The sequence below is a fragment of the Haliotis asinina genome, chromosome 11 (assembly GCF_037392515.1).
Source record: "Haliotis asinina isolate JCU_RB_2024 chromosome 11, JCU_Hal_asi_v2, whole genome shotgun sequence".
NCBI lineage: Eukaryota > Metazoa > Mollusca > Gastropoda > Lepetellida > Haliotidae > Haliotis > Haliotis asinina.
Window position 1 is genome coordinate 19,368,890 of NC_090290.1, and position 288,358 is coordinate 19,657,247.

The 288,358-nt window shown below is 41.1% G+C and overlaps 2 protein-coding genes across 2 annotated transcripts; one reads left to right on the forward strand and one right to left on the reverse strand.

The window, feature by feature from the left end:
- Positions 1-82,903: 82,903 nt before the first annotated feature.
- LOC137256103 (uncharacterized) lies at positions 82,904-212,738 on the forward strand. Its single transcript, XM_067793801.1, has 9 exons — positions 82,904-83,443; positions 147,581-147,649; positions 159,999-160,268; positions 180,432-180,701; positions 191,782-192,165; positions 196,388-196,564; positions 200,687-200,737; positions 207,775-207,850; positions 210,546-212,738. Exons 1-9 carry the CDS (start codon positions 83,365-83,367, stop codon positions 211,225-211,227), a joined length of 2,058 nt encoding a protein of 685 aa, XP_067649902.1. The 5' UTR covers positions 82,904-83,364; the 3' UTR covers positions 211,228-212,738.
- A 72,029-nt stretch (positions 212,739-284,767) lies between these two features.
- On the reverse strand, positions 284,768-287,722 carry LOC137255332 (ankyrin repeat domain-containing protein 50-like). Its single transcript, XM_067792782.1, has 2 exons — positions 287,680-287,722; positions 284,768-285,408 (listed from the first exon to the last, which is right to left on the reverse strand). Exons 1-2 carry the CDS (start codon positions 287,720-287,722, stop codon positions 284,768-284,770), a joined length of 684 nt encoding a protein of 227 aa, XP_067648883.1.
- Between the last annotated feature and the right edge of the window lie 636 nt (positions 287,723-288,358).

Here is a 288,358-nt window from a genome sequence, read left to right on the forward strand (position 1 = left end):
TTCAAAGAAAAAATATTAAAGGTACAAACCCCACCCCCCACCCAAAAAACCCCCAAACCCAATTACCTCTTCGTTGACCTTCTTTAAGTGAGTACTTCAGCTTCTTCGGTTTCAGGCACTTCAGCTGTATTTGTTTGATCAGATGCCTTCCGTGACTCTGTGAATGGATATGATCGTAGCTAATGATATGCCAAAGTGCATGCAAGACCCTTTGCCTTTATCACTTTGGTTGAACCCTACCTTTGGATAGGGGTGGCTTCTTTTATTTGCCGTGCTTGCAATTGAATTCATTACTTTATGACTACTATTCACATGCATTTGTAAGGCCATCAAGCAAAACGAACATGTGTTTGTTAGGTAATGTTGCAGCTTTTCGTTATTAACAGTTTGAAGCTTGATGTTCACTAAATCGAAGCCCCCCTTCAGGCTTCTTCATGTCATCAAGTGCACGTTTTGCATTAGTTCCTGGATGCCACATCACCTTTTTATTCTTTATCAAGGATGTAGGAAAGCCCATTATGTCACCTTCTTCTTTTCTTTCTAAACAACTCACTGTTTATTCATGGTTAGAAGCATGTGGTCAAAAACGCATTATGTTCATCATGTTTACAAGTACTGTTAGCTTTAACATCAGGTCGTCAGTATGTACTGGTGCGAATGGTTCTCATTTTAATTCATTTTGGCTATTAAACTAAGTGGCAGGCAATGCGAAAGACCCTGCGAATGAAAAGACGAAATTTCAGTCTTAATTATTAATTTTGATGTTTTTATAAGTTTGTCAATGTGGTAGCAAAGATGGGCATTCTGTTCCCTCGTGACTACCTCAATGCAACATGCAGGTGCTTCAAACAATAAACAGGCAAGTATATAGATATTTATTAATTCTGCACAATATGCAAACAGCAGCTCATTATCCACGTTCTTAAAATGCAGTCCCAACAGGATAAATAACCTGTATTGTATGGAATTAACCATTTCATTATCTTTGTCTCTCAACTCCATGTAAAATTAGTATCAAAAGATATTGATCGTCATATGGAACGCATGCTGTTTTTCTATTAAAATCTTTTCTTCTTTCAGCTCCCGCCTGGTATATCTTGATAAATGTTTGACTACTGCAATATTAATTTATTTTGATTCGCAATTAATGAAGGAAAGGGTTTTTAGGTGCAACTGATTTTACCAAATCAGAGCCATACTTCCTGCCTGACCGTCTATCTTCCACAAATGCAAAGCTACGCTTTTTCAGCAGAAAGCAACTGTCTTCTTTCCCAGTAGAAATATGGCAATGTGAGCACTGGAGTGTACGAATCGTTTCTGATGTCTTAATTTCAACAGCCCATTTGGCAATCTGTGACAAAGGATGTTGTGTCTTTCTTGAACATTTCTCTATTTGTGGAGATGATTTTCGTACTGAAATTCACAAACATCATTTAAACATGATCCAAATGTTGTATATCATCTGTCAAATACACCAATGAATGTATATTATGATATAAAGTAAACGATTCACCCTAATTCTCTTTTGTATTTTTTACAAAGTGTGTCAAGTTCGTGCATAGTTCAAACAGGCATTTCTAGTTTGGTCATTTGAATCAAGAAGAATACGTGGTGTTTGCAGGAGATGACGTACATCTGTGAGAACGCGATGGCCTTGTCTTCTAAAAAGCATCCAGGACATTATTCATAGCTGCTCGCAGAAATTCTTCACTTAGAGCGTTTCTTTATCACATTCACTGTGCAAGCGGATGTGTCACTGCTTTCAGAAACATCATGTGCAACATATAGAGCTCGCAATCACGAGAAAAGACTTCAAACTTGCAAAATCTGTGGAATGACTTAAATCATTGGTAGTTCCTCTACATGGTCCAGTAAGTTCATCATTTTCATTGCTTTCAGAATCACTGCTGGTTTGTTGTGCTAAGGTCTCTGCTACTGATTTGTAATGTCACTATATCCTCAGATACGACATATTTGAACTCTGTAAAAAATTATGAGATATGTGCAGATGCTACTATAAAACATACGCAAACCGTGCAAAAACAGTGTCCAGTTTGAACTCAAACTCTATTTATCCATTCAAATAGAGCTTGACTGCGTTTTCGAGCATATTAACTATTATGAGATCTAGTCACTGTCTTTTTTATGAAATCCATATAGTCCATTTCTGTATTAAATGTTCTCATCACGATATGGCTGAAATATTGGCGATGTGACGTTAAATATGAACTCATTCACTCACTAACCAATCCAAGGTCAGGAAGACCTAGAGTCGCCACACCTGCCCAAGATCGGTATTTCGGGTAACCCACCTACGTGACCGCCACCGTACCGCCTTGGACTCAACACAAGAACAGTTCGGAGCCCGAAGAGTGTCCGATCAGACAATTAAGAACCGTCTCCGAGAAGTAGGAATACGTTCCAAAGGTCCAAAAGTTGCTCCCTTCTTAACACGACTACACCGATGTCGATGAGATGGTGTGAGTGAGATGGTGTAACACGGTGCTGCCATGGAACCTGGCAAGCTGGAGGTGCATATGGTTTAGCGATGAATCCCGTTACCTCCTCAGACGACGTAATAGTAGAGACCGTGTCTACAGACGACGTTGTGGACGTTTTGCTCCTAACTGCATCAGACAGGTGGACAGATTCAATGAAGGGGGTGTTATGGGGTGGGGAAAGATCTCATACACCCGCAGATAGGAACTTGTACCTGTCCAAGGCAATCTGACGGCCAATCGATACGTCGACCAGATTCTCCGTCCGTACGTCCTTCACCTTGTTGACCGTCAACAGCAGCTCTTAAAACCGGACAACGCCAGGTCTCACACAGCCCGTGCCGCCGTGGACTACCTGGCCAATAACAACATCAATGCCCTCTCCTGGCCCTCCAGATCCCCGGATCCTGTCATTCGATCGATAGACGGGTATGTCGACGTCATAATCCACAACAGAATCTTCCACATTTGTTCCACATGCTGCAGGAGGAATAGAGAAGGATTCCACAACAAAATATCAAACGACTGATTCGATCTGTACCCCGGAGGTGTCGGGCAGGGTAGCAGCTGGAAGTGGTAAGACGAGGTACTGACTTCAACACCACAGCAGTAGTGATTGTGATGACAGTCATTCTCATGAAATATGGACAAGATAGCAATGCATTGCTCCACAAAAAATTCATCCATGTAGCTTTGATTTCCACTGATCTACACGCCCTTGAATAACAACAAATTTCCACTGATATTAGGGTTTTGCGTTTCTTATTTTGAAGAGTGTATAAAGAACAGTGTTCATTCTAGCCTTACTAAAACCCGGGCCAGTGGCCCACCTGTCCTCAGGTAGGTGGGCCATTTAGAAAATAGTGTGGGTCATGTCAACCTGCTGTGGCTTGTTTACATACATTACCTAATAGTTACTAATTTGAGTTCACTTACGTATTCAATATTTGACGTCTAATGCAGGTAAGGGCAATTATTTGAACAAAGGAAACGAAAAAAAAAACCCCAAGATTTGTTCAACATTTAATGAACAGTTAGGATTAATTCAAAATGAGTTTGTAAAAAATATTACTCTCCCACACTGAAACAACAGTTTTCTCAACAGTATTTAAACATCACAAGTCGATGCTTAGCAATGAAAAATGACAATCATTTTGTTACAATCAGGTAATGTCAGTGTATAAATGTTTTAGTCACGATATTACTGAAATGCTGTCGATGAGCGCCACCCACCACGAGGAGATGGGTCTTCAGAATTTGAGAGATACGGGATAGTGATGAAAAGGATTAAGTGGGTCTACCGACGGACATGACGTCACATACAACATCATTTTGCCTTGGTCATGATCGTTGAGCGACAAGGTATTAAAGTGATCACCGTCGATAACCCCAACACCCAACACTGACCATAACCACTACCTCTATCAACACCAATAACCACTTACTCCCACACCACATCACCAATATAATCTCCATATCAGATAACAGAGTCACTAGCTCCTACAGCCACCAGCAGCAATGTTCAGCTCCACACAGTTAATGTTTCTCGCCATTCAACTGGGTGATAAGCACTATGTATACCATTAATATGCTGTATCTGGTGATATGAAGGGGAATACATTTAATGAGGCACCATTGGTCTCAGAAACTAGTTACAATCATTGTTATCCCTAAACCCCGACTAACAGCAACTATCGTATTACAAATCATAATTAAATTTAGCCCCCAAATGATATTTTCTAGGCAGTTTCATACAGTCCCGCTAAAAATAATAAGTACCTGAAAACAGCCCCCTTCAGCAATCAGAGCTGTTCCCTGTAAAATCATAGAACCATCCTCCATGTTTCTGAAACCAGTTCGCTCTTCAGCAAGAATTTCATAATAAATCATAATTCAACCCGTACATGTAGAACAAGTCACTATACCAGTAAGTCTCTTCAAACAATTTTGATCTCCACATCGTTCACCTCGCAACACTATCACCGAACTGCTGGAATAGCAACCATTTTTTTCATTCATCGAAATTTGACTCGAAAATGTCATTTTCGAGGCCATAATTCCATCAGCTACACAGAATGACCTTTACAAATGTGGCGTGATTTTCATCTCTATACATACATGATAACATTTGAAGAAAATTAACACGACACATGAGAATTTACTAGGCTCATTTATGATGTTAATAAGTCGTAATTTTCGAGCAGACCTGAATGGGTAATCAGAGGTTTTCATTTAATTTCAAATTTAACTGGTAACAACAATTATTATTAGACAGAATAATACGCACAGCTATATAAAAGAATCAATGTCCATGTAATATGACTTTCAATCCGTTGTGATATTTATCTTCAAAAATGTATTATGCACATGTTTTTCATCAGTAATAAAAGTAAATGACAGTTTGCATATATCAGTGGCCTGAAGGCTGAAAAGACGCACTGAAGGGGGACGCAATAGGAATTTTCTCAACATGATTCTGACATACTTTTGAAATGCGTTTTGTTTATGGCGTTCTTACCATAAACCATCTAACAAGAAACCAAAATAGAATTCTGGTATTTACAGAATATCAACATATCGCAGAAAATTTAAAAAGGTTGGAAGATGGGTAGCCTAGTTGTTAAAGCATGTTTCATCTCACTGAAAACCAGAGTTCGATGTTCAGTGTGTGTGTAATTTATACCTTTATTTGGTACAGCTCTTTGTTATACCAGTTTTTATTTAGAAAACCCATGCCAGTAAATGGCAAACAAACAATATCAAAATCTTTGACAGCTAATCGTAAGGTATAAGAACACGAATATTAGGAACCTTTTTTACGGTCTCTTCATCAAGGAAATACTGAATGAGTGAGTTTGTCTGAAATTGATAGTTTTCACAACGCCGATACGAAAACACGACGACAGACGTTAACCTGCATTTCCTATATTATTAGGCTATATTTCATTTATGTGTACAAGCGTCACAACACTTTCTGACAGATTTGATGAGCCAGTATGACACAGTATTCAGAATAGATAGTCTTCAGTGACAGCTATTTCATTAGAGTTTCCTGAGTGATTTATCCGTCGGATTGTATGGAGTTCATCACGTGCGATGGGAAGACAAGACACAAGGTGAATATAGGCAGGACTAGACACGGAAGCTAGTGAATGACAATTTTCATTCGGTCGACAGGTTGCAACTTCCTTCTCATTTAAAGGTCACATGCAACGTAAAACAGATTTGCAGATTCTGGTACCTTTCGGTATGCACTTACCGAAACAAATCATAAAACATGCCAATTCAATCTATAAAGTTAAAAAAAACGCCATGAAAAAAAGCCCGCGAAATCGGAGTTCAAACGTTTCGCTAAATCCCCCCCAGCGCTGGGGGAAAAACTGGTTTCAACAGCTGTGCTGCGCTGCGTCCAGAACGCATGCGCAGTGAATAGGCTCGCGGAGCTTGAAACAGTATGCATGCCCAGCGTCTGAGGTCGTGAACAGTAGTCTAATCTTGGTTGTGTACACAAACAAGTGAATAATCTACTCGTTACATAAAACAACTTGTTGATTGTGATCAGAAGTCTCTGTCACAGAGAAAGCTCAGTGTCTGGTTTATTCACACCTATATGTCTGCCTATCTGCTATAGACAATATGCAATACACAGCTTCAATCATTGACCACATGCAATTTGAACTTAACACCTTTCAGACTATACGACATAAAGAAAATAAGTTGATTTATGACTCGTGCACCCGAGTCCCGTGTCTGCCACATTATGTAATTAGGCACGTGTGATACACATGACATGTTTTTATGTGAGTGAGTGAGTGAGTTAATATTTATCGTCACATCGGCAATATCTCAGCAATATCGTGACGAGAACATTTAATACTGAAATGAAATATATATATCTATTATAAAACCTGTCAACAAGAGACAGTAAAACAACTAGAATATCACAGATGAGAATATAAAACTAGTAACTATACCTAAAACAATTGATCTATAGAGGACAATACAAGATAAAAATGGGCTATAGATTGCTAACAACTGAAGGTAGATCACCATACTAGGGACCATGGGGACTTACAGTACCTTTGCTACCTGCATGGACCCTAGCTGGATTTACATCATCCCCTCAGCTGTCAGCAATTTGTGAAACCTAGCCATGCAAATAAAAATACACTTATGCTACGATTAAAAACATGAAAGTTTGAATTTACTTTGAATGTTTGTGGACTTACGTACCCTCTCAGGGGGACAATAGTTTTACAGTACTTCAACCCCCTTTGAGGATACAGCCACTAACAAGCACAGTTCTGAATTTAAACTTCCAATAATAAAATATTTATCTATTTACAATTCAGACAATAAATCTAATTCTTTTAAAAATGCAATGATTAAATGAGAGCTTGTGTTATTAAAAAGATCCTTCAGAGTTCGTGAATTAAAATACTGATCCCTTGTGATGGAATACTCGACACAGTCAAGCAGGATATGCTTGACTGTGATTCTTCCATCACAAGGGATACAAAACGGAGGATCCTCACCTTTAAGCAAATATTTATGTGTATATCTTGTGTGGCCAATACGACATCGTCGCATGATGACCTCCTCAAATCTGGACTGACAACCCAAGTAGGTGTAACCAATATACGGTTTTATTTCATGTAATTTATTGATACCTACTTGAGTGTCCCACTTCTTCTGCATCAGATCACGGATATACGTTCTAATGCAAGCTTTTTAATCTGAATATGGAAGAAAAAGTGGTGTCACAGATTTGTTGAGTGCCGCCTTGGCAGCAAGATCGGCCATCACATTTCCATAAATACCTACGTGACTGGGTAACCAACAAAAGACGATGTCGTATTGGCCAGTAGCAAGAGTATTATACAATTCAATAATTTCAATTAAAAGCGGATGTTTACAAGAAATGTTTTTAATAGCCTGAAGACAAGAAAGAGAGTCGGAATAGATTATATACTGTTTACGTTTCGGGTGTCTTTGAATATATTTAAGAGCTGTTAATATGGCGTTAGCTTCTGCTGTAAACATAGAACTATTATCTGGTAATCTAGAAGATATTGTTCTGGATCCAATGACAGTGGCACAAGCAACTGCACCACCGTCCTTGGACCCATCTGTAAATAAGGATTTGTAATTGTTATATGTATGTTTCAATTGATTACATTCTTCAACCTGTGGCCTAACCAACTGCCATGGGGGAGAGGAAAGAAGACGGGAAGGAGCTATATTGTTCAGCTCAATACCAGCAGCAGCAATAAACGGCTTTATTCTGAGCCCAAGAGGTGGAACAAGAGAAGACCTTTTGCTATACAAATCCTCATAAAGGGGATTGAAGACACAGTTATATGCAGGGTTAGATTCGTTAGAGTATAGTTTTATGATATATTGTAAAGATAATTTGATACGGCGTTGTGCAAGAGATGGTTCATCGGCCTCAACGTAAAGACTGTCAATAGGTGAAGTTCTGAAGGAGCCAAGACAAAGTCTTAGACCTTGGTGATGGACAGGATCAAGAAGTTTAAGATTGCTTTTGCAGGCTCCACCATAGACGATGGAGCCATAATCAAGTTTAGAGCGAACGAGTGATCGATATAAATGGAGAAGGGTAGCTTGATCCCCTCCCCATTTTGAATTTGAAACCACTTTCAACAAGTCAAGAGCTTTCAGGCGTTTACTTTTAAGTGATTTAATATGTGGTAAAAGTGAGCACACACAACAGACAATGTGCAAGTATTCACACCGTGTCCATATTTCTGGCATTTAAAACACCTGAGCGGGTTGGGGATGTACGTATCAACTGGAATGATACAGTAGCCTGCCTTCACTGATTTGGGTGCATTTGGAGATGAAAAAGTAAACAGGTACGTATTCGTTTTGATGGTTTCGTTGTTTCTCCGCGTTGAAAAGCGCTTGACATAGAGCACACCTTGATCCTTCATTTCAGATCCTATATCAAGTTCCGACATATCATCCAACAATCGATCACGATCTCATGTTTTTATGTCTGTGGGTTGCAAACAAACTACATTCATTATTTTTTTTCGGATGACTGGATCTGACGGAAACTGGTGCAAACTCTTGTCAGTTTCAAGTCCTGCTTTGTCCTTGGACGAATGACAGATTCCAGCCACGCAGTAGTTTACCATCTCTACTGACAAGATTTTTTATTGGATCGAGCGCTAATTCAGAGAACATGTATTTTCCAAACCCAACATCTTTATACACATTCTTCATGGATAACGACTTCTTTTCGTGCATATGATTTTGTTTGACAACATTATATGAATCCATACTGAAACGACGCACCAAGTACACAAAAAGAAGTTGTTATCCATAAAGAATCTTACTTTCTTGTGACTGGCTATACTTCTAAAATGCCCATCAAACAGATCATCTTTCTGTACACACAATGAACCCTCAGCATATCATCAAATGAAACAGCCAATCGGAAGCCGTCGTTACACTTGAGTGCATATCCACCCGCTATGACTGGGTTCGGTCTCCCGAGGGCTTCGTTTCGGGGGAAGTAAGTCCAAGTACAAAATATTGCACTTTTGAATCGCGATTGTACGCTTATATTTGTGTTTATTTGTTTTTTAAAATCAGCAATGTATATTATATGTTATGAATAAGTGATAAATGTGTTTTAATTATGTTTGATGTTTTGGTTGCATGTGACCTTTAATGTTTTACCTTGACATGTAGCCTGCGACCTCTTTGTATCGCGGTACTTAGCATTTCACTTATCGGAAATGAAATTCTGAACTTATGAGGCCCATGACATCACTTCCGCTTTATTTTTGTCAACAAGGATATGCAGATGAAGTAATTCAGATGAAGTGGGAAAGGTCACGTATGAAACGTAAATATTATAGCATTTCATGAATGGGGGTCAGACAGATTCCGCAGTTAATAGAGATTAATACACGATTAATTTCTTTATTTTCCGTTTGTATCTAACTTTTTATTTCTAAACAACTCCACGTAAAACGAAATCAGCTGTTTTCGCTTGACGTATATGTCAAGGTCGGGTAAGAATACATCAATACGTCACTATGGACGTAAACACCCTGTGTAACGCTACTAAGAAATGAATTGAAATTTAATCTTTATCAGTTTAAGTAACTGTAAGAATTGTATAACTGGAGACATTGTTAATGGGAAAGTTCGTCGTCAGAAGAGTCAGTGAGAGGAGAGCGAGCAACACGGCGACTGTTTGTAACGGCTCGGTCTCACTCGCTGCCATAAAAGACTTGTCAATTTTGATGTGGAATGTCCCCCGTATATTGGACCTCCGAAGATAGTGTGAACAACATCACTAGACAAGGCTTTGCTTGTGTTTGTGTACGACATGCATTGGGATGTTAGATTTATTTCGGACAAACTGCCGATGACGGAACGATTGAAGACGCGCGACGCGAGCGTCATGGCAGGCTGATTTCAGGTCGAAGACAACAGATTTCCCACTTCCCTGTGTTGTGCATCAGAAAGGCGTGAATAATTGCTCACGCTCTCTACACGTTTACGTCCAGACACTTGCATGATTTGCGTTGAAGCTACGTTATTGTCTTGCAACTTCTGAATCATATGTTTTCGGGCATTGTGATTAGTTAGCCGTTTGTCGTCAGTGACGTGTGCTCCACTTGTCTTTATCGAGCCGAATTTATTTTTACCTTTCCTTGAAATCTCATATATATATATGAACCCGGTGTGTGAAGAATTGCTTTTTTGTAACGTTTTGTATTTGATAGCATCTCATTGGTTTGTTCTCGTAGTAGCGAGACTGAACATTCGTAGTAAAGTTGTAGTAAAAAGTTACATATGATGATAAATGTTAATAATTCTGCTGGAAACAACATACGGGGATTCGATACATCCTGTCGGTTTTATAAAGTAAACAAACCACTCACGTTAGGCTGTCGACTTACATATAAAATCACCTGTAAGAAGCGTGTCTAGCACGTAAAACCGGAAATAGCAATTTGCCCCAATACCATGAATGCCGCGATACAACGAGGTCCGAGTATATATGATGTATATATTTACAAGCATCAACGATGAGGATCTTACACTCCTACATCGCCTGATTATGCTATGGCTTGTGCCATGGTATGTTGACTGATACATGTAAACAAGATAAACTAGAGATTGACAGCCGCTTGCATGACTGTTTATATAACGAGCATGTGAACAGTATATCGAAAGAGCATGTCGGTAGAGTGTATTACAAAGAGTGTGTTCCGGGGTTCTGTTGTAAGGGAGGTGACACAAGAGAGGGGCTAGGCTGATGAAAGGGGGTTCTGTTGTAAGGGAGGTGACACAAGAGAGGGGTTAGGCTGATGAAAGGGGGTTCTGTTGTAAGGGAGGTGACAAGAGAGGGGTTAGGCTGATGAAAGGGGGTTCTGTTGTAAGGGAGGTGACACAAGAGAGGGGTTAGGCTGATGAAAGGGGGTTCTGTTGTAAGGGAGGTGACACAAGAGAGGGGCTAGGCTGATGAAAGGGGGTTCTGTTGTAAGGGAGGTGACACAAGAGAGGGGCTAGGCTGATGGAAGGGGGTTCTGTTGTAAGGGAGGTGACACAAGAGAGGGGTTAGGCTGATGAAAGGGGGTTCTGTTGTAAGGGAGGTGACACAAGAGAGGGGCTAGGCTGATGAAAGGGGGTTCTGTTGTAAGGGAGGTGACACAAGAGAGGGGCTAGGCTGATGAAAGGGGGTTTAGTTGTAAGGGAGGTGACACAAGAGAGGGGTTAGGCTGATGAAAGGGGGTTCTGTTGTAAGGGAGGTGACACAAGAGAGGGGCTAGGCTGATGAAGGGGGGTTCTGTTGTAAGGGAGGTGACACAAGAGAGGGGCTAGGCTGATGAAGGGGGGTTCTGTTGTAAGGGAGGTGACACAAGAGAGGGGTTAGGCTGATGAAAGGGGGTTCTGTTGTAAGGGAGGTGACACAAGAGAGGGGCTAGGCTGATGAAAGGGGGTTCTGTTGTAAGGGAGGTGACACAAGAGAGGGGTTAGGCTGATGAAAGGGGGTTGAGTTGTAAGGGAGGTGACACAAAACAGGGTTGAGGCTCGAGAGACGGTTCTGCAATGCGAGGTACACCAGGAGGGTCCCGTGGCTGTTATGATATGGATAATGTCAACGAGCAGAAACGAACATAATGTACTGAAAAAGTTCATGGTGAAAGAAACTAAAATCAAATGAAAAGGTGCCTTAGACTATCTTCATTTTCAGAATCCGTGGAAATCTAGACTTGCCTCATTTTCTAGACTTGCGTCGGCTTTGTGTGGTTATACTTGCTTCAGGGTCTGCACAAGAGACTAGCCAACATTAATATGCCAAGCACTGTCACCTTCCAGGTTTGCTTTATTGTTACGGTTAATAATTGCCGAGAGAAAAGGTATAAGAAATCCCGTGTGAACCAGCAAAGACATAACACTGTCTTAAAATACTCAGCCTTATGTATTGAGAAGACAAATAGCAAGATACGATTCACAGTAGAGGTATCTAGTACGATGCAGCTGAGTCAGATCTAAAGTAATGGGTCACGAATATAATATCAAATCACCAAAGTCATGGTTTTCAGTGAGAAACGGCCCACTGAAGCTTTCACAGCCAGCTTTCTTGCATTGGAGTCAAGTATAGGTAGTATATGATGACACAATTCTAGCATTACTCCGCGTGAAAAACACAACAGTCAGCCTTTATATATACAGTCACTGATTCTTGAGCATTCCAGCGATCGGCCTGGTGTTTACCAACAGTCAATACATACACCACAGGGAGGCAACCTACCTTAAAGATGCTCCGCTAAAATACTATTACCGTGATACGAATGTGACCCATAATAACTATCACTCAAAACTCTAAATATTGTGACCCAGTAATACCTATCACTTAATCAATAACCATACAAATTTTACAAAAAATACACTCTCGTAACAGTTTCAACGCGCCACAAGGGACTCATCCCTGTCTGACAGTTACATTGACTATCGCGCAAGACCTCCCACTTGTCTCGTCTTCATGTCTCACTGATGTTTCTTAACTAGATGCAGCTGCAGTCAGTTTTACTTTAAAGGGCGCATGACGTTTAAAGGATGTTCAAGAAGTTTTGGTTTCAGATTCTGTATTTGATGTCGTCAAAGCGCAGTTGCTAAAGTAAAGATTGGAAAAAGTTTTTATGCGTATTTCATGAAAATGACAATCCACGTGTACCCCAAGGTGTCATCCCTAAAATTCACTGTTTGATAGTAGCGATATGCAACAATATTAACAAGGAACAGAGGGGGCAAGCTTTGGGAAGACTGAATGCCGGCCAGACTCCAAGACATGATGCAACTAATTTTGAACGATATACCGCCAGTAGAATGCCATTGGAAGCACAGCCGACCGTCCTCGCAGTGGACGACCGCCTGCAAGGTAAAATCGGCCGATTGTCCGCCATCACCTGCAAGATCGTTTCTCTAGGACTACGAAATCTGCTCGGACAACCATTGGCAATCACCAGAGACCAAAGAGCGCCGACACAGTGCGGAGGGGTTTGAGGCAGAGAAACGTCAGATACCACAGGCCTTACCGGGGTCGATCCTCACTGTTCGAAATCGTTATGCTCGTCTCCAGTTTGCCACACTTCATTAGAACTGGCGTCACCGGGAGTGGCGATGTGTAGTCTTCATCGACGGAAGCTAGTATTGTGTCTCTGCGGTAGATGGCAGAGTGAGAGTGTGGCGACGACGCGGGGAGCGATTTGCAGATGATTGTGTCCTGGAAGGAGACTCGTGGGGAGGTACGAGCATAATAGCGTTTGATGCTACTGCTTTCAGTCACTATGATATTACAGAATATTGGTCCTGGTTTTGTTTTGTAACATCTGGCCGCTATATTGACAGAGCGCTGACGCCCTTCGTCATGCCACATTTTGGTCATCATGGAAACCACTTCATCCAGCAGGACAACGCCCGGGCCCATACTGCCAGAACAACTAGAGACATTCTCCGTCGACACGACATACAAACACTTCAATGGCCTGCCCTCAGTCAAGGCTTACACCCGATAGAACACTTGTGTGACGAGATTCAGAGGACGCTCAATGATGTGTGGCCAAGGCTTACAACTGCAGCTGAATTGTCTCAGGCGTATCACCGAGTCCGGGCGCAAGTTCGTATGGCCTTAATCAATCGTCTCATCCACTCCATGTACAAACGATGAAACGCTCAAGGTGGTTATTGATTTTCAGATCGCACTGTCGCGCCACCTGTCGTCATTTTGACTTGTAATTGTCTGAAATTCGCTTTAAGTATTGATGATCAAACATATCACTTTTGGAATCTTTCAGAAAGTATTATTTTATTTACATGTGTTTGTACTAAACTCATTACCAATTTCAAATAGGGAGTGACTGTTTTGCTGTTCAGTGTAGTTACATGACGTCACAGCTAAATGGTATTTTCTTCTCCCAACACCTAATCGCAAGCACACAAAGTCATCCATCTAACCCACACAACCACTGCGATTATGTTTTAATGACGTGAGTTTTCGAAATACACTGAGTGAACATGGTTTGAGGCCACTTTTGGCAATATTCCAGTAATGTTAGGGCGGGGGGACACCCGAAATGTTACCCAAGTGGGGTATCAAATCCGGGTGTACAGCTAACTAGGCTATCCTACCACCCCCTAAAGACCATGAACATCACATGTGACCGACCGACATACCGTTACGAAATAGGTTACGTAAAGTCTTATGTCTGCCCCAGCAGCTCAGACAAAACCATTATATTAGCTAATATAACACATCCTCACAGAGAAAGGTTATCAGGTTATCAAAGAGTCCTTCTGTTAAACATGTCATGTGTCACAGCAGGACCGATTTATAGATTACCTGGATGCAATTACCGTGTTGTAGATACCACGGTCACGTTACTGGCATTTTTTAAGCTCTTGTCAAACAGTTTTTATTCCATCTTACGCTGAAATTGGATTTGACTGATCTTGAAACTACTTAATTGTGGTCTGTACTTCATGGGCACGTATCTGTATTGCTAAAGGTCAGGCTTTAAAGTTGAGCTACTTGCACCACATAAATATTTACCATATCTGGGATAGCCTTGTGAAAAAAAGCGCCTGCTGGTCACCTTGAAGACCTGGGTTCGATTCACCACATAGGTACTATGCCCGATGTCCATTTTTTGGGGCCGTGAGTGAATTTAGTTTTACGACGTACTTAGCAGTGTTTCAGCCATATGACGGCTGTCTGTAAATAATCCAGTGACCAACAGCATGAACATTGATCTGCGCAGCTTGGAATCGATGACATATGTCAACCAAGTAAGCGAGCCTGACCACCCGATCCCGTTAGTCGCCTCTTACGACAAGTATCTTAGGTCATGACGTTGCTAAAATGCATCTGATACAATCACAGGCTCACTGACGGACTGAGTCACTCACTTACTTACTCAACACTCGATGACAAACAAGCAGCATAAATGTCACGGACACTCACTAAAGAACAAAATAACCCACGTGTATAGCGTGGGGACTGTATTGATTCCTCTACTGCCAGGAACTCAAAGATCTGAAGGTTAATTATATACAAAAAATCTCATCTCTGTTTATCCTGAAGGCCACGGTATGTTGCTGGGAAAGTTACAAAGAACTCGCGACAGAAGCTGAAAAAACAACTTTTTCATTCACTCAGTTTGGGCTGAATGCCGAAAAGAATGAATTATCATCATATGAACATAAATTGAAATATTAAAGCAAAAATAAACAAAATACAAATAAGATGATATAAATAAATAAATACTAGGAGTACTGTAATAAGGCATTATATATGATTTTTTTCTGTATCCACAGATTTTAGTTGGTCATACCCAAAACTGAGTGAATGAATAGCCTTTGTTTAAATAAATTTTGAAGAAGGCTCAGTAGTAATTTGAGTGCAGGAATCCGACGTAATACAACAAGCGCTACAACAAGTATTCGTCTTATGTGTTTCTGGAACAGCCGAACTTCATTTCGTTTTATCCACCAGTTCGTTACATACATAGTTTACTGCGTATGTGCACATCGACACATCAGTCATTATATTTGGTTATGATGGAGAGGAGCTGGAAAAGAAGGAAATAGAAGACCTACAATGACATGTTTCAGTGGCTGTTCCAGAAACACATAAGACGAATACTTTGTTTTTACTCCAGCCGACTTAATCAAGCTCTGAGGGTCTAATTCCGAACTAAAGTCAATATCATAAATATAACTATTATTGTAAACGACATAATACATGTGTATTGCACGCATGGCTCATATCTGTCAATCACGCTGTAAATGACAAGTCTTTTCCGCCTTCATTTATTTTCAATATCATTTTTGATTGATTGGAGGCTGTTGAAAAAGACATGATCGCATGTCGCCCCACAGCGTAACAGGACGAAGGAATGTACAAGGTTTGACAAGAAACCATTTTCTAACCAAAATTAATTTAATGCCATCAAATATGATTAACTGATGCTTGGTTACTACATCAGAAATACGCTAATGAAGGCTGTCGTGATATAGGAACCTGCAGTTGGCCATAAAACATTTGACTGAGCTTAAATCAACAGCAGCTTAAAATGATTGACCGCATCGACCTTTTTGTTATACAATATTCCGCTTTTACGGTTAATGTTGACCTGATGTTGACTTTGCCGCTGAGATAATTTGCTTCATATTACCTTTGTGCTTCAAATTTCAAAGGCGAAATCCGACCGAGTGCTCAAGCTGTTTAGCAAATTTCAGATTAGAAGTCTTTAAGTAAATTGGAAGTATTATTTTCTTAACGAATTTCTGATATGTTTCTTACATCGAAATGAGTGATTGGAAATTACTATGCTTGGAGAGGATTTCAGTATGATCAGAACGTCTCAGGTGAACGAGGGAGAAAGTGCAAACGTGGAAGAGGTATTAGTATTCATATCTGAAAAATCCTTATTTTGGCGAAACTGAGATTAGAATTCTGTGTCAGCTGGCCCTGTCACAACCTAAGGACATTACTTTGAACAGAGAGTTAAACTGCCCAGAGGCAGGGCGACGATGTGGGATTAGGGTGTAAGGCGAGTGATGAGTGAGTGATGAGTGAGTGCTTGAGTAAGAGGTGAGTGATGAGTGAGTTCTTCAGTGAGTTCACACTTAAACTTTGTACCTTAAAGACATGAAATTAAATATCTAAAGCGAGTCTGGAGGCATGTAAATATGTAGGTCAGAATATATACTAATTATCATCACAGAAAGGTACCACAAATCAACACTTAATCCGTAGTATGGGGTTAAACTCTGACAATCCACTTCTTTTGCTAAATATACATTTGGACACGATATATGCCATGCATGTAGTATTGTAATTCAAGGAAGGTTTAGCTGCATGGACCACAGCGTCATACTCTTAACGTTTCCGCGAGTCAATTTTGAAGTGAATACAGAGTTATGCAAATTCTGTCCTGTCCGATTGTAATGATAAAATGACCTTTTAAGCTTCATGTGTGCCCCTATATACGAATTGGTTTATAGTTTATGCTTGCAACGTGCTGTTTAACAATATACTGGCATCCATTCTGAGAGCTTTCCGTCATTCGTTTGCCATAACGACATTTACACTCACAAAACCAAACACGAAAGAAAAGAAAAAAATACAATCATAAGAAATAAAACAAACCCCTAAACTAATAACTAGAAAGCCAAACTAATTATTCCCCTAAACATTGTCATCTCATTTAAACGTAAAATCCTTTTTGCGGGTCCTACTGCATCATAAGCGTATAGAAATCACTTTTAATTAGTGTCCAGATCTTAGCCAAAACGTGAGCGTATCTTGCTCTAAGTGTCATAAACACATGCAAGGTTACATTTCTGCTCATGAAAACTAACAAACAAGCAAAAATAAAACTAAACCTTATAGTTTAAATTAATGCAAGCATTTGCATCACTAAGGCGTCTAATTTAAAAATGTCCTGTATTTGTCATTTTGAAAGTTTTACGAAGGGCACTTTGATAAAACACCTTACAAAACATGGCACAATAAAGCTCTTGGAAATCATTAAGGAAACAGCATGTTCAATTGCACTCAAAAATAGTCGAATACAGATAGCAAATGTCAACATGAAAATAAAGATGACTGTTTCAAGACATGCAATGACAACCTATAGATAGATATGCACCAGGTATTCAAGTGATTCATATTATGAGTAATGATCAACAACGAAGAGAGGCGATGACATATAAGCGACCACACTGAGCCTGGCATCCCGACATATTTGATTGTTCCCCCAGCGTTCTGTCGACCATTTAACTACTTTCCGTCATAATCACTCTTACTTGTCCAACTGGAGCGTTCTAAGACTTTGAGAAATGAGTTCCGAAGAGGAAGACGTTTCTGCAATTATCGAAATGTATCACGCCAGCCAAAATAGGACAGAAAAAGCACTTTGTAATTATTAGCTGATTAGTATGTGATGTAGGAAAAGACGCTGATCCTTGCCTTTTATGTCCACGGGTCTGGACACGACGCGCTCAGACCAGATCACATGGAACTAGCTCCAGACGTTTCAGGTCCAGTAGGCTTATTCCACTAGCTGCATCATATGTCGTATTGCAATTGTACAGTCCGCATATGTGTGTCCTACAGCACGGAGGCCAATTTTGGACTGGAATCCATAGCTCCATAGAAAAATATAACCGATACAAAAATATATTGATGTCCGAAGCAAATGTATCTCCCAATCCCTACCCAACCTAAATCCTACCAAACCCTTAAAGGTTAACCATAATTTAATACAACTGTAACCGGGGGTGTTTAATAAGGACACACGGGTCAGGTTGGAGTTTCGAGGGTTTATGTAAATTAAATTCAATAGAGAGTTAGTCAGAACGAAACACCCTAGACCCGTGAAGGTCCCGGGGTAGAATAAGCCTTCAGCAACCCATGCTTGCCATAAATGGCGACTATGCTCGTCGTAAGATGCGACTAACGGGATCTGGTGGTCAGGCTCGCTGACTTGGTTGACACATGTCATCGGTTCCCAATTGTGCAGATCGATGCTCATGTTGTTGGTCACTGGATTGTCTGGTCAAGACTCGACTATTTACAGACCGCCGCCATATACCTGGAATATTCCTGAGTGAGGCGTACATTGTACATAACAATAAATATAGACACAAATATATATACACACACATGTACGCACGTTTACACCACAATCATAATAATGATAATCACAATTCATATCCATATATATGTACACATTTAATCAAACGGATTATGGGGTATAAGGTAGTAAACTATTGCACTTATCCAATTCTTGCGATAAGCACGTGACGAGTTTTTTATGAATACACAAGAACAGTTACAAGCATACCCTGTGGATGGTAATGGGACACGAACTGACTGCACTAGTTATCAACTGGATGCCACATAGCACCCACAACATACATAATATTATGAATACTTCAAAAAGAATATTCATACATAGTTATAGGCAAACACATAAATGATAAATAGCGCAAGCTCGCTCATTCATTCTCCGGGACAGAAACAGGAGAGTGAAAGGTTGATGCTTAGGTAAATTTTGAGTTATAACTGTATATAGATATAAACACAAAAAACTATAGAAATAATGTTAAAACATGACTTAATCGCTATATACAAGTACATAATTATAAAATTCAAAAATACATAACTTACCTGTAACAATGTCTGGTCCGTGTTAGCGGACTGTGTGATGTGCAGGTAATGTACTCAACCTCAGTACTTCACACAAGGCCAACCAGGCGTATCAGGCGTAAGCTATGGTAAACAATGGAGGGACCCAAGTTAAGCAGTTTTACCTCACAGCTACACAAAGGCATTTAAATAATATTTGAGTTGAATTAAAAACAAGTCAGCCAGGAGCTAAATAGAAAGCAAGTTTAATTTATTGTGTACTTCACAGTAACAGTTAATGCATTATTTCATTACAACATTCAATATATACAAATATGTAAAATATATACACAACACTGCCACACAATTATAGAAGAACATTTTCGCTATATTCTCAGAATGAATAAATACAATTTATTTCAATGCCTCGAAGGATTTGCCTCAAAGTTCAGAAATGTCAGAAAAGAACTTACAAACCTATACAGTCTATCTGTATGCAATAGCTGAGGGAAAACGTCATCCCCTTGTCGATGGTTAAAATGTCCTTAAACACGGGGAAAAATTTGTCCAAAAATGACAGTAAATGTCATCTGAAATTTACTGAAAATAACGATACCTTAACTGTTATTCATCTATTTGAAATATGTCTTTCATTTATGCAAGAAAAGTGCAGTCTACTTGTAGGAGAATTATAAACAAGGTAGTTTGGTCTAGATATGTAATAGAATCTTCAGGCAAAAGTGATCTCGGAAATATCTCAGCGACAACCTGTATAAACCTGTATATCTTGTTACCCATTGTTATCTGTCTACTGTTATGTGAATATATACTACATCCCTTTAGTTTCACCATCACTTTACCTGAAGAAGAGACTAGACTAGGAACTGTCGTCTCGAAACGTTGTGACCTTGTATAATAAAGAAGTTTAACCATAAAGCATTTTAAGTTTGATGAACATAATAGCATCGCTAGATGGTCACACATCAGTACATTGATATGTAGTGTGGTCACAACTCTCATGGGCGCACTGTGTATTTCGCAATATTTTTGTGCAAAATCTACACATACGCCTGCTCTGTGTTGGTTGCTTTTCAAAGGACTGTGTCTCCTTGGATACTGTCACATCTTCCAGTGTGATATAAAATTGAACAGATACATAACTGGTGAACCGTATTGGCCACAAATGACAATGTTGTATGCATAACCTACTCCGTCGATACTACAGACACACAAACAGTTGAGCATGAGGTTCATTGTAACTAACGAGCAACAAACGACTTTACTATATGCATGGCAGATCAAGCTCTACCACCATGACGAAATTAGCCAAAGAGAAAAATCATAAAAGAAGTCTAATCTTCACAACCAGACATGCGCCAATGGTCGTTTACGTGAGCTGTGCTGTTCCTAGACAAGGCATTAGTAGTGCAGGACACGGACTACTCCAGAAGGTAGACATAACATGTCAACTAAACCAGACCCGATGGTAATACTTAAAAGACAAGGAAGTCCAAAGACATTACCAGATGCCAAGGCTCATTGTTAACCAGACTCGAAGGCCAGTTTATTCAGCTAATACAATGAGTTATATTACCATGAAACAGCAGTCGTGGAAAATTTGCCAGTTGCATTCTCAGACACTTCCTGGTCATCTGAAAGAGCCTGAAGCCTCTTTGCTCATTTGGTGTTTCTCGTGAGTACACATGTTTGATGTGTCTGAGGGTAATGACCATCACTTTTAGTTCTAGTCGTCTCCCGCAGTCGTGTCACAAGTGGTAGGATGATTGTGTTCGAGTGGTATGCTGCTGTTTGGCAAACAGGTTACAGTAAATTAGTTAGCTGCACTTTGACTTGGCTTCTTCTGAAGATACCATATGGTATATATTCTGGGCATGTTTAGTAGGAATTTACAGTAAGAACGGGCAAGGTCCAGGATTGGTTGTTGCTGTTTGTAAAAAGAATAATGCATTTTATATCCTACAACATACTGGTTGGACATTGGTCGTATCATACACTTGATCCGTGGTAGGTTGGTATCGTCGGTAGGTAGGCCAATATAATGCCAAAATGGAAAGAGAAACCACGTTAATATGAAAGATTCAGCACATATGCGATAAATATACATTCACTCGTAGTTTCAAAACAATTATAACCCAGACATGTACTGAACATTGGCTAGCTTTGTATGAGTGAGTAAGTGACTGCGTGAATTTAACGTCGGTTTGTACTATCAGCAAATCACTCATACTATTGCGTGTTAGAACCAGGAAAGCTGATTGTCAGATCATAAGTTATAATGGTGAAACATTCGCAGATATTGCTGACAGAGAAAGCCCTACGTGCTTTAATAACATCCGTTATATGTTTTCTACCACCGGTTGTTGATGAAACAGTGACCATGCGTACCTTCTGTTGTGCGCGAGTCGTGACAAACTGCGGATACTGCATGAAACAGAGGCACACAAGAAGATTACGTCTTATGCCTTGAAGGGTACATCGTTTCAAGAGATGCACCACAATTGGTATATTTGACTTGTCAGTAGTGTTAGCTTTGCCTCTTTTGGTCTACACCCGACATACAACATGCCGTCAATTTCTTACAAAATACCCATACTGATACTTCTGCCATTCTACAAAACTTCAAAATCGCAATTCGTTAGAAACGTTTAATTATAATGACACATTATTCATAGATTGCAAATAAGAGATTTATTAATCAGCTTGAGCACGCGAGATGCCCCTTTCCGTGAGGACAAAGTCATCAATATCTAATTATGATTTCTGCAAAAGCCAAAGTTGGGTTAAAAAAGTGCTGTCGTCTATTTTAAACTGATGTTGATCCAATGTTGTATGTCCAACCACAGGTTCCTATTCATGACAGCATTCAATTCATGGTATTTCTGCTGTAAAAACCAGCTGCCATTTGATGATAATATACGACATTACATAAAACATGTTTAGAAATACAAAATTCCTTGCTTCTAGTTATACCTATTTTGCATTGTTCACAATGTGGACAAAGGATAGTTCTCGGAGGTTCAAACGGAGCCTATCACGTAACTGATTTGCATTAAGAAAATGCTTAAATTGAAAACTACGGGATTTGAAAATCTGAACGTCCCTGCCATGACTGAGAACATGAAATAGATGGGCGCTGCCCAATACATACTAACAGTCATCAACAACGCTGAGCAGACCTGAAGAAAACGTTAATTTCCATAATGTACACCTGCAGCAACAATTGCAGTGATCTTTCAAAGGATTAATACTGAAATATGTTTCCCTGGTGCACCAGAAAAGCGTCATTCAGAGAATACTGGGTTATCCGACTGTGTGGAGAAGACGCTTTCGATGTCTTTTTGGTGCAGTTTGCTGGTTCCAAGTTCACAAATACAGGTAATTATGTGAGCTTCATTGCCATGGTATTTCTGAGCCTAATATGGCTGCTTTCTTTGTGTCCTATGTTTCAATAACATGATATACACGTGCACGTTGTGTACTTACCACTGTTTTTAATCGTAGAATATGTGTCTTTTCATGTATGGCTAGATGTGTGCAAACTAATAAGAGCTGAAGGCTCACAGACAAAACTGCAAAAAGTTGTAGATACATGAAAGATATGTCTGTGTGTAATTGCAAATGCAGGGTTAACCTAATTCTTCAGTTCAGTTTTGACCCTTGCAGGTCCGGGGTAGAATAGTACTCCAGCAACCCATGTTTCCTAAGAGACGGCTAACGGGATCTGGTGGTCAGGCTCGCTGACTTGGGTGACATGTCATTGGTTCCCAATTGCCGAGATCGGCAGATCGATGCATGCTAATGCTGTTGGTCATTGGAATGTCTGGTCAAGACTCGACTATTTAGAGACCGCCGTCATATAGCTGGAATACTGAGTGCGCGTAAACCTAAACGTACTCCCTCAGTTCAATTTTAGTAAAGGTTGTACGACTGCACCCAGGAAAAGATAGCAAGTTTTACTGGGTATACATACCATATCTGGGGAAGCGTTCCTGAGGCATGTCACCTTTGTCAGTAGCAACTCGTGCTCAAGGATATCACTGAAGTGATACAGTTCTCCGTAATTCGGTACTTCTTGTTCTTCTCTAACATCGACTGCAATACAATGAATGAAATAACGTTTAACGGCGTTACACTCACTCACACATCACCCCTGCAACCTAACTACAGTGAAGTTATTGGTTACGTCAAGGATTAAGTTAAAACTTCCCACATTCTAACACACATGTAGGGGGCACTCCGTGGTATCCTCCCAGTGGTAAAACGATTTACCCACCAACATTTTCCTCTGGATTATTTTCCCGAATTTATAACCTTTACGTCAATTCATGATGTCCCTCTCCTGAAAACACAGAAACGAAATCGTGAAATCTCACATCCGCTTTGATTGGACAACCAGCAAAGAGAGGTAATTGCCTTAAGCAGTGAGTGAGTAAATATTGGTTAAGACGTATCAACAATCTGACTGCTTTTCGCAGAGACTTTGTGTAAAGAAGTCATTCAGTCTAGATCGGTCTGTCTTCATTGATCCCAAGAGTATATTTACCCGACGCCTCTGGCATCATTGGTATAAGCCTAATAGCAGCCACATTACACTAATGCCTAATCGGATCAACTGATTCTTCCAACATTCACAATATTTGTATGTCTGCTTTGATAGTGTCCAGCGAAGTGTCCAGTGATGTGTCCCCTATCGTGTTCTTAGGAGTGTTCAACGTGGTCCTCTCTAACGTAGAGTTGAATTATCCTCAGATATGTTTACGTTCAATGATGTGTCCACCAACGGATGACTAGACAAGTTCTACGACCTCACCTCCCACGGGTTCCTCGACGTTCCCGCAGACCTGTACCGTCACGTGTCCTTAAGCGTCTACTACAACATGCCCTTCAACATGCCCGTCTGACAATCTGTCTTACATGGTGTGCACCAACATTTCTTCCGTCAAATCTGTAAACGTGTCAGTCCATCTTTCAATATATCCTTCGAGATCTCTTCCGATCTGTCCCTCGACGTATTCTCTGTCCAAAAACTAGTCGTTTCGTTGTATCTCAGGTTCCAAAATAGGCCGTCAACCCAGATCAAACTGATAATATGTACGAAGAACTGAACCAATGTTTGTTTCAGCCCTTATCACTACATTTAACCGATCACAATATCCCAGTGCCTACGGCAAAATGGTAATGGATATAGCTGACATTGCAGTTTCATGGGCATCATCCACCTGTCTTTAACCTTTAGGCCCTGACTGTTAATCTTCTATACTCGTCAAATCCACCACCAAAAGGAGACAGAATTGCTGTCAAGAGCGACAGTGAAAGTGAAAAGTGTTTATCAAACATATCGAGGGCGCCACGGATCAAATTATCAAGGTTATACAACCAGATAATTTGCCAAGCGGCCCTGCTATAGCCCACAGACACAGAGCATCGATCGTTGGGCATGTTTTACATGCTCAAGGACACGGCCCTTGTCTGCTGCAGGGAAATTCGTCAATAGACCCGTTAACTATCTGTCAAAGAAGCCTTCGATTGTCATTGCTCGAGTTTGAAAGCATGTCTTTCAGCCTTTTAGTCTAAACTCATTATTTTTGTATGAGTCGTTTAAGTAACCCAGCAGTTTGGGATCGCCGATAAGACTTTCACCTTCCACGTCTAAACATCAGACCATTCCACACCATGGTCCAATGTACGAGGTGTTGCAGTGGCGCAGACAGGGATCGATCCTGATGAAATACGAGTTTCTGCCCTGATCAGAGCATTGTTAGGTAAGACCGGACTCTGTTGGAAACTTTTCATTCTTGAATTGAATCAGAATTTGTCTATCGAATTAGTTCCTGAAAAATCCTTATTTCAAGAAAAAGTCCCTGAGCGTTGTGCTTTCAAACTTCATTGAGCCTCAGGGTTGTATTGATTTAAAGTTAATTCAGTTTGAGGTGCAATTCAATTTCGAAAATTCAAAGACACATTTGCATCAATCTGAAATTTAATCAATATGCTAACTGATTTTGATTTTCTGGGAACCTGAAATAAAAGATTTGTCATAACGATCATAAGGTGAATACTAAGAAGCTAAAGCAAATCAACCAACGTAATGATTGTCGACACCCAGTAACTTCGTACTGAATTCGTATACGTCTTTCTGACCAAATCGCGATTTGTAAGACGTTTCTCGTGATATTGGACCACCAGTTTCATCTTAAAACCATCTTAAAATGCTCATCATATATACTGTTTCGTTGGCGTCGTTCTACCTCTTTGATCTTTTCACACACTATCACATAGCAATACTGACTAATGCATCTGGTGGTCGAACAATATTTGCGTAAAGGATGAAATGAGGTTTTGAAGCTAGGTTTGTTTTTTTCCTTTCCTTTTTTCTTTCAAAAGAGGTTACTGAGAAGAAGTGTGTTCACATAGCTACAGTCAGTCTGCCATACAAACACCTATTGGAATGGTTTAGTTAAAGACACAATGTTACACTGTTTTGACAATATTGTGGTCTAATATATATCTTGGGGCATACACACTCACTTTATCTTCCTACTGATACAATAAAAGACTTATTATCCCATACGACTTGCCTGAAATCCATAACTGAAACTTCCTGACGAAAAGTTTCCAATCAGATAACACTTGCCATCTACGGATGATAAACATTGCATCGAACACTGTCGGTGATTACCGGACTGGCTTCAATCACAAGCTGATGTATGGGATATTTGTAAGGAGCGTTCCAAGGGATATAACCCTGAGGTTATATATGGGCTTCACGGGAAATACAGTTCGGTCGGTACAGGACGCGAGAGTCGATTTAATATAACGCCGCATTTGTTCATTAAAACTCTTCAGTTTAAAATTGTAAGCGACCTGTGAAGGTCCCGGGGTAGAATAGGCCTTCAGTAACCCATGCTTGCTACAAAAGGGGACTATGCTTGTTGTAAGAGGCGACTAAGGGGATCGGGTGATCAGGCTCGCTGACTTGGTTGACACATGTCATCGATTCCCAGTTGCGCAGATCGATGCTCATGATGTTGATCACTGGATTGTCTGGTTCAGACTCGATTATTTACAGACCGCCACCATATACCTGGAATATTGCTGAGTGCGGCTTAAACTAAACTCACTAAATTGTAATCATACAACGTAATGTTGTATATACGTAATTGTAATGCGCTATTTGTTGGGGGCTGATAGCTGATATTAATGAGAGGAAATATTGATTTTTAGAGAACTGTGGCTTAATAAGGTGCCTCTAATATAACTAGTACGTATTCTCATTAGATACAGTCTCATACGTCACATAAAGTTATATCTTTATGTGTTTAGTAACAGGAATAGTGTGCTCAAACAACATTGTAACTTCATGCCAACTTCAAAATAACCGATGAACGGAGATAACTTCGTGTTTGATGATACAAATGGGAGATTCCCTGCCAGAGTAGACTTGCGATGTGCTGCCTGTATGCATGATAAGACGTCTCCAAACGGGTCTGGTGCTCAGCGTCTTTGACGTTGTGGATTAGCTACCTTGTTATCACATTCGACTGATTACCTAGAGACAATCCTGTTATACTAGTGAGTGAGTTTAATGTCACATCGGCAATATTTCAGTCATATCGTGACGAACTTAAGGACTAGGCAGCATTGCAATACGACCTGGCCAACTTTTCCGTGTTTAAGATACCTTCTCCTGTCCGACCTCCTGGCATTGGAGACCTATTTGAACCTTTCAAGATCTTTCAGATGCGGAAAGCAACCTGTAGATGACTGGAGAATCACGGTCTGGCTTTTGTGCAATATGGCTTGTGCTATTTTTCTAACTAATAATTTGAAGCTCATCTGAAATCTGGAATATATTATTCTGATAATGGTTTTATTACATTATGCAGATATGATAAATTTAGAAAAGGAGATCACATATGACTTTTAATGTGTTAATTTTTGGATCCAACAGATGTGGAAAATAATCTGTTGTAGTTTGTTTCAGTTTGGTGAGGATAGCCAGCATCGTGTTTTCTGTACCAGTTGTTTTACACTTTCCGATAACCATGTAATTGTAGGTTCTGCACATAACAAGGCGACAATGCATCACCTACCTATTATATTACATGATTACATGCCATAAATATACTTTAGTTACAGTAATGTAATTTCCATTATAGCTGAAAACTTTAATTTCAAGTCACTATTATAACTTGTTTTTGGGTTATAACAACAGCTCTAATAACACGGTGTCATGCTGGAGGTTTCTGAAAAGCACAACGTTGTGATAACGTAAATGGATAACAGGAAACTGGACAAAATTCTGCATAATGACCTATGGCACTTTCACGGCCTGGGTCACTTGTGTTCCCAACTGGTAATGGAAGACGCTAATCAACAATATCAGATTTCTAATTGTACTAGTGAGTCCCACACAGTGTTCAGCGCTCTTTTTAAACGACGTCATAAAAAGTACAAGTGTGCGTGTAGCATGACGATACCATTCTGCTTCTCTGACGGGTGTTTTGCTCCAGGGTATTTAACTTCAGGAAATCTCATTCCTTGAAAAGGATTTCCTAAGACGACATGCCACTGAACGGAACCGCTGACGAGGTCTGCTATAAAACAACATCGAGTTATCTGCCCTTGTTTGAAATTGGCAAACAGACGTATTTTACTATGGCACCAAATCTTTAATGACAAATATAAAATATACTTGAAACTAATAAACTGCCTATCAGTGATCGCCAAGGGAGACTGTATGCTTTATTATGACCGGTAAGAGCACTTGACTTCTATAACCAACAAAGCAAATCGACTTCAGTTCTCGTTACACTGAAAATCGGCCATTACTCGTGAGTGTAGCCAGATTGGGCTTAATTCCCAATACCTTTAGAGAACCCGTGATAAGCGCTCGGCTCCTTCAATCCGATTATACCAAAGGTGTTCCTTAGAAAGTCTAGACACTTATTAACTTATCAAATAGGAGAGATTCGGATAGACAATTATATTTACTCATTTCCAGGACTTCGTATCGCTCAGTTCGGAAATTATCGGGACTTCCAAGGAACTGAGACAACTCTTCCTATGAGAAATGAGCACAAACTGGCAGATAAATATTTTCCTAAAAGGACTAAAACGTATCGAGACTGATTTGTATTCAGTGAATAGAGTTGGGAACGTTCAGTTGGAAAAGTCCACTTTCCATATTAAATGACCATGATTTAAAGTGGCATTTAATGTGTCTGGGGTATATGAAATAGGCCTTAGCGTTTTAGTATGGTGTTTAACGTCGCTTTTGTCAGTTTACTAAATATATGTCTTGTTACTCTCACACGTATGTCAAACTGACGACGTGGTTAATAGATAGTGTGAAATGGACTGTAAACTCGCTTTCAAAATTGTATATGTATGCTATATTCATCACTGTACGTCTTCGTCCAGAAATACTCCATACATTGTGCCTTACCCAGTTGAGATACCATGCTTCAATTTAACATAGATACAATCCCACGGACACACTCTCGTGAGTCCTGAAACCCTGAATCCCGAAATCGGGACTGTAACATACTACAGATAGGATATGCAGTCGAGCAGTAAATGAAAGACCTCGGGGTTCTGCAAATGATAATGCCCTGAAGTAGAGAGTTAGCGTTACATCATATATATCTTGTTTTCGATGCGACGTTTCAGGGCATATCTTTATACCGTTCTCACGAGATAGTGAAGAAGGACCGCACATTGCAGACTGATATACATCTAGGAAAACCAAGTACTGTATATGGTCAACTTCTTTATTGCTATGAATGTGACTTTTCGGTGTGGGTACTAACACCATTATCAAGCCAATCATTTTTCGGCTTTCCTTCATCTCTGCCACTTTTAAAATGGCTCTCAAAGAACATGTGCATCTCATTGAGATAAACAAAATATAGATAAGGTTACGCAAGAGATGAATTAAGAGCGGATTAAAGGTATGTATTGGAGGGACTGACGTGCATTAGGGGCACTTTGTCTTGCAATTACTGAATGCGATCATAAAACATCACATTATTGAAAGGTTTCAATATATTGTGACGATGCCTTCTTTGCCTCTTGTCGAACATGCAACACTTCGCTTTCTAGCTATACGTTTAGTGCGATCAGCGCACGTACTGGGCATGCGTGGTGCATGAAGAGCATGTGCATTGCATGATACCAGGTCTTTGCGAAAAGATGATCATATGCAAGTAAACCTTGGCTTCGGGAAATCGGGTCGGGACTATCCGCCCTCTTCATTTTCCGTCTGCCGCGGGATTACTTTTTCACACAAACTGTCGGAGTTGATTTTCGCCCTTCACATAGAGCATCTTCTCCAGCAGTGTATCAGTTCAAAATGCCATTAACAGTGATAAGTTGTGTTTTACCTTGAGATTGATGTTTCCCAATACCACCACACCTCAACCCGATGATTTTGAAAGAAGCAAGCGTTGCTAAAACGTGATCCTGGCTGCCCTTGGAATTTTGAACGACCGTCAGACCTGTCCAGGTGAGACTAGGGCACGTCCGAAAATGGTATACCAATCTACTCTTCTGGACGTGCCTGGACGTTAACCTGAAAGCAAAATTGACCGTATTAACAGGACAGTTTGCTTCCTGAAACTGTTGCGTACAGCTCCAAATTGTCCCATCCCAGGAATTTCGTAATGTTGCTGGTTGGATTCGACAATGTAACAGTCGGAAACGGTTCCTTGTCGCAGTAGTGTCACCAATGGCATATGGCACACCATGCCCTGATGTGAATAATATCTCCAAAGATATGATATTGTGTTCACATGAAATAATCTGTTCACATGGTAGCTGAGCAATTGCCTGTAGACGATGAGTTTCAGAAAGCAGTTAATTTGCTCAGACATAATTATTCAGATTAACGAATCGTTTCCTGAAACATAGGAACTCTGGAGTTTTCATTCCGAAATCAAATATCCAAGCATCTACAGTTTACACACGTGCAAATTGACACAACAGTCGAAAGGATTTCTTCGTGTATCTCTTTTGAAAGATACATTCATTTTCAAAATAATTTTATTGTTATGTTTTGGTGGTGGAAACGTATGAGAACTGGAATGGCTGCATACTAAATGAGTGAGTGAGTTAATATTTAATGTCACATCGGCAATGTTTCAGCCATATAGTGACGAGAACATTCAACAATGAAGAAAACCATATGTACGTCATAAAACCTGTCAACGAAGGACAGTAAAACAGCTAGAATATCACAACTGCAATTAAAACTAGCTTGGAAACTAATATCACTATTTAGACAATACAATATAAAAAAAGGCTATAGATCGCCTACAACTGAAGGTAGATCACCATACTAGGGACCATGGGGACTAACAGTACCTGCATGGACCCAGTTGGATTTACACCATCCCTTCAGCTGCTGGCGATTGTAGCAAAAGTTAATTAAAATAACGGTCATTCTACGTTTAAAAAGCCTGGTAAGTTCACATAGACCCGAAAGTTTTTGTACTTACGTACCCTGTCAGGAGGACAATAATTTTACAATACTTCAACCCCCTTTGAGGGTACAGCCACCAACAATTGAAGTTACTAATCCAAACTACCAATCCTTAAAATACATCTATTAAAAGGAACATATTACTCAAAATTCAAGCAAAAAATCAATTTCTTTTTAAAAAGCCAATAATTAAACGAGAACTAACGCTGGTAAAACATCCTTAACTGTTTTATCTGTAAAATACTTATCCCTTGTGATGAAGAATTCAACACAGTCAAGTAGGATATGCTTCACCGTGACTCTCTCATCACAAGGGATACAAAACGGAGGATCCCCACCTTTTAACAGGTATACATGAGTATATCTTGTATGACATATACGATATCGTCCTAAAATAACCTCTTCAAATCTGGGGCACCCGTGGCGAGCCACCTCTTCGTGGTGGGTGCTGGGTAACGCTAAGAGCTCGCCGACACCCCCGTTGTGGACCCGGGGGGATATTTGGTCCACCAACCGTGGGTTGCGGCCCTGTGTCGGTGGAGGAGGGGATCCTGGTGGTTGAGGGCAGTGGGTTCTTGGAACCGTGTTCCTACTGCTCAACACACCACTTTGGCCCTGACTTCACCTAGACGGGTGGTAGAATGGGCCCGATTCTATCAATCGACTGGTCATGACCAGCCCTGTGTTGGACATACCATGTTTTGAGTCTAATATCCTATTCCTTTGTGTTTGGGCTTCACATTTGTAAAAAATATCTACAGTTTTTGCCTAGAGTCCTACGGCAGAAGGCGGTGGCTCATGGGCCAATCTGGTTAATGTCAACCTCCGAATTCTGTATGTCTCCAAATTTCTGTCATGTGCAGAACCAACACATGTCTCTCAACCAACACATGACTTTGGATTACGAGGCCGCCTGCCTCAATTTATATCCAACTTTTTAAATGACAGGCAATTTCAAGTCCCAGTGGGTTCAACCCTGTCTGACCATTATACTCAGGATCAGGGTGTACCACAAGGCAGTATTTTGTCTGTCACTCTGTTTAGTATTAAGATCAACAGTCTATCAAAGGTTTTAACTGATTCCACTTTTTGTGGATGATTTTAATATTTCTTATCGTGGTAAAAATATGCGCACCATTGAACGGCAATTACAGTTGTGTTTAAATAAAGTAAATAAATGGTGCCTTGAAAACGGCTTTAAATTTTCTTAAACAAAAACTAATTGTATACACTTTTGTAGAAAGTATAAACCGCATAAGGACCCAGAACTATCTTTAAATGGCACTCCAATCAAAGTTGTAAAGGAGGCTAAATCTCTTAAAGTTAAATGCCTGAAGGCACTAGATTTGCTGAAGGTTGTTTCCAATTCTGAGTGGGGAGGGGATCAAACTACCCTCCTTCATTTATACAGATCATTGGTACGATCCAAACTTGATTATGGTTCCATTGTATATGGAACGCCGTATAAAATTGTCTTTACAATATATTACTAAATTATACTCCAATGAATCTAACCCTGCATATAACTGTGTGTTCAATCCACTTTATGAGGATTTATACAATAAAACAATCTTCTCTTGTCCCGCCTCTAGGACATAGAATAAAACCATTTCTTTCTTCGGCCGGCATCCAGCTGAAAAACATAGCTCCCTCCCGTCTTCTTTCTTCTCCTCCTTGGCAGTTGGTTAGGCCCCAAGTTGACCTAACATTAATCACATTTAAAAAATCAGAAACTAATGAATTACAATATAAACAAGAATATAATCAACTAAAACATAAATATAGCAATTATAAATCCTTATTTACAGATGGGTCCAAGGATGGTGGCGCAGTTGCTTGTGCCACTGTCATTGGATCCAGAACAATATCTTCTAGATAACCAGATACCTTCAGGCTATCAAAAATATTTTTTGTAAACATCCACTTTTAATAGAAATTATTGAATTGTACAATAATCTTGCCACTGGCCAGTGCGACATCGTCCTTTGTTGGTTACCTAGTCATGTTGGCATTTCTGGTAACACAGTGACGGATCTTGCTGCTAAGGCAGCACTCAACAAATCTGTGACACCACTTCTTATTCCATACTCAGATTATACAGCTACACTAAGATCTTATATCCGTCATCTGATGCAGAAGACGTGGGACACCCAGGTTTACATGAAATAAAACCTAACATCGGTTACACCTACTTGGGTTGTCAGTCTAGTTTTGAGGAGGTCATTATCCGACAATGTCGCTTTGGCCATACGAGGTATACTCACGATTATGTATTAAAAGGTGAAGATCCTCCGTTTTGTATCCCTTGTGATGAAAGAATCACAGTCAAGCATGTCCTGCTTGACTGTGTTGAATATTCCATCACAAGGGATAAATATTTTAATTCACGATCTTTGAAGGATCTTTTAAATTATGTTAGCTCTCATTTAATTATTGCATTTTAAAAAGAATTATATTTGCTAAATGACTTGTAAATAGATAAATATTTTATGCTAGGAAGTTTGAATTAGTAACTTAGAGTGTTAGTGGCTGTATCCTCGACGGGGGTTAAAGCACTGTAAAATTATTGTCCTCCTGAGAGGGTACGTAAGTCCTAAAACACTTGAAGTCAAATTTGATTTTCCATTTTTTCTTAGCCGTAGTATTTCTGTCATTTTAATTTGTGGCTAATCTTGCATACAATCACCAGCAGCTAAGGGGATGATGTAAATCCAGCTAGGGACCATGCAGGTAGCAGAAGCACTGTAAGTCCCCATGGCCCCTAGTATGGTGATCTACCTTCAGTTGTTGGTGATCTATATAGCCTGTTTTTATATTGCATCGTCTGAATAGGGATAACAATTTTAACTTTTCACGCTAGTTTTATTTCTTTTGTGATATTCTAGTTGTTTTACCGTCCGTCGTCGTCAGGTTTTTACGATATACATAGATTCCTTTTTTAAGAATGCTCTCGTCACGATATGGCTGCAACACTGCCGACGTGACGTTAAATATTAACTCACTCACTCACTCACTCTTCAAATCTGGACTGACAACCCAAGTAGGTGTAATCAATATACGGGGCTTTTTTCATGTAATTTATTTATACCTACTTGAGTGTCCCAGTTCTTCTGCATAAGATCACGGATGCAATTTCTAATGCCCGCATTGTAATCAGAGTATGGAATAAGAAGTGGTGTCGCAGATTTGTTGAGTGCTGCCTTGGCAGCATGATCGGCCATTGTGTTATCAGAAATGCCTACATTGCTGGGTAAACAACAGAAGACGATGTCGTATTGGCCAGTAGCAAGATTATTATACAATTCAATTTAAAGTGGATGTTTGCAAGAAATATTTTTAATAGCCTGAAGGCAAGAAAGGGAGTCTGAATAGATTATATACTGTTTATGTTTAGGGTGTCTTTTAATATATTTAAGAGCCGTTAATATGGTAGTAGCTTCAGCTGTAAAGATGGAACTGCTATCCGGTAATCCGGAAGATATTGTTCTGGATCCAGTGACGTTGCCATAAGCTACTGCGCCACCGTCCTTGGACCTATCTAAGGATATATAATTGCCATATATATGTTTTAATCGATTATATTCTGTTTTATATTGTAATTCATTAGCTTCTGATTTTTAAATGTCGTTAATGTTAAGTCAACTTGTGACCTAACTAACTGCCAAGGAGGAGAAGAAAGAAGACGGAAAGGAGCTATGTTATCCAGCTCAATGGCGGCAGCAAAAATAAATGGTTTTATTCTTAAACCAAAGGCGGGACAGGAGAAGATTTCTTGATGTATAAATCCTCATAGATAGGATTGAAAACACAGTTATATGCAGGGTTTCACATATTCGAATGTAGTTTTGTTATATACTTGTTATATACTGTTATAGAGATTGTTCATCAGCCTCGTCATACAGGCTGTCAACAAGTGAAGTTCGAAAGGCACCAAGACAAAGTCTTAGACCTTGATGATGGACAGAATCTAATAGTTTTAAGTTGCTTTTGCAGGCTCCACCATATACAGTTGAGCCATAATCAAGCTTCGAACGAATAAGTGATCTATATAGGTGTATGAGGGTGGCTTGATCACCTCCTCATTTTGAAGTAGAAACGACTTTTAAATCGAGTGCCTTCAGGCATTTAGGTTTTAGGGATTTGATATGCGGAAGAAAGGTTAAATGGTTGTCGAAAATCAGATCTAAGAACATGGCCTCCTTAACAACTTTGATAGGAGCGCCATTTAAAAACAGTTCTGAGTCTTTATGTGGTTTATATTTTCTGCAGAAATTGATACAATTAGTTTTCGAGTAAGAAAATTTATAGCCGTTTTCAGGACACCACTTATTTATTTTGTAGTTGCCGTTCAATGGTATGCATATTTCTATCGCGACAAGAAATGTTAGAATCATCCACGAAAAGTGATCCAACAATTGAATCATTTAAAACCTTTGCTAAACTATTGATTTTGATGCTGAATAAAGTAACAGACAAAATACTGCCTTGTGGGACGAATGACGAATGATCCCAGTCGCACTAAATGGTCAATGGTACTACGAGTTTTACGGAAACCACATTGAATATTGGTGAGCAAATTATTGGATTCCAAGTACCAAGTTAATCTATTATTGACCATGTTTTCCATGGGTTTGCAAACACAGCTAGTCATAGAAATAGGTCTATAATTTGATGGATCGGTATGATCACGTCCCGGCTTAGGTATGGGTACAATTACAGCATCACGCCAGGATGAAGGGAAGTTACCAGAGGTCCAAATGTCATCAAAAATACTTAATATTGTTTCTAAGCACGTTTCTGGTAAATGTTTCAGGAGTTGATAATGGATGTTGTCACTTCCCGAAGCAGTATCATGAGCTTGTTCAAATGCAGTGTGGAGCTCAGAAATAGAGAAGATTTCATGCTAATCTACCCCGTTATCTCAATGAAAATTAATAGTTTTCTTTTACTGCTGTTTTTGATATTTTTGAAATTGGGGTGTGTAGTTTGATGAGGAAGAATGTTTTGCAAGTGTTTCACCTAGTTTATTAGCAATATCCGATTGATCAGTTAACAACCGATCTCCATTTTTAGATGGTGTATGCTTGATTTAGTACCCTTCCCTTTAATTTTCTGTATCATGTTCCATACTTTAGACATTTGTGTTCGTGAATTTATCTTTGAGACATAATTTTGGCAAGACCGGCGTTTATTTTGTTTAAATGTACGCAGAGGGTTAGCATTTACAATTCTGAATTTGTTCAAATTATGGACCATTGGATGGTGGCGAAAGTATTGTCCTGCCTTTTTACGCGCCTTCCTAGCTTGCTTGCAAACGTTGAACAAGGTTTACGGATGTGAGGATGTGTAGAGGACTTCGGGATACATTCATCAGCTATTTTGTTCTTCAGAGAAAAATTTTATGGCATCGGGAACATCTAAAAAATGAACAGGTTGCAGTTTGTCAATGCAAAGAGTTTCAAACAACGCCCAGTTGGCTTTAGTAAAAGTTTACAGTAACATCGGAGGAACGTCAGATGGTGCCACAGATTTTAGAATGGTAGGAAAATGATCACTTCCACAGAGATCATCGTGGCCTGACCATTCGAATTCTGTAAGCAAATTAGAATCAACTAGTGATAAATCAAGGCATGAATATATGACAGTGGCAGGATGTAAATACGTGTGAGAACCATCATTAAAAATGCACAAATCACTATTCAAGAAAAACTTTTCAAGTACTTTGCCCTTGGTATTTGTGTCATTTGAAAATTGGGTTCTCTCCCATGATAGCACAGGGTTTAGGGAGCTGGTCATACAGAGCCTGGAGTACAGACCGTTGAAGTGAATAGGACGGTGGTATATACAAAAACTAAAGAGTAAAAAATATATTTAATGTAACTCGGACTGCAACAGCTTGAAGGGGCGTAGCTAGAGGAACATGACTGTGAACACACCCTGTCGCAACAGTGCTGACGATCCACCAGTAGATACTTTCACTTACAGATATTTGTTTATCATAAATCCATAAAATTTCAGTCTGGCACGATGTAGCCATTGTAGTTACTTTTTTCATAGGGGCAGGAGAAGGTGCTAAAGCAGAAAAGGATAATGTCCTGGGAACTGAAAACGGATCTGGCACCAACTCTTTTGCTTCAAAATAAGAAGGATTGTTTGTACATTTCACTTTCATAATTTTTGACTACTAAACGAAGATGGGACAGGACCTGGACGAGGCCAAATGCTCACCATCACGGTTTGCACGCTTTATTGCACTGTTGCAATCAGAGCTGCCATGAGCACCACCGCAGCGAGAACATATCTGAGTGCGTGTACAAGTTCTGGCACCATGATGAAACTTTTGGCAGTGGTAACACCGGAGAGGATTTGGAACATGAACATCAACTCCAGTGTTGAAATATTCGGCTTTTATAGATTTTTGGAATAGTGAAAACGTGAAAAGATAAGTGTTTGCTTTTATCACAGTGTCATTTTGTTACCTTGTAAATCGCTTAACAGGAATTACTCCTTGGTTTTTGAATCCCACCAGAAGCTCCTCCTCGCTCATGTGAGAAAGACAACGAGCACGATATCGAATTATTCAACGGCAGGAGTTAGGTGTATTGTCTCCTGAGACAACAACCGGGACATTTACAAACTGCTTTAATAGCAGCAGTTTGACGGACTGTTGTCTTCATATACGTTCCACAAGAAGTGAGACAGAGCGAAGTCGAGTAATGTTTTTAACTTCTCCACAGGCACCTTTGATGCCCAAGGATATGGCAAACGGATTCAACTTAGCGGATTACCATCGGAGGATGAAATGACAATAAATCTCGGCCAGTAATCATGAACTTCAGGTGTAATTTCATCATCAGATGACACAGAATCACCATTACGGCGAACGAACCAAAGTGTTGTCTGAGAAACATGGTGAGAGAATAATATTTGGCAAACTTGCTCCCCACCCGTCATCGAGTGTCAACAAAGGACGATGTTGCAGAAGAATCCAGTCTGTATCATCAGGGCTACAAGCAAAATTCCAGCAAATGTAACACGAATAGCTATATTTGTCTACTGAAGTGACTGTCCAGCTGGTTCTGCACATGACAGAAATTTGGAGACATACAGAATTCGGAGGCTGACATTAACCAGATTGGCTCATGGGCTACCGCTTCTGCCGTAGAACTCTAGGCAAAAACTGTTGATATTTTTCACAAATGCGAAGCCCAAACACAAAGGAATTCGGTATTTGACTCCAAACATGATATGTCAAACACAGGGCTGGACATGACCAGACGATTGATAGAATAGTTTGAAAAAAAACCCAAAACATGTCTTTATGTAGATGGCATTCAAAATGATGTGACACAATATTTATTTCATATGAACAGAGACTATGACATTGACGACAAGATGAAAGAATCCAAAATGATATAGACCCCTGGCATGTCCTGTTAAATATCACTCGACGTGTCCACTGACATGCTCTTCGACGTCCTCCCCAACGTCTCATGACGTATCCTTTGATAACCTTTATTGTGTGTCACAGTATCATTCAGTGAAGTCACACAGTCATTTCGCTATGCTTCGAGTTCCTAATAAGGCCATCGAAAATGAACTGTTCAGTTTGCATTGGGAACATAACCAATATTTGTTTCAATCCTTACCAGTGCATTTTACTAACTGTTCTCGTTCTGTTCTCAAAATCCCAGTGGATAACGTTGACATTGCAGATTCATGGGTAACAACAGGTAAGATCACATGTCTTTAACCTTGAGGCACTGACCGGTAATGTTTCATATTCGTGCGCCGACACCAAGAGGGGACGAATTGTTGTTAAGAGTGACAGTGAAAGGGCAAATTGTATGTTAAACATGTCCGGCATTCCACATCAAATTATCAACGTTGTACAACCAAATAATTATAGCTTTCAGACACTGAGCCTCGATCGTTGAGCATGTTTTACAAGCTCAAGGACACGGCCCTTGTCTGCTGCTGGAACATTCGTCAATAGACCCGTTAACTATCTGTCAAAGAAACCTTCGATTGTCATTGCTCGAGTTTGAAAACATGTCTTTCAACCTTGCAGGCTGTTCTCATCATTTTTGTACGAGTGGCTTAAGTAACCAACACGTTGGGATCGAATATCAGACCTTTCACCAGTTACGTCTAAACATCAGACCATTCCACACCATGTCCCAATGTACGAGGCAGTGGTGCAGGCACGGATCAGCCCTGAAGAAATACGAGTTTTCGCCCTTCTCAGTACATTGTTTCTCTAAGGTCGGTTTAATTTTAAAACTTTTCATTCTTGAATCGAATCAACATTCGTGTATTGCATTAATTCCAAAAAATGTGTTTCAAGAATGTTGTGCTTTCAAAATTATTTGAGCCTGAGGGCAGCATTGATTTAAGGTTAATTCAGATTAAAGTGAAATTCAATTTCGAAACTTCAAAGATAGACATAGCAAAAACTGTGAATTTTGTACCATAATCATTGCTTTAACTGATTTTGAGTTTGTCAGTGAACCTGAAATCAAAGATTTGTCGTAATAATCATACGATGATTGCATGATCGAAATTCGGCTCAAAATCAGTTTGTAGACATGTCTCTTGATGTAGGATCGCTGCTTTCAATCTTTAAGCTCATCAGATATAGCTCTTTGGCTGGATTCCTTCACTTAACAATCTTTGATCTTATCACTTAGTAATAGTGGATAATGGGTCAGGTGGTCAAACAATGTTGTATTAAAGGATCAAAGTACTTAATGCCCGATTTGTTTATCTTTTACCTTTCGAACGAAGCTTTTGAAACAATCGATATTTTAACGCGGCAACTGTTAGTCTGCTATACGAATAACCGAAGAAACTGTTCCTAGGTAATGGAATCAGTCAATGGAATCAGATGTCTGCGTTACATGGACTCACATACTTCCCAAACTAAAATGTTACACAATTTGATACCTTTATGGCTGGCTTATTTGTTGATGTGTTTATAAATAGGAATATTATGATAAAACTATGTTGCAACTTCACAGTAGCTTCAGGACAGGACAGTTGATGCAGGGAGCGTGAAGTAATAACTAACCATGTGGAATTTTCCAAAATTATAGCTATGGTATTAATTCATATTACCTGCTCCTTTCCATGTTTGATAGGAATTATGTTAGCCATGGCCAAATAGTCACATAATCTCGTCCTGTCTGGTACCACTTCTCTGTTGGAAGAACCGCAGTGTATGAATACCAGTTAGAATCATTCAGAACAATCCCAAGGAAGACACAGCGCATGTAACATTTGGGGTATGACGTAATCCCTCGAACCACATGAATCAAATCTTACAGGCACTGTCACTCGCTGCTTTTCGTTCACGATTACCTGCCTCATGACACCTGACTAGTTTCTGAACCTATTGTAGCGTTCAAGGTTTGAATTATACACTTGTTTATCTAACTCCACTATTAGCTTTAATCACTGACCATATCCCATCTATAAATACTTTGTCTAAACCGGGACTCCTTGTCAGTTCATGCCTTATTAGCATTGTACTGTAGGCCCCCATAGACCCTAGTATGGTGATCTACCTTCAATTGTTGGTGATCTGTAGATCTTTATATTATGTCTTGTCCAAATTGTGCTGTCAGTTTTAACTTCATATGCTAGTTTCAGATACGATTTGTGATACTCTCGTTGTTTTACCCTACTTTGACGACGGATTTAATAATATATACATATTCTTTAGAATCATGTTTGTTCTCGTGAAATATTGTCGATGTGACGTTAAATTATGACTCACTCACTCATGTTTGTTCTTTGTTTGTTGAAAGTTTGTTCGGTATGACTGAAATATTACCAGTGTGACGTTAAATTATAACTCACTTACTCACTTTTTGACGCCTTCACCGGATGTTGATATGCAAGATTGAGGGTCGGTGGGGTAGTCCCATGGCAAAAGCATTCGATCGTCATGTCAAAGACAAGGGTTCGATTCCCAACATAGTTACAAGCGTTCGAGGAGTCGATCCTGTGTGTAAAGACCATGCCTGGACGTTCACCGCCGACACCGTGCTGGAACGTTTCTAAAGGCCAAGAAACACAATATACAGTCACTTATATGAAATGGACATACCGTAGTTGTTGCTTATGTACTTTTTCACCCATACTCTAAATTTCAGGCACTAAATCTCTGGCACACAAGGGACGTAACTCCGCATAATGACCTATCACACTTTCAACAATATATTATTTATATTTGCATTATTGAGAACAGCTCAGTGTTCTTATCAGTTGATGTTCAAACAAGTGTGCATGTAGCATAGGGTTACCCACACAATTCCGTTTCTCTGACGGATGTTCAGTTTCCGGGAATCCCATTCCTTTATGAGGATTCCCTGAGACACTATGAACGGGGCCTGTGACGAGATATGCTATAAAATAACTCCGAGTTATCCGCCCTTGTTTGAAATTGGCTAATAGACCAATCTCCTGATCGCACCAAATTTTTAATGACAAATGTAACATATACTTGAAACTTATAACCTGCCTATCAGATAGCCAAGAGAGCATTTTTTGTCCTGTTATGACCGATAAGAGCACTTGACTTCTATAGCCCACAAAGCAAACCGACTTCAGTTCTCGTTGCACTCAAAATCGGCCATTACTCGTGAATGTGGCTAGTTTGGGCTAAATTCCCAATATCTTGTGAGAACCCGTGATAAGCACTGGGCTCCTTCAATCCGATTACCACAAAGGTACTCCTTAGAAAGTCTAGACACTTATTAACTTATCAAATAGGAGAGATTCGGATAGACAATTATATTTACTCATTTCCAGGACTTCGTATCGCTCAGTTCGGAAATAATCGGGACTTCCAAGGAACTGAGACAACTCTTCCTATGAGAAATGAGCACAAACAGGCACAAAAATATTTTCCTAAAAGGACTAAAACGTATCGAGACTGATTTGTATTCAGTGAATAGAGTTGAGAACGTTCAGTTGGAAAAGTCCACTTTCCAAATTAAATGACCATGATTTAAAGTGACATTTAATGTGTCTCGGGTATATGAAATAGGCCTTAGCGTTTCAGTATGGTGTTTAACGTCGCTTTTGTCAGTTTACTAAATATATGTCTTGTTACTCTCACACTTATGTCAAACTGACGACGTGGTTAATAGATAGTGTGAAATGGACTATAAACTCGCTTTCAAAATTGTATATGTATGCTATATTCATCACTGTACGTCTTCGTCCAGAAATACTCCATACATTGTGCCTTACCCAGTTGAGATACCATGCTTCAATTTGACAAAAATACTATCCCACGTAGACACTCTCGTGAGTCCTGAAACCCTGAATCCCGAAATCGGGACTGTAACATACTACAGATAGGATATGCAGTCGAGCAGTAAATGAAAGACCTCGGGGTTCTGCAAATGATAATGCCCTGAAGTAGGGCGTTAGCGTTATATCATATATATCTTGTTTTCGATGAGACATATTTCAGGGCATATCTTTATACCGTTCTTACGAGATAGTGAAGAAGGACCGCACATTGCAGACTGATATACATCTAGGAAATCCAAGTACTGTATATGGTCAACTTCTTTATTGCTATGAATGTGACTTTTCGGTGTGGGTACTAACACCATTATCAAGCCAATCATTTTTCGGCTTTCCTTCATCTCTGCCACTTCTAAAATGGCCCTCAAAGAACATGTGCATCTCATTGAGATAAACAAAATATAGATAAGGTTACGCAAGAGATGAATTAAGAGCGGATTAAAGGTATGTATTGGAGGGACTGACGTGCATTAGGGGCACTTTGTCTTGCAATTACTGAATGCGATCATAAAACATCACATTATTGAAAAGTTTCAATATATTGTGCCGATGCCTTCTTTGCCTCTTGTCGAACATGCAACACTTCGCTTTCTAGCTTGGAGTTCTTATCATCATGGATACGATCGTTCTTGAGAATAAGATTGTGAGCTCACATAGAGCATCTTCTCGAACATGTACTTCCAGCAGTGTATCAGTTCAAAATGCCATTAACAGTGATAAGTTGTGTTTTACCTTGAGATTGATGTTTCCCAATACCACCACACCTCAACCTGATGATTTGAAAGAAGCAAGCGTTGCTAAAACGTGATCCTGGCTGCCCTTGGAATTTTGAACGACCGTCAGACCTGTCCAGGTGAGACTAGGGCACGTCCTAAAATGGTATACCAATCTACTCTTCTGGACGTGCCTGGACGTTAACCTGAAAGCAAAATTGACCGTATTAACAGGACAATTTGCTTCCTGAAACTGTTGCGTACAGCTCTGACACCGAATTGTCCCATCCCAGGAATTTCGTATTGTTGCTGGTTGGATTCCGACAATGTAACAGTCGGAAACGGTTCCTTGTCGCAGTAGTGTCACCAATGGCATATGGCACACCATGCCCTGATGTGAATAATATCTCCAAAGATATGATTTTGTGTTCACATGAAATAATCTGTTCACATGGTAGCTGAGCAGTTGCCTGTAGACGATGAGTTTCAGAAAGCAGTTAATTTGCTCAGACATAATTATACAGATTAACGAATCGTTTCCTGAAATATACAAACTCTGGAGTTTTCATTCAGAAATCAAATATCCAAGCATCTACAGTTTACACACGTGCAAATTGACACAACAGTCGGGAGGATTTCTTCGTGGATCTCTTTTGAAAGATGCATTCATGTTCAAAATAATTGTATTGTTATGTTTTTGGTCGTGGAAACTTATGAGAAATGGAATGGCTGCATACTAAATGAGTGAGTGAGTTAATATTTAATGTCACATCGGCAATATTTCAGCCATATCGTGACGAGAAGATTCAAAATGAAGAAAACCATATGTACGTCATAAAACCTGTCAACGAAGGACAGTGAAACAACTAGAATATCACAACTGGAATTAAAACTAGCTTGGAAAGTTAAAACTAATATCACCATTTAGACATTACAATATAACAACAGGCTATAGATCGCCAACAACTGAAGGTAGATCACCATACTAGGGACCATGGGGACTAACAGTACCTTTGCTACCTACATGGACCCCAGTTGGATTTACACCATCCCTTCAGCTGCTGGCGATTGTAGCAAAAGTTAGCCGAAATTAAAACAACAGGCAGGAAATTGATACAATTAGTTTTCGACTAAGACAATTTAAAGCCGTTTTCAGTACACCACTTATTTATTTTGCTGTTGCCGTTCAGTGGTATGCATATTTCTATCGCGACAAGAAATGTTAGAATCATCCACGAAAAGTGATCCAGCAATTGAATCATTTAAAACCTTTGCTAAACTATTGATCTTGATGCTAAATAAAGTAACAGACAAAATACTGCCTTGTGGGACGATTAACGAATGATCCCAATCGTACTAAATGGTCAGTGGTACTACGAGTTTTATGGAAATCACATTGAATATTGGTGAGCAAATTATTGGATTCCAAGTACCAAGTTAATCTATTATTGACCATGTTTTCCATGGTTTTGCAAACACAGCTAGTCAGAGAAATAGGTATTTAATTTGAAGGATCACGTCCCGGCTTAGGTATGGGTACAATTACAGCATCACGCCAGGATGAAGGGAAGTTACCAGAGGTCCAAACATCATCAAAATACTTAATAATGTTTCTAAGCACGGTTCTGGTAAATGTTTCAGGAGTTGATAATGGATGTTGTCACTTCCTGAAGCAGTATCATGAGCTTGTTCAAATGCAGTGTGGAGCTCAGAAATAGAGAAGATTTCATGCTAATCTACCCCGTTATGTCAATGAAAATTAATAGTTTTCTTTTCCTGCTGTTTTTGATATTTTTGAAATTGGGGTGTATAGTTTGATGAGGAAGAATGTTTTGCAAGTGTTTCACCTAGTTTATTAGCAATATCCGATTGATCAGATAACAACTGATCTCCATTTTTAGATGGTGTATGCTTGATTTAGTACCCTTCCCTTTAATTTTCTGTATCATGTTCCATAGTTTAGACATTGGTGTTCGTGAATTTATCTTTGAGACATAATTTTGGCAAGACCGGCGTTTATTTGGTTTAAATGTACGCCGAGCTTTAGCATTTACAATTCTGAATTTATTCAAATTATGGACCATTGGATGGTGGCGAAAGTATTGTTCTGCCTATTTACGCGCCTTCCTAGCTTGCTTGCAAACATTGTTGAACACGGTTTACGGATGTGAGGATGTGTAAGAGGACTTCGAGGTACATTCATCAGCTGTTTTGTGAAGTTCTTCAGAGAAAAATTTTATGGCATCGGGAACATCTAAAATGAACAGGTTGCAGTTTGTTAATGCAAAGAGTTTCAAACAACGCCCAGTTGGCTTTAGTAAAATTTTACAGTGACATCGGAGGAACGTCAGATAGTGTCACAGATTTTAGAATGGTAGGAAAATGATCACTTCCGCAGAGATCATCGTGGACTGACCATTCGAATTCTGTAAGCAAATTAGAATCAACCAGTGATAAACCAAGGCATGGATACGTGCCAGTGGCAGGATGTAAATACGTGTGAGAACCATCATTAAAAATGCACAAATCATTATTCACGAAAAACTTTTCAAGTACTTTGCCCTTGGTATTTGTGTCATTAGAAGCCCAAATTGGGTTCTCTCACATGATAACACGGGGTTTAGGGAGCTGGTCATATAGAGCCTGGAGTACAGACTGTTAGTGAATAGGACGGTGGTATATACAAAGAACAAAGAGTAAAAAATATATTTAATGTAACTCGGACTGCAACAGCTTGAAGGGGCGTAGCTAGAGGAACATGAGTGTGAATCACACCCGGTCGCAACAGTGCTGACGATCCACCAGTAGATACTTTCACTTACAGATATTTGTTTATCATGAATCCATGAAATTTCAGTCTGGCACGATGTAGCCATTGTAGTAACCTGTTTCATAGGGGCAGGAGAAGATGCTACAGCTGAAAAGGATAATGTCCTGGGAACTGAAAACGGACTGGCACCAACTCTTTTGCTTCAAAATAAGAAGGATTGTTTGTACATTTCACTTTCATACGTTTTGACTACTAAACGAAGATTGGACAGGACCTGGACGAGGCCAAAGGCTCACCATCACGGTTTGCACGTTTTATTGCACTGTTGCAATCAGAGCTGGCATGAGCACCACCGCAGCGAGAACATATCTGAGTGCGTGTACAAGCTCTGGCACCATGATCAAACTTTTGGCAATGGTAACACCGGAGAGGATTTGGAACATGAACATCAACTCCATTGTTGAAATATTCGGCTTTTATTGATTTTGGGATAGTGAAAACGTGAAAAGATAAGTGTTTGTTTTTATCACAGTGTCATTTTGTTACCTTGTACATCGCTTAACAGCAATTACTCCACGGTGTTTTAATTCGACCAGAAACTCCTCCTCGCTCACGTCAGAGAGAGAACGAGGTCGATCTCGAATTATTCAACGGCAGGAGTTAAGTGTATTGTGTCCTGAGACAACAACCGGGACATTTACAAACTGCTTTAATACAAGCGGTGTGACGGACTGTTGTCTTCGTAATAATTCCACAAGAAGTGAGCCAGAGCGAAGTCGAGTAACGTTTTTAATTTCTCCACAGGCACCTTTGATGCCCAAGGATATGGCAAACGGATTCAGGTTAGCGGATTACCATCGGAGGATGAAATGACAATAAATCTCGGCCAGTAATCATGAACTTCAGGTGTAATTTCATCATCAGATGACACAGAATCAACATGACGGCGTTTGTTCTTCGACGAACCAGATTGTTGGTTGAAAGACATGGTGAGAGAATAATATTCGGCAAACTTGCTCCCCACCCGCCATCGAGTGTCAACAAAGGACGATGCTGCAGAGGAATCCAGTCTGCATCATCAGGGCTACAACTCTGATATATTCCAGCAAATTTACCACGAATAGCTATTTGTGTCTACCGAAGTGACTGTCCAGCTGGTTCTGCACATGACAGAAATTTGGAGACATACAGAATTCGGAGGTTGACATTAACCAGATTGGTCCATGAGCCAGCACCTGGCATGTCCTGTTAAGTATCACTCGACGTGTCCATTGACATGTTCTTCGACGTCCTCCCCAACGTCTCATGACGTATCCTTTGATAACCTCTACAGTGTGTCACCTTATCATTCAGTGAAGTCACACAGTCATTTCGTTGTGCTTCGGGTTCCTAATAAGGCCATCGAAAATGAACTGTTCAGTTTGCATTGGGAACCTAACCAATATTAGTTACAGTCCTTACCAGTGCATTTTACTAACCGCACTGTTCACGTGCTGACGGCAAAATCCCAATGGATAACGTTGACTTTGCAGTTTCATGGGTAACAACAAGTAAGGGCACATGTCTTTAACCTTGAGGCACTGACCGGTAATGTTTCATATTTGTGCGCCGACACCAAGAGGGGACGAATTGTTGTTAAGAGTGACAGTGAAAGGGCAAATTGTATGTTAAACATGTCCAGCATTCCACATCAAATTATCAACGTTGTACAACCAAATAATTATAGCTTTCAGACACTGAGCCTCGATCGTTGGGCATGTTTTACAAGCTCAAGGACACGGCTCTTGTCTGCTGCTGGAACATTCGTCAATAGACCCGTTAACTATCTGTCAAAGAAGCCTTCGATTGTCATTGCTCGAGTTTGAAAACATGTCTTTCAACCTTGCAGGCTGTTCTCATCTTTTTTGTATGAGTGGTTTAAGTAACCAACACGTTGGGATCGAATATCAGACCTTTCACCAGTTACGTCTAAACATCAGACCATTCCACACCATGTCCCAATGTACGAGGCAGTGGTGCAGGCACGGATCAGCCCTGAAGAAATACGAGTTTTCGCCCTTCTCAGTACATTGTTTCACTAAGGTCGGTTTAATTTTGAAACTTTTCATTCTTGAATCGAATCAACATTCGTCTATTGCATTAATTCCAAAAAATGTTATTTCAAGAGTGTTGTGCTTTCAAAATTATTTGAGCCTGAGGGCAGCATTGATTTACGGTTAATTCAGATTGAAGTGAAATTCAATTTCGAAACTTCAAAGATACACATAACAAAAAATGTGAATTTTGTACCATAATCATTGCTTTAACTGATTTTGAGTTTGTCAGTGAACCTGAAATCAAAGATTTGTCGTAATAATTATACGATGATTGCATGATCGAAATTCAGCTCAAAATCAGTTTGTAGACATTTCTCTTGATGTAGGATCGCTACTTTCAATCTTTAAGCTCATCAGATATAGCTCTTTGGCTGGATTCCTTCACTTAACAATCTTTGATCTTATCACTTAGTAATAGTGGATAATGGGTCAGGTGGTCAAACAATGTTGTATTAAAGGATCAAAGTACTTAATGCCCGATTTGTTTATCTTTTACCTTTCGAACGAAGCTTTTGAAACAATCGATATTTTAACGCGGCAACTGTTAGTCTGCTATACGAATAACCGAAGAAACTGTTCCTAGGTAATGGAATCAATCAATGGAATCCGATGTCTGCGTTACATGGACTCACATACTTCCCAAACTAAAATGTTACACAATTTGATACCTTTATGGATGGCTGGTTGGTTTGTTGATGTGTTTATAAATAGGAATATTATGATAAAACTATGTTGCAACTTCACAGTAGCTTCAGGACAGGACAGTTGATGCAGGGAGCGTGAAGTAATAACTAACCATGTGGAATTTTCCAAAATTATAGCTATGGTATTCATTCATATTACCTGCTCCTTTCCATGTTTGATAGGAATTATGTTAGCCATGGCCAAATAGTCACATAATCTCGTCCTGTCTGGTACCACTTCTCTGTTGGAAGAACCGCAGTGTATGAATACCAGTTAGAATCATTCAGAACAATCCCAAGGAAGACACAGCGCATGTACTATTTGGGGTATGACGTAATCCCTCGAACCACATGAATCAAATCTTACAGTCACTGTCACTCGCTGCTTTTCGTTCACGATTACCTGCCTCATGACACCTGACTAGTTTCTGAACCTATTGTAGCGTTCAAGGTTTGAATTATACACTTGTTTATCCAACTCCACAATTAGCTTTAATCACTGACCATATCCCATCCATAAATACTTTGTCTAAACCGGGACTCCTTGTCAGTTCATGCCTTATTAGCATTGTGCTGTAGGCCCCCATAGACCCTAGTATGGTGATCTACCTTCAGTTGTTGGTGATCTGTAGATCTTTATATTATGTCTTGTCCAAATTGTGCTGTCAGTTTTAACTTCATATGCTAGTTTCAGATACGATTTGTGATACTCTCGTTGTTTTACCCTACTTTGACGACGGATTTCATAATATATACATATTCTTTAGAATCATGTTTGTTCTCGTGAAATATTGTCGATGTGACGTTAAATTATGACTCACCCACTCATGTTTGTTCTTTGTTTGTTGAAAGTTTGTTCGATATGACTGAAATATTACCAGTGTGACGTTAAATTGTAACTCACTCACTTTTTGACGCCTTCACCGGATGTTGATATGCAAGATTGAGGCTCGGTGGGGTAGTCCCATGCCAAAAACATTCGATCGTCATGTCAAAGACAAGGGTTCGATTCCCAACATAGTTACAAGCGTGCGAGGAGTCGATCCTGTGTGTAAAGACCATGCCTGGACGTTCACCGCCGACACCGTGCTGGAACATTTCTAAAGGCCAAGAAACACAATATACAGTCACTTATATGAAATGGACATACCGTAGTTGTTGCTTATGTACTTTTTCACCCATACTCTAAATTTCAGGCACTAAATCTCTGGCACACAAGGGACGTAACTCCGCATAATGACCTGTCACACTTTCAACAATATATTATTTATATTTGCATTATTGAGAACAGCTCAGTGTTCTTATCAGTTGATGTTCAAACAAGTGTGCATGTAGCATAGGGTTACCCACACAATTCCGTTTCTCTGACGGATGTTCAGTTTCCGGGAATCCCATTCCTTTATGAGGATTCCCTGAGACACCATGAACGGGGCCTGTGACGAAATATGCTATAAAATAACTCCGAGTTATCCGCCCTTGTTTGAAATTGGCTAATAGACCAATCTCCTGATCGAACCAAATTTTTAATGACAAATGTAACATATACTTGAAACTAATAACCTGCCTATCAGATAGCCAAGAGAGCATTTTTTGTCCTGTTATGACCGATAAGAGCACTTGACTTCTATTGCCCACAAAGCAAACCGACTTCAGTTCTCGTTACACTGAAAATCGGCCATTACTCGTGAATGTGGCTAGGTTGGGCTAAATTCCCAATATCTTGTGAGAACCCGTGATAAGCACTGGGCTCCTTCAATCCGATTACCACAAAGGTACTCCTTAGAAAGTCTAGACACTTATTAACTTATCAAATAGGAGTGATTCCGACAGACAATTATATTTAGTCATTTCCAGGACTCAGTTCGGCAGTTTTCCAGCAAGGCATTAAAACGGGCAGAACATTATTTTCGCAGAAAGACCAAAAGGTATCACGAAGGATTTGTATCCCGTGAATAGCGAACTCTTTTATTTGTAAACGTTCATTTTCCATATTAAATGACAATCTATAGCCTGTTTTCATATTGTGTTGTCCGAATAGTGATATTAGTTTTAACTTTCCTCGCAAGTTTTAATTTTAATTGTGATATTCTAATTGTTTGAAGGTTCCGTTTACACATCAACTGATGTATTGTAATACAGATACGTTTTGAAAAGGTTATTGTCCAATAGGTTATTGTTCAATAGGAGATTAAAAATCAGTGAACATTGGCGAATTCTTAACAAAACTTTACACAAAAACGCAGCTGTTCTTTTGATTCTAAACATTTGATTGAAAGTATAAATGGGTTGAGATGGTAATATATACTCGCTTTCGAGATTATATATGTGTAAGGAACGTCGTGTGTGTTCCAGACATGTGTTAGGTGATAGCATATTAATCCTTTGCAGAGGTTTATACCTTTTCGGGCGAAAGAACGAAGAAAGACGCTAGGAAAACTAAGTTCTGTATATATTAAACTTTTTTTTATTGCAATGAGTGCGTCATCATTATCAAGCACAACATATTTTGGTTTTCCACCCTCTAAAATGCCTCTCATAGAACATCTCATTGCTGCAATAGTCGAAATAGTTTCATGTTGCAGTAACGTCACGAGGGTCATTTGGCAAGCCATGCCCTGCTGTATATTATATTTCGAAAGAGATAATACTATGTTTACACAAAATAATGTGTCCAGTTTGCTGCATACCCATTTCATATAGACGATGAGCTTCAGCAAGCAGTTGCTTTGCTTAAACATCATAATTATACAGTTTAACGATTCCCTTTCTGAAAAACACATGCGGTCAAATCAAAATACAACAAAATCAGAATGCATACATTTAGATTGTGCACAATTTATCACATGTACGAAATGCAAATCATGACCAGGAAGTCAGTCTAGAGGATGTCTTTGTTTCTGTTTCGAAAGAAGTATTATTTCACTTTGAAATCAACTGTATTATTAATATTTAACTTTTTTTGTGATGTACAGCTAATCTTTTCCCCTTCAGTATGCATTCCCTACATAATCGCATTTGCGATAGTAATGAGACCTGGAGTGGCTGAGCGCTAAATGGATGTTTTTATGTATTTCATAAGCTGACGTTCAAAGAAATTTTACCCAAAAAGTAAAGACAGTGGAGGCTAAGCGGTTTACATAAAAGCATATCTTATGTAGATGAAAAGGTCATATGCATGTCCTTTGAAGTATCACGTGACGTTTCCACCGACGTGAACCTGGAGTATCCCTAGATATGTTGTAAGATGTGTCCCTCGACTTTTCCCAGTATCACTCTGTGAAGTGACATAGTCGTTTTGTTGACTTTCAGGCTAGTTAGATTATCAAGAATTTACATTCATAACCTAAGCAATACATGTGTTAGTCCTTATCGGTACGTTTAACCAATCACCCTTTCCAAGAGCTGACGGCAAAATCCGATCGGGTGAGGCTGATATTGCAACTTCATGGGTAACATCCATAGTAAGGGCACATGTCTGTAACCTATAGGCCCTCACTGTTAATTTTTCAAGTACGATCAAATCAGTCAGTTTCGAACTCGCAGCATCGACACCAAGAAAAGGAAGTGAAAAGGTTTCATCAAACGTATCAAGGGTGCCACGGGTGAAATTACCAGTTATTCAACCATATAATTCGCAAAACGGCCCTGTTATAGCCCACAGACACAGAGCATTGATCTTTAGGCATGTTTTACACGCTGAAGGCCATTGTCTGCTGCAGGGAAATTCGTCAATAGACCCGTTAACTATCTGTCAGAGAAGCCTTCGATTGTCGTGGCTCGAGTTTGAAAGCATGTCTTTCGGCCTTTTAGGCTAAACTCGCTATTTTTATATGAGTCGTTTAAGTAACTCACAAAGTTGGAATCGTCCATAGGACCTTTCACTGTGTCTATACATTGGACCCTTCCACACCATGTCCCAATATACGAGGTGTTGCAGAGGCGCATGGAAGCGATCGATCCTGTAAAAGTATGACGGTTTTGCCCCGCTCAGAACATTGTTACGGTGAGATCGGCCTCATACTGAAACATTTAATTTTTTAATCGAACCAGTATTCGTCTATTGAATTAATGCCAGAAAATATGTTATTTCAAGAAAATGTCCGTCAGTGTTGTGTTTTCAAACTTCATTGAGCCTGAGGGTCGTATTGATTGAAAGTTAATTCACTCTGAAGTGAAATTCAATTTCCAAAATTCAAAGATACACTTTGCAACGCGGAGAAATTTGTACCATTAATCAATGCAGTAACTGTGTTTGAGTTACCCCGGAACCTCAAATCAAAGACTATAAGATGAATGCTATAAAACTAAAGCACATCAACACACGTAATGTGTTTGTAGGCACGCTCTGACGTCCTGATTGAAAACTACATTATTCGGACCAAATCGATCTGTAGGATCACTCTCTGGATGTTTGATCGCCAGTTTTAATCTTCACATACTCATCAGATATGTTTTTAACTGAAGTCTGTTTTACATTAAAATCCTTGACCTTGGCACATAGTATCACATAGCAATATTGGATAATTGGTCAGGTGGTCAAACAACATTTGAGTAAAGGTTTGAAGCAAGTTTGGTGTCTTTTTACCTTTAAAAGACGTTCCTGAAGCGCTCAGTGTTTTCATGTGACTACAGTCAATCTGTCAAACAAACATCCACAACAATTGACTTTAGTTAAAATCACATTATTTATACTTATTCGCATTACATACCCTTACATAAATTGACATCTGTATGTGTTCATAATTACTAGTTGACAAGTATTAGATAAGCCACGGACTGACAAATTACCTCAATCTACATACATGGGAACGCCCTCCAGAATACTCCAGTTGAAACAAGAGGGAAACAGGTTGTCGTCTACATACTGAAAGTTCAATTTCCTCGTGCTAATCGTGCCGTGATGGTGTTTTGCTGAACTAAATCGCTCTATGAGACACGTGTTAAACGGTAGCGGTCTTTATTTCTCGCCACGGCCAGCATGTATTGCAAGTGCTTAATCGTCAATCTACCTGTAGCAACCAAGTGTATTCGTCCCGATTACCTGCCCCGCCTGCTTGTCACAAACACATCTACTGCGCTGGGTCAACTAATACTTGTCAAGCAGTAGGAATAGTGTGATCAAACAATATTGTAACGTCATACTTACTTCCATACATCCCATAGGCGCAGGTATATATATAAACTTATACGTTGAGAAATCACTAGTACATGAGGGAAGCAACAGTATCATAATAGAATTACTGAGTGTTCAGTGCTCTTTTTAAATATCAGAAGTGCAAATTTGCGTGTAGCATACCACACCATCCCACTTTTCTGACGGGTGTTAAGCTTTTTAGTCCACGGAGCCTGGGACGAGATCTGCTATAAAACGACATCGAGTTCTCTGCCCTTGTTTGAACTTGGCTAACAGACCCATCTTCTCATCGCTCCAAACATTTAACGACAGATATAAAATATACTTGAAACTAATAGCCTGCCCATCAGATAGCCAAGAGAGCATTTTTTGTCCTGTTATGACCGATAACAGCACTTGGCGTCTATAGCCATCAAAGAAAACCAACTTTATTTCTGGTTAAACTGAAAATCGGACATTACTCGTGAATGAAGCCACATTGGGCTAAATTCCCAATATCTTGTGAGAACCCGTGCTAAGCACTGAACTTCCTTCTATCCGATTATAACAAAGGTATTCCTTAGAATGTCTAGACACATTTAGACTTATCAAATAGAAGTGATTCCGACAAACAAATATATTTAGTCTTTTCCACGCTTTCGTACGACACAGTCTGATTATTGTCGAGCACGGCATTCAGTTCAGTCGGGAATTCCAAAGAACTGTGCTAAATCTGCATTTGTCAAATCATGTGATGTACCATCAGGCAGAAAAATATTTTCGTGGAGGACAAAACGTATCGAGACAGATTTATATCCATGTATACAGAAACTCGTTAACTGGAAACGTGTTCTTTCCATATTAATTGACCATGGTGTAAAGTGGTACTTATTTCGTCTGGGGCGTGTGAAATAGGTGTGTGAGTTTACGTGTGGTGTTTAATGCCCTCTTTGTGAGTTTATTAAATTTGTAATTGTCCAGTTACTCTCAGACTTATGTCAATCACTAGACGAGGTTAGTAGATGGGGTGAACTGGGCTTTTAATTTTTTTTCAGGCTAATATATTTTCATACGTCTCTGTTCGCCTCTCAAGGGGGTGGGGGTAGGGGGCGGGGTGTTAAAGTATTGTAAAATTATTGCCCTCCTGAGTCTGAGAGGGCGGGTAAGTCCCAAAACATTCGATGTAAATTTGAAGTCATAGTATTCTTGTTATTTTAACTTTGGTTAGCACTTTTTACACCTGCTGAAGGGATGGAGTAAATCCAACTAAAGCCCATGCAGGTAGGTCCTGTAAGTCAGTTGTTGGCGATCTATAGCCCGTGTTTTATATTGTATTGTCAGCTTTAATTACTTGTCCATGCTAGTTTTATATCCATAGCTGTGATACTCTTGCATTTTACTGTCCATCATTTTATTCTTCAAAATGTTTCCATTTTTCTCATATAAATTGTTTTCGTCACGATATGGCTGTGATGTCGTTGTGGCGTGAAATATTAACTCACTCACTGCTTGCATTTGTGGTGACAGACCAGGTTGTGTGGCATTAACCAACTGATAGATCTATACCATGCTTCAGTTTAACATGGATACATTCACGTATAGACACATCCGTGCATTCATTGGTTATATCATTTCACGCTGGGTATAAACAATAACATGACATGTCTTAAGTATGTATGCTATTCGATTGCGTACAGTGAAGAAATACAGCAAAATACAACTGGTAAACAAAAAGAGGAAGGGCATGCACGGGATGGATTATTAACGTTCATAAAAGGGATTAACGACAGGCATTAACAATGTTCATGAGAGAGAGACAATGGGTATGAGAAGGATTGAGAAGGTGCACGAGACAACGACAGAGGGCATAGCTCATGGTTGATTGATGTATTCAAACCAAATAGAGGCGACCTGTACTTGGCTGTTTACAAATATAGAGTGCTAATGGGAATTATTACCAGTGAGAGTTAAAGTGTGTTTGTTGCTTTCTCAAGTTTTGGTGTACTTTTGTGAAATATCAACATGTTCTTTGGCAGAGTGGTCCAGAGAATCACCTTGCACCAGCGTCATCTGGTAGAAAGTTCAACATGTCTGCTAGTATTGTTCTTCTGAAAGGTCACGTTACTACATTTGTACCCTGGGTAGAACATCGTCTCAAGCAATGTACGCCCAGTAACGTATCCATTTAAAATACCATCACTATGTGGTAACGTGTGTTCTACCCACAGGGACATTTAACGCTAAAATCTGCCATCAAGGTATGTACTGTCGGGGAGTTTGTGGCAAGAGGCTGGTGCATACTTTTAATGGGATACATGCGGTGACTATTGTTAATTCGCCATGAAACAAGCCTGGTTTGTTGACCTCGTTACATACTTCCCTTTTATATAATGCCAAGTCAGCCTTAGTGACTTAGTGCATACCTTGATGACAGTTTTCAGCGTTAGAAGCCCCTGTGGTTCTACCTTGAGTCGTGATGCCTCTCAATACCATGAGAGAAATAAGTGCTGATAAAACGTGTTCCTCTATGCCCTTTTAACGTTGACCGACCATCAGAACTGTTCAGATGACATCTGGTCGTATCTGCAGGACGTCAGATGACATCAAACTAAACGTATCTGACAGTAACATTTGACTGTATCAGCGAGATGTTGTGCTCCCTCAGTCGTCTTCGAATAACTTTCACACCATATTGTCTCAACCCAACAAATGGTAAATGTTGCACTTTGGTATCGATTCCGACGATACATCATCCGCACATGGTTCAATGTTGCAGTGACGTCAAGTATGGCTCGTGCCAAGCCATACCCTGCCGTGGATAACATGTGCAAGAAATGATACTGGTGCTGCGCCATTCGCAGAATATATATTGCAAGTAGACGATGATTTTCAGCAAGCAGTTGGTTTACGTATGCGTCATAAAAATGTTTTTTTGCAAACACATGTGTAGTTTTCACATTCAGAAATAAAAAAAATCAAACATCCAAATTCTGCACAGTATATTTAACATCCACGTACAAATTGTAAATTACAACCTTGACGATGATATGATTTCTTCATGAATATGTTTTCAAAGATGCATTATTCATTTCGAAATTTGAATAATATCTGTATTATTATGTAACTTTTTGTGAAATTCTGTTATTCTTTTCCCCTTTGGTATGCAGTACCTTTATAATCGTATTTCCGAGAGTACTGCATAGCACAAAAAAGAACAATTGAAAGACAGTAGAGGCAAAGGAAGGGCATGTCAGAAATATGCCATTGTTTATGGGAATAGTTTTAGAATCATGAAAAAAAGGATATTCCCTGACAGAACAGAAACTATGACAAGGATGAAAAGGTCAGGTCGGGGCCTGTCGCATGTCTGGTTTCGTGTGTTGTAGGCAGCCTTTTGGATCAATGGTTTTATGATAGATGGATGGTGGCACAACGGTTTGCGCAAACTCAGCCAGACAAAACTCTAATTGAGTAGTAAATCTCTATTGCTTTTCGCAATATTCCAGCAATATCACGGCGGGAACACGAGCAATGGACTGCACACACTTTAGCTATATGGGGAATCGAACACTGGTCTTCGGTGACGACTGGACACCATAACCACTTGGCTATCCCCGCTGTCCCGAACAAAGCATATAAGAATAAGAAAAGAAAAGAAAAGAAAAGAAAACTATTCATTGGATAAATTTCAGTTTTAGGACTTATTTGACACAATCTGTGCTGAAACCCACCATGTGGGCAATGTTTGGCGACGACAATACGTTTGAAAAAAGAAACGTTGAACAAAAACGTAACGTTTACTCACGTCTATTGTGAATTTCTAAAACGCACCCTACATGGAATGCACGTGCATCACAGAATCTTATATCACCCTGAGCTGTAGCCTATGACAGTAGACTTTAAAACACCACATCACTTGTACCCTACATACATTTAAGCCACAATGGGCGTAAAGAGAATGAAAAGACTGAGAGAATATCAATATCACTCAACGCCATATGACGTTTACTAGGACAGAAATCACAACATCTAAAACATGTGGATCCGATACAACAATGCTGGGAGCGTTGATGACAGACCCAGGTTAGGTCGACAGGATTACCTCCAGCAAAACAATGCTCAGGTGTAACCACTGAACATCTATGCGCCGTAATCTGCCACCTGAGACACTACAAGAATTGGATACAACACTTGAATTGGATCACACATTGCACTCTGACAAAGTGGTTTCAATACCTCTCTGTGGTTTTAACAAAAACTCTGGAAATGTGTAAATTGATGAATTCACTGAGCAATAATGTCACATGTTATATACACTCAGTAAGTAAATTCCCAAACTGCATATATAGTTTCTGTTTCGCTGCGTGCACAAACCATGTACGTATTCCTCGTGGACAGCCCTACCCAGAATTTATTATTATTATTTATTATTATTATTTATGCTTTACAGAGTAAGATTGAAATGCAGCAGGGAGGGTTTAGGTGATCCTGGCACAGTCAGACCGGTAAAGCTTAACATCAGCTCAGGGCCCTAGCCCCCTCTACACGCAGCCCAGACAGCGAATGGGACTTCTCCCAGGAAACACTGCCTAGTCGAACCCACCAAGAACTTTCCGGGGAATATGAAGGCTCCCCAACACTGCAGCCTTCTGCATTACCCAGATTGTCAGAAGGGATGTGCTCCCGGTGGAGGACCCGGGCACTCTCCTCATCTGCGCCAAGAGATCAGGAGATACCAAACCAAGGGCACCGAAAACAATGGGGAGCCTGACGACAGTGTACTTGGGATGCAAGCGAGACATTTCAAAGGTGAGGTCCGCATATTTATCATGCTTTTCCTGAATCTTGCCAATCACATTGCTGTCAAAAGGGACAGAAAATTCAATGATATAAATAATTTCATTGGTTTTATCAAAAAGGACAAGATCAGGTTTGTTGGCAGGAATTCGTCTCAGGCTGTATATTGGCCTATTCCAGAGAACTTTAAAAGCATCATTTTCCAGGACGCCCTGGACATGTTCAGGGTCGTACCATGGATGGACCTCGGGGTCAAAGCCCCAGGCATGGCAGAGACGATAGTAAAAGCAGCGAGCCATGACATCATGTCTTTTAAGATATGCTGTTTGAGCCAAGGAAGGGCATCCACTGACAAGGTGTTGGACAGTCTCTGTAAATTCATTGCAAAGGTGACATTTCATATTGATATTTTCTTTACTAATAACATTCTGGCGATTGCGAGTGGGAAGTGACTGGTCCTGAGCAGCAAAAAGGAAGCCCTCAGTTTCACATTTGAGACCAGCCGACTTCATCCAGGCGAAGGAGTCGGCTGGATTGCTGTTCTGTTCCACACGCTGCATGTACACTCGGTGCAATGGCTTCTCAGACAGCTTCTCCACAAAGGACCGACTCTGAGCAGACTTGGAGAAGGACTTCACCTGGTATATTCCCATCACTGTACCATCCAGCAGTACATCGCCATCAACAAAATCAATTTCCAATTTCAAATTGTGTCCAGCAACAGTGGCACACTTAAAATAGCTGTGGAATTCCTTGCTTTCATCGTGAGTCTTGACATGCATCACCAGAGGATCATCCGATAAATAAATATGTGTAAAAGTACACTATAAAATTCTGTCATGAAGAGCTTCCACATTAATCAAACCCCGTCCTCCCGAATTGATTGGCATGTATAAATGATTAAGAGAGGAACGAGGGTGGTGTGCTCTGTTATCAGACATGATCCTTCTAGTCAGGCGGTCAAGACCCTGGATGTCTTGTTTTGTCCAATCAACTACTCCAGAGGAATAGGAGAGGACTGGCACAGCAAAAGTATTGGTGGCTTTGACCTTGTTTCGAGCACTTAGCTCTAAACTCCAGATTTTCTTTAAACGAGATTTATACTCGGCCCGAAGTTTATCTTGAATCTGGGCATTCTGGAGCTTGTCTCGATCTTCCACAAGATGCTCAATAACTCCTCCCCCTTGTAACTTGACCGATCCATCATTAGTTACCTTGCCACGTTTCAAATGAAGAGTATTATTTTTGTCGAGTCCAAATGTCATGCCAATATCCTTAGAGAAGGACTCGACAAGGAGAACCTGTTCTTTCAAATTGGTATCTCCTTTGGCAAGGAGCTCGATGCCGTCCATATAGAGGAGATGAGTAGGAGGTGTTGGGGATCTGTGCTGAGGAGTTCCGGGATGGTACCCTTCCTCCCTGTTGAGGAGAAAACTCAAAGGATTTAGAGACAGACAAAAAAGCAAAGGACTGAAGGAGTCCCCCTGAAATATTCCCCTTCTGATTGGAATAGATTCCGAAGTCTGCACCTGCCCTTGCGAGTCAAGTTGAGTCGACCAGCAACTCATTAAAGACTTGAATAAATCAAGTAGTCGCTCAGGGAGGTCAATACACTGAAGAGACTTCAGAATCCATTCGTGAGGGGGAGTCATATGCCTTTTTGTAGTCTATCCAGCACATGGAGAAGTGGAGATGATATGTTTTAGCCTCTTCCAAAATCATTTTCTGTACAAGAAGTTGACCCTTGCAACCCCAACATCCCTTTCTCGCCCCCTTCTGCTCTCTGTAAAGTATCTCATTAGAAGAGCAGTAAGACGACACGAGTTTTGTCAAACACCCTGTGAATAATTTGTATTGAGTATTTAGACATGTGATAGGGCGGAAGTTTTTGGGATCAGTCAAGTCTCCTTTTTTGCTAAGGAGTATTGTGCGACCTTTGCAGAACCATGGAGGAACATCCCCTGTGTCCACAAGAGAATTAAAACGGTGAAGTAATGATGTTTGGACACAGGGAAACAGTTTCCAATACCGGTTTCGAATGCCATCAGGCCCTGGAGCTGTATTAGATTTGGACTTTTAAATGACACTTTTCAGGCAATCTGGTAAGATGTAACACACAAACGACCTAGTTACTCTCTCATGCATTGCATGGTCATAATCACTGACCCATGGTGCCTCCAGGTTACAGTTGCCGGGTACAGACCACAACTAGCTGTTTCCAGAACCTTTCATTGGCAGCCATGGGAGGCCGTTTAACATGCTCACCATCACCACTTGTTTTAAGTTGCCTATAGAATTGCTTTTCATTATTTTTGAAAAGTTTATTTTGTTTGATAAATTTGTTTTTCTTTTCCCATTTTTTCTTTCTTTCAGTCCAAATTTTTATTTTTGCCTTAAGGGAATCGACAATTTGGAGCAGTACCTTTACTTTTGTTGTTTTGTACTGTAATTTTAATTTTCTTCAAATTGCCTTTTGTCGTTTAGACACAGGATTCCCTAATGATCTTAATTTCAGGCACAGTTCTATCCAGGAAATATATTTTCTTGTTTCTGTTAGTTTAACTTGAAACCGGTCTTTCCTTGGTTTATTGTTCTTAGTATTGGGAGATTGTTCTTTGGAAACTGTGTGAAGTTCCTCCAAAGTTCGAGCGGCAGCATAGACACAACAATTTGCTTCATGTAATGAATAGTCTGCGGGAAGTTTTAAAGAGATAATTTCATTAAGTAAATCAATTTCATTTTTGGGAAAAGACACGTTTAGTTGTTTAATTAGCATCCGTTTCTCTAAAGGTAAATCACAAATTTCCTCATAAATAGAAGTAAACAAAATATAAATAGGATTTTCGGGAAAGTCTGCAACTGAAGAAGAGGAAGAGTGAGGGTCCAAAATTTCGGGGCCATATTGACTCCTTCTCGGAAGAGTTTCCACCAAGAAGAGGAAAGAGGTTGACGCGGACGTCCATAAGAAATTTTGGGACTGCTGCCACTTGAACATATTGCTCTTGCAAAGGTTCCTGACGGGTTGTGGGTTGAACTGGCTCACGGGGCACGAGGTATGTTTTAGCCGTCGGAGTTGGTCTCGGAGATTTTGCTCCGTCAGGTAAGCATACATGGGCATGGCATTGTCCCAATACAGCTTAAGCGACTTGCCGTTAATTCGTGGATTTTCAGGCCATCCTGTCGCTTTCGCACATTCTAGTGGTGTGGATTTTAGATGTTTCGACCAAGATATTCTTGGTCGGGTTCTGTGCCTTCCCCTGGGGCAAGTCCCATCTCCAGTGTGGTTGGTGTCACTACCAGAGGAAGGCTGACTGGGCTGCGGAAGTGAATGTAAACGTTCCTCTTGGCTGTCTGTAACCCAGTGAGAAAACCAGCTTCGGGGGGTCAGCCCTAACTGGGTGATGTACGTGTGGTTCAGGGATTAAAATTCCCCTATCTAGGCCCACCACGAAGAGGCGTACTATTATTATTATTATTCAAACCAAAACGAGATTCAGATAGACATCGCAAGGGAGTGTCCAGACGACACATATATCAAAGTCTTTGTTTATTTTCATCGCGCAGTTTCGCTGCAAGGAGCTTGAACTGTAGATTTTACCAAGGTGTCTGTTGTCATGGCAGCGCGATATACTTCCTTCAGCTGCACAAATGCGTGGTGTATGTAGCAAAGGTAATGTAAGTCCCCATGGTCCCTAGTGTGCTGATCTACTTTCAGTTGTTGGCAATCTATAGCCCATTTTCACATTGTATTGTCCTCTCTAGTTGAACTGTTTACATCTAATTACTAGTTTTACATTCTCTGTGATATTATAGTTGGTTTTACTTGACAGATTTGTATAATGTGAGATTAATTAACATGTAGTTTTATAGTTAAACGTTCTCGTCACGATATGGCTGGAATATTGCCGATGTGACGATAAATTTTAACTCACTCACTCACAAATTATTTGTGGAAATCAACCGATCGAACTGTTATTATTTAGGGAACCTTTATGGTATATTTGCATTTGTTTATCCTGGAGGTCTTCCTCATATGAAACGGATATCAACATATTGCATGCGGTGCATATATGGGTAAGTGCAAATGTTGTTTTTTATGTTTTTAATGTCCCTTATGTTGTTCAGTGCAAGTATTTTTTGTAGGTTTATAAAGTCATTTTTGTGAGTCATAAAGTTTTGAGGTGCGTAACTTGCTGGGAATGCCACGAACTTGGGTATCGGTCGTAATCCAAGCACATTTCTTATTCGTTGGATTCCGGAACGACTAAGGTAGGTAACTCTTCATCCAGTCCCTTGGACAATCCAGTACCAGTATCACATCAGTTTGGATTTCTTTTTGACAAATGTTAATTTGATAGTTCAGTTACTTTACCAAGAAAGGATCTGTTTCAAATTTCCATTCCTGGTAAACTGGTAAACTGATACAAGTGTTTTATTACCAGTTCATTATTTCAAAAGATAGTGATCGGTTTGCTTGTTTGTTTGAAGCTGCACTCATGAACATTCCAGCTGTATGGTGGAGGTGTGTATGGAATCGGGTCTGGACCAGACAATCCAGTGAATCGAAGTATGACATACGGTGTTTCTTCTTAGTAGCCTCTTACGACAGGCATGGTATGTCGGACATATTTCTAAGCCGGATCTTCGAGGATTTGCGTGCTGTCTATATTTCAGAGTTATATGTAAATGATGATTGAAAGGCCACGATGTAAATCGCAACAGAGAGATGAGGCCTGAGGGTTCGAGAGGTTCACACTTTTCTAAAGCAAATTCTTATTAATGCACATAAATACAGTTGGTGAAGCATGTTTGATAAATAACAATGGAATTGCTCATTCATTTCTTATGTTTCCAGCAAACTATATTTAATCGCCTGGTTTGTTTAAAGATATGGGAGGTGGGGTTCCTGGTGGTTTAAGCGTTTGTTCGTCAGGCTGATTCATGGGCCCCGGTTTGGTGATCTACCTTCAGTTGTTGGTGGTCTCTACCCCGTTTTTGCATTGTATCGTCCCCTCTAGCTAAAAACTGTTTTTTCTAGATTTAAGTACAAGTTTTAAATATCTATCTGTGATAATCTAGTTGTTTTACTGTCCTTCGTTGACAGGATTTTACCATTGACTATTACGTGTAATATTAATGGTTCTCGTCACAATATTGCTGAAATATTGCCGATGTGGCGTTACAAATTAATTCACTCATACTCATACCCTCCGAAGACCGGGATCGATTCTCCACATGGTTGAAATGAGTGAAGGCCATCCCTGGTGTCCCTGATATTGCAGGAATATTGCTAAAGTGGCTTAAAAGCATTCTCACTCTTTCTTGTGAATACCGTTATTATCCGTTCTACGTCACTCTATGTCTTCAGCTATAAAGTATAACCGTGTTGTTATGATCTGATTTCACGAAAAACATTCATATTGTTTCTATATTCTCTGGCTTATCCTAAAGGACAACAGTACGAGCTGTATTCTGCAAATCTATGATGCCATTCCTTACATTAGTAAATGTAATCATGAGGATATGATAATGTTGAACATGAGTATACTTACCACCAACGTTTTACCTCATAACACCAATCCCCGCCCTGAAACGGTACCTTGTAAATGAACCGAAAGTGGTATAAACATTCAGATAATATTCTACTGGCTACGAGAAATTACGAAAAATTATTAAATCTCCTGAGTGAAATGTTTCTGTTCAAACCCTTTCCAAGAAATGTGCAATGTTATTTCACGAGGGACAGTAATCCTATCTACATTTGGGGCACTCTTAACAGCCATAGTCTGCGTATAGTCCTCTGGGGAAATGGTACATATTTCAGTTTTCACTTACTTTATTTGTTTGTTGCATTGCAAAGCATGCCTGATTATAGAAGAGCACGTGATATCAATATCGTAGGAATATCTGGCCCTGAGTGGTAAAACGTAGCCTGTTGCTAAGCAACGCATTTGGGCCATGATATCTAAAGAAGCGCGGACAGCACAAGTTTCGTTTTCAGCATCCAGGTACATCAGCTGATTATTGTTTGTTGTGTCTGGTCCAACCGCTACTGGTCTCTGCTTAATGTGTGTAGTGTAAGAGCGGAAGGTCTCGGCCTCGTCATACCAAGAGACGTTTAAATCTGGTACGCGGTGGTCAAAACACTGATTACAGAACCGGCTCATTTCACGCTAAATGGATTCCGTCTTATTGCGCAACTTAGAACAATAACCAGCTCAGAATTTTGAGACCAGTCATCCACCTGGGTGTATAGATACTAATCAGTATTCTTTGATACGTCTGATCACGTGGTCCGTCCTACCAGCGTGCTCTGACAAATGGAACTCAACAAATCGCGGAAGTCTCAAAACGAGAAATGAAAGGTTTGGCTTTCTTTACTGTCCTTAACAATATATCAGTCACAGTGTACGTTACAGATATACTTAATAAGCGAATGCGCAAAGAACACATAAAGGATGTTAGTCTGGTGAATTGTGAATTGTGAATCATTTCTGTGACGCTGCCTAAACATCGAAATATAACATAGAAATACGAATTTATTAGGCTTTGAAATTAAGGTTAATATGTAAATACCATCTTCTTATGAAACAAGGAATTCGATTTCAGTGTAAGCACAGTTGTTTGTAGTGTCTCTTCACGTTCAGTCGAGAAAATTCGGATCGGCTGCAGCTGAAAAGTAGGTCATTGTATGAATTGGTTAATGAGACTCGTGTTTCGGTTTGCAGCATTAATAGTTACAGCAAGGACTAGTCGGCTCGGAGTGAGCATAATATGTCTGAGAAGGTATAGATGCTTACCAGCGACATGGTATCTCAGTAAGCAAGCAATATAAAACAGCTTAAGTCTGGGTTGAAAAGTAAGACACACATACACACGCATGCAGGTCGGCAGATGAGCGAGATAGTCTGCGACGGTAAACACAATTTCACCTCACCTCACCACTCATGACTATGCCAGTGAGTGAGTGATGTCAAGCCTGAGTGAATGAGCAAGACACAGAATATACCATTAGTGAGTTCGTAGAGTTTTACGTCGCTTGTAGCAATGCATCAGCAATATCACAGCGAGCGGGAGACCCAAGACGGTGTACAGAGGGGCTGTCAGTAAAGATGATGAATGTAACCTACCATGTGTGAGGCTCATTTCTGGTGCCCGTATATCCACTTACATTCGCTACTCTGTGCGCTTTAAGAACAGTATATACCGAAATCTAAATATTTACTTTCGGTATTTGATGATGTAATTTTTTACATTCCCTTCCATCGAAAGAGGAAATCAGGCAAATGACTGGTTGTGGGAGTTGCCTACCTTAGGCGTGCCAGGACTCTATTACTGTTAGTTTGATTTCAGTAAAGAGTCATTGGTTTCCTCCTTGTCCTTGCGTTTAGGTTTTACAAAGTGTTAACACTCGTGAGGAAAGGGTTAGAATTGATCTTCAGCGACTCATGGTGGTCGTAAGAGGCTACTAACTCGATCAGGTGGTTAGCCTCGCTGACTTCGTTAACACATGTCATCGTTTCCCATTTGCGTGGACTGATGCTTGTGCACATAACCAACCAACCAACCAGCTACAAATTAAGTAAGTATGTGAGATCAGCGTCACTTTTCACAATTGCACTCACATTATTGTCAATGAAAATACATTCAAAACTGCATTGAAACCATCTCACTCATGCTAAAAACCAAGCTTCTTTCACAAAATGCCATTCTGACAGTTTCCGAGAAGTACCATGATAGAACAAACTAAAGGAACAATTTATTATAGAACACGGCCATTCCCTTCTGAATAATAAAAAGGGGGAAACAGCTCAATTGTTCGAAAAGATCAAGGAGCACTGCATTTAATAAGCAACCGGAGCATGATAAAATCTGGACTTGTGTTTCGAGACTTTGAGGAAAGGTTAATATAGGGCAAAGTTTCAATGCCTACTATTTGTCTACTAGACACAAAGAGAACCCAATGGGATTAACCGAACTGATATTTTATTTAAGAGCCATTAGCGATAGTCTGGTTAAACTCACTTTGACGTGAGTTTTATTTAGGTTCGCGGAGCTGGTTCCTCAACGCAAATGTGCTCTCAGTACGTTGATCAAATCCGATTTATTATGCAAAGATATCGACCTGTCATTGATTCCTACTTAGTACTGTAGCCTGGGCTGAATAGCGAGCCGTATAGTGGTGTTAATACAAGCCGTAGGCAACGGTGTACGCCCTCGAGCAATAATGATTTCCTGTGCGGGGTTACCCCCCTTAGATTAACCAGGATCCTTAAATTGTGTGATTGTTGGTTGGCAGTTCAGATTTGTCCTGATAATGGTTATTGGTCTTAAAGCATAGACATATGTGATTTGGCAATTCGCTCGATGTGGTATGCTCAGAATTACTTGAGTGTGAGAGTGAATTAGTGGTAGTGGTAGGCGGTTGGCTGGATGGTTGTGTAATAGTGTGGATTGGTAGTAATTAATTAGTAGTAGTAGCAGCAACGGCGGCGGCAGCAGCAACAGCAGCAGCAGCGGCAGCAGCAGTAGCAGTAGTAGTAGTGGTAGTTGTTGGTTTGCTTGTCGTTTTTGTTGTTTGTTTGTTTGCACCATTCTTCAAAATTGGGATGCTATGACGTGTCTACCATGTCACCGAGTCTGACCTGTCGATCCCGTTAGTCTCCTCGTACGACATGCATGGATTGCTTAGTAGTAGTAGTAGTAGTAGTAGTAGTAGTAGTAGTAGTGGTAGCATTAGTAGTAGTAGTAGCGGCAGCAGTAGAAGTAGTAGACAAAAGTCGTTTGTTGTTTGAACCGCTCTTTGTAATAAGCCATTTTCCAATTTTGCCCGTTAGCAGTATCTGCCCTAATCAATTAACGTTTGCAAAGGAGATAAGACGCCATATGTCTAGCAAGTCCGATAGTCGATTCTTACGACAAGCATGGGTTGCTTAGGGCTAGTAGTATTAGTAGTAGTAGTAGTAGTAGTAGTAGTAGTAGTAGTAGTAGAACACAAACGAATAAGAAAGACGCTTTAGGGAAAAACATCTTCATGCTGCTTGCTGCCAGAGTATTTGTGAACACGTAACGCCCTGCTCCATCGTGGTCGACGTGGACGACACATGTCTTCCAGTGACACGTCGTGTAGGTGTTGCATATGCAGCCACGAGTGCTCCACTGCGCCTTTTCCCATCATACCCCTGACAAGATATCCGCTCCTCCGCGCATCAAACTAAGAAGCATTGCTACCAGATACATGACAACTCCGACACAGTGACAATGAAATCCCATTTCCATTTCTCCTCACATCGGCAGAAAACAGGAAATTATCTCCATGGCCATTTAAAATTTCAGAAGTTCTTAACAAGTAGGGCCTGCTTGGAGCCGCAGGCAAATCACATCCTGAGTTGCGATGCCGAGATCTTGTCAGTATTAACGCGCGAGTTTGTTGGAGTTTTTCCCAATCTCAGATTTGATTATGAGTGTCGTGCCAAGCTGAAACTGTTGATATCATGTGTAGAAGAGAGTGCAAAGATGATGATGATGATGATGATGATGATGATGATGATGTGGTGCAGTGTTTAAAGATTGTTTTCAGGCTGGTAACTTCTAAATAACGTTTGTAAATTGTTTTATGTTAGACTGAACTAGGGTTATCACGAACTACGAGGGATAATAATTTGATTTCGGTTTAGCCGCGTTATATCCGTCAGTTCTTTTTATCCACCAGTTCGTTCGATATGCGAGTTCGTGGAGTTCGTTATATCTGTAAGTTCGTTATTTCCGTCAGTTCGTTATATCCGTCAGTTCTTTATATCCATCAATTCGTTGGATGTGGCATTTCGTTATAAGCGTAGTGTGTTGTTCTTTCTTTGCTCGCGGCTTAGTAAGTGGGGTCATAGTTACACTACTGTAACTTGTAACAGACCGAAAAAGTGAGGGTATTTTCGTGACTCATCTATAGTATACTGAAAGCCATCCAAAAACGCAACCCTGTTTTTTTTAATAGATGATATAGGCAAGAACGCTTAATTTATGAGATTACAGGGTTGGTTTTTTTTCGTTTTGGTTTTTTTAAAAGTGCGTTTATTTTGCTGTTAAACGCATTTTTTGTTTACACATTCAAGCGTGTGAACGTGAGAACCAGGACCTAGAATTTCGGAGCTCTCTCAGCGTTAGGATAGTCGTAAGTGCCATACATTAACATCAACTTAAAACTATCTTAGCGCTGAGAGAGCTTCGAAATCCAGGCTTTCGATTCCTTACGTGTGTACAGGGCATGAAGCCCATCTCTAGTGTCTCTCGACATGATACTGGTATACTCCTTTAGCACGAACAGTCGAGAGTTGAATAGTACAATGAACAGCTCGAAACCAGAAAGTAACTTCGCGAATAATAGCAATAGAGATGTTTCACTACGATTTGTCGGGTGGTCAGGCTCGCTGACTTGGTTGACACTTGTCATCGGTTCCCAATTGCGCAGAACGATGCACATGCTGTTGATCACTGGATTGTGTGGTCCAGGCTCGATTATTTATATACCGCCGCCATATAACTGGAATACATGTACACATACAAAACTCTCCATCACCACGATATGTGTGGTTTATAGCTGTATTGTAGCTATGACACGTCAATTTGTGTTATTGGTGTCAGCCAAAGTAGGATCCAGTATACTACGATGAACGATTGAATCCATTTACCAGAAATACAGATGGTTGACAGTGTTCACCCATGCATGGGAAAGACATGCCTTTCTTGAATTCCCCCAGACACCACCACCTTGTGACTCTCATCATCAGGTTCTTTAACGTTTCAGCTCAGACAGTAGGAAACAGCTTCTACGGTCCTGGATTCGCTTTCCAGGCATCAGCACACACTACAGAGATGCCACCTTCACGTGTTGCATTGCCATTATTTGGGTCCGATCAGTTGAGATGGAAGAACAGATATCCATGTCCCACCGCTAGGCGTGTGCTACAGGAATGACATAGTGCACTTTGGCACCATCGGACCGGAAGTGTTCTCATGGATGGCAACGCACGTTCATGCCAACGTAGCTGAGTGAGTGAGTGAGTGAGAAGGTTTATTCTTACACCGCCTTTAGCAATATGTCAGGAATATCACAGCGGGAACGCCAGATATTGTCTTCACACATTTTACCCGTGTGGGGAATCGAACCCGGTTCTCGACGTGACGAGCGAGGGCTTCAACCATTAAGCTACAAAATCAACAGAGGAGACAATGGTCCAAATGGGCTACTCAACCAAACCACCACACAAATAACCCTGTCGAACAACCGTAAAACGGACTCCAGAAGGGAACACGACAATGCTCTTTCTGAAGACTGGAAAAGTATCCTCATGGCAACCATCCAAACATTTTTGGACGGTGACGCCAGGCTTTCTTAGCATCACAGGGTCAAAAAAATGTTTTCGCTAATTGTTTTAAAATACCTTCATATTTCCCTTGCGATCATTGGTCACATGTTGTTTGTTCAAGCAATACGTCTTCACGCGTAATTGAATCTTTCGTCAGATGCAGTAAACAGCGATGTAGTGATCCTTAGCTAATTCTGAGTAGTATATACGTGGGGATTCAAGCTCTGTCAATATGAATAAATTCGTTATGATTCGTAAACCTTTTTTCTGTACACGCATGTCTCTTCCCCATTTTTGCTTCCGCGTGTTCACATTTTCTAAATTCTAAATTTCACAACATCAAACAACAAGGAACTTAAAACTGACAAAAAAGTGAAACTTGAAACCAAGCTTTCATAAAAAAAGGGTTCTCACCCTGAGGAGCGCATCAAGATATCCAGTTTAATGTTTAATGTTTTTCCTCTCCCTAACACTTAAGACACAAATCGATTCCTGTTCCAACTATCCAAGCCGAAGTAATGGACTTTATATTACATCACGGTCAACGTTATTTCAGTTTTTAAAAGCTTGGCTCCAAGCGCTGCAGGCTACATTGTAACGCCATTACTTTCGACGCGAAGATCGTGCCAACATCAAGCTAAATGAACCGACAAAGAATATTCACGGGAAGTTAATTTTTAAATAACGAATTTATGGGGTCCCTCCACAAAATAAATAAGAACGTTTAGCTCAACAACACAGTTTAACGGTGTAGTGGACACGAATGATAAACGTTTGGAGTAAGGGACGTCCCACTACCCAAAGGCGTTATGTTATACGATATGCGTTTTATGGCTTTGCCCTGGTGTGCTGAAAGGCTATTTTGATTGCTGAAATATGCTTCTTAGTTTCCAAACAGGGCCGCAAGGGTTGAAATATATGACGTTTTGGTGGTTCAGTTTGATTTGTAGTTCCGATCAGCAAGGTTGTTGTCTGATAACATTGGAATGGTCTTTGATGGTTCCTTCTATGAAAGTGATTTATGAAAATAAAACTTTAATTAATTCCGTTAAGGTACTTTTATTCCGGATGCGTAATATTTTTAGGAGTAAGTGATTATATGGTGTTTAACACAGTATCGGTTAAACCGATGCGCAAAAGAAAATATACACTTCAAAACTGAGTGAGTGAGTAAATGTTGCATTATGCCGCAATCTTTCAGCTATTCGCTTCGCTTGATCGGTAAATTACCCTGGTAACGAAAACGTTACCAGTCTGAAAGTATTCACTGAAAGAATGCAGGTTAGAACTCATCTAGTATCTCTATGAAATGTAACATCTTCCAGTGACAATGGCTTGTTTGTGTAAGGGACTTTCTGGTGGTACAATGGTTAAGGTGTTCGCTCGTCACGCCAAAGTCATGGTTACAATGAGAAAAGCCTACTCCTGGAATATTGCTAAAAAGGCGTAAAACTAAACTCACTCATCCATATCCTTTTTTGTTTAATTATTGGTCTGTATCAAACATGGATGTATTCCTTCTTTGGTTGCACAGTAGTGTATCAATTTCAGCATCACACCTTGGTTGGATTTGCACATAATACACTTGTTGGGAATCGAACCCAGACCTTCAAAAACAAATACATAAGCCATATCAGGATACCAGGTATCTCCGCCGCCAAGCGGCGCTCACCTATAGAAACATTAACATTACTGAACAGGCATTGTGGTGGTGAGAAAGATTATTGAAAGAGTTATCTCCCTTCTTCCCACGCCGACGTGAGCGAGTGGTGCTTATGATATTTTTAGCATCTTCATCGAAACCTTGTGGATGGAACACATTTTGTAGGTTGGATATCGAACAGGCAATTGCATTGACCATTATGCTACCCTACCACCATTTGACCGAGGAGTGTTGTGAAGTCCGGCAATACCATAGAGGGAATGCTGCGCATATTGGCCCATGTTTGGAATCAACCCCGAACTTGCATCTCAATCGTATGGTTAAACAGTCGTCTTACCCAACAATACAGATGAAGGAGTCTGAGGACAATAATAATAATAAATCAGAAATAATTGTAATATATTCCATCTCGTATGGTGAGAGGTGGTATCAACAACTTGCATCTCTGTTTCCTGGGGATTGTGCTGTATGAGAATAATTCCGCGCCACTAAAGTGCAACCAGTACAAACAAATTCCCATCCCACAGACGCACACCCATACACATACATCGATATGAATCCACAGGGATACTAGTTCATACTGCAGCAGAAGCTTTCGCTTTCAATTAACTCGATTTGGACGGAAGGACATCGAATCAGTTGATATTTTTGCACCGCGGTGCATCGTCTTCTTAAATCATAGCCTATGCTATGGACATCGTTGAGTCTATGCTATGGACATCGTTGAGTCTATGCTATGGACATCGTTGAGTCTATGCTATGGACATCGTTGAGTCTGTGCTATGGAAATCGTTGAGCATATGCTATGGACATCGTTGAGTCTATGCTATGGACATCGTTGAGCCTATGCTATGGACATCGTTGAGCCTATGCTATGGACATCGTTGAGCCTATGCTATGGACATCGCTGGGCCTATGCTATGGACATCGTTGAGTCTATGCTATGGACATCGTTGAGTCTATGCTATGGAAATCGTTGAGCATATGCTATGGACATCGTTGAGTCTATGCTATGGACATCGTTGAGCCTATGCTATGGACATCGTTGAGCCTATGCTATGGACATCGTTGAGTCTATGCTATGGACATCGTTGAGCATATGCTATGGACATCGTTGAGTCTATGCTATGGACATCGTTGAGCCTATGCTATGGACATCGTTGAGGGGCAGTGGAGTAGCCTAGCGGTTAAAGCATCCGCCCGTCACGCTAAAGACATGCGTTCGATTCCCTACATGGATACATTCTGAAAAGCCTATTCCTGGTATCGTGACAAGGCTGGAGTATTGATAAAAAAGCAGGGTATTTTTTTCACTTGCACATTTGTTTTAGTCGAAAGGGCATCGAACCTCGGTTGTTAGTCATTGTGATCCATGATAGGCCATATGAACATCTCGAACGTGGAAAGACCTTATTGTTTGTTTGTTTGTTTGTTTGTTTGTTTGTTTAATATTACAGCTATATGACTGATCCCCGCCATGAGTGAGGCCCTTGGGGAGTGCTCTAAGCAGGATCCCGTCCAATATAACAACCGATGGTACGCTTATGGTAAGTTACGGGTGTTACAATTACCTATTCTGCTACTTTTGACCCTGCAAAAGATGTTTTCATATTGGTTATAGCCTTCGCTTCTCATGCCGAAGTGCGGAGTTCGAGGCCCCACAACATGTGACGCCAATAATGCAGGAATATTACTAATATCTGCATAAAAGCGAGTGAGTGAGTGATCCAGCAATATCACCACGAGAGGCACCATAAATGGGCTTCGCATATTCTGCCCATGTGGTGAATCGAACCTTTTTGACGAGCGAACGCCTTAACCACTAGGCTACCGTATCGCCCCCGCTTAACACTAAACTCACTCACTCACTCAAGCGAGAAAGTAAGATGTTTACGCTTTGTTTAGCAATATTCCAGTAATATCACCAGGGCAACCAGAACTGTACTCTAAAGCGGGAAGTCCAGGACTTATTCTGCTCCGGAATCATAACGGTATGTCAACACGCTTGGAATAGAGACACCCAAGAACCCTGACGACAGCATCAACTCCTTGACAACGCAACACTTTATCCCGGTCAGGTTCGCGCGAGACCACAACTGGTGATGAAACGTTTCTGGGTCATTTCACCGCTCGTAGAATGAAATCCGAGAAAGTCCAGTACGACTCTGTAATCTCAACGGAACAGGAACTTCACGATATTGATTTTGCAACAAAGAATTGTTTATGAAACCGGGGATTTGGAAGGTTTTAGTCGGTATTTCCAGGTAGCATTTTTTCACCTGTTTAAACAAACCACATGTTCAATAATGGACCATAACAACATTAGTTTGATATTGCGCTTTTACGCGTCACCTGTGTCTGCGTGATATACGAGAGAGATATCTCATGATATAAGACTTGCCACGACAGCCATATCCCATTACGTGACAGCTGTTAGATGCACTGCAGGAGGTCGTATTTCCATGCAATGAAATCTTAGACTGCTTCGGATATTTAGTGCAAAAAGCTATAACCATAAATCTGTTTTTCTTCATGACATTCCTTATCGATATTGTATCAAAAGTCACAGGGTTGTTCTTATCTGGGTCTTCAAGGATATGCAAAACCAAAGTCATGTATTTTCCCATGGAGTTTTATATTACTTTTTTAAAAACAGCCCGTCTAACTACGGCCTCGACAGCTATGACATACACATGTGTGCACAATATGGCATTAAAGGAACCATATACCAAAATATCACTCTCTTCAGAGGGTGAGTGAGTGAGTTTAGCCTTTCGCCTGTGTTAGGAATATTCCAATAATATCATGGCGGGTGTATGCCGGAATGGGCTTCTTCCATTATGGTGAATCGAACCCGGGTCTTCGGCGTGACGAGTGAACGCTTTAACCTATAGGCTACACCCAATTCCCCTTCACTCTCTTGAACTTATTTGTTGTCATATTCAGCATTGTTTGAAACATGAGCACTGAATATTAAAACGCGCAACGTTTTCTTTATTGGAAGCATATACATTTAGGAAGAAAGCATAAACATTTTACAAAACATCATCCAGTCACAGTTGCCAGGTGATGCAATTTGCGCCAAAGGCAGAACCCTGCTTGTAAACGAATGATTCTAATTTAGAGTAGTGGAACACAAAGGCGACACAATTAGCTTTTGAGTTACCTCCCTTAGATGTGAGCTCTATGATCGTGGATTAGAACTCCATTTTGGCTATAACGTTTATCTACCCATCCTTGTGAGTTCCTCTAAGAGGTAAACGTCTGATTCCTTTCATAGAATTCCTAATAGTAGTGAGTGATCAGGGGTTATATGCCGTTTTAATAATTCTAGCTTAATACACTCAAACTAACTGGGGAATCGAACTCGCGTCCTCGACTTGAGGAACGAACGCTTTAGCCATGATGCTACCCCACCGCTCCCTTAATGTAATGATACAGCTAAAAAGGAAACTAACGCTGCATTTTCCACAGGTTCTGAATATCTCGAATTTCACCAGGGCCTCGTTTAAATTGAATCAGTGTTATTTATTTCTATCGAATTCATATGCTCAGAGCCTGAACGTTTGTCTACTATATTACCTGAAAAAGAGCAATTTCAAGGAATAAAAATAAAAGACCTTGGAAATGCAGCGATACGTTTGAAGTAACGGCGCCTTTATCCTGATACAGAGTAGGAATGAATGGCAAGCAGAACATATACTGAACGATTCCCACGACGACCGGAAATGCTTGTCACATAAACATGTGCACATGCGTATAAACATTCACGCCCAGTCTGTTCCATCGAAGCGTGGTAGGTCTAATTTCCAGACAACTAAAAAGGTCTCTGCATGTTGTGCATATAGATGATACGTCTGATGACAAGGTCGCATAAAGCATCTACATCGTTGTTGTCATGGACACAAGATGGAAAACGCCTGACCACAACAAACAGATAACCCGTGCATGTGTCAGTTGTCGTGAGCGAAAGCTTATGGGAAATGCACTCCATGTGATATTTTTTGCAGCATCCCATTTGTTACTTTTCACCTCCGTTGCTAAGCAACCATGTAAACAACGCGTAAGGGATCCCCACGAGCTCCCCGCAGAAGCGGAACGTAAACATATCTTAAATACCACGAGTCCACACGCTTCCGCTAAACAAAGGAGTGCAGTCGGCGTGACCCGTGCGTTTGTCACAAGATATCATAATAAAGGGCGTGGGACATATTATACAAATACACGGGGAATTTAATTATCAGTCATAACGTATGCTAAACGCATGGTGACATTTGTTAAGCTAGTGGCTCAACACACTCCACGCCCGATCAAATCCGTTCCGTCCTGGCAGGGAGCCAGGAAAAATGTATTTATAAGTTGTTTTCAGTAGATCATAACGTCCACACTATAGACTGGCTTGAATAAGTGCATATTACATCACAAGCGTTTAATTCATTGTTTATACAATAATTCGTCTTTATTGGGACATAGGGTTACCTTTCTTACATTTTGTTGCATGTCTTTGTTTTAAAAAATTCATATGATGTATGTTTCATGCGTTTTCTAAATACTAGTACAATATAAATGTCACGCAATTTATATATGTTTCGTGTATTTAATAAGGTCATGGGTTTTGTGTATATTTAGTATATGTAATACACGATCACGCACTTTGGGCGATGCATGCATTTCTCTTACCATGATAACGCTATGTTAAAATGTTAAGAGTGTGGTATACTATGTAAAGTTCTACGCTGTACATTTTTTCCCGACGTAAAATACTGCTATGACTTTTAGTTCGAGAGACTTGTTTGTATTGCTTTCTTGAAACATAAATATATATATATTGACCAAGAAACATTTTCAAGATTTAAGGCAATGACATCGATGATAATACTGTTATCGATGAGTAAGTGAGTGAGTTTAGTTTTACACCGCACTCAACAATGTTCCAGCTACAATGTAAATTATATGGCGGCGGTCTGTATATAATCTAGTCTGGACCAGTCAATCCAGTGACCAACAGCATGAGCATCTATGCAGTTGGGATACGATGACATGGCAGGTCTTTAAATGGAATTTATAGTGAATGAGTAAAGTTTAAGATGTTAGCAATATTCCAGCAAAATCACGACTGGGTGCACCAGAAATGGGCTTCACGAATGACATTAAGAATGATACACATTAAGAAGATTGGTTGTGGAACACATTGTTTTAGGGCATGTCTTTACTCTTCCACCATCAAAGAATATGAAACGTTGCTGTCTTTCTAACGATAACACATGCCAACCAACTCAGCAAGTCTGACAAGGTCATGCTAGTCACCTCTTACGACAAGCATGGGTTACAGAAGATCAATTCTAACCAGGATCTTCACGGGTTTGTTACTAATGTAATTCATAAGAACAAAAATAAGTACATCATTTGGTGGTTATCCATGTGTGTTTATGTTCCACTGACCCGTGAAGTTTCAGGGTAGAATAGGCCTTCAGCAACCCATGCTTGCCATAAAAGGCGACTGTGCTTGTTGTAAGAGGCGACTAACGGGTTTGGGTGGTCAGCCTCACTGACTTGACTGACTCATGTCATCAGTTCTCAATTGCGCAGATCGAATCTCATGATGTTGATCACTGGATTGTCTGATCCAGCCTCCAGATTATATACAGACCGCCGCAATGTAGCTGGACTATTGCTGAGTGTTGCGTAAACCTAACCTCTCTCACTCTCTCACTCATTAAGTTCCATTCTTATTTCCTCTTGGCCTAATTCATTCTTAGACGTTAATTATAAGGTTTTTATTTTACATTGAACGTATTTGCAAGCATTGTGGTTAAAGCTTTCAACCGTCAGACTTAGAACCCTCTACACTTCCTGTAAATGCATGTTGATCATTTCTAATACTCATAATATTACTCCATTAATCGTCATTCATTTCCCAATTAAGAGCCAATTCCATCCAAGACAATATCTCTTTCATTCTGTAGGCATGATTTAGTATTAAGCACATTGCAACATACTCGGGGTTTCTCATATCAATCTGTGTCTCACACGGCTGCCACACGCAGTCGGTCGGTTATTATTTCGCCCATCTACATTGTTTCAGACAACAATGTGTGTTTTGCCTTGTGGCTAAGTTTGTAATCAGCGCCAAATTTCGTTGTTTTTTCCTGATAACCATCAACCTTTGAAAAAGTCTTTTCATCGCTACCTTGGGGCAGTGAAAGTCAATTCATATATTAATATTGGTCCGCCCGCGTGATTAAAAGTTCTAGAGAATCTGCTTACAAAAGGTCACCCTGATCTTCCAGTATCGACGAAAAATGCCACGACTGTAGAACTGTGAAGGTGAACAAGGTCTAAACGATCAAGATCTATATAATTTCAGGAAAGTATGCCCTTTTAAGATGTGTTCACTTCGAAAACACTTTACGCGCTCTCTGGTTTTGCTTCAAACTAAACGTTGTCGACAGCATTCGGAGCGTCCTTTTCGTTGTAAGCGCTAATGGTAACTCGCACTTGCGTATACGATCATCAGTGTGGTTTGAAGATTTTACAGAGGGATTTGCTGACCTCATCAAGATTCTTGAAAAGACTGAGGATCGTAGACGTGAAGAAGAAATATTGATGGCAACGCAAGTACAGGTAGCCGCAGCAGCAGTAGTCATAGCAACAGGAAAGCAGATGGTTTGTGTGACAGTGTTAGGAAATTAATTGTAATTAACAGTAATATCAACCATCTTTTCTTTTCGAGATTCACGATTTGACTTCACATCCACTGCGACAGCTGGCTACATGGTCCAAGGGACGTTACTCTCACTTACGACAAAACAATGGCGTACGGAGACGTGGTGTCGACGGTGGTGATGATCTTTGCATGTAAACGTTTGTGTATTATTGACGATTTCAAAATATACAATGACACTTTTGCTGCTACTACAAAGATCTCAGTTTCTAAAGCATTTCCGACAAACTACTGCAAAACCCCAAGATGACCCGTGACGATAGGTGTTAGAATTGGTCTTTACCAACCCATACTTGTCGTAAGGGGCGATCAACGGGATCGGGTGGTCAGACTTGCTGACTTGTTTGACACATGTCATAATTTTCCATTTGCGTAAATCGACGCTAATGCTTTTGAGCACTGGTATGTCTGGTCCAGACTTGACTTTTTAGAGACAACCGTCATGTAACTGGATGATGGTGATGCGGCGCAAAACAACTCACCATCCAAACAAGGGCTTGTCAAGGTGGCCATATATTCTGCTTGGTGGAAACTTAGGAATAGAGTGTCTGTCATGTCGTGGAACGGGGGCAACGCACAATTGCAAGTTGTTACCGACGTCCCCGTCTGATTGCTACTTGACGATCGTTCCGCATATTAACGTTGTTAATAGTGTTTAATGGAGGTGTGTTGTTATGTCCATGGTGAGCTTATACAGTCTGGTAGGTTCAATGATTAATTGTAACAGTGTGGGTGCTGCTGCGGAAGTGGTTGTAGCTTATAAGAGTGGATGTAGCACTCGAGGTGATGAAGCGGTAGAAGGGTTGTAACAGCGAGAGGTGATAAATGTGGTTGTAGCAGTGTAAGTCGTCGTTGTAGCTGCAGACGTAGTGGAAGAAGTTTTTGTAACAGTGACAGGCGGTAGAGGTGGTTGGACCGGTAGAGTTGGTTGTAGCAGTAGAAGTGTTTGTAGCAGTAGAGGTGGTTGTTGCAGTAGAGGTTTTAGAGGTGGTTGGAGCAGTAGAGGTAGTTGTAGCAGTAGCGGTGGTTGTGGCAGTAGAGGTGACAGAGGTAATTGGATGGTAGAGATGGTTGTAGCAGTAGGGATGGTTGAAGCAGCAGAGGCGGTTGTAGCAGTGTGGTGGTTGGAGCGGTAGAGGAGGTTGTAACAGTAGAGGTGGTAGATGTGGTTGCAGCGGTAGAGGTTTTTTGTAGCAGTAGAGGTGCACGTGGTTGTTGCAGTAGAGGTGGTAGAGGTGGTTGGATGCTAGAGATTGTTGTAGCAGAAGAGGTGGTTGTAGCAGTCGAGGCGGCAGATGTGGTTGTAGCTGTAGAGGTGGTTGTAGCAGTAGCGGTGGTAGAGGTGGTTGTAGCACTAGAGGTGGTTGTAGCAACTGAAGTGGTTGTAGCAGTACACGTGATTATAGTAGTACAGGTGGTTGGATGCTAGAGATGGTTGTAGCGGAAGAGGTGGCTGTAGCAGTAGAGGTGGTTGGAGCGTTAGAGGCGGTTGTGACAGTAGAGGTGGTAGAGGTGGTTGGAGCGGAGAGGTGTTTGTAGCAGTAGAGGTGGTTGGATGCTAGAGATAGTCGTAGCAGTAGAGGTGGTTGTAAGAGTAGAGGTGGTAGAGGTGGTTGTAGCAGTTGAAGTGGTTGTAGCAGTACACGTGACTATAGTAGTACAGGTGGTTGTAGTAGTAGTGATGGTTGTAGTAGAGATGGTTGTGGTAGTAGAGATGGTAGAAGTGATAGTATATTTTCACCCAGGTTTTAGCAATATACCAGCAATATCACGATGTGGGACAACGGAAAATGACTTCCAGCAGTGTGTCCAGATAGGGAATGAAACCCGGACGCTTTAACGATTTTGCTACCCAAGTGGCATACTACCACAAATAGACTTTTAGACATACCTAAAACACAAATTTCTCCTTTTGAGATGTGAAAGGTTTATACTTTCTCATTAATGTCAATCCGTGTCTACAACGATCACGCACTGGTTGTACGTCACATCGCAATGTCACTGTAGCTGCCATTTAAGGAATCACAATTACACTGAAGAAACATTGAAATCAATAGCAACATATTTTTCATGAAGAATCATTAGACATGTATGACGTTAACGCACAGTAATCACGTTTTATCACCCTATAGAATCGCCTGAATGACTTCGGTGTTATTTCTGTGTGAGATGCCGCAGAGATGATATCACGCTTTCAATGACCGGTCGTCCAATTCCTAATAACACGTACGCTCATGATCAAATCGATGTAAAACATGCGTCCTTGTTGATTAAATTAGATAAGAAACACTTACCTGTGTGACAGATATCACCCACAAGGTGTGTCTTACCAGCGAAATAATGACATATCATATGAAAAGTCTTGTTTCAGATGACATGTAGCCTCGTTCTCAGTTTTTGAGCGGTTGTAGAAAAAAGTGTTTATGTAAAATGATTTTGAGAGCAATAACAAACAACCTATTTATACTGAAAAGGAGCCCCGGTGAGAGGAAATCTAGACTTGCTTCATGTAGGGCTTCAAGGTTACAATGAGGATTAGGCTGGTAGAAACATAATGGGCTTTAGGGACTCTCAGACAGGCTGAGACTGGCGCAGGTGGTCATGAAAATGCCAGTGTCGTTTGTCTAGTAACGATGCGTCTGGTCAAAGCTGGATTCATTGCAAAAAGGTGTATTAACTATCATATTAAAAATTGTAAGCTTCACCCAAAAAATCTGGGGAATATGTCTCCTGTAGACAAGCCGCGTATTAATAGCAGTTTGGCATACCTGACATCAGGTAGGTGAGTGAGTGAGTTTAATTTTACGCTGCCTTCAGCGAATATTTCGGCTATATCATGGTGGGAGACACTAGAAATAGGCTTCTGACTTTGTGTCGATGTGAAGAATCGAGCCTGGGTCTTCGGCGTGATGTGCGAACGCTTTAACCACTAGGCCGCACCACAGCCTCTTCATGAACGTATATGTTAGGAGTAGCCTCATGAGGATCGGTTGGTCACAATGGTTGGCCTGGCTGATAGTACGTCCCCCTGTATCCAAAAAGTAAGACCATTGGTTTTCCAGTCTTAGTTATCAACAGGGTCCCGCTAAAACATTTCAACTGCATTTCATGTCGCGTAAAATAACATTCATTCGCGTTCTTTCTGTGGCCGTGATCAGCGAACTGACGTACTGGTGTAATGGTGTATTATCCATGTAGAACAATGCTCATGTGATCAATCACAAGTTTCACCTACTCGTTTACACAACGCCTCTGAAAAAGGTACGTAATATTTCATCCATGTTTTCGGTTAATATATGAAAGAGGCAGCGTGTTTTCGGTTAATGTATGAAAGAGGCAGCATGTTTTCGGATAATATATGAAAGAGGCTCCATGTTTTGGTTAATATAAGAAAGAGGCTCCATAATTGTCCTGCCAGAGTGATGCTGCGTGGTAGCGTTCGCTTTAGACCTGGATTTCCTACATGGATACAATGGTCGAAACTCGTCGTTGAATATTGGAAGTTGATAGTTTCGTAACACCTCACTCACTCATTCACTCACTAATGTCACATCAAGTCGTAAATGAAAAGATGTTAAGTGAACCCATAAAATCACCCGCTCATCCCCACGGTGATATTGCTTTACTATTGTGACGTAACATGTAACTCATTCACTCACTCACTTCAAGGAGTGGTCTAACCGAATTACTACGAGCGGAATAATTTTAGTGTACACCTATCCACATCACATTATGCAGCTATTTAGTATATGAACAGTACCTGAGACGTGTGCGCGCGTGCGTGTGTGTGTGCGTGCGTGCGTGCGTGCGTACGTGTGCGTGCGTATGAAGGGGAAGTCTTACCATACACAAAATTAGTATTGCACGATCCTTGTCCACCCTGGACATTGTTGGAGCCCGGGTTTGCCGGATATATCAGATCCTCAGACTCTGGATCTGGTGTTCTAGGTTGGTGACTTGATTGACTGCACGTCATGGTATCCTGACTTGATTGACTGCACGTCATGGTATCTTGACTTGATTGACTGCACGTCATGGTATCCTGACGGCATTAGATGTTGCTTATAATATCAGTCATTGGTTTACCTGGTCCAGACGGCAAGAGCGGACATGCGTCATACTGCAGAAATGTGTCACACAGCATACGTGTCATACAGCATACATGTGTCATACAGCATACATGTGTCATACATCAGAAATGGTTTCGAGTTTACAAACCCACTCACTCAAGCCGAACGTGTTAGCTCCGAGCTTGTCACTTTGTTCCAGATACTATGTTCTGTGCAATATATCTATACACAATGACAATAACAAAGTTGCAGCGTGTAATATTTACACCGATTCGGAATCTCCACCCACTAAAGGGTCGATGGGGTAGCCAAGTGGTTAAAGCGTTCGCTCGTTAGGCCCAAGGCCCAGGTTCGATTCCTCATGTGGGTGAAATGTGTGAAACCCGTTTCTTGCGTTTGTCCTAGAATATTGGTAAAAGCTGCTTAAAACCTCAGTCACTCACTAAGTAATGCCATATGAAACTATCTCATCGTGATTAAAATAATAAAATGTTAAATGAACCCATAAAATTACTCACTAACTCTCTAATCCCATACATTTGCCATTGAAATGTCATATCATCGCGGTCGATTCCACTTTGATGAATTCCTTCTCTGTGAACAGTGTAATTACTTCAAAGATGAAGAACTATTCCCAATTTGTTCCGGGAAATTAACGCTGACAACAGTTATTGCATTAGAAGCTGTGTTGATAATCAACTTGACTTACAACACCGATCCGAAAGGCATTAAGCAAAACCCGATACCTCCTGCCCACAAATATTGGTCATAAATCAAAACGACCTGGAAAGACAAACATTCAATAAACAACAGCAACACTCAAACGTTATTAATCACGGTCTGTATGAAATGTGTCTCCATGTTCCGTTACAGACACCGAATTTGTTCTGCCATAAGACCGATAATCGCAACATGTGTATTCTGACTTCGTTCCTCCAACGCCAGTCCCATTAGAATAGCCTACACTGTTAGCTGCGCTCTCTCAACAAAGCCCGTACAGCGCTCTGACAGCACAAGCCGTTGAACAATAGACCTGACTCGCGTCTAACTGTGAGTGTTGGTCGAGTCGTCAGCTGATCTGTACGCGATCGTTGGGAGAGTGGAAGGGTTCCATATTCTGTGTGCACTCCTACTAACACCACGGCATCGCCTTAGTGCATGTTTGCCGTTCCTGGGAAAAGCGCGGGAAAGTGTCGTCTGCTTCATTCTCCGTTTCAAGAGTTCTCGAGTTTCATCGTCTGCTGACGAACTGTTTTCGTCAGTAGCTATCGTCTCCCGACCGATCAACACATGAATACAGAGCCTCTTTAAGATGTGAGAGGATCATTTGGAATTTTATTATAAACTATAATCGCCGAGTGAAAAATGGATTCGATGGATTGGATACGTTGCTTTTTGTGCGTGGTTTTCTTTTCAGCTGTTGAGGGATATAACCACAACCAAGGTACGTCAACCTTTAAATATCAGGGTCAGCTTATATCATTTATCTCTTATCCAACAACGTTCTATTGTTAGGGTCAACCCATATAAAGGATGGCAGAATTCAGGGGCGGATCCAGAGCGTTAAGTGGGTGATGAGGGTGGCATGTGATGTGATGTGGAGGATCACCCCAATTCTCCACCGAATATTTTTCCCTGAGAAGAATTTCCCCCTAAACTTTGGATTTTGTGACTAATGTGCACATCCCCCTTCTCCAAATCCCGGATCCGCCTCTGCAGGTGATCTGTAAGGAGGATCCTGCATTCATCTTTCAATACACCCGCGTTTTATTTTGCTTCACGGACCATGACGCTCCCCATGTTGATTATTATCTGACATGAATGAATATCTTATGTATTCATTCTCAGGTGGATACACAACACTATTATATCACAATTAAACCGTCGTCACAACGTCAGCCTTGCGTTGCACGTTGATGTGGATGTCGGTATTTCGTTGTCTGCATGGTTCATCGAAATACCCAGCTTGATTATAGCACGTCAGTATGAATCAAATGAAATATGATTGGTTGTATATTGGGTGTACACTTCAATATTCTCTCCCTATAACTAATCAGTTTGTAAATCAATGTTGACATATTGATCAGTGCACGAGCTGGGCTTGAGCGTCAATACGTTTTTTATCGATTTCATCACATTAATCAACCTGGGCCTAATCCCCCTTTACCAGAAGATCTGTTTTGACGGCTGTGATTTGTACTTAGTTTGGTTTACAATGTTAACCATTTAGTTCAGAACGGAGAACTAGTAATGTATATTTTAATAACAAACCATCCGGAAGACCAGTTTGAATATTTTAAGACCTTTGAGTCTGCACGTCAGCATCTATCTCCATGGTTTGCTTCAATGCTGTGAAAACTAGCTTAACTTTAAACCCATGTGTACAGGTCGATGTTGAACAGCACAGCGCTCTAATGTATTTATATCGCAAAGCTTGTGGTGAGGAAAGTAGTATCGTAGAGGATCTGTACCCAAGGGCATCGAATGTTAGATACCACATCTTCGTAACACCATCACACCTAACCCAGTTGTAATGCCTAGCCATCAATAAACCCAAATCACTAACCCAGCCTCTAGATATAGTGTTTGGCTTTCACATGCGCTCAATCCAATAACGGGCACCATTCAGAGAAACAATTGATTTCTCACTCAGTACGAATTTATACAAGTGTATCATATTTGCTATTGGTTTTATAGTTTTTCTATTGATCAGGGGAGAAAGAAATTGCAAGGTCTCATTCCAACTCCAACCACGATCGTTTTGCCAAAATGCTCCTCTTAACGTATATAGACTGCGGGCGTCATCTATCTGGTACCACTGAGTTAATGGCATTTTGATTGCTTCGTGCAGTACATAATAAGAAACAGGTCGCATGTTGAGATCCTAACTGATGCAGGAGACTGGTATCAGCCAGCTGTGCCGTCCAATGTTACAGTGTTCGTAAGCTGTGAAAGGTTACACTTCGGGCCGACGGGTTCAATATTTAGACCCTATTAACGGCACTGGGATTGTGTGTAAACAGGACATATGATTTATGTGAAAAAAAGTAGAATAAGCTCTGGAATAAATAACTCGCCACATAACATAAACAGTGGGTGCTTTCATCTTGGTTTTGCACTGTTTTATAACAGCTGGCTAACATTAATACAGCGAACTAGGCACGATCCGGTCATTTAGACTATTCTCTATGCTGGGTGATCGTTAGGTGCATTTGGCGTCTCACCGTATTCTATAATAAGATCAAACGAATACTGCCTCCGTACATTAAAGACTCCGCAAGTGCGTTTTCAGAGTGTGCCTTTTAATTTTAATATGTATATCATATCCATATTCCACACCTAATGGGTGAGTCAGTGGGTTGAATATGATTACCATTTATCGTTATGTTCTCAAATACTTCCTCAAAATTCGTACTTGTTTGAATACAATGAGCGTCCAGTGTATTTACAGAAACGAACAACACTCTTCATTTTTCACAGAAGTGAGTGAATGTAGTTTTAGCATTATTCCAGCAATATCAAGGCGTGGACATCCGAAATGGGCTTCAGACGTTGGACCCACATTGGGAATAGAACTCGGGTCTTCGGCGTGACGGTTGAACGCTTTAACCACCAGGCTTACCTCAAGGCCTCAAATGAGCTTTATCACAATGTTGTAATTTCTTTCGACAAGACATAATTGATTGTCATCATTATTACATTTCTCCCACCATTTCCCTGTGCCGATGTTAACAGCACTATCAATCAGTTACGTTGTCTTACTGCACGTTAAACCCCGATTTATTATTTAAAATGACAGTGCCATAATTTAGTATCGCTTGACAAGGATTACAAGTTTAATTCAACAAGTGTCATGTTCTTTAAACGGAGACATCGCTCATTCCAACCCAGCCCCAACGTCATCTTTTCTACGACCTCTGAGGGGTTAACTCCCGTGTCATCCATTTAGCATTAAAGCTAAAGCCCAAATCCCGCGAGAGTTAAGTCACGCATGGGGACAAGGTCAAGGCCATTGCGAGGAAGGAATTCCGTGTGAGATATGTGATACACTGGACGACTCCGTCAACAGCATTGTTGGAAGTTAATTGAGTGTCGTTGTAGATAAACGAGGTTGTTCATTCTCTATTGTTGTAAATGCTCGCGTTTAAAATTCATCGCATACTTTTAAAGCCACTTCATTATTGTTTTTAGTTTGGTACATGTGCTATGTGTTTGTTATCGAACGTAAAATGTTAGGTCATTTGTAGACTTGTACAAGTCTCTAACGTAAGTAATTAATAGTTTGAATGATAATTTCTGAACAGATGTTAGTAACATGGTCCCCTTTTCTAGATTTGTTTCTTTAAGTGTAAACTTTGCAAACTCAGGTCAGCCTTGGAGCAAGTTCAGTTGACCAGTAGAATGAGTGTGTTGAAAATTCATCGCATAGTTTTAAGGACACCTTGTTAGTGATTTACGTTTGGTAGATATGATATTGTTGTTAATTACAGGTGTTTTCGAAGGTAGAATGTTAGCTGGGTCCTGTGTTGCCAATTCCTTCCTGTTGAATGAATCCATTAATATTCAGCATATAGTTTTAATGCCACTTCTGTGTTGATTTCATTTGGATAGAAATGTTATTTTTTAATTACAAGAGTTATCGAACGTATAGTGCTAGGTCATATGTTGCGAACATCGTCCAGTTGAATGAATGCGTTCGGTTGGATTTTTGAAATAGTTCGCATGAGGATCTGAAGCATAACGTACGTCTCTGAATATTTATGGTTGTGATAGTATCAGATAAACCCATTTAAATTGAAAAGGGGCCCCGAAGGAACCTGCAGCTGAGGAAATGTATTTTGCATCGTTTTGGGCTTTAGCATTGCATAAAGGGCTAGGCAGTAGGGTAAACAATGTGGTTCTGGGACTATGAGACCCACTGGACGCGATGTTTCTGGGTGTTCTGTTTGTAGCACGACAATTGGGATAAATAATGTATTAGGTCGTATCTTAACGTGATTTACACATGTCGGTGATCTAATTTGTCATGCAGTGTCTAACGTGTTGGGTATTAGAGAACGCGCGCACCATTCAGCCATTCAGGTGACGTGTGACAGACGTACACAAGGTCCGTATGGTGGTAAATGGTTTCTGACGAGTATAATCTCTGAGTGGGGTTAAGATATATATAGGTAGTATATTGTTCTCCTGCTCGACGAGGGTTTGAGAGTGGAGATATTCTAAGGCTTTGTCTCTGAATATAATTGACTCTGGACCAGACATTCCAGTGATCAATATCAAGAGCATCGACATATTCAAATGAGATACGACGGCATCTCAACTAAGTCAGCGAGCCTGACCCCCCGATCAAGTTAGTTGCCTCTTGCGAAAATCATGAGTTGCTGAAGTCTAGTTTTACAAACACGGAACCCCACGTGTCCAAAACTCGTCTCCGTTAGTTGCCTCTTGCGAAAAGCATGAGTTGCTGAAGTCTAGTTTTACAAACACGGAACCCCACGTGTCCAAAACTCGTCTCCCTTCCCCAAACACAATATACACTGACTCCCACATTAATTTTCTTTAAAAAGACTGTGTACGTTGACACTACACAGTGTTTTCCATACGAGTCTGTCGGTATACAAACTTGAGTACCCGCCCACATTCATACACTTAAGACTTTTTGCCAAGCAGCTCTACAGACCTACAAAATTACATTCATTGTGTCAAATTATATCCAGAGCACAGTGAATATATTTCATGACAGCTGACGTCCAAACAAAACATTCACACGCCCAACATTTGAACAATTATCGAAACAAACATACACCAGCTTCTCCAGGACCACTCCCTTCAACAACTCAAAGCAAACAATAAATTACTCCCAATTTAATCAAGCAACGCCCCAAGTAATCCAAACACAATTTCACGAAGAGGTCCACAAAATGAGATGGCCAATATTTCCACGCCTGTCAAGCCAAGTTACCCTTTCTCTTTGTAGTGTTGATTTAAACCATCACTCCCACTGTGATACACTTGTAACGTCAGCGACTGATTCTGCCCGCAGGGCACGACTTTACATCTGATCCCCCATTCCGTTTATGCCGGGTCATGAGTAGGTGGCGCTCTACATATTGCATAACGACTTTCTCAGGGCCTTGTCGTAGCGACCGAAAATGTGATATTCTGGGAAGGGATATATTTTGCTGGTACTATTTGCTTCAGAAGTTTGCTTAAATTTAAAACGAATATTCTTCACTGGATGTGTTGGCGGGGCTAAATTAAATACGCTGAGATTTCTGACATGAGTTTGGCCCTTTCATTAAAACATATATATTGTCTTCAGTGACGGATGGTCTATCGCTAATATACTGGCCGTGCCCGTGATGAAGGGTAGCTCAACGGTATAGACTTTCAGACGTAATGTCGAAGGTTAGGTTCGACTCAGTTTATATAGATAAACTCGTGATCCGGCCAAAGCTCACACTTTGGTATAGTGCAAAGTTGTCTAGTTAGTCATATGCTGGAGTAGGTTGGAGTCTGACACATTAATATCCTTTGATTTTTGCTGCCCTAGTTAAATTACAAGAGTTTGAAACCTTTCATTTTTGTCTCGTTTTTCGATTTACTTATTTGTTAATTGGTTTACGGCTCCGCCGTCCATAAAAACAGTCGACATAAATTCTTTAGCTGAGAATTTATTGCCACCGAGTCTGAAAACCCCATTCAGGTATAACATAGTGTGTGGTGTGTGAGAATTTACTGAGAACTCATGCCCCAGTGTCACATAAATGAACTCCGAGGTGCTCCGAGTGGACCTTTGGCTCGTTATCCCTTGAACGTTTTAATGTCAGGGCGGTGGGAAAGCCTAGTTCTTAAAGCATTTGCTTTTGTCTTGAAAAAGATTTGCGTTCAGTTCCCCACATGGGTACACTGTGTGAAGCCAGTTTCTGGTGTCCCAAAAAGACCGAACTGACTCACTCACTCTCAACGCCCGAACCCCACGCAACATGTCCTCTCTTTCAGTGTCCGAGTTGGTGCATCTACCATGTCCCCTTCGCCTGTTTACTAGGAGACTCAGTATAATAATATAATTAGCTGAAGCCCCAGGCGTGTACAACTAGAGCAGCTAATGAATATTCATTTGTAATTGTTATTCACATGCATATCGTTATCCACGTAACCAGTATTGTGATGGGCGATGTTACCTTAGAGCGAACATTATTTGAGGCGAGGTGAAATGGGATTTAGAGTCGAACTTAAGAATATTTCGCTAATATGACGACGTCCATGCTTGTGTGTATGTTTTACGGCTTGTACCAGCCCAGACTTACGCTGGTTTTACAGTGCTAGTTGACTGAGATACCATGCCGTAGTTAAGCACGAACACCCCAATCAGACACATTATACTGACTCAAAGTTACCGGTCCGTGCTGTACCCATTAATGCCAAGCTCCAGGCATGGACCAACAAGTTCCATATTTTAACGTGTTTCGGTATGACACGGCCGGGTATGACACACGCAACCCGCTCTCCAAACATTATTGAGATGCTGATCATACAAAATATATTTACAAGGTAGTAGAAAGTATGTCACGATATTTCATTTGTAACATTATATTTTGCATCTCGCCCCCAGTCATTGAAGTAAATCATATCTCAAGTAAAGATGCACTATCATAATACATACTACTATTACTATCATGTTTTTTCACGGCACAATACGTGATCCACCACTTTGATCGTGCTCGACAGTATATTTTCGGATATACAATATATTCGACTGTTTTCAAAGGATATAATTCACCAGATGCAATATTATTTCCCAGCACAATGCAGGCACGTGTGTATACATGAATCATATCATAAGCAAACTAGTTAAGTGTTATATGTAACAGGTGTCGGATATATCAATATAATTATAATTCATTCTGCTGCAAATTCATTTATATATTCTTAGGCTGTGCGTGTTCCACTTGGAGGCCCCACAGGTCGTATCCAAATAATAATTGTATATCGATTTGTGTCCTGTATACTGGCGAAGTTAAAAAAACGCTCCTTTTGGAAGGTTTTGCTTGCAGAGAATGAGCGCGTATTGCTTTACGCCGCATTATATATTGTAGTTGCATCGTGACCGATTTAACGCGTGTTTGTTTGCACCATGTTTTTGGCTATGGATTGTTCATTTGTATCCTTGTAGTAATAGAACCATGGTCTTTGGCACCACGAGCAAACAGTTATATAACCCATTGTGGTGCTATGGCCAACACGGTGGCAATAATGGTGGATTAAAGCTATAATTACAGCGCAATCTCATAGTCTTGGGTTCGATTCCATGACGTTGTCAGGAGTGACACATAAACGCTTTACCCATTTTAAACCCTACATCCGAATTGCTTTTTTAAAACATATGTTGACGCATTGGAAGATATATGTTAACATAAACAGTCAGGTCTAATACGGGATCATCCCCGTTGATGCAGTGTATATTATCTCCATCCACCTACGATAAACAAGATCGATTCCACTTGGTGGGAGGAAGTGTGTGTGTGTGTGTGTGTGTGTGTGTGTGTGTGTGTGTGTGTGTGTGTGTGTGTGTGTGTGTGTGTGTGTGTGTGTGTGTGTTTGTGTTTGTGTGGTGGGTTTAAAACACTTCTCACCCACTCGATCCCTTTGGATTGTCCCTATTAGACCTTCCTTCAGCATATCAAACACTGGTTTAACAGACCAGAGTCGCCTTAAAGCTATAGCAAGTATGAGTGAGTTTACTAAATTTAAGCGCACGATTTAAGTATGGTTTTACGACACCAGAAATGGGCTTCACACTTTGAACTCCTGTGAAAAACGAGCCCGGGTCTTCATCAAAACGAGCGGACTCTTTAACCCTTAGACTGTCAGTGAGTTATTCAAGACGGCGCCTTAAATGGAATTCATCCATCATTTCGATTTCTGTAAACTTGTCTAGAGTCCTAAATGTAATATACGTTATGATGGTTTTGTGTATAATGTGTGTACCGGAGCCGACAGTTTTGTTCTTTGGTCTTTGTAATCCTTATGATTAACCTGGACACAGCTGAACTTCATTTATCAATGCACTTTCCGCACTTATTTTGTAATAATTACTTGTCGCCGTGCCGACGTTATATGCACGGTGTGTTCAGAAGACCGTTTTGTTCGCAGCAGGACAAAGCCGACGCCGGCAGGTGTGCTCCGCGCAATGACAAAGCGTCGTACGGAGTTCACGCCACGCCCACAAAAGGCTCTGTGAATGAATCGAGATGTTCTTTTGTGATCGAAATTAGGAGAAAGGAACTCTTACGGAACACTGTTAAAATTGGTTCGTTTGGTAGCGTAGCTAAGGTTTCTAAAAGAAATCTGTCGACATCGTTGAAATAAAAATTCTAACATTTTGAACTTGCGTACAGCTGAATAAGAGTAACGTTTGTGTTTTTCGAGTTAGTCCGTAAAGATTTGGTTTCTAGCAACCCATGCTTGTTGTAAGATGTGGCTAATGGGATCGGGGGATCAGACTTGCGGACCTGGCTGGCACATGTCATCTTATCCCAGATGAGTATATCGACGCTCATGCTGTTGACCACTGGATTATCTGGTCCAGACTCGATAATTTACAAACCAACACCATATATCTGGATAATTGCTGAGTGTGGCGTAAAACTAAACTCACTCACACACTGAACATTGACATGACACTGTCGGACGATTAATATTGTCTGTTCATATTTGCATTCTTGTTTTTTCTTACGTGTGCATGAATCAGTTGTGCATCTGTCTGAATTCCCCGTAGGCATTTATTTAGTTCAGTGGTCAGCTTGAACCATATGAAGTTAACCTAGTGTGTTGCAGCCGTGTAGCAAGGCTTTCATTTATAAAAAAAACAGCCTTAAGCTTACTTCCCTCACCACTTCTCTAAGATGCATACAAGCGGGCCCCCGTTAAACATGAATTTCTTAATCTTGAGTATTCTCTTTAAGAAACTTGCCCCAGTGAAGTCAAAATTAACGGGATCTCGCTGTGTAAAGAGTCAATACAGTTTTGACAACGATCGTAATTGTCATAGACACCTAGTTACGAAGAAATCAATAACTGGTTTAACGGTCATTTTGTTCAAAGGACTTTTTCTCATCAACATCACGTCATTAGCCAACTATCTGGTTTTAGAACTGGCTGTTTTCATCAACAGATTTGGCATTTGTTAATTGTAATCTGATGTTGTACGTCTTCAAAACCTGATTTAGACGTATTTGTCGTGCAGCACTAACCAGGCTTGGCACACGAGGAACACACTAACACATGTATAAAGTGTGGTAATTGTTTTTACTGTCTTGCTCGTGTTAGTAGGTTAAAATATCTTGAAAAATTCAAGTATTCCAAAATAGTTATTGGTGTGGTGATAGAATTCATGCCATCATTGCTCGGCCATTAATCATGGCTTATAGAACAAAAGTAAGAAGAGTTGATGGACGAGTTGCAAGAGTTGGTGTAAGAGTTTTAAAGATAATGTAAGAGTTACAAGAGGTAATGTAAGAGTTACAAGAGGTAATGTAAGAGTTACAAGGGTTAATGTAATAGTTATAGGAGTTAATGTTAGAGTTACAAGGGTTAATGTAAGAGTTACAAGAGTTAATGTAAGAGTTACAAGAGTTAATGTGAGAGTTACAAGGGTTAATGTAAGAGTTACAAGAGGTAATGTGAGAGTTACAAGAGTTACTGTAAGAGTTACATGAGCCTCTTCAAATATTGGTTAACGATGAATCAGTGAGGGGCAGCTTACAGTAATCATCTGATTACGAGGTACGAAATGAGACCACAGAATTAAACGTATTAGAAATATTGTATCTGGACACGTGACAAGGGCTTAGCAGGTTTGAACATCTTGAAAAGGTACCATCAGCACTACCAAGTGGAAACGTCATCAGAACGTCCGCATCTCGATGGATGCAGTTTCGTTTTGGGTGTCCCCTGCCGTGACATTGCTTGAATATTGCTAAAAGCGGGGCGTTGCTCACTCTTTCACTCTGTAATAACGTCACTTCTCTATTATGCAATATAATATTCATCTTATCACCATATTTCTTGTCATATATTGTTTCACAAATGTATTTGATAACAATTTGAAATTGAAAACACATTCTAGTTTTCCAGATGAATGGTAAACCACTGAACGTTACATTTGCCTCAAAAATCAAACATTGACTCAGGCCCAAAATACGACGAAATACACCTTTGACACAGTTCATCACCCACTCTATCGAGGGACAAATCGTATCCCTTGTAAATGACGTCTCTGTCGGTTTGGTCGACATCGTTGTCGGAGTTGCTGATCGATAGGGGTGTGATAGAGACACCACGTCGACACCAACTGATGAGTGTGAGATGATCCCGCTTCACGTATTTACACTCGATCGTGCCCAATACTTACGAATGTCATTTAACAACTAACTAAAGGTTGTATCTAAATACTTGCCGTCTACGAGTGCTCGGGAGTGTAGTCAGGAACATCGATTTTTCTAGATTAACCAAACGGGGGAAATTACACTTTTCACTCTTATATATGTAGTGAATCAATGGTCAAAAGTTGTGAAATCTCAAGGCTGATTTGTGTACAAAGCATTGCGTTTTTTAGAGTTGCTTCCCTTATTCCATCAAGTATCCGCTGATTGATTCGAACCACTATCAGCATTGTCGTACCAAGTAAACGCCGTTGTTCATATATAATCTACACTAACGCTTTTTCTTTGAATATATATAATTTTGATTGTACTTAATGAACCGATTTAAACTGAAAGGAGCTGTAGCCAAAATGATGTGGTTCAGGAAGTGTGAGGCAGACTTCATATGGTTCTTCATCTCTTCCCATCAGTAGGTTAAATATAACGAGTGAGTGAGTGAATGTGGTTTTACACCGCTTTTAGCAATATTCCATCTGTATCAAGGCAGGGGACACAAGAAACGGGCTTCACACATTGATTATACCCATACTGGGTTTCGAACCCGGGCCTACAGTGTCACTAGATAACGCTTTAACTATTTGGCTACACCACAACCCTTAACATCACTGTAATAACTACATGACTAAACGAACTGAAATGAAAAAGGCCATGGGGTCTAACCATCACAGTAATCTCGTCTGAGTTTGAATCCCCACTAACACTGTACATAAAGATCCTGAGATTACTGAGATTCTAAGTGTACTAGACGTTTTTACAATGTGTCAGTATATAAACTACAACGTTGCAGATAACAAAACTCGTGCGTCACCTCAATGAAAAGTTGAAAGACGAATAGCCACGAGACGTATAATGTCTATTAATCAAAGAAAGTAAGACATATTATCCAACGCACCGCTGGCTCACGGTTTCACGTTTCACTCAATTATGATATTAATCATTTCGTTGAGACGAAAACTTCAAAGCAACATTGAAAGAATATTATTTTGTTTATGAAAGCGAATACTGTAAGGAAGTGTCATCGAGTTTTACTTGAAATTAATTAAAGAATTTTCATTACGAAATGGGATTGTTCATCAGCATCCTCAGAACATGAAATCGATACCAGTCAACACAAGCGAAAGAACATTCCGCCTGTATGTAAAAGTAAGACAAATGTCAAACTCGGCGCAGTGCATACCTTCAGGAACAATCTCTACAAACGTGAGTCCAGTCATGCGCACCGACGCGTCGCTGTGTGGAGTTGTTTGCCGCTTCACTTCCGCCAAGTGGTCATAAAAAAGAATTCCTGTTAACCCTTCTGATTCCAATGATAGAGTGAATCATTTGTAAATGAAGCAGAAAATTGAATTTTCTATCGTTGATGAAGACAGTACGGGTACAATTAATGTGCTGACACAAGAAGACGTGATTGCATTCGTTTGCAGTGTCTACTGATTGACATTCTTGAAAGTTTTATTGTTACGGATGTAAGCGACCCGTGGCTAAATCAACTGGGTTTTTCCCATGTATGCGCACCAAGCATGCCGAAGTGGTGGACAGAAGCTCATACTTGACGTTCGCTTTCACATCTGTTCCTCACAGGATGTGAACTGGCTGAAGTTATGTATAATCGCGAATGCAAGCGACATATAAAGAACTTCAACTGCTTACGTTATTTATGACCCGTGACGATCCGCGTTAGAACTGGTCTTCAGCAACCCATGCTTGTCGGAAGAGGCAACTAACAGGTTCAGATAGCGAGGCTCACTGATTTGGTTGACACATGTCATTGTATCTCAGTTGCATAGATCGATGCTCCTGCTTTTAATCACTAAGTTATTTGATCCTTTATTTACAGACCACCACCGTACAGCTGGAGGGTATCCCCTTTAGTTACACGTGCCATTTACTTACACACCCTTACATAAACAGCTTTACAGATGACTGCACATTTAATCTCCTTCGTATTAAGTTGATAGTTTAGAATGGAATGATCCATACTGAAAGTCTTGTGTATGGCAAATACGACAGAGCACAATAAGCACTATAGGATTTATCAAAATGTTTACACGTTACAAGTTCTTCATTTCTAGACCAAAGGCCAAATCAAAACAAAGTATAATGTTTCAAATAGCAATTGTGGCTAGTTGATGGGTTCACAGGTTTCAAAAGCCTAAGCACATTAATGGTTGACTCAAGAAGTTACATTTTGTTTGGGTAGCCTAGTGGTTAGGGCGTTCGCTCGTCACTCCCGGATTCGATTCCCCAGATGCGGACAATGTCTAAAGTGCATTTCTGGTGTTCCCCGCCGTGATATTACTGGAATATTACTGGAATATTGCCAAAATCAGCGTAAAGTTAAACTCACTCATGTGAAGCTTAACGTATTTTCTGTCTCATAAATTAGGGATATTGGTATATTTATGATTGATATTTTTATCAGTGTGTCAAATTATTCATAATTTCAAAATTTACATATATTCTAACTATTTTTGTGCAGTATATTAACATGGGGAATCAATGTGACCCTTGTCCGGTTTAAGATAGTGGATCGTGGTCAGTTTCTTTGTACTATTCCTAATTTCCAATGACATGCAATGTATAACGTGAATAATATTTCTAAACTTTATTTGTTAATTCATTTTCCTCATGTTGATACAGCCATAAAATGTTTCACCCTGACCCTGCCAGAACACAGAAGAACACGGAAGAACAGTCATGTATTTTGTTGGGATCAAGACTAACTTGCTCGCCTCATTGTATGCCCGCCAGGCAGAGGTTTAAGTTGGCCAATGCCGCTTTGGCGGCCAAATCGAAGCTTCCACCACCCATGAAGATCTGGATTTAAAGTGATCTTCAATAACCCGTGGTTGTCATAGGAGGTTCGCTGACGTGGTTGACACGTCATTGGTTCCACATTACGTAGATCGATGCTCATGCTGCTGATCATAGGATTGTCAAGTCCAGACTCGCTTATTTACAGACCGGTTATTTACATATGGTTGGAATATTGCTGAGTGCGTCTCACTCACTCTCATATTCTTCCACCAAATCTCCGGCTGTCGTTATGCCTCCTGTTGGTGGTTTGTATGTAGCTTCTTACTTGTGATCGAGTTACGACTTTGACCGTCACCAAACGTTTTGTTGTGTTGTTGCATTTTCAAAAGATTCTCTGTAACAAGACCTGTGGAACTGAGTCTCTGCATGAATGATCACAAGTATGGTGTGTCTAAGAGAATGTCTTCTGAGAACTCGATCCGATTTTATTTCTTCTTTTTGTCGGTGAGTCACAAAACCTTGTTGTTCCGTTATGTATGCATTCTTCGTAATAGGTCTTTCGGGTGCGATGTCTTTGCTTTGCATAATAAGAGAATGTGTATCCCTAATCGATTTGAGTTTACTTAGAAAGAACATTCTGCTCAAAGTAACTGCATTTTTAACATTTACACGTGGAAACACTTTGTGTGTTTTCTATTTTGAGAGTGTTATTGAGTACTTCGGGGAAAGTTGGACATTTGAAACATGCGTTGAAGTCATCGGTTACATGTGAAATATCCACACAGCGAAAAACAATTCTCTGAAAATCCACGGCACTGGCAATGCAAACATTCATCAATCATCCATTACATTTCATGTCCATTCCAGCAATGGTCACTCTAGGTGACCAGAAAACCAAATCAATCCACCTAATTACACTGTCACTGGGCATAATTTCAATGAGACCGTTTTGTGAAATGCGACAGTCATACTAGAATTCAAATCTAGCAGGCAAGCCTCTGCATTCGATTATCGTTTGGTCTCTGAATAAAGTTTGATAATAAAATCTAATTCCATTTAAATATTGAAAGTGAGCTGGGAGATTTAGCCCTAAACCTGATAAAAATCTAGACTTGCGTCATTGAAGACTTCCGGAAGTGCAGAACGGAAGGGAAATGTCTTTCTTTGTTCAGAGACTGTGAGACAGGCTAAAATTGCACATGCAGTTGAATCTAGCTTAGGGGAATCACTGAGAGATCTGGCGCCCCTTTTCCCCCATAATCCTCCGTCTCTGAGTGCCTCATGGGGGATGTAATTGATTCAGCGAGCTGATGTGCGGTTGACAAGAAGCCTTTGGGAGTTCATTACAGTTCTACCAATAAGGTCAAAAAGTGTATTATGGGGATTATCGGATATGGTTACACCGGACGTGACCAACTTGTCACGCAGCCACGTATAAAAATGCCTTTTCTGAATCATGCTGAATTCTCCCAGATTCAATCAAAAGGCGATATGTCTGCAAGATGCCTCTGACATTGACTGCTTGATACTTGAGATGCTGCACATTGCGTTATTCGTCATTTCTCAACAGTTGCCATGAGAACCGTTCTTACTTCTCCATATTGCCCCACATAGCACATTGTTCTTGGTCAAGGATTCAGCTGTAGTTGCGTCCCTTGGCTTGCCCGGCTCCGCAGGTAATGGGTTCGAATCCTATTTTCCCCATGGTTGTTGGTTTGTCAGCCTGACCTTTTCCATTAGGCTGTTTGGTTGGTGGTTGTGTTGGTTGGTTGCTTGCTTGCTTGCCTGACTGCTTGATTGCTTGGCCGCTTCATTGTTTGGCAGCTTGATTGCTTGGCTGGTTGGTTGATTGGATTGGTTTGGTTGGTTTGCTATTTGGGTTGTTTTGGTTGGGTTGGGTTGAGTTGACTGGTTGGTTGGCTGACTAGGTGAGTTGCTTGGCTGGTTGTCTAGTTGGGTTGGTTGACTGGTTGATGCTATGCTGTATTCCGGCAATAAACATCAAATGGTTAACATTGTGTTTTGGAAACATCGAACTCTGGACCAAGCAATCCAATAAAATAGGACCCCCCGTGTTTATAGTGCAAACGTGCCAGCGATGAATTTGATACGCAGGATTTAGATATGTATAAAGTCGGATCAGGTCTTTGGTATTGGAAACCAACGTTACGACCATTTTGGACAATAATCGAAAGAACGGAAAAGAAAAACGTTGAACAATCCTTTCGTTGTGGTGTTTATTTAATCATGTTGCATGCCCACATGAGTACAAAAAAAAAAAGTAAGACGTCTTTCGAGAGATCAAGACTACTGTAGGTCGCAGAATTGTATACCATAAAAAATCACTCTCTTTGAAAAGCCCGGTCGGGATTAACACAAATTGAACTTTTACATTACATTCCGCCCAAACCTAGAAAGTCTCGATTTCACCAGGTCGGAATCTCGGAGCTTGCGGGTGTTCCGTTTGCATCAGAATTATATTCTGCACCAAGCATTGTTTTGCGTGGGGAAGAGAAACACAAACTTCGAAAAATATAACCTGACGCAGAATATTTTCAGTTTGCAGTATATTCAGTGGCTAAACGCTTGTTTAATTTGGTTTGTTTGAAACAATTATTGTTACCTAAACGAATGGCAAATAAATGTGAATAATGTTTCCGTAATTTTACCAGAATGACACGACCAAGCACTAAATGGGCTAGAGGGCGTGTTGCTGGGGATAAAAGCGACTATTTGACTATTGACACACTTGATTGCCTGTATAATGAAACGATCCACACACAAAGTTGTCGCCGGGAAGATCCGGTACAGAATTAGTCTTCAACAACCCTGCCTGTTGTAAGAAGAGGCTAACGGGATTGGGTGACCAGGCTCGTTGACTTGGCTGACACATGTGATCGGTTCCCACTTGAGCAGATCGATTCCCATGCTGTTGATCATTGGACTGTCTGGTCCAGACTCGATTATTTACATACCACCACCATATAGCTGGAATGTTGCTGACTGCAGCGTAAAACTAAACTCACTCACTCACTCACTCAATTGTCATATGCCTGGATCGTGAATGATTAACACTTCGGCACGATAAGAAGACACGTTGATAACGACACGTCGATGACTGTCTCTAGGGATATACCTCCTGAATACACACTGCCTTTACTAAGTGGTCACGTGATGCACGATTGTCCTTTTGAGGTCTGTAATTACTGCGGTTTGTAACCACTTTCTTGATCAGAAATGACTGGTAAATAGTGCAGTGTTCACGGATAGATTTGTTCCCGTTTTGGTTCCTTGATCATAAATGACTTTTCCTTCACGTTGAAGTGCCTTGATCACGAATATGATACCCTTGTCCCTTCAAAGTAGTGACTGAATTATGAGTGATTAATCCATCGTCTATATAGACTGGACTTTTTTCCTTGATCATGACTTAATCATTCGGTGTTTTACTGGATATTACTTTGATAAAAAATGATTGACACGATATTTTACTGGGTATCACCTTGAAAATTAATTATAAACACAGTGTTTTACTGGGTTTAAGTTGACCAAGAATGACTGACACGATGTTTTACTGGGAACTATCTTGAACATGCATATATGGCAAGGTGTTTTTCTGAAAATTACCATGACAAAGAGTGAATCATATGGTGTTGTTTCTTGGTGTTACCTTGATCATGAATGATTGGCATGGTGTTTTACTGGGAATTTTCATTGATCATCACTGACTTATTAATTCCTTGGTCATTTCTGTTTCACAACTGTCAGATCACCACGAATGTATAACTCATTGCCTTTCTGTGAGACGTCGCTTTAAGACTGAAATAATGACTGTACATGTGTGACGGTAGATTTTAACTCACTCACTTTACGCATAAGTTAACCGAGCTCGGAACGTAAATTTATTTATGTTTATTAATGAGTACCTACCAGGTCTATCAGTACTGTGTGACGATAGGTTTTCACTTACTCACTTTACTGGGTAAGATTTATTGTCACAGCTTCTTTTTATTGAATCGTAAATGATATATAACTTATTCGAGCTGGGGTCGTAAATTTATTTATGTTTATTAGAGAGTGCCTACCAGTATGACTAGTCAAAGGTAGCCTTTAAAAGACACAACTCCCTACTTTCGTCTACGGTAAGAGTGAGTGAGTTTAGTTTTACACCGCACTCAGCAATATTCGCCCTATATGGAGTCTGTATGTAAATAATGGAGTCTGGACTAGACAATCCAGTGATCAACATCATGTCCATCAATCTACGCAACTGGGATACGATGACATGTGTCAACTAAGTCAACGAGTCTGACCACCCGATCCCGTTAGTCGCCTCTTACGACAATCATGGTTTACTGAAGATCAGTTCTAACCCAGATCTTCACGGGTCGAGTGAGTGAGTTTAACACGACGCTTTTAACAGTATTCCCCACTTTTAACAGTATTCCAGCTACTTCACATCCAATCCCCCACACATAGGACTTAGACGTTGACCACTCTTGTGAAACATAAGACCACGGCTTTTAAGGGCAGGAACATAATCGGAATGAACAGTAAGTCGAACCCACGATCACACGTTCCTGGCGTCCCCAAAGGACGCAACCCAACATTGTGCATCAGCCAATTGGGCCACCTGTGTGCCCCATGGTACAAAAATCAATGCAACAACAGTGCATACGAGAAAAACTTCTCTAAATCTGTTACAAGGTAATTCATCATACTTGAACATTGTGGAGTCAAACGTTACAATTTTGTCAAAAATATTCCTTTGGGTGACTGAGAGTCCAAACTTCGAATGGGACGAAAGGAATGCCCAGCTTCCGAGTGACTGTTGCGCCAAAGCTGCAAAATCTCCGTGTAAAATCAATGCCATGAGCACATTTCACAGCCGAGCGACCCTGATGAATCCTTCGCGGCGCCTTCCACCACTTCCTACTGATCTCTGATAGTAATTATGGCTTGTTATTCTTCATTACCGAGAATATGACAGCAGTGTCAGGAGCCGTTTGTCTCTTCTTATCGACTGTCAGTCTTGCGAGCGACAGGGCCAAGCCATGCGCGGAGTTTGAGATTGGCGCAGTGAGCGCGCCCGATGGAGTTCCTGCAATTTGCATCTTTCTGATCTCGCCACAATCCTGCAGAGTTCAAAGTTGTAATTACACTGAGCTGACGACTATAACACACTTTTTCAAGTCATTGATTAAATTACTCGATAACACACGTCCCACTGTGTCTATTTTATGTGGAATCATAGAAGCATAATTAGAAGGCTGGGGTCAATATATTCCAGAAACACGGCGATGAAAGCCAAGCAATATTCCCGTAAGGCACCCATGTCCTCAGTTCATCAAGGTCAAGGCTGTCTGATTGTTGAATGTCCATGAACTCTAAAATATAATCGGCCAGACTAAGTTAGTTAAAATCGGCTAAAGATCAGACGTAGCATACAAGGTAAGGAATTTGTTTTCTAGAACGCCTGTAATCAGACCTTAGTAATAGTTAAAACTACGTTTAAGATATCACGGATATAAATTAAGCACTAGTTACAAAGACCCGTGAAGGTCCGGGTAGAATCGGCCTTCAGTAACCCATGCTTGCCATAAAATGCGACTATGCTTGTTGTAAGAGGCGACTAACGGGATGGGGTGGACAGACTCGCTGACATGGTTGACACATATATCCCCGGTTCCCAATTGCACTGTCATTGCACAATCCCAATTCGGTGCTGATGCTGTTGATCACTAGATTGCTTGGTCCAGACTACTTACTAGTTACGAAACAGTGCTAATATTGGTTGATCGACGACACAGTCTCTAAGGTCATAACTAATTTAATACAAAATATACCATTAAACAGTAGGGAAGACTGGATTTACAAGACTGATAAAATTCAAATGACAACGAGGAAACAGATGATGAAAGGAAATTAAGGGAAAATGTAACAATTAATTCCATTCCTTTGGAAATATTTCATTTTTATGGATATATATCATAAGTTGTCCACTGGTCAAGAGGGGAGGATGGGTTGAGGTACCCTGGATGTTTGTTTATGTTCACTGAGCCCGAAATCTCAAAAGGGAGGGGTGTGTTTCGTTTCCGGAACGCAACTCAAAAACTACTCAGTGTCGTTCAACAAAGTTTGGACTGTGTGTGTCCCATTAGTCAATGCATTCAGTTTTATGTAGCTTCGTTCCAAGACTTTAATGAGTGCTAAGCCCATGCATGAAAAGTATTCTTTAAAGAGGCAAACCTAGAAAAGCGACAGAACTTTCGTACCGTTGTCCAGCAGGAATGTAACCTGAAGATGATGGGGTGTAACGTTGCACTCAGGTCATGTTGAAAATACCAAATAAACTGAATTCACCAAATGATCTTCCCAAGGAACAAAAATCTGCTTTGTTAAGACAGATTTGCAGCCAGCTACAAATGCTCTAACATGTAGAATCTCAAAACAAATAAGATCACAGATTTTCCTCTTGAATTTTTAGAGAGCATCTAATATTCAAGAAACGACTTATAATTTTCATTTTCACTTTCATAATTTATGATATACAGTATATTAGATATCTAGTCATATTACTGTCCGTGATGTTGAGTTTGTCAGAGATTCGTACAGCGGTAACAGATTTGTTTTAACAGAATGGCAAAGTAAAGCGCCATAGAGATGGCTCGTTCTATGTGCAAATATCCTGCTAATGAGTACCGTATTTCGTATGTCCACGTACGATATTAACAAATTTGTCTAGCTTATTTGTAATATGATGCCGTGTAATGTCCCGGTGTCCCGAACATTGCCTCTTAATTAAATGTCTACGGTTTCAGAAATCATTAATTTCCCCTTTTTCTATTCCCGTTGTATGTGATGATAATCCTTGTGTATGTTCAATCCGATTTTCTGACTGGAATTGATGATTACTTGCATTGGATATAATGTTACCCTATGAACTGGTTATCACTAATTTCCGTCTTCATATTTGAGGGTTAGTTGTCTCTATCTTCTCCGCAAGAGCAGCATGAAAGGTTTCGGGTGTGTGAAGCATTAGCGTTCATTGACTGAGGTGTTACAAAGTGACAAAAAATGGTATTTTTTGCTGGAAATGAGAGAACGGAAAATGTCCGTTTGTTTTGTTCAGGTAGTGAACAAGTTGATGTCTTGTAACAGCGTTCGAGATACCAGTCTACCTGTTTATACCATTCACCATCCACACACGTGCGCATGCTAGTACGTACATACAAATGTAACCAACATACGTACGCTTTCACCCACACCCGCGCCATCACCACCATCATCACCATCACTCACATCATCATCATCACCATCACCATCACCCCCCAACCACACGGTCATCATCACCACTACCCAGGATATTAAAATTGCCCGTCGCTGTCTCGTGAAGCTTTATTACCAATCTTCATGCAAGGTCATGTCAATACCATATAATTAAATATCCCAACTCACAATCTCGTTTTGGGGGCAATTACCAGGAGCTGGCGTGGACTGGACAGCCGTGTCTAATCAGACAGAGCAGACATATACATGATTAAGTAGATGTTAATGACACAACTCAATTACTAAACGCCAGTGTTGATGTGATAGACCTCCGCTAGATGAACAGCTACTGCGACAGACCAGTACAGCGGACACTGGAACTGGAACAATCTTCTCAGAGAAGCCTGTAATTCTCTGTGTTGCTTTTAGCTCTTGTTAGTCTGGCATACAGACATCCGCGAAGATCCGGGTTAGAATTGATCTTCAGCAACCCAGGCTTGCCCCACATGAAGATGAGGATTAAAATTGATCTTCAGCAACTCACGTTTGTTCCCCGTACAGATCAGGATTAAAATTGATCTTCAGCAACACATGCTTGTCCCCCGTAAAGATCTGGATTAAAATTGATATCCCTTGCATATCCGGGTTGGAACTGATCTTAGAATTTGTCTTAAGGAACGCACGATTGTTGTAAGATGCAACTACCGGGATCGGGTGGTCAGGTCAGCTGAACTTGCTTAACACATGTCATGGTATCCCAACTGTATAAATCACTCATATTGTTGGTCCCTAGATTGTCCCCCGCCATGTAGTTGTCGCCTCCTTTGTCTGTCCATCCGTCCATCCGTCCATCCGTAATCATTTTGTTTCCGGGGCATAGCTCAATAACTGTTCACTATTGTTCCACCAAAATTGGTAGATTCAATAAACAGAACCTAAGCTGCTGCCTTTTGCTATTTACAGGTTTTTAATATTTTTCTTTTTCTCGGTTTCCCTGGAAACTGTTTTGCCTTAAAGCAAGGAGTGGGCTTATTTCATGGAGCATAACCCCAAAACCCTTCAATATTTTTCGCGCGAAAAGTTCTTAATATCTACCAAACGAACCTGGTAGATACATGGAACAGAACCTACGGTGGTGCCCTTGGTATTAAAAGATTTTTGTCATTATCATTTTTATCGGTTTCCATGAAAAGATTTGGAGTTAGTCTCAGTAGGGAGGAGTGGTCTTCGTTTTCTGAGGACAACCCGAAAACTTCTTTATATCTTTCAGCAAAACTTGACAGACATGTGAGACAGATCCGAAAGTACATGGTGCTTTTGCACCTTTTGCTTTTTACAGTATCATTTTTGGGGGTCATTTTTGTGATCTTCGCATTCCATGGAAACGCTTCGGACTTAGTCTCAAAAATGAGGGGTGGGCTTCGTTTCCAACAAATCGGAAACCGTTCATTATCTTTCAACAGAACTTGAGGCAGATCTTGGTGTGGTGCGTTTTGGTATTTACAGATTTTTAACATTTACATGTTCATGATTTCATGATATAAGTAAATGTCAGTTGATGTGTTCTTTCAAATATGTGGGGGCCGCGGATATATATCATCTTCTGGTGACTCTTGTACGCTGAAGCACTTTTGGTGGGCTTTTGTCAGATATCACCGAGACTTCGGGTCTCGTACAACCACCCTAGCCTTGAGTATTAATCACCCAGTATGAAGTTTATGAGTACAATATCGGGTAGTCAGCTTCAATACATCCACATATTTCCGCAATCCCTGTCAGAGAAAAGTACGCGTGGTGTGCATTGAGATCCCTACGCCTCCCTCCCCCTTAAAAAAACAAACAAACAAACAAACAAAACAAAAAAAATAACAAAACAAAAAAAACAAAAAAACAACAACAAAAAACAAACAAAATGAAACAAGATCAAAACAAACAAACCATAGAACAAAAAACTAAAAACAAAAAAAACAAAACAAAACAAACACACATACTCACTCACACACACAAAACCAAAAACAAACAAAAAATATGAAAAACTAAAACAAAAAAATAAAAATAATATTATTGATAATAAGTAAAAGGACAACATAAATACCTTGGAAAGTATTTCAATTGTGACTTTCGCAATCATTGAGCATATGTAAATCTTATCCAAAACGCCATTCAAATTGACGCTGTTATTTTAGGGGAGATAATCCCCAAACACCTGTTGTGTACTTTCTTTTGTACATCAAGATAGTTCCTGGTTACGTGGTTCCGCTTACTGTCTTGGACAAATGGCGATATACGCATACTCCAGACACTGCTCATATTTAACTATTGGAACATACATTGATCTACAAAACTCGAGTATAACACAATGATCATTTATAATCTCTCAGACTGTATAGACGTGTTATTAAGCCTGTTCTAACCGACGAGGAGGGTGCATGTGATATGCATATTCATCGTTTCTTGGCTTCCTGATACGTCGTGGCATTCTGTACTACAAAGCATCAGATCAATCTCCAGGTACCAGGTGGTATTATCTCCAGACACTCCGGCCACAGATCGATGTGGAAATTGTATTTTATTTTTAATCTTTTATTCCATTTCTCCTGGAGCGATTCATTACTGCCCACTTGGATGGAGTGAGATAAATTACTTTAAAATTAGTATACGTTGTTACGAAACCAGGATGGAATTCAGCTCCCAATGTCTGTCTTAAGAGGCGACTAAAGGAATTGGATGGTTTAGCTGATGTGAGTAAGTGAGTGAGTTCAGTTTTACGTCGCAATCAGCAATATTCCAGCTATATGGCGGCGGTCTGTAAATAATCGAGTCTGGACCAGACAATTCAGTGATCAACAGCATGAGCATCGATCGGCGGAACTGGGCACCGATGACATGTGTCCACCAAGTCAGCGAATCAGACCACCCGATCCCGTTAGTCGCTTCTTACAACAGGCAGGGTTGTTGAAGACTAATTCTGTACCGGATCTTCCCGGCGACAACTTTGTGTATGGAGCGTCTCATTGTACAGACAATCAAGTGTGTCCAGAAGCAAATCGTTGGTTTTATCCCCAGCAACATGCCCCTAGCCCATTTAATGCTTGGTCGAGTACAGAGTCAGTGTATCGGAGGTATGTTATATGGTCAATATATAACCACTGAATAAATTATCAAATGTAGTTCAAAACTTGGGAAGTCGATCACAAATTTAACCAATTTCCAGAATAAGGTTCACAGTCTATTATGCACATTACAACTGAAGTAGATTAGAAACCAGGAAACATCGAACTATTCTCACTGTATTCAATAACAAATAGTTTTCCCGACATCCCACTAAGTTAACTTCGGCCGAACATTCAAAAGTTCCACCTGTGAGACAATGTGATTGTCGGCAAATGTATCTACAATTGTAAACGCCTTTCAATTCAGTCCGTAGTCATAATTTGCTGAGGCGGATAGAGAGACGAGAAAATAATTCTTCGGGCTAGGAAGAGTGAGTTTTGGCAACAGTCCCCGTTTCGTTCACGTGCCTGAGATAGATAATGCTTACGAGACAGCCGGCCTGGTTTGAGTGGCTGAATTGCAATCGCTTATAATATAAACCTACCCCATAAATAAACACTTTCTTATTTCATATCACCGCTATCTGTCTGACAGTAGCCTGCACATTGCCTAACTGCCAATATCAACGACGTTTATGGTTTTCTATTCCGAGATATTTAGAGAATCCTGTGAACAAATTTCATTTATAAGGCTATAAAACCGTCCTAATAGGCTGGATTTCGGGAGCGTGAATGTTGTCAGTTTCACCTTGTCTATTTCATGACAGATCGATTGTCAATTTCATCTGCGGATGATCAAAACAATCGCGGACATTGCAGATAAGCGTTGAGACGGAATTAGGACCAGAATCAATATCAAAGGGCCCAGCAGAATCACAGATAACACAGCTGTTTGACAACTCCAGAGATAAATAAGAACACTGTCACTGCAGCCGCCAGACCTGTATTTTTTCCTGTTAAATATTTCGCATTATTTTCAAAGCTTTCGACGTAATGTTAAACCTTTTCACCCAGTTATCACTGACTGGATATTACAGCAGGAACCGGAAGATGTTAATGTGTCAATTTAGTAGTTTATCGATTGGTACGCACTGACACCATATTGGTACATTATATTAGCTTGAAACCTTTCAGACAGTTCCTTCCAAAATAGTACTAACAGCAAGATGAAATTAACTGATACCTGGGAGCACTTACCTCCGCATACGAGAGGCAAATATCATTATTTATCGGATTTTAGAATTTTTCTTTGATAATTACTGGAATATATTTAAAACAAGCATATAAAGGATAAACGAGTTGTCTGAGTATCATGTAGTGAGTTAAATGATAGTTATAATATGCGGTGTATTTAAGTATGATGGAATATTGAATAGACTGTAATCCCGCTAAAAACCCACCCATTATCGACCACCACGGCGATGCTGGCTCGCGGACCAGCTATACTTAAGCGCTGTTTATTTCCTTTGGAATAATATGCCACTTAGCTTGTCATAACCTTATTATATGATTCGCAGACAGTTTTTGAAATATTGCTCGAGGGGGAGTTAAAAGGCGATCCAGGAGGGGTTCGAACCCCCTTCAGCTCCGTGGTCTTCAGTCATTTTCAGAATTGAGAATCCCTGGATTCAAGAACCTGGTAACCTTCAGGTCTAGCTCACTGGGTGTGAGTGTATGTGTGTACTGCCTGACATGCATTAGGTGAGCCACGGCCTGACAAATGACCTCAATTTGGATACATGGAAACGCCCTCCAGAACATTCCATTTGAAACAAGAAAAGTTCAATGTCCTCGTTTGTCGTGATGGTATTTTGCTGAACTAAATCGCTCTACGAGACACGTGATAGCGGTATTGATTTCACACCACGGTCAGCCTGTATTGCACGTGCTTAATGGCCCCTCTGCCTGTAGCAACCAGGTGTATTCGTCCAGATTACTTGTCCCGCCTGCTTGTCACAAAAGCGTTCACTGCGCTGGCTCAGCTAATACTTGTCAAACAGAAACTAGACCTTTTGTCATCACTTCACTCAGTTTCTCTTTGAAAGAAAACAATAAATGTTTATGCGCAAAACAGTACTTTTCGTTGAGAGAGTCGCATGCATTTGTACAAACCCATGCTTCAGGTATCAGGTCCCCATGACGTGGAGCACCGTTTGGTACCATGGTGGAGGCCTGAATGTATCATCCCGGAATTTCACACCGACATTGTATGTTGGTGACGTCCAGCAATGATACGATGCCTTTCCATTAAACTTGAGATGAAGCTTGGCCACATGTTTGGACACAATGATGTCCTGAACATCTGGAGTGAGTGGGTAAGGTTAGGTTTACGTTGTTTTTAACATTGTTCCAGCAATATCATGGCGGAGGACGCAAGAAATGAGTTTGACACATTGTATCCATATGAGGAATCAAACCCGAGTCTTCAGTGTGACGAACTGACTCGTTAACCACTGGGCTACTTCAGCACTCTTGAGATAGAGATGCAAACATATTCACAGTGACCACGTTCTGTGACAGCCCTGTGCAAGAATGTTCACAACTGAACTGAACCTGCGCTTTCTTGTAGTCTGTTTTAACCGAATTTAACTCTGGAAGAAAAACATCAAGTAAAATTTCGTTCACCTTTTGCCATTTTATATCTCCACGTACGTTCCTGTCTGTTTTGTGAGGTAATAAAGCAAATCCCTGTTCCATTTGCAAATTCGTATTGATTTTTTCAGAGATACCAATTGCAACCGAATGCATTTATTTTAACAAGACGAGTTCTCGGAAAGTACCAAAGCCCGCAACACCATTCCCAATAAGAGTGAGCGAGGAGTGTCAGTCCGCTGTTGAGCTATATTACAGTACAGCGAGGATAGATGTGGGTGGAGCCCAGAGTAATAGGGCGAATTCATTGAGTGAGTGAGTGAGTTTAGTCTGATATTCCAGGAATATCAAAACGGACTTGACACATTGTAGCCATGTGGGGAATCGAACCCGGTTCTTTGGTGTGACTAGCGAACGCTTTAACCTCTAGGCTACCCAAACGCCCCAGAGTAAAGGACGGTAAATCGGGAGCAAGGTTACGATTCTGGGAATCCTAGAAACGTTATTATCATTTAAGGTGTTCATATAAAAACGATCTTTGGGGGTTATTTGTTTCAAGAAACCCATGCATAATACTCTGATTATCTAGAAATTAACATACGTAAGCGTCTTGATAACTATTCAATGTTTCAAACATTATAGAAACATATTTTAGATGCTTAGAATAATCATGTAAGATGAGTCAAGGAAATGATAGTCACATGTAATGCCGTTTCAGCAACCAAGGTTCCGACTTCCAAATCTCAACTATGTTCAGCTCGACAAGTTAAGGAATCCCCAATCCCATGGAGTGGCTCCATGGAATAATGTGTACAATTATAGTCACGGTACACACCCAGCGCCACCCAAGAGCGTGTCTAGACTCCAACCGCCAAATTTGGTTGTTGTGTCTGGAATCGCTTAACATGCAGAATATTCGGCATACCTTCCTCGTGCACAGCTGTTGTGACAACGTCGCTGCATAGTTGAGGTTCACGTTGCAGAAGTCGTGGTGCAGTTGGGAGCGGCGATACCAGGCGTTTTTATCTGTGACCTGGTTACGTTGTGCGCTTCTTGTACGTTGCAGTGTTAGGTTTGGTCACACTGGAGTATTCGGATGATGTTTTGATTAGATGGAAGATATTTTATGATAGGGAGCTACGACGAAGTGTTTTTACTTAAGCATCTTGTCGATGATGGATAACAGTTTTAGATATCTCTGATGTCCACCAGCTGTTGGAACTCTAAGAATTTCGCGAATATAGTTAATGATCAGCGTGCGAAATGGATACACCGACAGAGACATTTCTTGGTAGCTGTAGGTTAGTCTCACAGTCCCTGAACCACATTATTTACCGTTCTGCGTAATTAAACCTCCCTGCAGTTATGAAGTTTTTAACGACGCAAGCCTTGAGTTCCACAGGTTCTGAATCTCCCTTCTCGCTTGGGCTCCTTTTTAATTTACACGGTCTTATTTGTGACCATTAAAGTTAAATGCAAAGACTGTAGTCTACCAATATGTGGCAAAAATCCGGGATGTTTCTGTTGGGGAATGTGGTGGCGCATTCTCTTCCCTCAGAGGTTATTTGTCATATCTTCCTCCGAAACTCTGTTCTAATACGGCCATAATTCGTGGTTCTCATAAAATCTCCTAGCGGCAAAAAATGGCAGCAGATTTATTTCCCTTTTTCTGTCCAATCAGAACACGTGTTACATCGACCTAGATTGAACTTGACAAATGCAAGCAATGTGGAGAAACAAATATGACATGACTGAGTTCTGTCTAGAAGAAACATTTGAGTATCGCGCTCGGGAAGAGGTTCTAGTTTTCATGATGCATCCGGAAATTACCGAGATCTTGCTGCACTACTAAATCTGATTGCCTCCAATCACGAGTCTTGAACACTCGCACCATGAAAGGGTCGTAATAGAACAGAGGTTACGTAGGAAGATATGACAAGTAACCACTTTGGGAAGAGAATGGTGGTGGTGTACATGATGTAGAGTTATGATTTGAGGAAAGGGATGGAGTTTGATTTCATTGTTGTTGAGAAGATGTAGGTTTGTTTGGGTGGTGTGATTTTGGGTGGATATGTGAATGTTTGTTAGGGATGTTGGTAGGGTTCGGGGTTTGTCGGTTGGTTTGGGGTTGTCGGTTGTCTGGTTGATTTGGATGGATATTGTGTGGACTCAGCACATGATGTGTCGATGTTTGATGGGTTGATTGTTTGATAAGTCGAAGTTCATGTTGGTTTAACTGTGTTTTGTTAAAGTAGGGTTAACGTTAGGACTGATTGTCTATCAAGGGTACATGCATGTGGGCGATGGCGACATCTTGCGTGTCGAGGGTGACTGTAGGTTTGATTCTGTGTTAAGGGTGGGATTGGGGTTGGGGTAAATTGTGGGCGGGTCAGCTTTATTGTAACTGGAGCGTGTGTTTGGAGGTAGGTTAGTAATTGTTTGAGGCGTTGGGATTGTCGTTGTGCTGTTTTCGTGTTTATATTTTTTCTCCTTTTCGTTTCTGTTACTTATTACTCCTGTGTTCTGTCAGATATTAAATTTTTCTACAATCTTTCTTTATTTCAATTAATATTGTTTTAGATACTTAACATATATATATTGTATATTTTAATGGGTGTGAACGGTGTTTTTTGGTGTTTTTTTGTTTTGTTTTGTTTTGTGTTTTTTTGTTTTAGCGAGTAAAGGTGTTGTAAGTGTTGGGCTGGCATTCCAGCCGTCACAACAAACAGTATACCAAAAGGATGGCGATACGTGTTTTCACATCTCAGTCGAAACGGAAGACTTTCAATTGCAGCCTCTTGCTATCAGATACTACCACAGCTGGTAAGACGATGGTGTAGAGTTACCAATGTCCGTCCACAAGAGATCGCCACTCCCTCAGCTGCACGTACACACTTTCTACAGATGTGGAGCTGTGATCTCTCTCAGACACCGGATCATTAACACGTGCCTTTTGTGTGTGAAACAATATCCACAAACATCAACGGATTTCAAAGGATACGGGTTTTATCAGAGAACGCACCTGCTTGGACTGGTGGAGACATTACCTGAAAAGGGTTTAGACATAGGGACAGACTGACGCTTAGTGTGTGTTTGTATGTAAATTTATGTCGTTATATCGTTTTCTGATTTGCTGGGCACTTACAAGCTAGATACATTTCGATGTATCGCGCTGCCAATGGAAGCTTATTCGGTTTTTCGTTGTTATTCTTCTTTGTATCTCGAATAACTTTGAATCATCCACGACATGATGCACGGTAATTCCCGATGTTCTGCGAATGCAAATCGATAGAAGGGACATAACTCTAAATCTGTTCTTGTGTCGTCTGCAAAATCTAGAGATGGCTACGAAAATACTTAACTCGCATTCCACAAAATACATTTCGCAAAAATGTACAAATGTTGTCCCTGTGAGTATTAAGAAGGGGAATTAACCGCCTCGACTTTTCTAAACAATACATGCGGGACAAAAAACAACAAAACAGCAAGATGCATGATTCGAATCGTTTAATTCACACAGGTTGGCTTAAGTGTACGATCCGATACCCATGCTTCAAACAGTTCAAAATTGACCCTGAGGTGTTTCGTATCATAAATTTAGGAAATTTAGGAAACTAGACTTGCTTCATTTACAGTTTTAGGGACCCGTGAAGGTGTGGGGTAGAATAGGTCTTCAGCAACCCATGCTTGCCATAAAAGGCGACCATGCTTGTCGTAAAAGGCGACTAACGGGATTGGGTGGTCAAGCTCGCTGACTAAGTTGGCATGTGTCATGGTTTCCAGTTGCGCCGATCGATGCTCATGCTGTTGATCACTGGATTGTCTGGTCCGGACTCGATTATTTACAGACCGCCGCCATATAGATGAAATATTGCTGATTGCGGCGTAAAACTGAACTCACTCATTTACACTTATATGATTGCAGAAAGGGCAGGGCGGAAGGAAAGATAATGTGGTCCGATAGACTAATCAAGGGATAACTGTTGGTTTTTTGTTTGGCGTTCAACGAAAACACAGCGATATTCTAGCTATATGGCGGAATGTAAATAATCCAGTTCGAGCCGCACAATGCAACGATTAACATCTGAGGATCAAATTCCGCAACTGGGATACGATGACATTGGTAAGCAGCAGAGTGTAGCTCGAGATGAGGCTATGACCCCCCCATCAAGAAACAGTCAGAGCGGGGCGACCGTTGTAAGTTGACCTCTAAACTACGAATAGTCTTAGCGCTACGAGAGCTTTGGGACAACGAACCCATTCCATAATTTGATTTAACTTGAAAAATACGCACGGAACGATCGTTTCAAATACCGTTTGCGTGTCGAAATTGTGTAACAAAACCACGGGGTACTATACATTGTCTACGCAGTGTTTGTTTTGTCAGTTTCCATTAAACAAAATGTTGCACAGTTTACGCGCAGGAAAGAAATTCCGTTGTATCGTATTAGGATAACATCTGGCTTCGGGTCTTGCGGGCTGTTATTGTGATTCGTGGTCTATTATACAACGTACTGGTTTGTGCACGAGTCTCGTGGCGCAAGCAAACGGGCAGCTAATCTCCATTTTCGCTGACAGTCTAGACATTTTAATTAGTGCCCAGTGTTAAACTGAGACACTGTCTCTATGTAATTAGATAAACTGATTCCAGCTCGATTCAACTGGATCATAAAACTGCAGTTCGAAGACGATTTGAGAAGATGACGACTGTGCTTCGAAGCGTGCGGTGACAGCTGACGCAAGAATTCCCATTTTTTCAGGGAGACTCGGTCGGATCTAGTTTATATGTGACGACACGAACTCTTTTAGTGTGGTGGCTCTTCGCAGGATGTAGCTTAGAGCGTTAATCTCTCGCCTTTAAATTTCGCATTGTGGCTGTGGTTTAATACAAACTGTGTTGGATGAGGTACAAACTAGATGGGGTAAGGAAAAGCATGATGACCGGGTAACCTACCATGAGTCAAGAAAATACTGGAATCTGATTGGATGTTCAGAAAAATCAGACGGCATCAATAAATATCATTCTGGATTGACGCTCATCTAATTTTATGCCGTTTCACCGCGCATTACCAAGTCTTATTGTGAGAACTACTTCCGTTCAACCATAATGATGGCGGATCATAACAACAACTGCATGGATTTTGACGCGGACCTTTTCCATATATGCAGTTCGAAATTTTTGGATTGAAAATGCGTCTGATTTCACGGCGCATCACTACACATCTATACACAACACTGCCGCACTGCTTAGCTTGACCACCAGTATAACTGATATCAACACAACAGACGCAATGGAAATGCTGATAAAACATTTATTAAAACTAAGAAAATACAAAGTATATGATTTTTTCCTCCATAGTTATCTGGGAATTTCACTATCATATTACCCTCTAGTATAAGAATATTCAATACACAGTCCGTATCCAGCACACGCACGTACGCACGCACATACATACATAGTATACATACATACATACATACATACATACATACATACATACATACATAGTATACATACATACATACATACATACATAGTATACATACATACATACATACATAGTATACATACATACATACATACATACATAGTATACATACATACATACATACATACATAGTATACATACATACATACATACATAGTATACATACATACATACATACATACATAGTATACATACATACATACATACATAGTATACATACATACATACATACATACATAGTATACATACATACATACATACATACATAGTATACATACATACATACATACATACATACATACATACATACATACATACATACATACATACATACATAGTATACATACATACATACATACATACATACATACATAGTATACATACATACATACATAGTATACATACATACATACATAGTATACATACATACATACATACATACATACATAGTATACATACATACATACATACATACATACATACATACATACATACATACATACACACACAGACAACTAGCTAGCTATATGACGGAAGTCCGTAAATAATTGAGTCTTGACCAGACAGTCAAGAGATCAACAGTATGAGCATCGATCTTGGTAGATACTGACAATCCGCAGCCGCAGACCAATTGTATCCAGACACATCGGACACATACTGATATGACACATCGGATACTTATTTACATAACATGGGGCACACACACACACACACACACATACATATATATATACGTGTATGACATGGGACACATATTCACATGGCATGGGACACATACATATAACGGACACCTGAAAAGCTGTGGAAGTTACGGCTCGTTAAGCACTCGCGTTTGAGTTCGATTACCATATTTGGTTCAGTGTGTCTGATGCCGTTATCATTGTCTCCAAGTTTTAGTATCGCCGTAAAATGATATGATGTAAGCGGCAACTCACTCACTCACTCACTCGCTCACGTTTACTATTTTTCTGTCGGAATACAGTGGTTTGTCGACCCAGTTGTCCCCTCGGTCAACCCAGATAGGAAATATGTGCATGAATATTTCCGATGAATTAGAATTCATATCATATCCTGATGGCAAATCTCCCATAGCTGCAGTATTCATTGCATGTCATAAAACCGATATTTAGTGAATATCATTTGATTCACCAATATTGCATCTTGGACACGTCGCGTAGATTCGAGATTAGAGGCTTTGGTTAAACAACCTGTTTCTATTGGAATTCCTGTTTCCTGATTCTAACACATGCTATTTCGGTCCACAATTTAAATCTCCCATGGTTCCATGCATATCAAGTTAGCGAGAAATTGCAACAGGGACGTCTATTACAAAACCAAACAGTTCAACTCAATTTCAAACCTAAACGCAGCCAGTCTGTTGCGCGCTGTTGTCGCAAACCCAGCGTCCAGATTTCCCTTGTTCTATCACACCCATGATGATGTTCCTAAGGGCCTGCAAAAAATAGCTCGCTAAGTTGCTGATATATGCGTCCAAATTATTAAATTGCTACAGCCCCGTGACTCATTTTAGAGTGCATTAGCCAATCTGACCAGACCGAATAGTCACGTTAATGTTCTCTTGGCTAGTAGACACATTAGGTAGACTCGGATTGGCGATTTAACTGTTTCTCTGCTGCAGGCGGATTTAGAAGCCCGGTCAAACCGGTGGTCCTAATGTCAGGGATTGTGTTGGTTTTAGGACTGTAATACGCGGCCGCGTCAGAAGCTATGTAACGGCACGTGCTAATGCACGTACTTAGTTTTATCTTGATAGTTTAAAGGGGTTTGAAGCATGAGCAATGACGCACTGATGGTCACATAAGTAACACACAGGTGAAACTCCCCGCCCCATAAACATCAGAATCAAGGGACACGTACTCGACATTTGCTAGAAAATCAGAAAGGAAATCAGTTATCTTACTCTACACTCGGTAAAACAATTAAACATACGTCAACGCTCGTGTTTCCTCGGGGACACCGCCATTCGGCGTGTCTCGTCGGACAATCCCTATTCGGCTTTTCTCGTCGAGCAACCGTCATTCGGATTACCTCGGCAATAACACAAGTTGGTCACGAAGGCACAATCGGAAGCATCGCGCAGACTTTGACTGAGAACTTGATCACCGACTACCGACAGAGTCCCATGCTGCCTCTTTGGTTTCACAGGACCGACGACTGTTCAGTGTTCAATGTGTCCCTAGCGTCGCTGTCATGTCTACTTACATTTTGCTGTGAAAGCTGAATAAATGGATTGACAAATGGCAGCAGACGACAACTGAACGTGGAAATTATTCAAGTTAGGGATAAATTTGGAACAAGAATATTATTTTTCTGATAGAAGGTGATGTGAAATGGCAATTAATATCTTTGCACAGTTACGAACCACTGGCGGGTGACAGGACGTATATAAGGTACGTAATATGAATTGAAATATTATATAAACGCTTGCATTTTAATGTTATACTGGAAAGTCTGTTCTGCCCGGACCTCGCTGATCCACAACCCCGTTCATTACGGACGTTTACTGGAGGTAATGTTTCCACGTATGCACGACGAGGTTACCCTATATTTTGTTACTCCGGAAATAGGATATATGCATAAAAATGGGATGTATGATATAAATGAAATAAATAATAATGGGTTTGTATAGCGCCTACTTTCCAACACACCGTTTTCTATGGCGATGAAAACACAATCGGGTTATTATTACCCGGATAACCAAAGCTGCATATCACATGACGTATCCCACCTGGTACCCATGTTCTGCTGGGTGAAGAGAGGCGATTTTGAATACACTCACTTATAATTCATATATCTTGGAGGACTACTGACCAGGTGGTTTGGGTGTAGGCGTCATGCTGTTCTTCTCATGGATGTACAGGATACTGGTTTATATTTTTCATTACTTGTCTATTTACCATTGGTATGCGACTGCCTTTGTGGTCGATGGATATAGCGTCTGCGTGGGGGATTCGACGTACGGTTTGATTCCAGTCCGTGTCAGAATAAAGAAGTTGAAGGATGGTTATTGTTTTTGCCCTTGTCCACTGGGAGTCAATTCACTGTCAGTTAATCTGGTTAAACCAAGGCATTGCATTTCATGTTGATATCATTATAGTTGAGTGTGTGAAGTTAGTTTGAGGCTTTTAGCAATATCATAGCAACATTACTGCCCGATAGCACTATAAAGCAAGCACCGGTTCGATGCAAGTGAAATATGTTACGCCATGCTTCTCCTCCTCTCTAAAACTGTATTTGATCGTCACGCCGAAAAACAAACATGTATGAAGCCATTTCTGGAATTCACACAAAAGTGAATGGTTTCTTCACCCTGTGATGGATTCCCGATGTTCCACCCCATTCCGTAGCCTCTTGTATCAAGCATATCAGTTTCCTGGATTAGTTGTACGCGGATTAATATCTTCCCTGAAAAGAAGTTCTTGATTAACCGGTGTAAACCCTCATTTGATACCCTTAATTTTAAGCGTTGGAAATAACACCGAGGGGTCATGGGGCGGAGTGACGAGTATTAATGTGCTCTGCATTTAAAGGTTCGTCCGTTTCTTCGATTTTATTCCCACGAAGGTTTTATCAAGGCTCAAATCTATTTTACGGTGTCAAGTGAAAAACTGTTTTTCAGTCGATGATATAAGATCCACGGGAATTCTTAATCTGTGTCTATCTGTGCTCAGCGTGAAATTGATCCGGTGGGTTTTTTCATCACGGGTGATCGATTTTCCTAGCACCGTCTTCAATAACTTTAAGTGCGTGGATCTCTCGTTCCCCGGACATAACGATATACATGCGCTTTGTAGCTTCAGAATATATATTTTTAAGTCACCTTCAATCGATTAAAATTCTCTGGTGGGTGTGTGCTTCCTGGGGAATTCATCTCTGTCATCTAATTGGTGTTTTGAGAGTGATGTAGTTGTGTCTTTCGGGTGTTTCTTGAAGAATGTAAGTATGAAGTAATATTTGGTTGTATCTTCATACTGGTATTACTCAGTCTCAGTACTCAATATATATCGTACAACCTCACGCTGGTGAAATTATGGGCGACATGTAAAAACCGGATGTTATTTTATGCACCACTTATTCCAGAAGGATATATTTTACCATTCACAAATGATCACGAAGATAATTTTCATACTCTATCAAGTGTAGTTTTAACTGGAAGGAGATGTCGGACGTGCCCCTATCACAAGCCTATTAGCGTAATGAAAGAGCGGTTGGGTAGCCTAATGGATAATTCGTTAGCTCGTCATGCTGAAAATATGGGTTCGATTCCCCACATGGGTACAATGGCTTATGTCTGTATTGCTGAAAGCGGCGCGATCTCAGTGAGAAGTATCTGTGCTAAACTAATCTCACTCACTTATGATGTCAACGACTTCCCGGCTAACAATTTCTCGGTGTCACGACGTTGTTATAGCGTTATTCTGTAAACTCACACTTACGTTGTCACGACCTTGTGGCCTGACGTTGCGTCCCTCAACATATCCCATTCACACCATCTACACATTCACGTTCTTGAAACTAAAACTCACCCACATCCATTTCTACATGATTTGTCACGGGCAGGCACCGAGATGGAAACGAGGTAGTTTTAAAGCGCTATGTTTCACCTAAATCGTCTATTCTTCGGGAGTAAATGTGTTGCTGTTTAATTGGATTACCCTTACAGCGATGTAAGGCCATCATTGTCTGAAGAGTAACTGAGGAGAGAAAAAACACTCCTTTAAACACTTAATCTTAATAAAGCAAAGCGTTTTTCCCAAACCTTGCTTTTTAACCCCCAAGTATTGATTTTCCACTTAAAATTACCGAAAATGTATTTTGTACCACCTCGTAACGCCATGGTGCGTGATTTAAGTCGACAGTGATCTGTGATTTGGACATTCATGTTATTTAGATAAGGATGCGCGTTGTATAATGGAAAGATAAGAAAATTTCAAAATTGACATGATCTCTTTTCTAAAACGATCGAGTCGAAAAAGTGTCTTTAGTGACGGTGAAGCATTAAAGATTAACGTTATGGAAGAGTTCCGTTACATCGCTGCTTAGTAATCTAGCTTAGGCTATAGCTCTGTGAACCAAATCCTAAACAATCAGATAATGTTGATTTTAGTTGAAGGCATGTACCGACAGTTTGTTTTTCCCAAATGGGGGTGGGGGGTAGCGTAGAGGTTGAACCGCTGGTCATCCAGGGTCTCCTTATAAATTTAAATGGGTTTCTTACTATCAAACTTACTACCAAGCCAGCGTACCCGACCACCCGACCACCCGACCACCCGACCCATTAGTCACCTCTTACGCTCAGCATGGGTAGCAGAAGACTACATGATATGCTATCTACATAATTATCATCATTTTTCAGTTACCGATGCCTTTATTGGCAACCCCACCGCCCTAGGAAACTGGAATACAATATCATGTACCGTCAAGCCGAAATCCTGGCTCCGATTCTCCACTGTGGTACAATGTGTGACGCCCAGTTGTGGTGTCACCCGCCTTTATGTGGCGGGAAAAGCGGCGTAAAACTAAACTCACTCACCCAGTCAGCCACTCACTCTCGTTTGTCGCCTTTTACTACAAACAAGTATTGCTGATGACCAGTTAAAACTGGATCTTCAGGGACGATGACACATAGTTAATCTTCAACTGGGATATAAACGCAAGCTGGATAATGAAATGCCCCATACACTGTTCACTTTTGTGTAGGATTTAACCAGTCGCTTTGATGAATCACAGATTTTTGAAACAAGATGAACTACCAATCAGGTTGATCTTGATAAATTAACATGCAAGGCATGAAAAGACTTCGTAATTCTCTTCACGTGCCATTATTTATTCATTGCCCTTGAATTGTTACTCATTCATTCATGTTTTTATATGTTTGTTTATTTGATTTTTTTCCAGTTATTAAATGTATTTTTAATTCTGGAAAAAAACATCAGTCTGAAATTGAGAAATTTTGTAGGTCCCTTTCGATTAGTTTTTTGAAAATCTGTTTATTACATGTAGATACATTTGACTTGTACAGTATGTAATAGAAATGAATAAACGTCAGTTTGAGTCGGGGAAGGATGGAGCAGTTGCCGTAGACGTGGTCCACCTTTCCCCATCATCACAATCCTGTGAATTTCATAGCCACGTCGAATCAATCATTTTATCTGTCGCTGAAATAACTGTAGCGAACGGCACCCGACGAAGCGTGATTCGTGGCTCTTAACATGTGTGCGATGTTTTTCGCCCAGATTGTGGTGATTTCTACAAATTGGCAATTTATTTGTTCGGAATGTAATCGCCCTCTTTTACTGCTATCGGGCAAAGTCGGTGCTTCGATTTTCTGTGTGAAGACAGCTCGACTGATTTTCATTTCGTGCTTTGGAGCCGTCGAGGCCTCTTTGACAACTCATGCCAGTTCCATCATTCGTTTTTGACAACGGTGTTTCATTCTGGTATTTCGCTATTTTGTTTTCGAATTCCTTTCATAACATATCCGTTTCATTTCAGGCATGTGCCAGACTGTTTACGCCGCTTTTTATTCCAACGATTGCGTTAAGAGTTTTATGCTATTCATGTTGAGAATAAAATCAGGATCAAGCGACGAGTGAATGTTTTGGCCATAAATTAAGCATAAGTACCGCCACAACCATTCCTTACATATCACAAAAGAATATACCATGCTGTGAGAGACTGGATCTTTTCGATTTGAGAACAGTTTAGACTTTGTGCCGTAACAGGTTGTTCATAGTCTTATGAACAATATTAGGTACTTTTTATATCTTCGCCATATTACCTGCAAGTCTAACCTTGCCTTGAAACGAGGCTGTGGGGTTGCCTAGTGTTCACAGTGTCCCGCACAAGATCCGGGTCCGATTCCCGGGTCCAGTATTACTCACAGCAGAGTAAAACTAAAATCACTCACTGCTGGACCCATGAAGGGCCCGGGGTAGAATAGGCCTTCAGCATCCCATGCTTGCCATAAAAGGCGACTATGCTTGTCGTAAGAGGCGACTAACGGTACCGGGTGGTCAGGCTCGCTGACTTGGTTGACACATGACATCGGTTCCCAATTGCGCATATCGGTGCTCATGTTGATGGTCACTGGATTGTCTGGTCCATACTCGATTATTTACAGACCACCGCCATATAGCTGAAATATAGCTGATTACAGCGTAAAACTAAACTCACTCACTCACTCACTCACTCCCGTTAGTCGCCTCTTACCATAAGCGAGGCGCTGAAGTAGCCTAATGGTTAAAGCGTCAGCTCGTAACGCCGATGTTCCAGGTTTGATTTCTCTAATTAGTACAATGTATGAAGAGCATTTCTTAATGTCCTCCGCCGTGATACACACTCTCTCATAACCCCGCTCTCAGAGATCAAGGTTCCTTAACCCCGGTAAATTGTACTCAGGTTCCTTACCTCCAATCCCACTGGTCGTAATCAGAGTTGCGCCGATTAGTTCTGTCACAATCCGCTGAATGTTGCTCTATTTGTTCCTCGGAAGTAACGTCTTGGTAGTGCAGTCGTGGTGACCTTAGTATAGTCGTGGTGTTGTTGGTGTCGTCGTAGTGGTACAGTTACTCGTGAGGTGTTGGTGTAACCTTGGTGATTTGTGTAATCATGGTAGTTGTGGTTTTGTTGTCGATGTAGTCGTGGTCGTGCTGGTGGTGGTATAGTTGTCGTGATACTGATGTCGATGCAGTTATGCTCGTGCTGGTGATGACGGTGGTATATTTGTTGTGGTACTGTTGTCGATGTTGTTGTGCTCGTGCTGGTGATAACGATAGTATAGTTGCTGTGGTACTGTTGTCGATGTAGTCGTACTCGTGCTGGTGATAACGATGGTATAGTTGTTGTGGTACTGTTGTCGATGTTGTTGTGCTCGTGCTGGTGGTATACGTGTAGTTGTCGTGATACTGTTGTCGATGTAGCCTTGCTCGTGTTGGTGATGGTATAGTTGTGGCACTGTTGTCAATGTAGTCGCTGCTATGCTGGTGTGTAGTGACTTTTGAGATAAGGAGACACGGAAGAAGGATCACCAGGTCGTTAAGCTGTTAGGCTGCTAGATCAAGTAGAACAACCCCCAGCGCGTTTTCCCCCCACAGACCCAGGGCCGCCGGAAGCTGTGTAACCCGGATGAAGAGAGTCCATTCAGCTAGAAATAATCAATGAAGCAAGTTCAAAATTCAATGTGAAAGGGACCGATGCTTCATACCGTGAATATGATCCCTTAAAAGTTACATATTGCTCAGAGAGTCCACACCATTGGCAACAACATCTTCTGTGATTTTTCCAATCCCGCTTAGCAACCATAACGTTTCATTTCCTACTAAAGCAAATGTTTAACCGATACCACAGTCATCTTGAAAGAAATTTCTTAAATGACACGTGATGAGTTCGGTTAGTGGTGTTTTGTTGATATAAAAGAAGAAAGAGTAACGCAAACAGCCCCAGCAAGTGTGAAAGCTTTTAGCTGATCAGTCTCGGGAAAGATCGATGAGGTAGAAGTGATTAATGTAGTGGCGTACCGGGGACATTTCAGACCTAAAGGTTAAGTCTCGCTCTCACATCTTGGATTCCGACAGTCTAGCTAAGTCTCGCGTGATCCACTGGTGGCTGTGATTGGTGGCAGCGGAGGAATAACATGCGTCAGTATTTGTTTGTACACATCATGACATGGGTATTAAAAGTTTAGTCTTGAAGTAAGAATGTTTGTCCAAAGAGAGGAGGTATATACATGTATTCTTTATTCGGTTGGAACTATTTCTTGTGCGTAGCATAAGTATGGTTTTCACGCCACTTTTAGCAATGTTCCAGCAATATCACAGCAATGCTGGGAGTCAAACCCGGGATTTCGGCGTGACTCCCGAACGCTCTAACCACTAAGCCACCCTACAGCACTTCTTGTACGTAGACGCTTATTGGATCAGATGTGGTCTATCGTTGGACTTCACATTCACAAAGCCTGCGTTTCATTTATAAAGAACTTGTCATCGCAGTAATGATGAAGAGTGAGAGAAAGAGAAAACAAGAGAGAGGATGAGAGGTACGGATACAGCAGAGAAAGAGCAGGGAGAGAGAGAGAGTGCAGAGAAAGCGAGTGGCAGAGAGACAAAGAGGCACACAGAAAATTACATATACGATGGCAATGTTATTTGATACAGTGAGCAAGTGAATATTATTTTACGTCCAGCAATATAACTGTGGGTATTTCAGACAAACAACCCTTTCAGCTTAGGGCATATCACAGAATGCCCTTTGATGACTTTTGAAGTCATCTAGTTTAAGACATGTGCCCTGGGGTATAGGTTAATCCGACTGATGTAATGTTTTCTTTTCCGAAACTCACAGTCACCTCGTGGTAACTCAGCTCTCCGTAGTCAACGGTCCTAAAACTCAGCAGCATGGTATCCCATGAACCATATTATTGTTTCTTTCAACCAGCCCCAAAACCTTGGATGAAGCTAGTCTTTCCTCAGGTTCCTGTCGCAGTTTGAATGATTACAAGATGGGCAAAATCATACGCACTCAATCACGCACCCCCTGATTTTTTCCCTCATATATTGCTCTCTTTTATTTTCATTATCCACCGTTTAATAAGAAACAACATAGGTCCTGTACTATTTCTGCTATTTCATATTTTTGAGCCATGTTTACCAAAATGAAAATTACCAACAGTGTTCTTATGAGCTGCATGTTCACCTACGGTGCATTTAATAAGGACAGTTGCTCAACAGCTGTTATTCATCATGTTCTCTTTATAAGTAATCTCTTCGGTAATACTCACAACGCACTCATCATTGTAAAGACCGTAGGGCTATTTTCTCTGTACACAGCTCATCTTCATCACTGTCACAGTTGATACAGATGAAGTTTCCGCTGTATTTTCTCTTGCGCTCGGAATGTCGTCAATGAAGGCCCAATGAAGCCTGGCTTAAAACAAAAGAAAAAGAAGCTGATCTGAACGTGCACACGCACATCACGCTATGGGCGAAAAACATCGCCAGAAATTTAGGTTGGGTCTGCTGATGACGGCTTTCTGTTTGTGGTCTTGGGGATTTCAATAATGGATAAAAGGACTGGGGCTGGAGATTGGAACTGAAAAATATTATCAAAGACCATATACTGCTGTGTGGGATCTGATGTTAGGAAGCCAGAAATAGAGAGTTTCTTTCACAAACGGTAAAATGGGAGAATTACAGTGTCTTTTCACATTTTCTTCCTAATCATTACGCTGCTTGCAGGAAGCAGATGATTTCAATGGTCTAATTTTATGTGGCTGGTTCTAGCAAAGAAATGATATTAAGTACCCAGGGGCTGTGTAGAGGACTATGTTGATGGTGTGTAGATGATCTCGGGATTGTGTAGAGAAATGTACTGATGGTATGTGTTGCTGGTATGAGTAAATGATCAACGGACTGCATAGAGTGAGTGAATGAGTTTAGTTTTACATTGCACCCATCAATATTTCAGCTATATGGCGGCAGGGGACTGTGTAGAGGACTGTGTTGTTGGGACGTGTAGATGATCTAGGGACTGTATAGAGGACTGTGTCAGGGTTAGGGTTAGGGTTTTTGGTGGTGTGTGAAGATGACCTTGGGACCGTTTAGAGGGCTGTATTGATAGGACGTGTAGACCGTCTACCATCAAGGGACTGTGTAGGGGACTGTGGTGGTGGTGTGTGAAGATGACCTGTGGACTGTAAAGGGGACTGTGTTGATGGGAAATGTAAAGCATCTACCGCCTTGTGACTGTATAGAGGACTGCGTTGGTGGGACGTGTAAACCGTCTACCGTCTAGGTATTGTATAGAGGACTGTATTAATTGTATGTACAGAACATCTAGGGACTCTATGGAGGGCAGTGTTGATGGTATGCATCGATGATATAAGGACTGTATAGAGGACTGCGTTGAATGGAAATATAAACCATCTACCGTCTAGTGACTGTATACAGTCTACCGTCTAGGGACTGTATACAGTCTACCGTCTAGGGACTGTATACAGGACTGTATTGATGGAACGTGTAAACCATCTAAAATCTAGGGATTTATAGAGGACTGTGTTGATGGGAAATGTAAACTATCTACCATCTAGGGATTGTATAAGGACTGTGTTGATGGAACGCGTAAACCATCTACTATCTAGGTATTGTATAAGGACTGTCTTGATGGAACGTGTAAACCGTCTACCATCTATGGATTGTATAAAGGACTGTGTTGATGTGAAATGTAAACCAACTACCATCTATGGATTGTATAAAGGACTGTGTTGATGGGAAATGTAAACCATCTACCATCTAGCGACTGTATAGAGGACTGCGTTGATGGAGCGTCTAAACCATCTACCATCTAACGACTGTATAGAGGACTGCGTTGATGGAGCGTCTAAACCATCTACCATCTAGCGACTGTATAGAGGACTGCGTTGATGGAGCGTCTAAACCATCTACCATCTAGCGACTGTATAGAGGACTGCGTTGACGGAGCGTCTAAACCATCTACCATCTAGCGACTGTATAGAGGACTGCGTTGATGGAGCGTCTAAACCATCTACCATCTAACGACTGTGTTGAGGGGACTTGTGTTGATGGTATGTATAGAACATCTGGGGACTGTTTAGATGACTGCGTTGATGGTGTGTATAGACGATCTGGAGACTGAATAGAGGACTGTTTTGATGGTATGTATAAATGATCTGGGGATTGTACAGAAGACATTATGGAAAACCTGAACGGTATTGATGACTTCATGGCGGACCTGGTTCACTACAATGGACCTGCAGGCGGCAAGGCTGGTAAAAGGTGCTGCATTTACAGAACATGCCACTAGGAGCCATCGCCAACACCTTCCTGGTTTCCTGTCTCCGAGACAGACGAAAACCGGTAAATGACACGCCCAGAGACATTAAAACAGACGTCCATGGCAAAAATATACACCACTCCGAGACAACAATGCGGTTCATCCAGCCCCGAACATGTATATAGCAATACCCGTAGACAAACAGAGTTTGAGTCGCACCAGATGCATGATATTATTTTGCGGGCGTTGCTGAGCAACAATGGGAGGGTGGGAGACGGTCCCAGTCTCAGGATCCGATGTCAACCGACAGCTCATAAAGGAAACAAATCGGTGCATCATGGGGAAACATGATCCACCATAACGGGAAAGAGCATGTTTTGTTTTCAGATGCAGACTGTTGAGCAGCGTTCTGTAGATGCTTATACATGGGGTGAGAACTTGTGTGACGTAACTAGACGTCGCCCTGTTCTTTTTCAAATTTCACGTTTGATGTAAATTAAATAACGCACTTTAGACTTGGGAGGATTTTGATTTAGGTGCTGAAGGTTCTCTGTTGTTTATCCCTCTTCCGTTTTAAGCCAGTACAAATATTTTCTTAGTTTGAGTAATTTTGAAGGTCTTTTATGTTGGGACTTTATTGTTTGGAGTGTACAGGAATGAAACTGACAGAGCACCGCCCAGTAATTGAATGCTTCGTAAAACGAATAAAACACTATCTTCCTCAAACAGTATCATTTTTTATCGCATTTTCATAAAGCTTTCATTTCAATGTTTTCTAAAAATACGTCATTTCATTCCATTGTGAAAAGGATTTCGTTACCTTAAGTGGGTTAATCTGCTTAATGCAATTGGCATGCCCTGATATCTTATTAAAAGTAAACTAAATTATAATTTGTACAGCTTTTATTGCAAAGTGATATCGTAGCATTGAAACATATCCATTTGTTTAATGACCAGATGTTTTGTTTTTAACGAACAGCGGACGAGGCAATCTTTGAGAGACATTGCTTTGAAAGTTGTTTAGAAATCCTTAATAAAATGTAACAATTTAATTAATTTGGCTGACGTTCACATATATGGATAAAAAACGGTCTTCAAAACACACCATCGATTGAATGAACTATTCTAAGACCTAGGTCATATTTCATCTCGAATGCTCCACGGTCAGAAAAGTATCTTCGATTTTTGCCGCTCGCGAAATATAGCAATTCATCACGTGTTTTTACCGTGGTGTTAGCGAGTGATTATATGCTTGCACAATGTGAAGCGTAATGCAGCGGATATTTATGACACTCTAAAAATCAAGAAAGGTATAATTCGATAAAATTGGGATTTGACATTTTGGGATTTTACCGAACGACCGGTTCTACAGCCTCAATTTAGTTCTTTGCTATTCAAACTGAAAACAGCGGACTCGTAAACTGCGCACTGGACATAAATAACCATTCAACCAATTTCACGCGTGTGTTCATGTATGTATTGATAGTTGCATTGTTGATTAAACTGTGATATAACGGAATCCGATAAAGAAACGAAACTTGATTCGAACCAGTATAACTCTTGGCCAGCACATATACAGTTTTCTCTTTTGACAAACCCTATCGGTTTCCAGTATACTGCGACCGTTACACTATAACAATATGTACTCATGGAAAGAAATAAGGGAACACCTAAAAGTACATGTGTTCCGTTATTCTTTTCCAAGGTTCTTCACAAGATACGCATTGCATTGTGGGTGAAATTCTTGAAGTATTTATAGGAACACTACTATTTTCAGGTGTTCCCTTATTTGTTTCTTCGGGTGTACATGTAACAAGACCCACGGGTGTTCGATGTCAACCAGCTCCTGGGTTTGAGGAGTGACATATACATAATTGGTAGGGTTTTCGATATAACACAAACAACATTATAAACTGCATGGGGCTTCAGTATAACGTGATTTAAATGACTGCTGAGTGACCTTAATTTATTTGGATAAATGATGTTTTTGTGATCTGTATTGTCACACTACTGGAAATAACTTTCACTGTTGTTGCATTATTGATATTTATTTGATAAACAAATCCATAAGGCCAGAACCACGGGTTTGCTTTGGTCCCGATTACACCTCTTTAAAATTTCGGGTAGGTAGGTAGGACTTGTGCACATTTTAGCAAACTGAGAACTAATTACACATTCATCAATGTGTAATTGTTTATCAAATCAAGCTTGTGGTCATTTTGTCGGCGTTTTCTATGAGAATGACTGATGAAACAAAACAGCTGTACATGAAAACTCATATTTTTCTTAGGGCTTAAAATGGTAGGGTCGGCTCCTGAATTCGAGGGTAGGTCGCGAAATCGGAACCACAACAGGCCTAGCCTTGCCTGAAAATGTTTTTCGCCTTCAAACTGATGACTGATGTACAACCCAAAAGGAATCCAAGGGAAAATCTATCTTGATTCAAAACTCCTAAAATGCGAAGGAGTGTACGTCTGAAATTATATATCTGAATTCAGAGCATCACTAAAATCATTCGTAAGCCCTTCTAAGCCCTTTTCTCAAATTTAACAAAACCACCCCTAACATATCGCTAAGATGAAGTAAGTCCCACAATATGATGGCTCACACTCCTTGAACCATATTATATTCCCCCTGCCCAGCCGTTATTGTTATTCGACCCGTGAAGGTCCCGGGGTAGAACAGGCCTTCAGCAACCTAAACATGGCCATAAAAGGCGACTGTGCTTGTCGTAAGAGGCGACTAACGTGATTGGGTGGACAGACTCGCTGACATGGTTGACATATGTCATCGGTTCCCAGTTGTGCAGATCGATGCTCATGCTGTTGATCACTGGATTGTCTGGTTCAGACTGGATTATTCACAGACCGCCGCCATATAGCTGGAATATTGTTGAGTGCAGGGTAAAACTAAACTCACTAACTTATTGTTATTCAATAAGACTTAAAGTCTTCGAGGCAATATCTGTTTGTTTAAATCATAGTTTCTAAGCTAAGTAAATTGGAAAACAGCCTGTCCCTATCAAACATTCCTCTGCAGATCCGCTCCTGTGTAGCTATTCTCGAAACGTTCGTAGCCCTACGAACTTCTTAAGCCCATTCTTAACACATTGACTACGATCAAAACTAAGAATTCCTAGTGCTACCAACGTTTCGAGAATACAGGCCCTGGTGTGTCATGAGACTTTCATTTTGCTGTTTCTTAGACTTACACGCGTCTATAAAAGTAATACTTAATACTTTAAATGATAATTTGTAAAAAATATACACATACGTCTAAGAGACTGGCATCCTTATGTAATGTCCGTTTATTTAGACCTCTTTTAAGAACAGAATTACAAACCACCCGTGAGCTAAACCTTCAAAGGTACAGACTTAGGAGTTGTAACGATGCACTGAACAATCGATGCATTGAACAATCGATGAATTGCAATTGTTGCGTCTCCAGTCGCATTTAATCGATTGTAGAAACGTAAACTATCGATGCATCCATAGTATGTGTAACTAAACGATAGCTCAGTAATTGACCTCCGCTGATAAAGGTGCAGCGCAAAGTGCAAGAAGTGCCAGATTCGTTCGTTGTTATTTAGAGGTATTCGCCCATGCAACTTCAACGAGTCTATGATTAGCTAGCTGTCTATTAGATCCAGGTTTCAAGTTTCTTGTCAATTATTGAAACAGATTGAAACTGTTTCTTTCAGAGTTTGTTTTCCGTCTGAAATGTTCATCTGAACAAGAATGGCGTACATGTCTGGTTAGCAGTCCTTAAACTACCTCGTATATGTTGTATGAACAGCTTCTTGAAGAAGAATTTTATCTTTCAGCAATTACAGTCAATACGTTTCGACTGGCATTTGATAAAGTTTGTTTTAGTTAACATTCTCTACCCACTGAGGACGGTATATATCGTCATGTACCAAGGAATGAAAAACTTTGTAAAATTTTGTAAACTTTGTAAACTGCGGCTGTATTGAGGCAGATTATCATTTTGTACACTCTCAGTTTTTGACAAGCTACGTCAACGATATATTTCCAAGAAATACCATGAATATTCTACAGTGTCAAAAATCAGTATACGGTGGAAGTTGTCTAAACCGGCACTCATCGGGACTGAAGAAATAAGTGACTTTAGACAGTGTGTCGGATTGTAGAGCTGATTCACGGACGTTAGTGAGATTTTATGTCGGTATTGACCACTTTCCGGATTGGACAGATAACTGCTCTCATGTCTTCTAACCAATCATCTTTTTTTTTTAGATATTTGGGCTGTTATCAGCCTCGTAGATTAGATATGCTATGGCAAAGAGAACAAGAATCATTACAAATACCCAACTGTGACAAAATTTTATTTACCATGCCTCGCAGTTTATAATTAGACATGTTAAAGTAAAGTGTGATTATTTTCATACCTCTTGTACATCTCTGTAACATATGCACGTACATGCACTGAGCCACTGACTAAGCCAGACACCTATATATACAAAGGAACGAAAGAATTTGTAATGTCTGTAGATGACACAGAATATCACTTTTTACTAACTTGTACAGTTGTTGATAATCTCTGTCAACGACATATGGCCAAGAAACACCACGAATACTTTTACGTGATAGAATTTAAAATGTTCATGTTATGTAACCAGTCATCTGTTGATAAAAACACAGCCTGTTATACTCATCATACCTGTGACATGCTATCGCAAAGTTAACTTACTACCTCATAAATCATGTACATTTACTGGAAGACTTATACCAGTATGTATATACTTATGTGTAAAGCATCAACCAATGTTTGCCAGGGTCCGCTGGCCCACATCTGTAATGAAATATAGAAATCGAAATCGCGATAATTCAAGGAGAAAAAGACCCACAAAACAATAAACTGTTGCAACAGTAATCGACCATCGGTATCGCAGTAGTCACCTCTAACAGTCTTTCAGCAAGGCTTATTTCCCTACCAAAGACCTGGGCCCCGTTTCACAAAGCTATCGTAATAAGATCTCGTAAGTTTTCTCGTAGCCATTGTGCCTCCTATTCTGTAACACAGGAGCTAGGATGCTACGAGAAAAGTTACGAGATCTTAGGCTTACGAGAGCTTCGTGAAACGGGGCCCTGAGTGTATATTCTGCACCTGTCTGCTCATCTACAGGTGGACATAGTGACTATACTTTTTAAAACTTAACACTCAGTCTAATAGTATCCTTCACAGATTCTGAAATCCCAGCCTCACCGGGGCTATTTTTAATTCAATTTACTAGTGAGTGAGGTTAGTTTTAAGCAGCTTGTAACAATGTTTCGGCGAGGGACACTAAAAATGGGCTTCACACACTGTACCGATGTGGGGAATCGAACCCGGTTCTTCGGCGTGACAAGCGACCACAAAAGGACTTGTGTTATGATCGCCTTGTCCAGTAATTTACTTTAGTTCTACACCGCTTTTTCAACAGTCTTGGCGAGGACATCAGAAATGGGCTTCACTCACTGCACCCATGTCGAGAATCGAACCTGGGTTTTCGTCGTGACGGGCAAACGCTTTATCCACTAGATTACCCTGCCGTCCTGGCTTTATTGAATGGAAACCAGCGACATTCCGATACATGTGGACTTCTGATGTATAACCGTGCTTCGTTGTTGGGTAGGACTAAAGTAGAACCTCTCTGAAGTCAAGCTGTCACACACGGTCACCCAGGTAACACCTCTCCGGTCTGAAAGTTGAACTCTCACTGTCTCACAGTCTCTGAACCGTATTATTTCAGTACTGCCCAACTCTCACTGGAATGCTAAAGCCCTATTTGAAGCAAGTCTACACTTCCTCAGGCTCCTTCGACTTCTTTTCAAATTAAATGGGTACATTTGTTATAATCCAGTACATTCATATATTCATATAAGCGTTAGTCTACTGAGCTCTATGTACAGCTCCACACACCAACACCAATAGTCAAAATATGCAGTTCAAGGACTATAAGACATCCATACCTCCGAAGCAAAGCAGTTTTGCCGACAGGCACCGACAGTCTCCTCGAGCATCTAACACCTTCAGACCCGTGAAGATCCGGTTTAGAATCGATCTTCATTAACCCATGCTTGCCGTAAGTGGCGACTAACAGGACTGGGTGCTCGGACACGCTGACGTTGTTGACACATGTTATCGTATCTCAAATTCGTAGATCAATGTTCATGCTGTTGATCACTTAAATGTCTCTCCCATTCTCGATAATATACAGACCATCTCCATATAGCTGGTGTATTGCGGCGATAAACAACAAACCAACAACCAACCTTGCACCTTTAAGACGACGAGTAAACTGCACGACCAGCATCAGCAGCGCTTAGCTGTTGGTTTTGTCGTAAGCTGATCACAGAGACTCCGGTTACCACGCGTCAAAGTAGAATTTAGACGTATGGATTACTGATAGCCTACCACTAACAAAGCCATCTCAGTTATCGATCTGATGTAATAATCTCCCCTACGAGATTCAAAAAGTCAATTATCGCTGCAAATAAATCTCTTTAGCCATATTTTAAAGATCGGTTGTGTTGTTAACACCAAATGGGACGCCACGTTCAGCTAGTGAATTCCGCTTTGGTTGGTTTTCCAAGGAATATTGGATGCAATTTGCACAGAGGGACATAGCGATAATGGTTTGGTGGCGTTGATATCTGACATGATGTGTAAGTCCGCGTTATTAGAGTGTAATATGAAAGAGCATTTTAATGGTGTTTTTATCACCAAAAATACTCTGAGCTTGTAGCTGGATTGCAGTGTAACACTCACTCAAAATAGTAAAAAAATTAGAGACAATTTCATTATGGTCTAGGAGTGGTGATATTTATTGCTAATCAATACATCGAACTGTATTCAGATTATGCGATATTAAAATGTCAGGTGGCGGGTGTCATATTCATATTGATGTCAGTTTGATATTGATATGGCTTGTGAAAACAACGGCCTATTTATAACATTAAGAAGAATATTGTTATTCAGGGGCCAGACCACCACATGCGACCATTTATGAGTTTGTTAATGGGAGTAGTGAGTGAGTTTAGTTTTACGCCGCCTTTTCCAATATCCCAGCAGTGTTATGGCGTGAAACACAAGGATTGGCACATTGTACCTACGTGCGCCATTCACCGTGATCTTCAGTAACCCATGCTTGTCGTAAGAGGCGACCGACAGGATCGGGTGGTCAACCTCGCTGACTTGGTTGACACATATCATATCAGATCGATGTTCATGCTGTTGCTCAGTGGGTTGCCTGGTCCACATTCGATTGTTCACATGGCGTCCCCATATAGCAGGAATATTGCTGAGTGCGACGTAAAATATAACTCACTGACGCATCATGCAACCCTGAGTGTGGCTTAAAACTTAACTCACTCACTCACCCTAATCCCTATTATGCATCCCTCCTTGTCACAACACACCCTCGGCCTGAATGACTCACGGTTGTTGTCTGTGCTTGAAGTTGTCAATTGTCAAGCACTTACCCTTCACATAAACCTACTCTGGCTGAATGGACAGATTTGATTTACATGACAGTAACAATTATATCAATAATGAAAATCGACTGATACAGAGCGATTGAAAACAATGAATAGCCAGTTGAATGTGGGTGGTGAATCTGGAAGAGTTATTTGGGACGATGGACGACACCGCGCACGTAGTTAGCTGTCGCGAGTCGTCGACGTTAAATGACAGATGCCAATTTGCTTTAAGTCTGATTGTCACCGTCGTGTTGGTGTTGCTGAGGTCTGCACAGTATCTCGAGACGTAGTTCCTGGTGTCATCACTGATGGTTAGTAATTTACAACTTTATAGTTTTTGCCACTACTTTGTTATTAAATCGACGTCGACTCTTTCTGACAGACAATCGAGACTCATAACTTACGTTTAATATTTGCAATAATAATATGTGCATATATTGCGCTAAATCCATTCACGAGGTGAATGCTCACAACTCTAAGAGTCAAAGCAGGCATATTATCACTCCGGAAAACCCAAGCTGCCTCTTGGGCGCTAGAAGGTTATGGTCACATGACCTATCCTACTGGATACCCATTTTCTGCTGGGCGAACAGAGGCAATTTTCAACAAACCCACTTGCCTCAGGAGGGACCACACGTATCACATGTAGTTCTTTGTGGGGCAGGACTGAAGTCCTAGAACCTCCCAGGAGTCAAAACATTATTTAGGATGTCATGCATTTGTGACCTTCAGTTCAATACATCTACACACTCATCGAAGATCAAGTGAGTGAGTCTAACAGTACGCCGCTTTTAGCAATATTCCAGCAATATCACGTTAGGGGACGTGAGAATTAGACCCGACACATTTTCCCAAGTGGGGAATCGAACCCGGGTGCTCGGCGTGACGAGTGAACGCTCTACCACTGGGCTACCCAACCACCCCCTCGAAGATCAAGTGGTCTTGATTAGTGGGTATTGGTAGTCAAGGAACAACAATTCATTATGCGTGTTGCGTCCGCTTGGAGTGATTGTAGGTTTGAATCCAAGTCTAATGTTATTATGATCCAGTGTCTGAGAGTACCACCAACGTAGACTACAAACTGCGGTGCCTCATACCTGGTCAATGAACCAATATACGAGACGTCAATACTGTTATTTAACTTTCTCATGATGATAACTGACCTAGGGTTGTTCATCGACCGATGGATAAGCAAACATCCCTGGAGCAAAACCTCAGTACTCCCTTCGGACGAAATGTAAATAACCTCTCCCTCCCTTCCTGGAAGTAGGAAATTTATCCTGGGAGAAGAAAATTTGTACAAAGGTCATAAAAATGTTTTTATCACACAAGAATTTCGCCAGATTCAACAGCCATTTGTGTCTTCACTCAGATGACCAGCTGTGTGTGTATATGAGCAATGGCTCCCAAACTTAACCATGACGTCTTAAGTGAGAGGGCCCCAACTCATCCCTGATAATATAATAAAAAACTATTAATTTCATTCCATATTAATCATAACTTTGTTTGACCGGTGAAGACCTGGATTAGATTTGATTTTCAGTAACATATGTTTATCGGGAAAAGCCACTAACGGCATCGGGTGGTCAGGCTCGCTGACTCATGTCATCGGATCTCAGTTGCATAGATAAATGCTCATGCTGTTGATCACTGGATTGTCTGGTCCGGATTCTATTAATTACAGACCGTCATATAGCATAAAACTCAGCTCATTCACGCACAAGTTTGTTAACGCATAGTCTATTGCACAAATGTGACTTTGTCCTACGCATTTGGGAAATTACTTTTTAAAAACTACTAATTATTATCTTGGAAACATGTGCAGGTCTAAGGGGCACCCTGAGGCAGCGGCTAGGCAGGGGGCTGACGGTCGTCGTCGAGATCTCGCCTCACCGTTGGTATGCCATAACGTAGCTTAAGGCTTTGAAGCAGAATAAAGTGTTGTTGATCCAAAGATGGACTGTGTTTGAAGAGACATTATCGCATCCATCACAGCCCGGAGTGCAGCATTCCAATTACACCACGGCGTGTCTGTTTTTGTGGGAGAAAACCCGAAGTAATGTAATGTCATGGTGGTAACGAGTTTTTTAAACGGGTGATATGCCAGTACACCTGCACTACAGCGATGTTGTTTCTCTACTGTTGTTTGACTGCATCCATACCATTCTCTTTTAAACACAGTAGCCTTGTGGTTCACTCGTCAAGCCGAACGACCCCGGTTCGATTCCCCATGTGGGCACAATGTGTGAAGCCCATTCCTGTAAACGTCCCCGTCGTGATGTTGCTGAAATAGTGCTTAAAGCGGCGTTAAAGCTAAACTCACTCACCCACTTCATGTAGCCAGTCAATAACAAAGACAACACAACATCTTTTATCGTAATTGCGTATGGTGCTGGTGTCGGACGTGAACATATTTTAAAGGAAAAATTATCTTCAGAAGACACAATAGAACGGACATGAACAACTTTACAGGATATAATTTTACAGGAAAATTATCTGTAGAAGATACAATAAAACGGACGTGAATAATTTTACAGGAAAAGTTATCATCATAAGACAAAATAAAATAGACCTCAGAGACTTTTTTTCATTTTCAGGAATTGTATTTTCACAGTAATTACGGTCTTTGACCCCAGAGGTCGAAACCCGCGTTACAAAAACCGTTAAATGATCAACGTCCGCACGACGGACAAAACAAACATGACCGGCCAATCAGTTTCGTGTAGTTCGCTTAACGACTGGAAGCTGCCCTAATGTCAGAACGAACATATCAGGGATTGTGGTCAACTACAGGTCAAGTGGGATAACTTGCTCTATGACTGCTGATTGCCAAATTTAACCAATCAAGTGGGGGTGATGACTGTCCTTTAAGAGCTGTGATTGCTGTCATTGCCTGTAATGGTCACTTAAGTGGCTTCTCTGTTGCTGCGCTGGTACTTAGAAGGGATTGCTCTTGTCACTTGTTATACCGTCAACCACTAGTATTATCGTGGTTATCGTTGTTATCACCTATCAGCACTTCAGGGTCACTGTCCACGCCTCTACTATGGTTCGTTTGAATGAGTGATTTTAGTTTTGCGCCGCACTCAGCAATATTCCACTTATATGGCGGCGGTCTGTAAATAGTTGAGTCTGGACCAGACAATCCAGTAATCAACAGCATGAACATCGATCTGCGCAACTGGGAACCGATAACATGTGTCAACCAAGTCAGCGAGTCTGACCACCCAATCCGTTTACGACAACCATAGTGACCCTTTATGCCATGTATGGGTTGCTGAAGGCATAGTCTACCCCGGGACCTTCATGGGTCTTGGTTCGTTTGAACAAAAGCTATCGCAACAGAAAGAATTAAACAGGGCAGTATTCCCGAGGACATTAACAAAATTTTGTCAAACTTAAGGTAAGAGGGACTATTTCATAAGGCTGTGTATATAGAACTGATAATCGTTCACTAGAACTATAATCGATTATCCATAGGATTCGCAGCCGTTACTTTAAGCTTAAATACCAGAAAATATCAGAAATAAATGAATGTATTTAACATCATTGAGTGATGACATATTTCTGCATGGACTACTAAAAGAATAGAATATGGAATAGAAGTTAGAAACAGGCCATGAATGAAGTCCTACTATCATGTGAAAAAAATCAAAACTTTTTGCTTTTACAAAAGCTGATATACAATATTATCGATTTTCTTATTGATAATCATTAATAATCCTTACCGATCTATTTCCGATTATCGTTCATTTTCAACCAGCCCGGACACCTAAGATTTGATGCCTGTGAATCTATTACCAACCACGTTTACCGCAGTCAAATATTTAAGTGAATTGTACTTCCGTTCATCCAATTATCTATAATATTGTCATAACGTAAGAAATATCACTGATGTTTAGAGGTCCATTAATAGTTTTTCGGTCCTGTGTTGCCATCAAACCCAAGTCGACCCTGTTTCAGCCAACTATAGACTCATAACTCCCTGCCGTGTAATTATACATTTGCATACTAAACTTCATATCTTATTTAGTATGTCTTGTATGTTTGGCCATCATTCACATATTTGGCGTTTTGAAAAGAATCAAAAGAACACCTCCTCTGCTTGTGAACTGTCCCAGAGACAAAAATATAGTCCCTGATTCCATGGATATTGTATCTACTGTAAAATGTCATGTATCAAAATATATTCAGGACCAAAGTTTATTTATAATTCAAGTTCAGTGTCCCAGTTCGCCCAGCGATATTATACTTATTTTCGAGGTTTGTACTGAAAAAAAAACCGATTACGATTAAAGAAAAGCATTCACGGATAGTGAAAAGTCAAGTGAAGTCCTGAAATCAGTGTAAGGGCTATGAGTGAAACTAAAAGTAGTTCATTCGAATCCAAGATGTCTACTCTAAGTAGACATTTTTTAAATAATGTATTTAATGAGGGACGTAAAGAGACAATATTTAGAGAGTTCTGAATAATTTCGGCAGGTAATTTTAGAGGAGAAGAAATTGGAAGACATGCCCTAACAACAAGTTCTAAATAAACTTGAAAATCATTAAATTCAAAATAACTGACGTGACCTATCACCTTCGTCAAAAACAAAAGTGACCGGTATTTGAATCTGTAAATGTATACTAGATTTTCTGTGTGCACTTATGAGTCTCCATACTGGTGAGGTTTGGACAGAACTGAACGTTTGTAGTGGATGCACAGTTAGTTCTTAATACAGGGGCGTGATGATAAACAATAATAGCAATCAATCCACAAATCTCTGGAAGCTTCTTTGCAGTTGACTTTCGAATTCCTCATTGGTTTGGTCTATTGTCTACTACAGACTGAGGGCGTTAAAACCTTTCTTTGAGAAACAATGATCACAACATCGCTATCATTCAGCCATTCGTCTGGTTCAATGCCACATGCTTGAAAAGTGCCTATCTTTTAGGATCTCTCAGCAGCATTAAACGTGATTGTAAACCAAAAGTTACTGTGTTCTGTAATCTGATTGGTTGAAAAACATGATTAAATGGTATTAGATTCCCGGAAACTGAAAGACAATTCAAGCGTATTGACACGTAAACAATTGTTTTGTTGTGCCATCAACAGTGGTGACGTCATTCAAATCATATTGTGACGTAAAGTTAGAATGACGTCACAAATGAGCAACTCCAGATGCTACCATGAGAACCAGCTGAAACGGCCAGCTGATGACACTTCACTGCTGTGTCCGTATTCGATGTAAACGAGTGCAGACACTAAAACCCCTTTGGTTTACTTTTGTGTTTACAATGTCGATAAACATCATGTGTTGGCCAATTTCCGGGTGTTATTGAGTATTTGAAGCACGGGAATATCTCATTTGAAACCTCCTGCTTCAAATACTCAATAACACCCGGAAATTGGCCAACACATGATGTTTATCTCTTAATTGTTATCCAAGTAACTAGTATAACACCTCCCACCCTCCGGAAACTCCTGTTGAAATCAGGCGCGTAGCAAGCCATTACTTTCGCGTAGGCCCGATAGGCTGCAAAGCTGTATATTTAGTTAATATTGAGGGGTTACCAAGCTTTTATTTTCAAAATCACGTGTAAGCCCTGGAGTGTTTCATCATTGCAGCTACGGTCCTGGATGTGAAACTAGTCACAAAATATATGAGGTTACTAAAAGAAAAAAGGTTTACCTAACTGTTGAAAAAGTGTTCTCATGTTCATAGGACCAACTGCAGGAGAATTAACCGCGGGATCGAATGGACAGTAACAAGCACTGGTGTTCAACATGGTCAAGATATGGGTGATAAGGCCGGTGTGTTATATTTTCTGAATCTCCACATTTGGCTCAGGAGTAAATCGATGCTGAAGGTGTCATGTCACACACTGAAGACATTTAAAAACGTCACATGAAGACAATGTTTGAATGCGTTGTGAACCTCCATTTTTCCATCATGTCAGCTGTTTGCAGACATGTTTGTCTACAGTTGGCCGATCTGATCGCATTGAGATCATTAATCAAAGGTTTATTGTACAAGCAGACATAGATGTTAGTTCAACATGATATCACTTTCGTCTTATCAAGATGTCATCATAGAGAAATGACATGGTATTCGCATGGCAATCCAATGAGCTTATCACATCGACACTAAATAACAAGGTAGCACTTCTTCCGAGTGGCTTATCAATAATATAGCAACAACAATTAGATTACATGGGAAAAGAAGTTGTGTCACAGACACTATAACTCGGTGTCTTATCCCTTCCACTTCAAGATGCGCGTTCATGCACAAATGATGTTGCGGGAACAAAGGCTCAGTGACCAATTTCAAAGACTGTATTCTCTGGTCTGGTAGCTTCGGCGTTATTCCATGACAACTGATTCCACGACCATGAAAAGGTGAACTATTAATCATCACAAATGGACATACTCATGACAATCGTTGACATTTTCTATTGTGGATTATGATAGAGTTTATATGTTTCAGGTTCATACAATAACAAACAGCTAATAAATATCACATTGCAACCTTTTGGATCATCTTCCTTATGACTATAATTCGCCCTGCGATCTCGTAAAGTTAGGAAGTTATGTTTCTGTCTATTACCAAGATGTAGGGGGAATTTCAGTGACTGAAAAAGTTGGTTTTTTTTTATTTTATGTAGAACTTGTGTAGAACAATATGTAGGATAGAGTAGAGCACGTCAATTCACGCATACACACATTAACACAGAAGGTGGGTTCAACTGGGAGTTAGTAGTGTACTGTGTGGTCGCTCGCTCGCCCTCTCTCTCACTCACTCACCCGTTACATCTTATCCAACTTTCAAGACCCGCCTATTTCAAACTATCAGGACTGACTTATCATCTCAACCACTTTGTGCGGATGTATTGATAAAAAGGTGTTCAGGAATCACTATCAAATATGATGGCACAAATTCACGAAGGCTGAGCGCACACATATGTAGCTTGTCCAAACTATCCAACCCGTCATAAACACACGCAAAACAAGTCAATGTGTTCACAGTGTATGATGTCCAGGTGGACTGGTCGTGTTCAGATTATACTTCTGATAGGAAAATACGTATGGCTGATGTTCATGTCTCATATCACAACTGATTCAGCGTCAGTCAAGCATTCAATCGATAATGGCATAAAAAATACATCGGAAGCAACTCCATGGCAGTTTTATGTTACAGACATTAATATCATTTTCATATTCCCCGTGGCACAGGTGGCAACACACATCGTTGTGTGGAATAGTCGACAACGCTTCTGCCGAGAACTGAATGAAGTTGATATCACATACCGTAGACATCATCTGTCAATGTGATCATGTTAATAGCTGCCTTGTGTCTGCCGGGCATTGAAGTGACCCCGCCATCTCATTCTGTATACAACAGCTTCCTGATATTACCATAATGAATTATGGCTTGAATCGGCCCGGAACCGTTGTTTGGTTTGTGAGGTAGCAGCTGCATTCGTCCTTTGGTTTGATCTTCGGTTTGTCAGGTCCTAATGTGGAATCGAGTTTTGGTAAAAATTTGTCAACCAATCCAAGTCAGTGAAACTGAACGACCACCCGATCCCTTTAGTCCACATTGTCAGAAAGCTGGAATATTATATGTGATATGTTCTAGCATTAATTGACTTACCTTCTCGTGTGTTTATGACTTGTGCCATGGAGGTATTAAGGATACTCTCACCTAATTACGAACCTATCCTTTACAAATTCATCTTTTTTGAGTAGCGACAAATCTTATCAAAACGCATGCTTGTGTTTTTGTAGGAAACGCTTAGTGGTCTCTTATAGGGAAGGTTCTGCCGTTTTAATTGAAGTTGTAGACGAATTAATCTTAAAGCCCAGTTTGCCCAACCTCAAGTCCATAACTGAAATTAATAAAATTACCGAATGCAGCCACATTACAAAATTGACGTTAAAGATCTCCCGTTATTTATCTCTTAAGGATTCCACTTTAGAAGCGTCTAATTCTGGACGGTACAATTGCTTGATTGAGTGACCTTTGCCAGTCGATTGTGCTTGTCAGCAAACAGACTCTGGATTGCTGTCGACTAAATTGCCCACTGGAATTGTACGACACACTGAGTTAGTAACGAGAACTCGCGAGATTTCTATAACCCTAACAACCAAGAATCAATCGCAAATCACACGACTGCTGGAAATGCCAGGAGACGTGACCGTTTTTTCATGAGGGAAAATTTGATTACATGAATTGAGAGATGAAAATAAACCGGTAGGTTTGTCTAAATAGTCTCGATGAAGATATTTCGATCTTGGCTGGTAATCGATTTGATTTTGTTGTACGTAAGCCTCTATTGTAAAGATACGTGCTGGAGAGGGACGAAACTGTGGATGTAATTGGGCACAGCTAGACGCTGGTCGCAGACAAGGTTCCCTGCTGTAACCGCGTCTCTTTAATATACACTATGTATTCTACGTTACAGCACGCCTCTGATCGCTGATTGATTTGTAATACTATGAAATTGGTGATTATAGTCAGTCTGGATCCCGATAGGGGCACTCGGAAGGTTCAGAGCCTCCTAGAGGCTGACCTGGGGCGCATCTTGAACACGTTCTAACATTCGTGGTAACAATGTGTACACGCCAGGTTTAACGTGACCTTTAATGAAGCGTCTGTATGGAGTGATAGCATGTCGGGGAACATCTATTCTCAATGAGATCACCTCGACCATTTACCTTCTTTGATGAAATATTAACACGCTAATATTCTATCTATTTGCAAAATGTATTATGAAAGTATCATGAAACACCCGCTATTCAGGAATCAATATTTAGGAGATTGGTGATATATATACAATTACACGAAGTATGTGTGTATGTGTGCGTGCGTGCGTGCGTGCGTGCGTGCGTATGTATGTATGAATTTATGCATGTATGTATGTATTTGCGTTGAGCATGCGCGTATGCGTCGTCCTAGTAACCAACACTGTGCCGTTTGTCTGTGTTGCAAAACTGTGTTGTGTTGTACTCAAAATATATTCTCTGTAATATATTTTTCGTACAATCCCCAGACCAACACGGTACTATCCAGAAACGTTATTAACCCGCGAGAGGTCAGCAGTCACATGATAGTCGCAAACAGTAAATTCAGATAGTGGTGGATAGATATCAAGACCGACAATGTTTAGCATGTACGCCATTTGACGTGGTTAGTCTGCAAAACTTGTGTGTTTTCACAGCTAGTCGTCAGAGGCAGGTCTTTCTCTTTTATTACCAAGTACAAATGGAAAAGAAATTCGAATAAGTACAAAAGCCATTCATAAGAAAAGCAAAAAAAATCGAATTGCTGCTGATAATTGTGCAGACCAGTCTTAACCGACAGTATACGTGAATGGTTGGTGTATTCTGAAGCTTAAGATCGATCGATTTAGGTAAATCTATGAATTCGTAGAGCACCATTTATCATTCGTATGAGACTTTCTTAAAAAGTTACCATGGGAACTGATTTACTCTTGTTTAAGAATAGTTTTTATTTGTCTTTTCGAACAAAATTGGTAAAATTACACAGCCGTGAATAGGTCGGTTGTATTGTTAATTCACTTTGGGTACGATTGAATGTAAGCTGTATACCACGTCTAGCCTCTGCAGTACATCCAGCAGGTCTGGTGTCTGTGATCTCGAGTACATCTAACCCTTCAAGTATATAGTCTTTAAAACCCTCATATCAGATCTAGGCTGTCTAGTACATCAAGCCTTTTCGTCTGTAGCCCCTTGAGCCCCTCTAACCACATATACTCTCTGGTAAACAAGAGCTATCCTAATCTCTAAAGCACCTCAAATCATAAGCCTTTCTTGTACATCTAGCCACTATTCATGTCTAGCCCATCTTGGTGTCCTATTCTTTCTAGGCACCGGAGGTCCCCGTGGGCAGTTGCTTCTAATTTCTCTTGCCACAAGAATGTGATCGTGAGTTTGAATCCTAATTTGATCTGATAATGGTTTCACTCTTCCCAGCTCCGTGTTGGGTGATCCGCCAAAGACACAAACGTCTGATACCTGCCTTCACCCCGAATTTCCTCCACATTAAGCTGATATAGTATTTCAGCATATAACTGAAATCAAATTCAAAGTCACTCAAAAGTGGCACACAAACCACTCACTCACTCATTGTAAACTTGTCTTGTTACAAATTGCCGTTTAATAGATTCAGCATGAAATGGTAGTTTAGTCATCGTGTCCCAGTTGCTTAGAACGATGCTCACGACGTTCACCACTGGATTGTAATAGTCCACACACGATTATTTACAGACCGCCGCCATACAGCTGGAATATGGCTTAGTGCGGCGTAAAACTGAACTCACTCACTATCTGTGACTGAGTAAACATGTATTCACATTTAAACTACAGCTAGCTATGTCTGTAAGAGGAATGATACACTTACGACAGTCGTAGCTCTAAGGTGATCGTTACTACCATTATTAAATGATAGACTTGCGACAGTCGTAGCTCTAAGGTAATCATTACTACCATCATTAAATGATAGACTTGCGACAGTCGTAGCTCTAAGGTGATCATTACTACCATCATTACCTGATAGACTTGCGACAGTCGTAGCTCTAAGGTGATCATTACTACCATCATTAACTGATAGACCTCCGACAGTCGTAACCCTAAGGTGATCATTACTACCATTATTAAATGATAGACTAACGACAGTCGTAGCGCTAAGGTGATCGTAACTCCCATACTTTAACATAGACTTACATAGCGCTGCGATCGCTTTGTTGAACGGGGCCCTGCTACTTTAGAAAATTAAGAACGAAAAAACTTGATGGGAAAATATCACCGTTTGTTTTGGGTTCTGTCTTATCTCTTGCTCAGGGATTCTGTGATGTATTTCTATGCTAGTCTAACGTGACAGCCTTACGCCGATATGCTAACTCAGCCGGTATGTAGATATGCAAGGGAAATGAATCGCAGGATGCCGCCATCTCTTTCACTCCCTCGTTAAAAACACGTCATTTTCCGTGGAGTATAGATCACGCTGTCCTCGGCAGGAATTCTTATATCAAAGGGGAATAGTGTTGTTGCTTGTCCAAGTCAGATTTCTCATGACTATTGTATAAAGACAGCAACAGGGAAAATGGCGGTTTTCTGTTTTTGTTACATCTGAATATTTTGTCCTTCTTTTTTTGTTGTTGTTGCCTCTACATTTCGGATGTTATCTGGTTTTATGGAAGGTCACAACAACTACCGATCAGGTCTCTGTATGTCACGGGCGATGGGGTGGCCTACTGGTTAAAGCGTTCGCACTTCTCGTCGAAGACCTGGTTTCGATTCCCCATATGGGTAAAATGTGTGAAGCCAATTTCTGGCGTCTCCTGTCCTGGCGTGATAGTGGAGGAATGTCGCTAAAGGTGACGTAAAACTAAACTAACTGACTCGCTCTTAGAAATTTCGGGATATATTCTGACTGACGCATGTGAATGTTTTTATGAAATGCGAGTCATGACCTTCGCTTTCATCATACCAAGACAACACATAGTCCCCGTCGACAAAAACTGACATTTTAGTCTCAGAGTACACCTTGTCTAAAACTACATCATAAACAGATTTAAATATAACCCAAATAGGGCTCAGAATTCTGCTTAATTCTACGAAAGTAGGCACTGTAGACTAGGCAATTATTCTAGACTTGACTTCTAGACTTGAATTTATTCTCTTGGGTCTTGGAGACAGACTCCGGTTACCATAGCAACAAGGGTATAATCTTTTCTTTCACTATAGAAACTCTCCACTCTCGTGGTACGATTGAAAATATCGGAATTATTAGATGACGTGATTCTTAGCACGATATGACTTTTTAACGTAAAAACATCTCAGAGACAGAATACTGTCCTCGGTAATCTTGTTACGTGGTTTAAAAACACGAAAGCGCAACTGGAATCGAAACTAATTTCATCCCGCCGTTATTTTCGCAACACCTGTCGAACTGGATTAAAACGTAAGAAAGATAAATTCCCTTCTGTCGGGAAATCTAGAAACCCACAAGGATGTACAGTACGTGTGCTTGTCACCACAGGATACAATTTAGTTCAGTTATAAAGCAGCACTGCACTAGTGACGACTGGCATGGTGTAATTCGTCCTAGTACGCTCATCGACAGGGAAATATACAGCTGCCCGACAGAGTCGATGGCAGCGACGTCAACACCGACGATGACCTGACAGAAGTCTGTTTGAGTTATTTGCAGTTAGCACTTAAGATGTCAGGTTAAAGAAATCTGAAGAAAAAAGATATCTAAATGCAGGAAAACCTTCTAAAACTGATTTTCTGGCTGGTTACGTAGTGAGAAATAACTTAATCATATTTCTCTCATTCGTTCCAATAACATATATTTCAAGTGTATATTGGTTGCTACAAAGTGAGAAGGGTAGTCTCTGTCATATATCTAATGTTTGAAAGTACATAAACTTAGTCCTGAGGACTAATGTTTTTTTGTTGTTTTCTTTTGGTTGTGGTTTTTAACTAATTTCTGTTCCCGATGAGTGTCGTTGGGTAGCCTAGTGGTTAAAGTGTTCGCTCATCATGCGGTTCGATTCCCCACATAGGTACAATATAAGTTGTCCACTGGTCACGAGCGGGCCATGAGTTCATGTACGCTCGAGGTTTGTTTATGTCCCTCGAGCCCGCAGGGCGAGAGGAACATAAACAAATCTCGAGGGTACATGAGCCCATGGACCCCGAGGGACCAATGAACAACGTATTTGTCTTACCGAACACCCGCATTTCAATTTTGAAGTTTGAAGCACTTCTCTTTTGCAGACGACACAACGTAAACAGGTTTAGAGTTATCTCCCTTACATCGATTTTCAATCGTAAAACATCGGTAATTTCCGTGCTTGATGCGTGATTCAATGTTATTCGAGATAAAAAAAGGTAATACCATGAAGCACCAGAAGAGTTCGGACTTCCCAGCGGTGTACGTTGAAAATAATACATCGCCTGTAAGCGGGGTACATTGAAAATAATAGAATAGTGCTAAGCCAGTCAGAAAGTGACATTTATGTGTGAGACAAAATAATTTGTTCAGTCCATTTCTTGTGCCCGCCGCCGTGACATATTGCTGGAATGTTGCTAAAAGATGCGTAAACCTAAACTCAGTCACTATTAACATATGGCAAACACATATGCCAACAAGAAGGTTATAGTTGCTGACTTGATGAAACGTCCATTTCCCATAAAATACAGCTCAATTGTGCTCTGCTAGAGACACGATCCTACACAATGAGACGAGGCTACTGCGGACCATTTAGGCTTCTTATGAACCAAAGAGAACAGGTCCTCACAAAATTCAGTGACTCGGCTTTAGACTTGTTCAACAGATATCTTAGGTAAGAGAACGTTCCTTCAGAACCAAACACGCTTTTTCACGTGTGAACGAGTTTACGTTTAGCAATATTCCAGCAATATCACAGTGCGGCCACCAGAAATGAACTTCACACATTGTACCAATATGGGGAATCGAACCCTTGTGCTCGTTGTGACGAGTGAACGCATTGATCACTATGCTACCCCACCGCCTCTCGTATGTTGAGATGAAAACATACAGTAGTAACGTTATTCTAGGGCGCAGTACCTGTACACACTCTATCACTAAGTCAAAGTATGCTCTTTGCTGAATTTGTGTCTACAGAAACTATTCATTTGCTTCTAGATCATGCCTGGCAGGGTGGAGAGCGCCGACCAACCCGCGACCTTGGAGACAATGAAGTCCCCGATCAAGGTACTTAAGTGTCGTAAAAATTCCACAGTGTATTCTGTTGTCAAGTCCGGATCCAAATCACCTGGCTGTTGATAAAGTAGGGTGCCTTTACCGCACGGTCAAACATAGTCCGAATCCGGTGTAAGATTCCGAGGCAATCTGTAACTAAAATGCACAGTCACTTACATTTCGCCCTTTTCTGAAGCCCTCTGTCGACCCTTCCTCCGGTGCCCATTGTTGTCTCACCATAATGCTGCGTCCCAAAGCATGTCCATAAAATAGTATTGCTTCTTTGTGTTTCCCTCGAGTGTAAGTCAGACTAAGTCATAGTGTATGGTGTTGTTTCCATTTTAATTCAAGTACAGACTAAGTGATTGTGCTCCATACACACTTACCCATTGTGTTCCAAGGTAGTGGTACGTGAAGATCCGGGTGAGAATTGATCTTCAGTAGCCCATGCTCGTCATAAGTGACGACTAACGGTATCGGTTGGTAAGGCTTGCTGACTGGGTTGACACATGTCGTCGTATTTCAAGAACACCGAATGTAAAGGTAGTCTTTCCAGGCTGTTTGAAGTGTAGTAGTGACTAGCAGAGTTCTCGAAATTGGATTTCAAGGCCATCCTTTTGTCATTGGTTCCTGTGTTATCTCCTGATAGTGTTTTCAGAGAAGACTAGGTATCAATGCCCATTCTTGCTTCCGCATTGTCTTTCAAGAACAGGTAAGGTAACAGTGACCAGGGTCCCATCCAATAACCGATCTTAGCTAAGACCAATCTTAGGTGATTACGCCAAGTTTACAATCGTTTTAGCTACCAGATACACCTGTTCTGCTAATCGATCTTAGACCGATCATAGCCGGTTCCGATCTAACGATCCAATCCTAGTTAAGAACGAGACTCTTTCTTGCGAGAGGTAGGAAAGTGCCAGGCATGAGTTTTGTCCCTTTGCATAGTCTAGCAGACGATGGCAGTTTTTTTTTAAAAAACCTAACATATTAATGATCACTGATATCAGTTTCCATGAAACCACTAATGATAGTTCTGAAACGTTGCCGATGAACCTAGAATTGGTTGGGATGCTTGTGGTAATACACTTACACGGACGCCGAAGTGCGCTTTCCGGATTATTGGATAGTGTTTACAAAATCACGTTTCGCGAAGGCCGTATTGAGACACCTATTACATCAAGTATATTTCATATGGTCTTTGTCACAAATACCAACTGTCTGGATGAAATATAACGAATGGTAACGGGTATGAAAACGAACGCTGAAAGACTGCGCGTATTTTAAATGTAAACAAAAACAAAAACATTCCGAGTTTACACTGTGTAGAATTTACTGAAATTTTCCGACATCCAGCCGTCTATTCATTGTTTTGAATGGCTCAATATCTTTAGAAAATGCAGAGAAAGAGCATCGTGGCAAGATAAGGAAATGAAACGAAAAACAGATACGATGCAATGATTTTATAATTCAAAAGAAACTCTCAGAGACGCAGAACGACAACGGTAGTTAACATCTTTTCTGGCTTGCCTTACAATGGAAACGATAAAAACATGTAACACTACACCGATAGTCAGATTCATTCTGATTACTCACATCTCATATTTATGTACATATGATCCTTGAATCAAGAGAACAATCTTGTTTACCCTTGTCAGCGAAGCCGCCATTTTGTAAGAAATCGGTCATCTGTAGTTATTTCATACGTCAACATTGTTGTAAATATCAAGCAGTTTCTTTGAGGTAAAGGTAAATTGAACTATAGTAAATACAAAAATATTTTTCACATTTAATTTCACTATTATGATGTATATTTTGCATATCGTTGAGATATTTGTTCATTAAATTAATGTCAGTATCTACATTTAGCCTTGTTCAATATGATATCATACGTGGATACAGGGCATGCGTCTTCATTTTTGAAGGTTTTTGATTGTTTGAATAATATTTACATATGAAATTGACACATTTTCTGTAGCTCATACAATAAGGACAGTCACTATCTTTGTTTCTCCACGATTGAATTCTGAGATCCTGAGTTGGTCATGAGCAACTTCGACTTTTGATCTTGGCTTTACGATTGATTTGGGTAAGATCGATTAGTAGAACGGTATGTCGAGCCTAACGTAACGCTAAGATTGACATTTTAGGGGTTTACCAATGGCGTAGGGCTAATATAGGTTAGTTCTTGCCTCTCCATTGAAAGCGACCTGTTCTTGCCTCCCCAACCTGTTTCAAGAACAGACAAGGAGGCATTGCCGTCCTCTCGCCTCCCTTTTGTGTCGCAAGAACAGACAGCACAATAGTGTCCCATCCTCCCCATTGTGTTTCAAGATCAGACAATGTAGTACTGACCACTTCTTGGCCCCTATTTTGTGTCAAGAATAGACAAGTTAAAACCGACCTGTTATTGCCTCCCCCAACCTGTTTCAAGAACAGACAAGGAGGCATTGCCATCCTCTCGCCTCCCCATTGTGTTTCAAGATCAGACAATGTAGTACTGACCACTTCTTGGCCCCTATTTTGTGTCAAGAATAGACAAATTAAAACCGACCCGTCTTGCCTAACTAACCCGTTTCAAGAGCAGACAAGGGAATATAGTGTTCTACTCTCGCCTCCCTTTTGTTGTATTTCAAGATCAGAGAGGATAACAGACACCTGTTCTTGCTCTCCTTTCTTGAGTTTCAAGAACAGCCAAGGTGATGCTTATCTCTTCTTGTCTTAATATTGTGTTTCAAGGACAGACAACAAAATAGTGCCTTTTCCTTCCGTCACCACTGTGCTTTAAGGACAGATAGGGTAAGTGCTGTTTAGTTGCATCCACATTGTGTTTCAACAACAGACTTGTTCAAAGTGCATTTGTCGTGTATCCTCTTGGTGTTTCTGAAGCAAAGGTGTCCCATTCCTGATCCACACTACACTCAGGCTCTTCCATTCTCCACCCCAACCCCTCTTCTCTTTCTCTTCCAAGAGCAGTGTGCGTAACAGTGTCGACGTTTAGGCACACACACACACACACACACGCACACGCACACGCACACGCACACGCACACGCACACGCACGCACGCACGCACGCACGCACGCACACGCACACACACACACACACACACACACCACTCCAACTCAACCCAACCTCCTTCATGATAATCTCCGGAAAAAGATAGCCAGTGTATTCATGATAATGTAAAGGCAAACATTGAGCCCCTACCGCTTACAAAGTCCAATTCAAGAATGGACAGGATGTTCGAAGTAAGCAAACGCTCGATATCAAACACTCGATTACCTACAGACCTAGAAAATATTGCTGAAATATTACTGACCGTTAAACCTCCACATCTAGATTCACTTCTTTTCTCGAGGAGAACAAAAATGATGGATGTAGTTATGTCGTTTATTAATATAGGCCATTCGTTACTGTAGTGACGAGAATACTTGGCTCGGTGACAGCTTTGCGAGTTGGAAAAATACTTGACCGAGACGAAATTGCAGGTCATTGGAGAATTTTAGCTGGTATTTTAGCTGAAATTGTTCAAATGATCAGTGAAGGGTCTCTATCTGTCTGAGTTTACGTCATGTAACGATTGTATGGCTTCACTCACTGTGTTGTTGAACGCGTTCCAATTTCACTTTAGCCATAATGAGGCTCTCGGGACAGCCATCTTGAAGATCATTCGACGTCAGCAGTCTTTCGATTTGCCTCTCTTCCACTCGGAGAAATTAATAATTTAGGCATTTGACGTGTACAATTACCTATATGCATGACTACACTGAAAAAAATCATGCTGAGTAAGACTGTGTTATTGGTTGTTCAATTCCGGAACCATGACTCGGACTGTGGGTAGTGTCTTGGGTTGGATAGCCGCTCTACATCGTATCACGGTGAACTGCTTTTGTAAGATCAATCGGACTTAGACACACAGAAACATACACGCGCACATGTACGTCGTTATATGTACATGAAAAATATTGAATGCTGAGTGAAACGCCACGTCACCCACAGGAGCATCGTCGCCTTAATCTTGACCTTCAACCTCAATCTCAACCAATACCTTGGCCTCACCATCAGCCTCACCTTCACCTCCAGTCTCAGCCCTGCGTTATTTTCCCGGCCCCCTCACCTTCACCTTCACCTTCACCTTCATCTCCAGCCTCAGCATCTCAATCATCTTCACCTCAACCAATACCTTACCATCAACATCAGCCGCATTCTCACCCTCACCCTCTCCTTCACCCTCACTCTCTCCTTCACATAAACCTTCCCCCTAAACCTTCACACTCTTCATCACCCTCACCCTCACCTTGACCCTCAATCTCACCCTCACTCACCTAAACCCTCTCCTTCACCTAAACCCTCACCTTTATCCTCAACATCACCTTTACGTGTCAGGTTATTGCACTCAAGCTGCGCAGTTGTGACGTGTGAAGAATGGTTGGTACGGGAGCACGTTATGTTCAATCGTTAATTTAACGCTATTCGTTCCTGTCTGCACGATCACGAGGTTTTAACCTCCTCTCACTAGAAAGCCAGTGACCAGAGCGACAAGAGCTTCGCTATACTCAAGGATACCTCCAAGCATTTCACCGCAGAGAAATAAAAGCCTGAGAATAAATTGATAGGTTCCACAGAGACCAACTTCACCTTAACCCTCCCGGTAACTTCCAACATGGGGCTGCAAGCCAGGATCGTGGTCGCTGGATGAACATCGCATAATTGCTTGTTTCGTAGAGGACTTAATAAACGAGCCTTAATAAGCGTCTCGAACGGAAGCCTAAGGGCCGATGAGCCATGTACGATCTTATCTTATTCATTCTGTAGATTCCAACCTTCATTACGAAAAATCAATTAAGGATATCGATCAGTTATTCGAAGACTGGACAGTAAGGCGATGGCGTGTTTAGGAACCATACCACCTAATAATGAGTTCAAATCGGGCGAATCTCGTTTCGATGAAACCGTCTATTAGGGAAGGGGTCGTTTATTCGAGGATATAAAGTACTGGAATGAATAGATGGTCTTTGAAGATGTATGAAATACAGGCAACAGCGGTTGTTAAGGAATATGTACGGGACGTCCTGGTACCAACAAATAACCAACGTAGGCATGAAGCGGGGTTATAACGTTGTCAAGGTCGATGGTCAACTTTCTTATATAAATATAATTGTGATGTTCCGTGGTACAGTGTATGCTGTTTTAAGAATCAATACAGCGACACCACAGCCAAGGGGCATGGTAAAACAGGATGCATACCCACTGAACTAGGGAATCGATGCCAGGTCTACAGTATGACAACCACCAAGCTACCCTACCCCCGCTGTCGACACTGAGCCAATCTTACACCAGCATTTCGATGGGAATATTTTGATGTAATAAAACTGTTTCACTTTGGGTTAAGGGGCGGTGGGATAGCCTAGTGGTTAAGTCGTTCGCCCGTTATGCTGAAGACCCGGGTTCGATTCCGTAAATGGGCACAATGTGTGAAGCCCATTTCAGGTGTTCCCCGGCGTGATATTGCTGGAAGTTTGCTAAAAGCGGCGTAAAAACAAAGCTCACTCACAGTACTTTGAGTTGATGCTGTTTTAAACCGCAGTCAGCAACACTTTATGATCAGCTTTAACATGGCTGGCGACATGATTGTGGTCGAGATGTAGGGATGGATATCATGCGGTTTGAACAGGCACAGAACACGACGCCATCGAAATGACAGTCGGACTACGCGTCGTGTCCACCAGATACACATTTGTGACGTTTTTTAATAACAAACATAGATCCTATTTTAGGATTTCCGTGGGATTATTTAGTTAATTGAACTCGTAACGATCCTTGAAATTTATCTTCAGCAAATCATGCCTGTCGTAAATAACGACGTACGGTACCGGGTGAACAAACAAACAAACAAATAAACAAATTTAATTTACAAATGCTAAATAAAAAAATAATGAAAACAGGGCAGAAACTTGTAAACAGCCTACTTCTAGTGACCTGCACGGGACCCGCGCTGATGATGTACCCCATGTTGGAGGTTGGGGTTTCTGGGTTGACTGAGTGAACTAGAGTTCACTCGTCAGGCTGAACACCCGGGTTCGATTCACAGCATGGGCAGAGTTTATTCAGAGAATCTTACAGTTGCTAGGATAGCACGGGTTGTGTCCCTTTGGCACGTCAGGAACTTGTGAAAGTATTTTCGGTTTTCGGTGCACTAGGATTAATCATCTGTACATCATGGGCTGCTAATTTAGACTCCTCATAAAATATTATATCGATGTGATATACGTGGATATTTTACAACCAAACAGGGCCTTGTGGAGTAGCCTAGTGGTTAAAGCGTTTGCACGTCACGCCGTACACCCGGGTTTTATTCCCCTCATGGATACAATGTATAAAACCCATTTCTGGTGTCCCCTGCCCTGATATTGCTGGAATATTGCTAAAACAGCTGCAAAACCCAAACCATTTACTCCTGGTTAGAATCGTAACATCTATCATGCATCCAAGTTAACGTGGAGCGACGCTCATGCTATCAACCACTCTGTTATTGACCGATCGTCCCGGCCAACAACATTGCTGATTGAGACACATGTAACGACATTCCTGTACCCGCAAAATCAAACTGAATGTACAAACTGTTGCATTCGACTGTCGAACAAGTGTGAAAAGGGCTCTAGTCCGCACGGAACATATGACGGAATGTGAAAGTGAAAGAAACGTACTGTAGTATTCGCAAAATATTATTCTTGGCTCACAACCGACACTGGAGAGAATGTCGCGTAATGAACGTGGAGAGAGGCCCTATCAGAATAGTAATGGTTCAGACCTGGCTTTCATGTCTGAAGTTAACAACGCACGTGTTCAAATGATCGGTGAAAGATCGGGACGGCCATTTTGTTTGCCAAGCGTGGCGTATGCTCGTCCAATTGTTAGAATGCAATTCAGCATCACGAAACTTCAGAAGGATGCAATTAGGCTTCCATGCATCCTTTTCATCATAATGGGAAGACACCGCTCACTGTGATGTCGTGAAATGACAGTGATGACCACGCTGCGGAAAGAGTGGCGCATTCGACATGTGATTTAAAAGAACACTGTTACACATTCAATTAGCAGAGCTGCGTTTATGGCCGTCTCTGCGCTTTATGTGCTCTTTTTGGTATTTTATGACGCCTGCAATGTTCCAACTAGGGGTTGGTTGTTTGAAGGATGGGATTATCCTGTTATGTTTGTGCATGGATCTATTATTACAATGCGAGTTATGTTTACAGGACTCCTTGGGACCACTAAATCTGCGATTATGAAATCATGAAGGCTTCATTATTGGTGCTGATATTAGTCCTGGATGGCCAGTCTGTCTAAATGGTCGTCAAAAAGATGACGATGATGAGTTTGGTGGCCAGTCATTACGCCGCTGCAGTCTGGTGGCTATAGCAACCACATGCCGGGTTTTATTGGTTTGTTGGAAATGCCAAGATATCGGGAGGCTTCCCTATCTTCTGAAGCGACGTCAGTGCAGAGTCATGTCCCTTAGGAATGCGAGGATCCTGTGATATTAGGTTTATGGAAGTCAAGAGACGCAATGGTTGAAGGAAAGGGTGGCCTCTTAGTCATCTGAGGAGACGGTCATCGTTCTGGAATAACGCTAAAAGCGGCGTTAAACTAAAACTCACTCACCCAAGAGACCAACTCCGTCGACGGGGCAGAATTGTGCCCCTTACGACACTAAGTAGATACAGTCGGGTTGAATATGTTTGATGGTAGACTTGACCTCACCCAACTGACCAAGAAGGTCCAATGTCATTGATTCGACAGTCACGGGTGCAAGTAATGTAGTTCGAACCATTCTGACCATCCGATTCCAATAACAAATACTCGGGATTTATACCATTACGCCTCAGGTTGGTAGGGGAGACTAGTAGTTAAAGCGCTCGGCCATCACACAGAAGGTTCCGGTTCGAATCCTCAGAGGGGTACATTGCGTTTAGCCCATTTCTGGTGACCCCCGCCGTGATATTTCAGGAACATTGCTAAAAGCGGCGTACAATCATACTCACTCAATACATCCCAGTTTTCATCTAGCAGTCTTTATTTGGAAATACTGAAAGGACGCTAGCCTACAGTACGAATCTATGGAGATACTAGATGTACAGACATTGTATCATTGTCTGGTCCAAACTGCGCCGTTATAACGCTGTGTAGACCAAAAAGTACAAACAAACAAAAGAACAAACATGAGAATGATGTTTAAAAGCTTTTGTCAAGCATCCTCCTAACGTCAAAAGAACGAACATGAGAATGATGTTTAAAAGCATTTGCCAAGCATCTTCCTAACGTCAAAGGAACGAACGTGAAAATGATGTTTAAAAGTTTTTGTCAAGCATCTTCCTAACGTCAAAAGAACGAACATGAGAATGATGTTTAAACGCATTTGTCAAACATCTTCCTAACGTCAAAGGAACGAACGTGAAAATGATGTTTAAAAGCTTTTGTCAAGCATCGTCCTAACGTCAAAAGAACGAACATGAGAATGATGTTTAAAAGCTTTTGTCAAGCATCTTCCTAACGTCAGATTGTCTAAATGAACCTAAATCTTTCTTTTCTACAAACATATTTGGAGATCAGTACATAAATTGAGCTAAATCGATTTGATATAGTTAATCATATGTTATTATTTTTAATGCCTTTGTATACAGTTTTTGGGGGGCTGGAAACTGCTGAAATTAAATGCTCTATTGCTACTTTGACCATCGACGCCTTTCTGCTACACAGAGAAATAACCCAAATGGTTACGTCCTTAATAGATTTTCCCTACTAGTGATTTGCCATGCTTCATAATTCTGTGCAATATTTAACCATGTGGAGGATCCCATGTCCCAACTACGAAATAGTTCTAGTGCTGCTAGTGGGACCACAGCTCGGAAACGAACATCCGTCAATTTCCGACCAGTTCGGGGCTCAGCGAGCCTGGGGCTAAGGAAAAACTGAAAATCGTGAAAGAAATTTATTTTTTAGGTCATATTCTCGAGTACGTGGTGATTGCTGCGGTACATAGGTGCCCGTCTGAGGAGGATTCGACAAGCGGTTTAGCCGCTTGTGTTTAACTGAATGATCCTCCGAGAAATGGGTTTAGGTAAAAAAGAAATTGTTTGATACTAAGGGTGATATTGATTTGCTTGAAGTGGCATTTATTAAACCTGTCCTGTGTGCCAGGAATAAAATATCAGCTCTTGGGGCTTGCATTTAATGTGATCACTCGTACGCGATGAATTGAAATGAAGAATTGCAGACAGAGTGTTATTGTCCTGTTTTCGGTACATCTCGTAGGTCATAAATTATCCATAGTTTTGTTTGTTCCTCAGCAGCATCTCGTGTGTATTCTCGTGTTTCCTAATCATTGGATAATATTGCCGTGACGGAATGAAAAATTGATGTGTTTGGGTCCTTCAGAGCGATCATGACTCAAGATCAGCATGCACAACTCCCTGTTTCTGGAGCATTATCCTCAGGTGACAATCCTTTGTCCTTGACTTGTAGAATAGGTTGTGTAGTTCAGTTGACGCCGCTTTAAGCAATATTCTAACGATCCCACAGCGCGGAACACCAGAAATGGGCTTCACACATTGTACCCATTTGGGGAATCGAACCCGGGTCTTCAGCGTGACGGGCGAACTACTTAAAGACTAGGCTACCCCACCGCCCCTTAACCTAATGTGATCCAGATTTACTACACCAAAATATTCCTATCGAAATGCTGGGTCTCAGCCTTATGTTTAATAGGTATGATTGGCTGTACGCCGCTTTTAGCTATTATCCGGCAATATCACCGCGGGGGACACCAGAAATGGGCTTCACATACTATACCCTGTGGGGAATGGAACACGAGCCTTTGGTGAAACGAGCAAACGCTTAAACCTCTAAGCTACCACATTTCTACCCCAGCAATTAGTAAGACAAGAATCCCACATGGTGCGGGTGTGGAACGCTTCAACCACTAGGCCATCTCAGCGCTTCCAGCCTGTACATATTTACGTGTTGCCTTTGATGATGATATGTCAGTGTGCCCTATGAATAACACAGATACAATTAACATTGATGGAAATGAGATATGACAATAAGTCTCCAGTGTGTTTTCGAATTTTGTGAATATTGCTCGGCAGCTACGGAAGAATCTGGGTGAAACTGTACAGTATTCACGAATCTGTAATGAAGTGTGACATGTTTATTGTTTAGTGAGACAAACAGCTTTTCTTGAGATGCAGGGAACTTTATGGATTTGCAAGCAGTGGTTTAATTTGCCAGTCGGCCATCAGAGCCTGCTGCCCCCTGAAGGCTTAAAAACCTGCAGGCCCTGAATGGAAATTTAATCTGCAGGCCCATTTCGTTAAATTCAAACCAATAAAAACAAAACAGACTTCACTGTTAATATTCCTACAAATCGCTGGTATACGAGGAAGTGAAACTGTATGTTAAAGTAACATGATAGATGATGGATGATTCCCGAACATTAATAAAGAAAAATAAACAAAAACAATTATGAGAAAACATTTCAGTTTTTAAAAAGACAGATAATTTGCTGAAGGCCACAAGGGCCTGCAAATGTTTGAAACTGCCGGAAGTTACAGTAACAACCGGCGCTGGGCATCCGGGCTGGCGAATATTTCAAACGCTGTTTACAAGAAGCCTATATTTTTATTACGGGTGGAGCATTTCCCGGTCTGAAACGAGGCTATTCCCTTTAATCGTGGATGTCATTCCTCGAAGTCGTTACTGGGCTTGCGGGTTATTAAAACGAAAGGCAAAGCCGTAAACACGATGGTACCTGCAGCGCTTTAAGCTGTCGCCGCCCATGAAGATAGCATGTCAGTTATCCACTCACTCACATACCCACTCACCATCTCACTCACACGCTACACTTGACTCACTCCCTCAGTCAAGAATTCTGCAAACCTTCAGTCTACCTGTAGATCAGTCCAAGGAAACTGAGAAAATATCTGTTCGACAAAATTGCGGTGACGTTTGATTAACAGGTATGACAAAACACAACATCAATTAATAGCGTTGAAAGTAAATCCGATATCTTTCAAACTTATTCATTTTGATAATGTATTCATACACCGCATTAAACTGTCAAATTATACCCTTGGGCAATGTCTAGGCCAGGTTTCAAATCGATGTAAAAAGTATTCCAAGCGGGTTTAGCAAACTGACTCTCCGAAATAGAATATCCCCGGGAGAGGATGAAACATGATGCATAACTTGAGAGATGTGCCCTCTGTACATTTAATGATCATCTTGCCAGGTTCACATGGTGGTCCTCTTCTGAGGCTGATTAATATCTGAACCATCAACTGCTCTGACAATGAAATTTTCAGTGCCTTGAGTTGTGAGAGATACAGCCAGTGAATAAAATAAACTGAGGAACATAACAAAGTACACGCCTGGTTTGGGAGACGTTTTAAAGATCGGGGTACTGTCGTATAAACAACCGTAGCGCTAAGACTACCTTAAGTCTATGTTAGGCCCATAGCAGTTACGGTGACCTTAGCGCTAAGACTGCCTGAAGTCTGTGTTAAACTATTGGTGTTACGGTGACCTTAGCGCTAAGACTGCCTGAAGTCTGTGTTAGACTATTGGTGTTACGGTCACCTGAGACTACCTTAATTCTATGTTTAGTTAGGAGGGTTACGGTCTCTTTAAGATCGCTTTGTACAACATAAGATTCTGAGATACAGGTCTCAAGCATTGTGTACGTATAACCATAACACATCACATTGTACGTTAATCCTACTGCACAGAGTGTGTACTTTCTTTTGTACGTCAGTGTATTTACCCTGATCTGAAAATAAAACAACTTTAGCTTCATAGTCTTCAGATACCCATATGTATTTAATGTATTCTACCTAGCTCAAATTCGATGAAATGGTTAAGACACCAGTCGCACTATAGTGATCCGTGTAAATCCGGGTTAGAAGTAGTATTCAGTAACACGCAGTTGTAAAAGGCGACTAGCAGGATTGGGTTGTCAGGCTCCCTGATGTGGTTGAGAAACACAGTATCCCATTAGATCGATGATCATGATGTTGATCACTGGGCTGCCTGGTCCAGATTCGATTATTTACAGAACGCTCATATAGCTGGAATATTGCTGAGTGCGGCGTTAAAAAACCACGTAAACAAAACCAAATCCCAAGTGGCGACTAACGGGATCCGGTTGTCAGGTTTGCTGACTTGGTCAGTGTATCCCAATAGATCACTGTTCATGATGTTGAGTCGATTATTTCCGCCGCAGTGTGGCTGGAATATTGCTGAATGCGACGTTAAACAACAAACAAACAATAAACTACATGACTTGACCCCTACTTTGTTTGTTTCAGATGAGGACACAATTAGAATGACAGAGATTTGTGCCAGCGGGGGAAGTCAAATGAAATGCTCCCAGAACGAGTCTCTAGAAATCGGAAATATAGTGTGTGGGGGTGGTAGCCACGCTTGCTCTCCCGGCACCAATGAAACGATATTTTCCGTGTGTCATGGACAAAGGACATGTGCCACACTCGGCTTAAGGACAATGATGGACTCTTATTGTGGATACCTTTTTGACATCACGCGACAGATCCATGTGACTTTCAGGTGTGTCACAACAGGTAAGGGAGATTACAAACCGGAAGTAACGTCACGTCATTTCCGGTTATTCAATATCATTTTCCTAATTGCCATAGCGTTTCTTTTTTATGTGACTCATGCGGCAGATGCCTCACCACACTCACTCACTCACTCACTCACTCACTCACTCACTCACTCACTCACTCACATCATGGACGTCCATTAAAAGTGGCGATGGCAAGTCCCATTACTACCAAGCATACCTTTCATACATCCCTTTTGTTTTTTGTTCATTTGATCTTTTTTTCCTTTTAAATATAATTCAAATGAAGGCCAGTAATAAATGATGACGACGGAAATGGATAACAGGGTTAATGTAGGTTATTGGAACCCAAGCCCTGGAAATATAGAGAATGGTGTACTCTGAAAATAGAGTCTTAAAAAAGAAAGGAACTTCATTTTTAATACACGAATGAAAATGGGAGATACATGTACATGTTGATATGATGATAATGAATGCATAGAGAGTGCATCAACACTTGCACTTCCTTATGACCGTAGTTATTTGCTCAGCAATCGGTTTTGATAGATGATGTATGATGTTAAATTTGCATTTGCATGATATGCCTTTAAATATGCATGATATCCCTTTACATATGCATGATATGCCTTTGGGGACCCTAAAATGAGTTCGACACAACCGGAAATTCGACACATCTAGTTCGACACATCAGGGTAAAAATAATGATAAATATAAGGAAATCGGCAGGGACCGAGATGTCAGTTCGACACATCCGAGAATTCGTCTCAACCGAGTTCGAGACAATGGGGTTCGACTGTACATAAAACGACTAGAAACACAGCTGAGATGCAAGATGTATTTTTCCAAATTCATGGTCTACGATGATATAATATCGACCTTCATAAAAAGCGCCCAAATCAAGAATGACTGCCTTGTACACGTGTATTCCATGCGCTGTGTTTATGACTTTGTAGTGATAACGGGAAAATAGTGAGTTCATCAGATGTCCGTCTTGTTAACGCTTATGCTTCATGTTCCCCTATGTTTTCTGAAGAGCATATCCCCCCCCCCATTTTGACCTCCCGTTGTCGCTGGATAATGCTCCTCATTAGCGTCAATTAATCCCGACTCTGGAGGAATGTTGGGGGTCTCATGATCACCTCTTGTCACAACCATATTCCGCCCATTTTATTTACAACACAACACATATGACCTTTTTCCCGCGGCACACTTACTTAGACCACTTCAACATTTGAATTTTAATTTAATTTGGCGCCGGGTGAAATTACAGTGTAATTAGAGACACAATCAGCGAAGTGGGTGCTTTCAAGAATACAGTAACCGTATAAAACAGATATCTGTTGCCGTCTAGTAATATCTATTTGACTTGAGAGCTATGTCTCGCCACGTATAGTGTTACCCTTCCACTACTTACGCGGAATTTATTCGATCTGTTTGGGGAGTGAGGGAATAAGGTTGTACGCTGCTTTTAGCAATATTCTAGCAATATGACATCACGACGGGGCACACCAGATATGGTTCCATACATTGTTCCCATGTTGGGAATCGAACTCGGGATTGCGTTGTGATGAGCAAACGCTTTAACCACTAAGTTACCCCATCGGCATTCTATTTGGTTGTAAAGTATCCATGTATATCAGATCTGTGTATCAGGAGTCCAAATTATGAGCCCATGATCCCTATCAGAGTGAACCGAGAATGGAAAAAAACATTCACAAGTTCCTTACGTGACCAAGGGACGCAATCCATGCTACCCCAGTAACTTAAGATCCTTTGAATATACTACGTATACTTCGTTTCGTAAAGAAATAAATCATTCCATTTACATTGAAAAGGCGCTCCTGTGAGGCTTGGACTTCAAAGACACCAAGACTTGTTTCATTTTGGAGTTTCGCTTTGCAGGAAGGACTAGGCGAAAGGGAAAATAGTGTGTGTTCAGGGACTGTGAGAAAGAATAGTTCCACTGCAATGCATCTCCATACAAAAACGACCCGTGATGATCCTGGTTAGAACAGAACTGGTTCTTCAGTAATACATTCTTCTCGTACGAGGCGATTAACCGGATAAGGTGGTCAGACTTGCCGTCCTGGTTGACACATGTCATCGGTTCCCATTTGCGCAGATCGATGTTCATGCTGTCGATCACTGGATTGTCTGGTCAAGACTCAATTATTTACAGACCGCCACCATACAACTGGAATATTGCTGAATGTTGCGTAAAACTCACTCTCTCACTCAGTCACTCGCTAACTCACTCATTCAGCCACACACCCCCACACCCCCACGTGTATCCACCGAAACAGAACACAGTCGAATACATTCCCTAAGCAGGATGCAGCATATGCATCTAATATCACGACGGTCATTGTTGGGATAGCTGGCGCCACTGTTACCATTACGGAAGAGCATAAGGCATTTTACCGACGTGATTCAGGCATTCATGTTTCAGCGAAATGGATACCGTTGTTAAAAGATCTGTAGAAGATCCTGAGAACTGCTTCAAGGAAATTTTAAAAATATGTCGCTGCATATGATAGCTAAACACAAGTTTGCTTCTTCAGATATTGTTTTTTTCTGAAACGTGATTCATTTTGATTTCTAACTTCATACAACGTAAACATTATGTGAGTTTACAGGAGAGTATTTTTTATATAACTCTTTGAAAATATAAAGAAATGGTGATGTTGCGAAAAATGGGCTTCTTAATTACTGATATTTAAATGCCAGGAATCACTTAGTGAAGGGAGGTTGGACAGGTGGGGTGGGGATGGGGAAGGTGAGAGAAGGAACGGAAACATGTCTGTGTTAGCTTATGTAGGATGTCGAGTGAATTATGGTAATAAACTGACGTTCAAAAGAAACATTAGCACTTTAAAAATAAAACTGAACACTGCGTTCATGATATCGAGCAGCACGGTGACGGGAGTCTTGGTGTGGGCATGAATTTGTAATGTGGAGAGGACAGAAATGGAAGGGACAGTTCAGCAATACATGGACGACATTCCCCGTCAAAATGTACAGTCATTTCTACAACACCCGCGACGTGGTGTCCATATCATAGGCAGCATAACTTGTACAGAACGTACCTCCAGTCAAAAACGTCAGAGTGTTGCCTGCATGTTCCCAACACAGAGACACATTGGATGTCCTGAGTATAACTAACCTAGGTTACTTATAAAGAAAATCTCACGTCATCAGACGTTTTCCTTTTCCTGTAACAGCAACAGACGTCTCCCTGTTCCTGTGACAGCATCAGATGTCTTCCTTTTCCTGTGACAGCATCAGATGTCTTCCTTTTTCTGTGACAGCACCAGACGTCTCCCTGTTCCTGTGACAGCATCAGATGTCTTCCTTTTTCTGTGACAGCATCAGACGTCTCCCTGTTCCTGTGACAGCATCAGATGTCTTCCTTTTCCTGTGACAGCATCAGACGTCTCCCTGTTCCTGTGACAGCATCAGATGTCTTCCTTTTCCTGTGACAGCATCAGACGTCTCCCTGTTCCTGTGACAGCATCAGATGTCTTCCTTTTCCTGTGACAGCATCAGACGTCTCCCTGTTCCTGTGACAGCACCAGATGTCTTCCTTTTCCTGTGACAGCATCAGATGTCTTCCTTTTCCTGTGACAGCAACAGATGTCTTCCTTTTTCTGTGACAGCATCAGACGTCTCCCTGTTCCTGTGACAGCATCAGGTGTCTTCCTTTTTCTGTGACAGCATCAAACGTCTCCCTGTTCCTGTGACAGCATCAGATGTCTTCCTTTTCCTGTGACAGCATCAGACATCTCCCTGTTCCTGTGACAGCATCAGATGTCTTCCTTTTCCTGTGACAGCATCAGACGTCTCCCTGTTCCTGTGACAGCATCAGACGTCTTCCTTTTTCTGTGACAGCAACAGATGTCTTCCTTTTCCCGTGACGTTGTGAGATGTCTTCCTTTTTCTTAAATCTCATCAGATGTCTTCCTTTTCCTGTGACAGCATCAGACGTCTCCCTTTTCCTGTGACAGCATCAGATGTCTTCCTTTTTCTGTGACAGCATCAGATGTCTTCCTTTTCCTGTGACAGCATCAGATGTCTTCCTTTTTCTGTGACAGCATCAGATGTCTTCCTTTTCCTGTGACAGCAACAGATGTCTTCCTTTTCCCGTGACATTGTGAGGCGCCTTCCATTTTCTTAAATCTCATCAGACGTCTTCCTTTTCCTGTGACGTTGTGAGATGTCTTCCTTTTTCTTAAATCTCATTAGACGTCTTCTTTTTCCTGTGACAGCATCAGATGTCTTCCTTTTTCTGTGACAGCAACAGATGTCTACCTTTTCCCGTGACGTTGTGAAATGTCTTCCTTTTTCTTAAATCTCATCAGACGTCTTACGTTTCCTCTGACCTTTTCAGTCAATTTAGATCATTTTGTTTGTGAAAAAGGTCAGGCTTGGTTGTCAAGGATTTTCGGTTCGGTTCAGGAACTGGAAAAATATATCAGTTACGTTTTGGTATTAATATTTCGTGCTGTTGCAAATATCATGAGGAGGAGGAATATGCAGATGAGGATGCGGAATTTCCCTAAAACACCCAATAAAGCACAACGATAAAACCATTGTTCAGGGACAAAACAGCGCTTTGAAAAACACCTCCATGTCTACCTTTAAAAATATACTAGAATGGATTGAGAGTGAAGCAGACACCCATTTGAGATTAAACGCCGAAACCTTAATTCTCGGACTCAAAGAGAGAAGAAATGATGTACTAAATGTCATTTTCATATTACCTAAGAATACATATATTCTAGAAAGATAGCATTGCACCTTCTCTCGTTGGTCAGAAAGCAATATTGAATTACAATTACCAACTACATAACTTTAATGCATACTCCCAGTGCAAATATGACACTTTTGTGACATTCTGGTCGTCTTGTCATAATCTGTTTAGACAGATAATAGCTTCGTAACTTGACTTCTTCTATGGTGTATACACAGATTTGCTGACTTGTCAATGCTGTGCCCGGATCAAAACGAAATATTGTGATAAAAACAAAAAACAAAAAAAAACAAAAAACAAAAACAAGAAGTACTAGGTACAAGTGAACAAAACATCCAGGTTTTGTCAAACGCATGACGTATTATAACAACTAAAACACGTGATATGATTAATAACAAGTCGCGGGACGCAGCTGCATGCCATAGAAGAGTTACGAAAATCAATAACGCCCTGAAAACGACAAATCTAAACACCGATATTGATTTAATAAAAGAAAGAAATAGATGCACATGGACATCAAATGGAAGATAGAAAGACTTGATTAAAGAGAGGCTTCTTTGTGGGTGACCTCCAAGATTTTTCACAGCAGAAGATGGCCCCTACCCCTTGGAGACGTTTAATCACCGAGAATGTGATTTGTATGAAGGGAAAGAGGGACGAAGGAGTTGGTCTGCCGTTTTGGGACGACTGTAGTGGTGGTTGTGGGACATGGTCGGCATACACAGATGATTCAAAGATAGCTGTCTGATCGTGGAGTCTCGTGTAACGGAATAGATCGTGATCCATTGTTTTCTGTTTTTCGCCACACCGAGCAACATTGTAGCCTGATGAGGGTCGATGGAGTTTCCTTCAGATTAAAGCGTTCGCTCGTCGACCCGGGTTTGATTCCCCTCATGGGTCCAATGTGTGACGTCCATTCCTGGTCCCCACGCCATGATATAGCTGGAGCATTGCTAAACGCGACGTAAAGCTCATATCACTCTGTCTGATCAGCAACAACAGCATCAATCATAAGATCACATGTGTCAACCGTGTCCACAAGCCTGATCCCCCGATCCCGTTAGTCGCGTCTTAGTTCTGACAAGCATTGGCTGATGAAAACCAGTCACAACCGGAATCTTCACGGGTCCAGTGAATAAAAGTATAAAGCCACAGTTACTCATAGGTCAGCTTCCCAAGGAAGGCCTTAGTTACCTGTGGCGATTCTGTCCCTTAACCTTCAGACTGACTAACCTAAGTTTCATTTCTTTTAAGTGTGGGTCGTGGGTCGCCTAATATGCTTAAAGCGTTTGCGCCTCATGCTGAAGACCCTGGTTCCATTCCCCACATAGGTACATGTATGAAGCCCATGTCGGTGTCCCATGCTATGGTATTGCTGATATATCTCTAAAGGTCGGCGTAAAACCATTCACACACACTCAATCTAAGTGAGTTTAGTTTTACGCCGCATTCATCAATATTCCAGCTATATGGCGGCGGTCTGTAAATAATCGAGTCTGGACCAGACAATCCAGTGACCAACAACATGAGCGTCGATCTGCGCAATAGGGAACCGATGACATGTGTCAACCAAGTCAGCGAACCTGACCACCCGATCCCGTTAGTCGCCTCTTACGACAAGCATAGTCGCCTTTTATGGAAAGCATGGGTTGCTGAAGGCCTGTTCTACCCCGGGACCTTCACAGGTCCTCAATCTAAGTGAATGTTAGGTGACCTTAAAGTGAACAATACAGCATGGGTTGTTTTTATAAGGAAAGGTTGACTACTGGTATCAAATAGCGATGGACAAATCTCAAATTGACTAATTTTCATGTTTTATCTCATTACAATATAAGTTATTAGTGTACGAGAGGCGGAGAAAGGTGTTCATTGTGTCTGTGCTCTGAGAAAAAAAGAATAAACAGGATACCGGCGTTCGCGTCCAAATGCTTCATAGGTTTTATATATGACCTTGCTTGAAAACGAGGAGGCTCAATGTGTATTAACTTGTAGAGTGATTCCCGAAATATTAGAAAAGAATACAGTTTCTACACCGCCGTCTAAAGACGATAAGTCTTTTTTGGCCACATTATCGGGGTTTACGTCAGCTTTCAATTCCACGATGTGTATGCCTGACACTATGCAGGTCTCTAACGTTTAATGTCCTTGTAGATAGGAATGATGCTTACATACCATAAAGCTTCGTGAAGATCCGGGGTATAATTGCTCTTCAGCAACCTTCACCTGTCGTAAAAGTCATTTACGGGATGGGTGGTCAAGCTCGCAGACTTGGTTGACACATGTCATCGTATCTCAATTTGGTAGATGATGAACGTAACCATCCGATCCCGTCAGTCACCTCCTACGACAAACACAGAATGTTGAAGAGCAATGCTGACCGGGATCTTCACTGGTACCAACTGAATAAACACAACCCCAAACAAATAAAAATCCATTTTAACAAGGATACTAGTGGCAAGATATCTTCTCTGTAAGTCAACGGTACGTTTCCAACCTTATTGTGTGCATTTGTTCAAGAATAAATATCGCTCATGCTGTTGCATCCCTGGATTTTTACCCCCATCGTATAGCTTGGATATTACTGAGTGATGCATTACACAACAAACAAACAAACAAACAAATATATCCAAAGGCACATAATGTTATAACCCTGGAAACGTAAGTAGGACGAACTTGGATACATAGTCAAGATCTTAAGAGCCTGGCGTGCCCAAGGGACGCAACTCCGCACCACATATCGCGACGCTATAATCGACTGGCTAGCTCTGCTCCCTCTAGTACATTAGGTTATAGAAGGTACACTGGGACCGTGGGCACGATCTCATTCGACTAGATGCCTGTCAGATACTGCTTTGCTGCTGTACTGCCGCGCTGCTGTTCTGGAACGGTATTCGTTTACGACTAGCGTCATTTTGGGAACTCCTCCTAAATTATTACGATGACTATTTGGGATGTCACCAAACACTCAAACAAAACCTCATGAATGTGTTCCAGTCACCTACAGATTAGAACCCAAATATTCAGCACATCTAGTGAAAAAAGAAAGGATGAATAAAATCGATAATATGTGAACTCAGATATCTAACGTGCTTTACATTGGATTATATGGATAAAAAGACTGAAGCCACCTTAGGCGAAAAACATCAACAACAAACAAACAGAGAAAAACACACAAACATCCCGAAAAACAAACAAACAAACAAAAAAATGCCAGGCAAACTCTAAGTCAGCTGCCTTGCTGGAAAACAAGTACAATAACCTTTTATAACACAAAAAATCAATCATCAGGATTCGATTCCTCCTCGCACGTGCATCAGTGCCAGTACCTGTCTCCCTGATGGACCAGATGCTTCTTCTGGTAAAACCTAATCAGGCATGGTCACAACAATGGGAGAAAAATCGACTCGTAAAATTCCTTCATACATTGTTCCCTTCTCATGTCTTTCTCATTCAACGCTGCATAAAAGGGACGTCTTTCTTAATGTTCTCCTCCGCGCTCCAGACACATGTTCACAAGCGATGATGTGAACGCTGAAGAAGAGTTCCATCGCCGAGAGCTGTAACTGCACATGCCACCCGTGCATCAATGGATATTTGTTTCACGTTGTCATGGCAACCATGTACAAAGGCTTCTAAAAATGTGACATATGATGTAATCGAGGATGTACATCTGCGCCTGGTGGGAAATCATTGTTGATAGTAGAATGGTAATTTTCCCTAGACAGGACTGAGATCATGCGAAGATGGTTCTGGTGTGTTACCTGCGACCTTTGTGTGTGTGAGGCTTAGGTAAAATGGCCATCACAGACATTTTACTTGTATTAATTACACTCCGAACAGTATTTTAAAACATGTCATCATTTTGCGAGATCGTTTTATGCCAATGAACAGATTTCCTGTCAGGTAACTATGTTGGTTTTGTTGTAAGTACTATGGACATTAATAAAGTCTACTTATGCCCCCTTGCAAACACTTGGTCGCCATGACTGCAGCTGGGTTTGAGATAAATGAAAACTAACAACTGAACAAATACGTAAGTTGGAAGTACCACATTTATGTTCAGCTTTGGGGCAGCCTATAGGGTCAAACCTTCGCTTGTCATGCCCAAGGACCGGGTTCGACTCTCTATACGTGAAGCATCTGTGATATGACTGGAATATTGCTAAAGCCGGTGTACAACTACACTCAGTGACTCGTCGTTTTTGCTCAGATGCCCGCACCTAATCTTCACACAACTGATGAATCTTTAATTCTGAATTTTGAATCAGAAAAAACACGGTTACAGTAACTTAAGGGAAGTGTGCACATTTAGTATTATCATAGGACTAGTCCGGTAAACTGGTCCGAAATAGAGGTACCACTGTAAGAATTATATAAAAGAATTGTCGCTCTAGAGCGGATTGCGTGACAAATTGTTTGTGACAGCACCCAGTGCAGCAATCTGTTTCTCACACACCCTGAAATCTAAATGTGTTAGCGTCGAATCAATATGGGGGGCGGTGGGGGTAGCATTGCGATTGCGTTCGCCCGTCACGCCAAGTTCCCGAGTTCGATGCTGAGTATGAAGCCCATTTATGATGTTCCCCGCCATGATATTGTTGGAATGTTGCTAAACTAAACTAACTCACTCACTAACATTGAATCGATGGAAGTTTTGTCTATTATAATTAATGGAGTGGCGCAATAATATCAAACACAAGTGGAGTGGTCCGGCTCGCTACCTTTACTCAGGGAGACCCCCTGCAGAAAAGTTTCCGACATTGGGGATTGTCAAACCTGTGGGGATTGCAAACTGGATAAACCCAAAGAATATTGACAAAACATCATAAAACCGTAAAGTTTCGACACAGATGTAGATGAATTCGAGGTAAACACGAGAAATGTATTACAGTAAGGAAAGTAGTCCCGCTTAATCTGACCTTAGGTCATCACCATGGAGTAACCAATCACATGGGTTATCGGTAGATAGATAGATAGATAGATAGATAGATAGATAGATTATCTTTATTTCCTCCAAGTGTATGTCACAAATTACAAGATTATGTGAAGTTAATTATACAATGAATCAATAAACAGTTAATTGTGCAGATATTTTAGAGTGACAGACAGACAGAAAATCAGCCACTAACATTACTTTTTCCCACTCAGTCACATTTAAATTACCAAGTGTTGTACAAGATCCACCAAGCAGGTCAGCAATAATTATATCATCATCATTTTTCCAGAATTCAGCAAAGTCAGATATTGGTGTATCACAGATCCTTTCAAATTTCATTTCTCAAATCATTAAGGTGTGTACAGAACATAATAACATGTTTAACAGTATCAGAAGCTACTATTCCGCATATACACTCTCTGGGTTCAATCTTTTTATAACCATTGTGAATAATATGAGATATGTTGTAAAATTTGGGCTTATTAATCAGGGCACGTTCCTACAGTCAACTTGGATTAAAAGGCTCTCGGATAAGGAAATATCTGCGGATATCCTCTCTCACTGCTATCTGATGACACAACAAACTCTCATAAGCGTCACGGATTCTAGATTAAACAATATCATTCCATTTTGGTTCCTCTGTTGACGACTGTTTGTTCACTACAGTAGATTCTGCCATGTGTGTTTGATCCCGATGTTTGATTAGTGTTAACGCCAATACTGTTCGTGTTTGACTTGATGTATAGTTGTTTATTTAATGTGTGTGATACTGGTCGGATGTTCATCGTGGACAGGTAATGGGGAATAAAGACTGATTGGTGCACACGGGGCATTACTGCGTAATCATGCTGTCATCAGTCGTATCTTCCGCGTCGGGAATTTGTTCTCTGTGAGATTATATAGAACTTTCGATTGTTGTGAGCGTTCGATATGTCGAACCCGGCTCTTTGGCGTGAAGTGCAAAGGCCTTTACCACTGAAGTGATGGTGACTTTTGAGGAAAGGTATGTACAAGGTGAATGACCTCCCCCTAACATATAGATAGATGGTACGTGACCCCATCTTGCATGTCATGTAACCGCCCCCTGCAACACACACACACGCGCATGCGCACGCGCACGCACACACACACACACACTGATGTTTAAACATAAACATGTATGTTAACTTCTCGTATGTAAAAAAAATACTGACCCTTCAAGAACACGTGTACTAAACTGACGTGATGGAATGGTTTGAAACACATTACAATGATATACAGCAGTTACCGTTTAGGGATACTTATATCGTCATAAGGGCAGCCTCCAATAGCTGATGATTCGTTTGCCAATAACTGAGTAGGATCTCAACATGTGTAAAACTGGCAGAAAATGTTTTAGGAACAGACAAATAGGCCAGGAAACTGACAATTTACAACCACAAGTACTTGTAAGCAACGTAAATTGGCCTCTCAAAGCCATGATAAGAGAATATTGCATCTGCAATCCCGACCATGAGCCTTGGCATGTGTCTTTGAACTTTGACCGGTCACGATAAATGGCCCAGTATGTCACCGCAATCGTCAATCGAGATATCGATATTTTGTAGCTCTTAGATTTGATTAACACACCACGAAATAAATAATACTCTGTGTTCACATATCGACTGAAATTGAAACGAAAAATAAATTTATAAAGCTTCCATTGCACGTTCTGAATCATTAACAACTCGAGTAGAAGACCGATTGGAAGAGGCCAGGCTAATTGGGCAATTGAAAATAGTAGAAATAGCTGATATTGGAATGTTTGTATAAGGTCTCCTTTAAGAACCTGCTAGAGAAATTAGAACGCATGGCTGTTCAACGTAGATGTTGCCAATCAATACATACCGTCTCCCTAACGCTGGTCTCAGCAAGGATGAATGTGAAACTTACTCAATCTCATCAGTTCCTGACACATCCTTGGAAAATGGAACAAACAACGAAAGAAACTGAAAAGAATATGATCAATATTTCAAAGGGGATTGATAGTTCTCATCCAAGTCCTTTTCTTGCAAAACTGAAACATAAAATATATCGGTTTCTTTGCATTTTCATCAGTGTGACATCGGACGTCAAAGAAAACCTGATCCGTTTCCGTTGTTATATTAAATTTTAAAACATTTTTAATGTAGATTGTGTTTAGTTCAAAGTACCAGATACAGCCGGTGGGATTATATTTGATCTTACGAATAGTTTTCGTAGACTGAGGTTGAAATCCTACTTCCAACAGTGTTGTATTTCCTTAAATGCATGTTTCAGGCTATATAATAAAACGTTAAGGCCCTGATTAGGGATATACAATACCATCACATTACACGATACAGGGATTTACGGTTTAATTTGAAACATGCATGAGAAGAAGATTTGATGGTTATGAAAGCTGAACTGAAAAATAGATTGAGAATTTTAATTTATTTTTTTCCGTTGCTACAAGTTCCACTGCCTACACCGATACAGTGTGTGGAGTCCATGGTTCTGAAATGACTGGGGCCATTGAGGTAGCAGAGTGGTTAAAGTGTCCGCTCGTCTCGCCGATGACCCGGTTTCGATTCCACACATAGGTGGAAATATGTGAAGGCCATTTCCGGTGTTTACCGTCGTGATAATGCAAAAACTGCGCCGTGAAATTACACTCACTCACTGTGATCGCTGAAATGCTGCCATTTGACGATGCTATCAGGTGTATTAATGAATTTGTGATCAACATATTCATTTACTCAAGAATAGAAATCCACATTTGAAACCTTTCTCAGACCAGAAAAAAAATTATTTATCAATAATTACAACACAGGGTAAGAACAGTGGTCTGGTATCTTTAATGATTAACTGGGTAAAGACCGTGTCGAGAAAAAGTCTATATTTCCGTTTACTTTATGTCAGGCTAGAAAATTCATTTCATTTATTTTACACTCATAAGTCCTTGTTATCATCAGTTATGACAGATTATACTCCAGACCATTTTCTAGCAAAACAACCCCTGTATGCAAATGGACATCGCTGCAGACAAGTAGTAAACATTCTTCTTAAACTGTCTTTGTAGATAAAACATGCATGAGCAAAATGAAATCTTTTTATTAAACGAATTGTAATCGCTTGAATATATATGTAAATATAGAGAATATTCCTTTCTCACTGTAGCTGCACATTGATATGGCCCTTTATACAATAAGTATTTTTTTTGGCTTTGACTAGTGCCACTGATGGAACATGCAGTCACCGTTTCGCATTCATCTGTAATTGCCCGTGTTATGGCGACGTTGAAAAACTGTTGTGCTTGTTGTGAGATCGCCATAGGTTGTTTGGGGGCCATTTCTTACCCTGAACTCTCTTGGCGAGTTGTCTTGTTTTTTGCATATGATTCGTTAACACGAAGAAGAAGAAACCGATGAGAATTAATCTTCAGTAATGCATGTTTGTCTTAAGATGCAACTAACGGGATCGGGTGGTAAGGCTCGCTGACAGGGTTGACACGTGTCATCGCATCTCATTTGTGGAGATTGATGCTCAAGCTGTTGATCGCTTGTTTATTTACAGACCACCTCCACATAGCTTAGTGCAGTGTTGAGCGAGTTTACTTCAGTTAGAGGCAGTTAGTTTGTTTGTTTAGTTTTGCATATTATTACGATGAACCACATTTCGCAGTGTTTGCCGTCTACTCTGAAAAGTCCCAAAGTTATGGGTCCTGATCAGATTGTGTAGGCTCATATTGTAGCTTTTAGCAGTATTTCAGCAATATCACGGCGGGGAGCTCAGAAAATGGGTTCCACGCATTGCACCCATGTGGGAATCAAACACGGGTCTTTGGCGTGACGTGCTAACGCTCTAACCACTAGGCTACCATACAGCCCTCAGATTTAATATTGAGTGTGGCTGATTGTTGCGGACAACGTGAATACATAATTGAAACGATACTTAAGTTTTTAGTGAGTGAGTATGCTTTTACGCCGCCCTTAGCAATATTCCAGCAACATCACGACCGAAGCCACAAGAAACGGACTTTACGCACTGTAACCGTGTGTGGAGTCGAACTTGCGTCTTTGGAGTAAAGTGATAACTCTTCACCCACTAGGCTATCACATCGCCCCCTTAAGTTGTCAGAAAGATTCACGATCAACTACGTCGGGAGCATGACTAAGATATGTATGACTAATATTTTCCCCAAACTTCTGACAAGCGTGTCCCAACGGTACGATTGAAACGTTTCACATTGTCTTCAGTGGCTGTGTTTGTTTGTTTGCCTCTGTTTTTTTCCCTTTTTATTGTGTGTGCTTTGTTTTTTTTTTCTTTTTGTTTGTTGATGTTCTCTTTTTGTTTGTTTTTCGGTTTGATATACATTTCCGGGCAAAAGGAAAATGGGAAAAAAACATGAAACTGCAGAAAACAGTCGCTGAGATACTGCAAACATAATGTGCAAAGCTCGGTTATGATAACTGTATCAAATATGTTACAATGGAAAACGTATTTCCCGTTGTCAGTTTCAGTCGTCAACAGTGAATAGTGGGCATTTATACAGTGCCTGTATCCACGCACTTGTTTATCCTCCGAGGTTATTACTCCTGCTAACCCCAGTTGACAATGGGGCGCTGGAAGGTTACAGTCGTGTGATTATCTTATGTCACCCGTTTTCCATTCATTGTTGATAAACAGAGGGAATTTTGAACAAATCTCACTTGCCTAAGGTGAGACCAAATGTCCTTGAAACTCGCGGGAGTCAGGCTGCCAAACACGGTCACCTATCCATGGACTCTCCGTGACAAAAGGTGCTTAACTTCACTTGATTTGTTACCAAGATATATGCAAAGAAAGGGGCCCGATGGGTTGGCCTAGTTGTTAAGCGTTCGTTCGTGACGCTGAAGACCCGTGTTCGATTCCTCACATAGGTGCACTATGTGAAGCCCATTTCTGGTGTCCTCCACCCGATATTGTGTCCTGATTTTGATAAAAGCAATGTAAAACCAACCTCACTCACCAACACACAGGACCACATACCAACTACGTGAAAGTAAACTTCGTTTGAGTGACAAAACTGTACACCCGAATTGCCTATACAATATATCCTTTTTACATGTGCAATTTTTTATTTCCATCGTGATTCATATTTTTAAGATGGAAACGATATAAAAACCATTATGCATCTCTCCCAGTTATATCCCACTTCTTCACGCAGACAGAGAGCCAACAGTAACATTCTCCTGGAGGAATACATTAGACGTACCATTAGCTCAAATATCATCCGTGATATAGCCGAAGGCCTGTTTATAGAATTTAGGGGTCAAAAGCGAAAACACAAACCGTTTTAGTTCTTCACGAAGGGTTTCCAAGTGTGGATCGAGGCTTGTACATGTTTAAATCGATTCCACCGGTTAACATCAAAAGATGAGGCATGTATTATGTATTTGGTATCCATGTATTCGGGGAGGCTGTGAAAGAAAATAATTCTCGTATAAAGGCCAGTCAGTTATGAATATTGGTCTTGAGCATCGCGTAAATTTGAAATAATCACACAAGTGCATCACGACGGAACGCTCTTGCAGAATGAATATTAGTCAAGTTCATTGTCCTTATACACGATGATCCTGTCGCGAACTTCTGTATTGGTTTTATCAATAACACACCAATTCCATTAGCAGAATTGTAGATCAATACAAATTTAAAGTAGTTGAGAAATATTGACCAGATCGCTTCAGGGAGGTCTAGCTGGTATGATCCTGGAATCATAGTCCAGTTTGCAATCTCTCAACACGGTCACAATCATGGACTAACGCTAGCTCATGACGCGCATATGAGGAGAATTCGGTTAGAGAAGGTCCAGCGTATGGGTTAATGCCACTCCCGAAATGTTTTATACAAAGATGACCTATACTAATCTTTCAGACTCTGACTATCAATATCCGGACGGCGTGTATTAATTACGTTTTTTCCAGGAAACACACAGTTCCTTGATTTTAGACTAATAGCCACGGGTGCCTCAGCATATATTAATCCGCAGGTCAAATGGAGTTCATTTGTATTACCCTCAAGACATGTTAGGCTAAATCAGTCGTCAGAGTAATCCACATTCCATGGACCATACTCCCCCAAAAGCATATAATCAGTCATATTTTCTTAATCAATGCATATTCACTACCAGTTCCCCGGGTTATTGGAAGAGTCTATCACGCAGAGTACTGGTTGGGATTCCATGCTGGGCGAAGGACCATCCCAGCAATGTGATGAACTGCCAACATTTCAAGTAGGTCCACATTTGCTGACCAAATCTGAATTGTGTCCCAGAAACGCCTGAAGGTTGACCGTCTAATTCTGTGAGGCCCCGGACAAAGCTGTGTAAGAGCTCTCAAACACGTAATTCATCTGAACGAAAAAACGCATGGTTACACTGACATGTCCTTCGGGAAAACCAACCTCCTTTCACAGCTGACCTCATGGTAACGGTACAAACCACAAACCACCCCCGCCCTCCCCCCCACGCCCCCCCCCCCCCCCCAAGCGGCGTAAACTCAGACTCACTCGTCTTTGTGTTGCTGACATATTGTTGAGTACGGCATGCAGTTACCATGCTGCATACTAAAGCTCGCGTTCCCATGAGGGCCATCGTGCATAAAGCGATCTTAGAGTTACATAACGCTCATACAAAGTACGCACACCCGTCAGCCGAGGATGTAGACTTTTTTAGACAGACAACTTCTTTCTTGCAGTGGATGCGACGTTTAGGTGTAGATTCTAACACCGTTATTAAGTAAAAGATGCAGGCTTAAAGAAGTTATGCGTCAGTCGTTGATGATAGACTACTCTTGAAAGTACTCTGTTGGTGGCAATGTACGCATCTATGTCATCTGTAGATGATCGACTGTTCATGTAAGTACGCGTTGGTGACAAAGTACGCATCTAAGTCAGCTGCTGGTGATAGACTGCTCATTAAAGTACATTGTTGGTGACAAAGAACTCATCCACGTCAGGTGATGATGATCGAAGCGTAGAGTCGTTGTATTGCTGTTATTTTCCATTCAGTAGCTAATTTGTGTCTAGCTAATTTAATCCTAGCACGGCTGCTGAAGTCGATATTCAGTACATAATTTGATATAGTAGTGAAATATCATTCCTACTTGATTTAACACCTGATCCTCTGTAATTGATAGCATTCAGAACGTCTCCATCAACTCGCATCCGCGGATAAAGCTTTCACAATAAACGGAACTTGTAGGGCTCTAAACGGAACACGTTGCTGCAAGTCGTAAAGGTCATTCGCTGTAAACCATAGCGCTATAAAACCTTTCAAAGCTGGTGATTGTGCTTTAGGATATCGGTGATGACTTTCATACATGGATTGCTACTTCGGCCACGTGGGGTTGCTGGATCAAAGACGTTAGCGGTTACCCCTTGTGAACGAGAAGGCACAACACGACATCGGTTGAGGGCTGCGCACGAGGAAAGCTAGCTGATTTGGTTGGCACATGTCATCGTATCCCAGACTGCGTAAGTCAGTGCTTATGATGTTGATCACTGGATTACCTGACCCCAATTAGAACATTGCCAGACCGCAGCCATATAACTAGAATATTGCTGAGTGCGGCGTAAAATAAAACTCACTCACTCACTTGTTATATTTGTATTATGACCCTCGAAAGAAATAGTAATCACTCAAAGTCAATTCTAGATCACATCTTCGATGACAGTTTTAGAAATTCTTTTCGCGATGAAAATCACCACAGGTGTTTTTTAACGAATAGTATCAGTAGGAAATGGAATCTGACCGGAAGGAGAGACAGTTTGTCCTCTAAAATCACGGTTGTTTAAAAACGTACAAGGTGGCATGACCCGAAACGATAAAAAGAATCCCACATTGGCCACAAGTATAATTTGCCATGGGGAAAAGCCCTGTTGTATTACTGATTACACAATGCTGTTCCTTCTGACAATCAAACAAAACGCTTCTGTTGAGCGTACAACGAAGACATATCGGTTGGCCTTAATCCGCCACTAATCTTCCAGTCCGTCTTTCTTTCTATCAAAGCCTTACAAGAAACCACAATTCTTTTCGCAGAGTTGATTTACCTCTTACCTTTGCACGTATCCACTGTTCCTGTGAGATTTCCATGGTGACCATTTGTCAATAAGAACTTGTTCACTATAAAGCTTGTGAGTCCAGCGAGGTGCTACTTCCGGTACTGAACTGGGTCCCGGTTCCTTTTGAGCGCGCCAACTTGCTATATGCGAGACTGGTCCCAGCTTGCCTCCGGTAACAGATTTCCTGTTACAAGCGTTTATTCGGGAACCACCTCTGGTTCATTATTGCACGACCACCAAATATGATTTACTAGACCGGAACAAGTGTAGAACTGTACTTGGCTATCATAACTGTTGACAGTCGTAATAGCTGACTATTTTGGGGATGGTTAGAGAGGAAAATTCCGCAAGGATTATCCGTCCCTTACTCGTAATTGACAAACGTGAGACCATTCGGAAAGGTAAATAAACGTTGTTTGTCATCGGAAGTACTAAACAACGTAAGGTCTCGCAAAGTGCCGTGAAGAACTTCAAAGTGCTGGCTCGGACCCTGCTTTTCTGGCATGCTTGGCGAAGAAGAAAGTTTTGAAAGAGGTTTTCTTATTCCTCAACGTCCAACAACGGTGGTACGTGAGTGAAATGAAATACAACTTAGATACACATTTACACCGGGATGGTGCGAACGAGCAGACATGTTCGCACAGATGCCATTGGAGGGTGATACAAACGTTTAACTACTGTGAATTTATATCTAAACTTTCTAAACATTCTAAACATTTTAACTTGCTTTCTTTGAATAAAATAATCTTTTAAGTGAATAAAGGTTGGGCCAGGTATTGACATACTGAGGTATGTACAACTGCCGCTGTTGGTGAAGAGCAGGTAGTGAAACATCTCCAACAGTTACATAGTTTACATAAACGATAATTTCTCGGAGTATTTGTCCACCGACCAGTCTCAACAGGTAGATAATGCGTACTGGTTCTAAATTTAGAATAGGCAAGTAAATTGCTTTTGGCATGAAAAGATATGGTTGAAAATATAAATCCTGTTTATAATATTTAAAATAAAATCCCATGGAACTTTGTTCTAAGGAACGTCTCCGATTTTGTAAATTTCGGTCCTTGAGTATCTGGCCAAGTCGTGTGACACTACATGAAATTGTGTATTTCCGTGTATACCGTCTGGTTTTGAGAAATGTTTACATTTGTTGGACGCTATATCCATTTTTAGTAGCTCCTATAGGCATCGATTTGGGCAATTGCAGTTATGCCAGAAACTAAGCACACGTGTGAGTATAAGCCATTGATTTGGAATGTTTGGAAAAGAGTGAATTTCCGTTGATATACAGTATATCAATAGTATTCAAAACTATTCTGGATAACGGCTTCTTCATGCCGTGTAAGTCATCGGAATAGTTTCAACCCTCGGGCGTGACGGAGACGTATGATCCTCAGTTTCAAAACCAGATTTGCTTTGATCATGTTACTTGGTCTGATGTTGATCTGCTCTATTTTGATCTGTTATAAAGCAGAGCGAAGTATAATGTATCAGAGTTATCTACGTACTGCGAATTCGTGGTTCAGTTAATTTTGTAGGTTTGTCACCACAAGTGTTAAAACTCACTCACTCAAATCACGGACAAACGAGAGTTCACCTTCGGTATCGCAACTGCAATATCGAGCAGTGCAACAATGAATTTCAACAGATTTCTGTCCCTCAGCTGTGCCAGAATTCGATGTTTCCAATACGCCCAATCGTGAATTTCGAGTTAGTGACATCGCTTTAGACCTGTACCACGTTGGAATTTCAGCGCATATAAATACTGACATACATTTTAACATATAGGTCAGCACATACAATAGTAAAATTGCGAGAGAGTTTCAAATTACGCCTAACACTCTTTCTACTTGGTTGAACAGTGTTACAGTGTTACAAGCAATGAACATTTATCCAACTTGGCAAGTGTCCGCAAATTTGTGGACACTTGTAAAAAAGTAATTCACAGAACCAAACAATAAAGTCAGACCTTTTCCAGAAACGAGTTCGCTTTGTTGGTTCAACAAGATTCAAGATGACGCCACGTATTATCTGTCGACTGACGACAGATTTTGTTCATGGAGTTTAAGAGGTGGAAGATGTATTTCATATTTCATTGTGCTAGTATTGAACCCACGCTAGTATTGGACCCATGCTGGTATTGAAATGTGTTCATATTAAGATACTATTTGTTATCTATGTAAACTAATGTGTTGGTGTGCTATATTTTGAGAGGATGAGCTGAATAAAGGACTCGTTCAATATTCGATCATGTTTTTTTACCCTCATAGACATAACTATGTCTCTAATACATTCGACTCATCGTGGTTTGATTGCACATACACAGTCGGTAATTGTCGCCTCATCCTGTATATTTACTTGCCTGCTTTTCATCGACATTTATTTTATTTCAGCCAAGATCGGTCACCCGTGTAAGTCCAACATCTGCCACCCAGCTAACAAGGGACTACAGTGCCATAATGGCGGAGTGATACACATAGTGGGAGCACGCTGTCTTGACGGCGTGTCACCCTGCTCCTGGCCCACCTACGTGTCATTGTATACACTCTGTGAAAGTCAGGACGCATGCGCAGCTTCTGGATTGAAGATGATGATGCCAAAATATTGCAGCCATCAAGACAAGTCAAAGAGAAACGTTCATGTGGATTATATCTGTTTGCCCAGTAAGTATGTGAGGTATATCTGTTTGCCCAGTAAGTATGTGAGGTATATCTGTTTGCCCAGTAAGTATGTGAGGTATTTCTGTTTGCCCAGTAAGTATGTGAAGTATATCTGTTTGCCCAGTAAGTATGTGAAATATATCTGTTTGCCCAGTAAGTATGTGAGGTATATCTGTTTGCCCAGTAAGTATGTGAGGTATATCTGTTTGCCCAGTAAGTATGTGAGGTATATCTGTTTGCCCAGTAAGTATGTGAGGTATATCTGTTTGCCCAGTAAGTATGTGTACTACATCTGTTTGCCCAGTAAGTATGTGAGTATATGTTGACCCAGTACGTATGCGAGGTATATCTGTTTGCCCAGTAAGTATGTGAGGTATATCTGTTTGCCCAGTAAGTATCTAAAGTAGTATCTGTTTCCCCAGTAAGTATGTGAACTACATGTGTTTGCCCAGTAAGTATGTGAACTACATGTGTTTGCCCAGTAAGTATGTGAAGTATATCTATCTGCCCAGTGGTGGCGAGTGGTCCTGTGCGTAGTGCTCAGGTCACCATCAGTTGAAGTTAAGCACCGTCGAGCTCGGACAGTCCTTGGATGGGTGGCCGTGTTTGGCAGTTTAACTCCTGAGAGTTTCTAGGACTTCGGTCCTGACCCACAACGAAGCACATGGGAAACATGTGGTCTCACCTTAGGCAAGTGAGTTTGTTCATATTTGCCTCTGTTCACCCAGCAGAAAATGGGTACCCGGTGAGATAGAATCCTGTGACTATAACCTTCTAGGGCCTAAGAGGGCAGCTTGGGTTATCCGGGGATAATCAGATTCTGATTAGAGCGTCCAGTGAGCAACTGGTAAGATGGATACTAGGCGCTATATAAGTGAATTATTATCATTATTATCAAGTATGTGAAGTATATCTGTTTGCCCAATAAATATGTGAAGTATGTGTTGGCCCAGTAAGTATGTGAGGTATATCTGCTTGCCCAGAAAGAACTCTTATCCGACCCAGGATATTCCCGAAAGTGCGTAGATCCCCGTGCCTGACTAAGAAGTCATGTGACGAAGCCGATAGAATACTATAATCCACTGATCCATGCTTTCAGACACGTGTTATCCTTAATTACTCTATCATATAGAGTGTGTATCCCACCATGATATACCAGTAAATAGACCAACTGGCATAAAGCAACTTTCATTTCAAGTCGCTCAGAACTAAAGGACCTTAATGACCTCCGGGATGATGAGATAGCCTAGTGGTTAAAGCGTTCGCAGGTCACGCCGATGACCTAGGTTCGATTTCCCACAGGGGTACAATGTATGAAGCCCATTTCTGGTGTCCTCCGCCCTGATATTCAAACGCGAATTTTGGGTATTCAGCTCGCTTGACGAGAACTTGAAGATACCAACCCACACTCAGCCCCCACCTGAACCAATAATTAAACGGACAGTTTATTGCACATAGACACCCGATGTTTTACGTAATTTGGCAGTAGAACGATTTACAATTATTTATTAGAGCCTGTTCACAATACTTTCATCTGTCCAAGAACATGAACGTCTCAAGTACACAATACGCATGATGCACATTCAAAGGTATACAACGCAATGCTATTGTTCAATACTCTACACATCACCCCAATGGGCTTTCATACTATCTGCATACGGTCCAAAGCAGTACACCCGTGATGACCCGGGGTCGAACAGGTCTTTAGTAATCAATGCTTGCCACAAACGGCGACTATGCTTGTCGTAAGAGGCGACAAACGGGACTGAGTGGTCAGGTTCCCTGACTTGGTTGACACGTGCTATCCGTTCCCATTTGTGCAGATCGAAGCTCATGCTGTTGCTGATGCTCAATGTGACCGATGTGTGTAATAGCCACTGACTCGCTAGACCATGACATGTAGAAATCCAATGGGGACAGTAATTTCCGGACTCGTTGGCGTGTGGATTCTATTGGGTCCTTTTTTGAATATATCACTCTGTTTGTTTAGTTCCTAATTCAAACAGACTGAAGACTGCGAAGTGTGGTTAATAGGTCTGTATATTTCTAGATTTCAATAATATACACTGGCCCAAAAAAGAAACGCATAGGTGAAAATCCAATGTTATGAGAGATGATTTATGAACTTAAATTGCACAAAAAGTAATGGAACTTGAGCAATGATAATTCACACGGGTATTAACAAATGTGTGTCAAGACATATACAATCATTCACAGTGGTATTAAGCGTCTCTATTTTCCATGGCATAGTGAGAATGTCAGTATCTGGTGTGACCACCACGGGCATCAATCACTGCTCTGCATCGCCTGGGCATTGACTGTATAAGACGTCGTATCCGCCTTTGTGGGATTCTTCTCCACTCATCTCGCAACGCATTCACCAACTGTAGACGTGTGTGTGGCTGCGGCTGTCGACGTCGTAACCGTTTACCCAATTGGTCCCATAAATGTTCAATTGGGTTCAAATCCGGCGATTTTGAGGGCCATGGAAGAACTGTAATGTTGTTGTTGGCAGGGAAATCCGTGGTAATGCGTGCTGTGTGCGGTCTTGCATTGTCGTGCTGGAAAATTTCCCTTCTAGCGTCAATTGTAGGAACAACATGACGGTTCAGAATTTCATCCCGGTAGCGTACAGCATTGAGATTCCCTTGCACATGCACCAACTGTGTCCTGCCGTTCATAGATATGCCTCCCCACATCATTACACCTCCACCACCGTGTCTGTTGACCTCACGAACGCACTGTCGAGCATATCTCTCATTTCGACGTCTGTAAACACGCATCCTTCCATCATGTCTGTACAGCAGAAAACGTGACTCATCGCTGAACCAGATCCTCCTCCAATTCAAGAGGTTCCATGCCCGAACGTTCCTGCACCACTGAAGACGTGCACGACGGTGATGGGGATGCAGAACAGGTCCTGCATGAGGTCGCATAGGTCGAATTCCATGCTCTCTTAGGCGATTCCTGATGGTTTGTGGAGAGACTCTACGCAGCCCAGGAACGTGATCAGCGGTATACGTAGCAGTGACGGCCCGATTACGCAGATGAAGCACCCGGATGTAGCGGTCTTGTGCTGGAGTTGTCACCCTTGGTCTCCCACTCCTTGGACGGTCTCTGGTCGAGTTGTGTTGCGTGTATCGTTGCCAGAGACGGGAAATCGTGCTCTGCCTCACATTCAGACGTCTGGCAACTGATGACTGACTTTCCCCAGCTTCCAGACGTCCAATGGCTCTATTTCTGTTTTCTTCATTTAACCTTGGCATTTTTCGCGTCGCATAGAAAGAAATTCGAAGAATGAATCGCAACAGGACCTGTCCCCTTTTATAGCCATCATAATCAAGATTGAGATCCTGCATTTTCACGTGCATAATGCTTTCAGATTTTCCCACGTGCAGATTATACAAAGCGTTTTCAAGGTGCTGTGGTGTGGCGAATAATCACCAGTGGTTGTGTTTGTTTGTCTGTTTTGGTTGTATTGACTATAAAAACACTTAATATTGACATTAATTGTCATTCCATTCCATATTTTCCGAAAAAATCTACTTTAAAAATGAGATTTCAGCTATGCGTTTCTTTTTTGGGTCAGTGTACTACCCATCAACAGTTTAGCCTTACTTAGCGTCATGCATATGTATATGGTTACATCGAAAATGAATTTCTACACTAACTTGGAGTAGCAAAACTGCAAAATGTACGCAGGTGAACTGCACAAGGATATTGCTTCGAATTGCCAAAAAGCGTGAGCAAATATCGTGTATGGGAACAGCTGCGCTTTGGCGCATTGTTTTGTTAAGAAATTTCCATTTTTCACTTATTTTCATCATTTACTGAACTCATGACAATAACCTTCTCAGAGTTACTAATTTATTTTGCAAGGCCTCATTTCATGTGTAAACAGTACTTCTAAACAGTATGGAATATTTTGCAAGATTCTAGTTTAGAACAGTTGATTGAAGTAAGAGCTCGCGGCTACATTTACAGTATTGAGTCTAAACTTGTGATAGGTAGTATATTTACGTCATAAACATATGAAGACGGCGTCCCACCTACCTTTTTTTGTCAGACAGAGCAATATATATTACGGTAATTAAGGGACTTGTCCACAGCTGGGGTGTCCGACAAATGAGACATCACCATAAACACTTCTTGAGTTTTACCCCTTGATGATACTGCTGGACCATTGTTGAAAGCGGCACAAAACAAAACCCACTCACTCACTAAATGGCCTCCACATAATCGCCTTTGCTGTCTGGTCAAATACAAAACAAGTTTTACTAAGAGTGATTACTCCTGTGTTGAGAAAAACACAAAGGAGTCACGTCAAGAGATTGCCTGGCGTGTTTGGCCAGCTTTCTTTGAACGATGCTGATCAAGAGAAATGATGTGCAACCTTCCCTCGTCCAACAACTCCATCCACGGCGATCTGTTGCGAGTAGTCTGATTCATCACCCAGAAACAGCATTGTGTTGAAGCAACGGCAAATGACTCCATAACTCATGGTGTGTTCTAATCTGTTTACCTACTCATTGATCTGGTACATTTATCGCATCGTTCTGTTTGACCTGCTGGTCGGACAAAGAACAGCGACCTTTGCAAACATGTGGAATCGCATTCTGAACGGTTAAAATCCCATAACTGTCTATCAGTGCGATTTTCCATTTACGTGACCGTGAATTGTTTCCAGAAATGACAACAGATGTTCCCAGTGAGACCCCGAAGGAGAGCCATGATGAATATTGTTATCGTTCAACTTTCATTGCCCTCTCGTCAACATTCCAGCGCAGGAATATTTATACAGCACGTGCGGCACGTGGGGGTGTAGCATGAGCACCTCGGTACAGCCCGCGAGCTAGGGTAATTAGCCTCGTATTGATATCATCATGGGAGGTACCTTCATAAGCCTTGGGGGACATTTTCTGTTAATAATATCTTGCTTATCAGGGCTAATGGGCTCACGTCCTTGCTGCACCCTTCCGTCTTATGAACCTTTAACCCATGGGATAAGCGGTATTGTTTTACGAAAGAGGTTGTGACTCGTGGAGTGGAATTAAGTTAGGCTGGAAGCGTTGGGCAGGTGTGCTGAGCATCACAAAAATAGTTTTGTGGCTGTTTCAGAACAAATTTAACGGGTTTAAAGCAAGTTCTTTTGGAGGATCTACATATGAAATATGTATGTATGAGCTGCTGGGCGAATTAGTGAACAGATTACCAACTTAAGGTATAGAGTAATCTTTAAAGGCACAATGTCACACATGTTCGATAATATGCTGGTCTGTATTCGATATACTGGAGCATATATTTCACTCACTTCTGCTTCCTGTTGATGTAATGAAAGACGTGTTATCCCTTACGACTTGCCTGAAATCGATAATTGTTCCAGGAGAACAGTTTCCAAACACATATTTGGAATGTAAACAATTGCTACATACCCCGATAAGTGTCACAGGCGCATCTGTCGTGGTTTGCCGAAATGGTTTCAACCGGAAGATGTACGAAGGTTAATCAAAAAGAGCCCTCCAAGGGGCATTACTCGATGTGGTTAATTTTATGGGCGCTTCCCTGAGCGGTGAAAGTATTGTTGAGAAAAATGCAAATTCATTTTAAGAGAACCGTGGTGTGATATAGTGCCTTTAAGATTGCCACTTAAAGTTGAGGACGTGTAGAGCATGTCGTTGCAGAGTCAGGTCACGTCTCCCTGTATTTCAGTCAGGTCGATGGAACTCACCATTTCGCCAATCTATCTGGCCAGCCCATCTACTAAAGTCATCTCGGATGGTGATTGAGTCACAGTGTAAATCGGTACAAACCTGATTAAGTCTTGCTTGTTACAGGAACATGCTATCTTGCATGTCCGAGTCGTTGATACTGTCGCAATTAGCTATGCAAAATTGCGCCCCTTATGCGCGTCAGGATTCGATGTAGGGAATCTAGGATGAGTGCTGTCCGTCCGTTATTTTGTTTTTCCTGTATTTAGGTATGGGGCGGCAGGGTAGTCTAGTGGCTAAAGCATGCGTTCTTCACTTCGTAGACCTAGGATCGATTCCCCACTCGATTACAATGTATGAAGCTGACTTCCGGTGTCTATCGCCAAGATGTTGCTGGAATATTGCTAAAAGCGGCGTAAATCCACACTCAATACGACGTGCTTAAGTCAAATACCTGGGTGTTGTTCCACAAAGCAATCTTAGTGCAACGGCGACGATAAAGGTCTCGTGGTTGTCAGTTGACAGCAAGAAACCGATAGTCCTTTGGACCCCTTCAGCAAGCCCTGCTTGCCATAAAAGGCGACTATGCGTGTCGTAATAGGCGACTAACGGGATCGGGTGGTCAGGCTCGCTGACTTGGTTGACAGATATCATCGGTTCCCGTTTGTGCAGATCGATGCTCATGCTGTTGATCACTGGATTGTCTTGTCCAGACTCGATTATTTACAGACCGCCGCCATATAGCTGGAATATTGCGGCGTAAAACTAAACTCACTCATCACGATATTCCTTGCTCGAATAGCAAATTTCGGATCTACACAATCCTCAAATTGGCCAACAATAACGACTATCAACAGCTGTGACAGCCAAGCATTATTGTATGCATGGTCAAATCTGGTCTATTTGGCGGTCGCGCAATTTGTGACCAGAACTGGTTCTTGTATTAAGTTTGTCACCAGAAAATTGGTACCGGAAGTAAACTGGGCCACACCTCGCGAGGCTTATAGATCCCACACCGTCACCATTGTGGTAAGACGTACTTTTTGTTTAACGCTGCCCAGTGTGTCCACACATATGGCGTTTGTCGGGACCAAACAGTGATTGACGTCATTAGCATCGATGTACAATACTGAGATAATGACATGCTCAGCGCTGTGCATCGATGCTCATGATGTCAATCACTGTTGGATCACGACCGACGTCATATGTCTGCAAACATTGGACAGCGCTGAACAAAAAGCACAAAGCGCAAACTCTACCTCCCCAAGTTTCATTTTACGACAAGCAGGGCGGTAAGGTAGCCCAGTGCTTAAAGCGTTCGTTCGTCACGCCTAAGACCCGGATTCGATTCCTTGGTTACAATGTCTGCAGCCAGTTTCTGGCGTTTCCCGTCATGATATCACAGGAATGTTACTAAAAGCGGGGCAAACCTAAACTCACGACAAGAAGACTAGTTTTATCTTCTCAGGAGCCTTAGCGAGAACATATCGCTTTGTTGGAAGGAGCCCAGTTCTTTTACAGTTGGACGGAGTCCTGCACACTAAGTTTCAAAACACTCATCCTCGGATCGTGACACAGCAAGCAGGCAGGGAAATATATCTGTGCATTCGTAGAGCCTGATCATATTTCCAACCTGATAGATTATTTTAATAATCATTATTGCCTTAAAGTAAGTGAGTTTAGTTTTAGTAAGCCTGACTTAACACAGCATATAAAAGGCACACACACTCTGACGTTACAAACACGAACCTTCGTGCAAAGACTTCATCAAGAAACGAAATGTTGAAAGGCCGATAACTCTTGACCTACCATATCTTCGCGAGACGTTGATTTAAACGTTATTCCAGAGTCATAGCGTTTCAAAGAGAACCTGTGTCAAATTATTTATTACGAGAACAAAGATGCACGCACCAAACCAACAAGTTAATCAGAATAGCCGAAGCTCATCTGGACAGTTATAGATAATTGATGGCATAGATATCGACATTCTCTGCTTGTCTAACGATCATTACGCATTAAACCGCCTTGGGAGTGAATGAGAATTGACTTTTAAGAAAGAGTTTGCAAGTGCAAGAAGTCTGTTTCTATATGTCGAGTTCAGAATGCGATATAAGGTAGTTAAGTGCTTCTTTCATTTCATCAAGAAGTTTCCTAAACTTAAATGAAATACAAAAATATATTTTGGGCGCAAAATAACATCTCATCAAACAGTCAACGAATGATACGGATTGATATACAGTATACAGATATACAGTATATTGATATACAGTATACAGAGATATACAACTCGAGGTCTCGTTGAATTCTCGCCAAACTGAGCTGTTTCAGGTTATATGATAGGCCCGACATACCTTTGGAATTCCGGGGTAAAGAAGGTCCCGTACCCTATGTTGACCGTAAGTGTAGAATAAGAGAATCGGATGGCCAGATTTGGAGACATCGTTCTAGGTGGTAATCAGACTTGAACAAGTCTCCCAAGGCTTCTTTAAACTTATTTTGAATTGACAGGAATGAAGGAGAATCAGGCAGACAAAAGTATTTCCAAATTTCGAACCGCATTCGGGAGAGAATGTGAAAATAAACAATTTTTTCGAGCTTTGTAAGAAGGCTGTTATTGGAGCCTCACAAATGCTATCTGACGTTTCAGTGACAGGTTGCCACGTTTTTGTGCAATTCGGCCGTGTACTGAGTATTCGTGACGTTCTGATTGTAGTCGGGTGCAGTCGAGGAGCATTCGAGCTGTGTTTCAACTTAAATCGAAAGATTCCGATTACCTGAAGAATATTCCGCACAAACGTCAGCAGCTTTCGAGATACAATACGACTCATTCGAGGCGATTTCGAGACATTCTGAAAGGATTTGAAGTGGCTTCTTGTTTTCTATTCTCCGTCGAATATATCAGAATACTTAGAATGCAGTGCGACTGCACTTCAAATGCAGTTCGATTGATTCTCACTTCGTATGTACCTCGAAAGTTTAGAACATGTTGAAAACAGTCAGGCTTTGTACAAGAATTGACCCGAATAGTTGGCATGCATTCGGAATGTAGTAAGAACATTTAATATTCAGTTCGAATTTCCGGGAATCTCCAGAAATTTTCATTCCGACAGCATTCGAATTTCCAGGAATCTCCTGAAATTTTCATTCCGACAGCATTCCATCTCATTCCTCTTTTACGGGTAAACCCAACTAGGGTCCATGCAGGCAGTAAAAAGTAATGTAAGTCCCCATGGTTCCCAGTATGGTGATGCATATTCAGTTGTTGGCGAACTATAGCCCGTGTTTTATATTGCATTGTCTGCTTTAAATAAAATGTTTAAGTTTTCCATGCTAGTTTTATATCCATATCTATGATACTCTAGTTTTTTCACAGTCCGTCGATGACTGGTTGTTTACCTGTATATAGTTACTGTATGTGTGTAACATGGCTGAGATATTGCCGAGGTGACGTTAGATTTCGACTCACTCACTCTCTTTAATGGGTAGAATTTGTATACATGCTTGGGCTTAGCACTCAGTACAGCCTTGAAGTAAGGGGAAAAGCCTTTATTGTTCATTGTGTATGGTTTCTCTGGTCCAAGCTCCATAATTTACCGAAAAGTCATGTCGCTTGATTTTTGTAACATTCTGACTGCGGCGTAAAATGATTCATCTTCATCACTTAAACGCCACTAAAAAGGATTGGATTGTCAGCTGTAACAGTTGACACATGTCGTCGTGTCCCAATTGCGTAGATCGATGCTCATGATATCAGTCAGGTCCAGATTCGAACTGGACCGCCGCCACATAACTGAAAAATTCTGAAGCGGAGTTACACAACAAACTAAACAAAGCAGTTGGTCACATATTTCTTTAATCTAGAAATTGCAATAGTAATTATTGTCTCAAAGACTAATGCAGCTTCCATGACGTCATCATACCACATTTTTGCTCCATGTGGTTGATGCTATGAAGGTCTGGTTTGTCTTGCCTCAGCATTATTGTTCATGCACCTCAACAGATACTCATTAGCAACAGTTTAACAGACCCGTGTTAAACCCGTGGCCCCATGCTTCTTGTTTATGTATGTGACCCACACTTCACATGAAGTGCACCAGATTTCCATTTTGTTTGTTTCAGTTTTATAATTGAAAATAGTCACAGTAAAGTTTAAAACGATGCTGTGATTTGTATCATCATTTCCATCTGTTCAGTGGACTGCTTCAATGGGTGTTACTTAACTTTTGTTGCTGAGTATTTTTAGCAGAGGTATGTGAGGTGAGGTGAAAAGTGGTTTAACGTCGCACTTGAGAATATTTCATTCATATGACGATGTCCCTGCGCGTGAATGTGTGTCCTCTTGAACTACCCAAGGCTTACACTGGTTTTATAGTGCTAGCTCACTGAGATACCTCACCGCAGTTAAGCATGAATACACCACTCAGACTGACTCTGAGCAGACCACCCCTTGCTCTACAAGTTAATGTTGAGCGCCAGGCAGGGACCAACAAGTACCATATTTTAACGTTTTGTACGACGCGGCCTGGAATCGAACCCGCTCTTTGGGCGGACGCTGTAACCGCTACACCAAGGAGGAAGTGGGCAGAAATATGTAAACCTGGTTGGAACTCAAAAGCGAATTCACCATTTTCACCAACTAAGTATTATGTCAACGTAATTAGCTTTATTTGGGTAACGTTCCGTCTTTTCGATGACAGTACGTGATAGATTGACAATGTTTGCTTAAGTGACAAAACCCTGTAGATAAAATATTTGATATGGCAAAACCTTAATATACTTGCAAATTAGTTGTTTTATCCATCAGTTGCGAAGTGAATGACGTCGACATCAAGGTTTTTAGTTAAGTAATTGGGAGAAACTTTAGACACATGTTGTGACGTTGATAACTTGGTCAGGCTCGCTCTTACAGTGGATCGCTCGCGAAGTGCCGAAACGCTTTAGTTGCATAAGAAAATCAATTTTCTCAAATACAAACCCGATCTTGTATAGTGCGTTTTGGCGCACCGTTCCATGGTTACGTTTTGACAGACACAATGTTGTTTGGTTGTTTGTTCGCTTGTTTTCTTAAACGTCATTATGACATTGAACCTAACCACCCGATCCCGTTAGTCACCTCTTGCGACATGGGTGGGTTTCCAAAGCCTGCTGATGACATACAATACTACAGTTAGTAGTTAGCTCATACCACAAACAAACTATTTGAAAGTATTTTAAATTTCGGGGCGGTGGACTAGGCTTGAGAAGTGATTGCTCGTCACGACTTACACACATAGGGACAGTGTGTGAAGCCAATCACTGGTGTTCCCCGTCGTGACGTTATTGGAATATTGCTAAAAGCGGCGTAACAGCTAATTACATACTATATCTTCTTTCAGGACACACGATAGAAAACACGTGCGATCGGAATTACAAGGAACTGACTGGACGTTTCGGAGTGATGATGAACCCTGGGTATGTTGGTACCACAGACTCTGGGACGCCATCCAGACAATGCTATTGGCTGATCAGGCAACATCCTGGTACCACGGTCAAGGTCACCATTCACCTTGCATATAGGAAAGCAGGAATGCCGAACTGTAATACCCAATTTCTTCAGGTTCGGTATACAGAATGCCGAACTCAGAGCTCTCGGATCAACTCGTACTGCGACTTGAAGAAGGTGAATCAGAAGCTCGTTTCATGCGGCGATGTTTACATCACGAGTTTCCTGCCTCCTTCCATCGAAGACCTTTCCGACAGGTTTCTGGTCTCATATACAGGTCAGGTTTTAATTTAATTGAAATGTAGCTCAACTCATATTTTGATGTTTCAATTGGATTGGTTTGTTTGTGGTGTAATGCCGCACTCAGCAATATTCCAGCTGTATGGCGGTGGTCTGTAGACATTAAATCTGTGCTATTGGGTGAGATGAGCTGGCACTGGGTAAGTCGAACCCGTGATCTTCAACTTTCCACGCAGACGCTCTAACCACTACGCTACGGAATGTGCTGTTGGGTGGCATGTGCCAACCACGTCTGCGAGCCTGACCACCCTTCGTTAGTCGTCTCTTATGACATGCATGGGATTTTGAACACCAATTCTAATTCGGATCTTCAGGTGTCTGCAGATCTATCGCAGTCCCATATAGCAAACGTTGTCATGAGAAACATGAGCAGTCATAATAAGCTAACATGATCGCAAACAAGTACAAATGTATGCTGCACGTCTAACCTTGTCAGCTAAGATAGTCGGGTGTAAAGTGATAGACTCGCCCCGCGTTAGCAATTGTCAATGAAAGTTCCTCTAAAGACGCTGAACCAGTGCGTGGGAGGTCAAGGTCGTTAACACCGATGGTGTTGCTCCAACTGTTCAGTTTGATAATCTGTCAACAGACAAGTCTATAACGATGTATAGATTACATTTGCATCTAGATGAAGTGTCCGTCGCTGTTATGATGTGAATCGATGTGGATATTCCCTTGCCATGATGAGAATAAAGTCTTTCCCTTTGATTGTAGTTGGTAGCAAGGTAGTGGTTTAAGCGTTCGCCCGTCACACCTAAGACCCACGCTCTGTTCCCGCAATAGTGGAATTTGTGAAGCCGTGTATGGCTGATGTATATAGCTGCTCTAAAACTGTTAATGTTGCTATCGCTTATAATCCAAACCCAGTCCTTAAGCCTTCGCGATGACATCGATTTGTACCTCTGGGTCCGTTTCATAAAAGCGATGTTAGCCGTCTAACATTTTCATCGATATCTATGTTTTATGAAATACATGGGGTCTACGACTGTCTTAACACTAAGGTCTCTTTGTGGAAATGTGCTCTGTGCTCTCGTCGACCAAATGACCCTGATTCTGTAATTGTCGTAAGTCTTGGAGTTACAATCGCCGTAGCGCTGGGCGCCATTTTGACGTCTGTGACGTATTTAACGTCTGTGATGTGCTCACGCTTCGGGGACCATGTTAGACGTGATGATGGGATAAGATGAAATGGGATCCTATCCAGAGTTAAAGTGGGCAGTAATATAGCAACGTAAATTTGTCCGTGCATCTACGCGTGTGCGTCCGTGTCTGTGGGTCTAATGTCAATCATACGGTACTGCGATACCGATCTCTTCCACATGGATGCCGTTCTCAGACACATGGATGCCGTTCTCAGACACATGGATGCCGTTCTCAGACACATTAAACCTATCCAACCTATCCTTGATCAACTCAGTGAGTCAGTGAATATAGTTTTACGCCGCAATGTTCCAACAATAAGAACAAATATGGAGTTGGAACTCCACCCTATCACGCTCAGACAGATCCACTTGTCCTCAGAGGAGTTGTCCCGTGGAACTGATGCCGGGCTCTAGCGAAGACAGATGGTGCAAGACGGCGACACAGCTAATGACAGCAACAGTAACGGTCAATGTAGTAATCAGCAACGTAGACAGTTGTTAACTTATTTTTATCTCTAACGAGGACACAGGAACTTTTACCATCAATAACAGGTAGAGCAGTGGTATAACGATTGCTTGTTGTTTTACCAAACCAGCTGCTGTCTGATTGGGTAATCGATAGAGAATTGACGATATCGCTTTACAGTATCATGAGAGATCAAAGTCAAAGATATACAGTGATGATGTTATGCTCATATACCATAGGTGCATACAGTAATCAGTAAATATGTGTGTTTTGTGATTTTTGATTGAAGTCTAGACTCACTAATCCACCTGAAATTCATCTGCATATGGTTTGCAGTATATACATGTTCCCTGGAATCTAAACAGATTCATCATACATATTTACTGAAATTTACACTGAGTCATTAGACGCATTACCTTCAGTTGTTGGCGATCTATAGCCTGTGTTTTATTTTGTTTTGTCTGCTATAATTAAAATGTTTTAGTTTTCCATGCTAGGTTTATATCTGTGAGACCTAGTATTTTTACAGTCCATCGTCGACAGGTTTTTTTCTTCAAAATGTTTCCATTTTTATTGTTTAAATCATTTTCGTCATGATATGGCTGAGATATTGCCGTTAAAGGCTTAATAGAAGGCTTAATTCTTACAGACCATGACTGTGTCAGCTACAGATTGTGTTAAATTTGATTTATATGGTCGATACGGATAGAGATGCTTGATGACGCACTGAAACAAAGTACCCAGTCTGGATAATGCAAGTAATACATGCCCATACATCGTCCCCGCGTCGTAGCTGTCATCTGTTTATAGACGGCGTGGTTGCTGATGCTGCGGTTTTAGTAGATGTGGTTGGGGGTGGAGAGAGTATGGTAGATTTTGTATTACGCCGCACTCAGCAGTATTCAAGATATATGGCGTCAGTTTGTAAATAATGGACCAGATAATCCAGTGAGTGGCATCATATATGAGCATCGAACTACGCAAGTGGGCTACGATGACATGCCTCAACCAAGTCAGCGAGCCTGACCACCCGATACCGTCGCTCATATCAATGATAAAAAGGCTGTATATCCTCAGAGCTCACAACAGGATTTCGGTAGTATAAAATCATGATGTTCGTACTTACCTTAGCTTTCGCTGCTGCTTCAAACTACGGGCGTTACATGAACTGATTGGATCATATTTATGGTTATATAGTTTGAATGGATGTGAATGCTGTAACCTTCATTCGGCTTACCATGATACTACAAGAATATTGTGAAAGGCGGTTAACTTCAGCTTACCGTTGTTCCAAAGTTCCAGGGGGCGGTGGGGTAGCCTAGTGGTTAAAGCGTTCGCTCGTCACGCCGAAGACCCGGGTTCGATTCTCCACATGGGTACAATGAGTGAGGCCCATTTTTTGGTGTCCCCCGCCGTGATATCGCTGGAATATTGCTAAAAGCAGCGTAAATCCAAACTCACTCACTCACTCACTCCAAAGTTCCAGACAGAACATTTACATACCTACGTACACACCTGCCTAACCCTCTACCTACTTACATATCAGCTGGCATCCTTGCTATTCACCTACCCACCCACTCACTCCACCTCCACACGCACACAGACACACGGAGACGCACACACACAAGCATACACACAGGCATGCATGCATGCGTACGTACATACATACATACATACATACATACATACATACATACATACATACATACATACATACATACATACATACATACATACAGCAAGTCTACACAATCACTACTATGGCTCATTATTTTGCCTCTTGGTTCAGATCAATGGAGCGTTTGGTTTGAACGGTAGTGTATACATCGTTAACCCGAGACGCAATAATGGTTAACCAGATGCCATAAACTGCCTTACCCAAACCAGTGCTATTTATACGAGTTTCATCGTAAAGTGACACACATTCTAACACAAAGCATCCACCTTAAAATAACGTTAAACCTCGCAATATCTCGCTTGCGTGTTCCAAGGAAGTATTTTATCAAACACACGTCTCGTTGTTATGAGTTTTGCTCTGAGAGGTCATTTGGACGTATTTATGAGGAACAACTTTAACCACATGAGACACGTCGTGCTTACAGAAATCCCTTTAGATGTCTGAGTATGATGTCGTTGCTTCGGATATCACGGAAGATCTGATACTGTATGCCACGCGCTGTTACAAATAGACGTCAAATTACAAAAGCTTGGTTAAATCACGTCTGTTGTTTACCGGACGTGTCCTTATGGGTGGGTGTATTGAAGCAGCGCCTTAGCATTCCATGATAATATTGTGACTGCATTAAACTCTCTCTGCCAATGAATTCATTGAATCACTGACAACGAAAACCACGTTCGGGTTATTTTTCCTTGGTTAAAATCGGCTGAAGAATGTGTCTGGAATGATGAAGTGTACGAACGAATGATAAATCCACGAGTTCATTATTAAGAAAACGTTTGAGAGGATCTTTCAAAGAAGCCAAGGAAAATGCGGTTAATCCTAGAACCTTTTCGTTGGCAATGCACGACTGTCTTTTAGAATTACAGTTCATGAAAATGGCTTATGATTATTGATTTATTTCTATTTCCAGTTGTTAATAACACCAACTCCATTAGTTATATCCCCCTGGAAGAGGTCACAACGTGTGGGGCGGATTTACCGGTTATGACGTCATCGACGATGTCCACGCATGGGCCGCACGTGTCTGGCAGGAACTATGGTCCTAAGGACTCACTGTTTGATTACACAGATGACCAATCCAAACAGGGTGAGGATTCCACCACTATTTCCATGTAACACACTGCATACTAATGCTCAGACTGAATACTAGTATATACACTCCAGGTTTATTCACAAGGTATGTATTGCAATGTGGGACCTGTGAAGGTCCCGGGGTAGAACAGGCCTTCAGCAACCCATGCTTGCCATAAAAGGCGACTATGCGTGTCGTAAGAGGCGACTAACGGGATCGGGTGGTCAGGCTCGCTGACTTGGTTGACACATGTCATCGGTTCCCAGTTGCGCAAATCGATGCTCATGCTGTTGATCACTGGATTGTCACTGGATCACAGACCGCCGCCATATAGCTGGAATATTGCTGAGTGAGGCGAAAAACTAAACTAAACTCACTCTCTCATTCACTATTGCAATGTAGGTGAAACTTTGGCAATACTTTCATGTGTTCCCTCATTTCTTTCCATGAGTATATATCATTTTGATTGTAACAAATAAACCCATGTAACAAATGAAAAAGAGCCCCAGGGATTCAGAGAGAAATCTAGACTTGTTGCATGTAGGGATTTATCATCGTACAAAGGGAAAGACTTTAGGGAAATAATGTGATTCAGGGACTGAGAGACAGACTAACATTCCCCATGCACAGGGTTTAAGTTTTCACGTTGGATCGTTTAACCTAGTAACTTAATTTGCTCTTGCTTTAGAAATATCGTTGGCACCAATTGAGGTAAAACATCCAAACCGATGTGCGTAGAGTATGCATGGAAAAAGGGGTTAACACTAACAGCGCACATCAGTTTTTACGTTTGTGATTCCATAATCGAAATCACGCACCAAAGTCAGTTCTTCACAACTTCACAACATGACACAACACCGCGCATTTGTTTACCAGCCAATCAGTGAGTGAATATTGTTTTACGCCGTTTAGCAATATTATAGCAATATTACGGTGAGGAACACCTGAAATAGGCTTCACACTTTGCACCCACGCTGGGAATCGAACCCGGTCGGCGAACAAAAGCTTTAACCACCAGGCTACACCATCAACCCACAAGCCAATCAACATTCTGCTAGAAGGCGTGCGACGCAAACAGTCCCGCCCATTTTTAACCAGCCAATCACTGGCCTGGAGCATTTTTCTACTTGTTTGTTTGTTTGCCGCACTCAGCAATATTACATTTGTAAATATGATCCCCAAAATGATCGAGCCCAGTCCAGATAATCGAGAGATTAACATTGCGAGCATACACAGCTTGGATACAATGACAGGCATCAATCAGATCACCTATCCTGACTGACCGAGACCTATAATATTATCTCAATGCAAAAGATTGGAACCTAAATCTCAAGGGGTGACATAACTTTAACTAAGATAAATATTTGGGCGATTGATCTTCAGTTGACGGACACATCGTCTATCCAAGGTTTGCTCAGGCTTTGTCAGGGCCCATCACAAAACAAATCAAAGATAAAAGAAAAACGAAAAAAACCCCCCAATTCCTGAATGAATACATTTGAAACATGGTTTGGAACAAGGAGCGCTTGATTTCACACTGTTTTTACAAGTTTTCAACAATATGCATGTATGGGAAATATGGCGTAACACTTTAGAAAATTTGAGAAGAATTTGAACAAAAGTTATCTCAATACAGGGAAACTGTTGACATTTCGTTTATTTCACTCTCACTTTAAACGAGCGTTTTTCTAACCAATTTGAAAACATGTTCTGTGTCAATATTGAGTGATGGCTGCAGCAGGCAAGGTGTACAATGCTCGCTCCCAAGGCACCGCTTCATGAAATAAATATGAATGAGTTCAATTCCCATTTTAAATTGTAAATAGTTTTGTAATCACAATGACTTTCAAAATGTGCCCAGCGGTTTTTCCCTTTGAACTGCATTTCGAACAAACAGAATTGGTTTTGGGCAGTTGCTATGGCTACAATCTAGATTTATGCACATACGTATGTATCTTTTGCATAAAGAAGGGTTCGGTAGCCTCGTGGTTAAAGCGTTCGTTCGTCACGCCAAAGACCCGGGTTGTGTCGAAAAAGGCAGCGTCTGACCACCCAATTCCGTTAATCGTTAATCTTCATGGATTAGTGAAGATCAGTTATTGCCCGGATGTTCACGGGTTATTAGTTATTTCAGTGTAAGTAAACTTAGTCTCAGTGTATTTCGTTACACTGAGTCTAACAAAACCTAGTAGAAGGTCGCGTCAGGTAACCTTTATGCGACCAATGACCGTCCAATCAAACGCTAGACGGTTAAATAGATTTAACCAATCAGACAACGGCTACTATTTAGGGATCTGAGGGACTTTCAAATATTCAGGTCACTGACACAGATCTCTCCACAAACAATGATCCGCATATAACATAGTTATTTGGTCTGTATTATATACGCTTTGGGGTTTCTGTTGACATTGTTACCATTTGCTAAAATTTCCGCAAGATAACATCCTTGAATATTGCCAAAAACACTATTTTCAGCGACTGTTTACTCACCGTTGTCATGGTAGAACGTACGCCGTGTGCATCACCCGGAAGCGTGCGTATGTTAAATAGCATTCGGAATCGTTCGGGTCCGACCCTTTTCGAGATAAAAAGTTCAAAAGGTATGTGCGAATGTGCACTTTCGGGATTTGGTAAGTTGGTGTTCCGATTGATCAGTCAAACGTTACCTGACACGACCTCCCATAAGGTTTTGTTAGACTCAGCAGAGGAGTGTAACGAAAAGCACTGAGGATAAGTTTATTTAGACTGTTAGTTATTTCTTATTACTTTTACGTAACGACGTGTCACAGGCATGGTATGGAAGGAAACCTCGGAGGAATGCAGGCCTTCGACAGTTTGTGCGATTGAGTGAGTATGGTTTTATGCCGCTTTTAGCAATTTTGCAGAAATATCACCGCGACAGACACCAGAAATGTTTCTCACACCAGCGTTCGAAATAATCACCGGCCTGGAGGCCCAGCGCCGGTTGTTATTGTATCACGACGACAGTTGCATTTTTTTTGCTAGCCCTTATAGCCTTCAGTATGTTTTCTGTCCGTTTTTCTTTCGACCGGAATCCTTACCCCTTTTTCTCTTTATTAACGTTCGTGAGTCATCAATGATCCATCTTGGTACGATAACTTACAGTTTCACTTCCTGGTATTCCAGCGCACAGGAATGCGCACAGGAACGCCAACAGCAGTCTTTAACAAATAAAAACGTCTCTCTGTGCCATGATTTTAAAACAAAAACAGTGTGAAACTGTGTACAGTGTGGTCTATGGTTTTCATTGGCTTGATTTGATCAAAATGGGCCTGCAGATTTAATTCAGGGCCTGTAGATTTTAAAACCGGCAGGCACAGGCAGGTCCTGATTAAAGCCAAATTAAAGTATTGCAAACACCCCTTCACACATTTACCACGAGACTATCCCACCCCCATCACTGTGATGAAACCCACGTAACTCGAAGGCGTGTGCTGACAAATAATATGGGATTCGAACTCACGTGTTACAAACACACTCAACTGACGGACACAGCAATATTCCTCCTACCCGGCAGTGGTCTGTAAATAATCGAATTTGAGTCAGACAAGAGCATCAACAGCATAAACATCGATCTAAGTAAATAGTTTACGATGTCATATGACAAGTCAGCAAGCATGGACACCCGATCCCGTTAGTCTCCTCTTACGACAAGCATATGTTGCTGGGGACCAATTCTAACTCGGATCTCTCCTGCATACACTGTGAGGCCTAATTTGACAAGTCGGAATAACGAGATTTTTCTGCGTGCTCAAATGTCGCAATTTCCCGTTTTCCACTTTTTACAAACACATATTATGAGCTTAACTCGGGAGAATGCAGAGACGGGGGAGTTTGACGAAGCCACGCCGACTCGTGATCTTGATTATGGCACTTTGGTACCGAAGATCCAGATCCGTTAGTTCAAGGATGCTTGAAAGACCACTGAAATATTTCATCTGTTTGGAATATAAATATTCAGGGTGATGCCTGCATTAATGTGAATCAAATTATCATTTTTAATCTGCTGCAAGCCTGTTCACTGTGTAGAAGTATCGTTGTCAGCTTGACCTCTGTAATTTACTTTCTGATCAATGATATGATCATATGAATTAGAGTCTTTTCTTTCTCTTTCAGACCCAGCAGAGTCCGGCGACTCTGGCCAATCCGTCATCCCACTGAGATTAAGTAAGCATGTGGTCTTGATCTCACACACGAGTATTCATTCTTACACATCATATAATATATATCTTCCAAACAAGTCCTCTGTGGCCCATTTGGGAAAGCAGGTGATTAAACTGGCACCATCTCGTGGCTTGCAGTATAACCAGCATTGGTTCGACCCTCTCACTCACTCACTCACTCACTCGCGCACGTTACATACTCTGCACACACGCTCTCTAAAGAGAGTGTCAAGTTTGAGTCAAACTATATATTTGACTGGGATGTCCGATGAATTCACAAATTACACTGTTTTTTTTCATCACAAACCTTCCATGGGACTCGACCCAGCCCCATGATCCAAGGGGCAGTTGGGTAGCTTAGTGGTTAAAACACCGAAGGCCCTGGTTCGATTCCCAACACAGTATGGTGTGTGAGGTCCATTATTTCTGTCCCCTGCCGTGTTATTGTTGGAATAACTAAATAAAAAAGTCACTCCCTCACCCAGTTGGTCTAAACCAAAGCTTGGTTACGTGACGTCACAATGCGCAGTGATGTGTTTAGCGGGACGTTGAACCGATTCTAACCATTTTGCATATAAAATCAACACGTTTTCAAAATCTTGTTTTAAGATATAACACTCAACCGGTTCTGGTGTATATATGGACCAAACAGACGTTGCAGCTCGTGTACGCAGTTGCCATTCAACGTACATACGTCCACGTAACTCAATTGAGGAAACATATCGTGGTAAACCTTTCATTCGTTGTCAGTAAAGTAATTTCCCAGAAGGCAACTTTCAAGATGGCTGCACTTTATCATTGGCAGAAACAAGGGTAAATTACGTGTCAAGGAAGGAAAGTTTCTGAATTTATAAAGGGGATTATTGGATTGGTGGCTTGGTAGGCTGACATTTTTTTTTCAAAGTGAATGATAGCGCCGCTTCATCACAGACGCACTTGAGGTCTTTTTCTCTCCCACCGAGATGCGTTATGGGATAGGAGTGTAAGGGAACAGCTTCGGTATCTACAGATATTCACAATAGTTTACTTCAGAATATCCAAAACTGAAACTGTCGTTTTGAACGCTTTAAGAAACGCATAAGAATAACAAGGTGGCGTTCTATCAGAAATATTCCTGTACGTTGAATCTTGAGAGTATTGTGCGTTCAATTATGCTCGGGATAAGTAATCAGATATAGAGGGGATCTGGAGTAGCCGAGTGGTATAGCGTCCGCTCGTCACGAGGAAGAACTGGGTTTGATTGTCCACTTTAGTACAGTATGTGAAGTCCATTTCTGGTGTCGCCCGCCGCGATAGTGCTGGAATATAGCTAAAAGCGACGTAAAACGTAAATCCCTAACTCACGATAATTGTATACCCGAATTTTATCTTCCCTTATGGGCTAAATGTAGACAAATTTGATTATTTTAAGCATAAACTCCCATGATACAAGTCAAAACTTGTATTACAAGACGCCAGACAAATCGATATTACCTGACATGGAAGTGTTTCGATTCATAGTTCGGGGGGAATATATAATGCAAATTCATTATCTTTTCTTTCAGTAAGCGGAATCGATGAATGATTTCATGTGTCAAAGGTCATGTGATTATTGGTGAAAACAGGAAAGCACTTCTGCGAACGTTGACAGAATCTCATCAAATCTGGTTTAGCAAGAATGATTAATCAGAAGAGAGTAGCAAGTCGCTTTGACCATTTGTCAAACAAGAGTGATCGAGCATAAAATGACTGCGACAAAAACGGTTTACTGAAGAATTGGCCTAAATATTGTTAACAAACACAGTCTAATATATTTTTTTATATTTCTTTAAAGGTTAAATACTGAGGTTAAGAGATGGCTATTTAATCTTTAAGAAAAAAGGGTTTTATCAAATTCTTTCATAGTTACAATGAAAAGAGGATATTGCCAAACAAATCGGTTCGACTTGTTCTGTCAGAGTGAGTGAGTTTTGGTTTACGCTGCATTTGGCAATATTCCAGCAATACCACGTCGGGGGACACCCAAAATGGGCTGCACGCATTGTACCCATGAGGGGAATAGAGCCCGGACCACTGGTGTGACGAACGAACGCTTTAACCACTTGGCTACCCCACTGTTCAGAGAAAAGGACTGAAAAAGAACTGTTCGAAGCAAATGTAACATACTTTTATAAACAAATACATTTGATAGAATCACTACTTCTAGAGCGTACTATTCAATCGGAACACACCAGACGCAAATGAATGAAACTACGTATACCTCGGACTGTTTGTGCCATGCTTTCTAAATCTATTTTGGAAGCATGGAGACGTGCAGTCTGCATGAACGTTAATTGAACAGACATACCTTAAGGTGTCTAATTGGTTTCACAAACGCACTGACCTTTTATATTCAGACACTTAAGCGAAATCTGACCGAGGAGTAACAGAAACAGATCCACGCTTCGCAGTGAAGTGGGTGAGGGAGAAGGGAGTTTGGTCACGCACGTGGAAGCTGAGTCGGTTAGGCGGCTGACCTTGTGTGCTGGCGATTTTTTGCCTGACTTTGAGGGTGCGGGGTCGAATCCCGGATGTGACTCAATCCAACAAAAGTACTAGAATTTGTACACCACTGAAAAAGTGTAATCACAAATAAAGCATGTGTTACCAGAATTTGGTCTGGCGCTGTAGGCAAGCGTAGGGGTGGGTGCGTGGGTTGGTGGGTTGGTGGGTTGGTGGGTTGGTGAGTGAATATTGTTTTACCCCGCTTTTAGAAATATTCCAGCAATATTACGGCGGAGACCACCAGATACGGGCTTCACACATATGGTGAATTGTCTTTGGCATAACGAGCGAATGTTCTGACCAATAGGCGAAACTCTGTTAATTATATTACGAGGCTGAGCTTCAAACGCTAGGCTACCCATTATCCAGTCCGCTCACCTCCGTCCTTGGATGTGTATATATCTTGTCAGTGTATAGGTGCAGCTATTATGTAAGTTGCCCTCGGTCCCTTGTGGAACTGAAGTGTAAATCTCATCAAAACTAATTCAATAACGAATGTATTAATTTTCTTTCGGAATAAAATAACAGCCTTTGTCATGATTATATACATTATGCAACAAGGTTTGGGGACATGTTGCAAGTGCCTCGATATGCATTATGTACTAATGCACTAAAATTAACATCTTTCAAGGCCATGTGACAGCTATAAGTTAGAGTTATCCCCCTTGGGACAAAACGTCAATTTAACGTACGAAAGTTCTCTTGAAAACTCATTAACAGAACACATCGCCGCTAATACACGTCATACGCGAGGGAATACGAGACTTGGTGTGGAAACGTGACATGATGTTGTTTTCAACACTTCCACCTTACCGCATGGCCATCAAATCTCGTCACATCTCGCGTGGGGAATGTGCGCTAAAATGTCAGGCATTCTCGTATCAGCTGAGACTGGTGTGAGATGTCTCACCTTCTGTCGGGATAGTTGTTTCGTGGCTGGCGGCTGGATATAGCTCTCTGTCCATTGTTCCCGTTACAATTAGCGTCGGAGCGGTAGGGTAGCCTAATGGTTAAGCCGTTTGCTCTGCAGGCCGAGGAGGCGTGTTCGATTCTCAGCATGGGTACAATGTGTGAAGCCCATTTCTAGTGTCCGCCGCCGTGATATTGCTAAAAAGGCGTGGAACTAAAAAGGCGAAGTCAGCCACCTCATGTTTTATGATATAGCTTATATTTTGTCAGTCTATATATTCATGACGGGAAAAGAGTGTATATACGAAGCACTGTATTATCATTTAAGATTAATATAGGAGATAATAAATTACTCGTCAATAAATGACCGCTCCAGAAATGTGCTGTTAATCCAGGTAGTTTTCTATTTGGAAAAAAGAGGATTAAATTCGAGATAATTAAACCGAGGAGAATGTTCCAGACTAACAAGGACTATACTGAGTAGATATGCATCCTCGTAGAGACGTATTCCTTGGTTCTATGACCTCCTCTTGTCTGTGTCTTGATCTCATTACGGCGTCTTCAAAGAAGGAAACACAACTTAGTGTCCATCCTGTCTGTTTTAAAACCTAATATATTAGAATCAGAAGTCCACGGTGTTGAACTTCAAAGGCGCTGAGGCCAATCGAGCTTACATCGTTACACTCATAGGTATTCCACGTTAGAATTGGTCCCCTGCAAATGATGATTCCGTTCCGAGACAACTTAATCGTTTGTCTGGTTCGGCGTCTCTGCTGATTGCTTATCGTCGTAGCCGACGTCGCAATACGATGTAGTTCGACTGTGGCGTTCAACAACGTTTCGTCACGTTTTGTATTATTTAGCTGCACCAGGTTCTCATGTGAGGAGTTGATCGGTGTTCACGATGTCAACCATGGGTTTATCTTTGTCATTAGCAGGTCGTCGTGGCATACCGAGACTGTAGCTGAACATGAAACAAACAGACATAAGTATTGTAAATCGGATATCCTGATATAGCGGGGATATTGCTCACTCACTCATTCAACCACCTTCACTCACTCACCTTCAACCAATCACTGACACATGTCCCAGTTTTGCTTTACATGTAGTGGGACTCTCCCCACCTCACACACACACACACACACACACTATGGCCACCCACACCGATCCAATCATACTTACTCACTCAACATCACTCACCCACCCAGCCATGTCAATGTCGGACTATTGCTGATGACACCAAGATGGGTTTCGTTACCTGAATGAACGTTAAAACAACCAAGAAATTCGCCTTGTATGTAGGTTATCGCTTAAAATTGCCTTAGATACCACTTTGGGGTCACAATCCGGTCAGCTCTCTGAAATGTTAGTGTGAGAGGTTTACCGATGGCTTCTGACTGTGAACATCCGGTCTGTTTTGCCGAACATCTCGGCATGTCTCACACTGCCGGTAATTGTGTTCGCCTTGTATCGACATGTGTCATTTTCTTGGCGACTGAACTCACTCGGAAATGTTTCTTGTGTCTTGTGCGATCCCAGTCAATGAGACGCCACTTAAACTGAAGTTGCGTTTGTTCGCGTGTCAGTAGTTGTTTTTTTAAAAAAAAAAAACCAAAAAAAAAAAAAAACAGCTCTTATCAGCTCGGAACATTCTGGAAATAATCCAGGGTCATCCCGCAGCTGTCATTCAGGCCCCATTTGGGAAGATTTACCGTCTTTCGTTACCACTCGAATCATTCGTCACCACTCGTCCCTTTCCGTAACCTACAAGAAGATCGCATTAGATCGTATTCGCGATCCACTCGTGTTATTCCGGAAAAAGCCGGAATGTACTCATGTGTTTTGGGCTTGCGGAGAGGGAGAGTGGTAACGAAGGACAAGCCGAATACTGATCTTTTTGGAAGGTTACAGAAAGGGGCGAGCTGTGACGAGTGCCATATTGGGATGAAAGTGATTCGATACAATAATTTAAGCTAAAGATTCACACAAAGTGAGTGAGCGTGGCTTCACGTTTGCTTTTAGCAATATTCCAGCAATAGCAGGGCGGAGGACACCAGAAACGGGATTCGGACATTGTACCCATATTTGGAATCGAACTCGGGTCTTTCAGCGTGACGAGCGAACGCTTTAAGCACAAGGCTACTCCAACGTCCGGTTCACACAGAAGAGTGAATGAGTTTAGTTTTACGCCGCTCTTCGCAATATTCCAGCAATATCACAGCGGTCACTCAGATAATGAGCCATATAACACTTATCAGTGATGTCATTGTACGGCGCTTTGAACAGTATATCAGGACGGGAGCGTGCTAGCATCATGCCACGACAATCATGTTAGACGATATTGTAAATTGCTGCTCCTTGGAAGAGTGCGTCACACATGCTCCGTTATTGGACATAAATCTCAAAGCGATCAGGTATTTTTTTCTGTAATGTTCTCAGAACACAGACCAACGCACAGGATCATCGATTTGCTTCCAACCCACCTGTATCTCAGTGATGCTCTACTGTTATTCGTATTGACGAATCAACCCAGTAATAAGGATTGGCGATGCGTTTATTTGACATGTAAACGGGCATGCCGAGACTAACGATAAATCAATGTCTATCTGCATGAAAGATATTTAAAAGTAATTTGAAATAGGATTCGATGGAGGTAACAACCAGTCCGTGATGAAACCGTTCGGTATGATGTCTGTTCCACCGACCGACTCGAAACCTTACACGGCGAAGCAACCAGCCTTATGTTTTATGCAAACTGGTCTCACTTCAGCATGTTTAATGCCAAATGATGAGTGAGGAGTATTTAGCAGCTGTCTACGTGATCAATCTTGAACCGACAGTTGACAGCTATTCAAAGACTGGTTTAAAAGTCGGGGATTCATCTACATGGTCATTATGCAGAGTTGTCGATACGTCACTGGTTAACGTATGCCGCGTTTCTTTATTCCCCTGAATGAGGTCGATGTGTAGTGGTGTTCCGTTGGGTTCGGGGTCGTTATTCTGGACATCAGCGTTCCACACAAGCACAGTTACACGCGCAAGCACGCACACACCAACGCCACCACTTCCCTTACCAACGCCATCATCACACTTCATTTAGAAATGTAATCAATAGTTATTAATGTGTATATGTCTTCATGTCAAGACCCTGTGCCAGGTTTTGCCGTGGGACCGCTCACTCTCCTCCCCCCTCGCCCTCACGCCCCCCCCCTCTCCAAACACGACCACTACTACCACCGCACACCCATCCCATCCAATCCCTGTCCGTCCTTCCTCATCCTTTGAGCGGTCTGTTGTGATGAAACATTGGTCTGAACACGCTCTAGTCCCTTTTCAGCTGACTCGTGAAGATCCGGGTTACAATTCGTCTTCAGCTACCCACGCATGTCGTAAGAGACGACTCCCTCCCTCACTCACTTACTCATATGATTTGTTGCTCAGACAATGGCAAAAACATCCCTTAGCATGACAGGATCATGTTAGCATTAATATCATTATACCTGAATTGTAGCGTTAATATCGTCATAGTCAGTCATTTCTCACTTAAAGGGACCTCCCGATGTCGTCTGTAGGTCACGCCGTGCTTAATAACTATATTTCTGTTTTCAGAGCTTGTGATCTTGTACGTCTTCTTCGGTATTGTCATTCTCGCTCTGCTCATCGCTCTAGTGTTCGTCATTGTCAGGTGAGTCCCTTAAAATGTTTCGTCGTTGTCAGGAGTGTCTCTTAAAAATGATTCACATCCATTTCCACCGAGAAACGCTTTCCTTCTAACGGGTACCCATGGATACACCAACACCGATCAATGTGTTTGGCAATTCCCTGGCATGGAAGGTGAAATTAGTTCATGTGTCTGGATTAACACATTGCTCATGCTGTTGATCACTGGGTAATCTGGTCCAGAATATTTACCGAACACCGACACATCGCCGGACCATGTCTATGTGCTTGTTAAAACAAACATTCATAGCTAAAATTAAACCACTGAGAGTAAAGTCATACTTTTAACAAAATCTGACCTTTTGGTCTGGATAATCGCAAGTCCCTATGCAAAATAGCGTCCCTTGGACTTGTCAGAATCCTATGGCGTTAACTACATTTATACCAAACTGACGACTACAATGAACAGATTTTTTAGCCCAGGTAACTTGCTTAGTTTTAGTCAGAATGAGTGAGTGAGTTTACGTCGGTTTTAGCGGTAATCCAACAATATCACGACGGGGATACAGGAAATGGGTTTCACACGTTGTACCCATATGGGGAATCGAACCATGATCTTTGACATCACGAACTAGCTGCCCTTAGCCGCAGTGCGTATAACAAACTTCTGGTGTAACGAAGTTAAGGAGTGGTTCTTTAGAGGTTGTGATAACCGAAATATACTGCATCTCCGTTTATCGTGAGTGAATTTAGTTTTACACCGCTCTTAGAAATATTCAAACAATATCAGGACACAGAACAGCAAAAATGGACTTCACACGTGGTGCCCATGTGGGCATCGAACCCCTTCCTTCAACGAGCGAACGCTTTAACCACTGGGCTACCACACCTCCGTCCATTTATTGTAAAAGAAAGGAGGTATGACATAGATCTAATTGTTGAAGACGGAGTTGAACAAAAACCTCACTCTATCTTCTGAAAACAAAACAAGATACAAACGTTCTGCCTGACTCAGCAGACAAAAAAGTAATAAAACACGACCCAAAGATATATTTCTGATGGCCGTCTTACTGTAAGCATATCCAAGCCATACAGAGACAAGTAATGGCCACCGCGCTGTTTTCCCCCCAACTCGACTCTATAATTGCCGGGGTCCCATGTGGTTAGCTATTCCAAAGAGGACTTGCCTCCATCTCAAGCCCGTCTCCATTCCTTGCCATGCCATCTATATCATCATCATCAGCTTCATCTAGAGACCTACTATTGTAAATTACATTACCTCAGTGTCCCAGCTCCAGCTGGCCTCCAACATAGCCCTTCACCACGAGTGACCAATGCTTCTTGTAGCAAGAATAATATGGTCGTCTCAGACATATCAGAATTGTGATTTAAACATAGATCTTAACCTTATCCACCGCCAGGGCATATGCGTTAGGCTGCTGTCCCTTGAGGGTGTATACTCATAACCTTTGCCATTAAGACAGCTTTGACGTGACTGGTCATTTGGCAAGGAGACGCACACTCTGCACTGTGAGACGGTGCGTCTCAAGAGGCAGCAGTTCTTGCTGCATAGACATCTGTGTGACAGTTCTTATGATTAGCTGAGATCTTGAGGATCGCACTTCACACAGACTGATCATGAGGTTGTATGGGATGTTTAGTATTATGATGCAATTCATCCACTGATCGATTGGAGATAAGGATCGCCGTGGTCAAGTATCTTCTCGGTGAAGGTTTCATTCTATAGGATACTGAGTGACTGAGTTTCGTTTTACTCCGCTTTTAGCAATATTCCAGCAATATCACGGCGGAGAAACCGGAGATGGGCTTCCCACATTGTACCCATGTAGAAAATCGAACCCCGTCTTCGGAGTGACGCTTTAACCACTGCACTACCCCAGCGCCCAGCAGCAGGGATACCTGTTCTGCTAGACAATCTAACAACTGTACATGTATTTCACAGGGCAGATCTAACCATGTTCTTACGACAAGCACGTGTTGCTAAAAACTAATTTTAATCCGTCTCGGAGTACCTTCAGAGACGATATTATCTTCAGATCAGTTCACACAAAATTCAGTGCGCAAGTGAATGAATGAAGTGAGACAGGGATTCACAGTTATCAGGGATGTGTGTTGTAACGCCAAAGGTAAAGCTGTTCTTACACAAAATATGTCCCTGTTCTTATCTCAGTTGATGGGTACCCGGTAGACTGAGATGGTAGTCACATTTAACACATGGGCAACCTGGGTTATATAGTTGTGAGTGCGTGGATATGGTTCCACGTCTCTTTTAGCAGTATCACGACAGGGAAAACCAGAAATGTTCTTCACACACTGCACCCACGTAGAGAATCAAAGTCGGGCCTTCAGTGTGACGAGAGAGCACTTTAACCATTAGGCTATCCCGGTAGTAGTAGTAGTAGTAGTAGTAGTAGTGGTGGTAGTAATAGAAGTAGTAGTAGTTGTTGCTGTTGTAGTATACGTAGAATGCAGCTAGTTGCGGTTCTTAAGAAATCACCCTCTCAGAGAAACTAATATTTGTAAGAATATTGTGAGGCATGAATATTATTGGGCACAATAATGATACATTTTATATAATGTCCATGAAAATTTATGACCTCCTTAAGCTTGTCTACTAAGGGATACTGACCTATATTGTATAACCTTCTTTTCCATATGTATGCATTATATGTATACACAATTTTCATATTATCTTTCAGTTATCGTGGGATAGCCCAGAAAGGTCAGTACAAGGTTGAATCCAGCGAAAAGATAGCCTTGTGGAAAAACGATGACACGGCACAAATCGAAGGTGTACGACACAACAGTATTGCCGAAAACTCGAACCCCTCAGAAGTCACGGAAATCCATACTCCAGGCTCTCAAACTGACGAGGGCAAACACACTGTGGCCACCGTCCACAACTTGTCCACAACGGACGGCCAGAAACGAACCAGCGGACGCTTCTCCAGCTTCAGGGACTCCACAGGCGACGACTTTAACGACGGGTACAACCAATATGCCTCTTACACAAGTCTAGCAAGCGACGACATTCCGATTCGCTCGAACAGAGCTTCCAACGAGAAGGCGAAAAAAGGGAGCGAAAACGCACCGGAGGAACAACCACTAGTTTTACAGAACGGGACTCTGTCTGTTCCCAATGGCGTGGAACATTATACTATCAATGATGATGATTATGCAATTGTGCGAAAACCTAAGAAACCTGCAAATAATGTAAAAGAAACAAATGTGGATGACATTGATCCCACATACGACAATTTGTTCGACGAAGATCTCGTAGGATTCAAACCAACGTCAGGGCCTTATGATAAAAATCGGGATTCGGGAATGGAGTTCAATATCCGTTTTTCTGCCCTAAATGGGTGGAGTGACGATTTGTGAAACCGACTGCGTGATTCGTGTGGATTACAAATATGACGACGGACAGGACCAGTCCTGTTGGATCTGCCAGGATTCTGTTTTACGTCGTGAAGATATGATGGTAGTCTGTTTGCATGTACACAATAATGGCATAATGCGAGGTTGTGTGAGACGGAATGTTGCAAGATACACATTTTTACCCGTGTGCCTCATCTGAGTATTTAGTCAACTCCCAGAACCTGATAAAGTCCACGAAACATCGTTAGAACGATGTTCCCGACACCCATCTTATTAACCTACTTATACATACGCAGGAGTCAGTGAGTATAGTTTTATGGCGCTTTAAGTAACATTCCAGCATAACCGCGGGGGAGATATCAGAGGCCAAGAGTGACTGGGTGGTTTACACTGCATGTAGAGTGTTTCAGTAACAGCACGTCGGGGGACACCGGAAATGGGCTTTACATATTTTACCCACATGGGAATCGAACAAGGGTCTTCTGCGTGACGAGCGAAGGCTTTAACCACTGATGGGTACATGATGTTTCCTACATGATATGTTTTATGCAATATGTAAATATTTGTTTATCAATAAGTGGCATAATCGTAACTTCACTGACAGCTTGAGTTTGACATTGTGATTACGAAATTTTGGTCCCGTTCAATTTGAAAACACGAAACTCACTGTTGTCATGTAAACAAAACTGTATCGTATTGCAATCATTAACAGATGTTAATCTCAAATTGGTCTGTGACAAGTTTACTTCATGTGCACGGGTTTTCGTCAAGCTTCCGCGTCCCTTGCTTTTTTCACTTGTGCACGAGGTCTAGTCAAGCTTCCGGGGACCTGGCCTATTTCACGTGCGGCACGAGGTTTAGCCAAGCTTCCGCATACATGGCTTGTACCATATGCTACACGAGGTTTAGCTAAGCTTCCGGATACAAATTTCTCGTATCACGTGCTGCACGGGATTTTGCCAAGATCGCACACGTTTTATATCACACGATACACGGATTTACTCAGACTGCATTTCTGTGCGCTTCGCTGTAAGATCATATCACGCAGTGCGTGAAGAACGGGATTGAGTGCCATACGAATTGTGCTGTTTTCGAGACATAAAATAAGCGCAGGCTCATCGCTTATTATATACTATTACTTATATTCATTATTTCAGCAAATGGGTGATGTGGTAGCACAGTGGTTGAAGCGTTCGTTCGATTCCTCACATGGGCACAGTGTGAAATCCTCCCCTGGTATCCCCCAGCGAGATATTGCTTGAATATGGTCAAACTCATTCACTCTCTATTTCAGAAGAAAAACTGCCATAATAACACCATAATATGTAGCAGCGCCTATTCATTTGCCTTTTTCACTCACTGCAACTGCCAACCGGAATACTTCGGAGTGCGGCATAAAACTAAACTCACTGATTACAAATCCATCACAACAGAGAGATAACATAATATTATTTACATGGCGCTTTTGGAACACATAAAGTAAAAGCTGTTTTTAAAAAAAAAAAAACAAAAAACCCAAAAACAACATATTTGTCGAATCGTGGTGGGACACTAACTGTGAAAATGTCATAAAATCCTGTACGCTGGGTTTGCGGGTGAACACTGATATAAGCGAAACTTTGTTATTCCAGGTCTTCTGTATTCCAGGGCCCCGTTTCACAAAGTGATCGTAGCTCTACGACTGTCTGATTAAGTCCATTTTAAAGTATGGGAGTTGTGGTCGCTTTGTTTAACAGTGCCCAGACTATAACGCTACCGTTGTGAAAATGTTAACGGACCGACCTTTCTATTTTCAGTGAGGTGGTGATGTCTCACAATATCATTCACCCCCAAAATGGTCAACAAAACATATTTTCCTCATGTTAATCAGCTGCTGATGATGGGCGTATACTGAAAGAAATGTGTGAGAGAGCTGATTTGTCGTCTCCTTTAACGGGACTATTTTTTTGTTTTTCGCGAACAAACCCATCCTCACCCCTTAGTATGTGAAATGGTGCGTTCTCAACACATTTGGAACAAAACTCTTGCCAGCATATATGCTAGATGGTGCAACACTTGAATATTCCCCACACCAGTATTTTCATGAATATTTGTATCTAGTCATATTGATATCACTGTAAATATGAGTCATGTTCATGTCTCAACGACAACATCTCACCTTAGTGGAACCACGCGAAATGTTGCTGAATTACAAATGCGCAGTGTTGTCATACGCCGAGGAAATAATATTTTAACAAAATCGTTGTTGTAACACGGCGTTTCAGCACATTTGGTTTGATTTCAGAGTGGAAAAAGCTGATATTATCATCGGATTCTGTCACGACAAAGGGAGGTAATCCCGCTTAGCAAACTGCGGAACCACCTGTGCTGTACAGTTTCACGTCAAGATCCATGTTACAATTTACCAGTAACGCCATTTTTGATGACCACCCTGAGCGATATCGCTGGAATATTACTAAAAGCGGCGTAAAATATACTCAGTCGGTCATCGGTAAGCACGCTTGATCTGTTTGAAATCTTTTATCGCTGCCCCTGGAGGGGCGGTGAGGTAAACGAGCGGTTAAAGTGTCACGTCAAAGAACCGGGTTCGATTCCAAACTTTGGTCCCTCCCCCGAGGCAGTGATATTGCTGGAACATTGCTTAAAGGTCACATGCAACGTAAAAAACAACTTTGCAGATTCTGGTACCTTTCGGTATGCACTTACCGAAACAAATCATAAAAAATGCCAATTCAACCTATAAAAATGAAAAAAAAACGCGATGAAAAAAAAGCCCGCGAAATCGGAGTTCAAACGTTTCACTAAATTCCCCCCAGCGCTGGGGGGAAAACTGGTTTCAGCTGCTGTGCTGCGCTGCGTCCATAACACATGCGCAGTGAATAGGTTCGCGGAGCATGAAACACTATGCATGCCCAGCGTCTGAGGTCGTGAGCAGTAGTCTAATCTTGGTTGTGTACACAAACAAGTAAATAATCTACTCGTTACGTAAAACAACTTGTTGATTGTGGTAAGCAGTCGCTGTCACAGAGAAAGATCAGTGTCTGGTTTATTCACACCTATATGTCTGTCTGCCTGTCTGCTAAAGACAACATGCAATACACTGCTTCAATCATTGACCACGTGCAATTTAAACTTAACACCTATCAGACTATACGACATAAAGAAAATAAGTTGATTTATGACTCGTGCACCCGGGTTCCGTGTTTGCCACATTATGTAATTAGGCACGTGTGATACACATGACATGTTTTTATGTCTGTGGGTTGCAAACAAACTACATTCATTGTTTTCGGATGACTGGATCTGACGGAAACTGGTGCAAACTTTGTCAGTTTCAAGTCCTGCTTTTTCCTTCGACGAATGACAGATTCCGGCAACGCAGTAGTTTACCATCTCTACTGACATGATTTTTTATTGGATCGAGCGCAAATTCAGAGAACATGTATTTTCCAAACCCAACATCTCTATATACATTCTTCATAGATAACGACTTCTTTTCGTGTATATGATTTTGTTTGACAACAGTATATGAATCCATACTGAAACGAGGCATCAAGTACACAAAAAGAAATTGTTATTCATAAAGAATCTTACTTTCTTGTGACTGGCTATACTTCTAAAATGCCCATCAAACATATCATCTTTCTGTACACACAATGAACCCTCAGCATATCAGCAAATGAACCAGCCAGTCGGAAGCCGTCGTTACACTTGAATGCATATCCACCCGCTATGACTGGGTTCGGTCTCCCGAGGGCTTCGTTTCGGGAGAAGTAAGCCCAAGTACAAAATATTGCACTTTTGAACCGCGATTGTACGCTTAAAATTGTGTTTATTTGTTTTTTTAAAAGCAGCAATGTATATTATATGTCATGAATAAGTGATAAATATGTTTTAATTATGTTTGGTTTTTTGGTTGCATGTGACCTTTAAAGAGGTATACAATTATATTTACTCACTACTCATGATGTGAGCAACTGGATTTCAAGCTCGAAAGATCGTGTGAGCGAGTGGGTTAAGTTCACGCCGCTTTTAGCAATATTCCAGCATTATTCCACAGCTGAGGACACCAGAAATGGGCTTATACACGTTGTGCCCATGTGGGGAATCGTGGCCCAAGTAGAGCCTTCGATGTGACTAGCCAACTCTTTAACCTCTAGACTACCCCCTCGCCCCAAGATTGAATACTGCGTTTGGCTTTCAGCAACAAATAAACAAGGCCATTGGCGCAGTTTTCTCAAGCCAGACTGATTAACTGAACGTTTTTAGTGACGATGTGTCTTAAATACTGCTGATATGAATTTAAACTTGAAATCACTCATCCACTGTAAACACTGCGCCAGTGATGGCATTCAGTCTAAATATAGGTGGTAATCTCTGCCTCTTCAAATACGTTCACATAAACCCATCATCACAAAATGAGATGATGCAAAACACTCCATGTCTCGTGTTCATAAGTGCGAGGCTGTTTGAAACTGAATGCTGTCGGCTCGAATCAATAACACATTTAAACATTTGTCCATCAGACACAAATTCGAGATTCTTAAGTGCTTTCGTTTACAGGAGCAATTTGAAATTCTGACGATCTACGATTGAAAATCGAGTGTAAGACAGGCTTGCAGGTATAAAGAGAATGGTAAACATCTGTAAATATCACCTCGAACATGCATGTGATGGGCATTTGCAAGGGTAGTAACGAAAACGATTAGGATTGAGATTGAGTTATGACTTTTCCACAGAATGTAAGTCTTATAAAGTTTTTCGATGATATCCCAAAACGATCAGGCTGATAAATAAAACATCAAGCTTGAATGAGATGTTTGCAGTAGGTTGTTGAATTATTTTAGTTTCATTGTGTATGTGCATATCTACAATCGTCAATAGTCTGGTTTGATTTTATATCCGAACGATATATGTGAAATGAGACACAATAGAGGACAGAGAGTGTGGGTGAGTAATGTTTTACGCCGTTTTTAGTGATATTCCAGCAATATCACGTTGTGGGGCACCACAAGTGGGCTTCACACAATGTTCCCATGTGGGGAATCGAGCTAGGGCCTTCGATGCTATGAGCGCTCTCTTATCCTCTAGGTTACCCCACCGCTACGATTGCAAGTGGGTGAGTTTAGTTTTACGCCGCACTCAGCAATATTCCAGCTACATGGCGACGGTCTGTAAATAATCGAGCCTGGACCAGACAATCCAGTTATGAACAGCAGGGGCAACTATCTGCGCAACCAAATCAGCGAGCCTGACCACCCGGTCTCCTTAGTCGCCTCTTACGACAATCATGGCAAGCAGGGGTTGCTGAAGGCCTATTCTACCCCGGGACCTTCGCGGGTCAGGAAGCTATAAGATCAGTTTGATGAGTCAACAAGACTTAAACATGTATTGTGGGTGGGGGTGGTCGAGTTTAAGCCTTTGCTCGTCAATCCGCAGACCGGGTTCGATTCCTGACACGAATAAAATGTGCGAAGTCCATTTCTGGTGTTCCCGGTGGTGATATTGCTGAAATATTGCTGAATGCCGCGTAAAACTACATTCAGTCACGGGTTCAGGGATGATGTTGTGTTTTGATCGTGCGATTCCATCCAATATAGACTAAAAGATGGCGGGCAGTGCGAGCACTTGCCACACTTAAATACGAGGTATATGCAGCCCAGTCTTTCAAACCAACGCAATTAGCATTCGTGACCAACATGTGGTATTCGGTGGACAAGCCGAATAGCGATCTTCTTGGAGGTTTCGGAAAGAGGCAAGCGGTGACCAATACGAAATTTGCGTTGGAGAGTTATCTCCCTTCGTTGTACCGAAAATGTATAACGGGGTTCGATTCGCCCTGGTCGCGAGCATTGGGCTACCTGCGTTATTCACGGAGTCTCATCTGTGTAGTAGGCGTTTACGACTGTGTTCGTCATTTTTCTCGCGCCGTGATATGACTAAATCACTGTCAAATACTGAAATACTCTCAAATACAGAAATGCTCTCGAATTCAAAGTGTCGTTAAACCAAACACTTTTCCAAGCCATACGTGGTGGAAATTAATAAATACACCACACCAAAAGCCAACACGCACATTACGTAGTACTCAAGAAGTTAAATATCACTCAGTATTACTCTTGAATGTATGCTGTGCCGTCATTATGTGGTGGGGTGGCAAATTATATACTCTTCAAAAGAGTAGGGGAACTTCATTTCTTTTAAAATCATGATTGAATAAAATGGAAGGCTGTCAATCGGAGTCAGTCAAAGTTAAAATGATAATAACGAATGTTTTGAGAGTGCATCAACACTTGCTCTTCGTTATGACCACAGTTGTTTATACAGTAATCGCTTTTTTCAGATGACTTGTGTATGACGTGAAAATTGCTTGTGTTCATTTTCAGGCAAAAATTAGCAGCTAAAAACAAACAATGGCAACTGTGTGATGCAAGATTATTGTACAAACGTATGGTCTACAGTGATTTATTGACCTTAAAGACCGTCAAAATCAGGAATAACACCTCCTGGGCGTGTTTGGGGCCTCTGCATTTTGCACGTCTTTTCATGCAAAATACAAAATGTACGGTTGGTGATGTAAGATTTCTGTTTTTGAAAAGTTTGTGAATGCTTGTACTTTTTATCCAAATTGAAAATTCATGTTCCTCTACTATTTTTAAGAGTATAGTATGTGAAATAATTGGCTGTTCTTTAACTTCTTTGTGTTTTATACATTAATTCATGCCAACACCGCGAGGACAAGCTTCGGCCAGTCACAGAACGCCAGTATTCATTGGATCCAGCAGCTCTGCCGAGACAAACAACGGTAAATCATTATCTTACGATCTACATTGATATTCCACATGAGGATAAGCTGGTCCTAATTCTCGGACTATTATAATACCATATTTTGCGGTCGGGTACTTATATTCCTAATTTACACAGATGCAGAAAAATCGAATATCACCGTCCTTATTAACGAAACGGAAGAAAAAGTCAAGTCGTTTTTTGAAAAAATCTATTCTGGTATTCTTTTAGCGTGTTCCAACGAGCGACCTTTTTGGTCTGTCTGTCTGGGAAGCTGGATGTTTTATGAGGTCATTCCATCGACCGATCTAAAGTTATGAGGTTTTTAAAGAGGCTAGTCACATTCGTATTTATATGCATCTATCACTATGTTTTATCAAGCTAGGCCCGTCTGCTGTAATGGAGTTAAGTTAGGTACTTTATTGTCATGTACGTTAAATCATAGCAGTTAGCAGTACCCCTTGACCTCTGACGAAGTCAGTGTGCACATCGTGTAAGTGCAAGAACACTGCGTCCGAATCAATGAGTTTCGGGGTTTGGGGGGATGAGGGTGTAGGGGGTGGGGGCTTTTCTTCTGTTTCTATATATCCTAATTGTGCTACGAAGGCCGAAACTGATAATCTAAAAGGATTGTTTTATTGATGTCTAAGGCTGGCTAATATTTTAAAAAATCGATATGAAAAGTGTTATCAGTAATATCGTCAATTAAGGTTTGTGATAGAAAATGTTTTGATTTTTTTACAAATTGCGATTTTAGAACTTTATTCATGGTCTGCTTCTAACTCATTATTTTATTATTTATTTGTATTAGTCTATTTTTTTTTTAAAAATCATGCTAAAAACACTCACCACTCACCAGTAAAACAGATTCTTTATTTACGCTCAAAATTAAGTCTCCGATATTTATCCATAATCGATCAATATTTAGTTAACGATATCGATCTCTGTTGAGTATATCGATATCCAGCCTTATGATGATATTGATTTGTATTTTCAGCATTGTTTCTACGTAGTTCCTGATGCCTTATGGTTTGCCTGCTATTTTTAGAAAACGTCGGTGATTGCATATGCCTAGATATATGTTGACAAAATGTTATAATGTGACAAACATGATGAGATTTTGAGAAACAGATATGTGTTTGTGGCTTATCATCAACACAGTTGTGCAAGTGTGTAGGTGTATCACAAGGTTCCTAGGTAGATGTTTGACAGTACTTGTATCTCCATCAATGTATATATACCTGATCTATATACCATGTATTGTTTATAAAGTGTTATTTTGGAGTAAACTATATACATTATTGTCAGAGATTTGTGTTCTTTGATGTGAGTCAGACTATATGTGATACACATACCGAAATATGACTCTCATTAACCTATTCAGACAATGACCTACTTTTCAGCCGAGCCGAATTTTCTCCCGTGAAAGTGAAAATAGACACCACCAACAAATCTGGTTACTACTGAACTCCAATTCCTTGTTCCTAAGGAAATGGTATTTACAAATGAATTTTGATTTTAACCTTTAATAACACCGTATTTCTATATTTCTATATAGAGGTTTAGACAGCGTACCTAAACAAGCAAATCACAGACTGACACTGTTTGATGAGGTCGTAAAATGATTCACAATGCATCTGGTTCACTGGTTACACCTGTTATGTGTTGTTTTGCGCTTTTCAGTGTAGTTCTGTAACGCACAACGTCATCGATATACTATCACCTCCGTACCAGACCGCCGAACTTTTCCAGCGGCAGAGCCTCGTTTTAGAGCTTCATATTGCGGATCCTGGGGGATTGTGTGTGTGTGTGTGTGTGTGTGTGTGTGTGTGTGTGTGTGTGTGTGTGTGTGTGTGTGTGTGTGTGTGTGTGTGTCCCACCATCCCACTTTTCTAGCGGCAGAGCCTCGTTTTAGGGTTTCCAGGTTTCTCTTTGTCGGAGCTCACTGCACGACAGAGCACGCTGTACGACGTATTTGCAAGGATTAGAAGAAGCGTTGTGTTGCAATACACAAATGCCTACACGTACCAAGTCATACTGATTAATGTTTATGTATTCAGTTAAATGAATTTGTCTAAGAATTCTGGAATGGTTATCGCACTATGTTGCGCATTAGGACGGAACCAAGTAAACAGGAAACGAAACTGTTCTGAAATCAATGTTTTAGCCTGTCTGTTAAACGCATGGACAGAACGCTGGCATGCAAGCTTGAGCTCACGACAGTAAACGGCGAAGGCGCACACTTTAGACATGAAAGCGCAGACATCAGACAGTGAAGACACTGACAACAGACAGTGGAAATAAACATATCAGTATATATATCGTAAAGTGAAGAGAGCAATTTCACAGTCCTCAGACAGTGATGAGCAGACAGTACACAGCGAAGGGGCCAAAATAAGACAGTAAAGACACATACAACAGAGACATGTATATAAACATCTCAGTACATACGTAATAAAGTGAAAACTGAAAACACAGAAACAATAGAAACACAGACATCAGGCAGTAGAGACGCGGACATCAGACAATGGAAACACAGACATCAGATAGTGACAACACGGATATGAGACAGTGCAGACATCAGAAATTGGAAACCTAGACATATGGCTGTGGAAGTACAGACATAATATTTTGCACCTTCAGTATCGCTAGAATATTGCTGAGTGCTGCATAAACAACAAACAAACACAACGAACACTGTGTTGGGATCGAGAAGTAATGACACAGACATAACAGACATCAGACAGTCGAGATTATTCAGACATCACAGTTGCCGACGCAGACTTAACACAACACTCAAGACCAAGTCGCTCACGAGGCACTGCTATTGGACCTCAAGGACTGCAAGAATGTGGAAATCAACCAATGGCCGTTATACCAGCAGGCCGTAAAGTATTTGGAAAGCGACGTGAAAACACTAGCCTAATCACAGGGACAAGTATAACTTAACACAAGCAACTGGACTAAACAACCGAAATCATTTTTCTGCATGTCGTGTGTCATGTTGTGCCTCAAAATGACTACGTACGTTGCCATCCACCTCAAAACCAGTGCTTCATATTGCGGATCCTGGGGAATTGTGTGTGTGTGTGTGTGTGCGTGTGTGTGTGCGTGCGTGCGTGCGTGCGTGCGTGCGTGCGTGCGTGCGTGCGCGCGCGCGCGCGCACATTCCCACCATCCGACTTTGTGAAAGGTTTTTCTTATATATGACCACTGATATTCTCTTGAAAATGGGCGAAAACGAACAGTGCACAGTACATTTAACGCCACACTCAGCAATAGTCACGCAAGCGGAGGAGGTTTCGCGGCGGTCTGTATACATTCAACGAGCCTGACCACCTTATCTCTTTTGTCGCCTCTTGCCAGCAATGGTTGCTGAAGATCATTTTCACGCGGATCCCAGTTGTGTAGATAGATGCTCATGTTGTTGATCACTGCATTGTCTGGTCCAGGCTCGAATATTGAAAGATGGTCGCCACAGCCAGGTGCCGACAAAGATTTAGTTTCATTAACCTTTGCTGTGCTGTCTCCAGGCTTTCTTGCACGCTTGGCTGTCCCTTTCTTTGCACTCCTCCCTCGTAACAAACAGTGAAGTGTGTCAATATTTTTATGATAGTTTTAAACAACTTTTCTTTTTTAGGACAAAAATTCAGCAAAAACCTATGAGTTGGTATGATGTTTTAATTATGATCAGCTTTTCGTTGAGTATTTTATGTTTGTAAGTTTCCCACTGGGAGTAAGACAGCAATTCATCGGTCCGCTTTTGGACTAAACAAACAAACAAAAACAGTACTTCAACTGACGATCTTGCGGAGTGGATTTTACGTGCGCTTTTGACATCATGTTTATTTACCCACGGTCATTTTTGTACTCATCTTTACATGTATTAAGAGGTAATGACTATTTTCAAGCAATGCGTGAGTGAGTATGGTTTTACGTCGCCGTTAGCAGTATTCCATCCATACCTAGGCGGGGGACAACACAAATAAGCTAAGCCCATTGCACCCAGCAGCCCATGCGTGTCGTAAGAGGTGAGTGAAGGGGCCAGGCGACTTGCTGGACACACGTCATCGTATCCCAGCTGTCTAGAAAGATCACTGTATTGTCTAATCCAGAAATGTCAATTTACAGACCGTATTCTGGAGACAAATAAAGCCACGTTTGAACCGGCCCTCGACGAACGGATTGGAGCTTTGAGAGAAGAATTCGTTCAAGCATCAAAAGGCATGAAAAGATTGAAAGCAGAAAACGATTACACTTGGCGACGTGAAGGCAATAAAATTCAGTTTAATTTTAATAAAGAAACTGAGGATGTTTTGAAGGAAGTGTTGGCCGCCATGCAGGGAAAACGTTTTGAGGAAAATGAACCCCTAGTAACGTCAGAGTTGTAAAGAATCCTTCAAAGAAATATGTTTATCAAAATAGCCGACACGTCTGCTGTTTGGTGGGAGACCGTGAGGATTTACGTGACAAACGATTTCGCTGACGATTCTGATGATGACCGGAAAATCACGAGGGCAGAAAACAAAGCGTTTCGGAAATTACTCCAAAAGAGTGGAAGAGGTGCTCCATACCCGGGCAGGTCTAAGTCCATGTCCCTATCCATGCAAAGTGTCCTTAACCAAACCATTACTGTTTCTGTTTCACCTGAAAAGCATCAGTCATTTTCACCATTAAAAGCGGGAAACCTGGTTCCTGTTTCAAGTGCAGAGACCTCGGTCACTTCAGGATAGAGTGTCCCTTTAATTCGAGTTTGTCAGCCAACTTCTGACTCCCAGGGAAACCAGCAGTGCTTGTCAAGACTAGTCAGCAGAGTATTTTTGTAACATTTTTTAGTAACACACAAGCTCGTGCAGAACTGTTTCCCAGTTGATTGATTTTTGTCTCTGTTGTCACATTTATACCTCGGCGGGAGATGTAACAATAGTCAGGGATACACAGTCCTTTATGAATTAACCAGCACAGTGCATACAAATGTGCAAGTTGTGAACCAAAAATATCGCTGTATTGACGTGGACTCTTAAAGAACTATGACCACATGGCGATGGTATTATTGTGACGCCCTGTCTGGAATGAAGTTTTCAGTAGGATCCTCATATGCAGCTTTAAAAGGGACGACACGAAAATCATTGCCTCCTTTCAAATTAGCACGTCTTCACATTTTTTCACCTCAAAATCTCTAAGCAACAACAACAACAAACCCCCCAAACCGAACCCAAACAAAACAAACAAACCCAACCAACCAAACACACAAAAAATCCCCCATGACTTGTTATGCGGTCATCGGACTTTTACATGGTAATTCATTAAAAAAACTGTTAGAAGCTGCTATTGCTTCCGACATCAGTTATTAGAAGCCACACTGACATAACAACTGGCATTATGTCAGATACAATTCGTTTTGTCTGTATATACGTAATACTACATAGACCAGTGTTGATAAACGACAATGGCTATAACTTGTAAATGTCCATTTTTAAGTGGGATTCAGTCAAGCAAATAAAATAGGTAACTAAACAATATCACTTTAAATGCATTCCTTTTTAGTTAAGGCCTGGCATTCAAGACTCTTAACAGATACATATAGGTCTTCTGCAGGCTGAGGACTTCAGTGTATCATCATTTTTCATTCCCAAACATCAAAGACCAAACCTGGACAATTTCCAATCTCCTAATTCCAGACAAACATGCCCTGTAGCAGTAGTTCTGGTGCTAACCACAGAACAATACCAGGTTAAAGAGTAGCTACCTAATTTCCTGTAACCTGTTTGAGGAACAGCAGCAGACCACTCCAAGACAATCATTTCACCAGTTGTGCCACTACAGACACGAGCGCAGAATACGTCTGGAACTAATGGCGATATCCATTACCTTGAGACAGACCAAACATGTGTACTGGCGAGAAACAACAAACAGGGCATGCGTGCTTCTATCTCTTTCGGATGATCGGGAAGTGTCTGAGAATGAAATTGACGAATTTACCTCGACTTCTGTTTCATGGCAATTTAACTCAGCCGCTAAACTGCAGTAAAGAACATTGAACCAGACGAGTTCGATATGTACAGCATACTTTGTCCTAGATATATTTTGAGTATGGCCATCGTGTCTTGTTTAGTTAAAACGTCATGCCTGGCTTCTGGAGTAGACAGTGTCTTAGACACTAATCTCCTGACTGGATCAGGGTCAGCTCCCACATGGGTCGCTGTGACATTTTTGGTTGTAACAAGGAAACTGGTTTAGTGGGTGTTTCCATTGTTGAAAGGCTGACATCGTTCCAAGCACGATTGGTTCATACGTAATGCATGGTATATTTAGTATTTGCGCGCTGAGATTTGTGCTGCACTATGTCCCATGCAGATTATGCGTGTGTGCAGTCATTTGTGACTTGTGTGGTTGCAATAATTAGACCTGTTTTTTCAATACTGCATAATGGCTCATTTGTTCTGGTGTTCCTTTGCTTCAGTTGATTATGCATGAGCTTGTTGTATGCCCTGGGAAACGTTTCTGATTATCGTAATGTTTTACTGCTTTCAGTTCATTAGTAGAAAGGGAGGTTGAAGTGGACACGTGGTAAAAGGAATCAAGCTCACACGTTCAGATCCAGTTTTGACTCTTCCCATCAGCTAGACCCGTGGCTTCTGGTTACTGTGGACTATCTTAAAGCTTCATTCGCTTTGGCATCTGTAGTGTAGTAAAACTGAGTTTACTACGCCTGCAGTGAAGGCATTCCTAACCGGTCTCCTTGTAATGATTAGATTTCTTTCTAGGCCGTTTATAGGTTCGCTTGTGCCCCATATATTAATGATGTAGTTGTTCTGGGTCATCTTACGATGTGATTACCAGTGCATGTTTAATTATTCCTAAATTGGAACCCTCCTAAAAATGTCATTTGACATAAAACTGTTTTTCTACCTTCTGTTAACGAAAAATCATTTTCAAATTACAAAGAATGTAATTCCCTATGCTTTGTAATCTCATCTAAATGTCCTTCGTGCAGTCTTTCAAACAAAGGTATAACAACAGAAAGGCAATGACTGTCATTACTCTTTTTAGACAGAACTTTTGACACAGAACCCGATTAAGCTTGATTGAAAAGTTCATCTTTTATCCTACTTTAAAAGTAGTAGAATGTGGACAGTAACGGTTGGGAAACTCAACATAACATCAAAGATGGCTGCCTATTGCAGACATGAAGGCATCGCTGTTGTTGATCATTGTTGTGGAGAGCTGTTTTGCATGAATCTCAATAAGGCATACATGAGGTGCTCTAACTGGATGATTTGATTGTTGCTTGTTCCCTAGGCACATGAGCGAAAGCTAATTGTCATTTTAAACCATCATGGCCATTGAACAGATCCAGAAAACATTTGCCCCGCTGAGAGGGTAAGTTTCACATCCTTTGAAAAATGTATTTTCATGCCTGGCTTTTAAATTCAGTGTATTTCTTATGTAATACTGTTTTTACCTATAAATTGTCGCTCGTGCCTGAAGGGATAGTCCCCACCTTGGGTCCGTGCTTGCTGCAAAAGTACCCATGGTCTCCAGTATTGAGATCTACTTGCTGTTGCTGGCGATCTTTCGCCATTTTTACAATGTGTTGTTGTTCATTTATTCCTTTGAAACCTACTTGTAGTTGTAACTAGTTGTATCTTATATCGTTGATATATATACTTTTAGTAATTCTATTGTCCATCGATGACAGATCTGTTCCAAATATATTTAGTATATACATTCAACTTCTCGTCACGACATGGCTAAAATAATGCCGATGTGACGCGACTTCATATCTCACTCGAGTGAGTGAGTGAGTTTAGTTTTACGCCGCACTCATCAATATTCCAGCTATATGGCGGCGGTAAATAATAGAATCTGGACCAGACAATCCAGTGATCAACAACATGAGCAGCGATCTGCACAATTGGGAACCGATGACATGTGTCAACCAAGTCAGCAAGTCTGACCATCCGATCCCGTTAGTCGCCTCTTAAGACAAGCTTAGTCGCCTTTTATGGCAAGCATGGGTTGCTGAAGGCCTATTCTACCCCGGGACCTTCACGGGTTATATCTCACTCGATCAATTTTACCTGAAGATTCTGTCATACATCCTAACCACTCGACGTTATCGATCAATGCCTTTGTTATTAGTTCTCCTACAATATGCATATTATAAGTGTGATGTGATACCGCATTTATCTAGCTGAATATTTTGGCTATATCAAAACAAAACAACGCGCAACACAACACGTTTCATTGCTGCCATGTTGACACCAGCTGATCGTTTGACCTCAATGCACCGCACGTTACTAAAGGCTTGTCGATGCACGATTTTCTCACTTCGCGTCGTCACCGAGGCGTAGCGGGGTGATACGACTTTCGTAGCGGGAGTACATGTAGACAGGAGTCGAGTTTAAGTAATTTCTACCTCCAACGTTGAAGAGTTCGATCTTAGTTACGATAGCGATCTTAAATCCACGCCGTCTTAAGATCGTCTTTGTGCAAGTGGATTGTATTATGATTGTAAAGTTGATTGTTGGGGCCTAAGAACGCTCAGTACGCCCAGATCAGCAGGAACAGTGAACCCAGGGGAATATACAATTCTTACCTAAATGTATCAGCAACACATTTCAAAGAGATAAAGCAGCAGATAATTTGATCCGTGGCGCCCTCGATATGTTAGATAAAGACTTTTCACTTTCACTGTCGCTCTTGACAGAAATTTCGTCTCCTGTTGGTGGTGGATTTGACGTGTATGGAAGATTAACAGTCAGGGCCTCAAGGTTAAAGACAGGTGGATGATGACCATGAAACTGCAATGTCAGCTATATCCATTACCATTTTGCCGTAGGCACTGGGAAATTGTGACTGCTTAAATGTACTGATAAGGGCTGAAACAAATACTGGTTCAGTTCTAAATACATTAGCAGTATGATCTGCTTTGATGGTCTATTTGGAAACCCGTGATACAACAAAACGACCGTGTGACACTATTTTGGACAGAGGGCACAGGTGTGAAGAGACCTCGGAGGAAATATTCACAGACACCTGGACTGACAATGTCAGCCTTATCCGTGGGGATTTGCTGTTGTTACTGGGAAAGTGTGGTTGCTTAAATGTGTTGACACGCGATAGAACAGATATTTGTTAGGTTCTCAATACGAATTGAGGGTTTATTCTGATCGGGGTGAGGACCTGTTTTATGACACAGATGACATAGTGCAGGGGCTTGTGTAAATTCATGGTTCTTGTATGTCAATTGCTGACACCAACACTAAGTTGGGAGGATACATAGCGGTGGTGGCCTTTTTGTTCTCACACACATTTACATGGAGTCTGAAAAGTCAAAGTTTATCTACTATACATGCTATAACATGACATATAGTCTAATGTAGGATATGATACTGCCAAGTTATGACGAAATTTTGGTAGAATAAATTTTTCAGTAAATCCCACCGATATTTATAGGACACTGATAAAATCACTATCCGACTAATTCATATACATTTGGAATTCCTATGTATTTGACATCTTATGCGCCAACAAAACACCACTTGCTTTATAAATGACATAAGTGTATAAAAAAGGGATATGTGAGTAAGTCTAACGTTAAAGAATCAATATAAAAATGTCTGACATAAATGATTGTCTGACATAAAGTGACAGAGAGGTCACACACAGAAGTCGAGGGAGTTTAATTCCGCTATGCTTCACATTGGTTACTGTCACATGGAGGGCATTTGCTGTGGATGCGGACACTCTGTTTTGTGAGTTTTCTTGTACGAGAGACACACTATCGCGATATACACGTCCACACAGTGGCGCGTTGTCCTGTGCATAGATAGATGCCATAAAAAGGCGACTGTGCCTATGAGTCGGGTTGTCAGGCTGTTGTTGATCATTGTTGTGGAGAGCTGTTTTGCATGAATCTCAATAAGGCATACATGAGGTGCTCTAACTGGATGATTTGATTGTTGCTTGTTCCCTAGGCACATGAGCGAAAGCTAATTGTCATTTTAAACCATCATGGCCATTGAACAGATCCAGAAAACATTTGCCCCGCTGAGAGGGTAAGTTTCACATCCTTTGAAAAATGTATTTTCATGCCTGGCTTTTAAATTCAGTGTATTTCTTATGTAATACTGTTTTTACCTATAAATTGTCGCTCGTGCCTGAAGGGATAGTCCCCACCTTGGGTCCGTGCTTGCTGCAAAAGTACCCATGGTCTCCAGTATTGAGATCTACTTGCTGTTGCTGGCGATCTTTCGCCATTTTTACAATGTGTTGTTGTTCATTTATTCCTTTGAAACCTACTTGTAGTTGTAACTAGTTGTATCTTATATCGTTGATATATATACTTTTAGTAATTCTATTGTCCATCGATGACAGATCTGTTCCAAATATATTTAGTATATACATTCAACTTCTCGTCACGACATGGCTAAAATAATGCCGATGTGACGCGACTTCATATCTCACTCGAGTGAGTGAGTGAGTTTAGTTTTACGCCGCACTCATCAATATTCCAGCTATATGGCGGCGGTAAATAATAGAATCTGGACCAGACAATCCAGTGATCAACAACATGAGCAGCGATCTGCACAATTGGGAACCGATGACATGTGTCAACCAAGTCAGCAAGTCTGACCATCCGATCCCGTTAGTCGCCTCTTAAGACAAGCTTAGTCGCCTTTTATGGCAAGCATGGGTTGCTGAAGGCCTATTCTACCCCGGGACCTTCACGGGTTATATCTCACTCGATCAATTTTACCTGAAGATTCTGTCATACATCCTAACCACTCGACGTTATCGATCAATGCCTTTGTTATTAGTTCTCCTACAATATGCATATTATAAGTGTGATGTGATACCGCATTTATCTAGCTGAATATTTTGGCTATATCAAAACAAAACAACGCGCAACACAACACGTTTCATTGCTGCCATGTTGACACCAGCTGATCGTTTGACCTCAATGCACCGCACGTTACTAAAGGCTTGTCGATGCACGATTTTCTCACTTCGCGTCGTCACCGAGGCGTAGCGGGGTGATACGACTTTCGTAGCGGGAGTACATGTAGACAGGAGTCGAGTTTAAGTAATTTCTACCTCCAACGTTGAAGAGTTCGATCTTAGTTACGATAGCGATCTTAAATCCACGCCGTCTTAAGATCGTCTTTGTGCAAGTGGATTGTATTATGATTGTAAAGTTGATTGTTGGGGCCTAAGAACGCTCAGTACGCCCAGATCAGCAGGAACAGTGAACCCAGGGGAATATACAATTCTCACCTAAATGTATCAGCAACACATTTCAAAGAGATAAAGCAGCATTTACGCATTGTTGTTTCAGTAAATTCTAGATGACATTTGCTTTCATTTATTGACAAACTGTTTCCCACGTTTAAGGGTATATTCACCATCGACCAATGAATTTCAGATTTTAGCTTTGTGGTTATTGTACATACAGATACAAGGCTGGATATTATGTGAAACCACATATATTATGTGAGATTGCAAACCACTGTTCTATGTTTGGGAAAATCAATATTGTATTTGTTCCTTCTGTGAAAATACAAAAGATATCTTCCTTGATTGCATTGAGAATTATTGTTAACATTTTAGGTAGGGATTGGGAGATACATTTACAAAGCATTGTCAGTGTCATTTGCTTGGGCTATCAATATATCTGTCTGCATAGTTGGATTTCTCTGTAAGTATGGACTCTAAAATCAGCCATATTGTAAACGTATGTGGAGGACTTCGTCTGTATGTGGTTTACAGGCAAAACGTACATCCCTTTATGATTCGTGTATGGTATACGATGCAGCTAGCGGACAAAACACAAGTGGGCCCGAACGTCTGGAGCTAGTTCAAGCTGATCTGAGTGGACCTGTGGACATAAGGCAAGTCTGAACGTTTCACATGTTAATCAACTAAAATAATAAGTACGAAGTAAATCCAGCTAGGGTCCATGCAGGTAGCAAATGTAATGTAACTCTCCTTGGTCCCTAGTGTGGGGATCTACTTTCAGTTGTTGGTGATCTATTTTTATATTTTGTATTGTTGAAATTGCGCTGTTAGTTTTAACTTCATATGATAGATAGTTTTAAATTCGAATTGTGATACTCAAGTCATTTACCGTACTTTCATGACGAGTTTCATAATATATACATAATCACTATATCCATGCTTGTTCTCGTCACGGTATGGCTGAAATATTGCCGATGTGACGTTAAATTATAACTCGCTTACGCACTCAGTTTTTAAAGTCTTAGATTACACCAGTTAAACAAATGAATGAGAACCGAAGCTGTTAACGGCCAACGGCATATCCGGAGACAATGAAACGGGTTGTCAGTCTCAGTGTGGCTGGTGTTATGTCATCGTCCATCCACGGTAATGATCGGCACTCTAAATTTTACTCACTTAAGTGTCTGGTGCAAATCTGTTTACAGGTGTGCATCGTATGTCCGGAAACAGTCAGCTTTCGTTATTTTCATGCTAACCTTTGCTGTCTGTATTCGACAACGTTTGAAGTGGAATTGAGCATGCTGTTCCCATGACGATGATTTCAAACAGCTTTATTGGACTCTACGTTAAAAGTTGTCAAATGTATCAACGTGGCCTTAGTAAACATTTGAAAATGATAGTAACAGGCAGATATACAGGACATGTTAAAATCTGGGATTAGGTGATGCAAATGCCTGCGTTTACTTGTGCCATATGGTCTTGTTTCTCTTCATTTGTTTGTTTGTTTCAGTGTCGTGTGCAAAAAAGGCTTGCTTGTATTTGTGTCCGTGATAGAATAGGCTCACGTGTCACAGATGCATATACTTGGTAGGTAAATATAACATTTAGAATCACTATCGAATAGTTTTCTGTTCCCGTGTACAGAAAACTATTCGATAGTGATTCTAAATGTTATATTTACCTACCAAGTATATGCATCTATGTATTCTCTGGTACCATCGTGAGTGGTTCTGAGAAAATAAATTTGTCTTGTTTTTGCTTAAGATGTAGTTGGGCACGTCCAAAGCACTCAGCTTTTAGAAAATTATGATACTTAGGGAAATAGTTAGTTTTGGGGTTTTCTAGTTGTGTTTTTGAAATTTTAGGGATTGACTGCGAGTTTACCTGGCTGGAAAGTAAGTGTCATTATCACAGAATAGGATGCACACGGCCATACTACAAGCATAAAACTATATTACACGCAAGACACATTGGATGTCAATGCAACGCGTAACAGCAAGCTACAAACGTATATTAAGCTGTAAATAGTAGATATACAGGGCAAAAATAGTTAGGGATACTTCTTTGAGAGGCATTTAGAAGTGGGAGTAGTAAGGAAGGATGACAATATATGCATGAACAACTTCCTTATTGCTATGAGAGTGACGTTTCGGTGTAGGTTCCATCGCTTACTTGTAAAATTTGAAATTATGAACAATGATGCCTGTATTCACTGACATACTGATAAAATATATCAGTCATAAAAATACTAATATCCCTAACTTATTTTGTCCAGTATTTATAGAGCACAAACAAAACTTAAAAAGGTGAAGACAGAATTTTTATCATCAGAACCAGACAGGTCAGAAATGCAATGCCTTCCTTGTACCCAGTATTTACTGCAAAACAAATGGTTACCGGGGATGTTAAGCGTATATCACAATGATCCAAGCAGCTAAAACCTAAAATTACAATTCTAGATGCATCAGATACAACTTATCCAAATGCAATGTTGCCACCTGAATCGTCTAGCGAGGAAGTTGAAACGTTACCAGCTTTAACTCATTGTCTATGACTTGTAGATCACAATCAAATCACTTCTTAATATGTTTACGATGTTTTTAGTTCCGTTTTTTTTCAAATAGTCCCAAATAGTAGGTATGTACTTTCTGTTGATCGTCAATTCCATGCCGTCATATTTGGATGCAGTTAGCGTTAGAATCCTATATTGCATTCTCGATACAACTCGCCATAGATGCTCGTTATAGTGTGATGCATAAGCGTCTTGGCGTCTCCAATTGTAACACACCACATCCTAATAAATTTATTTCAGTATGAGTCAAAGTTTGTCACGTGAACCCTACAAAGACGTTCACGGAAACTGTCAGCATCATCTGTCAACATCCAGCCCCTTCCCACCATAAAGGAATACATTGAATCATGCGTTACTACGCAGATATACAGCAAACCATGTGTATAACGAGCACGCTTGCAGTTAACTGCCGTTCGTCAACTTGACATAACTATATCTCATTTCAACCGTCAATTCAAGTTCAGAACATCTGTAATTATGACAATTAGCCATCCGTTCTATTAGAAAACAACAACAGCAAAAACAAACTGCATGTTTTTGACAGCATGATATCTGTACTGCTTATTGAGAGAGTCAAACTGGGGGTAGTCAGATAATCAGTGAGTCAGTGTGGCAAGTGAGTGGCTATGGTTTTACGCCGCTTTTGCTATATTCCAGCAGTATCACGTCGGGGGACACCAAAACTGGGCCTCACACATTTCACCCATGTTGAAAATCGAACTGGGGTCTTCAGCGTGGTCCAGCGGGAACTTTAAATAGGCTACCTGACCGCTCCAACTGGTGCAAATGTATTATGATCGATTTGAACCGACTTACGTAGTTTTCAATGACGAAGTCACAGTGTGTCTACAATCACATAACTGTTTTGATGTGTTTTAGTTTTTCAGCATTCATCCTGTGATTGTAACGACAAATCTTCAGGTTCCCGGACAACTCAAAATCAGTTAGTGCACTGATGAATTTCACTTTGCTGCAAAATTTAACTTTGAATTTTCGAAATTGAATTTCGCTTCAAACTGAATTAACTTAAAATCAATACGGCCCTCAGGCTCAATGAGGTTTGAAAGCACAACTCTCAGGGACAGTTTCTTGAAATACCAATTTTTCTGCAATGAATTCTGAATCAATGAAGGAAAGGATATGTGTTGAATTGATTCATGAATGAAAAGTTTCCAAATTAGACCGACCTTACTGGAACAATGTACTGAGCAGGGAGAAAATTTGAATTTCTTCCGGATTGATCCCTGTCTGCGCCACTGCAACACCTCGTACGGTGGGACATGGCATGGAATGGTCTGATGTTTAGACGTAGATGGTGAAAGATCTTATCGGCGATCCCAATCTGCTGAGTTACTTAAACGACTCTTACAAAAATATTGTAAAGACGTTTAGACTAAAAGGCTGAAAGGCATATTTTCAAACACGAGCAATGGCAATCGAAGGCTTCTTTGACAGTTAACGGATCTATTGACGAATTCCCCTGCAGCAGACAATGGCCGTGTCCTTCAGCATGCAAAACATACTCAATGATCAATGTTGTATGTCTGTGGGCTATGACAGGACCGTTTGGCAATTTATCGGGTTGTATAACCTTGATAATTTGATCCGTGGCGCCCTCGATATGTTAGATAAAGACTTTTCACTTTCACTGTCGCTCTTGACAGAAATTTCGTCTCCTGTTGGTGGTGGATTTGACGTGTATGGAAGATTAACAGTCAGGGCCTCAAGGTTAAAGACAGGTGGATGATGACCATGAAACTGCAATGTCAGCTATATCCATTACCATTTTGCCGTAGGCACTGGGAAATTGTGACTGCTTAAATGTACTGATAAGGGCTGAAACAAATACTGGTTCAGTTCTAAATACATTAGCAGTATGATCTGCTTTGATGGTCTATTTGGAAACCCGTGATACAACAAAACGACCGTGTGACACTATTTTGGACAGAGGGCACAGGTGTGAAGAGACCTCGGAGGAAATATTCACAGACACCTGGACTGACAATGTCAGCCTTATCCGTGGGGATTTGCTGTTGTTACTGGGAAAGTGTGGTTGCTTAAATGTGTTGACACGCGACAGAACAGATATTTGTTAGGTTCTCAATACGAATTGAGGGTTTATTCTGATCGGGGTGAGGACCTGTTTTATGACACAGATGACATAGTGCAGGGGCTTGTGTAAATTCATGGTTCTTGTATGTCAATTGCTGACACCAACACTAAGTTGGGAGGATACATAGCGGTGGTGGCCTTTTTGTTCTCACACACATTTACATGGAGTCTGAAAAGTCAAAGTTTATCTACTATACATGCTATAACATGACATATAGTCTAATGTAGGATATGATACTGCCAAGTTATGACGAAATTTTGGTAGAATAAATTTTTCAGTAAATCCCACCGATATTTATAGGACACTGATAAAATCACTATCCGACTAATTCATATACATTTGGAATTCCTATGTATTTGACATCTTATGCGCCAACAAAACACCACTTGCTTTATAAATGACATAAGTGTATAAAAAAGGGATATGTGAGTAAGTCTAACGTTAAAGAATCAATATAAAAATGTCTGACATAAATGATTGTCTGACATAAAGAGACAGAGAGGTCACACACAGAAGTCGAGGGAGTTTAATTCCGCTATGCTTCACATTGGTTACTGTCACATGGAGGGCATTTGCTGTGGATGCGGACACTCTGTTTTGTGAGTTTTCTTGTACGAGAGACACACTATCGCGATATACACGTCCACACAGTGGCGCGTTGTCCTGTGCATAGATAGATGCCATAAAAAGGCGACTGTGCCTATGAGTCGGGTTGTCAGGCTCGCTGACTTGGTTGACACATGTCATCGGTTCCCAATTGCGCAGATCGATGCTCATGTTGTTGATCACTGGATTGTCTGGTCCAGACTCAGTTTTTTACAGACCGCCGCCATATTGCTGAGAGCGCCGTGAAACTAAACTCACTCACTTATAGCAATCTGTACCATGATAAGTTAGCGTCATTAACTCTAACAACAGATTCTGATCTTATAAAGAGGATATCGATACAGTCTTGCACTGCATATCAATATATCCTGCTCACTGTATTACTTGTAAGAACCATGCATTAGAGCTGTTCCAGACGAAGAATCTCTTAAGTGTGTACTGGACATTGTGTTGTCCATCGCTTAAATTGTTGTTGTTTGGAAGATCATAACCAACTATTATGCTTGAAGTGTGGTTGAGCATGTCATTTCCGAATGTAGAGAACATTTTGTACAACAATATTATAACAATCCATCCTATGATAAATTTTGTCTCATTAATGTCAATAACATATCATGTTCGTACGAATAAGATACTATTGTTTCTCAAGAGAAATGCTTCGTGTTACGTGGTCTTGAATTGTAGATCAATATATCTTGAGCACTGTGTAATGATTTTGGTATCCTGGCACTGCGGGCCATAGGTCTTCATATTGAAATAAACCTGTCGCTTGTCAGTTTTCACTTGTGAAATAATGACCCACACCGATGCCTTTCTTCCTCTATTTCGGCTTTTGAAGAATTTTGTCATAATTGGATCTTGATAACTTTGTTCGCAAAGCAAAGGCGCATCTCGCGTGCTCAGGCTGATTAAGAAATCTTTCATTTGCATTCTACGAATAATTTGACATTATAATTAAACTTTTTTCAGAGATTTACGACTTTAACGTTTCGAAGATTGGCAGATGTGAATATCACAATAGTAGTTTTGTTAGAAAATTCAGATTGACAAATTGACTCTGGACAGATTGACTCTGGACAAATTAAAAATCAACATTGTGGTGCAGCCGTGGTTCGAATCATGCCTCAAGGCTGATAGCTTCCTTGAAACGAAGTACAGCTCAAGGCGTATGATGTGATCTTGTGTGCCACTGTTTCACGCAATATCCACGATTAGCTTCAACTCTAGTACAACAGAAGATACTCATGACCCTTTCGTTTCATTACAACTGGTGGTAGAAAACGGATTTCGTCTGCCATTAAAGCTTGTAGGCCTAGGTCTGATTATGATAACTGACCTATCAGCAATATCTATGGACATTTCACCATTATTAACTATGGTCGAAAAACCTGGTTTCCTTTTTCTGACACACTGTTGTACAGGTCGTACAAAGAGTGTCAATGCTCAACATGTGTCTGGATACATAATTGCTTTGAAACTATGAGTGAATGTATATTTATCTCATATGTTTTGAATCTTTCATAGTAAGATGACTTCTCTTTCCATTTTAGTATCATTTTACCTGCTTACCGACGATACCTGAGTGAGTGAGTGAGTTAATATATTACGTCACATCGGTAATATCTCAGCCACATCGTGACGAGAACATTTATCGTGACGAGAACATTGAAATGAAATATGTGCATGTGGTAAATTCTGTCAACAAAGGACAGTAAAACAACTAGAATATCACAATTTCAATTAAAACTAGCATGGAAACTTAAAACTAATATCACTATTTAGACAATACAATATGAAAACAGACTATAGATCGCCAACAACAGGAGGTAGATCACCATACTAGGGACCCGACTATACCTACCTACCATGGATCATAGTATATCCCACGACCAGTGTTCAGCCAGTATGTGGTAGAAAATAAAATGAAATGCATTATTCTTTTCGCAACCACCAAAGAACAAACCTGGACCATTGCTTGTTTTGCATGTAACCTCCATACCCAGAGTCTGTACCATATGGCATCTTCAGAAGAAGCCGAGTCAAAGTGCAGTTACCTAATTTACTGTAACCTGTTTGCCAAACAGCAGCAGACCACTCGAACGCAATCATCCTACCACTTGTGACACGACTGCGGGAGACGACTAGAACTAAAAGTGATGGTCATTACCCTCAGACACATCAAACATGTGTACTCACGAGAAACGAGCAAAGAGGCTTCGGGTCCTTTCAGATGATCAGGAAGTGTCTGGAAAATTCCACGACTGCTGTTTTATGGTAATTTAATTCAGGCTATAAGCTCAATAGTGAGTGAGTTAATAGTTAACGGCACATCGAGAACACTTCAGCCATATCATGACCGAAACAATTTACATAATAAAAATTAATATATTTGAAAGAATAATGTGAGTTCGTAGTTAACGTCACATCGGCAATATTCCAGCCATATCGTGACGAGAACATGTTTGTTATTGAAATGAAATGTGCATATACTATAAAAACCTGTCGTCAAAGGACAGTAAAATAACTAGAATATCACAGTTATCATTTAAAACTAGTGTAGAAAGTTAAAACTAATATCACTATTTGGACAATACAACATAAAATACGGGCTATATATCACCAACCACTGAAGGTAGATCACCACACTAGGGACCATAGGGACTTACTGTACCTTTGCTTCCTGCATGGACCCTAGCTGGATTTACATCATCCCTTCGGTTGTTAGCAATTTAGGAAATCTAGCCATATATTAAAAAGACACTTATTCTACGATTAAAAATATGGACAGTTTGAATTGACTTTGAATGTTTGTGGGCTTACGTACCCTCTCAGGAGGACAATAATTTTACAGTACTTTAACCCCCCTCGAGGATACAGCCACTAACAAGCACAGTTACGAATTTAAACTTCCAGTACTAAAATATTTATCTATTTACAAGTCATTTAACAAATCTAATTCATTTAAAAACTGAATGATTAAATGAGGACTTATATTATTAAAAAGATCCTTCATTCTTCGTGATTTGAAATAGGTATCCCTTGTGATGGAATATTCGACACAGTCAAGCAAGACATGCTTGACCGTGATTATTTCATCACAAAGGATGCAGAACGGAGGATCCTCACCTTTCAATAGGTATTCATGGGTATATCTCGTGTGGCCAATACGACATCGCCGCATGATGACCTCTTCAAATCTGGACTGACAACCCAAGTAGGCATAACCAACAGAAGGTTTTATTGCATGTAATTTATTTATGCCCACTTGGGTGTCCCACTTCGTCTGCATCAGATCACGGATATACGATCTAATGGTAGCCTTATAATCAGTGTATGGAATAAGAAACGGTGTCACAGATTTGTTTAGTGCTGCCTTAGCAGTAAGGTCAGCCAATGTGTTCCCAGAAATATCCACGTGGCTGGGTAACCAACAGAAGACGATGTCGTATTGGCCAGTAGCAAGATCATTATACAATTCAATTATTTCAGTTAAAAGTGGATGTTTACAAGAAATATTTTTAATAGCCTGAAGGCAAGAAAGAGAGTCTGAATAGATTATATAGTGTTTATGTTTAGGGTGTCTTTGAAGATATTTAAGAGCCGTTAGTATGGCATTAGCTTCAGCTGTAAAAATAGAACTGTTGTCTGGTAATCTAGAAGATATTGTTCTGGATCCAATGACAGTGGCACAAGCCACTGCGCCACCGTCCTTGGACCCATCTGTAAATAAGGATTTATAATTGCTATATTTATGTTTTAATTGATTATATTCTTGTTTATATTGTAATTCATTCGTTTCTGATTTTTTAAACGAAGTTAATGTTAGGTCGACTTGTGGCCTAACTATCTGCCAAGGAGGAGAAGAAAGAAGACGGGAGGGAGCTATGTTTTCCAGCTCAATGCCGGCAGAGGAAACAAAGGGTTTAATTCTATGTCCTAGAGGAGGGACAAGCGAAGATTTCTTGTTGTATAAATCCCCATAAAGGGGATTGAAAACACAGTTATAGGCAGGATTAGATTCATCAGAGTATAACTTAGTAATGTACTGTAAAGCTAACTTTATACGCCGCTGCTCAAGAGATGGCTCATCAGCCTCAACGTGGAGACTGTCAATAGATGAAGTTCTGAAGGACCCAAGACAAAGTCTTAGGCCTTGGTGGTGGACAGAATCAAGAAGTTTAAGGTTGCTTTTGCAGGCTCCACCATATACGATGGAGCCATAATCAAGTTTTGAACGGACGAGTGATCGATATAGGTGTAAGAGGGTTGCTTGATCCCCTCCCCACTTTGAGTTGGAAACAACTTTCAACAAGTCAAGAGCCTTCAGGCATTTAGTTTTAAGGAACTTAATATGAGGCAGAAATGTTAAATGGGAGTCAAAGATTAGGCCCAAGAACTTGGCCTCCTTAACAACTCTGATGGGAGTGCCATCTAAAGATAATTCTGGGTCCTTATGTGGCTTATATTTTCTACAAAAATGTATACAATTAGTTTTGGATTTAGAAAACTTAAAGCCGTTTTCAAGACACCATTTATTTCTTTTGTTTAAACACAACTGCAGTTGCCGCTCAATGGTATGCATATTTTTACCACGGCAAGAAATATTAAAATCATCCACAAATAACGATCCGTCAATTGAATTGTTTAAAACTTTAGATAAACTGTTTATCTTTATACTAAAAAGTGTGACAGACAAAATACTGCCTTGTGGAACACCCTGATCCTGATTGTAAGGATCAGACAGGGTAGAACCCACACGGACTTGAAATTGTCTGTTATTTAAAAAGTTGGCTATGAATTCAGGCAAACGACCTCGCAAACCGAAATCATGTAAATCTCTCAGAATGCCATATTTCCATGTTGTGTCATATGCTTTTTCAAGATAAAAAAATATAGACACAGCGTGTTGTTTATTAATCAGGGCGTTTTTAACAAATGATTCCAAACGCACTAAGTGATCGACAGTACTTCTATTTTTACGGAAACCACACTGTATATCTGTTATAAGGTTATTGGTTTCCAAGTACCAAACAAGTCGATTATTTATCATGCGTTCCATGGTCTTGCAAACACATCTAGTTAGTGAAATAGGTCTATAATTGGACGGATCCGTATGATCACGTCCAGGTTTAGGTATTGGTACTACTATGGCGTCACGCCATGAGGGAGGAAAGTTACCCGATGTCCAAATATTATCAAAAATATTTAGAAGAGTTTCGAGGCAGGATTCTGGTAAGTGCTTCAGGAGCTGATAATGTATGTTATCAGCTCCTGTAGCAGTATCATGAGCTTGATCAAGAGCAGTATGGAGTTCATGAATAGAAAATAGTTCATTATAATCTTCCCCATTATCTGAATTAAAATTAATAGTTTTCTTTTCTTGTTGTTTTTGATACTGTTGGAATTTAGGCACGTAATTAGAAGAGGAAGAGTGTTTAGCCAAAGTTTCACCCAGTCTATTTGCAATATCAGATTCCTCGGTAAGTAATTGATCTCCATGTTTAAGATGTTGGATACTAGATTTAGTACCTTTACCTTTAATTTTCCGGACCATGTTCCATACCTTGGACACGGGTGTCCGAGAATTTATTTTGGATACATAATTTTGCCAAGATTGACGTTTATTCTGTTTAAAAGTACGTCGCGCTTTAGCATTTAAAATTTTGAATTTATTTAAATCATGCACCATAGGATGGCGACGGAAATAATGTTCTGCTTTTTTCCTTGCCTTCCTAGCTTGTTTGCACTCATCATTGAACCATGGTTTTCTTATGTGTGGAACTGCAGAAGACTTTGGTATACACTCGTCAGCAATGTCATTGAGTACATCTGAAAAACATTTAATAGCATCAGGAACAGTAATAAAACGTTAAAGTTTAAGTTTGCCAGTACAGAGAGATTCATATAAAGTCCAGTTGGCCTTTTTAAAATTCCATCGTGATGATGGAGGTACATTAGATGGGTTCACAGGCTTTAGTATTGTAGGGAAATGGTCGCTCCCACACAGGTCATCGTGAACCAACCATTCAAATTCATTTAAAAGACATGAGTCAGTAACTGATAAATCAAGAGCTGAATATGTTCTTGTGCCAGGATGTAAATATGTATGTGACCCGTCATTGAAAATGCAGAGATCATTGTTTGAAAGAAAATCCTCAAGTAATTTACCTTTGGTGTTCATAGTAGTACCACCCCAGAGTGGGTTGTGGGTATTTAAATCGCCCATGATTATACAGGGTTTGGGAAGTTCATTGTAAAGAGCTTGTAGATCAGTTGACTGGACAGTAGATGAAGGTGGAATATACAATGAACAAAGTGTAAATGCAACTTGCAATGTAAGTCGCACAGCTACGGCTTGGAGATTTGTTTTAAGCGCTATTGAACTATGTATAACATTTTGCCGTACCAAGATTGACGATCCTCCACTTGCCCTATCACCCGGAGGTGAAAAATAATGATATGCATTGAAATGACGGAGGTCAAGAGTATCTGTGTGTTTTAAATATGTTTCCTGTAGACAGATTGCTGACGGTGTAAAATCCTGGATTAAAAGCTGCAATTCATTAAAATTAGTCCTTAGTCCTCTGCAATTCCACTGAATAATATTATTCTGATAACTTATCTTTTGGGGGGATTTATTGGGGATCTACCCCGCACTTTTTTGGTGGGCGACAAGCTGTGTGCCCTAGAGCGGACGTTTTCAGACACGTCCATGTCTTCAAGTGATCCATATTTGTTGAACAGCTGAATTTTGTTTTCTGATCCTTTAGGGGTTCTGCCACCAAGCCTTTTCGAGGAATCTGGCTTTTTACTTTTGTTGGTAGTAATTTGTTGAGACTTAACTGTTGACTGAGAAGATGGTTCGTGATCAGAGGATGCCTGTGATTGGATTTGGGATGTACTGGGAAGTGGCTCTGCTGTCTGAGTGGATATGGCAGGTGAAATAAGTTGAGGAGTATCTGTTGTCATCCATGTTAAGTTGGTCTGACAACTTACAGACAATTTGGTAACTGTAGGGGTGGCTGCTGACGTTCCGGCAATGGAAGCATAGCTTTGTGTTTGTTCTGAGCTGTGAACCAGTTTCATTGCGTCTGCAAAGCTAACATTCTGTGTAAATTTTATTCGATTGATGGCCATGTGCTCTTTCCAAACAGGACAGTCTTTTGAGAATGATGGGTGTTCCCCTTTGCAGTTAGCACATTTTTTGACATTACTGTCACAATCTTCTGTTGTGTGTGTCTTTTCACTGCAGTGAGCACACACAACAGACAATGTGCAAGTATTTACACCGTGCCCAAACTTTTGACATTTGAAACACCTAAGAGGGTTAGGAATGTATGTCTCAACATTGACGTTACAATGACCTGCCTTCAGAGATTTTGGTGCATTAGGTAGAGAAAAGGAAAACAGATAAGTATTAGTTTGGATGGTTGTTCCATTTTTACGGGTAGAGAAACGTTTTACATAAAGTACACCCTGATCCTTCATCTCGGAAACAATATCTAGTTCCGACATGTCAGCCAGCAATCGCTCACGATCTCTAACAATTCCCTTGCTCGTATTGAGGGTCTTGTGAGCTGAGACGTTAACAGAAATGCCAACAAAAGTTTTTGTGTTCAAAAGATTAGTTGACTGTTGTCTCTTGGCACACTCAATCAACAGGGCACCTGAACGCAATCTTCTAATATTCTTCACCTCGCCGGCAATGCCTTGGATACCCTTAGACACAGCAAACGGGTTCAGTTTTAATGGTGTCAAATCCTTTGTCTCCATGACAACAAATCGAGGCCAGTAATCAATTGGTTTGGACATTCTGAGATCGTTGTCAGCAAGGTCAATTTCGAGAGGACGTTTAGTTTTTTTGTTTGGGGTTTCATAAGCCATGGTTTATAGTTTAGATTTCATCATCCGAGCTCCCCACCCACCACGGAGTATCACAAGGACAATGCTAAAAACAAGTGGGTCTCCAACTTGCAGCACCAAGGATACTCGGATGATATACTCCAGCAGAAGAGTTACAAATAACAAATCCACCAGATTGGCCCATGAGCCACCGCCTTCTGGCATAGGACTCTAGGCAAAGTGCAAAATATCATAGTTCAAAATTATAAACATCGAATATGAACAATTTTGTCAAGACCAAAAGGTGAACATTTACAAATCCAATTCGTGTTATGACAAATAAAATATAGGCCATACACACAGGGTTTGGCGTGACCAGCCGATTGATAGAATCGGGCCGATTCTACCACCCGTCTAGGTGAAGTAAGGGCCGAAGTGGTGTGTTGAGCAAAGGGAACACGATTCAGGCTCCCAGTGCCCTCAACCACCAGACTACCGTCCTCCACCGACACGGGACGCAACCCACGGCGAACAGGTTGCCCAATTTGGTCGCCTCTTACGACCAGCAATGGGGTGCTGTGGACACATTCTGTCCCGGGTCCACACGGGAGAAGAGCACTTAGCGTTACCCAGCACCCACCACGAGGAGGTGGCTCTTCATGGGTGCCTTTGGAAGAATAAAACCAACCTACGGTGGACAGTTTAAATGCTCGGATATCACAGATGTGGATATAAAACTACCATGGGAAACTAAAACATTTTACTTCAAGCATACTGTTACTCTGCAAGGAATTGGATTTTGAAATATGATAATATGTACTTGAACTTTGCCCAGAGTCTTATGTCCAGAGTATATCACCTGAGTATCCCTGGTGATGCAAGTCGGAGGCCCACTTGTCTTTAGCAGTGTCCATGTGATACTCCGTGGTGGGTGGGGAGTTCAGATGATGAACCATACTACATTACCCATGGCTTACACAACCCCCCCTAAAAGAAACAAACGTCACCTTGACTATGATGATGATGATGATGATGATGATGAACCTCGACCGTCCAGCTCAATCGAATGCTGGCCACGATTTCTCGTTATGGAAACTCTTGACAAATATCACCTATTAAATTAAACACTTTTGCAGTATCAAAATGTATACATGGTATTGCGGGTGAGGTCAGAAATGTCAGACGATTACGTTCAGGCTCTCTCCTTATAGAGTGTAGTTGAAAACAACAATCCACCAACCTGATGTCTACTGAGTTGTTGGATGAAGTTCCGGTCTCAATTTCCCCTCACAGGACTCTGAACTCGAGAAAAGGGATCGTCAGAGACAGAGATCAACTGTTTTCTGATATATCTGAACTTGATATCGTGTCAGAAATGAAAGAGCAAGGAGTGACTTCCGGAAGAACAGAAGTACTGTCGATCACTTAGTGCGTTTTGAATCATTTGTTAAAAACGCACTAATTCATAAACAACAGTCTTTCTTGACCTTGAAAAAGCACATGACACAACCTGTAAATATGGCATTTTGGAAAATTTGCATGGCTTCGGATGGCGAGGCCGTTTGCTTCAATTTATAGCCAACTTTTTAAACGACAGGAAGTTTCAAGTCCGCGTGGGTTCTACCCTGTCTGGTCATTACAATCAGGATCAGGGTGTTCCACAAGGTAGTATTTTGTCCGCCACACTTTTTAGTTGGGGGTTGTGACCAAACTACCCTTTTCCATCTATATCGATCACTCGTTCGTTCTAAACATGAAATTGTGGAACCTGAAACAGCAATCTAAAACTATGAGATTCTGTTCACCGTCAAGATTTCAGACTTTGTCTTGGGTCCTTTAGGATCTCACCTGATGACAGCCTGTACGTGGAGGCAGATGAACCATCTCTTACACAACGACGTATAAAATTAGCTTTACAATATATCACAAAACTATTCTCTAACGAATCTAACCCTGCATATAACTGTGTCTTCAGTCCTCTCTATGAGGGTTTGTATAACAAAGAATCATCTCTTGTTTCGTCTCTTAGGCATAGACTTAAGCCGTTTATTGCTGCTGTCGCCATTGGGCTGGAAAAATAGCTCCTTCCCGACTTCTTTCTTCTCCTCCTTGGCAGATGGTTAGGCCACAGGTTGACTTAACATTAACTACATTTAAAACATCAGAAACTAATGAATTACAATATAAAGAAGAATATCGTCGATTAAAAACAAATAGGGCAATTATAAATCCTTATTTACAGATGGATCCAAGGACGGTGGTGCAGTGGCTTGTGCCACTGTCATTGGATCCAGAACAATATCGTCTAGATTACCAGATAACAATTCCATTTTTACAGCAGAAGCTAACGCCATATTAACATCCCGTAAATATATTCAAAGACACCCGAAACATAAACAGTATACAATTTATTCGAGACTCTCTTTCTTGCCTTCAGACAATAAAAATACTTCTTGCAAACACCCACTTTTATTTGAAATCATTTAATTGTATAATGATCTTGCTACTGACCAATACGACATCGTCTTTTGTTGGTTACCCAGCCACATAGGCAGTTCTGATAACACGATGGCCGATCGTGCTGCCAAGGCAGCACTCAACAAATCTGTGACACCCCTCCTTATTCCATACTCTGACTACAAAGCTAGCATTAGAACGTACATCCGTGATCTGATGCAGAAGAAGTGGAACACTCAAGTAGGTATCAATAAATTACATGCAATAAAACCGTATATTGGTTACACCTTCTTGGGCTGTCAGTCCAGATTTGAGGAGGTCATTATGCGACGATGTCGTCTTGACCATGCACGGTATACACACGAATATTTACTAAAAGGTGAGGATGCTCCGTTTTGTATCCCTAGTGATGACAGAATCACGGTCAGGCATGTCTTGCTTGCCTATGTTGAATATTCCATCACAAGAGATTCCTATTTTAAATCACGTACTATAAAGGATCTTTTTACTAATATCAGTTCTCATTTAATTATTGAATTTTGTAAAAAGAATTATAAATAGATAATTTTTAGTATTGGTAGTCTAGATAGGTAACTGAGATTGCTAGTGGCTGTACCCTCATGGGGGTGGGGGTTGAAGTATTGTAAAATTGTCCTCCTGAGAGGGTACATAAGTCCCAAAACATTTGATGTAAATCTAAGTCTGCGCGGTTTTCAAACGTAGTATTCATGTTATTTTGGCTAGTATTTCATACACTCTCTACCTCTACCTTCAATCGTCATGATATGGCTGAGATATTGACGATGTAACGTTTAATTTTAACTCACTCCTTCGTGGACAAGTTCTTCATAATATACATTTCTTTTTTATGTAACGTATGTTCTCGTCACGATAAGTCTGCAATATTGCCGATGTGACGTTAATTATTAACTCACTCACAAGGGCAATAGATTGTCAAGAACTGAAGGTAAGGCACCGTACTAGGGACCGAACAGATTCACATAAGATTTATTCTCCTGAAGAGGTATGTAATTTTCACATCGCTGGAAGTATTTTTTGCATGCCATGCTTTTAAATGCAGTATATTTCTTATTTTTAATTTTGTGTTGATATAGAAATGTTCCCCAGTGGCAGAAGGGATGGTGCAAATCCTTCAAGGATCCTTGCCAGTTGCAAAAGTACAGTAGGCCAGTAGTATATACAATGGGGGTTTTAAAACACTTTCAAGAAAAGTCTCTACAAAGCCTTATTTACTAAATAAGGCTTTGGTTGGGCCCTTAGCTCTTGCTACTATTACCCCTACTATTTAACGTGTGTTGGAGGTAACACTGTGCCGTACGGTACGATCAATAATTCTTCTCTTACAAACCCCCTACCCGGCCCATCCCTCAAGTAGTATAAGTTAGGTTCGTCGGCTTTCATATCCACTTTATCTATGTTGTAAGTTTTGACTGACCATATAGGATCGGTGGCCCGCTTACGGCTATCACCCTCGTGTTCCCCCGGCTGGTATAGATACCTCACTAGGGCCCTATCTGGTATCTGTTTCTCCTTCCCACGCAATGGAGCGGCCGACTCTGCAACTATTGATTTTAGTTTGATAGCGTCTGCCGGTTTCTTACCGGTGAGACGGGTGACTTCATGGTTGATTGCCGACACCACCTTGGGTAACCTCGTGACCCATTCAGTCGATCGTTTTCCAGGGGTGACCATCTCCCTAGCATACTGATGGCCGAACAAGCGCTCAGCCAAAGTCCTATTAAATCTCTCAACTATGGCTTGGCTGCGATGGGCTCCGGCCGTGCCACGCCTGACCTTTGTATCGTGTTTGGCTAGCAGTTGTGACACGGCACCCATGAACTCCCGTCCGGGGTCAACTTGCAGCTCTGTTGGCCACGTCAGCGGGCTGCGTTTGTATATGCGTTCGAATCCTCTGGCTATCTGGGCCGAATCTTTCGTGGTCAAGGGTTCGGCTTCCTTGTAACGACTGGCTACGTCCACTACGGTTAAGGCATACTTGTACCTCTTGTCGTGGGGTAGGAACAGTAGGTCTGCCTGGTGAACGCTATTAGGTATGTTAATACCGAACCTCCTTCTAGGCACGTAGCGTGGTGCCGGCAAATAGATCTGCCACAGGGCTTGTTTTTCAAGCCACGCTTTGGCTTCCTCCGGGGGTACTCGCGCTATTTTAGCTAGCTTATCTACTGCGCTAGCTCCTTTCCAGTACCCACGCGGGCTGTAGTAAATAGCCTCAAATTTTTTCATGTCCATACGCGTATGTGTTTATCCCATCAATAGCTATCCAACGTTTCGTGTCCATAGGCGACAGGGACGTCTTGTTTATAGTCAGTCCGTATATCTTATGTCCATCACTTCTAAGTGTGTTCATTTTATGCCTAAAGGTACGGGTCTTGAACAGGGCTTCCTTGAATCTGGCGTGTTTGATGTGTTGTTTCACCACATACTTCTTAACCCCCTTAGCCTTCCGGATCTCACTATTGTCGGCTTTCAGTATGGAGTACATCTTAGGTCTCAAACCTATGTACTCGGCTATTTGCGTGCCAGCACACTCGTCCTTCATCTTACCTAGGACCTTTTTATTTACCGTACTGTGTATGGCATGGGTCTTAGGGTAGTCGCTGGTGTCGTATAAATCGAGGTGTTTTTTCATGTCCTCGTACACGTCCTCGGTTCGAATTTCTAACAGCAGGGAATCCGTGTCAGTGTACAGCACTTCACACCTGTCGCCGTACTGTTTCTTGAGCTCGTTGTAGTAAAAGTCGTACATCAGGTGTTTGGATAAATCGAGGATGCTCATCCCCACGTAAACAGGCCGGTTGAATTTTAAGTGGCTTTTCTTCATGTGTAGGGCAACCAGGTTTTCTGTGAATATCTTACTACGGTTGAATGCCAGACTGGCTATCAATCTCCTGAGCTTGTCTTCCTCACTCGACCGAACCAGCTTCACGGTCACGCGTTTCCTCAGGTTCTCCATAGTCTTACCAAACACCGAGTTGTTCATGAGCTTGTAGAGATTTTTCTCAAAATCACTGGTGGCTTTTTTTCGTAGGTCTGTGTTCATTCTGATGTAGGGCTCCATCCATGGGCTCTGGTCGAACATGAGCACCCTGTGTATTTTGGTCAGCCTCATACCCAACGACAGGTACAGCTGTAGGTTGCGATAGTGAACGATGTAGTTGGTCTTATTCATTAAGTTAGGGACGAGTTTTTCAACGTCTGTCACACGCCCACCTAACAAGTTATGTTGGTACTCAGACATCCAGTCTGGGTTAACCCTCATACGTTCGGGGGCCAGGGGGTAGCTGTTGTGCGATGTGTGTAATTCCTTGGTATACTCTAAGTCAACCTCGAGGATATAACCTTTGTTCGAATCTGGTGCAACCCCCATAACATCAACGTGGGGTACCCATTCGAATCCCCCTGTAGGTAGATACTGGCTCATGGCCCAGCCGTACAGGTTGTTTGCGTCGAGGTAGAGAATGTGATTGGTTGGCTTGTTAGGATCGTAACCTTTCACGTATTGATTATTTGCTTTCGCGTATCGTTTGGATGCCATGGAAATCCCACCTCGCAAGCCTTTCTCAATGAATAGGTGCATGTCGTAATCTGTGAGCAATTCCAAATTAACTCCGGTCTTTTTAAGCAAGGCGTCCCACGACAGACCTGGGCTGGTGTAATACCATGCGGGGTCGAGTTTATACTGCTTGAAACACGTCCGTCTAAACGTCTCAAACACGTCGGCTAACAGCAGTACATCTGTCCTCAAGTACAGGTCGTGATAATCACCCAGGTTCTTACAACCCAGTTTATTCCATACGTTAGTCGCGTGCGAGTAATCATCTCGTGAGACGGACGCCTCATTCAGCTTGCTATAAAAGCAGTCAATAGGGGGTAGTCTGGTCTCGGTGAACTTGACCCAACTATCCATGTACTCATAGGGGTACACACCCTTCCTCATAAGCAGGGGTCTAGTCTCGGCGTCTGTGTATCGATCGGTGATAGGGAAGGTATTGTTGGCCTTGACCAGACTGTCGAGTGACGACAGGAGGAACTGAAACGAGTCAATGAACCTAAGTCCGTTTAAGCTGAAGGAGATGTATCTCTCCATGTTGTTGGGGATGCACGTTATATTACCATCGATTTTCGCGATGGCCTGCATGATCAAGTGTGAGTCGTACCCTCTCAAGTTGTGAAAGACAACGGGGATGTTTATTGTCTTAGGGTTGATTTTAAGCTTGAGGTTGCACGCGCTGTGAGCGGCGCCTCTATACTTACCAGTTATGTGGCAGTGATCTCTCACCGAATCACCGTTAAGTGGTGAGTCACACACGTGACAGTTAGTGCTACTAGCGTGAGCTAGCCTGTCGACTCGGGTCATACGCATGGGAGCGATTCTATACAATGCATTCCTAATAATTTTTTCTTCCTCCTGCAAACACTTTAGAAACCTTTCAGCCGCGTCAGGGCCCCTATACACTACCGGAGCTTTCGTTTCCCCGTCACAACGGACGACAATGTATCCAAACCCACAGGCTTTATGCTCTTGTGTTTTGTGGATGATGGGAGCCTCGCCGGCGGCACCACTGGGGGAATCCCCCACCACCAAGGCTTCGAAGTCGGCGTATATGATATAAGGCACAGACATTTGGTTCTTGTGGTTACCGAATTTTAGGATATTATCACCTTCCTTAGGCATGTCGACTCGTATGGCCGTCTGCCCCACACCTTGACAATCATCCCGATGGGATTCTAATAAATCAGCTCGTGTGAAGCCATGTAGGCATCGTTCACAGAAGTGGGTCTTTTCTCTGTGTGCCGATTGGTCATACAACAGCCTGCTAAAGTGTTTTATCCATGTGTAGTGATACTTGTCACCTCGCTGGATCATGAATATATTGATAACTTGGCGATCCTTCACCGGGCTGACCCTGTGTACTATTGTTGCGTTACCTTCGTGCCCAAAGACATTTATAGCCAGATTATTCTGTTTTTCTACTTTAGTGATCTGGGATATGGGGGTGGGTTCATCTATACCATCCCAGTTGAGCCCATCATCCTGAGGATAATTAGAAGACCTGTTCGGATTAGTGTCAGCTGGAAATAAGGCTGACCTGATAGCTAACCTCAGGCAATCGTTTCCTCTTAACGTTTACTATGGCATGTTTGTTCCTATAGTAGGGGGGCAAAGCTAGGTATGATCCGCCTCTGAACGGCACGTAGTTAGCTATGTCTAGATAGACATTATCGATTTTATCTACAGCCCACCTGGACCCCAAGTGTGTGTAGCGTTCTAGGTATTCTCGTATCTGCTGAAAACTGGTATCGATTGATGCGTCAATGGTCTCTGTATGTGTGACAACCTCTTGTTTACCTCGGAAGTAAGGCTGAACATACTCAGTGGCCCTTGTGGGGCCCCCAACCTGCTTATCGAGCGACATTTTCACTGTGATCTGAAACTTGATACTTCCTAGGTTATTTAGTTCCTGGTTGACCTTATCAGCTATCAGAGGCTTGATATCTGTAATGTCTATGTTTCTATCAACGTGCATGCGCCAACCTCTCAAATAGTTGCCTACAGCGCGCTCAGTGCGCACGAACTGTAGGTCAATAGCTCTATTCTGTCGTAATAATTCTAAAAGTTGTGGTTTTCTCCTACGGGAATACCCGCCTAAACCCAAATCGTGTGCCTCTGCTTTCAGTTGTTTTACAGTGGGAACGGGGGCATGTGATAACAATTCGACTAACCCGGCTCTCCCCAGGTTTGAATAACCCGTGTATCCAAGCTGTTTTGCTTGAGCTTTTAATTGTTTTACCGTAGGAGGGGCTTCTAAACCTAGTAATCTGAACAATGCTGACTTCCGCATTCGAGAATACCCGATCACACCTCTCTGTTTTGCGACCCGCTTAAGCTCGCGTACAGTAGTCATAGTGTTTACACCTAACATAACCAATGTCTAATTGGGTCACAGTAAAGGGAGGTAACCCTTGATAAAAATATGTGGCTGTTCCTTGTGCATGAGTAAACATTTATTTGGTGTCTATCTTGAGCAGTCGCCTACGTTCTTTTATGTAGCCCTTTTTATTCTCGTAGATGAGTTGATGTCTGACTACGTTCGCTCCGTGAGCTTTACATAGACAGTAGTGCCCTTTAACCCCGATACCACACACAGAACACGTGTAGTTAGGACTTCCCATATGGAAACAACAGAACCCCTGATTCCTACATTTCCTACCACAGGCCTCGGTCTTCCCCATAAGTATGTATTCGCATCGGTATGGAGCGGGTCTCATGTTTACTTATATAGGTATTTAATTTAATTGCTTCGCAACCAACGCACTTGCTGCTATACCCAACACTATGAAGCCCAGTTCACGATTCATTTGTCCCTTGGATGGTGTGTAGTACTGAGCGAGTGTGGGTTTATTGAGCGGTTCCAATCGTTTACCAGTTAGTAGGTAGTATTCTTTCATTGCTTCATCGACATCGTTGAATGTTTGAACGGCATGGTTTTCACGCTGGAGTTGTTCGTTAATAAAATCGATCCTCTGGAGGCGTTTTTTAGCATACTCGGCCTGTGCCTTTTGTAAGTTCTCAGTAGCGAGATCGTGCCGCTTCCTTTCTTCCTGTATTTCAGCCGCGTGATCATCTCGTAGTTTCAAGAAGAGGAAATTACTCCCGGAAAATGCCAGGGCATTCACTAACGCCCCACCGACCATCATAGCTATCGTGGCCATCCTATATTTATTTCATTATATTATCAGGTATTATCCCTTGTTTTACTAGGATGTCTTTTGTGGCCATCGCCATACCGAGGTTCATTATGAGCATACCCATATCCTGCAGGTTGAAATCTAGCTTGATAGTTGGTTGTTTAAGCACCATTTTAGTCAACCGAGCGTACCCTACGGCTAGACTGGCGACCACTGTGGCGTGGTATGCGTCGTTGACGAACGTTTTCCCCTCAGACATTATGTATATATAAAAATATTTTTAAATTATAACATGATATGCGGGTCGACCTCTAATTGTGTTGGGGTGGGGGGTACCACCTCACGGTGAGGGTTTCCCTCACGTGTATATAACCACGAGATAGCCAAGGCAGCAGTTACGCCTACAACCAACAACAGTCGGGTTGGGTTGGTCACTGTAATAATTTTATGTTGGTTACACCACCGTTTTTACCGGCAGCTACTCTCTTAGGATTCTTCTGCCTGGTTACTGTTGGGGGTTCCTGTGAAGGGGTCACTTCCCTCACTGTGGGGGTTTCCTCCAGTGGAGTTTCCCTCACTGTTGGGGGTGTGGGGGGTACCCCCACTGGGGTTTCCCTCACTGGTTCCGTCACCTCGGGAGCAGCATCCATCTATACTATTATTATTATTTTTTCTCTCAAATTGACAATGCTTTGCCGTGATAATCGCCGCCGTCACTGGAGCCAACAACATACCATATTTGTGGTACAGCCCGCAGCTGATAGAACTCACGGCTTGTTCGATAAAAGGGTCTTTCTCGAGGTCCTCCCACAGGTAAAGTCGGCGCTCTGGTGGAATGGGAAGGAAGTATGATACAATACCGGTGTATATCTGGGTCATAGCCGATCCTATTGTCTTTGTCATTTCTGCTCCGAGCCGGGACTCGTATCTAGCGTACAGCTCATCGATTTCTTCGGCTGACATTTTGTGAATTTTATACGGAGTGTAGTCTCCAAAGTAATGTTTGGCTTTGCCGCCAACAGCCAACGCCACCAGTTTCTCTCGCTTATCATCAGTGGGGGAGACCCCCACACCCTCATGTACCAACAATTGTTCGAGCAATTCCTCACACTCCATCTTATAATATAACAAGTAAGATTTAGTTTTAACTATATAATACCCGATGCAGACAAAACACAGAGAAATGAAGGTTAAGTTGCACACGACAAACACTTCAAAAATCATAGCTATACTTAGCATTAGCTTAGCTTTAGCTTAGCTTTGCTAAGCTTTGCTTAGCTTTAGCACACCCTATATGCTACTGGTTGGTCGGTCTTGAGCACGAGCTTAGCGTGTTTAGTTTCAGCGAGCTGTTTCTTCACCCGTTCCCATTCTAATTTGCTCATCACATCGTTCTCTCTCAAACACTCCTCGAACGAATCCCTGTCCTTGCAGTGAAATAAGGCCACCCATCGCGTCTGCTCCCTGAGGTCTTTCAACACCGAGTTGAACTTCTGCGTTAGCACCCAGACGCTGTGATTTGCATGCCGGCCGGAGAAGGCCAGGTACGATAGCATGTCTCTCTTTTTTGTTATCTCGCGATTAGCGCTGCAGTCGTCCAGTATGAACAGCGTCGGTTCCCCTTTAAATTTCTCATGAAGAGCTTTCAACCAGTCCTGCAGGCGTGTTCCAGGGTCGATTTTGTGTACGTCCGTGTCCGTCATCACCCAAGGTCGCGCGTACGTTTTATTCATGCTCAGAGTAGGGCACATGATAACGATGTTATCGAACACATCCTTGTAGTAACCCTCCAACATATCCAAGACGAAAACGGTCTTCCCACAGCCAGTCTGCCCGCACACTATGGCGCAGTGTGGGTCAGTGGGTAGTTGGGGGTGTGGGGGTGTCCCCCACTTAGTAGATGGCTTGCACGAATCTCCCATTGTCTATATTAAGTTGCGCGTCCATAATAACGTACAGATATAATTTCAACTTACCAGCGGGTTGAGCCTTCTTAGTAATCTGGATGGTTATCCCTTCACTGCCGTTATCTATACGGCGCCCGCTACCGTGCAGTTTATCATCATCCGTGGATCGCTTGTCCAACCATAGGGCGTACTTGGTGGTCAGGTATTCACCGATCTGCACGGAGCCGAGGTCCAGGTCCTTTGTTATATAATCCCCCACTGGTAGCTTTTTTATCTCATCCCACTGCTGGTGTGGTCTCATACCATGACTGAACAGCTGGTTGGGCACGCCCTCGATGGTCACTTCCACCTTTTCAATCTCGGGGTTGAAAAACTTCTCGCTGTCCCTCCGGAATGGCTCGTAATCCTCCACGGGGACGACCAGGATACCTTTCATCGATCGCGCCGGCACGTTCAGGTTGATATTCCACACAGTGTCGCTCTTATCTCGCACGACTGATCTATGCCTCAGTACGCGATCGTACAGGATAGCCATCTTCCCAGAGTACTGGCTTTGAACCTGCCTGGCCAGCTCCGGGCTAGTGACCATGTCGAACTCCAGAGAGATGTTGTCTATGGTATAACTGGCCTCATCACCGTTCGGCGTACGCACTACTTTGCTATAGTCGTTAAACGTGAGCTCGTATTCGAGCCTATCACCCAGCGCGGCCTGGTAAAACAGCGCGTGTCCCGTGAGCAACTCGAAGTCGAGCGGCACGCAGAATCGATTCCCGTATGCTCGAGCGATGGCCTTTTCACCGTCCGATAGCTTGTCTAGCTGGTCTGGCGTGAAGGCATACCCTATGCGCGACCGGGTTGATTTGCTGATACCCTGGTACACATCATTGACTCGTTCTCCCTCGCTTTTCCAGAGATCCCCGTAGCAGTGAAACACGTCGCTGTCGTCACATTGTTATATAAAGGAAATATATTTTTAATACTAATGGATGAAGACATACCTATGGATGATATGTGGGACGATACTATTCCAGGTTTACCCTCGATAGCAATGGCACGCTGCGTTTGAAGGCTCACCCGGAGATCGATCTCATGCATAAACACACGAGAAAACCGCTTGCCTTATCAACATTGGTCGGTAAACATGGAAGTAAGTTTGGCTTCAAAGAGTACGGTGGCGCGCAACCTAAGATTCCTCCGAAGTTAGTTCAAAGTCTGGAAGGCATCAGGGACGCCCCATCGGATCAAAACATGACTTATGATATTAAAAAGGTGTTGGCCGACTACGAGAACAAGCCCTTCCCGGGTCTCGAAATTACCTTTCGGGAACTGAAGGGGTTGGATCTGTTGATGCAAACCATTCGTGGCCAGCTCTGGAAAAGCACGGCCAAAATGAGTGAGATAGACGACCACATCGCCTATGAAAGGAAAAAACTCGGTGAAACTGAGGACGAGTCTATGAAAGCCACCATCGAGGAACGAATACGTAATTTGGAAGATGAAAGGCAGACCTGGTTGGAGACAGCGTCCGGCTACAAAGAAAAGCTTAGATCCCAGACCAACCGTGTGCGGGAAACCATCAATCAAGTCCTCCACCGAGACACCACGTTAGCAGACAGGATTCGGATATTGTTCTGGGAGCAAGGGATCACCATCGCCAGCATTCTGACTGCATTGGGTTTCATCATATCAACCCTGGTGGTGTCACTGACAGGGGGTACCCCTGTGGGGCCTGCCGGCGGCGGAACCCCAAGTGGCGGTGGTGTTAAAGACTGGATAAAAAAACTCGGGGAACGCCTAGCTAAACTGGCTGGTAAAGCCGCCGAAGCCCTTCCCGGCATCCTGGGTAGCATCATCTCGTGGTTGTTGGGTGCTCTGGCTAAAACTGCCACGTGGCTCAGTCAAAACCTGTGGGCAGCCATCGTCGCCGTGGCGGGTCTGGTGTACGTAGCGGCTAAGAAATTTTTAACCAAATAAGTCCCAAAGCTACCCCACCAACCACCAGGGCCGTTTTATTATCGATGTGATTGGAGGCCTGAATATGGGTGTGTGTGGGGGGTACCCCCACATGAACTTTAGACTCCGGGGGTGGCGCCACTATACCCGTTTCACGTGGTGGGATGCGTGGGATATAGGGGGTGTTAATATCGGGGTTGATACCCAACTTTTGATCCGCCGTGGCTATGACTATTTTGTTGTTATAACCCACCACTTTTTTTACTCTCAGTTGCATATCACTCGGAGCCATGTACAGCCCCACGCCGAACACGTAATTGACTTTCGATCTGGCGTATTCTAACACGTTTTGGTAACGGTCGATGGCCCGTGGGAGATCAACTGGAGAATTGATAGCATCCTCAACGTTGGCAACGAACTGTTTCTGAGCGTCGTAAGCAGTTCCCTTACCGAGGATGTTGGAACGCGTCATCGACTGCGCACCCAACAGCGCCCACACGTACGTTCGAATCGAGTCGTTCAAGCGTATTGTACCAGCACGAGTGAATTCTTTCGATGTTTTTGAGATCATTTTAGTCCAGGCTGTGGCTGCATCAGGATTGGTTTGCTTTATACAGCTGACATGGATCTTTTCATTCGTTGTGGGGCCTGTAAATGTATGGCGGTTTGGGTTGTATGAACCATCTTTAGAACCGGCCTGATATGTTCCGGACCTGTAGAAGTACACGAGAACTATACCGAGACCATGGTTCACACCAGGAAGGCGAAAGTCTTTATTCGTTGGAATCTCAAACTCCCCACAAACACGTTCATAAGCGCGTTTATCATAGGGGTTATTCGTCATACTCCACGCTTTATCTTGGGGAAGAGGAGCACTTATTTCCTTCAATATTCGTCTCGTTTGATAATAAATATGAAACAAAATGACTGCCTTACTCAGTTCGTCTATACCGTAGTCTAGTGTCACACCCGACCCTGTCGTCGCACACCACACAGCAAAGTTGAGTTGGTTCTGCCAAAACTGCATTGGGTTTTGATTCCAGTTTACCACCGCCTGCGCGTTATTAACGGTCACGATATAGTTTTCAAAGATATTAATAAAGGTTGCTTTAAACCCCGTACTACCTACCACCACGATTTTCAAGTGTGCTAAGTCCATATTATAATATATAAATTATATATTATAATATGTACATAACACTTCCAGGAATAACGAGCGGTGAGGCCGTTCAGCTGACGCACGCGATCGATAACACGTCAGGCCAACTCGAAGTCGCACTCTGCGATATCACCTACCTACCGCAATGGACTAACATCAACGCCAGCAACAATAAGCTGTTCGTCAGTGGAACTCGCAGCCAGATAACTGACGGCTACTACAGCGTGTGCTCTCTAAACGATGAGGTCTTCAAACCCCTTGGAGCCGAACTCAAGATGAACGACTCAAACGGTACAGTGGTGTTAATCAACAACGGAAGAACCTCCTTGAGGCTCGGCCGACCATTAGCGAGGATACTCGGTATGTCTCCTGACGAGATAAAACCAACAACAACCGTCACAGGCACGAAGTTACCCGACCTAGTACCGTACCGAGAGCTGTACATTCATCTCGGTCAGGTGAGCACAACGTACAACATTCAAGGAGGTCACCCTTCCACTATACTGAGAGCAGTGCCGGTGAAAACTGAGAAATACAACGACGGTAGAACCGAGTCGTTTTCACCACGGCAGTATAAGAGATTAACCCAGGGCAACATACCTGAGCTGATAATATCGGTGTTAGATATAAATCATAATCCTGTAAATATAGGATACCTCAGCTTAACGCTTCATGTAAAATGACCAGCGCACAAGGGCCCGGAGTGAAAAAATGCGTTAATATCGGGATCTCCGACCTCGGAGACACGCGCGGTTTCGACGCTCCCGGAGTAGATGGTAAATCGTACGCCTTGCAACTGAAAAACAACATTTACAAACGCGTTGAAGTCCCCTCCGGTGGAACCCTAAGTGATATAGTAGATACCACAAGAGCAAAAATCAACACTAAGTATGCCCTTGTCAACACCGGTAATAACTGGATAATATACCCATCGTTCGGGGGTAAACTGTTCGACTTAGACGATGTTGAGAGCACTACCGTCGCCCGAAACAAACCATATATGCTCGTCTTCACCGAAGATGACAAGTGGGTGTTGTTACCCGATAACGACTGGTTTCTCAATATTAGGCTCGGCTCCCCCTACGTGTTCACGGATAACAAAGACAACCACCTAAACAAAGTCGTGAACAATGGAACCCTGCTCATGGCTTACGTCCCAACTCAGAGACGTAGCGTAGTCGTCAGCCCACTCAACACTATGGCAGCCCACATGCTATCGAGTAAACCGGCCATACAAAACGTGACATTGCAGTTGGTGTCTGAATTCGAAGGCGTGGTCAGTATACTAGAGAGTCTACCGGCAAACTCAACACTGATCATCAAAGTCTACCTAGGGGAACCATCGGGGAATGATATCGAGATCGTGAAGGGGATCAAACTCGGGTGGGGGAAACGACACCAGTATCAAGTTTGCAACGTTTACGTGCGGGTGAGTGTCGGCTCCAACACCAGTCTGCAGGGGGTCAACGTGATCGTGGAAAACAAGATATCACTAACCAAGATCTTCCTGCCTGACAACATACACTTCATGGGTATGAAGTTCACCCCTGAATTATTATCAGAAAACCAGTTGGAAATTATATCGTAATAGTATAATAATGACCAGTCATCGTCCCAACACTACGCTTAACGACCTAGGAGATATGGAGGGATTCGATCAGCCTGGTGAGGAAGACGCCTTATATATCCTGCACTTCAAAGACAACGTGTACAGACGGGTGTCGTTATCAGATTTAAAAGAGCCTAAATGGTTTATCAACTTAACACTCACCTCACCTTATATCATAATAGACGAAAATGGGTTTATCACTAAGATTAGGAACAACGGTATCTGGACCGTGGATTTCATTCCGGAGAGGGAATTACCCATGGGACTTACTTATACCGAAAAAAATCGTTTAAGGTCTGGAGAAAATAAATTAACATATATCAATAATCCTTATAGCAGAAATCTTGTTAATAGAATATTCCCCCCTTTCACACTCATCATAGAAGTCTTATTTTATTTAAGCAATGAAAACACCTCAAGAGTACACCAAATTTTACTCGGGGTGTCAATACACTGGTTTGACGAACACGCAAACAAATATTGTCGTATTGTTATACAACAGGATACCCACATGGATACTATAACCCGCTTAATAAGCCTCAGTGGGGTTTTTATTACAACAGGAAAGTCTATTAGCTTCTCACCTATTACCCTGAGTAGTGATATATCCCTTATTGACTTCAAATACATTGGAAGAGTATTAACTGAAACCCAATTAAAATATCTTTCAAAATATATATTATAGGATGGGTCTGTACCCAGTCGTAGAGGAAGTAGCGAAGACGCTGGAAACCGTAGATGGGTTCCGCTTGAGGCAGTTATGTGATGTGAAATGCCAACTAGAACAAGACCGTGACACGCGGAAAGCACTATGTAAAAAGTACCATAGAGCTTTCAATATCGTGGACGGGGCTGACACTACCCTTATGGCAACCAGCATGGGACTAGGGGCGGCAGGTGTTGGGTTGTTGGCTACCATCGTGGCTGCACCTATAGTGCTAGGTATTGAAATAACAGCTGGGGTGGCAGGGGTGTTAGGGTTGGCACTTAAGTTGATATCACGCAGACTGCATCGTAAGGCATTGAAACACGACGAGATCAGGGTTCTGGCCGAAGCAAAGCTCAACACAGTAAGTGGGCGTATTTCCACGGCACTCTCTGATAGTAAGATCTCAGAAGAGGAGTTTCGTTCAATCCTCTCTGAACTCACAAAATATAACGGAATGAAACAAGATATTCGGTCTAAATCTCGTAAGTCTGCTATCAGCGAGGACGAGAAAAAAAAGTACATAGAACAGGGGATACAAAAAGCCCAACAAGCCTTTATTATGAACACCAAAGAGATCATAGGCGGTTCACGTTAAACTGTTTCATCGATATAAACGTGATATAGGCACAGTGTTACCTCCAACACACGTTAAGTAGTAGGGGTAATAGTAGCAAGAGCTAAGGGCCCAACCAAAGCCTTATTTAGTAAATAAGGCTTTGTAGAGACTTTTCTTGAAAGTGTTTTAAAACCCCCATTGTATATACTACTAGGTCCCCTCATTTGCTGGCTCCTCTCCCACTTTTACAATGTGTTGTTGTCTATTTTATTCATTAAATATAGTCCAAATAGTCATATCTTATATCTGTGATCATATAGTAATTCTACTGTCCATCGATAACATATTTCCTGTTCCAAATATATATTTAGTATACATATTCTTCTTTTAGACACGGTGTGGCTAAATGTGGCTTAGATATTACAGCTGTGTCGTAAATTTAATACTCTTTAAATCATTTTTACCTGAAAATTCTGTTAAATTTCTTGACTAATTCCCATGTTATTAGTTCTCTGATCAGATCTACAGAACAGCTGGTCAGCAAGACAGCACAACTTATACCCAGGGGATTACATACTTCTTGTCTGAATGTATCAAGAACACATTTCAAATATATCATTGAAAAAACATTTTACATATTGTTTTTTCAGCTCCAAATTTGCTTTTATATTTTGCCAAATAAGACTTTTGTGGATAGACAACTTCTTTTGGATGCAAAAAACACTTGATAACGATGTTAGAATCTACGCTGAAACGTCGCATCCACTGCCAGAAAGAAGTTGTCAATCCATAAAGGTCTTCATCCTCATAACTCACCCATCCAAATTACCTGAAGATTCTGTCAAACATTTTGACCAAACGCCGTTATTGACCAGTTCCTTTGTTTGTATGCATAGATGATGAGATCAGCAACAGCAGAGAGAAGAGATGGTACCCATGGGAATATACAATTCTTGCCTCCTCCAGTTCATAGTCAACGTAACTGTACCGTACCTTTAATCGTAGTATATTTGTTATTTAATATTGGCTAAAACTCACCAAAATCTCCAACAGTTCAGGAAGGGATGGTGTAAATCCAGTTTAGGGTCCATGCAGGTAGAAAAAGTACTGAAAGTCCCCATGACCCCCAGTATGTTGATCTACTTTCAGTTGTTAGCGATCTATAGCCCACGTTTATGTATTGGTACTCAATAACCACACACCTAAGGGGAAAATGCATTCATTGGTCGATAGAGAATGTGTCCTTAAATGCAGGAACCAATTTGTTAATAAATAAACGCAAGTGTCATCTGAAATTTCCTGAAACAACAACACTTGACATGCTAGAATATCATAAATATGAAGATAAAGCTAGCATGAAAAACTAAAACATTGCAATGAAAGATAACAAGTATATATAATACTGGCTACAGATCGAGCACAACTGAAGCGTATGTGGATCAAATCATGCATCACTTTACCTTCGCTATACTATACACATGAGCATTAATTTTCATGCTATAAGATTGTGGTTAACACAACACACTGGTCATTCGTAATATTGAAACAAAACACATGGTTATAATTACGTTAACAGAACCATCTAAATTAAAAGTGTCAATCCATCAACTACCAACACTGCTGCTACTTTCGGCTGCTGTAATATATTGACGGTCATATGGGGGCACTAAAACGTTAACAATAATCATGCCCATAACTATGGTCACACAGAAAATGTATGTGGTCAAACTAAAACGTGGTTCTCAAAAACGTTCACTGTTCAATCCTATGTAATGGTGACATCAGTATTTGGTGTATCCTCCCCACGCACGGATAACTGCTGCAACCCTCCTCCTCATGCTGGAGATCAAACGCCAAATGCGCATCATTGGAATCCTCTGCAATTCCTCATGAAAAGCCTGGGTTAATTCCCGTAGTATTTGAACAGGTTGATTCCTTACTTGAATGTGACGCCCCAGATGGTCCCATAAATGCTCAATTGAGTTGAGATCAGGGCTTCTCGCAGGCCAAGGTGTTCCGTCATGTGCGTTGGTCTGCAAGTGTACGATCACAGCTCTGGAACGATGGGGCCTAGCGTTAAATACTGGCCAGTTGGCGAGGGTGCGGTTACCAAATGAGGGACAACAACTTCGGATGGTGCTGGTTGAGAGACATACACCCACTCTCCATTGTTCTTCGAGATCTTTGACATTGGTCATGGGACTCACTAGGCGAGCTAGGGCACGGTCATCGCGAGGAGTGATCTTCCTCGGCCTACCTGACTGTGGACGACTGTGTGACGAACCAGTGGCCGCATGTTTCCTTACAGTGCGACTAATGACAGTATGATTGATCTTCAATCTGGACCCAATGCTGCGACAGGACAAACAAGCTTCATGCATACCAATAATCTGCCATCTGGTATTTTCAGAAAGCCTACGCCTCGGCATGTCCACAAAAGTTCAACCCTCAGTCACTTGTACCATGACAGAACTTTAGCATGAAAAGCATGCATTTGAGTCGTGAATTTCATGCTAACTGCATGTGTATTTAGATATCACTGGTTGAATTCTCTGCTTTGATCACAATTTGTTACAATCGACCATTATTTTTGGTGGTGCATATTTTATGCTCATGTGTATACATATGATGCAGCTAGTGCAATAAGCCGAGAGGACCTGAAACGTCTGGAGATAGTTCCATGTGATCTGAGTGGATTGTGTCTAGACCTGTGAACATACAGCAAAGACTCAGAGGTTCTTGCTACATCACACGCTAACCAGCTAATAGTTACAAAGTGCTTTTCCGTCTTATTTTGGCTGGCGTGAAACATTTCCATAATTTGTATAAACGTCATCCTGCACGGAACTCATTTCTGAAAGTCTTAGAATGCTCCAGTTGGACAAGTGAGAGTGGTTATGACTGGAAGTAGTTAAATGGTCGGCAGAACGTTGGAGATATATGTCACATATGTCGGGTTGTCAGGATCACTGTGACAGCTTATATATCAGTGACTCCCTTTTCTTTATTGCTTGTGTCCGACGTTTCGTCGTCAAGCAGGAGTGATGCATGAAATGCAGGACACATATATACTAATTATAATACTGAAATGAGATAATATGCAAACAACACACAATTGACAAAGGGAGCAACTTACTGCCATGAGTTTTGAAGTAGTAAGCTGGAGAAGCCAGTTAATACTGTTACGAGTGTGAACGTTCTGTATAAATTGTTTTGAATAATAATTATGATGGGTCACATTTCGTATAATAGATAGTCAGCATTTTTAGGATTTCGGCAGCATGCTATCAGGCTATCCGGAGGTGTATTAGAGTTATATATATAAATTAAACAATGGCGCATGTTGTTGTCATGTGACAGTCTATGTTAGCGGTCATGTGATTTCCTTGAAAATACAAAATGAGAAGTGAGGAAAACGGAGTTGGATTATCTAAATTGATGTTTTGTTTTTGGTTTAGTATTTAAGGTGTAGGATCAATTTTTTTAACCAGTACGGTTAGTAACATGGCAGAGCAATTCAGCGAAGGACCCGATCAGCCCGGGGGGATAACTGGATCGCATGTTACACCTAAAAAGCGAAAATTATCCGTGAAGACAATAGAGACAAAATACGAGGCTGTCATAGCTGTGGAGTCGGGTGGAAAATCCAAAGCAGAAATTGCAACTGAATTTGGCATATACATGGATTAAAAATGCTTAATACATTAAGAAACGTTTTTGAGCAATTCTGCTGTGATGCCATGCCCGAACGCCAAACAGACTGTAATTTCGGATTTTTTTTAAGAGATAAATTCCCCACATGTACGCGTATGTACATTCCGATTCCGTTTGTATGAACTATACAACTTTTTATACTGACTGAAAATGAATTAGTGCTGTCAACTAAATGGGATCGCTTGTGAGTTTGTTAAATTATTCTTGTTCTTATCTTTTTGTATGCATATTTATTTGCCATGACGAATAAAGTGATTGAATTGATTTACATTTGTACATGTTGCAATTTAAAGATCAGTACTGCCGTAAACGTTTATTGCAAAGATATGCTGTTCGTATGTGTATCCTACTGCAAAATAACGATGTGTTAAGCACCGTGGTCGTGTTGGTTCTTGGTCTTTTCAATGCTGACGGATGTGTCGAACACTCGGATAAGTCGAACTTTCCCCTTGGACCCGACGAGTTCGACACAACGGGTTTTGACTGTATGTATATATATATATATATAAAGGTGAGTTGCTCTGTTGGGACGGACACACATTACTGGAGTATACATCGTCCATCGCTGTCAACCGTTGATCTTCTCAGCCACCGTCAGACCGCTCGCTGTGTTACATTCTGCATAACTGTTTCTCTCTCGCACTAGGACTTTGGTGAGTTGGCTATATATATTGTGACCCATTGCCTTAGATTTGTCTCATGTGTATTGTGTTTGAAATCGGTATTTGTAAATTGACTTGTGACTTAGTATAACTTGCTCTCTTTGCTTTATAATTCAATATTTGAATGTTTTAGACTAGTCTTTGCTCTGTTTTGCTGGTTTACAGGGGATTTCTTACTCCTTTTACCACGGCAAAATGCTTAGCCGTAACAGTACACAAAGGGTAAGGAATTGAAGCTAGACATGTACAAATAAAGGAGTACAATGAGGGATGAGATGTTTATACAATAGATTGGGCTTGGTAGAGGAGTGAATTATAAGCAGATGGAATAAATTATCCTAGGTCATGGCTGATGGTGGGCTTGTGGCGTTTGATGTGAATGGCTTCGGTGAACTTGTATTTGGTGAAGACCGTTTGGTTGTTTTCTAGTAGTGTGATGTCAGACCACTCTATTTCTTATGTGGTCTGAGATGGCTGATTTTCTGTCCGATAGGTCGTGAGGTTTCGCCAATGTAGTGAGTGAGGGAGTTTTACGCCACATAGCAATATTCCAGGTATATGGCGGTGGTCTGTAAATTATCGAGTCTGGACCAGACAATCCAGTGATCAACAACATGAGCATCGATCTGCACAATTGTGAACTGATGACATGTGTCAACCAAGTCAGCGAGCCTGACCACCTAATCACGTTAGTCGCCTCTTACGACAAGCATAGTCGCCTTTTATTCCAAGCATGGGTTGCTGAAGGCCTATTCTACCCCGGGACCTTCACGGGTTATATCTCACTCGATCAATTTTACCTGAAGATTCTGTCATACATCCTAACCACTCGACGTTAGTCAGCGTAGAGATGACGCAGGTCTTGACTTTGGGGGGATGGTTGGACTTGTAGTATATGTATTGATCCGTATGGGTAGGGATCCTGTACATGGAATTGGTTGCAGGAGGTGCGGGATATAAGGAAATCGAGGAAAGGTAGTTGGCTGTTGTGCTCTGTTTCAGTGGTGAATTTGATGCGGGGATGCTGTTCATTCTAAGTGTATAATCGCAAAGCAAAAGTGCAATATTTTTTGTGCTTGGGTTTACTACCCTTGAAACGAAGCATACGGGATACCGAACGCAGCCAGCGCGGGTGGGCGTGCACATACGTTTAACGAAGACTTTCATTGGCTGGTTGATTTATCGGTACGGTCGGTGCACTTTGCTTCTGGTGAATAGCCTGATAGGTGGTAAAATTGCATGTGGTCAGTGACTGAAGGGATGTAATGCATGTTGTCATCAGCAGCAGAGAGGCATCCATATCGGTGTCAATAAAACAGACATTTAGTTTTGTCTGTGACAGAAGCTGCTTATTACAATGAACACGATTCCTCAGACATGGGTTACAAGATGTCATTGCTGTTCAGTATCGAACTGAGAAAGTGACTCGGTAAGAAGAACTTGTGGTGAAAAGTTAAATAGTGTACACAATCAAGAACAGAATACTCCTGCTCAAGACCTTATGATCCGGACAACCCGGATCGAGTGCCTTGATCCCATTCACTGCCCATGCGCAGTGCACCGCAACTGTTGAAATCACTTTTCAGTGAACCATTGTTTTGTTTTTAGTAACTCCAGCGATTTTGCGGGATTGTTTTCTTTCTTTGTTCAATTTTATATGTTGAATTCGCATTTGTGATGATTTGTTACTGTAAGACAATACAGAAATGCATTAGAATCTGCAAAGTTGTGTTTTAGGTTGCGGGTAAGCCTAAAGCTGTTCAACCATAAATATACGGGACACAATTAAAGCTTTAAACGATGAAGAAAGAATCCCAATCATTGAAAATGCTCGCTGTTCAGGAGCTCTTCGCTGAATTTGAGCAATTATAGATGTGTGTGCCATTTGTCTGGTACAATGAAGTTTGGTTTTGCTGCCATACCTCAATTCAGGTAACTGTCATGGCATCATCAGATGATCTATTAATGCCATTGTAAATTGTTGAATGCATATGTCTTTTTTGTGCTTTTACATCTATATAGATTGTTTTAAAACAAAGGTAACGTTTATTTTGGCAATAAGTCGTCTTTATGCCAACAACAACATTCTTCTCCCCCGTCATGCGACAATGCAATGAGAGTTTAGAGCATATATCAGGCGCAAAATGTCTTAATCTGTTTTTAAAGCATATCTCATATATTTATCTTTTGAAAGAGCTCAGTAAAAGCTTTTGCGTTCTATGGCCTCACCAATCATTTTTGTAAGTTGATAACTATTATTATGCATTGGGTAGCCTCATGTATTACGTGCATGATCAATATCTATAAATAACATATATCTTTGAAAAATCACGATCTATCTATCAATCAGGGACTTATATGGACCTCTTGCAAGTTTCAGTTTCACTTCTTTTTTAATTTGGCATTTGAGTGTACTCTCGTTATGAATTATAGAGAACATTTAAATCACTAGTGCAACCTGAACTGTATTTATATGAACTTGCTTCTAGGTGTAACATACATATTTGCTATTTTTTAGAGGTGTGCCGAAACCGGTACATCCCAAAATCTAACAGATCTTTTTCTTTATGAAATCCTTCAGTTGAAGATACGTATAGCATTGACTGTCAAGTTTGTGCAGATTTGCGTTACACGTATTATGGAAACCTTCACTGATAACTTTTAGTGAGTGAGTGAGTTAAGAGTGAGTGAGTGAGTTAATATTTAACGTCACATCGGCACTTTTGCAGCCATATCGTGACGAGAATGATTAATTATGAAAATACAAATGAATTGATAGCACATACATTGCAAAACCCTGTCAACGAAGGACAGTAAAACTAACTAGAATATCACAGAGTAGAAGGTAAAACTAGTGAAGAGACCTAAAACAATGTATCTATAGAGCACAGTACAATATAAACATGAGCTATAGGTTGCCAACAACTGAAGGTAGATCACCATACTAAGGACCATGGGGACTTACAGTACATTTGCTTCCTGCATGGACCCTAGCTGGATTTACATCATCCCTTCAGCTGTTAGCAATTTAGACAAATCTATCCATAAAGTGAAAACACACTTATTCTACGATGAAAAAGCTGGTAAACTGAAATTTACTTCAAATGTTTTTGGCTTTAAGTACCCTCACAGGAGGACAATTATTTTACGGTACTTCAACCCCCTTTGAGGGTACAGCCACTAAAGATTTGAGTTACAAATTTAATCTTCCAATTTTAAAATATTTATCTATTTACAGTTCAGTTAACAAATCTAATTCCTTTAAAAATGCAATAATTAAATGAGGGCTAATATTGCTAAAAAGATCCTTCATAGATTGTGAATTAAAATACTGATCCCTTGTGATGGAATACTCAACACAGTCAAGCAAGATATGCTTGACCGTGATTCTTTCATCACAAGGGATGCAGAACGGAGGATCCTCACCTTTCAAAAGGTATTCATGAGTATATCTCGTATGGCCAATACGACATCGCCGCAAAATGACTGGACTGACACCCCCAGTGGGTATAACCAATATAAGGTTTTATTGCATGTAATTTATTGACACCCATTTCTTCTGCATCAGGTCGCGGATATACGCTCTAATTGGAGCTTTATAATCAGAGTATGGAATAAGAAATGGAGTCACAGATTTGTTGAGTGCTGCCTTGGCAGCGAGATCGGCCATTGTGTTGCCAGAAATGCCTACATGGCTTGGTAACCAACAAAAGACGATGTTGGCCAGTAGCAAGATTGTTATATAATTCAATTATTTCTATTAAAAGTGGATGTTTACATGATAGGTTTTTAATTGCCTGGAGGCAAGAAAGAGAATCGGAATAGATAATATACTGTTTATGTATAGGATGTTTTTCAATATATTTTAGAGCCGTTAATATAGCGTTTGCTTCCACTGTGAAAGTAGAACTATTATCTGGTAATCTGAAAGATATTGTTCTGGATCCAATGGCAGTGGCACAAGCCACTGCGCCACCATCCTCGGACCCATCTGTTAATAAAGATTTGTATGTATTATAGTTTTTTAAATTGATTATATTCTTGTTTATATTGTAATTAATTTGTTTCTGATTTTTTAAACTTCATCAGTGTTAGGTCAACTTCGGGTCTAACTGCCAAGGTGGAGACGGAAGTAGAAGGAAAGGAGATATATTGGCTAGCTCAATGCCGCAAGCAGACAGAAAAGGTTTCACTCTAAGTCCCAGAGGCGGAACAAGAGAAGAGTTTTTATTGTATAGATCCTCATAAAGACGATTAAAAACACAGTTAAATGCAGGATTGGCCTCATTAGAATCTAGTTTTGTTATATACTGTAAGGAGAGTTTTATACGTCGTTGAGTAAGAGATGGCTCAACGGCCTCGACGTAAGGACTGTCAATAGGAGAAGTTCTAAATGACCCAAGACATAGTCTGAGACCTTGATGGTGGATAGAATCAAGTATTTTGAGGTGGTTGCTTTTACAGGCTCCACCATAAACGATGGAGCCGTAATCAAGTTTCGAACGGATGAGAGATCTGTATAAGTGGAGTAGGGTAGTTTGGTCTCCTCCCCACTTTGAATTGGAAACAACTTTTAACAAATCAAGTGCCTTCAGGCATTTAGTTTTAAGGGATTTAATGTGGGGTAGAAAAGTTAGATGTGAGTCGAAAATAAGACCCAAGAACTTGGCCTTCTTTACAACTTTGATGGGGGGTGCCATTTAAATATAATTCTGGATCTTTATGCGGTTTATACTTTCTGCAGAAATGCAAACAATTTGTTTTTGTTATAGAAAATTTAAACCCGTTTTCAAGTGTCCAGTTTTCAATTTTATTGAGACAAATTTGTAATTGCCTCTCTGTGGTATGCATATTTCTGCCTCTACAAGAAACATTAAAATCATCCACAAATAGTGATCCATCAGCTGAATCACTTAAAACCTTAGAAAGACCATTGATTTTAATACTAAATAAAGTCATAGACAAAATACTGCCTTGTGGAACACCCTGATCTTGATGAAAGTAGTCTGAGAGGGTTGATCCCACACGTACTTGCAACTGTCTGTCATTTAAAAAATTCGATATAAACTGAGGCAAGCGACCTCTCAACCCAAAAGAATGTAAGTCTTTTAAAATATCATGCTTCCAAGTAGTTTCATATGCTTTTTCGAGATCAAAAAAAATTGATACTTCATGTTGTTTCTTAATGAAAGAATTTTTAACAAATGATTTCAAACGAACCAAGTGGTCAGTTGTGCTTCGGTTTTTACGAAAACCACATTGTATATCAGTAATCAGATTGTTGCTTTCCAAACACCAAACTAAGCGATTACTTACCATACGCTCCATGGTTTTGCAAACGGAGCTAGTTAAGGAAATAGGTCGGTAATTTGATGGATCTGTATGATCCCTCCCAAGCTTTGGAATAGGAACAACTATGGCTTTTATGGTGTTTTATGAGTTGGTCATGGATATCATCAGGTCCTGTTGTAGTATCGTGAGCCTGTGATAGCGCAGTATGAAGTTCATCTAATGAAAATACCTCATTATAATCTTCACCATTATCATATTTACAATTCACTGGTTTCTTCTCTTGGTGTGTTTGATAAGTCTGGAATTTTGGATGATAATTCGAGGAGGACGAATGTTTAGCTAAAGTTTCACCCAACTTGTTTGCAATATCAGATTTTTCAGTTAGTATATTATTATCATTTTTGAGATGCTGAATACTACTGGATTTGGAACCCTTGCCTTTAATTTTTTTTTATCATATTCCATACCCTTGATATAGGAGTACGGGAATTTATTTTGGAAACGTAATTTTTCCAAGTATAACGTTTAATGTGTTTACACGTTCGTCGAGCTTGAGCGTAACTGATTTTTACATTATTTAAGTTATGAACAGTGGGATGAAGACGAAAATATTTCTCTGCTTTCTTCCTCTTTTTCCTAGCCTGTTTGCATTCATCATTAAACCATGGTTTACGGATGTGCGGACTTACAGAGGACTTAGGAATAGTTTCATCAGCTATATGTTTTAGTTTGTCCGAGAACATTTTAATTGGATCAGGTACATCCATGAAAAGGTCTGGTTTAAGTTCCTTAAGGCAGGTGGCCTGAAATAATGGCCAACTGGCCTTTGAGATATTCCCATCTTGTTACAGGCGGATCATCGGAAGGGTTAATTGCTGTAAGTACTGTTGGAAAATGGTCACTACCACAAAGATCATTATGGACTGACCATTAAAACGCATTATAAACGTTTGAGACAGTGAGTGACAGGTCTAGGGAAGAAAATGCTCCCGTTGCATGATGTAAATATGTATCAGAGCCATCACTGAATATACAGAAACTATTATCAGGTGTAAACTCTTCAAGAACTTTCCCTTTACTGTTGGTGTCAGGACTTCCCCATAATGGGTTATGTCCATTGAGATCACCCATTATGATACAGGGTTTTGGTAATTGGTCATACAAATCTTGAAGATCATTCTGATGGAGAATGGAAGAAGGGGAGATATACACGGAACAAAGAGTAAGAGTTATATGTAAAGTAAGACGAACAGCAACAGCCTGAAGATTGGTTTTAAGAGGAACAGGGCTATGAATAGTACCATGTCTCACCAATATGGAAGATCCACCAGTGGCTTTTTCACCAGGGGGTGAAAAAAAATGATAAGAATGGTATTTACGCAATTCGAACTTATCATTTTCTTTTAAGTACGTTTCTTGAAAACTAAATGCTGATGGTTTAAAATCCTGTGGTAGTAATTGTTCTTCATTAAAATTGGTCCTAAGTCCTCTGCAATTCCATTGGATTAAGGAATTATTGTTCATTTAATAGCAGGTGGTAGTACTGGGGACCGACTTTTCCCCACCCGAGGCGAACTGCTTCTGTTTCGCGCACGGGGATGAGGAGAGTGGGTGAGTGAGTTAACATTTAACGTCACATAGGCAGTATTGCAGCCATTTCGTGACGAGAGCATTCTTAAAAAGAAATCTATGTATATGATAAAAACCTGTCGACGACGGACAGTAAAACAACTAGAATATCACAATAAGAAATAAAACTAGCGTGAAAAGTTAAAACTAATATTCCTATTCAGACAATACAATATAAAAACAGGCTATATAGTGAGTGAGTGAGTGAGTGAGTTTAGTTTTACGCCGCACTCAGCAATATTACAGCTATATGGCGGCGGTCTGTAAATAATCGAGTCTGGACCAGACAATCCAGTGATCAACAACATGAGCATCGATCTGCGCAATTGGGAACCGATGACACGCGTCAACCAAGACAGCGAGCCTGACCACCCGATCCCGTTAGTCGCCTCTTACGACAAGCTGAGTCGCCTTTTATGGCAAGCATGGGTTGCTGAAGGCCTATTCTACCCCGGGACCTACACGGGTCCCAGGCTATATAGATCACCAACAACTGAAGGTAGATCACCATACCAGGGGCCATGGGGACTTACAGTATTTCTGCTACCTGCATGGTCCCTAGCTGGATTTACATCATCCCCTCAGCTGCTGGTGATTGTATGCAAGATTAGCCACAAATTAAAAATGACACACATTCTACCGCTAAGACAAAATGGAAGATCAAATTTGACTTCAAATGTTTTGGGACTTACGTACCCTCTCAGGAGGACAAAAAGTTTACTGTACTTTAACCCCCCTCGAGGATACAGCCACTAACACTCTAAGTTACTAATTCAAACTTCCAAGCATAAAATATTTATCTATTTACAATTCATTTAGCAAATCTAATTCTTTTAAAAATTCAATAATTAAATGAGAGCTAACAGAATTAAAAAGATCCTTCAAAGTCGTGAATTAAAATATGTATCCCTTGTGATGGAATATTCAACACAGTCAAGCAGGACATGCTTGTCTGTGACTCTTTCATCACAAGGGATACAAAACGGAGGATCCTCACCTTTTAACAAGTACTCATGTGTATACCTCGTATGACCAAGGCGACATCGTCGCATAATGACCTCCTCAAATCTGGACTGACAACCCAAGTAAGTTTAACCGATATAAGGTTTTATTTCATGTAATTTATTTATATCCACTTGGGTGTCCCACATCTCCTGCATCAGATCACGGATATAAGATCTTATTGTAGCTTTATAATCTGAGTATGGAATAAGAAGTGGTGTCACAGATTTGTTGAGTGCTGCTTTAGCAGCAAGATCGGCCATTGTGTTACCAGAAATGCCAAAGTGACTAGGTAACCAACAAAGGACGATGTCGCACTGGCCAGTAGCAAGATTATTGTACAATTCCATAATTTCTATTAAACGTGGATGGATACAAGAAATATTTTTAATCGCCTGAAGGCAAGAGAGAGAGAGTCTGAATAGATTATATACTGTTTATGTTTAGGGTGTCTTTGAATATATTTAAGAGCAGTTAATATAGCGTTTGCTTCTGCAGTAAAAATAGAACTGTTATCTAGAAGTCTAGAAGATATTGTTCTCGATCCAATGACAGTGGCACAAGCCACTGCACCACCGGCCTTGGAACCATCTGTAAATAAGGATTTATAATTGCTATATTTAGTTTTTGATTGTTTATATTGTAATTCATTAGTTTCTGAAATGAAGTTAATGTTAGGTCCACTTGGGGCCTAACCAGCTGCCAAGGAGGAGAAGAAAGGAGACGGGAGGGAGCTATATTTTTCAGCTCAATGCCAGCCGAAGAAAGAAAGGGTTTAATTCTGTGTCCTAGAGGTGGAACAAGAGAAGACCTCTTGTCATACAAATTTTCATAAAGCGGATTGAACACACAGTCATAGGCTGAGTTAGATTTATTAGAATACAATTTAGTAATGTATTGTAAAGATAATTTTATACGGCGTTGTGAAAGAGATGATTCATCAGCCTCAACATAGAGACTGGCAACAGGTGAGGTTCTAAAAGATCCAAGACAAAGTCTTAGGCCTTGGTGATGGACAGAATCTAATAGTTTGAGGTTGCTTTTACAGGCTCCACCATATACAATGGAGCCATAATCAAGTTTAGATCGTACCAATGATCTGTATAAGTGAAGGAGGTAACAAATCTAGTGCCTTCAGACAGTTAGCTTTAAGGGATTTAATGTGTGGTAAGAACGTTAAATGAGAATCGAAAATTAAACCCAGGAACTTGGCCTCCTTTACAACCTTGATGGGAGTGCCATTTAAAGGTCCTTATGCGGCTTATATTTTCTACAAAAATGTATGCAATTAGTTTTGGATTTAGAAAATTTGAAGCCATTTTCGAGACACCATTTATTTATTTTGTTCAAACATAACTGCAGTTGTCTTTCAATAGTGTGCATATGTTTACCACGACAAGAAATATTAAAATCATCCACAAATAATGATGTATCAATTGAATCATTTAAAACCTTGGATAAACTGTTGATCTTAATACTAAACAAAGTGACAGACAAAATACTACCTTGAGGGACACCCTGATCCTGATTGTAATGATCAGACAGGGTAGAACCTACTCGGACTTGAAATTGCCTGTCTTTTAACGGCAAACGGCCTCTCAATCCAAATTCATGTAAATACCTCAAAATACCATGCTTCCAGGTTGTATTATAAGCTTCCTCAAGATCAAAGAAAATTGATACAGCATGTTGTTTATTTACTATTGCGTTTTTCACGAAGGATTCTAAGCGTACCAAAAGATCAATGGTACTGCGATTTTTCCTGAAACCACACTGAATATTTGTGATAAGATTATTGGTTTCAAGATACCAAACTAATCTATTATTCACCATACGTTCCATGGTTTTACAGACACAGCTAGTGAGAGATATCGGTCTGTAATTCGACGGATCTGTATGATCCCTGTCAGGTTTTGGAATTGGGACAACAATGGCATTACGCCACGAAGGAGGAAATGCTCCAGACTTCCATATTTTGTCAAACATAATTATCTAAAACAGTGACCAGACATGGTTCAGGCAAATGTTTCAGTAGCTGATAATGAATATTGTCATCACCTGCTTCAGTGTCATGAGCTTGGTCAAGAGCTGTATATAACTCATGTAATGAGAAAACTTCATTATAATCTTCACCATTATTTGATTCGAAATTCAGTTTTTGCTTTTCCTGTTGTTTCTGATATTTCTGAAACTCAGGGACATAATTTGCCGATGAAGAATTTTTGGCAAGTGTTTCGCCAATTTTATTTGCAATATGAGACTTGTCAGTAATTAAATTATCACCATCTATGAGATGGTGAACTGAAGATTTTGAACCTTTACCTTTAATTCTTTGAACCATGTTCCATACCTTGGACATTGGCGTGCGCGAATTAATCCTGGAAAAGTAGTTCCTCCAAGATTGCCGTTTGTTTTGTTTGAAGGTACGACGGGCTTCCGCATTGAGGATTTTAAACTTATTCAAGTTGTGGACAGTTGGATGACAGCGGAAATAATTTTCAGCCTTTTTCCTCGCTTTTCTGGCTTGCCTACAATCAGAATTGAACCATGGTTTCCGTACATGTGGAGCAGTAGAAGACCGCGGTATACACTCATCAGCTATTTCATTTAAAGTGTCAGAAAAAAGCCGAATAGGATCAGTTACATCAAGGAAACACTGCGACCGTAGTTTAGCTGTGCATAACGTTTTAAATAACGACCAGTCTGCCTTGGAAAAATTCCATCTTGTATAAGATGGAGAATCAGATGGATTAATTGCTGATAAGATAGTTTGAAAGTGGTCACTTCCACAGAGGTCATTGTGGACTGACCACTCAAATTCATTTAGTAGAGAAGGGTCTACAAGAGACAGATCCAGAGAAGAGTAGGTGCCAGTTGCAGGGTGCAGATAAGTGCTTGAATCATTATTGTATATACACAAGTCATTATTGGCTATAAAATCTTCCAGTATTTTACCTCTAGAGTTTGTATTTGTACCACCCCAAATCGGGTTATGTCCATTGAGATCACCCATTAAAATACAAGGTTTAGGAAGCTGGCCATAGAGAGCATGAAGATCAGACTGCTGGAGTGCTGAAAAAGGTGAAATATATAAAGAGCATAGTGTAAAGGTAACGTGAAGAGTTAGTCTCACTGCAACAGCTTGGAGACTAGTTGTGAGTGTTACAGGACTATGGAAAACATCCAGCTTTACAAGAATTGAAGACCCTCCAGTGGCCCTATCACCTGGAGGTGAAAAACAATTATATGCAATGAACTGACGTAAATCAAAAGTGTCTGTCTCCTTCAGATAGGTTTCCTGGAGACAGAAAGCCGATGGTGCAAAATCCTGGACAAGTAGCTGTAACTCGTTGAAATTGGTCCTTAGGCCTCTACAGTTCCACTGTACAATATTTTTGGAATGGATTATCGTTTGGGCGGGTTGATTGGGGATCTACCCCGTACTTTTTTTGAGGGCGACAAACTGTGCGCCCTTGATTGGACGTTTTCGGACACATCCATGTCCTCAAGTGATCCGTATTTGTTATAAAGCTTAATTCTGTTTTCAGACCCTTTTGGGGCTCTGCCACTTTGCTTTTTTGAAGTATCAGACATAGGTTTAGTTTTTCCTTTAGGAATTTGTTGGACATTTGACGAAGATTGAGACCTTGCAGGTGGCTGTGATGATGAATCATGATCCGAAGCTGGCCCGGATTGACTTTGCGACATGCGAGAAAGAAGCTCAGCGGTCTGAGTGGAAATAGCGGGTGAGAAAACCTCTGGGGAATCAGTGTGCACCCAAGTCAAGTTTGTTTGAGCCGCTGAAGAAGACTTAGATGCCTTAGCGGATGGTTCAGATTATAGTTTTGTTTTATAAGCATATGTTTCTTGTGGGTCGCATCTTTGAACAAGTTGTTTCGCTTCGGCAAAGCTGATATTTTGAGTAAATTTTAGTTTGTTTATTTCCATCTGGTACTTCCAAATCGGACACTCTTTTGAGAAAGAGGAATGGTCTCCTGAACAATTGGTGCATTTCCTGTAATTACTGTCACAATCTTCTGTTGTGTGGGTCTTCTCACCGCAGTGAGCACACACAACAGACAATGTGCAGGAATTTACACCGTGACCATACTTTTGACACTTGAAGCATCTGAGTGGATTAGGAATAAAAGTTTCCACTTTGATGTGACATTAGCCGGCCTTTATTGATTTTGGAGCCGTTGGAGTGGAAAATGAAAATAAATAGGTGTTGGTTTGTTGGATCTGGTTGTTTCTTCGGGTTGTGAAACGTTTGACAAATAACACATTTTGGTCCTTCATCTCAGCGGCAATGTCAATTTCCAGCATATCAGCAAATAGTCTATCACGGTCGCTCACAATACCCTTACTAGTGTTAAGAGTACGGTGAGGAGAGACTGACACTGGAATGCCTACAAATGATTTTGTTGAAAGTAGATTGGTTGCCTGTTGCCTCCTATTGCACTCAACAAGCAAAGAACCTGTTCGTAAACGTCTAACGTTTCTAACATCACCTGCAATGCCCTGTATGCCTTTTGATACCGCAAAAGGGTTCAGCTTTAACGGAGTGTTGTCAGTGGTCTCAACTACAATAAACCGTGGCCAGTAGTGAATGGATGTGGACAGTCCTTGGTCTTCAACATCAGGATCAGTAGTATCAAGAGGACGTTTTGTTTTTTTTAAACCAAAATTGAAACAGTATAAAATCACATTTGTGCAATTACATAATCCACGCACAGAAGTTGTTGAGTCAAACATGTACCATACCACTTTATGGATCACAACTTTTTGTTTATTACGTTCAGTGACGTTTCGATGTAGGTTCATATCTCGTTATCAAGCTTTTAGCTTTTAGCTTGATAACGATGTTAGCTAAAAGCTTGATAACAAGGTAAGAATCTACATCGAACCGTCGCTCACCGTAATAAACAATAAACATGGGAATCAAAACGGAGGATCCTCACCTTTTAGTATATATTCGTGCGTGAGTGGGTGAGTGAGTAAGTAAGTGAGGTAATATTTAACGTCTCATCGGCTATATCTCAGCCATATCGTGAGGAGAACATTCAACAATCAAAAAGATCATATGTACATTATAAAAACCTGTCAGCGAAGGACTGTAAACCAACTAGAATATCACAAATGGGATTAAAACTAGCGTGGAAACTAATAGCACTATTCGGACAAGACAATATAAAAAACAGGCTATAGATTGCCAACAACTGAAGATAGATCACCATACTAGGGACCATGAGGACTTACAGTACCTTCGCTACCTTTGCATGGACCCTAGTTGGATTTACATCATCCCCTCAGCCGTCAACAATTTGGGAAATCTAGCATTACAATAAAAAGACACTTATTCTACGATTAAAACGTGGAAAGTTTGAATTTACTTTGAAGGTTTGTGGACTTACGTACCCTCTCAGGAGGACAATAGTTTTACAGTACTTCAAACTCCTTTGAGGATACAGCCACTAACAAGCACAGTTATGAATTTAAACTTTCAATAATAAAATATTTATCTAATTACAATTCAGTTAATAAATCTATTTTTTTGGTACAAAATGCAATGCTTAAATGAGAACTTGTGTAATTAAAAACATTCTTCATAGTTTGTGAATTAAAATACTGATCCCTTGTGATGGAATGCTTGACTGTGATTCTTTCATCACAAAGGAGACAAAACGGAGGATCCTCACCTTTAAGCAAATATTTATGTGCATATCTTGTGTGGCCAATACGACGTCTTGGCCTCCTTTACAACTTTGATGGGAGTGCCATTTAAAAGTAGTTCAGGGTCCTTATGCGCCTTATATTTTCTACAAAAATGTATTCAATTAGTTTTGGACTTTAAAGCCGTTTTCAAGACACCGTTTATCTATTTTGTTTAAACTCAACTGCGCATGCAGTTGGCTTTCAACAGTGTGCATATACTTACCACGACAAGAAACATTAAAATCATCCACAAATAATGATACATCAATTGAATCATTTAAAACCTTGCACAAATTGTTGGTCTTAATACTAAATAAAGTGAAGGACAAAATACTACCTTGAGGGACAGCCTGATTATAATGATTAGACAGGGTTAAGCCCACTCGGACTTGAAACTGCCTGTCTTTTAGAAACTGTGATATAAAAAGAGGTAAACGGCCTCTGAATCCAAGGTCATGTAAATCCTTCAAAATACCATGCTTCCAGGTTGTATCATAAGCTTTCTCAAGATCAAAGAAAATTGACACAGCACGTTGTTTATTTACTGGTACATTTTTAACGAAAGATTGTAAACGTACCAAATGATCAATGGTACTACGATTTCTCCTGAGACCACATTAAATATTTGTAATAAGGTTATCGGTTTCAAGATACCAAACTAATCTATTATTCACCATCCGTTCCATGGTTTTACAGACACAGCTAATGAGAGATTTCAGTCTGTAATTTGATGGATCGGTATGATCCCTGCCAGGTTTTAAAATTGGGACTACAATGGCGTTACGCCATGAAGGAGGAAATATTCCGGATGTCCATATTTTGTCAAACATAATTATCTAAAACAGTGACCAGACATGGTTCAGGCAAATGTTTCAGTAGCTGATAATGAATATTGCCATCACCTGCTACGGTATCATGAGCTTGGTCAAGAACTGCATATGACTCATGTGATGAAAACACTTCATTATAATCTTCACCATTATTTGATTCAAAATTAAGTTTTTCCTTTTCTTATTGTTTCTGATATTTCTGAGACTCAGACACATAATTTGCCGATGAAGAATTTTTGGCAAGTGTTTCGCCAATTATATTTGCAATTTGAGATTTGTCCGTATTTGAATTATCACCATCTTTGAGATGGTGAACGGCAGATTTGGAGCCTTTGCCTTTAATTATTTGAACCATGTGCCATACCTTGGACATTGGCGTGCGTGAATTAATTTTACAGATATAGTTCCTCTAAGATTGTTGCTTACTTTGTTTAAAGGTACGACACACCTTTACGTTCAGTATTCTAAATCTGTTTAAGTCATGGACAGTTGGGTGATGGTAGAAATATTTCTCTGCCTTTTCCTTGCTTTTTTAGCATTTTTACAATCTGTCGTAAACCATGACTTTCGTACATGTGGAGTTGTCGAGGATCTTGGTATGCACTCATCAGCAATTACATTTGAAACGTCAGAAAATACCTGAATGGGATCAACAATATCACTGAAACATTCGGGTCTTAGTTTAAATGTGCACTGTGATTGAAATAAGGACCAGTCTGCCTTGGAAAAATTCCATCTTGTATAAGATGAAGAATCAGTCGGAGAAGATTCAGATAATATTGTTGGAAAGTGATATCTTCCACAGAGATCGTTGTGAAGTGACCAATCAAATTCAAGAAGTAGATTAGAGACTGCAAGAGACAATTCTAGAGAAGATTAGGTGCCGTTTACAGGATGCAGATAGGTGCTAGAATTATCATTAAAAATGCATGTCTTTATTTGAGATAAAATCTTCCAGTATTTTACCTTTAGTGTTAGTATTTGTACCACCCCAGATTGGATTGTGACCATTAAGATCACCCATTATAATGCATGGTTTCGGAGGTTGATCATAGAGAGATTGGCGATCAGTCAGGTGAAGTGTTGAAGAAGGTGGAATATAAAGTGAGCATAATGTAAGGACAGCATGAAGTGTCAGTCTCACTGCTACTGCTTGGAGATTAGTTGTAAGTGGTACATGGCTGTGAATAATATCCTGCTTAAGAAGGATTGAGGATCCACCAGTGGCCCTATCACTAGAAGGTGAGAAATAATGACATACATCGTACTGGCATAAATTAAAAGTATCTGTCTTTTTCAGAATGATGATGGTGACAGATCTTGCACTAATAGATGTTACTCATTATAATTAGTCTTCAATCCTCTACAGTTCCATTGTGCTATACGTTTGGAAGACATTATCTTTTTGGTGGATTGATTGGGGATCAACCCTTCGCTTTCTTGGAGGACAACAAGCTCTGTGCCCTGTGGTGGATGTTTTCTGACACATCCATGTCCTCGTGTGAGGCATATTTATTGAATAATCTTATGCGATTCTCTGAACCCTTGGGTGGTCTACCAGTCTTTTCCCCATTATCTGTTCTCGGTTTGACGGTACTTTTAGCCTCTGAATTTGTTTCAGAAAGAGTCTGTTCTGTAGATTGAGACAATCTTTGTTCATCACCCTGAACTATAGATAGCACACGGGCGTTCACATTTGTTTCTGAAGTCTGAGTAGATTGTTCAGGTGTAAAACGTTTTTAACCCAAGTCAGGTCTGTTTGACACACAATCGATGAAGTGGATACTTTAGGCATGGTTTCAGAAGGTACTCTGACGACTGATGCATAAGTTGCATTAGGTAGTGTTGATTCCACAATCTTTTCAGCATCAGCAAAGTTAACGTTTTGAGTGATTTTTACGTGGTATATTTCCATTTGTTTTTGCCATATTTTACATTCTTTGGAAAACAATTTGCCTGAACAATTTGTGCATTTTTTGAAAGTGCTAGTACAGTCTTCCGTTACATGAGATGTCTCGCTACAATGAGCACATGTCACTGGCTGTGCACAGGTGTTAACACCATTGACCATATTTTGGGGATGTAGACTACAACAGCCAGCCAGCCAAAGTTAGGAGGTCTGTTGTTTTCGATTACACCCAATCAGTAGAGAGCATGAACGCAAGCGTTTGATGTTCTTAACGTCGCCCGCAAAGCCATATATCCCCTTAGCAATAGTAAAAGGATTCAAGTTGAGTGGAGTCTTGTCAACAGTGTCAAGAACAAGGAAACGTGGCCAACTGTCTGTTACTGTGGATTCATGCTCTTCATTGTCATTGTCAAGTTGTCGTTTGGTTTTTTTCGAGGGAGTTTGGTAAGCCATAGTGAGCTTATAATTGTTTCATCATCCGAGCTCCCCACCCACCACAAGGACAACGCTAAAGACAAACGGATCTCCAGCTTGCAGCACCAAGGATACCCGGATGATATACTCCAGCAGAAAATTACAAGTGTAATCATTCCACCAGATTGGCCCATGTGCAACCGTCTTCTGGGCATATGACTCTAGGCAAAAACATGAAAGTGTATATTTTAAATAAAGAAGGTCCAAAACTTCGCCAAGGCTTAAAAAGATACAATTGTCAAATTTGTAACATTACATGATGTAATGCTCAGGACTTGGCGTGACCAGCCGATTGGTTGAACCGGGCCCATTCAACCTCCCGTCTAGGCGAAGTCAGGGCCAAAGTGGTGTATTGAGCAACAGGTACACGGTTGCAGGCCCCTATTGCCCTCAACCACCAGGATCCCCTCCTCCGCCGACACAGGGCCGCAACCGACGGCAAACGGGTTGGTGGACTAAATGCATTAGCTATCACTCGGTCACCCCTTAAGTCCGTCACATTAATCACTATGAGTGAGATTAAGTAACACGAGATCACCAATGTATGTAACAAACAGACCGATATAGTGACCTACCTGCACCTGTTGGAGGTAGGTAATCATCAATGTCTGTTACATATTCATCTTACGTCTTTATCGCTTTCATTGTAAGTGAGAGAAAGCGTCAGCTGATAATTACCATTGTCGATAAGCGTGATTTTGTGTCAATCAGGCCGTCACGTTGCAGGGGAACTTCACAATGTCTTGTGAATTATAAAATCATTGCAGTCAGGTATGTATTTGTTGCAATGAGTATGATATATACAGTGTACGCTGTCAATGTGGGCATCTGTCTAACCCTACTATGGATTGTACATTTATCATCAGCCTACTATCTAGCACGCTGTCAAAATCGACATCTGTCTAATCCTACCATTATCTGTACATTTATCATCAGCTCTACAGTCTAGCACATTGTCTAAAGCGGATATTTTTTCAGTCCCAATGAGTGTCGGTTAAGACGGTTTTAACTATAGGTGATTCAACTGACGCCTCAATACCGGCCTTCGCGAATCGTGATATTGTAAACACTATCCAATATCACGAAAAGCGCACTTCAGCGTTCGTGTAAGTGTATTTCGACAGACATCCAACCAAATACTGGTTCATCGGCAATGTTTCAGAATTAAAATCAGTGGTTACATAAGACACTGACATCAGTGATCATTAATATACTATTTTCGACTCCCAGATATACATTTAGTACTCCCAGAAATTATCCGATTTTCACATTTCAAAAGCAAATAATGCTGTAAATCGTTATTTCGCATCGTGACAAATATGGGGAACTCTACGATGATGGGGGGAGTTATTTAACGTCACATCGGCAATATATCAACCATATCGTGACGAGAAGATTCAACAATGAAAAAGACCATATATACATTATAAACACCTGTCAACAAAGAACAGTAAAACAACTAGAATATCACAGACAAGAATGTAAAACTAGTAGCTACACCTAAAACAATTCATCTATAGAGGACAATACAAACTAGAAATGGGCCATAGATTGCTAATAACTGAAGGTAGATCACCATGCTAGGGACCATGGGGTTCAAGCAACAGGAAATGTCCCAGAGAATTCAAAGCTGTGGAACATATTTGTGTGCGTAATATATTTTATTGAACTTTAAAGTGAAGGCTGAAGAGGAAGGACTAAGACTGAAGAACACGACATCATCAGTGTATGTAATACACTCGTCTTAAACTGCACCATGCCATTCAGTCGTGTCACTAAACCTCAATAGATATATATCTTCAAAACACTTGTACATCAACGTGAGTTACATCGATCATCATATAAGGCAATATACCCTTCATACTTGCCACATTACGAAATACGAACCTGCCACGAAAACTGTAACATAACCTCATTACACAAACGATCATCTGAGACTAACATAACTGTCAACATAACATCAATGTCTGTTAACAAAGCAGGACATAAAAAAGCGCGGTTTTATTCACCTCTTGCACATAACAACGTATGAAACGTTATACAGAAAACGGTACTAGTTGAAAACCTATTCTTTTCTGCCTTGATTGCTGAAAAGAAATATCTGCCATACTCTCCGAAAAAAGAAACGCATAGGTGTATTTCCACGTGAAATAACACATAATTGTGGATAAGTGGCAGTCAGGCAAAATAGTGCCAATCCTGTTGACTACGTGGTTGTTGCTGGATATGTGGCGACGCAACTGGCTCCAAGCGGTCGGACTTGCTGAGCGGCGCAGTTCCACGCTAAACGTACTCTGTGAAGACAGGCCGGTCGTCCTTACTGTATAGGTAAAATCTACTCTCGTCAGAGAACAGCACACGGCCTGACCCATCCATGTCAATGAACGACGTCGGTTTAGAAGGATGCGGTGTTCTTGTGCCCTTGCTGCCACCAACACACAAAATAAGTTCCAGATGATCTGCAGGATATGGCGATCATCACCGTGTGTCAAACTCCTAGGCCTGTCTGTTGACAGTTGGTAGGGTGCAGCTGAAGGTTCTAGCAATGACGTTGCGGGTTAGCTCCTCGTTTGAGCCTTCCAGTAAAATCTTCACTTAGGGGGACACCAGAATTTTTCTTCACGTGGAACCCTGGTTTTCCGCGTTACGAGCGAATGCAGTATTTACAAGGCTATCGGGTTAGCTCCTCGTTTGGGCCTTTCAATGGAGTTCTTTCTCTCTTTCGATTTGTCTACATCCTGCGGGTACAACTCACTCTGGCCATCAAAGAAAACCAAAGGCATGCTATTCCTTAAGATCTTAAGATCTCGTCTCGAATAGCAGTTAGACGGACAGCTGGAGCACAGAGTAAGATGTTTGTACTGTAGGATATGGCTTCCCACATCATGGCACTCCAACCTGCATGTTGGTAATCCTGGGTGACACATTCTGAACAAGACGTTCATTTCGACGTTGGTTGACACATACTCTTTCGTTAAGGCACTGAAGCAGTGAGCGTGATTCATCACTGAATCACAGACGTCTTCTTGGGTCTTCTTGTTCATTGCTCAAAGTCCATCTTCTCGTAAACGATTGCACAGATGCTCTCTTGATACTAGGCACTGCACTTGCATTTTCAGTCTCTGTTGCAGCTCCATTGCGCAAATGAAATACTTGGTTATACCTGCCAAGCTGTGCAGTGGTAATTCGAGATCTACCATCCAGAGAGAGAGAATTGGTTTAATATCTGTCTCATAAATCTGTCTTAATATCTGTCTCTGAAAGTAAACCTTTGATGACATGCAGTGTTAGACTCACTTGCGCCCCGACGGACAATGGCAATGTTTCGATTCAAAGTTATAACTATATATTATCTAACTAAAATACAACCAGTTACCACAGCCAGTTCTAAAAGCAAAGGTGTTTGAAATAGGTTATGTACCTGTATAGGTTTCCTCAGTACTGCACATGCATATAGAGAGCCACGTCTTCTCCATAACATGTTCCTGCAGGTTGAGACTTTCGAAAGTAAACATGCATTACATTTCCAAAGATGCATTTCTTACGCTGTGTATTTGCACAAATACACATTCCTTAAAATAATGGGGAAATTATATCAATCAAAAATATATTTTAAAAATACATGAAATTCCACGCATCAGTATCACCTGTGATATTTCGGAGAGTATAATTTTCTAGCGCAGAGTTGGAGTTTTCCTACTGTCAATCTTGCTGACAGCAATAGACATGAAGTTGTTGCTTATAAGCAAAATAAATAGATAAATAAATGGATAAATAAATGATTAAAATCCAAACTGATTAATAGGTTTAATGCAACTATCTGTAGTATCTACCGCCGTATGATCTACTCACTGAACGTTTTTTTCGGCGTTGTTCTTGACAAGAACTATCTGTTAATCTGTTATCTGCTTGACATAAACTGTGTATCGTACATTTGTACGAGTAACTCAATGCCAGAAACGACTTAGAATACATAACTAGATTGTCAATGTCATTAAGGAAGATTGTGACATTCTGTCACTGATTACCGCCAACATATCATGGCGCATGGCATCAACACATAAGCTACACTTATTTCACCTGACACCCCTGCGAAACAAGAAACTTATACACATTATTCCTTTTGTGAAACTTTGCTATCATGGCTGCCGTTTTCCCACTCTTTTCTCTGGCGTTTATATCGACCAAGTTCTTTGACAGGATGTGCTTCACCATCTTCATATCTCCAGGTGCAGAGGCCAGATGAAGGATGTTATATCCTTTGTTATCCACGTATGACGCATTAGCTCCCTTTCTCACGAGGACGTCAAAAAGGTGTGTATGTCCGTTTAAAGCAGCCACCATCAAAGGTGTCATTCCGTATCTACCTATACTGTTAATATCAACACTGCCCAGTGACAACAGATACTTCACCACAGTTATGTGTCCGTCCATGCAGGCATGGAATAGGGCCTTGCTGCCATGGAGATAAACGTGTGACACATTGCGTAATTTAAATATTTTGCAGTGTCCCTGCTGTGCTGCCATCATGAGTGCTGCTGTTCTTCCCTTCTCATCTTTGCTGTTGATACCCATTAAACCATGGGTCAGGATGTGTCTCACTCGGTCCATGTCCCCCTTCTTGCAGGCCTCGTGAAGTGAACTGTTGGCAAATGTGTCCTGCTTGTCAACGTCATTTTGTGGAGATTTCTCAGAGTCATTCTGCCTTTCATCTGTGGATATGATATTTATACGAGGAAAGTAATTTGCTAAATATTTACTGCCATTTACTGCATGAATGGTGCTAAAAGAATGCACACTGTCTTACCGCCCGTGCATAATGTGCCAGAAAGGAATTCAGATCTAGAGGTTCTAATGCAAAGTCTGTTGTTCTTTCTGATGAATATCCCTCCTTGTGTCAGAACTGCGAATAATGAATTTAGCTGTGCTGTTTAGTTCAAATCCGTTCACTCTGGTGTTGTGTTACTACATGGAATGTAAGATGTGTGAAAGCATCTAACGTCTGGTTAAACATAATCTAATCGCGATAGTTAGTTTTATTGTGTTTAAACGACGTTTCGGGGCTATGTCGTGTATGGTGTATGTGAACACAGGGCCATTAATCAAACGTGACCTGATTCCAGGGACATGCTGGACAGTATGGTTCAAAAAATGATCATAAAAAAATCTTCAAGGTACCGGCAAGGTTACTTAATGGTTCTCGCAAGGCTTATATTTATGAAGTGATCAATGCAACGGACGCCTTTGGCGTTGCCTCAATGATGAAGCTGGTTATTGGAATATTATTGCAGGTTGGATTTCTTTGTAGTACCTGGTACAATCAATGGTCAACGTCATGGAAAGGATCTACTGGATATCGTTGTCATGCCACATTTTGATAACTATCTATATATAAGCGTTCTCTATTCATCACGATCCTCCTGTTCATAATCTGCATGAATATGCTTTTCAAGAGGAATGGATGAGGATTCAGATGCTGACAATTGGACACAAGTGTGTTTGTGAGACTTTATGCCGCCTTTACCAATATTCCAGTGAAATCTTCACCTAGGGGACCTCAGAAATGTTCTTCACGTGGAACCCTGGTTTTCCGTGTTACGAGCGAATGCAGTAATTAATGGGCTATTGTTTGCCACTATGAGTTAAAGATCAGGCTTGGTTGACAAGATATATTTAACGTGAAAAACACCATAATTTGTTCACATAGTCCTTTTTACGCAATACTCATTTGCTAGCAATATGAAGGTACTGAATCTCATTTTGACTTCTTTTATCTTAGTGGATGTGTAAAAGTACTCAGCTATGTATAATTCGAAATCGGTTGACTAGAGGTTTTGTTATGTTGTGGAACAAGGGAAGTTTGACAGACTCTCAGATGAGGAGATATGGTAGTTGCTGAAAAAGCTGAGTCTCAGTCGTGCATTCTGGACACTTCAGTGACAGATTTAGGCAGTGGTGCATAGTCCCATCACCTTTCCTGAAGACTATTTGTCCATTACGATCACACACACACACACAATCGCAGAACAAGTGAGAATGATGTTGATTCTTGCTTGCTGTTTAGTTTGGTTTGAATTGAAGGCTTGGTTAACGCGAGGCATGGCAGAGGCTTGACCAAAAGCGGTGATTTCAGTAAAAATGGGAATCTAGATCTTTCGCGCATTTTCATCACCATATCATGTGTTCAATGCATATGAGGTGCTACATGTCTAAGGCCTCTCAAGATGGAGTTGTCACGAAAGTTCTAGCTGCTAGGCTTCAAATCTGATGCACTTCTTTCTTTGTTGGCATAGGCAAGAGAGGTCACCCAACTCATATCGTTCGTTTGATGACAGTGCAATAGTCTGATGAAATCCGATTCCTTCTTCATGTAAATGATAAACGTTCGAGAATTTGGATACACAATTTGAACGAAAACAATTTCAACAATTCCTCAGATGTAGTGAGTGAGTGAGTGAATGTTGCTTAACGCCGCGTGTTGCAGCTATCCGCTTTGAGACAAAAAAACACACCGAAACTAAAAGTGACGTAGAAAATAAAGTGACTTAAATATCAGTTAAGTATCAAATTCAAGGGCAGTAACTGATCTCTGAAATACAAGATGTATGTTTTCAGTCACTTTGATTTCCTTTAAATATGCTAAAGTCAAGTAGCCATAAACATTGTTAAAAAGTTGACATAAAGTAGGAACATCGTCATAAAAGGCTGTCTAATACTGTCAGATTGTACTTGATAGTAATCTGTCTATGGCATGGGATGTAAACTGTAAACGTGACTTCGTAAAATGGCAAGAAAATGACTATTTGACTTTTTTGCACAATACGTTCCCTGATCTTCTCCCTAGCTCCATGCGTGTACGAAGTATTATTTTCAGCACGAACAAATGATTTTTGCAATGGGCCGTATCAATTTTCAACAGGTATAAGGACACGTTTTTGTGTTTTCTTAAAACATATGTACATCAAGGAACTCTACCAACATACTGGGTGTGCACAGCACTGGTGCTGACTTTGTAGAAACTACCATCGTGCTTAACATTGTCGTGAATACACCAACAAAACAAATCTTCCTGCCATGTCCAACTCAGAACCTAATCAAATATATCAACGCCAATAAACAACACATTGCTGGCGCTTGTCTGACTGGTTGGTGCTGATCTCATGTATAAGAAGAACAGGAAGCATTGGTCTCGTTTTGACTGTGGTCTGCGTTTGGACTCGATTGTTAAATGGACTTGTAGCTCCCCCTTTTGACCTTGACGTTCCCTTTTGTTAGCGATGACGACTGAAATCGCAGCTTCTTTTAATTAGTGTCTGTCTCTAATATACGGCGCGCATTGAGCATTAAATAACAGCACATCAGGAAGTCTTTAATGGTGAGAAAGAACTGCACGACAAATAGATACATATATAGTAGATCAAGAGCGGCTCAATCCTCTCTAGTGAGTATCTGAGAGACAATATGAAAAAATGTCGGTCATTACCTTGTACACAGATAGCTTTTCCAGATCGAGGCTTCAAACATCGGTGACCGAAACCGCACAGGGGTGTACAGGAAACAGTCGGGGCCTCGGAAACGGAAAAGAAGAATTATGTTATGTTGTCCCTAAACATCATGTATCAACGTCTAGTTTTATTTATTTATGTTCCAGTTCAATCACCA

Coding starts and splice junctions, on each gene's coding strand:
- LOC137256103 (XM_067793801.1), top strand. CDS start 83,365: ATGGATTCGATGGATTGGATACGTTGCTTTTTGTGCGTGGTTTTCTTT. Junction 192,166..196,387: donor GTTTCTGGTCTCATATACAG/GTCAGGTTTTAA, acceptor TTCTATTTCCAG/TTGTTAATAACACCAACTCC. Junction 207,851..210,545: donor CTAGTGTTCGTCATTGTCAG/GTGAGTCCCTTA, acceptor ATTATCTTTCAG/TTATCGTGGGATAGCCCAGA.
- LOC137255332 (XM_067792782.1), bottom strand. CDS start 287,722: ATGGTAGTTTCTACAAAGTCAGCACCAGTGCTGTGCACACCCA. Junction 285,409..287,679: donor ACCAGTGCTGTGCACACCCA/GTATGTTGGTAG, acceptor TCATATCCACAG/ATGAAAGGCAGAATGACTCT.